The 288,358-nt window shown below is 30.4% G+C and overlaps 7 protein-coding genes across 11 annotated transcripts; 3 read left to right on the forward strand and 4 right to left on the reverse strand.

Moving 5' to 3' along the window:
- The first annotated feature begins 5,183 nt into the window (after positions 1-5,183).
- Positions 5,184-10,852, forward strand: LOC135951857 (TBC1 domain family member 19). Of its 2 annotated transcripts, none has more exons than XM_065501593.1 (11): positions 5,184-5,389; positions 5,461-5,619; positions 5,815-5,989; positions 6,054-6,153; positions 6,241-6,301; positions 9,464-9,655; positions 9,713-9,980; positions 10,187-10,296; positions 10,360-10,451; positions 10,522-10,603; positions 10,679-10,852. In XM_065501593.1, exons 1-11 carry the CDS (start codon positions 5,288-5,290, stop codon positions 10,850-10,852), a joined length of 1,515 nt encoding a protein of 504 aa, XP_065357665.1. In that variant the 5' UTR covers positions 5,184-5,287. The 2 variants fall into 2 exon arrangements, with proteins under 2 accessions (XP_065357665.1, XP_065357666.1); XM_065501594.1 differs by having other exon boundaries at positions 6,054-6,147.
- Positions 10,853-21,639: 10,787 nt separating this feature from the next.
- On the reverse strand, positions 21,640-111,480 carry LOC135949837 (bridge-like lipid transfer protein family member 3B). 3 transcript variants are annotated; one of them, XM_065499281.1, is made up of 22 exons: positions 110,818-111,480; positions 50,855-51,056; positions 50,553-50,789; positions 49,336-49,728; positions 49,109-49,274; positions 48,926-49,046; positions 48,434-48,855; positions 47,982-48,008; positions 43,360-43,452; positions 42,091-43,280; positions 41,839-41,998; positions 38,761-38,899; positions 38,473-38,654; positions 38,052-38,403; positions 37,880-37,994; positions 35,044-35,064; positions 30,643-30,785; positions 30,439-30,565; positions 27,488-27,635; positions 27,223-27,421; positions 27,040-27,157; positions 21,640-22,817 (listed from the first exon to the last, which is right to left on the reverse strand). In XM_065499281.1, the coding sequence occupies exons 1-22, from the start codon at positions 110,859-110,861 to the stop codon at positions 22,761-22,763; spliced, it is 4,656 nt and encodes a 1,551-aa protein (XP_065355353.1). In that variant the 5' UTR covers positions 110,862-111,480; the 3' UTR covers positions 21,640-22,760. The 3 variants fall into 3 exon arrangements, with proteins under 3 accessions (XP_065355353.1, XP_065355355.1, XP_065355354.1); XM_065499283.1 differs by lacking the exon at positions 47,982-48,008; XM_065499282.1 differs by lacking the exon at positions 35,044-35,064.
- Positions 111,481-113,761: 2,281 nt separating this feature from the next.
- Positions 113,762-116,013, forward strand: LOC135951276 (UBX domain-containing protein 7). Its single transcript, XM_065500894.1, has 2 exons — positions 113,762-114,583; positions 114,792-116,013. Exons 1-2 carry the CDS (start codon positions 113,873-113,875, stop codon positions 115,638-115,640), a joined length of 1,560 nt encoding a protein of 519 aa, XP_065356966.1. The 5' UTR covers positions 113,762-113,872; the 3' UTR covers positions 115,641-116,013.
- Positions 116,014-118,589: 2,576 nt separating this feature from the next.
- LOC135951157 (transmembrane protein 104 homolog) lies at positions 118,590-127,385 on the reverse strand. 2 transcript variants are annotated; one of them, XM_065500745.1, is made up of 5 exons: positions 126,893-127,385; positions 126,640-126,834; positions 126,198-126,514; positions 120,060-120,307; positions 118,590-119,990 (listed from the first exon to the last, which is right to left on the reverse strand). In XM_065500745.1, the coding sequence occupies exons 1-5, from the start codon at positions 126,968-126,970 to the stop codon at positions 119,212-119,214; spliced, it is 1,617 nt and encodes a 538-aa protein (XP_065356817.1). In that variant the 5' UTR covers positions 126,971-127,385; the 3' UTR covers positions 118,590-119,211. The 2 variants fall into 2 exon arrangements, with proteins under 2 accessions (XP_065356817.1, XP_065356816.1); XM_065500744.1 differs by having other exon boundaries at positions 126,619-126,834; positions 126,893-127,384.
- A 1,085-nt stretch (positions 127,386-128,470) lies between these two features.
- Positions 128,471-129,286, forward strand: LOC135950964 (inosine triphosphate pyrophosphatase). The gene is made up of 2 exons (XM_065500503.1): positions 128,471-128,786; positions 128,852-129,286. Exons 1-2 carry the CDS (start codon positions 128,549-128,551, stop codon positions 129,175-129,177), a joined length of 564 nt encoding a protein of 187 aa, XP_065356575.1. The 5' UTR covers positions 128,471-128,548; the 3' UTR covers positions 129,178-129,286.
- Positions 129,287-129,763: 477 nt separating this feature from the next.
- On the reverse strand, positions 129,764-133,402 carry Ugalt (UDP-galactose transporter). The gene is made up of 3 exons (XM_065501021.1): positions 133,241-133,402; positions 133,030-133,149; positions 129,764-130,967 (listed from the first exon to the last, which is right to left on the reverse strand). Exons 1-3 carry the CDS (start codon positions 133,251-133,253, stop codon positions 130,030-130,032), a joined length of 1,071 nt encoding a protein of 356 aa, XP_065357093.1. The 5' UTR covers positions 133,254-133,402; the 3' UTR covers positions 129,764-130,029.
- A 2,292-nt stretch (positions 133,403-135,694) lies between these two features.
- Positions 135,695-136,943, reverse strand: LOC135951795 (mannose-P-dolichol utilization defect 1 protein homolog). Its single transcript, XM_065501518.1, has 3 exons — positions 136,926-136,943; positions 136,609-136,809; positions 135,695-136,545 (listed from the first exon to the last, which is right to left on the reverse strand). The coding sequence occupies exons 2-3, from the start codon at positions 136,691-136,693 to the stop codon at positions 135,860-135,862; spliced, it is 771 nt and encodes a 256-aa protein (XP_065357590.1). The 5' UTR covers positions 136,694-136,809; positions 136,926-136,943; the 3' UTR covers positions 135,695-135,859.
- Between the last annotated feature and the right edge of the window lie 151,415 nt (positions 136,944-288,358).

Raw genomic sequence — 288,358 nt, forward strand, 5'->3', positions numbered from 1 at the left:
GAGACAAGGCGTATGTAATTGTCAAAAACCTAACTCTCATATCAACAAAATACATTTTTTGTCAATGTATTTTGTTATTGTTCCAGACATATGATTTGTGTTATTTTTGTTTGACTTATTACTCAAACGTATTGAGTTCATTTCATTGATAATTCATTCTTTATATAAAATTCATTCTCTATTGAATCATTCAAGTTTTTTTTTAATTCATTGCAAAATAGTTTCATAAAATGTATTGAATTATTCTTCAATTCAAATCTATTACAAATAGGTTTTACACATTTTTATACCCTTCACCAGGGGTGGCATTTTTCTACATTAGTCATTTACAACGCCACAATGAATATTCTGGATCATTATAGATAGAGGAGTCGATATAGGCATGTTCGTCTGTATGTTGAAATCAACTTTCCGTAGCCCCCAAATAACTTACATACGTAATTCATACATCAATATATCCGCTATAGACCCGGTTCGGTTGCTATTTAAAATCGAGAAAATTAGCTCACAAATGGTTGAGATATAAGGAAAAAACCAGGACAACTTCAGTTTTTTTTGGATCTGGATTACCAAGTCATTAATATAGACAATATGGATATCTAATTATAGATATTTCAAAGACCTTTGCAACGGCGTATATATGGCCATAAACCCGATTTTTTTCGCCAACAATTTTTTTTTATCATAAAATTATTTTAACTAATAAATTAAAAAAAAATTTTGAAAAAAATTAAAAAAGAAATATAAACTATTTTTCCCCATAAAATCTTTTTCAGTAATAAATTTTAATTTTTTTTTTACTTGTTTTAATACATTTTATAAATGAAAAAAAATCCAAAACAAATTCAATGAAGAAAAAATATTTTCATTCAATTTGGATTTAATTTAATCGGATTGAATTAATTTTATTATGCATTAATTCGACAATTAATAAATTCTTTTAAAATAAAAGCCTCTGAATGAAGCAGACGTCTTTTAATTATGAAAAAAGCTGTGTTGAATTAATCAATTCAAAGCTACAATGCTGAGCTTTTGGAAAATCAAATTTGGTGGTAGTGAAGTTGGCTGCAGACGATGAAGAAACTGCCAAATTTGTCCAAAGTAGTTAATTGGATTCACATACTGGTCACATAGAGTCAGTTACCTTACTAACTACCTAACTGGTTACTTGATTAGCTACTTAACTATTTATTTTAACATGTACTGGTGCTAATTGAACTCAAATAGTCAGTTAAAGGAACATCTCATAATACTTCTGGTGCGTAGAATAACTACATTTTAAAGTACAGTACAAAATAAACGTTTAAAGTTATTACACTCTAGATTACTTAGAGACAGTTAAGTGACAATTCTCTTCACGCTAGATTACATAGGATATATAAGTAACCAATTGTCTTGACTTATTTATTCAGGAAATCTACTATTCCACTTAGGGATGCCAGATTCAGATTCCCAAATAGCTGGACATTTGGCTTTAAAAAGCTGGACAAATCAAAAAAAACTGGACATTAAAAAAAAAATACTGAGAAAACTTTAATTTTGGTTTTGTGTAAATAATTTTTTTCAAATATATTTTTAACTATTGTAATCAAAATATATATGTATTACACTGTGAGACAGCAAAAAAAAAACTTGGAAAACGACCTAGCGTGGCACAGTGGTTTAGAAACTTTTTTTTTGGAAATAATTCGGTATCTCGGGAACTATTGGAGATATTATTACAAAATTTCACATGGTTAGAGCTGAGGTGTTTTTGAGTTGAATTATATTCAGCTTCCTAGGGGTAATACGGGCCAGTTTGTGCCACCTCAAAGTTGGTCACCTCGGGTCTCAAAATTTTTAAAAAAATTCCCAAAAATTTATTTATGATCCGAATGAGCTGAAATTTAAAATATAAATAGTCCTTAAGAATATCTACAAAAAATGTCAAAAATTATAATGTCATTAATTTAAGGACATTTGGATCTAAATTAGTTCCCAATTTTGTTATGATATCTTTAACCGTTAAAATTTTACATTAAATCAAATTTTATATTTTTATTCGTGGAAAATCACCATATGAAAGTTTTTTAGTTTTTAAGGTAAATGAAGTCCCAAAATTTTATAAAATTATTTAATTTTACTAAAATATCAATCCTCAGGTCATAATGTTTTCAACAGTATCAAATACTTATATAAAAAGCCTTTATTTACTCCTCAGAAGTTCCACAAACCTTGCCCGCTTTGACAAAACCTCAATTCGTTAAAAAAATATTGATGAAAATCAAAGAACATCACAAAATTCATATTTCACTTAAATTCGTACAATTATATTAAATTATAATTAAAACTTTAAAAATTAAAAAAATGCTAATATTAAATAATCCTAATACTTTGTAGGGTATCATTTGCTATTTTTTAGTGCCTTTAGGATTTTAAATGAAGCGTTGATATTCTGGGCACTGACAGTCTTACCCAATTTTTTTATTTGTGGATAAGGGCAATTAAAATTATACCCAATTTTCTGATAGGTAATAGCACACACAATATAAAAATAGCATTTTAAAATATTTCCAAAACATCAACTTTCTAAAACTAATGAATAAAATTTGACTACGATGGTGTACGATTTTAAGTGACATTCACTGTACATTTTCTGAAAGTTTAATTCTTTGCCTTTCCGTAACTGTTTAAAATTTGTTTCAAAATAACTCAAAATTTTGGGGGCGTTTAAAAATCTTTTGAAAATGGTATTTGTATGTCCTCACTTGTTCGCTTTTCAAGTTTAAGGTTTTATTACCTACTAAAAAAACCTTAAAAAATAAAAGTTGAGAAAAGGTAAATTTTTTTACTTTTTCTGAAAATTAGGCGCCTCGAAAATTATTTTTTTTTTTTCATACCAAAAACTATCGAAAAATCTATGGCACAATAATATCAATTGCAAAATCGAAAGAATAAAAAGTAATAAATTGAAATTGAATACTAAAAACACTGCCACTTTATTTCGTTTTTAAGCTTACGGATTTGGCAAAATCCAAACCTTTAGAGATTTGTAAATAATTTTTAAAATCTGTACAAGATTCCTCTAAATTTGTTCGTATTAATATTTCAGCTCAAACCAGTTCCAATGATATTTGGTTTCTTTCCATAGTATAGAGATTGTTTAAAATAGGAATCTGGTATTGTAAATACGAAACATACGACTTTTCTAAAATTCTCGAATTCATTATTTTCACTTTCGATAAACAAAATAGAACCATATCATTTGACAAATCTCTTGGTATTTGTTTATAAGCTTCGCGAAGGCGCAGTTCTTCAGATATTTCAAGCATTTTGTAAATCTTCCCAAGAAAATAGGACATTTTATAAATTTAAAAATGTTACTTTTTAAAAAAGAGGAGACATCACCAAAGTCGTAACGATTTTCTAAATATCTAACCGCTGTTCTTAAAAAGTCTTCTAATTCCGTCTTAAAAGTTTTATGTTCATTAGGCGTTCTTTTTTTCAAAATGGTGTTAACTTTGGTTCCAAAAAATTTCTTATATGTTCTACATTTGAGGCTATTCTTAAATACGGTCATTATATCATGCAACTCTAAAACTGTACAAGAGTCATTCTCAAGAGCTGTAAATTCCTGCATTATGTTTTGCATAAAATATTAATATGCTTCTAATAATCCTTCACGTTTATATTTTTCTTCTTCATTGGCATCATTAGCAGAAGTTCCATATGACAGGTATTCCCATAGAACTTTCTGACATTTGTTTTGTTCCTTTCTTCAAAAAATACATACACGTTTTTGCATATGTTATTACTGTGTACTACTTAGTAGTAAGTAAATTTTCATTTATGGATATTATTGTCCAAAATTTCTATTTAGCTGGACAAATTCAATTTTAGCTTGAAACTGGACAGGCATCGCAAAAGCTGGACAATCCAGCCAAGTCCATCACGGCTGGCAACCCTAATTCCACTAGAGGGGAGTATAATAATGTTCCATGGCTTGTCAACGTGCATTCTGTATCTGTTTATTTCACAAATTTCAAAACTGACAATTAGGGATATTTGCAAAAGTTTTTGCTGCATTTTTATACCAACAATCAAATATATTCTGGGTCCTCATTTGGTTCTAAGAGGATCTAGCTATGTCCGTCCATCTGTCTGTTGAAAAGACGATAGGTCCCAAACGAAAATACTCTTACAAATACTCTCTGTTGATAAAGTTTGTATTGAAAATGGTCAACATCGGTCCATGATTTCACCTAGCCCCCATGCAAATGTCCCCCGGGAATACTTATGGAGCAGTCATAAATGTGTCGATTAACGGAAATTCTTAATTTTGCACAAATTAGTGTTCAGTACTCTGAAATTATACTCTAGAGTTTGGCGGAAATTGGACAACATTTGTCCCTAGTTCATCAATCATAATTGTCTTATAATAATTAATATCGCGATGAAATTAGACATAAACAAGTTTTATATGAACCTAAATCTTTCTACCTATTTTTGTGAGGATCGGTCCATAATTGACCCTACCCCCATACAACCACTATAAGAAAAAAATTATTGTCACATTGATGATGGGTATACAAGATTCGGCACAGCCGAAGTATAGGGTGCCAAAAGAAGTATCTCATAACTGAAAAAATGTATTATTGTTGTAGGAACTGCTGCAGGAATTAGCGTTCGAACAATCGACTTTATGCTGAAAAGTTATCAAGAAAATTTAATTTACTCAAACATTCAAAAATAATAAACATATTCACTCCATATAAAAGGAGTGAAGTATTAATAACGAACGAAATTAAATGATGAATTAAAGAAAAATAAATACTTGGCAAAATATAACTATATAATACGATTAACTAGACTACATGGAAAATATGATCAGTTCTTTAATTACATATTTTTCTACATCTGAAACTCCCGAATTCTATAGGAATTATGTTGTGTCATATGAAATTTATTATTTTTACTATAGAAAATTTATTGTCTTGGCAACCGAATGCATAATAAAACCTAAACTATTTCTTTGTTTACAAGTATTATTCTTAATATTAATAACACAAACATTTTCAAAACCAAATTGTTTAATCGATAATCAAATTTCAATTTCAATATTTTACATACAAAAGTCTTTCAGTAAGTTTTATTTACAAAACACTTTTATTTATAAACATTTTTCTTTATACAAAAACATTTGTTTAAATAAAAGAAATTCTGCAAAATTTAGTGTCATCATAAATTTACAAGCAAAAAATATTTTAGTACAATTAAATTTGAAAATACAACAAAATAAATAGATAAAATGGAAGAATTACAAGACGCCAGCATTCATCATACGGCTGCCAAGTTAATCAGTACAATTAAGACATTAAAAAATTATGAGCCACTTTATCAAAATGTTCAGGTACGTGGGATTTTCAAAATATTATTTTTGGCATCTACATATCCAATACAAGAGTTTATTTAAATTTATAGAAATTAGTGTGCAGTCCCAGTGTGGATCGTAATGATATGTGCAATACTTTAGAGGATGCCATTAAAAATGCTGGCATTGAAACCGATATACGAAATATTATATTTCATTTGGTGCGGAGTAAATTGAAACCGGAAGAGAAAGTGTCGCACACAAATATGGTATAGTTTTGCAGTCACAGAGAGAAATTAGATTCGTTGTGGCAACCAAATGAATCGGCCATCTAAAATTTTAATGCAACAACAAAAGAATTCTATTATCGATTTGCTGCAAATTCTGTTCACTCAATGGAGCTAATTTCTCTGGGTGAAATTCGATTGAATTGAAAATTTTTTAAAATTTTAATTATTTCTCAGAACGACCCCTTGGGCTACTTAAAACGTGCTGGCGTACAATGGGATCGACGTGTGCGTAAAAGTTTAAATGCCATGTGTTCTGAATTGAAAATGGCTTGTCAGGGTCAACCGCGTATATCAACAGATCGTGAGGAATTACTCAATAAATGGGATGAATTAAGTAATTATACTATAGGTGAGAGATTTTGTTTAAATTATAAAACTTTAAACACAAATTTATTTGTTATTATTCTCTAAAGATTTAGCCAACTATAGACCCGTGTATGCTCCTAAGGACATTTTAGATGTTTTGCTGTCTTTGAAGGGACCCATAAAGTCTTCGGAAAATACAGAGTTGGTGTAATTAATTTTGATTTAAATTATATGTTAATTGAAAGTGTTTCTTTTTTTATACTTTTATTTTTTTTTTTTTTTTGTTACTATTAGACAGGTGCCGAAATGGGAATTTTCGCATATATCACTGCCAGTTAAGAATTTATTTGAATTGGTAATTATTTATTGGAGTTTAAACTCTATATACCTTTTCTATTACATTATAAAATGTTGATCACTTATGTCTAGTAAAACCTAAACCAGAAGAACCGAACATACTGGGTTGTCATAGAATCCAATCATTGTTGGAATCGATAAAGAATTCAATTCTATATCGAATATAGAACCGATAACTTTCGATTTCACCAGACCAATGTAGATTTTTTGTCGTTTCCAAACTCGATTTCGACAATGATTGGATTCTATGACAATCCCGAAAGTCTCGGGCCATGAACATTTATCGGCATACATTTTTTGTACCAACAGAAATTTAATTAAGTGGGCCGAAATATTCTTATTTTTATACCCAAGAATAAGATAAGGATTTATAAGTTTGTCATTCCGTTTGTAATTTCTACATTTTTCATTTGCGACCCCACAAAGTATATACATATAATCTGGATCGTTATAGATAGCGAAGTCTATATAGCCATGTCCGTCTGACCGTCTATCCATCTGTACTGTCTGTATGTTGAAATCAAGTTTCCGTAGCCCCCAAATAACTTACATACATGATTTATTCATCAATATATCCGCTATAGACTCGGTTCGGTCTAAGGATCCCAAAGTATATATATTCTGGATCCTTATAGATAGCGGAGTCGATTTAGCCATGTAAGTCTGTATGTCTGTTGAAATCAACTTTCCGAAGCCCCCAAATAACTTACGCAATTCATACATCAATATCTCCGGAATTCTTCCGGCTCTGGCTATTTAAAATCGAGAAAATCCAGGATAACCTCGATTTTTGACCTATTTTTGACCCAGTATATCTGGATTACTAAGTCATTAATATAGACAATATGGATATCAAATGATAGACATTTCAAGGACCTTTGCAACGACATATATAAACCATAGTAAGTTGGACCTACTATGGGTCAAAATATTTTTTAACCCGATTTTTTTTTTCACCAAAAGTTTTTTTTTGCTAAATATTAAAAAAAATTAAAAATTTAAAAAAAAACAATTCGAAAAAATTTTGGAAAAAAAATAAATTTTGTTTACCTAAAAATATTTAACATTTTTATTTTGAAGTATAATTTGGTGAATGGTATATAAGATTCGGCACAGTCGAACTTGTTTTCTTTAAATATTAATGGAAGTTTTAATGTAAAGCATCTCAATAATTCTTCACCCACTTGAAATGTTAATTTTCCTATTTTAAATACAAAATTTTCTGTTTTTTCACACAGAGAAAATTGTTTTAGTTGTGATAACCGAATTTATCGCTAATCAAATAATTCAGTATAAATGACAGTTTGCATTGGGCTAACAAAAATTTGGTTATTTAAATCAAGTGACTTTCTGTTGCTGGTATTGAAAAAAACCTAAAAAATATAATCGAGTATCTGTGCGGAAATAATATTGTAACTTTAAGAAGAAAATTCCTTAATTTTCTTCTTATTTTCTAAAAAAAAAATATTCTTGTGAAAATTTGTCCGATTTGGAAACCTAAACACTTTTATTTGAATAGAATTCATTAATTGTTGAATTAGTTTTTAATGGAATTAATTCATAATTAAATTCATTCAACCTTTTAATGGTTTTATGTTAATTCAATAATTGAATGGAAATATTTTTTATTATACATATTTCAAAATGAATTGAACAAATTTATCTAAAGCCTACTATTTCTAATAGATTTGAATTAAAGCAAAATTCAATAATTTATTAAGCTATTTCGAATTAATGAATATTTTAATTATTCAATAAGGAACTAATTCTATAAAGAATGAATTTACAAAGGAAAAAATTCAATACGTTTGAAGTACTAAGTAATTAAGCCTATGAATTAATTCATGAGGAATCATTTAATGAATTTAAAATTTAAATTATGATATTAAATTTAATTTGATCTTGATAGTTCAACTAAGAATTAATTCTTTCGAAACTTTTCTGTGTAAACAGAATCATTCGTTTGACTGTGTGAAATTTGAATTCGACTCTGTTTAGATATCTGAATACACCGCATGACATTTGGTCAAATATTCTTAGGACAAAAGCAGTTTTCACATTCAAAACCTGAGAATTTTTTTTCTTGCTAATCCAATGCATGTTCTAAAATTGAATTTCCAACTGGGATAATTAAGTATATTACAAAGGTTGGGAATAATTATTTTATAATTAAATTTCCAAAATCAAACTAAATTTTATTTCGTAACCATTCCATTAGATCTTCAAATGTACTGATTTTTATTATTTGTAGAATTCATTCAGTTATTGAATTAATTCCTTTTTAATCATTCTAGTTTTAATTCATGTCCATTACAAAATAACTCAATAAAATTGATTGAATCATTAAATTTGTCTTCAACTCAAATCTATATATTAACAAGTAAGAGGGCTTCACCAAATTATACTTTAAAATAAAAGTTTTAAATATCTTTAGGTGAACAAAATTTATTTTTTTTGTTTTTTAATTTTTTGGAAAAAAAAATTTTTGAATTGTTTTTTTAACATTTAAATTTTAAAATTTTTTCAAAAAACTTTTGGTGAAAAGGAAATCTGGTTAAAAAATATTTTCCGATTTTGACCCATTGTAGGTCCAACTTACTATGGTTTTATATACGTCGCTGCAAAGGTCTTTGAAATATCTATCATTAGATATCCATATTGTCTATATTATGACTTAGTAATACAGATATAGGTCAAAAATCGGTTGTCCTGGTTTTTTCCTCATATCTCAGTCATTTGTGGACCGATTTTGCTAATTTTTAATAGCAAACTTCTCGAAAGCATGTCTGACAGCATTATTAAAGATTTGGATCCCGAAGATACCTGCGGTCTTCAGAAAATTGATTTCAACAGACACACAGACAGACGGGCATAGCTTAAGCGACTCCACTATCTATAAGGATCCAGAATATATATACTTTATAGGGTCGGAAATGAAAAATTTAGAAATTACAAACGGAATGACAAACTTATATATACCCTTCTCACGAAGGTAAAGGGTATAAAAAAAGCATTTGAATGAAGCTAGAATGAATTGATGATATTTTTAATTCTGAATTAAGATTTTACCGAAGAAAACATACATTGAATTAATTCGAAGCTCTATTCTATTATAAGCCTCAATTAATAATAATTACTGATATGCATTTCCTTTTTGCAGAGAAATCATTATAACGACCTAATGCGCAATGAATCGTATGCCGGTGCAGCCGATATAAATTTACAATGTCATCGGGTGCTGGAGTCAAAACATGCCGTCCTCTGTCAACATTTACTAAGAAAAGGCAATACTCCCGCTCCCTATAGAGGAGCTTTGTGGGCCTATGTTTTAGGCAGTCATGTCAACGACTATGTAGGTTAGTTTAAGTATGTTTAAAATAAATTTTTAAAAAATATAATTTTTTTTTAGGACATTGATCACTGGAACAAGTTAAAGAATATGGTGCTGGCCACCGATCATATAGTGGATAAATTGGTTTTTAAAGACATACAACTTACCGCTTCCAATGATGATCAGTATTTTGTGTTTGAAGATGTTTTGTATCAGGTGATGTTGTGTTTCTCACGTGACACTGAAATCGCTCAAATGATACAGTTCGAACACTATCCGGTAAAGGGTAAACATTATGAGGCTCCACCGTCGGGGGTGGTACCATTTCATGGTATTTGTATGTTTGGTAAGACAAATATTCTTTTTTTCAATAATTTTCTTTTATAAATAGTTGCACTCAACATTTTTTATACCCTTCAGCATGAGTGGGCAAGGGTATATATTACAGTATACAGTACCTAACTCTAATCATGAGTTAGTGAAAATGTACCTAACTCTAACTTCATGTTATAAATACTTTGGTTAAAATCACTTTAAATTTTTCTCTTACAGCTGCTCCATTTTGTTATTTATATGACTCACCCATTAGCTTGTATTTTACTTTTCGAGCCTTTTACATTAGATACTGCCATCGTTTGACCACAATAAATACCCATCCTCAGGTAAATTTATAGAAACTTTAAATAAAAATTTGTCTTTTATATAACCAAATTATCCATTGACAGGGTATTGTCAGCATATGTTTACTATTTGAGAAACTCTTACAAACCCATGAGCCACAATTATGGTCCCACTTTCGAGAGCTACAAATTCAACCGTAAGTTTAAACTGTAATAAATAAAATGGCGTTTCTTTTATTAAAAAAATATATTTTCCAATTATTTCAGCATACGTGTTGTATTCAAATGGTTAATGAGAGCATTTAGTGGTCACTTGCCTCCAGATCAATTACTGGTATTATGGGATTTGGTAAATACTTACATTACCACTTCAATGAATCTTCTTTTATTTACAATTTAAATTTCATTTTAATTTTCATTGCAGATCTTGGGCTTTGATAGTTTAGAAATTTTATCCATATTTGCCATAATTATTTTATCATTTCGTAAAGAGAGCATCATGCAAGTCACCTCATTGGATAGTATTGAAGCAATATTGGCGGATTTGTCCTCGATAAAGGTGTTGCCTTTAGTACAATTGGCTTTGAGTAGAGATTAATAAATGTATAGTAAAATTTAGTATTTATTTTGTATTATTAAATAAATTTAGAGAATTGTGAGAAAATATATGGAAATTATATAGAACGAAAGGTGTTTTGATAAGATTTGCCATTATCTGGACTTAAATACCAAAATTCCTAAAATGTGAAAAATATTTTCAAAAATGTTTTTATAAAAGAGGCCGCTCCGCTATTCAAATAAACATCAATTGAGTGCCTTAAAGTGTGCTGTGTTTTTCAAGTGAATTCGTGTACATTATGACGTGTGTCTTTATTTCTGCGAATTTATAAACGTGTATAAAAAACATTGAGTGACTATTTAATTCTGTTGTTGTACATTTTAATTAAATAAAGAGTTGTTACAATTTTTAAACTACTAAACGGATTTTATTTGCAATCAAAAGTATCCGGTTTATTTAAAGGAAATAAACCAAACGTTTTGAAAAGGTTAAAACGTGACAATATACTGAGTTCCAAAACTAGTATTTATACCCTACACCACCATAGAGGGGAGGGTATAATGCGTTTGTGCAGATGTTTGAAACGCCCACAAATATTGGTCTAAAGTATACCGATCGACTTAGAATCCTTTTCTGATGTCCGTCCGTCCGTCTGGCTGGCTGTCCATGTAGACCTTGTGCGCAAAGTACAGATCGCAATTTTGAAAATATTTCGATCAAATTTGGTACATATAATTTTTCGACCCAAGGATCAAGCCTATTGAAACTGGCTGAAATCGGACCATTATTTCACATAGCCCCCATACAAATGTCCTTCAGAAATTGGACTTTATCAGTCATAAATGTTTAATTTATATATGTATCAACACAAATTTCGCTCCAAATAAGTTTTATATATACAAAATTCATGTCACCAAATTTTATTACGATCGGTCCATAATTAGTCATAGCTCCCATATAAGACCCGTTTCTAAAAATCACTTTAATGTGCATAAATCTTTTAAAAATTTTGGTATACACATAAAATTCAACATAAATAACTTTAATATAGACATAAACCCTACGACCTATTTTTATGGTGATCGGTCCATAATTGGTCATAGCTCCCATATAAGGTCCACTTCCGAAAATCACTCACGAATATAAGTTATTGATATTTTACTTGGTATATGGTATTATATGGTCGGGCTTGACCGACCATACTTTCTTACTTGATTTATAATTCAAATAAGATTTTAATTTTTTGTAAAATTTGTTAGCACCGAGGTGACCACATTTTGGGGGTTGTGCACTAGCCTCCCATTTATATTCAAATCAACGTAAAAACGTCTCAGCACTGACTATGTGATATCTCCAATCGTTCACAAGCTATCGAATTATTTAAAAAAAATATTTATTCTTGATCGTTATAGATTGCGGAGTCGATACCCAGCAAAAATTTTTTTGAATTTTTGTAATGGCAACTAGTTACCACATACATTATTTTGTAATGAGTTTAGCTACATATTCATGTTTTGATTGTAACTACTTATACCGGTGCTGAATGTAAGTACATTTGTAAGCTTGACCCATGATTTTTTTTAAAAATCTCGAACAAAGGTAAGTAGTGTTTCAGTCAAATAATAAATAGTTATGCCTTGGCTGCAATATTTCTAAGTAAGTAAAGTTTTTGCTGGGTATAGCCATGGCAGTGAAATTTGATTTCAACATACAGGCCATAATAAGTTGGACCTACAATGGTTCAAAATCGAGAAAAATGTAGTTTAACTCGAATTTTTCTTCACAAATAAATAAATAAAAAATTTTTTAAATTAAAAAAAAGGGTTTTTTAATTTTGTTTACCTAAAAAATTAAAAAAAAATGTTTAAAAAAATTTTAAATTTTTACCAAAAAAAATATTTAAAATTTTTATTTTATTTAAGTATAAATTAATACTGAAGGGTTTATAGATTCGGCACATCCGAATATAGCTCTTACAAGTGTTTTGTAAGATCAAACAGCATCAAATAAAACCAAATACTTGTTTTGAGCAAAATAAATTTTTGAAATGAATAATGAATTCAAATATATATATGGGGCATTTCATGTCAAGTGAACCAACTTTTGAAATCGATGTCTTCCGATCGGGATGAAATTTGCACCAAGGTTAGCTCTATTGGATAGTAACTCAGACACAATTTTTCAACAACATCGGTCGAGAACTCTCTGAGTTATAGGGGGTAAAATTTTGACAATTTGGTCAAACAGGGGTTTTTTTCTTATCCATGTAACTTATTACCTATTGTTCTTAGCAAAATGTGTCCCAAATAGTATAGATAGCTATTTCTTCGATCTTTCGAAAAAAAATATTTAAAAAAAAAAATAAAAAATTTTTAATATTTTTTTTCCGAAATCAAAAACTTTTTTGACTTTTTTTTAAAATACGTCATTTTTTTATTTTATTTTTTTTTTCTTAAAATAAAGTTTAGATATTTTCCTTGAACACCTACTTGGTCGCTTAGTGGGATGCGAGTGGGATATCTATCAAAATAAATATTTTGTAACTCAAAACATAAAATTTTTGACTTTTTTTGCAAAATCAAAAACTTTGTTGACTTTTTTTTTCAAAATGGACCCTTTTTTAATTTTTTTTTTTAGGTCAAACAAAAGCTTAGATATTATCCTTGAAGACCCTTTTGGTCGCTTAGTGGGATGCGAGTGGGATATCTATCAAAATAAATATTTTTTAACTCAAGACTTACAATTTTTGACTTTTTTTTTTTGCAAATACGATTTTTTTTCCAAATGGGCCCTTTTTTTAAAATTTTTTTTGTAGTCAAAAGAAAGCTTAGGTCCATTCCTTTAAGATATTTTTAGTCCCTTAGTGGGATGCGAGTGGGATATCTATCAAAATAAATATTTTGTAACGCAAGACATACAATTTTTTATTTTTTTTTTGCAAAATCAAAATTTTTTTCCAATATGGGCCCTTTTTTAATTTTTTTTTTGCTCAAAAGAAAGCCTAGGTCCATTCCTTTAAGATATTTTTAGTCCCTTAGTGGGATGCGAGTGGGATATCTATCAAAATAAATATTTTGTAACAATTTTTTAATTTTTTTTGGCAAAATCGAAATTTTTTTCCAATATGGGACTTTTTTTTAAAAATTTTTTTTTGCTCAAAAGAAAGCTTAGGTCTTTTCCTTTAAGACCTATTTTGTCACTTAGGAAGATGTGAGTAGGATATCTATTAAAATAAAAATGTTGTAACTCAAGACATTCAATTATTGACTTTTTTTTTGCAAATTCGAATTTTTTTTCAAAATGGGCCCTTTTTTAAAAATTTTTTTTTAGTCAAAAGAAAGCTTAGGTCCATTCCTTTAAGATATTTTAGGTCCCTTAGTGGGATACGAGTGGGATATCTATCAAAATAAATATTTTGTAACTCAAGATATACAATTTTTGATTTTTTGGCAAAATCAAAAACTTTTTTGACTTTTTTTTAAAATGGGCCCTTTTTGTAATTTTTTTTTTTTGCTATAAAGAAAGCTTAGGCCTATTCCTTTAAGATGGTTTTGATCGCTTAGTGGGATGCGAGTGGGATATATATCAAAATAAATGTTTTGTAACTCAAGACATACAATTTTTGTGTTAAAACATTTATTTTGATAGATATCCCACTCGCATCCCACTAAGGGACTAAAAATATCTTAAAGGAATGGACCTAGGCTTTCTTTTGAGCAAAAAAAAAAATTAAAAAAGGGCCCATATTGGAAAAAAATTTTGATTTTGCAAAAAAAAAACAAGTAAGAGTGCTATATTCGGCTATGCCGAATCTTATATACCCTTCACCTTTGTTGTGGATGCATTATTATTTTTTATAATTAGTATATATGTATGTATGTACATTGCCCACTTTCAGCGTACAGCATCCTAAATTTATCAAGAACACAAAAAACAACAACAACGCCAAACGAAACAAAACACCAAAAGAAAAAACAAAATACGCAAGGCAATGAAACCAACACACATCCAAACATACGTTTAATTGTATAAAAAACAACAACAACGCCAAAAAAAACAAAATACGCAAAGCATGCACATCCAAAAACATACGTTTTGTTGCTTTTTTGTCAAAAAAACCAACACACAACCAAACAAACGTGTAGTTGTATTAAAAACAACAACAACGCCAAAAGAAACAAAAAACAAAAAAAAAACCAAATACACAAAGCTTGCACACCCAAGCATACGTTTTGTTGTTTTTTTGTCAAAGCATGCAATACATTGTGTTTTTTGATGAAATTTTCAGAGGTTGTCTCGGATTTTTGCTCATATCTCCGTTATTTATGGACGGATTTTGCTGATTTTAAATAGCAAAATTCTCGAAAGTATGTCTGACAGAATTGTTGAAGATTTGGATCCCGGAGATATCTGGGGCCTTCAGAAAATTGATTTCAACAGACAGACAGACAGACAGACGGACAGACAGACAGACAGACAGACAGACAGACAGACAGACAGACGGACATGGCTTAATCGACTCCGCTATCTATAAGGATCCAGAATATATATACTTTATAGGGTCGGAAATGAAAAATGTAGAAATTACAAACGGAATGACAAACTTATATATACCCTTCTCACGAAGCTGAAGGGTATAATAAAAAATTGTATGTCTTGCGTTACAAAATATTTATTTTGATAGATATCCCACTCGCATCCCACTAAGGGACTAAAAATATCTTAAAGGAATGGACCTAAGCTTTCTTTTGACTACAAAAAAAATTTTAAAAAAAGGGCCCATTTGGAAAAAAAATCGTATTTGCAAAAAAAAAAGTCAAAAATTGTAAGTCTTGAGTTAAAAAATATTTATTTTGATAGATATCCCACTCGCATCCCACTAAGCTTTTGTTTGACCTTAAAAAAAAATTAAAAAAGGGTCCATTTTGAAAAAAAAAGTCAACAAAGTTTTTGATTTTGCAAAAAAAGTCAAAAATTTTATGTTTTGAGTTACAAAATATTTATTTTGATAGATATCCCACTCGCATCCCACTAAGCGACCAAGTAGGTGTTCAAGGAAAATATCTAAACTTTATTTTAAGAAAAAAAAAATAAAATAAAAAAATGACGTATTTTAAAAAAAAGTCAAAAAAGTTTTTGATTTCGGAAAAAAAATATTAAAAATTTTTTATTTTTTTTTTTAAATATTTTTTTTCGAAAGATCGAAGAAATAGCTATCTATACTATTTGGGACACATTTTGCTAAGAACAATAGGTAATAAGTTACATGGATAAGAAAAAACCCCTGTTTGACCAAATTGTCAAAATTTTACCCCCTATAACTCAGAGAGTTCTCGACCGATGTTGTTGAAAAATTGTGTCTGAGTTACTATCCAATAGAGCTAACCTTGGTGCAAATTTCATCCCGATCGGAAGACATCGATTTCAAAAGTTGGTTCACTTGACATGAAATGCCCCATATGTATATGTTATTTAGTGGTTAAGTCTTTTTCGTCAAATATTTACCATATGGGGAATTCCATGTCATAGTACGTGACATTTGAATGCCTATAGAGTGGAATAGATTTTGCAAAAATAAGAGTATCTGAAAATATTCGAATCGTGAGAGGCGTTATGTTTTCTTTTAATTTCTTACACTAAACGAAATATGTTTCCTTTACAATCCATCATATTTAAATAAAATCAATTTTTTGGATGATTTTATAATAAATAAAATTTAATATCGTACGTGACAGATTTTTCTCTTATATGTAGTAAAAGAATATCAGCCCATTTATGAAAAAAAATAAAAATTTTAAAATTTATTTTTTTTTGCAGTTTTTTCATTTTTTGGAGAAAAAAAAGTTTTTCGAATTGTTTTTCTAAATTTAAATTTTTTTTTTTTAAAAACGACGGACATGGCTTAACCGACTCCTCTATCTTTAAGGATCCAGAATATATATACTTTATAGGGTCGGAAATGAAAAATGTAGAAATTACAAACGGAATGACAAACTTATATGCCACTCATGGTCAAGGGTATAAAAGTAAATATAGCCAATTTAAACTATTAGGTTTGCCCTTAAAATGTTGTAATAAGCTCTAAGTACTTTCACATAGTAACATTTTAGTGTTTTCTCTATTCAAATAATCTTGAAAAAAAGTTGCAAGGGTTTTTGTTTTTTCAGTCGTGCTTGTAATTCTCGTGGAATTGCCCATATGTGACCCTACCTTAACTCACAGTGCGCGCTGGCATTTGATCAAAACAATGACAAAATCAGGGGGTTTCAAACTTTAAAATATTAAGAAGTATCAGTATAAGTAGAGAATAAAATAAAATCAAACACTCTTTCATGATTTTTATATTTCATTAATAAATCATTTGTATTTTCTTTTTTATTCATTTTCAATATAATTTTCATTTTCTGTTTTGTTTTGTTTGATTTTTATAATAATTATAATAATAATAATATAATAAATACACATTCAAATTTCATAAATAGTACCTAAAATTTCTGTTTTCTTAATATTCTGAATAGAACAACAACGATTAAACTTTTCTTTATTTTTATAAATGGTTTTATATATATAGGTATGCTTGTATATATAGTTTTCAAATATCTTTATATTTAGTTATAATATTTGAATAAAAATTATTTGCAAGTTATTATGAGTTTTTTTTAAAAAATGTTTAAGGAATTTCTCTGTTTAATGACAAAATTTGTAGATGTTTTGTTATTCAGTAATAAATAAATATGGCTTTAAAATACAATACAATACTTGTTTTGTTAAGAATTTTGAATGGCTTTAAATTGATTTCAAATTATTATGTTTTTTTTTTAATTTACAATTTCTTTGGTTAAACCTAACTACGTTTAGTTTTTGTTTTTTAAACTTTTACAATATAGTTAAATTTATAGTTGTTTAATTTTTAATTTTTAATAATGTATACACATATTTTTTATCATTTATTTGTTTGTTTTAATTAATATTGTAAATATTTCCTTTAGTTTAGAATTTTGTTTAAGGATTTCTTTTGTTTTGTTTATTTTATTTTGTTTTGATTTGAATTTTATTTTGATTTCTTTGTAGCTTGTTTTAATATTGTAGTTATAATACATTTTCGTCGTTTTTAGTTTTTAATAGAAAATTTGTTTAATATTGTTTACGTTTTTTTGTTTAGAAAATATTTATTTATTTATTTTGTTTATTTCAATAGATAGAAAACAAAGTAAGCCACAGTGAAGACGTGTAATTTTAATGTAGAGTTTGTAGATGTTTTTCTTTTTTTTCTTTTGTTAAATATTACTTTTTAATTTCTTTTAAAAGCAAACAATAAAATCATTTACTTACTATTTTAAATTACTTAAAAATTATCAATTAAAAATTTATTTACAGCATTATTTTTTTTAAATTTCTAGCAAAATTATTAAAACTGAGCTTTTTGTTAAATTTTTTTAGGTATGCGAGGGAAACCGATCGATTTGAAAATAAAGAATATCTTTATAAAAAACTAGATCTTGAATTTTTTGAACCAATAACTTGACATTTATTTGCAAGCGTATAACTATGTTAAGTATACTTTATAATAATTTAGAATTCGAAATTGTCTCTGGAGTTATAAAATGAACATTTCTTAGATTAAGATAATTAATCCTAAAAATGAAATGGTCCATGTATGGAAAAATGAGAAGTGAAAAGGAGACAGTAAAATTTAGTTCTTGACTTTATGAATGGAATTTTATTTTTCAACATATTCTCCTTTGAGCTCTATACACTTTGTCCAACGTTTCTCCAATTTGTCTATCCCATCCAAAATATAAGATTTGTCGAGGTAATCAAAATATGTATTTGATAACCGATTCATCCCGATAAATCCATTATTTCGACTACTGTTTGGTCTCTAGCGCGTTGTGGTTGATTCACGGATACGAGACGTAGCTAAAACTCGTCCATATTGCGGTAAAACAAACCCGAAGTTGTCACACAATTGCGTTTCTGGTCGATTGTGAGTAACCGAGACATCTATCTTGCGGAAAGCTTTCTCATCAAATGATCATTTAAAATTGAAACCACTGAGCCATATGAAATGCCTATGGCTTCCACAATCTCTTGCACGTTCAATCTCCGATCGGGCAACACCATATCATGATTTTTTTCAATTGTTTCGGGTCTCCAGAACGTTCCGCATCTCTCGTAGTTTTACGGCCACAACGAAATTCAGTAAACCACTTTTAAACCATTGAAATTGATGATGAGGAGTTCCAAGAGTTATTATCAAGCTTAGCCTTGGTCTGAGTGATGGACTAAATTAACATTTTCTCCTCAAGTCAAGCTCTGCTAAAAATGGCTTTCAAATACAAACTTAATGACGCAGCTTGTTGAAATTTTGACAGGAGTCAACTGACAGATGCCTGTTGACGGGAGCAATGTTGCCCTTTCAGTTAACTCATGTTTTTTTTGTAAGCCTAGATTTTCGTTAATTCCGATAAAAGGTCCGCTCATATATCATAATTAGTTAAAAAAAAAATATCGACTTAAAATAACACGTGTTAGGGCCTTTCTATAATAAGGTAACGATATACTCAAGCTGCCATATATTCTCGGTGATGCAATTAATAGATTGTTTCCACGACAAATGGATCTACGCTCCGATACAAACCGAGTCTCACTATCCCAAACATTGTCAACCCAGCGACAGCTCTAAAACTGTTATCCCCAGGAAAGATCTCTCCACAACGCAAAGTTGGGCCAATAGAAAAAAAATGGTAATAAATTTTTGACCACCCTGTTGCAATACAAGGCGATATACAGGATGTCAAAGTCGACCTCTGTCGATTTTTTAATAAAATTTTATTTTAAGTTATTTGGTGGCTTCGAAAATTTTATTTCAACTTACAGACGGACATGGCTATATCGATTCCACTATCTATTGGGTGTATGATTTAAAAATGCGATATTTCTTCAAATTTGTAGCTTTTATTTTGAAACATTTGTACAATATAAATTTATTCAAAGTATTGGCCATTGTTAGCTACGACCTTTTCCCATCTTTCTGGTAACATATGGATTCCGAGCCAGAATCAAGCCAATTTCAGATAACTCTGTTCTGAAGTGAAGCATATCCCAGAGAGAGCGTTATGTATCGATCGACACAAATAGTAGTCGGACGGGGAAAGGTCTGGACTATAAGGCGGGGGAGGCAAAAATTTCCAACCACTTCTTTCTAAATAGTTTGTCATGATGGAATATTACGGCTTCATGTCTGGCCGATTATTCTGGACTCGCTTCAAACAAATCAGTTGCTTTCGTTACAGGTTGCCTATTATGTTCTGGCCAGATTTCAGCAGCTCATAATAGATAGGACACTTTTGCTCCCACCAAATACAAAGCATTACCTTAGCGCCATGGATATTTGGTTTTGGTGTCGATTCGGCTTCACATACGATCTCTTACGCTTCGGGTTATCGTAAATGGATCCATTTTTCATCGCAAGTAATGATTCGATGCAAAAATTACATTCTTTTATAGCGTTGAAGCAGCATTTCAATTTCCCAGCATTTTAATGAATTCTGCTACTTGCAAACGTTTTGAAATTGAGTAGCTCACAATGATTTTGCAAAAATCTACATGGAATAATGCCTTCAATTCTTGGTCTTCAAACTTTTTTGGCTGGCCTGGCCGATCTTTGTCTTCCGTGTTAAAATCACCACAAGCTTTGGTGAGCAATCGGTGCACTTCAGCGGCACTTTTTTTCAAATTAAAGAAGTAAAGAAAAACTTCCCGCGTGTGACGCTTTGTTGGTACAAAATTCTACATTTTCGAAGCAAAAAAGACTTTGTTGTTTACACTTTAATGTTCAATAACTAAGTGAGAATAAATGACAGATATGTATCCTTCAAAATGACATATAAGTTATTAAAAACAAAAACCGAGTTGAAAAGATACGCCATGTATATTGTAAATCCCTAATTTTTAAGTCATATGCCCAATTTATTTTTTTATTTCTCCAAATTTTGAATAAATATCCGACATCTTTTTTAAATTCGTACAGAATTTTATTTTGACTTCCTCTAAACATAACTCTTTTGTTTAGAAAATGCTCTTTCCGATCACATGAAAAAAATTTCAAATCAATATTTCGTATATTGAATTTAAGAGAAATTTTGAATTTCGATTTTTATTCAAAACCCATCTGAATGTTAAGAAATGTACAATATTTTTATTATTTTAATTAAATCGAATCCGAGTTCACATATTTTGATGTTTTGTAAATCGAATCCACATGATTTACTCATTTTACTTTCGAGTAATCGAACCTGTTTCAATGTATAAAAACGAGCAATTTACAGAACATAAATTTGTAAATTTTTCGTTTATGATAATTACTCGTTTTTCAAACCACTCGATTTACAGAAAAGACGCGATTATTGCAGAGATTATTTCAACATAAGAAATGTGTTCAATATTTAGTAGGGGTCCTTCACGGTCCTTCCAAAATGTTACACATTTTATGTCAAAATTTCGAGTCAAATGTGGTACGTATGGACAAAAATCCAAAAATTTAAATTTTTCCAATTTTATTTTATTATTTTTTGGGAGTTATGGGATTATTTGTCTTAGAAGTTATTAAAATTTTATTAATAAAATGCATTTTCAGTTCCCTATTCTTCATTTCCAAGTATAATTCTGGCTTTCAATTGCCCTATTAAAGTAACTCTATAAAATATTTTATAATTTTCGCATAATTTATTTTCATTAAAATCAAAAAAAAATATCTCTGTTTGTAATTAAATTTAATACTTAATTATATTTAATCATTAATTTAATTTAATCAATTTGGCCAATTTGTTAATATCCAGCTGTTAATATTTATTTTATAATACAATTAGTTACATTTTCAATAATTTATTTTAGAATAATACAAGTTATTTACGTTTGTTTTTTCTTTTTTGTTTTAATAATTTTTGATATGAATCATGAATCACAACAATGCGTTTTTATTTCATTTTATTTATATAATAAGTAAAAGAAAATTGAATTGAAACAAATAAGTTAAATATGAAAAAATAAAATATATAGTTAATTAAAGCTTGTATAAGTTAGTTAGATGATAAAAAGGAAAAAACAGTTTTATAAACCAAAATTATATATAAATTTTATTAAAACTTAACATTTTTTGAAGAAAATTATAATATATCTATTTGTTTTTCTTAAGTTTCAGTCTTTTTAAACAACATAAATAGAGTTTTATTTAAACGAAATAATAATTTTATGAATTGATTAACATTTATTGAATTTTTTTTGGAAAATAATTTAGTTATTAAGGTAATAAGTTTAATAGTGAGGTTAAATAAACAATATTTACAATAAAATATTATTAACTTTGTTTGTAAGTATAAAATTTTAATTAAATATATTTTAATAATAATAGTTGTAGTAGTAGTTTTAGTTGTAGTATTGGAGTTAATGTAAAGAGTGTTTTTTTAAGGCCGATAGAACTTAAGAAAGGGTTAACTGTCAAATGAGCGTCATACTGTGCTCACTTTTTGACATTTATGATCAGTATACTCTGGCATATCTCATGAATAGATTGACGCTTGAACAAAGCAACCAATAATTTATTGAAATCAAAATTAAGCAATACCTTGAATTCGAGAAATGGACCTGTCAATTGGACTTGCGATTTGACACCTCTCAATTATTTAAATTTTTTTTTTTTATTAAACTTTACTTCTTTATGATATTTATTACAATTTCAAGTTCTATTGAGCTTAAGAAAAACACCCTTTTAGTAATAAATTTATTAGTTATGCAGAATGTTGACGAAGATGTTTCAGTATTTTTTTTGGAAATATAAATACTTTTAATTTTTTTGATTTTCCTTTACGTTTTGTTTTTTATTAAAATGTATATTTTATGTATTATTATTTTCACCACAACATTGTATACAATCCATGCAGTTATGCTACCTGCTATTGCCTTCACTTTTCTTATTGTTCATACTCATAGATGTCACTTGCAGCTAAATTGTTGGAGTAAAACGAAAATAATGAAAATAAACAGAAATATTTTTTTAAAGATTTTGAATTTCTTAAATTATATTGAAGATTTTTAAATTACAATAATATAATTATGAAGTGTTATGGTGTTATTCATAAGGAAACTTTTATTTTATTAAAGGTTTATAAAACAAAATTTGTAATATTTGAAAAAATAAAAATTTCTTTAAGAGAATTTATTGGTTGTATAAGTGAGTATCTAATATCCCATATCGCATCCCAATAAGCGACTAAAGAGGTCTTCAAGGAAAATATCTAAGCTTTCTTTTGAGCAAAAAAAAATAAACATGTAAGAGAGCTATATTCGCCTGTGCCGAATCTTACTTCGAAATACAACATATAAATATTTTTAGGTAAAAAAATTTATTTTTTTTCCAAAGTTGTTTTCTTCATTTTTTGGAACATTTTTTATCGAATTGTTATTAAAAATTTTTTTTTAATTTTAAAATTTTTTTTTCCTCATATCTCAACCATTTGTGGACCGATTTTGCTGAATTTAAATAGGAAACTTCTCGAAAGCATGTCTGACAGAATTATTGAAGATTTGGATCCCGAAGATATCAGGGGTCTTCAGAAAATTGATTTCAACAGACAGACGGACAGACAGATGGACATGGCTTAATCGACTCCGATATCTATAAGGATCCACAATATATATACATTATAGGGTCGGAAAATTATATTGTGGAAATTACAAACGGAATGACAAACTTATATATACCCTTCTCACGAAGGTGAAGGGTATAAAAAGGGCCTATTTTGGAAAAAAATTTAAATTTACCAAAAAAAAAGTCCAAAATTGAATATTTTGAGTTACACGATGGTGAAAGGTATAAAAAAGGGCCCATTTTGGAAAAAAATAAAATTTTCCAAAAAAAATCCAAAATGTTTTTGAATATTTTGAGTTACAAAACATTTTTTTATAGATATCCAACTCGCGGCCCACTAAGCGTCCTAATAGATCATCAAGGCAAATATATACCCTTGTCCTTAAGCTATTTAAGTCGATAATCACAAATTTGTTGGCGATAAATGTAAGTGTTATCATTACAAAGTATCATACGAATATTAACTACCAGTTCCTCGATGTTGAGAGAAAAGTGCATCAAAATATATCATATAGAAATCAGTCGAAGATATCGAGCCCTTAGCGCCAAATTATCGTAAGCGACAAAACACAAATTTTACAGGAGAAGGTTTTTTCGATTATTTGGAAATTTATACATAACATTGAAAATGTTATGATGAGATATAATATAATTTCGTTCATGCTATTTGTCTATTTTTCAAAAATATTTATAACTTTTGACAATTAAAAATTCATGTTTGATATTGAATTTTTGCATAGATACAAATTTTTCGAATCGAAATAAAATTGTTATTTATCAGAGCTGTAAATGAATCATTCTTTTTTGATTTTAATTCATTATGAATTAGCTAAATTTTGAATTAACTCATTGAATTGAAAAAATGAATTGAATGAAATTTGAATCAATTCAAACGAATTAGGCAGAAATGAATTTCAATTCATTTCCAATTCAATTGAATTTGTAAAAATGAGTTGCAATTCATTTACAATTCATTTGAATTGAATTTAAATTAATTCAAATGAATTAGAAAAAAGAATTAGCAATTCAAATGAATGATTCAAAAATGAGTTGCAATCAATCAAATTCAAGAGCAGATCTCTAGGGGAAATGAAAGATTTCTCCTACCAAAATGATAATATCCAGTACAAAAATTGAAAAGCCTTGTCCTGTATACGCGCCTGATCAATGAAAACATGGTGTTTGGAGTTTATTTTTTCAAGAAGAACTGATTTTTATTTTGAAATACGCTGAACGACAAAACATATTTAATATTCAAGAAGCAATTAATAATTTTTGAAATTTTGTGACCCACGACCACCCAACAACAAACTTTTTGCTAATATTTATATTATATTTATTTCAAAAAAATAAAACTATCTTCCAAAAATCAGGAAAAATAACAATGTATGTAGTTCAAAACACAATTGAGTTTCATAAATAAGGCTAATTAGATTTAATTAGAATGCATCATTCACCTTAAACAACAATAGCTTTTCAAAATTATCATCTGAAAGAAATCCACGTTTAGGGATGTTTAGAATAGAGGCGTACGAAAATTATCTTTCAACACCAGCTGACGATGGTAACGGCGCATTATATTTAAAGGAAGACTTTTTAACCGTCGATTAATTATACTGCATACTTAATGACATTGAAGAATCTGCTAAATATGCTGCGAATTTCACGTCGGAGTTGGAAATGAATTGCTAATTTTTTTTAAAATTCGTTTGAATTAATTCAAAATCAATTCAATTCAAATGAATTGTAAATGAATTGAATTAATTCAAAATCAATTCAATTCATTTGAATTGGAAACGAATTGCAATTCATTTTTACCAAATTCATTTGAATTGACTCAAATTTCATTCAATTCATTTTTTTGTGTGAATGATTCGCGAATTAATTCTAAAATGACTGATTAATTTACAGCTCTGTTATTTATAAATAGTTTTTAATGAAATTTCACAGTTATGTAAAATTTTCTATTTAAAATGGAAAAATAAAAACGAATTTTGAAATTTATTGTCATCAATACCGCAATTTCCAAAAAATTGTTGAAAAATCCCAAAAATGGAAATTTTTAGTTTTTTGGCTATAATATCCATACCAGGGTCGGAGTTATTGGAACCCTTTACAAAATAATTAAAAGCATATAGGGCCATCTAAAATCGGTTACCATATTTTGATATCGAATATACGATTTGCGAATTTTTGCCCTAAATTTTAATTATACATAAAAAATAGGTGTTTTTTGAATGGACCTGGTCCCCTCGGTAAGAAAAATTTTGAATTTTTTTTCAATTAAAATATTTTATGAAAACTTAGCTTTCAGAAAGTATAAATTCCTTATACATCCTTTTAGAAATTTTTTGCGATAACTTAAAAAGAAAAAAAGTTATTTTTTCCAAAAAAATTAGCGAAAATCGGCTTTTTAAAATTTTTTAAATTAAAATGCATATAACTTTGGAGTTAGTCATTATTTTTAAACAGTTGTTTTTCTATTTGAAAAACAACTGTTTAAAAACAGTTGTTGGGTAAAAATGTTGAAAATTTAAATTTCAAATGCGAATATCTCCTAAGCTATAAGAGATAATTGATAGCTACGACTAGGTTTTTTGTAGCTTCTAAATGATGAAGAGATTTTATATATGTAATTTTTTTGAAATCGGAACACAAACAAAAAAAGAGGATCGATGCCCATGAGGTCCACGTTCAGAACTTAAACTCGACAACACTTCTTCCTTGCGCATGTGAAATTTCATTCAAACCAATCTAACCATTTAGAAGTTACAGATTTATTTCCCTCTTTTTTTTCTATACCACTATGTGTCGCTTACGATAAAATTCGTTTACTGTAAAATGTAAACATTGACTTACGATAAAATCTTACCCCCTATATTTTTGATGTTATTAACAATTTTGATATTCTGTGAACGCTAAAATATCAGTCGGTCCATAACATTTTAATTTTTGCAATAAAACAAAAATTTTGAAAATGTCGCTTACGATAATTTGGCGCTAAGGACTCGACATTTTTAAAACTTAGTGTTTCTCATACAAATATTTTCGACTCACATTTCTTTCGACATCGAGGAAAAGTCCCACTATGTATTATGATCTTAAGATTTTCACTTTTTTATATTCGAAAATTTAAATTTTTTGTATAAAAATATTTCAAAACTATATTAAATTGAATAAAGCATGCGTAAATAAAATTTAAAAAGTACTAAATATATGTAAGTATCTGTAGTATTTATGTATTTAAGTAGGTGTATTAAGCATAAAAATAATATAACATCGAACCTTTAATCCTTGCATTTGTGTCATGTGTATTGAGTTTAGACTTTTATTGAAAAAATTATAATACACAGAGAGAAACCAAATAAAATTCATATTTCAACATAAACCATAAAAAAAGCATTTGAAATAGTGTTTTTTGTTGTTTAAAAAAAAAAAACAAAAAAAAACCGAAAAAAAGACAACAAATTAACAATAACACAGGTGTAGAGAGCAAGTGTTAGAAGGAAAAACATCAAAATTAAACAACATTCATCAGTTCAAGGAACATTAACTAAGAGCCGCGTTCAATGTATACCTGCAGGGAACGTATGGTGTCGAGTAAAGCTTTTTTCTCTTCCAACAGTATGGCAATATCATCTTGAGCAGCTTTCAAATAGGAACGTAAAACATCAGTTTCTTGTTTGGATTTTTGTCTACGAATATTTAAACAAATAATTAATAATAATCATTAATATGTAAATCTATATAGTGAATTTACCTGTAACTTTCTGAATTTTCTTTAGCATTTTGCAGTTGCTTACGCAAATTATCATTGTCCAGTTTAATTTGTTGCATTATCAATTGCAACGATAGTAACTCACGATCACGTTCTCTTTCTCTTTGACTCGAGACTGGTGTTTTTAACATGGCCGCTGTTAGGGGATAGTTGGCCATGCCAGCACCATTTAAATTAGTTTCTGTAATATTTAGAATTTGTTTAATATTAATGTGTAAAATTAGGTAGTTTAATTAAAATAAATTACCTATAGGTTGTATGAGTAAAAGTCCAGTTTTATCACGTTTCAAATGCATGCGACCGATGGCCAAATTAATGGGCACTGGTCCCGGTGAGGTAATATTAACAGGAGGTCGATCTTCAATTAAATTTATGCGCACATTTTCAACAGTTACCTAAAAATAAATGGAGGAATACTAAATATTAATAAAGTGTTAAAATAAAAATTTAAATAATTGGAAATATTTAAAATTTAAAGATCAAATTTGAAAGATCACTTGAATCACTGATTAATGGACTGGTCTATAACAGAGGTCGAGATTCATATACAGCTTAGTTCAGTTCTAGTTCAGTTCTAGTTTAGTTCTAGTTCAGTTCTAGTTCAGGTTCTAGTTCAGGTTCTAGTTCAGGTTCTAGTTCAGTTCTAGTTCAGTTCTAGTTCAGTTCTAGTTCAGTTCTAGTTCAGTTCTAGTTCAGTTCTAGTTCAGTTCTAGTTCAGTTCTAGTTCAGTTCTAGTTCAGTTCTAGTTCAGTTCTAGTTCAGTTCTAGTTCAGTTCTAGTTCAGTTCTAGTTCAGTTCTAGTTCAGTTCTAGTTCAGTTCTAGTTCAGTTCTAGTTCAGTTCTAGTTCAGTTCTAGTTCAGTTCTAGTTCAGTTCTAGTTCAGTTCTAGTTCAGTTCTAGTTCAGTTCTAGTTCAGTTCTAGTTCAGTTCTAGTTCAGTTCTAGTTCAGTTCTAGTTCAGTTCTAGTTCAGTTCTAGTTCAGTTCTAGTTCAGTTCTAGTTCAGTTCTAGTTCAGTTCTAGTTCAGTTCTAGTTCAGTTCTAGTTCAGTTCTAGTTCAGTTCTAGTTCAGTTCTAGTTCAGTTCTAGTTCAGTTCTAGTTCAGTTCTAGTTCAGTTCTAGTTCAGTTCTAGTTCAGTTCTAGTTCAGTTCTAGTTCAGTTCTAGTTCAGTTCTAGTTCAGTTCTAGTTCAGTTCTAGTTCAGTTCTAGTTCAGTTCTAGTTCAGTTCTAGTTCAGTTCTAGTTCAGTTCTAGTTCAGTTCTAGTTCAGTTCTAGTTCAGTTCTAGTTCAGTTCTAGTTCAGTTCTAGTTCAGTTCTAGTTCAGTTCTAGTTCAGTTCTAGTTCAGTTCTAGTTCAGTTCTAGTTCAGTTCTAGTTCAGTTCTAGTTCAGTTCTAGTTCAGTTCTAGTTCAGTTCTAGTTCAGTTCTAGTTCAGTTCTAGTTCAGTTCTAGTTCAGTTCTAGTTCAGTTCTAGTTCAGTTCTAGTTCAGTTCTAGTTCAGTTCTAGTTCAGTTCTAGTTCAGTTCTAGTTCAGTTCTAGTTCAGTTCTAGTTCAGTTCTAGTTCAGTTCTAGTTCAGTTCTAGTTCAGTTCTAGTTCAGTTCTAGTTCAGTTCTAGTTCAGTTCTAGTTCAGTTCTAGTTCAGTTCTAGTTCAGTTCTAGTTCAGTTCTAGTTCAGTTCTAGTTCAGTTCTAGTTCAGTTCTAGTTCAGTTCTAGTTCAGTTCTAGTTCAGTTCTAGTTCAGTTCTAGTTCAGTTCTAGTTCAGTTCTAGTTCAGTTCTAGTTCAGTTCTAGTTCAGTTCTAGTTCAGTTCTAGTTCAGTTCTAGTTCAGTTCTAGTTCAGTTCTAGTTCAGTTCTAGTTCAGTTCTAGTTCAGTTCTAGTTCAGTTCTAGTTCAGTTCTAGTTCAGTTCTAGTTCAGTTCTAGTTCAGTTCTAGTTCAGTTCTAGTTCAGTTCTAGTTCAGTTCTAGTTCAGTTCTAGTTCAGTTCTAGTTCAGTTCTAGTTCAGTTCTAGTTCAGTTCTAGTTCAGTTCTAGTTCAGTTCTAGTTCAGTTCTAGTTCAGTTCTAGTTCAGTTCTAGTTCAGTTCTAGTTCAGTTCTAGTTCAGTTCTAGTTCAGTTCTAGTTCAGTTCTAGTTCAGTTCTAGTTCAGTTCTAGTTCAGTTCTAGTTCAGTTCTAGTTCAGTTCTAGTTCAGTTCTAGTTCAGTTCTAGTTCAGTTCTAGTTCAGTTCTAGTTCAGTTCTAGTTCAGTTCTAGTTCAGTTCTAGTTCAGTTCTAGTTCAGTTCTAGTTCAGTTCTAGTTCAGTTCTAGTTCAGTTCTAGTTCAGTTCTAGTTCAGTTCTAGTTCAGTTCTAGTTCAGTTCTAGTTCAGTTCTAGTTCAGTTCTAGTTCAGTTCTAGTTCAGTTCTAGTTCAGTTCTAGTTCAGTTCTAGTTCAGTTCTAGTTCAGTTCTAGTTCAGTTCTAGTTCAGTTCTAGTTCAGTTCTAGTTCAGTTCTAGTTCAATTCTAGTTCAGTTCTAGTTCAGTTCTAGTTCAGTTCTAGTTCAGTTCTAGTTCAGTTCTAGTTCAGTTCTAGTTCAGTTCTAGTTCAGGTTCTAGTTCAGGTTCTAGTTCAGGTTCTAGTTCAGGTTCTAGTTCAGGTTCTAGTTCAGGTTCTAGTTCAGGTTCTAGTTCAGGTTCTAGTTCAGGTTCTAGTTCAGGTTCTAGTTCAGGTTCTAGTTCAGGTTCTAGTTCAGGTTCTAGTTCAGGTTCTAGTTCAGGTTCTAGTTCAGGTTCTAGTTCAGGTTCTAGTTCAGGTTCTAGTTCAGGTTCTAGTTCAGGTTCTAGTTCAGGTTCTAGTTCAGGTTCTAGTTCAGGTTCTAGTTCAGGTTCTAGTTCAGGTTCTAGTTCAGGTTCTAGTTCAGGTTCTAGTTCAGGTTCTAGTTCAGGTTCTAGTTCAGGTTCTAGTTCAGGTTCTAGTTCAGGTTCTAGTTCAGGTTCTAGTTCAGGTTCTAGTTCAGGTTCTAGTTCAGGTTCTAGTTCAGGTTCTAGTTCAGGTTCTAGTTCAGGTTCTAGTTCAGCTTCTAGTTCAGCTTCTAGTTCAGGTTCTAGTTCAGGTTCTAGTTCAGGTTCTAGTTCAGGTTCTAGATCAGTTCTAGTTCAGGTTCTAGTGCAGTTAAAGTTCAGTTCTTATCTTTAGTTAATTCTAAATAAAATACTTACATTCAATGGCAAAATATTTGCTGATATCACTTCGTCTTCAGCCAAATCGGCTAAACCAATAACTGTACTCATCGACAAATCCAAACTAATGTCACTAACACGTATGTCAGCATGATGGGAGACCCAACTGAAGAAAAACAAAAACGAAATATTCCAAATTAAAACAAAAAACTAAAAAAAATTTCTTTTAAAATCAAAACTAACTTTTGTATGGCCTTTTTGTCACCAACGTTCACAACATCCTTGGGCGGTTTAATAGTCTCCTCCAGACGTAAACGTATGCAAGGTGGAGCTTCGGGATTATAAGGCGCTAAATTCCAGGCTTTACAACGGGCACCAAATTTGTTCTATATAAGTTCAAACAATAAAGTAAATAATAAAAAAAAAACGGAAAAATAATAAAATTAATTACATTTTATAAAAAACTATTTCAATTAATAAAATTATATATAAATTTCCTTTTACTACTACATTAAAAGCCATAAGCAGAGCCAGAAAACATAATTTAAAAAAAAAAAAACTCAAATAAAAAAAACCCAAAATATAAAAATTTAAAATAAAAATCTTAAAAACAACTTAAAACCCCATAACAAATGATATGAAATGTTTAACTAATTATTTTTCTTTTTTACTAAAATTTTTAAAATTTAGCTTTTAAACACATAAACATACACAAACACACACAAATACACATACATAGCTACCCATACACATACTATGAAAACAAATCTAAGCTAAAAAGCATTTGAATAAAAAGTGCAAAATTTTGTATTTTAGTTTTGAGAAAAAAACTAAAAAAATTATTACGAATTAAGTGAATTTATGTTAAAAAGTATGTGTTGAGTTGGGTATGAGTGTAACGTGTTTGTGTAAATGTTAATGTTGTTGGCCAATTGGTTTTGGGTTGTATTTTTCTTACAGTATTCCAGTGTCTTACTCAATTATTTAACAAACTCAATCATTATTATTTTCATAATATTTGATTTGATTGATTTTGAGAGTATACTTTCAACTAGACCTTAAATAACCAATGTTTATTTAAAATTATAAACTATTTAACATAAAAAGCAAGAACATAAGTTTTAAAAAAAAGCCAAAACTAAAAATATTAATAGAACAGCGTTAAGTTTTTCAAACTACATTAGTGTGGTTTAAATAATTTTATATTACAAGATTGATTCCTAATTTAAATTTTCAAAACAAGGATTGAAAAGTCTCTGGGTCTCTAATATCATAGCAATATGACTGATCACTCATTAAGAGCCATTCCTTGATTTATTAATCATTTTAGAGTTTTTGAATTTTCTATGAAAACATTATTTTTATTTTCATGATTTAATGTCGAGAAAAGAAAATAAGCTTAAGCTGCTTAAGCTTATTTTCTTGATTTTATGCATATTTACCAAGTTAGCGACGTTAAGCTAAGATTTTTTTTAATTTTTTATAAAAAAAGTTAGATTTTCAATTGCAGATTGTATTTCGTTTCTTCTTATTTACAAAGTAACCACGAAAAATAGATTTTTTGATAAGTGATCACAAATTGATTATGTTTTCTTAATTTAATCCATAAATACAAATAGAATTTCTTTTTTTGATTTAACGCATATTTACAAAGTATGATGATTTGATCGAAAAATTGATTTTTCGTAAGTGATCACAAATTGATCTTGTTTTCATAATTCAATTCCTGTATACAAAGTCATTAATCCTGATGACTTATTTAGGTTGTCTGTAGAAGCATGGATTTTGTGGAAATTAATGGAGACATCACAGACTCAGCTTCTATCTTGATTTAACAATGTTATCAAAAATTAAAGACTTTTTATGAAAAAAAATATATTTTTTTAAATAACCATTTTTTACCTGATATTTTTCTGATTTAATCCATAATTACGACTAAAGATTAATTAAGCTTTAAGCGAAAACAAATTCTAATCTCATTTGAAGTGTAATATTAAGGGCCTGATTTAGAAATACGAATCGGGCCTGAGTCTTCTGGGTGTTTTTTATCTTTTATTTTGAAATATTTAAAAAAAAAAATTTATTCAAAGTAGTTAGGATTCCGAGCAAAAAGCTCGTCAAAAACAGCTCATCTTTTGAGGCCAAGAACGAATCAAGCCAATATCGGATATTCTGTTCCAAAGTAAAGCTTATCACAGATAAGACGTTCTGTATCGATCGAAACAATATAAAGCGTGTGAGGAACAACTTCACAACCACTTCATTCTAATAGTGGCCGAGCGTTGCCATGTATGGCCGCATATTCTGGGTGTTTTCGGCCAATGCTCGCTTCAAAGGAATCAGTTGCGATCGGTACAGGTTCCCTGTGATGGTCTGGTCAGATTTCAGCAGCTCATAATAGATAGGACTCTTTTGCTCCCACCAAATAGAGAGAATAACCTTTGCGCCAAGGATACTTGTCTTTGGTGTCGATTCGGCTGGTTGGCCGGCGTCACGTACGATCTCTTGGAACGTATGGAGTAATGCCTCCAATTCTTGGCCTTCAAACTTTTTTGGCTGGCGTGGGCGGTCTTTGTCTTCCGTGTGAAAATCAACACATCTGAACAACACGTTGAAACTGATGAAATACATTCACCATAAGCTTTGGTGGGCAATCGGTGTGCTTCAGCGGCACTTTTTTCAAATTAAAGAAGTAAAGCAAAATTTCCCTCATATGACGCTATGTTGGTACAAAATTCGATATTTTCGAATAAATGACAGATATGTATACTTCAAAATGACATATAATTTATCAAAAATAAAAACAGAGTTCAAAAGATACGCCATCTATTGTAAATCACGCATCTTTAAGTCATACAACCAATACAAAATAAGAATTTACTCGACAAGTTATTGAATGCATTATTTTGATAATGCATTTCTTATATAATTAACTCCTATTGAATCATTCTAGTTTTCTTTAATTTAAATCCATTACAAAATAGCTTAATACTAATTGTGTGGACGATAAAAAAAGTAAAAAATCGTACAGCAGAATCGAAATCTACGGAAAATTCTAAGAAAGTTTCCCCAAGAAACCATAGGTCTAAAATCAAATCAATAACTATTAAAAAAAGAAAAATATACACTGAAATATCATTGGATAAAAGATGAAATGAGCAAGATAGAATTTGATTTTAGACCTATGGGAATTTCCTTAGAATTTTCCGTAGAATGCGTTTCTGCTATACGATTTTTCGTGAAAAAAATCGACCCGCCCTAATATACAGCTGCCTGAAATTTTCCACAAATACTCTCTGTCGAGGTTTGTTTGGTATTGAAAATGAGCAATATCGGTTCATGATTACACCAATGCACAATACAAATGTCTCCCCGAATTGGCTGCTTGAGCAGCCATAAATACAGTAATTTTGACTTACCTGCACAATCAACTTTGCACGATATTTTGTGCAGGTAAGTTAAAAATGCAGTTAACCTCAATGCACTTACCTGCTCATTGATGCTGGTAAGTGCATTTACAGTTTACTGCCCAAAAAAGCAGCTAACGGCAAATAATTTACATGAAGCTTTGTGATTTATCCGTCTAAAAATAACATCAAATTGATATTTTAGCTACTTTTAATATTATTAAGAACTTTACAACATATTTTTTCATTCAAAATCGTATTTTTCTTATTTATTTTGATTTAATTTTGTATTAGGCAGCTAAATTAAATTTTTTTCATGAAAACCAGTTATAGCTTCCAAAAGTATTATGCACTTATCTTAAATGTGCAGGTATGAACAATGCACTTAAATTAACGAATTTATATGGAGTTTGGTAAATAAATATACAAAACACAAGTTTTGTGCACTTATATGCAAAATGCTCTTAAGTAAAAGGCAGGTAAGTCAAAACTACTGTATGTGGATTATATGTTGGTGGCGATCCTGATACAATTTTTCACAAATTAGTTCTAAGTACTCTGAAATTTAATGTAAAGTATGGCGAAAATCAGGCAACATTTGTTCCTAGTCCCCATAAAAGGTCCCCAACGGGTTTTTTACGGTAAATATACAAAATGCAATCTTTTGCATATCATTAACTGACCACAACTTCAAATGTTGTTGAGTATTTTCAAAAGTAGACAAATGAATTAATAAACCAAACCTCCCCACTTAGTCATTTAGAGAGTAATTTATCGCTGTAGCCCAGTGTTACTAATGATAATATTTTCATAATTAAGTATTAAATATATACAATAGTTGAAAATAATAATAATAAAACATAAATAATTGTATACAGTTAAGTAAGTACATAATAATATGCAGTTATAACTAACATTTAACCTTAAAATGCAATATGTATTTGAAATAATTTTAGTTTGTTATATTAAATATGTATGTAAGTAAGTATTTCGAACTCATAACAAAACTACAAAGAAAATTCGTTTATTTTAAACTTTGTTTTACTAAAATGCTAAAAAATAAATCATAAAAAAGCAGCAACTTAAAACAGAAAAATATACAAATTAAATGAAAATAAAAAATAAATCATAAAAAAAGTAATAAAATAATAAAGAATTTGCTTATTGAAATAAATAAGGTATAAAATATTTTAGTTTATAATAATAATAATAAGAAATAGAATTTGTTTTTCAATACCTTGTTAGCTTGATGAGCATTCTGTTACATTTAATTTGTTTGTCAAAAGAGGCACAATATTTTTGGTTTGATTTTTTTTTAATTTTTTTTGTTATGAATTTTTGTTGTAGTAGTTATTGTTGTTGTAGTTGTAGTGTAATAACAAATTTACGTACATTAAAAAAAGTTTCATATTTTACAAATTGTTTGGTTTTTTTAATATTTTTGTAGAGTGATGAGAGTTTTAAAAAAAATCAAAGAACAAAAAACGCAATAAACGTAAAAAATAATTAAAATTTTTGTAGTTTTTTTTGTTTAAATAGGCACACATTGAGATGATTTCAATTTGTTTATATATATTTTTTTAAATAAATTTGGAATATATTCGTTACATGTATATTATTTATATTAAAAAAAAGGAGAGAGAAAGAGAAAAACAAATTAAACGTAAAAATAACATAAAATTTTGTTTATATATGTATGTAGTAATATTTAACAATTATTAATTAGATTTTTGTTTCAATATTTTAGAAAAATATATAAAATTTTTATACAAATTGTTTTTTGTTTGTTTAATTTTATAAAAAGAGAGTAAGAGAAATTTGAAATTGTAAAGCAAGTAAGAAAGTTATTTATTGTTAGTTTGTGGAACAATTAATACGACAGGGGTCGCTAAATAAATATGTATCATCTAATCTAATGGAATCAATGAAACGTTTTGATTTGAATCATTGATATTTAAGTATTAGAACAAAATCTGTTTTATTGTGTATGATTTTGGCCGCACAGAAAGAAGTATGTTTGGAAATGATTCTAAATATCTTACTCAATATTGAGAGGTTTAAAAATTTTAAGAAATTAATGTGATTTTTAAATCCTTTACAGAAAAACTTGGAATTTCATTACAGTGTGACATTATTAAAATGTGGTTCTTTACCTTCTCAAAATGTTACAATTTTATAATCAATATAGAACAAAAATATAGTCATTTAATTAATAAAATTGTGGGATGCCAAAAATAAATTCCTTTTGCTGTTACAAATAAAATGATAGAGCCAGCTGTTAAAAAGTGCAACATTTGAGGGCAAAATTTTTAACTTTTTTACGGTTTTTAGAAATCACAAATTACCTGTTCAGTGTTCTTTTGGGAAAAAGAAAAGAGGTTTAAAAATGTAAATTGGCGTGAATTTTTAATGTTTTTACTGAAAAACTTGGAATTTAGTGACATTATTGAAAAGTGTTCTTTGCCTTCTCAAGATGTTACATATTTATAATATCAATAGAACAAAAATATAGCCATTTCAGCTAATTAAACGATCTGAATATCAATCCCTAAAATTCCACATTTTCACTTTTGATATCATGAAATGTAAATTTGTTACGCTTTTTAGAAAGTCATTTGTTACCTGTTCACAGTGTTCTTTTGCGAAAGAGAGCAAGATAACAAATTAATGGCAAAAGCCAGAAAATATAAAAAGGCAACATTTTTATTAACAAAATTTGGGGCAATAAGTTGCCAACATTTTCACTAATTAAAAATCTTTTGTTTAAAAGAACAAGCTCAAAAATTATTGGCAGAATGCAGATAAAATAAATAATATATAAAAAGGCATCATTTTCACGAAAAAAATGATTTTACTCTTTGCAATTTTTAGAAAAGAAGACAAAAAGTTCAAAGGGCGTAGAAAATGCAACATTTTTGCTTTTTGGTATTTTTAGAAAAGAGCACAAAAAGTTTAAAGGGCGGGGAAAGGGCAACATTTTTGCTTTAACCTTCGCTTTACCAATACCCACCCGGGTGACCACATCGATTTTATTGGTTTAATATTTTTTTTAATTTTGTTTCGATTTAAATGAAATTTGTATACACTGAACAAATTCTAGAGTTCTATAGAATTTAATAGAACCATTTTAAACTTTTTATAAGGTTTTTTCCATTTTTTAAAATTTCGTTCGTCGCATATATTTATAGAAGTGTAGTGTCACCCGGGTGGGTATTGGTAAACCATGTACATAAAAAACCTTTGGTAAAGCGAAGGTTAAAAGAAAAAATTAGGTAAAAAAGTCGAATATTTAAGGCGAAAAACCATATCAACATTTGAAAATGAAACTCCTACATTTTTAGAAAGTAACACAAAAAGTTCAAAGGGCATAATTTTTACTTTTTGCAATTTTTAGAAAAGAAGACAAAAAGTTCAAAGGGCGTACAAAATGCATAATTTTTGCTCTTTGGAATTTTTAGTAAAGAACACAAAAAGGTCAACATTTTTGCTTTAAAAGAAAAAATTAGGTCATAAAGTTGAATTTTTAAGGCGAAAAATCACATCAACATTTGAAAATGAAACTCCTACATTTTGGCATTTTTAGAAAAGAACTCAAGAAGTTTTAAGGGCAGAGAAAGGGCAACATTTTAGCTTTTTGGCATTTTTAGAAAAAATCTCAATAAGTTCAAAGGGCGTAAACAGGGCAACAATTTTGCTCTAAAAGAAAAAGCTAATCAACTTTCAAATAATTTTCTTACTTGTTTTAAGAAAAAGTACAGCAGAGTAGAGAGATAGGGAACAATAAAGAATGAGAATTGTTTAAAACATGCAAATTTTTTCTTTTTTTTTAAATATAAGCAAAACATTTATATTTTTATATAAAAATTTAAAGAAAATGAAATTTAATGGTTGGTTTTTTTGTTTTATTTACAATTAAAAACAAAATTTAACAAAAATTCTTAAACAATTTTTTTTGTTTCATCATTAAAACAAAAACAACATAATAAAAATAAAAAGTAAAGAAAAGAAAAGTATAGTGAACAGAACCAAGTAAAAAAAACACAAAAATTCTCAAATGTGTCTGCAACACTCACCTGTAATTCATCCCAGGGTATGGCACCACATTCATCACACTGTATAGCAGCCACTTGAACACGTAATGTGGAATTGTTGCCCTCTTGTTGTCTAATTACCTCCACGGTAGTTAACCTTAAAAACAATATTTAATAAAAATTATAAAAAAAATAAAATAATTTTGGATTATACCTAAAAGTAACCATAGACACTAAATCTCTTCTGCGCCACGTACTGGCCTCTGAAGGCTCCGAGGGTGAACTAAGATTCGTTTTAATGGGCTCCTCATAAACTTCACTGGCCACTTCCACGGGTGAGGCTTTAATATTGCCATCATTGGTAAAAGGATTCAAACGAAACATAACATCTATGCAGTCCATTGTTTTGTCATCACCCATGACTATGGCAAAATTTTCCGAATCCGAACTAATATCACTTTGTATGGAGAAAGTATCACTCATGTCATCATTGGGAGCTCTTGAGGTAATAGCTGAATCGATGGAGGTCATAAAACTGGAGAAACCTTTTTTCATGGACATGAGACCTGGAATGAAATAAAGAAACAAATAATGAATTGAATGAAGAACAATTTTGGGTAAAATTTTAAACTCACCCGAATTAATTTCCTTTGTTATACTGGGAGCATCACTGGTTGAATTTCTCGTCGATCTGTTACTCTTAGATATTGACGAAGTCATCGATTGTGTAAATACACCGGTGTCTGGTTTGGTCGACGAGGTTTGACTAGTTGTTGAAGACGCCATGGTAGAAGAATGTTGTATTTGAACATTGTAACTAAATTTTAAATAAAAGTAAAAGCAATTAAAATGTTTATCGTTTAATTAAACCCCCCATTTTTTGTTTATTAATAAAATAACACTTATATCTCTCTCTCTCTTACCCATGTGTATTTGGATTTGACATATGTAAACCATTGTCATAGGGTGCATCATTTGTCACGGGCGATGGTGTTTCTACACTGCCAAATGTATTGCTTTTGATTTGATCTAATGGTGGTGTTGGCCAGGTTATATTTGTACCTAAAACAGTTGGTCGAAATACATAGTTTGTTTTTGTTGTTTAATTTTTATTCCATTATGTTTGTTGATCGTGTTTAAATAGCTGTTTAGTTTGATTTAGTTGTTAGTGTGAGTTTTAAGCATGTGGTGATCTAGAAATAGTTGTCCCATCCTGATCACCACTATTTTATTTTTTGTATTTTTTTCTACTCTACCTAGTGCCACAATAATTACTATTTGTAAAAAAATAATAAAGACAGTGATAAATATTTGAAATAAAAAGAAATTAAAATAATATAAAAGAAAAGAAAACTACAGAGGGTGAAACTTAAGTAATACATATATTCCTAAAGTTCAATATAAAGTTACAGCTTAGAAAAATATACCAAAAGAAAACTCTACCAGTGATGTGATGAAAATACAAAAAACCTTTGGGATTTCCAAGAAGAAATAATTAAATTTCAAAAATTGTGTCTCTTAACCATTCAATTATAGAATTCATTGCAAATTAATTTATAATTTATTTGAAAATTCATTCTTTTTAGAATTTATTCTTTAGTGAATCATTCAAATTTTCTTTAATTGAAAGCCATTACAAAATTGGTTAATGAAATTTATTGAATGATTCAATTATTCTTGAATTCAAATCTATTGCAAATAGGTTGTTTTTCAAATCAGTTTCAAAATGATTAAAACCAAAACAAACTGAATAGAGAAAAAATAATTTCAATCAATTTGTATTAGATTTGAATTAACAAAACATAGATGACAACTAGATAGGTAACTGAGAGCCAAAAACCTATGTCTGATGTCAAAAACCTAATTCATGAGAATGTATTGCATATATTTTGTTATTGTATCAACCGTATGTGTGAAAAGAGTGTAATTTTTTCCATTTTATTGCTCTATCCTCCTTTATTCTATGTAAAAAACTTAAACTTTTAAAGTTTGAATGAAATTTATTATGAATTAATTCCAACATAAATTAATTTAACGATGATTGAACTCAAATGAAAGACTTATATGTTTGTAACTAAATTTTGAACCAGTTCTCGTAGCCCAAATAGGCTGAAATTTGGCATTTCAGCACACCAGATAACAACGCAATATTATGTTCGAAAATTCGAACTTATGTTAGAACATTTTTTAAAGCTGTTAAAATAATCCTTTGTTCATATATAAACCTGATGACAATTCAATATTTTGTTCGAAAATTCGAATTTATGTTCGAAAATTTTTTAAAATTGTTAAAATAATCTGTCAATCATGAGGATTATTTAAAAAATAATTTTAATTTCATTTGAACCAATTTTCTACATTTTCTTACATTTTCTAATTTTGATCAAAAAAATGTTATAAGTAAAATCCAAAAATTTGATTGAAATTTGGCATTTAATCACACACACGCAATTCGAAAATTCGAACTTATGTTAGAAAATTTTTTAAAGCTGTTAAAATAATTTCTAATTCATATATAAACCTGATGACAATTCAATGTTTTGTTCGAAAATTCGAACTTATGTTCGAAAATTTTTTAAAATTGTTAAAATTATCTGTAAATCATGAAGAATCTAAAAAAAAATATTTTAATTTCATTTGAACCAATTTCTAATTTCGATCTTAAAAATGTTTTAAGAAAAATCCAAAAAATAACATCATTTCCTAGAGATTTCCCCAAAAACGATAATTTTAGTCGAAAACTCGAATAATCTGTAAATCATGAGGATTCTTAAAAAAAAATTATTTTAGTTTCATTTGAAACAATTTCTTAAATTTTCTAATTTCGATCTTAAATTTTTTTTTAAAAAAAATCGTTATTGATTTATGTCAAAATTATTATGCAGATTGAATGCTTTAATTCAATCTGCATTCCAGACATACAAAATCGTCTTTCAAGGCCTCTTAGCTTCAATTCGTATGGTTCCCAATTTCCTGGCTTTGAATGAATCCTATTGCTTGCAAACGTTTTAAAATTGGTGATTGAGTAGCTCCAAATGCTTCTGCAAGCTCTTGTTGAGTTTGACAATAATTTTCATGGAGTAATGCCTCCAATTCTTGGACTTCAATCTTTTTTGGCTGGTATGGGCGATATTTTCATTTATTCTCACTTAGTTATTGAACATTATTGTTTAAAAAACAAAGTATTTTTGCTTCGAAATGTCGAAATGAAAACAAAGCGTCATATGCGGGAAGTTTTACTTTACTTCTTTCATTTGAATAAAAGTACCTCTGAAGAACACCGATTGCTTACCAAAGCTCCATCGGTGTTAAAGTGCGAGAGATTGTTTGTGGCCAGCCATAAAAGTTTGGAGACCAAGAATTGGAGGCATTACTCCATGAAGATTGTTGTAAAACTCAACAAGAGCTTGCAAAATCATTGATGCCGATAGATCTAGAAAGAAGATTTTGCATATCCGCTATAAAAGAAAATTTGTGCACGAATCATTATTTGCGATGAAAAATGCATGCATGTCTCATCGGGAGGAAAAAATAGCTTCTGAATTTGATTCAATCGTATTGATCTTCATGATCTCAATATCATCTTCATCTTTCACAAAAACTAAGCCTGTAATACAGCACATTTTCTACAATTTGACACCCTCTTCAAAATAGTTCGACTCTACTAAGTACTACCCCTATTAGAAATAATAAATAAAACATAAACAAAAACTTTACTATTTTAAATAAATAAAAAATATAAAATGTAGTAATTAAGCATGCCAAATGGTTTTAAAATGAAAATAAATAATTTAAAATGGGTGCAATAACTGAAGAAAACAACACCGAGATTCGAAATAAGAAAATAGGGTGAATGAATAATAATTCAAATAATAATGTTAGTAAATAAATAATAGCACAAAAATAGATTCTAAGAAAATTATGAATAAATTTGGAAAAAAAACAAATGGAGAAACAATGAAAGAAAGAAATAAATAAAGAAATCAAAAGAACACTCTTACTATTTATAAGTAAATCATCACCCAAACTAGCTGAATCAGGTAAGACACTTTCAGCATCACCACCACTTGATTCCTTACCGGGTGTAGGAGAAGGCATAACAAAAGTCACTTCAATTTGTGGTACAACACAACCAAATATTAAAGATTTTTTCGTATTTTGCTAAATAAAATAAATATATAAATAAATTAGTTAGTTTTCATAATGAAGAACAATTATTAACAAATTACAGTTGTTTATAAAGTTTATCAAACCTTTTGTAGAATTCTGTCAGCATCCAAAGATAAAAATGTTGCCATTTCATTAAACTCTTCGGCCATACGTAATAGGAACAACAATTGATAGTGATCCATTTGTACACTAACTAAATTTGAAATATGAGCAATGGCATGCAAATCAGCTGTACGCTCTGCAGCCTCCGAAGATGTTTGGGATTTACGATCCACATGTATGTCCTCTTCGCTATCCAGAAAAGGATTTCTAGGCAATTTCGTATTACTATTCGCATAGTCTAAACGATGGATGTTGGTTTCGATGGAAGCACTGCCCGCCTTAGTGGTGGAAGCAGCAGAATTTGAATCACCACTACTGCCCTTACGACTACCGCCATTACTTTGGGATGCCAAAGAGCCAGCAGTGCCAGTACCGGAATGCAACCACAATGTTATGGGTACGGCATCCACGAATGGTATGGATTTGTTGGCGCCCAATGAACGGGCACCAAGAAAATCTATCCAAACGGGATCAAGTTTTATGCACCAAACATCCCGAGGCTCAGACCACATAGCATAACGTGATAGACATTGTAATGAAGCGGATTTTGGTATCGAAGAGCGTTGTCCACCAATACCAACACCCCCACCACCACCATTATTATTTACCGCTGCTTCGGCCGCCGTTCCCACATCTGTAGCGGCCACATGCGATAAAATACGATCTGTAACTATGCACATGTCGCCGGCAGCTGAAGGAAATCCAGTACCAAATACCAAAGAACCTTCCTGTAAGGAATGTAATGCTTGTGCCAAATCTGCACGAGATGAACCCATTTCACGTATATTGGTTAAAGCAAAGCGTGATATTTGTATTTGCATCATTTTGGGACGATCCTTTTGATTCGGCGTATCCACGCTCGACTCGATAACAATACGAGGCATTATGGCTTCGACTTTAACATCCATATACATTAGACTGGGTTCGTTTTCAGGTTCATTGTACAAGGATAATTTGGATGATCCCTTTAACGTCGTAGACTGGGAACCATGCGATCCAATGGTGGACGGTGAACCAATGGCGGCCGAGTTAGTCGGCGATACCGCTGCAATACTGGTACGTAACAGACTCTCATGCAGATTCAAAACAAACGAATTGAACCACAGTATCGAGCAGAGATCAAAGTGTACTTGTAGTGGATTTATGTGTACAAATACCTTGGACGGGGGTACTAAATGATGAGTTGAAAGAGACGTTTGTTTAAAATTAAAAGAGAATAATTAGTGTTTTAAAGCAGCAAATATACTTACATGGGAATATAAAATCTCCAGGATAATAAAAATATGTAAATTCTGCATGTAAAATGGGCATTTCGGCCGGAAATGAATAACGATCTTTATCACCTGGAATATTAAAGTGTTTAAGTATTAATTTAAAGTATTTTGTAGAAAAGATATGTGTAAATTAGGATGGCTCCAACAAAAACTGTTGTGGATGCTCCCTACTATTGTAAAATAAAAGTTTAATCTGTTTCTAAAAATGTTTGTAATGGCGTCAGTATTTATTTGGTGAGCTGGATCAATGGATCAAAATTTAAATTTTCCATATTTCTCGCAAAGGAAATATATGAAATTAGTATCATGTTAAAAATCATTGGAAGGCTCTTTCAATGCCGTTTCTGAAATTATCGCGTAAGTCCAAAAATATTCGAACTTTTGTAATTTTTTGCAAACAGATCGTGGCGAAAATATATTGCAAGAAATATTAAAAAACATTCAAAAATAACCGCCATTCAAACATTTTGAGAAATTGTCTCCTCAAAAAACTAAACTTTCATTTTAGTTGGGAACACGGACACCTTTTTTTCTTCCACACAAACGGGGCCATCCCAAAGTATATGGAATTAGTAAAACAGTAACATTAACTTAAACATTTAAAATACACTAATAAGATTATAATTATTGTTGTTTAATTGCCGTGAGATTAATTTCAAGCTCTTTTATATCTATTCAAATATGTAGTATGATTTTTAAACTTAATTTAAAGCTTTACAGACTACGATCTTTGAGTTTAAAACAATGTGAAAAAGCTTTCCAAATGACTTCTTTATAATAGATATGTAAATGCTTGTTTCCAGTAGCTAAAGAGTTTTCCTAATGAAGTTAGTTTAATTATTGATTCGAGCGAGCATTTCCAAGCTCTTTGAAAAACTACGAGCTGTTAATTTACGATATATTTTTGGTATTTTTAGATAAAATATACTGCAGAACGTTCTGAAAGAGGACAGTTATAGGATTTTTATTTACCCATTAGCCGATAGTACCACAGTCGCTTTTGCTAATCCGAATCTGTATTTCCTCGACTTTACTATAGATGATATGAATCATGATGATATTCTTTTTCCTTGTCTTCAATAGCTGGCAATTACGAAATGACTTTCGGATATGATAGCTAGGCACGATCTCGTTTTTTTCCAGTTACAGTTCCATAAAGATTAGGAGAAGGAGGTGAATATAGAAGATGTATCAAAAAGACCCAGATCTGCCCTGATCAGTAAAATTAGCTGGATCAGCTATTTAATTCTTATAATTTGGAATAATATGATGTCAATCTATTCAAAATATATAACTGCTTCATTCGAGTATTTTTTCGATAGATCTTCTGTTTAATGTTTGGAAATAAAATAGCCTTCCTTTACCGATACATTGATGGAAAATATATTTCCTTCCACTAATTACATTTTCCATTTTGAAAACTATTAATATTAGTTTGATGTGATTCAGATACGGAGAATACTATGGGTGAGAACAAATTTAGGAATAGTTCCATCAAAGAAATTTATTCGTTTTATTGCAGTAGCTAAAACTAGAAACATTTTTAATCTGCATTGATGTTTAGGCCAAGGAACTGTTGGGTTCATAAATCCATTAGACGAAGTCAAGTAGATTTGTCTGGGCAGTTGAATACTAAGGGATGCCATGAGGACTACGATCACAAGCTGGGTATAAACTGGAGAGGAACTGTATATGTGGAATCAGTATACGTTTATCCTGTTATTCTATCCCGACCACAGTTGTACCAAATATATTCTTGTTTTCTGCAACAGGTTATTTTCTTTTTCGTATTCCCAATTTATGACGTCTCTGTCTTAATGTTGCTAAGTACGACCAGCAATGAAATGCAGCTTGTATATTCCTCTGTAAGTTGAAGAAACTGCTTGCACCGGTGGTGCAAATGGAGTTTCATTGTATATTACATAAAGCCAGCACTATTTCTTATTTCTGCTATTTGATAGCTTTAAATATTTAATATAACTAGGGAATACTGGAGCAGCATAATTGAACACTGACCGACAAATGGTCTTGTACAACCTTGTTTGTACTGCCCAATTTGTGCGTAATTGCAGTGGCATGAACTCAGAAGGTATTTGGACTCCTGGCACATTCTCATTTAACCAAAAATATCGTTATTCACATTGTATATGGTGCATTGGAATGCAACCACATATCCAACTCCAGCTTTTGATCTTTGGCATATATTTCTTTATCGTGTTCCTCAGGGGTTTTGTATTAGGGTGGCTACTGCCGGATATCTCATTGGTAATACGACACTTCGCTTAACATCTTGGCATTTCTACTAATATTCTCATCATTGATCTTGCCTTTGGGTCGTCTTCTGGATTCTATTATTTGGCATGTTTAAAATCCAGGTCTTATTTGTCTACCTATCATATCCTATTCCTCCAAACGGTCAACAAGAACCTAGCGAACTTGGAACTTTTACCCTCTTTTAGTCACTCTGATGACTGCGTGTTAGAACTTCGAATTAATTAATTCAATTTAGGTTAAACTCACAAACATCTTAATTCAGAGTTAAACCATTTCTACAATTCCCAACAAAACTAATTTTGTAGCTTCATTCATTCATAATTAGCGTTACCGTTACCTTATAACCGTTTCGAATCGGTAACCAACCTTGTTCAAATGCTTTAATGACTCAAAAACGAATTAATTCGATAAAGAATGAATTCTCTCTCAGAGGAATGAAATCAATACATTCGAAGTATTATGGAATTAAGCCTATGAATTAATTCGTAATGTACTCTTTATAAGGGAATGTTAATTTGATTTTGAAAATCTAATTAAGAATTAATTATTTCAAATCTTAGGTCTAGAATTAATGTGTAGCTATTTCTTAATAACTAGTTCCTATAAAACCCTATAAAATTACTTAAGAATCACTATATTTTTAAACAGAGCGGATTCCAAAAGTTATTGCGATATCATTAATTCTATGAAAGTTCTCAAAGAATCTGAAATGGTTCCATTTAGAGTCCCTCTAGCATTAATGATTGTGGTAGTTCAAAAAATTTGCCTGAAATTATATATTTGGACTATGTCATTATGGCGGCTGAGTGTATAAACAAACCGTCCAAACAAACCCTTTTCGATCATCAAATATTCTACAAAATCGTAAAGCTGAATTAATTAGTTTTCAGATTCTAGCAACCACTTGTATTAACTGATGGAAAGCTAAAATAAGCGTTAAAATCAAAATAACAAAGTGTACTTTTATCCGATTTTCTTTGTTAGCAATAAATATATGTCACACTTATCACATTTAATATAATTTAAAAGACAAACACTTTTGTTTCTTTAACATTTGTTCAACTGTTAACATCTAAATAACAAAGCTTTAACAACAATAAAAGAAAAACAAGTAAGAGAGTATAGTCGGTTAAGACCGACCTTATAATACCCAACACTGATTATATAAGCCAATTAGTTTACTTTTAAAATTTCAATATTTTTTTTCAGGAGTAATTTCTGAAAGGGGTTTTTATATGGGAGCTATGTTTAATTATGGACCGATCACCATTAAATTAAATCGCGTTATTTCTTTTTATATAAAAAAACTCTTTTTTTCGTGGATTCCAAAATTTTTATGAGATTAATGTTTGTTAAAATGGTTTTTGTAAGTGGGCCTTATATGAAAGCTATGACCAATTATGGACCGATCATTATCAAATAATGTCGTGTGAATTATTTCTATATAAAACATATTTATGTTGAATTTATCGTGGAGGCCAAAATTTTAAAGAGATTTAGGCTGGTTAAAGTGATTTTCGGAAGTGGGCTTTGTATGGGAGCTAAGACCAATTAAGGACCGATCGCCATGAGATTAGGTCACGTGATTTAATTCTATATATAACATATTTGTGTTTAATTGTAGGTGGAAACCAACATTCTTAAGAGATTTAGATTCGTTAAAGTAATTTTCGGAAGTGGGCCTTATATGGGAGCTATGGTCAGTTATGGACTGAACCGCAGTAAATATTTAAATGTGATTTCTTTTTATATAAAACTTAGTTGTGGAGAATTTTGTGGGAATATCTATATAAATCAGACATTAATGTCAAAAAAAGTCATATTTCGGGAGGACATTTGTATGGAGGCTAGGTGAAATAATGGACCCATTTCAACCAGATTCAATTGGTTTCGTTCTTGGGCCAAATTTTATAGCAATATGTTCAAAATTTCGACCTGTACTTTGCGCACAAGGTTTACATGGATAGCCAGACGGACGGACATCGTTAAATCGACTCGAAAAGTGATTCGGAGTCGATCGTTATAATTTAAGGTGGTTGTTGCATTTTATTTTTTGGGAGTTACAAACATCAGCACTAACACAATATACCTTGATCCACTATAGTGGTATAGGGTATAAATACAAACGATTTGTAAGAAAAAACTTAATTATATTCAAAAACACGTTACAAAATAATAAAAAAAAAAATACAGAAAAATATTAAAATAAAATAACAAGACAACAATTGCATGCAATAAAGTTGTTGTGTTTTTTTTAGTTGAAGCACTTTTTTCTAGAAAACTATTACTAGTTAGAGACAAAAGAACTAAAATATGCAAATCACCTGGTTTTATTTTCCTTTTATGTTGTGCTATAAATGCAATTTTCGTATTATTTTTTTTTCAAACGAAGCATTAGGAGAGCCGTGGTCGAGGATATTTTAAATTGTTGTTCAAATTATGACATAAAATGTCAATATATTTTTGCAAAACAAAAAAAAAACGACAGCATGTTTATTTAAGCGCATAAATATATAATTTTTTTCGCAACACACACAAATATGAAGCGTTGAAAGGGGAAAAAAGTTATTAAGCAAATAGAGAAAAATGCCATAAATATTTAGAATAGAGAAAAAAAAACAATGGAAATAAAAATTATCATACAATTATTAGTATACAAGTGACAATATATATGTATATATAGGTAGGTAGATGTGTTAATGAAACACCAAGCTTTATTTTATTTCCAACTATTACCATTATAGTGTAAATAGTCTGTAGGAAACTTGCAACTTACCGGACACAAACTCTTTGGGCATTTGTTTTTTACCCGACGTTGTTACCCGATACAATTGAAAATCCTCTATACGCAGTATAACACACGAAGACATTAATTTCGATAAATTATCGAGCACGGTTTTTTGCTGTTGTGTATGATGACTGTGATGACTACCGCCCGACGAAGCACCTGAATTAGTATTACTAGCCAATGGGGTGGGTGTACTACTGCCAGTGGAAGAAGTGTTAGTTGTTTTGCTGGCTGGAAATTGTGTTGCTAAAGATGAGGGATTTAAGGTTATCGGTGAATTGGGTGTGCTACGTTCGAGGGGAGCATGTGAAGAGGGACGATTTGGTTGACTTAGATTGAGTACAGCTTCACGAAATGCATTAAGCGATTCTTTCAGCCAGAGAGCGGGTGATACAGAAGCTTCTTTATATCTGGAATATATATAAATAGGAATTTTGTAAGTTTCGAAAGATTTTAAAACAGAGAAATTATTGTGTTTACTTGGCCCAGTGGGATCTATCAGATTTGGCCAAATGATAGGGGTAGTAATCCACTTGAAAAGCCTGTACAGAAATTTGCAAAGCACCTCCTTTATCCAGTTCGGGATAAGTAGAACGACCATCTGAAATATAAAATAAAGTGATTTAATAAAATTGTCAATTTTGAACACCAAACAAAACTCACCTCCTTCATCATCACACAAATGTAAGTCAATACGTTGACTAAAGAAATGATACGAAGTTTCTCTCACATCGAAAGCATTGAACATTTTCAGCTGATTGTTGGCGTGAGACGATTCACTTTGGCGATTTTGTTGTTGAGCCAATTGGGCTTGATACTCGGGCAGAGTCTAAAACGAAAGAAAATAAACATCAATAGAAGCTTGCAAAAACATCAACTATCGAAACTACCTCCAATTTTCTAGCCGCCTTCGATTTTTGTGTAGCCGCCGTGGCAGACTTAATAAGGCCCGACAAAGAGTCTACAAAATGTAAAGCTGCTTTCAGCTGCGAATCCGTTAAGACCCACAACAAGTCGTCCAAAATTAAAACCAAACGTGAGGCCAATAAAGTACAATCGGACAAACGTTTTCGTATGGTTATGCGACATCGAGCATGATTGGTGAGCAAACGTAGGGGTGTCAATGATTTATCCTGAGTAGAGCTGGCCTCAATGCGTACGGTTTGCCATGATAGCTCTTTGAATATCAATATAATGCCACGATGCGAGTCTTTGAGACGCGTGAAACGTAAATCACCATTGGCCCATTTGGGAGTCTTGGACTCTACTCGAATGCGGGACATCTGTTAACAATATTTATTAGTAATTTTAGTTAGTTTAGAAAGAAATTTTAAATTTACGTTTTTGTGTAAAAACAATGTTTTTGTGTAAAAACAATGTTTTTGTGTAAAAACAATGTTTTTGTGTAAAAACAATGTTTTTGTGTAAAAACAATGTTTTTGTGTAAAAACAATGTTTTTGTGTAAAAACAATGTTTTTGTGTAAAAACAACGTTTTTGTGTAAAAACAATGTTTTTGTGTAAAATCAATGTTTTTGTGTAAAATCAATGTTTTTGTGTAAAAACAATGTTTTTGTGTAAAAACAACGTTTTTGTGTAAAAACAACATTTTTGTGTAAAAACAACGTTTTTGTGTAAAAACAACGTTTTTGTGTAAAAACAACGTTTTTGTGTAAAAACAACGTTTTTGTGTAAAAACAACGTTTTTAGTAAAGAAACAACGTTTTTGTGTAAAAACAATGTTTTTGTGTAAAAAAAATGTTTTTATGTAAAAACAACGTTTTTGTGTAAAAAAAATGTTTTTATGTAAAAACAACGTTTTTGTGTAAAAACAACGTTTTTATGTAAAAACAACGTTTTTGTGTAAAAACCCGTTTTTGTGTAAAAAAACGTTTTTGTGTAAAAACAATGTTTTTGTGTAAAAACAATGTTTTTATGTAAAGAAACAACGTTTTTATGTAAAGAAACAACGTTTTTATGTAAAAAAACAACGTATTTATGTAAAAAAACAACGTTTTTATGTAAAAAAACAACGTTTTTATGTAAAAAAAACAACGTTTTTATGTAAAAACTAATTTGACTAAGTTTAGCAAGAGTTTAAAACTTACCTGCACAGAGGCTGTAAAGGCGGTACTTAAAAATTTTACATTAACAGTATTAACAATAATGGTTATGCCATCAACAACTTTATGTATAAAACTATATTTGCCCTGAGGTGCCTGTGGCAGAGATCCCCCGCCCGCACTACCTCCACCACCACTCCCCACACCATTTGGGGATTTGTTGTCTGCACTACGGGAAGTAGGGTCACATGTTTCCACCGTTATATTAACCTCATCCAGAGTCTAATGAAAAATTAACATCAGTATTTATTTGAATTTATGTATTTCAAAATTTTTCTATTACTTACCAGCGTTATAGGAACACTTTTTAATTTTGTCCAACTTATACGAAATGATACATGATTACACCATGCTGAGGTTAAACGCAACCATGAAGGCAATTCCAATAATTCGGTGAGCACAGCTTCATCCAATTGTAAATTAGATAATTCACCTTCACCACGAAAGGTACTTAAATTGATTTTATCTGATGATAGATTTTTTGTGTATCTGTAATAAAAGAAACAAGAGGGGGGAATTAGATAACAGAGAAATTATTATTATCATATTTTTGTATGTAAAGAAATATTTATATTTAAATAGTTTTACTGTTCATAGGAATGTGTGCTTGTTACAAGTACACCCTCTTTTGTTGGTTTATACTTTCTGTCGATTTTGTTGTTTTGTGTAGATTGTGTTGGTCACATTATTTGACCCCTATGGTTTATTTTATTGTATTATATGTTGTTTTTTTATTTGTTTGCAAAATGTCAATGTAATGAAAGCATTCATTGTTGAACTTTTGCTAAAAGTGGTTGATTTTCATCAGAATTTTCAAAGAATTTATTGAATACTTAGTTTAGTTCATTGTTCAAACAAATGTCTTAATGTACAAATAGGATGGGGGTTAGGTTGACTTTGAGGGCATCGTTTGATTAATCGACAACCCCAAAAGAAATTGGTTATCATTGATCTGTATCGTTAACAGTTGGCCTCAATAACCTTTTGTTTAAGTAATAAACTTATTTAAAAACGTAAAAATTAAATTTTTTGTGTTAAAACTTAGTTTTTGTGTAAATACAAAGTTTTTGTGTTAAAACTGATTTTTTATGTAAAAACAACGTTTTTGTTAAAAGCATGGTTTTGTGTATAAAATAAATCAAAGTTTTTGTATAAAACAAGGTTGTTGTGTAAAACCAACTTGTTTTCTGTAAAAACGTTTTTCAGTAACAACGTTTTTCCGTAAAATGAAGGTTTTTGTGTAAAAACTAGGTTGTTGTGTAAAACCAACGTTTTTGTGTAAAAATAAAGTTTTTGGGTAAATCTAACGTTTTTGTGTAAAAACTAACGTTTTTGTGTAAAAATAAATTTTTTTGGTATAACTAACGTTTTTGTGTTAAATGAAGTTTTGTGTAAAAACGAAGTTTTTGTGTAAAAACGAAGTTTTTGTGTAAAAACGAAGTTTTTGTGTAAAAACGAAGTTTTTGTGTAAAAACAGGGTTTTTGTGTAAAAACGAAGTTTTTGTGTAAAAACAGGGTTTTTGTGTAAAAACGAAGTTTTTGTGTAAAAACGAAGTTTTTGTGTAAAAACAGGGTTTTTGTGTAAAAACGAAGTTTTTGTGTAAAAACGAAGTTTTTGTGTAAAATCAACGTTATTATGTAAAAATAACGTTTTTGTTTCTCAATAAAATCAAGGTTTTTTTGTAAAATCAAGGGTTTTGTGTAATAACAACGTTTTTGTTTTTCAGTAAAAACCAACGTGTTTGTGTAAAAATAAAGTTTTTGTGTAAAATCAACGTTCTTGTGTAAAAATAACGTTTTTGTTTTTCAGTACAATCAAGATTTTTTGTGTAAAAACAAGGCTGTTGTGTAAAACCAACGTTTTTGTGTTAAAACAAGTTTTTGTGTAAAAACAAGTTTTTTGTGTAAAAACAAGTTTTTTGTGTAAACTAAGTTTTTGTGTTAAGCTAATTTTTGGTGTAAAACAACGTTTTTGTGCTATACAACGTATAAAACAACGCTATTTCTGTAAAAATGTAAAAACGTTTTTCAGTAAAATAAAGGTTTTTGTGTAAAAAAAAAGGTTGTTGTGTAAAACCAACGTTTTTATGTAAAAGCATGGTTTTTGTGTAAAAAATAAGTTTTTGTGTAAGAAAAAAGTTTGTAAAAACTTTTTCAGTAAAATCAAGGTTTTTGTGTAAAAAAAGGTTGTTGTGTAAAACCAACGTTTTTATGTAAAATCATGGTTTTGTGTAAAAAATAAGTTTTTGTGTAAGAAAAAAGTTTTTGTGTAAAAGCTATGTTTTTGTGTAAAATCTACGTTTTTGTGTAAAAACTAAGTTTGTAAAAAATAAGATTTTAGTGTAAAACTAAATGTTTGTCATAGTGTTTCCAAACTCTTTAGTTACAATGTGGTAGACAGCGTCTGCACTTGTGCATGTACTTTGAATTCTTTTCAACTTCTGCCTGGTTTGGCAGTGACAGTTTAACGCTGCATTGATTGAGTTTTAAATTGAGCATAAAAGTGTACACGAGTTCAATTTGATTTCATGTGTTTTTTTTAATTAGATTTTTGTGTGATTTTACAGACATGATTGGATTTGTTGCACAACATTCAATGACCCTTGTGAAAAAAATATAGTTTTTTAATGTGAAAATAAAAATAAATTTAAAAACAATATTTCACAATATTTCAAAGAATATATTAATAGATATTAAACTTTTTACTTTTCAATTGTTGTCATAACTAGAGTCGAAGCTTCACAATCATATCGCTTGGGTTATACCCTCAAAGTTTGCATTATTTAAGAATTTCAGATAGTTTTATATTTTTTACAAAAATGTTAGGTATTTGTCAGAGTGAAATAGATTTATTGTCAGAAACTTCAGTAATAAAACTAATGATTGCCTTCCACGGTAAGTATAAGCAAATAAAAAATATGATTGTGGCAATCATAATCGAACAGCTTTTTATTATAATAGTTTGCTGTCAAATTATATTATGGTTCATTTATGAGAATGTTATTTCAATTATGTAGTATCTAGGGTTTTTAATTTCCCGACCATTTTTGATTCCCGGGAATCGGGAAATTTTTTTTCTATATTCCCGGGTATTCCCGAAATATATAATGATAATGTAAATTAGGAATATTATAGCCAAATTTCATATAAAAACTTAGTGTTATCATTATTAAATATCAGATCTTCGAATTAATTAATAAAATTTGAGCTTAATTCACTAAAATCTTAATCCGTAATTAAAAAATGTCAGCCTTTCATTCCATAAATCCTTTCATAATATTTAATTGTTTAGATTCATTCCAAAGCCTTTGTTTAAACTGAATTAATTTTAAAGTTAATTAATAACAGAATTTATTCAAACTTTGAATGATTAAATTTTTGTTAAATCAAATCATTTCCAAAATTAATTGAAAAAATTGTCTTAAACCTTTTTGTACTAGATTTTAATTGAAGAAAAATTTAATCATTTAATAAATTTTTGAAGCTATTTTGTTATGGATTTGAAGAAGAAATTTAAAGAAATTAGAATGATTCAATAAGAAATAAATTCTATAAATAATGAATTCTCTTTTTAAATTTTCATACGAAAATCCCCAGATAAATAATAATAAGCGGTATATTATTGCCAAGATATAAGCAAAAAACGTTTCACTGTTTTTTGTTGAAAAAAAACAGAGTTCTAACTTGTTTTCTATTTATTTTCGTCAGTTTTTAATTCCCGGGAATCGAGTAGTGAAAAATTGGCAAAATTGTCGGGAAATTTGTACCGGGAATTCTCGGGATAAAAACCCTAGTAGTATCGTAAAATATCATAATGAAATACATTTTTTGTAACGAATTTTCTCGTTTCTAATAAGTGCTACATGAGGATTAAAAATTGAAATTGTCAAAAAAAAAATTTTTTGGTCAAAAAAACTTTTTCATTTTCAAACTGAAATTACTCCTTAATTGTCCATGGGAAGTATACTCGATCACTACATGAAAAAAAAATCTGGTTAATAAATATTTAACCCGATTTTAAAGCATTGTAGATCCGACTTACTATGGCGTTATATACGTCGTTACAAAGGTCTTTGTAATATCTATCATTAGACATCCATATTGTCTGTATTAATGACTTAGTAATCCAGATATAGATAAAAAATAGGTCAAAAATCGAGGTCGTGGTTTTTTACTTATATCTCAGCCATTTGTGAGCCAATTTTCTCGATTTTAAATACCAACCGAACAGGGGTCTATAGCGGATATATTGATGTATGAATCATGTATGTTAGATATTTGGAGTCTACGGAAAGTTGATTTCAACATACAGACAGACTGAAATAGCTATATCGACTCTGCTATCTAAATGATCCAAAATATATATTATTTGTAGGTCGCAAATGTAAAAACGGAATGACAAACTTGCCACTCATGCTGAAGGGTATAATAAGTTTTAATTATTTAAAACACTAACACAACTTTTCTAGGTTACCCAATATTAAATATGTTCAAAGTTTCTAACATTAATACCATGTCGTTGTAAGGATTTATTTGTTTTTAAATTCTGTAAATATACAAGAGTACATTATATCCCTGCATATACACTGTCTTGTTTTAGTGTATGAATACGTATTTTATATTCATAGACATAACGTTGTTTTTATACAAACAAACATTTTTATAAATGATGTATTTTCTATTTAACATACATACACACACACACAAAAACAAAGCCTTTTAAGTATAAGAAGTGTGTGTGTATTTATTTACAACGTCACTTGTATTTTTACTCCAAGTACGGACTCAAAGTACCACTAACTATGTACGTATGAATATAGACTACAGCGTAAATTTAAACATGACCTTAAAGCTATCTTTATATATTTGTATCTATGTGTATCTCCCTATGTTTGCATGTGTTTGTACAATTTTTATTTGTGTGTTTAAGAGTTGTTACTTACTACAAGCAACAAATGCCTATGATGACTGTCAGTATTTCAACAAAAAAAAAACAAAATATTAAGACTCTACAAAACACCACAGGATTTTGTTTTCACAACAAACAAAACAACAAAACACATAAAATAATCATAACAACAACAACAAAACTGTTGCAAATACAGTGAATGGATCCACATACTTAGCAGCACTTACTTTACACACAAATTTGAAACACAGTGCAATAACCCAGCAAAAAAATTTTTAGCTTTTTATAAAACAAATTTCCAGCAAAGCCATTTTAAATGTTTCTCGTTGTTAGCAAATATGGCTTTTAAATTTCTAGTCTAGTTATAAAAATCTTAAGTAATATTAATCTCAATATTTGCAATTGTATGTTGGCTGAGAAACTAAAAATGTCTGTCGGTAAGTCTTCTTTTTACTTTGTGTATCGAGGATAAAAGCAAATATACTTAGATACACTTGGAGAAAAAAAGAACCATTACAAACATATGGCTAAAAATAAATGCATTTTTACTATAACAATTTAATAACATAATATTTGTTAAATAATTCAATAGAAATTCTATTATAAAAATTAGGATATTTTAGATAAAAGCTTTACACTTATAAAGCGAATTGCAAAATATTTTAAATAATATCAACATCTTTGAACAGATAAATAATATAAAAATCATTTAAAGAATATCATAAATGCTAAGACGTATTATTATTATTTTTCTAACTTCGTAATAAATATTAATTATACGCCACATAGTTTTCATGATACATATGAAAACAGTGGGGCGTATGAGTAATATTTATTATTATTATATTGCACCTTAAATGTATATGAATATTTGTTTGTATCTTCTAAACTGCTGAACTGATTTAAACACAATGTACTAGAAAATTATAGGAGAGACCCTAAGCTTTTAGAAAATTTAACTTCAAACCATTTCGTTTTTACACAAGGTGAGTTTAAGGTTGTAAAAGAACTCTACTACGGATGTAAAAAAAAATATTTTATTTTCGTAATTTTATCAAATTGCCCTACTCTACAAAATCAAATTTTTAAGAGGGTCACCACTAGGTTTTTATCCCGGGAATTCCCGGTACAAATTTTCTGGGAATTTTGCCAATTTTTCACCAACCCAATTCCGGGATTTTTATTCGGGAATCCCGGGAATTAAAAACAGACACAAATACATAGAAAGCAAGTTAGAACTCTATTTTTTTCACCAAAAAACAGTGAACAGTTTTTTGCTTACATATATCTCGGCAATAATAGAAAGAATAGAAATAATAATAAGTTATTATTATTTATTTGGGATATTTCGTATTTAAAATTTAAAAAGTGAATTAATTATTAATAGAATTAATTTATTAATGAATCATTCTAATTTCTATAAATTTCTTCTTCAAATCCATAACAAAATAGCTTCAAAAATTTATTAAATGAATGTTCGTGAGAAATTTGCTATTTAAAATCAGCAAAATCGGTCCACAAATGGCTGAGATATGAGAAAAAAACCAGGACAACCTCGATTTTTACCTATATCTGGATTACTAAGTCTTAATTTATACAATATGGATATCTAATGATAGATATTTCAAAGGGTCAAAATCGGAAAAAATATTTTTTTTATATTTTTTTCACCAAAAGTTTTTTTCGCTAAATATTAAAAAAAATTTAAAAAACCAAACAAATTTTAAAATTTAAAAAAAAAAATTAAATTTAAAAAAACTTCGAAAATTTTTTTTTTCCAAAAAAAAATGAAAAAACAGCAAAAAAAATTATTTCTTTATTTTTATTAGATTTTTTCTAATGTGGGCTTTCAAGGACATTATTATATTGAAATGTAAATAAAAGAAATTATTTCATTTTTTATCCGACGCGGTTTTTATTAAATATATTTCTTTCATCATGTAAAAATTTACGAAAGAAATATATTTAATAAAAACCTATCCCTGAAGATGCTGAAAAATAAACAGCGAAACGTCGGATAAAAAATGGAATAAGTTCATTTATTTACATTTAAATATAATAATGACCTTGAAAGCCCACATTAGAAAAAATCTAAAAAAAATAAAGAATTATTAAATAAAGGTCGATATATAAAACTAAGTTTCACAAAAAATAATTTTGTTTACCTAAAAATATTTAAAATTTTGATTTTGAAGTATAATGTGGTGTAGGGTATATAAGATTTGGCACAGCCGAATATAGCTCTCTTACTTGTTTCAATTAATTTTGTAAATGATTTGATTTAACAAAAATTTAATCATTCAAAGTTTGAATAAATTCTGTTATTAATTAACTTTAAAATTAATTCAGTTTAGTGAATTAAGCTCAAATTTTATTAATTCGAAGCTCTGATATTTAATAATTATAACACTAAGTTTTTATATGAAATTTGGCTATAATATTCCTAATTTACAGTATCATTATATATTTCGGGAATAGCCGGGTACCCGGGAATGTAGAAAAAAATGTCCCAATTTCCGGGAATCAAAAAAGGTCGGGAAATTAAAAACCCTAGTCACCACATACAAAACATTTTTCTTTTAACTTTTGATCGCTGATCACAAATATGGCAAACATTTTAAAATCGTGCTGTCAGTTTTTGGAAAATCATTGGGAGATACTCAATCAGCAATTTCAAAACGTTTGCAAGCAGCAGGATTCATCCAAAAGCAGGGAAATTGGGTACCATACGAATTGAAGCTAAGGGACCTTGGAAGACGAGTTTGCATGTCCAAAATGATGCTTGAACGCTATAAAATAAAATAATTTTTGCACCGAATCATTACTTACGATGAAAAGTGGATCCATTACGATAACCCGAAGCGGAAGAGATCGTATGTGAAGCCCCACCAGACGTATCGACACCAAAGCTAAGGAAATGATCTGTATTTGGTAGGACCAAAAGGCTTCAATATATTATGAGCTGCTGAAATCTGGCTAGACCATCACAGAGAACCTGTACCGAAAGCAACTGATTCGTTTGAAGCGAGCATTAACCGAAAATGCGGCCAGACATGAAGCCATAATATTCCATCATGACAACGCTAGGCCACATGTTGCAATGCCTGTTAAAAAACTATTTAGCCTTATAGTCCACAACCTGCCCCAGTCCGACTACTATTTGTTTCGATTTATGAAAAAGGCTATCTCTGGGATAAGCTTCACTACCGAACAGAGTATCCGAAATTGGCTAGATTCGTTCTTCAACTCAAAAGATGGGGAGTTCTTTTGAGTCTGTGACTGGACAGGAATTTGACCGTAAAGGGGGAAATTGGCAGAAAGTGTTACGCTATCTCAGGGAAAATACCTAGCAACTTCTAGGGACACCAATTTTATGCCAACATTTTTTTCTAAATTTAAAATTTTTAAAAAATGTTGGTTTTTAAATTTATTAGAGAAACAAATTTTACAACAAAAATAAATTTTTTTGGTGAAAAAAAAATATCGGATTAAAAATATTTTTCCCGATTTTGACTCATTGTAGGTCGTTGCAAAGGTCTTTGAAATATTTATCATTAGATATTCATATTGTCTATATTAATGACTTAGTAATCCTGATATAGATCAAAAACATGCTAAAAATCGGGTTTTTTCCTTATATATCCGCCCTTTCTCGATTTAGCAACCGAACCGGGTCCATAGCGGATATATTGATGTATGAATCATGTATCTAAATTGTTTGCGGGCTACGGAAAGTTGATTTCAACATACAGACGGACAAGCGGACATGGCTATATCGACTCCGCTATCTATAATGATTCTGGGACAAACTTCCCGGGAATTTTGTCAATTTTTCACTACACAATTCCCGGGATTTTTAGTCGGAATTCCCAGGAATTAAAAACTGACGAAACTATAAAGAAAACAATGTTTTTCACAAAAAAAAAGTGAAATGTTTTTCTACAGTTTTTCGTTTATATCTCGGCCATAATATTGAATTCATTCCTTTTAATAAAAGGCTTTAGAAAATATTTTTCAATTCATTTTGTAAATAAAACTGAATGAAATAAAAACATTTCATTCATTCAAAGTTTGAATAAATTCTGTTACCAGTTAACTTCAAAATTAATTAAATTTAAATTAAGCTTTTGAATGAAGCCAAAGAATTATATATTTTGAATGGATTTATGGAATGAAAGGCTGACATTTTTTAATTACGGATTAAGATTTTAGTGAATTAAGCTGAAATTGAATTAATTAATACGAAGCTCTATATATAATGATTATTTACAGTATTGTTATATATTTCGGGAATAGCCGGGTACTCGGGAATGTTGAAACAAATTTTTCCGATTCTCGGGAATCAAAAAAGGTCGGGAAATTAAAAACCCTAATCGCAACCGACAAATGTGGATGAACCAATCAACTCGAGCGACAATAGCTGCAATAGCTGCAATTTCAGCTTCAATTATCTTTAAGACTAATTGAATATTTTTAATACAATTCAATGGATTTTCAAATGAAAAAAAGATTGAATAAATTCCATGCCCAACAAAAAATATATTTCCAGTTTTAATGTAGCTAAACTCATCAGCTATCCTGTACTTTGTGGGATCGCAAATGAAAAATGTAGAAATTACAAACGGAATGACAAACTTATTATATATACCCTTGCTACTCATGGTGAAGGGTATACAAATATTGACATGTCTTATTTATTCAATAATTTAACGATATGTAACAAAAGTTATAATTTTACTGACAAAATTTAATAATAAACTCATTTACTTTCCTGTTTACTACACTATTTTAACAGTGTATCAATTACAAATAAATATTTCCCAGGCAAATGCCTGCCTACATATTTGAATAATTTGTTTTATTTTTTATAAAAAATACAGCAAATGAAAACGGACTCGTACACATTTTTGAGCAACGGAAATAACAAATATAATTTGAGAGTCTTTCGTTATACTTTGCTTTTAACAGGTTGTTATTTTTCCACTTTTCATCACCATTACGAACGTTTTAATAATTACATTGTCCATGCCATCACTTGGAGAAAAAACAACACTTGTGTAAACAAACAAACAAACCACCAACCAAACCACCCACCCACAACAGTAAATTTTTTTCACTGGTTGTTATGCTCCAACTGAAGCACACTTTTTAGCAGTTTTACAAACAAACATAATTATATTTATATTATTCATAAAATATCATTTATTTTGTTAAATATATTTATAAAGGAAAAAAATAAAGAAACACATAACAAAAATAATTTAAATTCCTTTAAAGTAGATGATGATGATACATATTTACGAAAATTAAATTTGTTCTTTGGAGATGTTCGTTAACATTGCTGTTCATTCATGCATTCGTTAATTTACTCACTCTCACTCAATCATTCATTCATTCAAAACATACAAAATGACTTCTGACTATGTCTATGAGAGTGTATGCATGGCTGTGTGTCAATTTAAAACCACACTCATTTTCTCCTACTCTCTCCCTCTATTGCAATTGAGTGTAGTTTTGAAATTTCTGAATGGTTTGTAACACGTGCAAATACAGCTGGGCTTAAGGGAAATTTTGCATATTTGATTTGAATTGTTTTAAACAATTGGGAGTTTCAATTTAATAAATTTGCTGATGATATACAAAGTAGGCAACAATATTTTAGTCGGAAATTTATGCCATTTTGTTGGAGGGGAGGGTTAAGAAGATGAGATGAGGTCAAGGGTCGTTATGGACTGTATTGCATCTCTAAATTGTAGGTTTTTATGAGTTTACCTTGCGCTTATTATGTATAAATATGGAAAGCTTTTAAGTTAAATTTATGGAAAGATTGTGTTATTCTCTTTAAGTCTACTATACATGATTTTTTAATCAGACCAGTAGTTTAGAAGTTATTGGTTAATAACCATTTGGACACAGTGTGGCGTATGATTAATATTAATTAAGGGATAATTTAATAAATTCTTTAATAACTTTTCATTGGTAATAATTATTACGAAAATTTTAATTGCTGAGTATAAAAAACGTTTAAAGCTACTTGTGGTTTTGAGTTAGGATTTTTGTGAAATTTTTATAAACAAGAAAATTAACATGGAAAATTTTTAAACAAAATTTTTTTCTTTATTTCATGAGGTTGCCTTGTAGGTTATTATGTATAAATATGGAAAGCTTTCAAGTTAAATTTATGGAAAGATTGTGTTATTCTCTTAAAGTCTGGTATACATGGTTTTTTAATCAGACCAGTAGTTTAGAAGTTATTGGTTAATAACCATTTGGACACAGTGTGGCGTATGACTAATATTAATTAAGGGCTAATTTTAGAAATTCTTTAATAACTTTTAATTGGTAATAATTTTTACGAAAATTTTAATTGCTGAGTATAAAAAACATTTAAGGGTACTTGTGGTTTAAAGCTAGAATTTTTTATAAGCAAAAAAATTAACATTGAAAATTTTAAAAATAAAAAATTTTCTTTATTTCATGAGGTTACCTTGTAGCTTATTATGTATAAATACAGAAAGATTGTGTTATTCACTTTAAGTTTGTGGTAAGGGGTAATTTTAGAAATACTTTAATCTTTTAATTGGTAATAATTATTACGAAAATTTTAATTGCTGAGTATAAAAAACATTTAAGGGTATTTGTGATTTTAAGCTAGGATTTTTAAGAATTTTTTTTAAGCAAGAAAATTAAAATTGAAAATTTAAAAATAAAATTTTCGTAAATTTTCTTTATTTCATGAGGTTACCTTGTTCGTAGCTTATTATGTATAAATATGGAAAGGTTTTAAGTAAAATCTATGGAAAGATTGTGTTATTCTCTGGTATACATGGTATACATGGTTTTTTAATCAGAGCAGTAGTTTAGAAGTTATTGGTTAATAATCATTTGGATACAGTGTGGCGTATGATTAATATTAATTAAGAGGTAATTTTAGAAATTATTCAATAATTTTTAATTGATAATATTTATTAGGAAAATTTTAATTGCTGAGTATAAAAAACATTTAAGGGTACTTGTGGTTTTAAGCTAGAATTTTTTAGAAATTTTTATAAGCAAGAAAATTAATATTGCAAATTGAAAAATAAAATTTTGAAAATATTAAATTTTTTTTATTTCATGAGTTTACCTGTAGCTTATTATGTATAAATATGGAAAGGTTTTAAGCAAAATCTATGGAAAGATTGTGTTATTCTCTTTAAGTCAGGTATACATGGTTTTCTAATCAGACCAGTAGTTTAGAAGTTATTAGTTAATAACCATTTAAACATAGTGTGGCGTATGATTAATATTAATTAAGGGGTAATTTTAGAAATTCCTTAGTAACTTTTAATTGGTAATAATTATTCAGAACATTTTAATTGCTGAGTATATAAAACATTTAAGGGTACTTGTGCTTTTAAGCTAGGATTTTTGTGAAATTTTTATAAACAAGATAATTAACATTGAAAATTTTAAAATAAAATTTTGAAAATATAAAATTTTCTTTATTTTACAATTTAAACTTGAAAAATACAGAAAAGTATAGCACAGTTAGAATACTTATAAAAATTAACAAAAAATCATGTTTTTTTAAAAAAAATCATAATTAAAGTCTGTTGTGATACAGTTGGTAAGTTAATGATAGTACAAATATCACCAGAATTCATCTTTGGCACCTCAGGGAGATATTTCCACACGAGACTACGCTAATATGAAAATAATTAAAATTTTCAATTTTGGTAATACCACTTGAATATTATTTTGATACCTAAACAATTTTAATTTTCCTTCCCAGGTCTGCTGTTACATATTGCTGTCAGGCATTTGTATCTAAGTGTAACTGACAGCTGAAGAAAAGATTCAATTTAATTAAAACATGACAGTTATAAGAAAAGGTAAACAGAATTCGACCTAAATTTTACATTATCGTTAAATATTTTATGTAATTGTAAGTTATGCAGCAGTTTCTTTTGAAATACTTGCAGGCAGACTCCAGACATCAAGGCAGGAAAATGTTAAGAATAACTTGAATGTACTTACATATATTTGAATATTCATATACAAGTAGCTAACTTCTAAAGGTAAGAAAGAGTAAGTAATAATGTTTGTAGCTTTGCCAGTAATATTGTCTGTCTATGTACCATTTTCTACTGCCATAATTTAAATTTGTTATCATTATAATTTCTAATTAGTTTGTGTGTTCTTTTCATTTATTTTGCTGCTCCACTTGACTTATGTGCGTAAGAGGTAAATTGTTAAGGAGGTATTAAATTTGTATTTAAACTCAAAAAATATGTTTTTGTTTTGTAGTCTATATAAATTATTCAATTAAAATGATGCTACAAGACACACAAAAAGAAAATCCTTTTCAACAAGTATCTTGAAACACTTAACATTTACTCTACTTGCAATGTTGTTACAGCAAACAAACAAAAAAATAATAATTGGGAATTATGTTTAAAAAAAAGAAAAAAAAACACCTGCAAATAACATAATTAACTGAGAGGGGGAAATTGAAATGGAAAATATTAATTTCCTTTAATTTAGCAAAAAACATTCAACATTTAAGTAAAGAAATTTAAATGAATTGTGGAATACCAAGGAGACTAGGAAATATATTTATGTTTTGGAAGTTAAAATCAAAACAATTACATTTTTACTTTAAACAAGGTTGGTTAGTTTATTATAAAAAGTAAGAAAAAAGAAAACAAAACATAAGAAAACTGCCCAATTCCAAGTTTATTTGTGGAGTGGTTAGTTTACTAACCACCGTGGCGGTTGGCATTAAAAATAATTATGATAAGCCCATCTGCGTTTAAACCTTTTTTGTGCTCTTTAATTCTTTTGTAACAAGAGCCCAATATCTCTTCATTGGCCTTAGCTCCGGGCAGATTGGAGGATTTGACAAATACCACATTATTGTTCTTGTACCTCTCAAGACCTTGCTTATCATAGTGACAGGATGCCAAATCAGGTAAAAAATAAGTGGACACATTAAGAAGTCTTATGAATGGTAGCATCCTCTTTTGTAAACATTTCTTGTTGTAAATTTCGGTATTTATAGAGCCCTTTGTTAGAAATGTTTGGATTGTTTTGCCGCAACTGCATACTGTTTGCCATAGCAAGAACTTTTTGGGAAAATTTTCTCTTTTGGGTCCGAAACATTTCTACAACATAAAAATATTGACCAGGAAGCTGCGAAAATTTTCCATTATGCAGCAGGTATATTTTTTGTATAAAATTTTACTTCAATTTCCGTGCTCTGTCTTTGGCCTCTAAATTTTTAGCAGAGTTCCTGTCAGGAACTTTTTGAGCCTTGTATGTTTTCAAACATTTATTGGCTTTAATATTACGTACCAAATAGTCCGACTGCTGAGCTAACAGGATGTGTTGGTAGCTCTTTTGAAAATGCTTTCTATTTATTGGCTTTAGAAACATCATGTGGACCATTCCTACCACCTGAACCAGGTTTTATATTAACGGACAAGTTCTCCCGATGCTGTTTAATAACATTTTAATCAGTTTGACGGCATACCTTTGATTGTTTGGATAAGTTTTTGTAGATTAGTGAAAAGGTGGTTAGTAAAGTGACCACTAAACCGGAAAGGGTTAAAACAAAACAAGTTAGAACTTAAACGTGTTAAAACTGACAATGATAACTTCTTTGCTAAAATGAAATAATACTCAGCTTAGATCAAAAGGGTATCAGTTAATTTCTTGCTTTTCCTTGCTTATTTTTTATATTTTTTAGCCATATTAGCCTTCCATTTTATTACATATGTCTTTTTATCCCACATGTTATGGTAAAGAAACTCAGTTTCTTGTCATTTATTTAGTCTTTATCTTAATATATTATCTGCCTACTATTTATCTTTATTATTGTTCCTTTATTTATATTTCCTTTCATTAAAATTTTTGTGTTAACTGTGTGTTCAAAAAGAAAAATCACTTTTGTATAATCTTAATAACTGAAATAAAACAATTATGGTATGTGTCAGAGATTGCTTTAGGCTGTGTGAAAAACCAAACGCCTGTGGTGCTCACAGTATATGCCCTGACAATGATGATGTATGCCAAGACTCTTACACAAATTATAGTATTTTGTTCAAAGTATTTACTAAAGACACATCCCAAGATTTATCAGAATTAAGTAAGTATATGTTGACCCTTATAATTTGTTATGTAAATAAGTTAATTTGAAGGAACTAAGTTGGCTAAATGAAAACGTTAGGATTTCAAAGCACATTGTTGAAATATTATAATGTATTTTGAAATTGAAAAAAATCCTTTTAAAAATGTTTAAATTTGTTAATATTCAAACCAAATTTTCTTATTTTTAATGAATTATTTTCATTTAATAGTTACCCATGTTGTATAAGCAATATTTAATAAAAATTAAATATTAATCATACGGCCTGATGAACAATTTCATTTAAATAAATAATAATAATAAATAAATATACAGCCATATTGTTAAAAACACCATCATATTCACGATGTCTGATTATTTTTTATATTGTATTTAACTTAACGTTGTACGGTATGTTAAAATAATTATTGTATGAAAACTGCTGGTTAATAAATAACTGGAGATTGTAAAAATGGAGGTAAAAGTAATAAACATTTAAATGAATATATTAAATTGTCAAATATTTTATTAAAAAAAGCACACATTAAGTGTTCAATGCATTATATAAAATACTAGCTTAACCCGTTGCGCTTCGCTACCAGTGTCTTAGTAAAATAAAAAAAAATGTGAAATTAGTAAAATAATAAAAAAATTAAAAATTACATGAATGTAACTAATTCAATACCGATAAGAGAGATATTCCGACAAAGTTTGAAGAATCTCGCAATTATAGTTCTCATAATATTTTGAGATATCTATGTATATATCTTTTCCGATCTTTCTCATTCTTGTTTAAACTTCATGTCGCGATATGAAATTGATTAATCTTAAGTTTGAAGACATTCACAAATTATAATACTCCAGATATTCGAAAATAGCTATTTACTTTGTATGATATGTGGCACGTAAAGTATCCAAAACCGGTCAACCGGTTTTTGCATCTTTTTTGACAAACCGGTTTTTGTAAGACGGTTAACCGGTTTTAATGAAATATATTTTCTAAAGCTTATTTACAACATATTTATGAAAAACATTGATACCATTTTTAAAATCTTGATTTATTTTATAGAAAATTATAGCATTTGACAATATTTCGTAAAAGATATAAAATAATTGCATAAAAATAAAGCATTAAGAATTCAAAAATGCAAAATTTCCGAAAATTATGTACACAATTCTTAACACATTTCCTATTAGTGTTCACAAATAAAAATAAATTTAAGGAGACCTTTTGCATATTAAATAAAAATTTAATATAACCGTTTTTTTTAAGACAACAACCGAAACCGTTTAACCGTTTTTTTAAACGACAATAATCAAAACCGGTTTTTTCAAATACACACTTCTTTGGTTAAACCGGAAACCGGTTTTTTGGACACTCTAGTGCCACGCCCACTAATCCAATCCCGCCCATTTTCAGAAAAACTCCACACAGTGATAAGAAATTGATTCAGTTCTACTAATATCAAGATGTATTAACAAGGTGGCAGCGTAACTACAACAATTACAACAATACAAGAACAATAGTCATTTTTGTTTGTGTAAAACCGTGTAAAGTGTCATAAAAAAAATCACAAAAACGCACTTTTATAAATGAAATAATTTTTTCTAACACTTTTAAACATTTTATACACATAAAGTGGTGACAAATACTCACTTTTTTAAATATAAAATAATCTTTTTAATCTTATAACAAATTTAAAAATGTTTGTAAACAAGCTTTTGACATTTCACAAGGCAAAACACGAGTAGAGCAAAAAATAGTCAGCTGGCGTTACGCTTCCACCTGGTTAAATATGCCTTGACTAATATTCGAAAATAACTATTTACTTTGTATGGGTGGTGCCACACCTATTTATACAATTCCGCCCATTTTCAGCCAAGATGCGCAAAATGTTACCAAAGTAAATTCCGCGAAGTTTTGCGGCTTTCACAGTTATAGTTCATCAAATATTCTATAATAACTATTTACTTAGTATGGGAAGTGCCACGCCCAATTGAAATTTAGTAGTAGTAAATAAAAAGTTCCCTCCAGATATAGAGAAACATACAGTCAAAATTTGAAGAGGATCGGTCCAGTGGGTTAGGCTCCTATAAGTCACAGACAAACAAACAAATAAATAAACAGACAGACATTAATTCTTATACATATTGTTACGAAATTGTACTTGAATTCAAATATAACGATTTTAAGGGCTGATTTAAAAGTAGCATAATGCTTTCAAATAACAGTGCTGTAATGGCAAACTGTAACATATCTGTGGGCATTATTAAATAAAAGCTTTCAGTTGACCATTGGTCGTAAGTTGGCAACATTAAAGAACATTGTAGAAATAGAGCTTTCTAGATGGTTATGCAGTGTTATAAATAGTGGCAGAGGTTGCAGTCGTGAGTGAGTTTATCAGAGACGCTTTGTTTTTCAAGTAAATTCGTGTACATTATAAATTGAGTCTGTATTTCTGAGAATTTATAAACGTGTATAAAATACATTGAGTGGCTACTTAATTCTGTAGTTGTTGTACATTTTGAATAAATAAAGAGTTGTTACAATTTTTAAACTACTAAACGGCTTTTATTTGCAATCTAAGTATCCGGTTTATTTAAAGGAAATAAACTAACGTTTTAACAATATAAAAAATATACATCTAGGGAATTTTTACGTTTTTAATGCGAGATTTTTTCAAACTTTTAGCTTTTATTTTGAAACATCTGTACAATATAAATTTATTCAAAGTATTGGCCATTGGTAGCTATGACTTTTTCCCTTCTTTCTGGCAACATATGGATTCCGAGCCAAAAGAACGGCTCATCTTTTGTGGCCAAGAACGAATCTAGCCAATTTCGGATACTCTATTCTGAAGTAAATCGTATTCCAGAGAGAGCGTTCTGCATCGATCGATTACCTTACCGCCATTAATATTTGGCTTTGGTGTCGATTCGGCTGATTGGCCGGGCTTCACGTACGAACTCTTACGCTTCGGGTTATTTTAAGGTATCCATTTTTCATCGCAAGTAATGATTCGGTGCAAAAATTACGTTCTTTTATAGCGTTCAATCATCATTGCGGACATTTCGCATTTCAATGTTTCTCGGCTTCAATTCGTATGGTATTGAATTTCCCTGCTTTTGGATGAATCCTGCTGCTTGCAAACGTTTTTAAATTGCTGATTGAGTAGCTCCCAATGATTTTGCAAGCACTTGTTGAGTTTTACAACAATCTTCATGGAGTAATGCTTCCATTTCTTGGTCTTAAAACTTTTTTGACTGGCATGGGTGATATTTGGCTTCCGTATCAAAATCGCCACTTCTAAACAACACACACCATTTCTCGCACTTTGAAACCGATGAAACGCATTTTTATAGTTGCTTCCGTTACCTTTTTGAACGAGGTGGTCCATTTACGCTGAAAATCGGTCATGTCCTGGGATACATTTCCTTTGCTCACATGCCGAAGTTCTGGACAGTTGGGTGGATTGTTTGAATACCACTCAAGGGCCTTTTTTCAATAGTGGCAAGATGCCAAATCGGGCCAGAAATATGAAGCCACTCTGTACTGTTTTAAGAAAAGTAAAAGCCGTTTTTGTAGACACTCCTTAATATATATTTTTGTGATTATCATGCCTAATGTCTTTTTCTACAACATAAAATGGCTTACCACACAAGGGGAATTTTGTTTGTCCCCAAGAAGGGGAAATTTTTTGTTTTTTTGTACGAAATTGTTCCTCGTCCGTCAGGCACATAAAAAGTTGTGAAAAGTCTAAGTTTCATCATCCATCACACAACTGGTGTATTTTTTTTAATAAAGTTTGATCTCAATTTTTTCGCTCGTTTTTTTTGCTTCCAAGTTCTTGACCGCATTGCGATCTGGAACTTTCTGAACTTTATACGATATCAACCTAGCATTAGCTGGATGCTCTGTGCAGAAATGAATAAGAGCATTTAACTTTACGAGCTGCTTTTATGATAGATGTGGTCGGTGCTCTTCAAATGAGTGGTTCGTCTTCTTTTGTCTTACCAATATCTGTTAAACCTTTTTTTCTTCACGATCTAGGTTTTCTTTCAATGTTCAAGTCCTCTCTATACTGTTTAATGGCTTGTGAAATAGTGTGACAATAAAACTTCAGATCTTTTGCTATTTTTTTGAAAGTCCATATTGTTTTTTTTAAAAAAAAGTTTTAATTATTTTTTTGCGTACTTTTCTCGCTGTCCATTTTGACCCAAATAACAGTTGAAAATTAATGATTTAGAAAAGATAATATCTGACATATATCAAGGATAACTTTTGCCTGTGTATAAGTTTTTTCTGACTCAATCTTTATAACAATTAATCCAGCTGAAATTTCATTAATTTAACAGCTGCAAATGTCTAAATGTATGTAAGTTTTTTTAGAGGCTAAATAAGATTCCTCAAAGCAAAATACAGCACTTGGGCAGGATTTAAATCAAAAGTACCTTTATATTATGTACCAGAAATTTCAAAGGGAAATTTGCTGCCACTAAACATTATTCAGCTTAGCCTCCCACTCTATTTTGGCGAATAAAAAATTCCTACACATAAATATTTTGTTTGATGTTGTTAATCTGCCTGCCAACAAAACATTTAAAGGTCATGTAACTATCTTTAGATAATAATGAGATAGATAATAACATTTAAAACGAAATACAGGTCATCACTGTCGGCATAAATAAAATTATTTAATATTACGCATAAATACATAAAAACAAATAATGTATTATAAAAGAAAAATATAATAAAAATCTAGTAATTTTTCTACTTTCACATTTTACAGCATTCGCATTTAATAAGATTCAATTTAGTTTTTAACATATATATTGCAAAATTAACAAATAAATGTGTTTTAATATTTTATGGCCAAAAGCCATTAAAGTAAATATATTTTTGCTGATATTTTTGTAGTGTTTTTTTTTTAAAACACTAAAATTGCATTAACATTAATGAAATATTGTAATGTAAGGCTAAATAAAACTGACCTAAAATTGACTATTATGCTCATAAAAGGTGGTTTTTTAAGCCAGATAGAAATTACTTCAATATGTTAACTGTCAAAGGGTTAACGGTCAATCGAACTCTCATACTACGCTCACTTTTTGACATTTATGATCAAATCATCATGAATAGATTGACACTTGAACAACGCTACCAAATTATTCAAATTTACATTGAAAATCAGTCATCGATTCGCGCAACTTATAGACGGCTGTTTTATCGCAAAAGGCTAATTTTTGTCTTAGCCTACACAATCCATTACATTCAGAAAAATGCACCGTTTGGTGCTATTTACACGCTGCACAGTGGCCCTATTTGAATCCAGAAAAGATTCAAAATTTTAAAAATATTCCATTTTCAAATTTTTTGTAAAATATTGCTCACAATACGTAAAAGAAGATATATCTAATGGGTTTCCACGGTTATATGTCATAAATTTCCTAAAAGTGCATGCAACACATTTCTTTTTCAAAATTTTACATCTAGCTAAAAAAGGGGGCAAGGACGGGCAGCTGGATATTTTTGCATTCGGTAAAGGAATAATCAAAGAACTTATTTTGAAAATATGACAAATATAGAAATTGAAAGTTTTTTTTTCTATCAAAGTTGAGAAATATTGAAAAAATTGATAGTTGGTAAAAAAAAAAATTCAAATCTTTTCAGGAATATTTTTAAATCATAAAAGCTTTTAAATATTAACATAAAAAATCCAAAATTTTAAAAAATATTTTATTTTGCATCCCATAAAATGGAATTTTCCACAAATTTCAACTTTGCTAACCCATAAATAGGCATCTAAAAGACGTGGAACACTTTTCAAGCACTCATTTCATAGGCTGATCAATTACACAGATCAACAGTAAAAAAAAGGCTTCTCTAACCACTATATACATTTGATGCATCATGGTTACCTAAGTACAAAAATGGTAACATTTTTGAATTCTATGGATAGATTTTTTTAAACAATTTTTTTTTATAAAATTGTGAATTTTTTTGATGTTTCACCAAATAATTTATGATAACTCAAAAAGGGTTAGTCCGATATAATTGAAGTAAACTTAGAAAAGTTCAAATTTACATGACATTTAATCCGTTAATTCGGAGTTATAATAACAAATTGAAGCAAAAAATATATTTTTTTACGACAAAATAGCAAATTTTTGTGTTTTAAAAAAATCATGAAAAATAGAAACCGGCTGAAATTGTTCAGGCTTATTACTTTGTCGCAAAACCCCATATAATAGCAACAAAATGAGATATCGATCATAAAACTCAATTGATTCTTTTCGAATTTATTCACAATTAAGCGAATTCGCTCATTTTCACAAAATTTAACTTTTTTGTTTGATATACATAAAATTGAGTAGATAATCACCCCTATCGCGAATCAATATTTCACATGAAATATTTTCCCTTTTCCTTTTTTCGTTCATCAACTTTGTTCACGTGAAAAAATTCCCCTTGTTGTGAAATTTTTAGATGGAATTTTGTAAATAATAAACAGCTGTTACGAACAAAATCAACTATTGTGAATGTAAAGTTCATCGTGATATTGCCGATAGCAATTTTCCCTTCGAGGGAAATGAATATTTCATGGGAACAAAATTTCACATGTTATTGCCGATAGGGGTGAATGTTCTTTTTTCGAATGATTGAATTTTGAAAACATTTTCCCCATGCTAAGTACAAATTTTCACATATATATTGCATTTCAATCGGCTCAGTACTTTCGGAGAAAGTAGCAACTTTTTTGTTTTAAAAAAATCATGAAAAATCGAAAACGTCTGAAATTGTTCAGATTTATTGATTTATCGCAAAGCCACATGTAATAGCAACAAAATGAGATATCGATCATAAAAATCGATGGATTCGTTTCAAATTTATTCACAATTAAATGAATTTGCTCATTTTCATAAAAAAGGAAGCCTTGAACCGAACACTTCTATCAGAAAAGCAGCTCTTAAAGTTAAATTATCTGATTCTTTTGTGCGTAGAGCCAAAGCTAATGCTGGTTTGAAGTTGTATTAAGTTCAGGAAGTTCCACATCATAATGCGTTAAAGAATTTAGAAGCAAAAGAACGATGGGAAAAATGTATATCAAATTGTATAAAAAAAAACTGTTGTGTGATGGATAATGAAACTTAAGATTTTTATGTGGCTGAGGGACGAGGTAATGTTCAAGAACAATACCGAACTAAAAAGCAAACAAAATTCCCCAAGAAGTTTTTTGTGTGGCAAGCCATTTGCAGTTGTAGCAAATGAAGCCAATCAGAAATATATATTACGGAATGTCTACAAAAACGGCTTTTACCTTCCTTAAAACAGAACAGAGTGCCTTCATCATATTTCTAGACCGATTTGCCATCATGACACTATGGAAAAAAGGCCCTTGATTGGTATTCAAACAATACCAAAGGCATTGGGCTGTTGTATTAAAAAGTAACTCAAGAACACAGGAATGGTATCCCAGGATATGTCCGATTTTATGCGTAAGTGGACCTCATCCAAAAAGGTAACTGAAGGAACCATAAAATCTTTAATGGGAGGATTTCCGGAAAAAGTGGATAAATTTATAAATTCCGTATAATATGCCAATATTTTAATGTTTATTGAATTTGTACAATATTTGAAGAAATTTACGTATTTTTGGAGAATTAAGGTTTAAGATTTATTTAACTTAATACAAATGGCCAGCAATGCTCGAAAAAATGTACCAAATTGGACGACCAGAATGTGTTTCGTCCGGAACAGCCGTAGTGGCAATATGCCCGAAAATAATTAAAATTATTTTTTTTTTGTTTGTTTTATTTTTAGAATTCCAAGTTCTATTGGGCTTAAATAAACACCCTTTATATGGGGTAATAAAGGATAAAAAATTAAAAAAAAAGTTGATATTGAAAGTAAAATTAAAAGCAGAATATATTGAACAGTGTGTAGAAAAAGTTTACCAGAAAAACACATAAAATTTAGATAGTGTGATATTGACCTTTGACCTTGACTAACTTAAAATATTTTAAAGAGCGTGTTTCGAAATACAGCTATACTTGATTTCAAGTTAACCCATTTTTGTTATTCTAACAGACGCCTTTTAAAGGCGTCAGTTTGTTTAGCTGTCGTTAAACATATGTTAAACAAAATCTTTATAATTTTTGGGTTCCTAACAGGGACCCGAAATAACTGTTATTTTTTTTTAAATAAGCAATTGGTTATAGAAAAAATAACTGCAAACAAATAGGTCCCGTAATAACAATTATAAATAACTCAAAAAAGTTTTAGTCTATGATAACCATTATGAAAAATTTTAATTTTTTTAGGTCTTTGATAACCATTATGAAAGATTTATATTTTTTTTGGTCTTCAATAACCATTATGAAAGATTTTAATTTTTTTAGGTCTCTGATAACCATTATGAAAGATTTTTATTTTTTTGGTCTTCAATAACCATTATGAATTATTTTTATTTTTTTGGTCTTTGATAACCATTATAAAAAAATTTTATTTTTTTGGTCTTCGATAGACTACAGTCATTACAAATATTTATACCCTACACCACCATAGTGATATAGCGTATAGTGCCCCAAGGACGAAGTCTATTGAATTTGGTTAAAATCGGTCTATTATTTCTCCTAGCCCCCAAACGATTGTCCTATCTGAAAATAGATAATCCCTCATAAATATCTTAGTTATATAGATATCCAAACCAAATTCAGCACAAATAAGTTTTATATAAGCCGAACTCTCACTACTAAATTTTGTGACGATTTATCCATAATTAGTCATAGCTCCCATACAATGCCCACTTCCGAAAAGCATTTTAACGAGTATAGATTTCTTAAAAAAGTTGGTATTCAAATAAAATATAGCACAAATAACTTTCATATATACAGAAGACATGTCACTTAATTTTATGCCGATTGGTCCATAATTAGTCATAGCTCCCACATATTGCACATTTTAAAAGAAAACTGTTTATAATCATAAATATTCTTGATTCTTATGAAATTCTGAACCAATTTATCTTTCTCTGTCTATTTTAAAATTCAAGAAAACCAGGTCCATGCGACCAAAAAACTTTGTTGGTACTCATAATGTTTACGGAAGACCAAAAAAAATAAAAATCTTTAATAATAGTTATCAAAGACCTAAAAAATAAAAATCTTTTATAATGGTTATTAAAGACCTAAAAAAATAAAAATCTATCATAATGGTTATTGAAGACCAAATAAAATAAAAATCGTTTATAATGACCAAAATAATATTGGTTATTTTTAACTGTTATTCAGAGACCATTTTTCAAAAATTCTTGATAAACAATTATTTCAGGATTTTTTCCAATATTGGTTATAACAGTTATGTCCCTGGTTCCTAATATATGTAAATTACAAAAAATTCCTTGTAAAACAATTTGAACACTGTTTTTTTTTTTAATGTTGAATTCAAATCACAATTTCCAGACACATTATGTTTGTTTATACACACAATCTGTTGTCAAACATCATTTGTTTTACGAGTCAGTTATAAGTAAGATTGCTGCCATGCCACATGGTTGAAATGAATTCTACGAAATGTATCATCATGTCTCTTCTGTAAACCACATATTAAGTATTTATGTGTTTTGTAATATGAGACATAAAAGCAAAATCATAAGAAATTTAATATAAAATGTTGCTTAAATTAACAACCATGACGTATAATTTATTTTAACTCAAAATCTATTAAAATATTATTCATACGTAGGGGTAGACATTAATGTGTTAACATTAATGCAGTTTTTTAGAGTTCAACAGAAAGCGAATTTTTAGAATGAAACAGAAAGAACCAGAAAATGTTTTAATAAATGTTCTAGCAATTTCCGATATTATTAATTTGTCTTAATATTAGACCTTTCAATTCAGCTTGTATCTTGAACATAAAAGTACCTAAATAGAAAAGATTTTAGGGAAATCTTTGGTTTTATAATTATTAAAATATTTCGCAAATCCTCTAAAAATGTCACACTGGTTAACTATTATTAAAATTGTTTTAAGAGGCATTTTATTGTGATTCTAGATTTTTATACCCTTCACCTTCGTGAGAAGGGTATATAGAAGTTTGTCATTCCGTTTGTAATTTCCACAATATAATTTTCCGACCCTATAAAGTATATATATTCTGGATCCTTATAGATAGCGCAGTCGATTAAGCCATATCCGTCCGTCCGTTCGTCCGTATGTCTGTTGAAATCAATTTTCTGAAGACCCCTGATATCTTCGGGATCCAAATCTTCAATAATTCTGTCAGACATGCTTTCGAGAAATTTGCTATTTAAAATAAGCAAAATCGGTCCACAAACGGCTGAGCTATGAGGAAAAAACCAGGACAACCTCGGTTTTTGACCTATATCTGGATTACTCAGTCATTAATATAGACAAAATGGATATCTATAGATATTTCAAAGACCTTTGCAACGACGTATATAAGACCATAGTAAGTTGGACCTACAATGGGTCAATATCGTATTTTTTTAACCCGAATTTTTTTTTCACCAAAAAAAATTAAAAAACAAAAAAAATTTTAAAATTTAAAAAAAAAAATTAAATTTAAAAAATTTAAAAAAAAAAACAATTCGAAAATTTTAAAAAAAAAATTAAAACAAAAAAATTTAAAAATTTCAAAAAAAAATTTAAATTTCAAAAATTTAAAAAAAAACATCGAAAATTTTTTTTTACAAAAAATGAAAAAACTGCAAAAAAATTTTGTTCACCTAAAAATATTTAAAATTTTTATTTCAAAGTATAATTTGGTGAAGGGTATATAAGATTCGGCACTGCCGAATATAGCTCTCTTACTTGTTCTTTATCTCATTGCCTACTTTACACAATATGAAACTAAGAAAACTTTTTCACACATTAGGAGTTAACTTTAACACCCTCTAGCTACTGCGGCACAGTGGGCCGCATCAACATATTTTGGAAATAAGTCTGCCATTTAAAACTGGCTGATCCGATTGACTTGAAATTTCAAAAAGGCATGTAGGGCATCTCAGTCAATAGATGGAGTGTCTTTTGAACACAGTTTTTAATAACTTATCTGTAATTTGAAGCATACAATTCTGTCATTTATTCTCACTTAGTTATTGAACATTATAGTGTAAACAACAAAGTTGAATTTTGTAAAACTCAACAAGAGCATGCAAAATCATTGGGAGCTAATCAAACAGCAATTTCAAAACATTTACGAGCAGCAGGTTTCATACAAAAGCAGGGAAATTGGGTACCATACCAATTGAAATCGAGAGACCTTGAAAAACTATTGCTTATGTCTGAAATGATGCTTGAATGCTATAAAAGAAAATAATTTTTGCATATAATCATTACTTTAGATGAAAAATAGATCCATTACAATAACCCGAAGTGTAAGAGATCGTATGTGAAGCCCGGCCAGCCAGCCGAATCGACACCAAAGCCATATGCCCATGGCGCTAAGGTAATGAATGCTCTATATTTGGTGGAAGTAAAAGTGTCCTATTTATTATGATCTGCTGAAATTAGCGAGACCATCACATGGAACCTGTACCGAAAGCGAGCATTGGCCGAAAAACGCCCAGAATTTGCGACCAGACATAAAAACGTAATATTCCATCATGAAAACGCTAAGCCACAAGTTACAATACCTGTTAAAGACTATTTAGAAAGAAGTGGTTGGGAAGTTTTGCCTCATCCGACTTAGAGTCCAGACCTTGCCAGTCCGAATACTATTTGTTTCGAGCGATGCAGGAAATTGTCTCTGGCATATGCTTTATTTTGGTATACGTTTCACAGAGTATCCGATATTGGCTTGATTCGTTCTTGGCCTCAAAAGACGAGCGAGCAGTTATTTTGGCTCGGAATCCACATGTTGCCAGAAAGATGGGAAAAGGTCAAAGCTAAAAATGGACAATACTTTGAATATATTTATATTGTACAAATGTTTCAAAATGAAAGCTAAAAATTTTAAAAAAATCTCACATTACACACCAATAAAATTCACTTTCTTTGAGACTGTCTTTCCGTAAAAGACACTGTCTTTAAGTAAAAGACACTGCCTTTAAGTAAAAGACACTGCCTTTAAGTAAAAGACACTGCCTTTAGTAAAAGACACTGCCTTTAGTAAAAGACACTGCCTTTAGTAAAAGACACTGCCTTTAGTAAAAGATACTGCCTTTAGTAAAAGACACTGCCTTTAGTAGAAGACACTGTCTTTATTAAAAGACACTGTCTTTATTAAAAGACACAGTCTTTATTAAAAGACACTGTCTCTATTAAAAGACACAGTCTTTATTAAAAGACACTGTCTCTATTAAAAGACACTGTCTTTATTAAAAGACACTGTCTTTATTAAAAGACACTGTCTTTATTAAAAGACACTGTCTTTATTAAAAGACACTGTCTTTATTAAAAGACACTGTCTTTATTAAAAGACACTGTCTTTATTAAAAGACACTGTCTTTATTAAAAGACACTGTCTTTATTAAAAGACACTGTCTTTATTAAAAGACACTGTCTTTATTAAAAGACACTGTCTTTATTAAAAGACACTGTCTTTATTAAAAGACACTGTCTTTATTAAAAGACACTGTCTTTATTAAAAGACACTGTCTTTATTAAAAGACACTGTCTTTATTAAAAGACACTGTCTTTATTAAAAGACACTGTCTTTATTAAAAGACACTGTCTTTATTAAAAGACACTGTCTTTATTAAAAGACACTGTCTTTATTAAAAGACACTGTCTTTATTAAAAGACACTGTCTTTATTAAAAGACACTGTCTTTATTAAAAGACACTGTCTTTATTAAAAGACACTGTCTTTATTAAAAGACACTGTCTTTATTAAAAGACACTGTCTTTATTAAAAGACACTGTCTTTATTAAAAGACACTGTCTTTATTAAAAGACATTGTCTTTATTAAAAGACACCGTCTTTATTAAAATACACTGTCTTTAAGTAAGAGACACTGTCATTAAGTAAGAGACACTGTCATTAAGTAAAAGACACTGTCTTTTTGTAAAGACACTGTCTTTAGTAAAAGACACTGTCTTTTTGTAAAGACACTGTCTTTAGTAAAAGACACTGCCTTTTTGTAAAGACACTGTCTTTAATAAAAGACACTGCCTTTTTGTAAAAGACACTGCCTTTTTGTAAAAGACACTGTCTTTTTGTAAAAGACACTGTCTTTTTGTAAAAGACACTGTCTTTTTGTAAAAGACACTGTCTTTTTGTAAAAGACACTGTCTTTTTGTAAAGACACTGTCTTTTGTAAAAGACACTTTCTTTAAATAAAAGACACTAACCTTAAGTAAAAAACACTGTCTTGAAGTCAAATACACTGTATACACCGTTTTAGTGTATTTTATTTATAAGTGTTTTCTTTATGAAACAAATTATAAAAATTTCAACTTAAACACAACACAAAGAAAACAACTTACTGCTGTTTTCCCATTTTCATCTGTCTAAATCATCACACATTTGTCCCTACGCCCAGGATTTCACTTCTAACTTTATACTATTGATTTTTATATCTCTTTGTTAAAAACCAAGGGTTTATAACCCCCGTATGAGTATTAGTTTGGTATGCCACAGAAACAAATTGTAGCTTTTTTATGTTTTTTTCGTATTTTTTCTTATAAACTACAATGTTTTTATGGCCTTTTACACTAATAACAAGTTGTTTTGACACTTTTTATGCCTTTTTATACAAAAAACAAACTACTCCCCCCAAAAGAAAAAAAAAACAAAAACAGTATTTTTTCCCTTTGCTCGCCTGCCACTCACGGCTGCAGCCACCATTCATCCTTTCAACCACAAACAGAAAAAATCATAAACAGAAATAAACGTTAACAAACAAACTAAAACAAAGTAGAAAAAAACATTATAGCTACAATGAAAGACAAAAAGTAAAACTTCCAAAACGATTTAGCAGTTCAGTTCATGACAAGTTAACCTTTTTGTTATTAAAGGAAATGAGTTTTTGATTAAATTTCGTTGTTGCTGCTGCCTCTGCTAAAGTCCTCGTTGTAGTTGTTGTTGTCTACCCGTTTCAATTTTGTGGAAAAAATGTGTGCCACACAGGTATAAAAAAAAACCGACAACTAAATAACAAGGTTTATAAACTTTAAACGTGTTTACTATGTTGAAGAAAAAAAAAATAAATATTTTTTATTAAAATTGTTTTTATTGAAAACCATGTTTAAGTACATTTACAAATAATGAACCCACTTGTTACTTGACAAGTTACAAGGAATTTTTTCATTTTAATGTTTATAAATTGTTATGGAAATGTTGTAAGTTATTTAAAAGTTTTCAAAGTGGTATTCAAATATACTAAACTTGGAGACTACATACTAAATAACAAGTAGTTTTGTTTCAACCACTGATTTTATAAAAATCTTAGAATATTCAGATTGTGAAAAAATCTGAATATTCAACAATATGTGCCAATAAAATTTTTTCTATTATAAGGGTTATGAGAAGGTTAATGTCAATTATGGGCCGATCCTCACAAAAGTTGGTAGTAATGTTTAGGCCCATATAAAACTTGTTATGTCGAATTTCATCACGAACCGATATTGCCTATTTCAATACAAAGACAGACGGACGGACATAACTAGATCGTCTTAAAAGTTTTATAAGAACCCAAAACTAAAATTTTTAAAAATCCAAATCGGTTATTATCCATTGGTTGAGTTTTTTCCATATTTTATAACATTTAAGTCTCCAATTTAAAATATGCACTTTATTTAATATAATTATTTAGATTTTAATATGTTGCAATGAAACCTTAGCCGCAACAAAATTTATAACATTTTATATAATTTTTGCCACAATATTTTAATGTCACTAATTCTACCTTCATTAGAATTCATAAATTTAAATATTTAGTTCAAAATTGCATGTGTTTTACCCATTAGTTAAACAAAAATTAAAACTAGATTTATTTTTAGCTGCTTTTATTAAAAATATATCAGTAAAATTCTTTTTTTTTTTTTGTTGTTATTTTTATAATTGTATTGCACTTTAGTAGTCAATTTTTAACACATTCACAATGATTTTTTTATTTGTTTGCTTAATTCATGCAAAAATTTTCATTTCACTTTTGAAATTTTTAGCACGCAATATTTTTTATTTGGTTGCTGGTAATGGGTCACTCATAGAAATTTACAAGTTTCTTGGAATATAGTCAAAACAAAAACAATATCAAAAAATTTCAAAAAAGTAAATTTTAAGATATCCTATTGTAATCTGGCTAATCAATCGGATTAGCCAGTTAGAAATGACAAATTTATTTCCAAAATATTTAAATTGTTTGGGAAAAATTCAGCTAAACACCCGTTATTTTTAAAAATGTAGAACAAAATATGTTAAATGGTACTTTAAAAAGGAGTGTATACATTTGTTGCTGTAATATATATTTACTACGTAATTTATTTGTAGTTTGCATTTAATAAATCAAACATTATAAAAAAACACTAGTTACCATTGTAGAACAGTGAAAGTTAAACTTAGTAATTGTCATTCCTTTTAAAATGCATGCAATGTAACCACGAATGTCGGTTAACAAAATTAAACATTTTAATTGCACAGTATTACGAAAATTAAAATAAAATTTAGAATCTTATTAACACAAACTTTTCTGGGTAATATCTTAGGGTTCAACGATATGCCTAGACTATGACTAGACTATGACTAGACTATGACTAGACTATGACTAGACTATGACTAGACTATGACTAGACTATGACTAGACTATGACTAGACTATGACTAGACTATGACTAGACTATGACTAGACTATGACTAGACTATGACTAGACTATGACTAGACTATGACTAGACTATGACTAGACTATGACTAGACTATGACTAGACTATGACTAGACTATGACTAGACTATGACTAGACTATGACTAGACTATGACTAGACTATGACTAGACTATGACTAGACTATGACTAGACTATGACTAGACTATGACTAGACTATGACTAGACTATGACTAGACTATGACTAGACTATGACTAGACTATGACTAGACTATGACTAGACTATGACTAGACTATGACTAGACTATGACTAGACTATGACTAGACTATGACTAGACTATGACTAGACTATGACTAGACTATGACTAGACTATGACTAGACTATGACTAGACTATGACTAGACTATGACTAGACTATGACTAGACTATGACTAGACTATGACTAGACTATGACTAGACTATGACTAGACTATGACTAGACTATGACTAGACTATGACTAGACTATGACTAGACTATGACTAGACTATGACTAGACTATGACTAGACTATGACTAGACTATGACTAGACTATGACTAGACTATGACTAGACTATGACTAGACTATGACTAGACTATGACTAGACTATGACTAGACTATGACTAGACTATGACTAGACTATGACTAGACTATGACTAGACTATGACTAGACTATGACTAGACTATGACTAGACTATGACTAGACTATGACTAGACTATGACTAGACTATGACTAGACTATGACTAGACTATGACTAGACTATGACTAGACTATGACTAGACTATGACTAGACTATGACTAGACTATGACTAGACTATGACTAGACTATGACTAGACTATGACTAGACTATGACTAGACTATGACTAGACTATGACTAGACTATGACTAGACTATGACTAGACTATGACTATGACTAGACTATGACTAGACTATGACTAGACTATGACTAGACTATGACTAGACTATGACTAGACTATGACTAGACTATGACTAGACTATGACTAGACTATGACTAGACTATGACTAGACTATGACTAGACTATGACTAGACTATGACTAGACTATGACTAGACTATGACTAGACTATGACTAGACTATGACTAGACTATGACTAGACTATGACTAGACTATGACTAGACTATGACTAGACTATGACTAGACTATGACTAGACTATGACTAGACTATGACTAGACTATGACTAGACTATGACTAGACTATGACTAGACTATGACTAGACTATGACTAGACTATGACTAGACTATGACTAGACTATGACTAGACTATGACTAGACTATGACTAGACTATGACTAGACTATGACTAGACTATGACTAGACTATGACTAGACTATGACTAGACTATGACTAGACTATGACTAGACTATGACTAGACTATGACTAGACTATGACTAGACTATGACTAGACTATGACTAGACTATGACTAGACTATGACTAGACTATGACTAGACTATGACTAGACTATGACTAGACTATGACTAGACTATGACTAGACTATGACTAGACTATGACTAGACTATGACTAGACTATGACTAGACTATGACTAGACTATGACTAGACTATGACTAGACTATGACTAGACTATGACTAGACTATGACTAGACTATGACTAGACTATGACTAGACTATGACTAGACTATGACTAGACTATGACTAGACTATGACTAGACTATGACTAGACTATGACTAGACTATGACTAGACTATGACTAGACTATGACTAGACTATGACTAGACTATGACTAGACTATGACTAGACTATGACTAGACTATGACTAGACTATGACTAGACTATGACTAGACTATGACTAGACTATGACTAGACTATGACTAGACTATGACTAGACTATGACTAGACTATGACTAGACTATGACTAGACTATGACTAGACTATGACTAGACTATGACTAGACTATGACTAGACTATGACTAGACTATGACTAGACTATGACTAGACTATGACTAGACTATGACTAGACTATGACTAGACTATGACTAGACTATGACTAGACTATGACTAGACTATGACTAGACTATGACTAGACTATGACTAGACTATGACTAGACTATGACTAGACTATGACTAGACTATGACTAGACTATGACTAGACTATGACTAGACTATGACTAGACTATGACTAGACTATGACTAGACTATGACTAGACTATGACTAGACTATGACTAGACTATGACTAGACTATGACTAGACTATGACTAGACTATGACTAGACTATGACTAGACTAGACTATGACTAGACTATGACTAGACTATGACTAGACTATGACTAGACTATGACTAGACTATGACTAGACTATGACTATGACTAGACTATGACTAGACTATGACTAGACTATGACTAGACTATGACTAGACTATGACTAGACTATGACTAGACTATGACTAGACTATGACTAGACTATGACTAGACTATGACTAGACTATGACTAGACTATGACTAGACTATGACTAGACTATGACTAGACTATGACTAGACTATGACTAGACTATGACTAGACTATGACTAGACTATGACTAGACTATGACTAGACTATGACTAGACTATGACTAGACTATGACTAGACTATGACTAGACTATGACTAGACTATGACTAGACTATGACTAGACTATGACTAGACTATGACTAGACTATGACTAGACTATGACTAGACTATGACTAGACTATGACTAGACTATGACTAGACTATGACTAGACTATGACTAGACTATGACTAGACTATGACTAGACTATGACTAGACTATGACTAGACTATGACTAGACTATGACTAGACTATGACTAGACTATGACTAGACTATGACTAGACTATGACTAGACTATGACTAGACTATGACTAGACTATGACTAGACTATGACTAGACTATGACTAGACTATGACTAGACTATGACTAGACTATGACTAGACTATGACTAGACTATGACTAGACTATGACTAGACTATGACTAGACTATGACTAGACTATGACTAGACTATGACTAGACTATGACTAGACTATGACTAGACTATGACTAGACTATGACTAGACTATGACTAGACTATGACTAGACTATGACTAGACTATGACTAGACTATGACTAGACTATGACTAGACTATGACTAGACTATGACTAGACTATGACTAGACTATGACTAGACTATGACTAGACTATGACTAGACTATGACTAGACTATGACTAGACTATGACTAGACTATGACTAGACTATGACTAGACTATGACTAGACTATGACTAGACTATGACTAGACTATGACTAGACTATGACTAGACTATGACTAGACTATGACTAGACTATGACTAGACTATGACTAGACTATGACTAGACTATGACTAGACTATGACTAGACTATGACTAGACTATGACTAGACTATGACTAGACTATGACTAGACTATGACTAGACTATGACTAGACTATGACTAGACTATGACTAGACTATGACTAGACTATGACTAGACTATGACTAGACTATGACTAGACTATGACTAGACTATGACTAGACTATGACTAGACTATGACTAGACTATGACTAGACTATGACTAGACTATGACTAGACTATGACTAGACTATGACTAGACTATGACTAGACTATGACTAGACTATGACTAGACTATGACTAGACTATGACTAGACTATGACTAGACTATGACTAGACTATGACTAGACTATGACTAGACTATGACTAGACTATGACTAGACTATGACTAGACTATGACTAGACTATGACTAGACTATGACTAGACTATGACTAGACTATGACTAGACTATGACTAGACTATGACTAGACTATGACTAGACTATGACTAGACTATGACTAGACTATGACTAGACTATGACTAGACTATGACTAGACTATGACTAGACTATGACTAGACTATGACTAGACTATGACTAGACTATGACTAGACTATGACTAGACTATGACTAGACTATGACTAGACTATGACTAGACTATGACTAGACTATGACTAGACTATGACTAGACTATGACTAGACTATGACTAGACTATGACTAGACTATGACTAGACTATGACTAGACTATGACTAGACTATGACTAGACTATGACTTGACTATGACTAGACTATGACTAGACTATGACTAGACTATGACTAGACTATGACTAGACTATGACTAGACTATGACTAGACTATGACTAGACTATGACTAGACTATGACTAGACTATGACTACTAATACATTTCAGAAACTCCACTCATTCAAAGTGGCCTCTTCTAAAACTCACTGTATGTTTTAGTTTTAATTAATATTTTTATTTAACTTTTTTCATATTTCTTTCATTCATATATGATTTCATATCGTTTAACATGCTCAAACACGCACACATTCACACACACATTTACATTCGATTTATTATAGTGATTGAATTAAATGTATTTAAAACGTGACCATATGAAAGTGTGATGTGATGCGATGTATCTGTCTGTGTGTCTATCTATCTGTTGGTCAGAGGAGCTAAACAACAAAACCAGTAAAAAAAAAGTTGTTAAAACTATAATAAATTTGTATAAAAGTATGTGTGTATGAGAGGGAGTATGTGTTGGTTTTATAACATTGTTGCTTTTGTCCGATTTTACGTCATTGTTATACAAACAGTTGCGAGGAAATTAATAGAAATTAGTAGTTTTCAATTTTATTAATTGTTTTGTTTGTAAGTTGAATTCCATTTTATATTTGGTCTTTTGAAATCAACTTTTCTAAGCCTCCTCTCTGAAATTTGAATCCATTTCTCAAATGACAAATCCATGAGAATTATTTGAGTATTAAATTTCATATCAAATCATAAACAACATTTTTATTTTATTGTTTTGCCAGATTCTAAATGTTTTTCTCTGATCTATCCAGCAAACATGAAGATTTTATGTCAACATGAGCTTGGTTTGAAATCAAATATTTTCTCAAATGCCAAACTTTGAGAATGATTAGAGTATTGGATTTGACGTCAAATCATTATCAATATTTCCTCTCTGATCTACCCATCAAACATGTTGAATTTATGTCAACATGAGAATGGTTTGAAATCTAATACTTTCTCAAAATTTTAAACGTTTAAAAATTTAATTTAATTGAGAAAATAGCCGCTTTTATACTTTCTCCTTATATCAATCAAATTGAATTGAAATATTATATTGAAACATTTATTTAGATCTGAGAATCGCGTTTGACATCCAATGTAAATATCATAAATTTTCAAAAGTTTAACTTTGTGTTTATTTACACTTCTGAAACCAGAAATTATACCTGAATTTAATTCGGTATCCCTTCATAATATTTACTGAGCACCAGTCAACTTGAAAATGATTTGAAATCAAACCCTTTATCGTTTTTAAAATGATTACATTTGAATTAAAATTGAGAAATTACTCTATATGTGAAACCCCGAATTTCGTTTGATTTCAAGTGAAAATAACAAATAAATTGCAAACTAATGCAAATACTTGTTGAAATATAATTTTATAATTCAATTATAAATAATGTTTTGCTGATAATTCAAAAACCGCAAACAATTTTGTTTAGTTCACACATTATTTCAACTCGTAACTAAAGTACATTTTCAAAGTCAAGACTAATCAAAATAATGCGATCTTTGATTAAACTAATGTATAGCAAATATAAAAACACATACATACTAAGTATTTTGTTGCACACATATGTTTCAAATAAATGTCATGACATCGTGATTGTGAACACAAAAAAAGTGATTGAATTGCATTTTTTATCATAAAATGATAGATTAAATTAATATAATTTATTCATTTAGAAATTGAAACAAAAAAAAATACAAATGTTATTGAAATATTTGTTAAAATTACATTGTGGTTATCTGTAAGCTGTATTTATATTTTCAATTTAATTTTATTAAATAAATAATTTTAATTATTTATTTTAATAATTTCCTGAACTTCCTTAACTTATGTATAAACATCCTATATTACTCCTACTTGACTAATTTATAGTGTTAAGTTTAATCATAATTTTCATATTTGTTTTATGTTTCTTGCTTTCGTCTATCAATTATTATTGTAATAGATAAATCATGCTGAAATTTGTGCCATTAGATTAATTAAAACAATCCTTTAGGCTCAAATTTAACACAACACTACAAAACATTAATTAAAAATGTCAAACACAAACGGATTGCAAATTTATTTTAAAACAATTAAGGCTCCCATATATACATACATCCATACATACTAACAACCAACATCATCGGACTATTTATCCTTAAACAATGCCAGCCATCACCAGGACAGACAACACAGAAAATATTCATAGAAAAACTACTAGAGAAAAATCAACAACAATCAACCAAACAATAGCAACAACTGTGTGTGTGTATTAACTAGTGTATACACACACAATAATTATTATTACTTTTCACTTGTTGTTGTAGTTTTTACTATTTGTCCCACAAAACAGTAAAAACAATTAAAAAAAAATGCTATGTTAATATTTTCTCTCTCACACCATTCACTCACTTACACACCATACACATCCATAGTTACAGTAATATTTTCAAATAATTCTCATAAGACAAAATGGTGGAGATATAATAAACCGGGAGAAAGAAAAATGAAAAAAATATGTATTCACAACAAATTGATAGGCTTATGTTTGGCAGGAGGGTGAAGATGATGACGATATTATTGTTGATGATTGGTCAAGATAACAACAATAAGAAATACAAAGGATAAAGATAATGAAGATGTACCAACAAAATAGAAACATAATATAACAATTCACAATAACAACAAAATGTTATAACTTTTACACATACATATGTACGTGATATAGAAATTTAGAGGTGTCAATAATCCCTGTATGGAAAAAAAACAATATTAAGTTTTTTCGTCTGGAACTAAATACATGTATGTAATAATATGCGCTCAATTTAATGGTTCATATTACATCTAATTTTAATGAACTTGTCACAGAAAATGTTGCAGTAAAATCATGTTTTATAAAAAAAACTCAAATATCTTAAATCTTTAATAACTTCGTAAATACTGCGATTTTAAAGAAAATAAGGTCAATCTGTGATCACTTATATTTTATACCAAAAATCGATTTTTAGTATAAAAAACTCAAATATCTTAAATCGTTAATAACTTCGTAAATACTGCGATTTTAAAGAAAATAAGGTCAATCTGTGATCACTCATATTTTATAGCAAAAATCGATTTTTAGTATAAAAAACTCAAATATCTTAAATCGTTAATAACTTCGTAAATACTGCGATTTTAAAGAAAATAAGGTGATCACTCATATTTTATACCAAAAATCGATTTTTAGTATAAAAAACTCAAATATCTTAAATCGTTAATAACTTCGTAAATACTGTGATTTTAATGAAAATTAGGTCAATCTGTGATCACTCATATTTTATACCAAAAATCGATTTTTAGTATAAAAAACTCATATCGTTAATAACTTCGTAAATACTGCGATTTTAATGAAAATTAGGTCAATCTGTGATCACTTATATTTTATACCATAAATCGATTTTTAGTATAAAAAACTCAAATATCTTAAATCGTTTATAACTTCGAAAATACTGGGATTTTAATGAAAATTAGGTCAATCTGTAATCGACTCATATTTTATACCAAAAATCGATTTTTAGTATAAAAAACTCAAATATCTTAAATCGTTAATAACTTCGTAAATACTGCGATTTTAAAGAAAATAAGGTCAATCTGTAATCACTCATATTTTATACCAAAAATCGATTTTTAGTATAAAAAACTCAAATATCTTAAATCGTTAATATCTTCGTAAATACTGCGATTTTAATGAAAATTAGGTCAATCTGTGATCACTCATATTTTATACCAAAAATCGATTTTTAGTATAAAATAATCCAATATCTTAAATCGTTAATAACTTCGTAAATACTGGGATTTTACTGAAAATTAGGTCAATCTGTGATCACTTATATTTTATACCAAAAATCGATTTTTAGTATAAAAAACTCGAATATGTTAAATCGTTAATAACTTCGAAAATACTGGGATTTTAATGAAAATTAGGTCAATCTGTGATCACTCATATTTTATACCAAAAATCGATTTTTAGTATAAAAAACTCAAATATCTTAAATTGTTAATAACTTCGAAAATACTGGGATTTTAATGAAAATTAGGTCAATCTGTGATCACTCATATTTTATACCAAAAATCGATTTTTAGTATAAAATAATCCAATATCTTAAATCGTTAATAACTTCGTAAATACTGCGATTTTAATGAAAATTAGGTCAATCTGTGATCACTCATATTTTATACCAAAAATCGATTTTTAGTATAAAAAACTCAAATATCTTAAATCGTTAATAACTTCGAAAATACTGGGATTTTAATGAAAATTAGGTCAATCTGTGATCACTCATATTTTATAGCAAAAATCGATTTTTAGTATAAAAAACTCAAATATCTTAAATCGTTAATAACTTCGTAAATACTGCGATTTTAAAGAAAATAAGGTCAATCTGTAATCACTCATATTTTATACCAAAAATCGATTTTTAGTATAAAAAACTCAAATATCTTAAATCGTTAATAACTTCGTAAATACTGCGATTTTAATGAAAATTAGGTCAATCTGTGATCACTTATATTTTATACCAAAAATCGATTTTTAGTATAAAAAACTCAAATATCTTAAATCGTTAATAACTTCGTAAATACTGCGATTTTAAAGAAAATAAGGTCAATCTGTGATCACTCATATTTTATACCAAAAATCGATTTTTAGTATAAAAAACTCAAATATCTTAAATCGTTAATAACTTCGAAAATACTGGGATTTTAATGAAAATTAGGTCAATCTGTGATCACTCATATTTTATACCAAAAATCGATTTTTAGTATAAAAAACTCAAATATCTTAAATCGTTAATAACTTCGAAAATACTGGGATTTTAATGAAAATTAGGTCAATCTGTGATCAATCATATTTTATACCAAAAATCGATTTTTAGTATAAAAAACTCAAATATCTTAAATCGTAAATACTGCGATTTTAATGAAAATTAGGTCAATCTGTGATCACTTATATTTTATACCAAAAATCGATTTTTAGTATAAAAAACTCAAATATCTTAAATCGTTAATAACTTCGTAAATACTGCGATTTTAAAGAAAATAAGGTCAATCTGTGATCACTCATATTTTATACCAAAAATCGATTTTTAGTATAAAATCGTTAATAACTTCGTAAATACTGCGATTTTAATGAAAATTAGGTCAATCTGTGATCACTTATATTTTATACCAAAAATCGATTTTTAGTATAAAAAACTCAAATATCTTAAATCGTTAATAACTTCGTAAATACTGCGATTTTAAAGAAAATAAGGTCAATCTGTGATCACTCATATTTTATACCAAAAATCGATTTTTAGTATAAAAAACTCAAATATCTTAAATCGTTAATAACTTCGAAAATACTGGGATTTTAATGAAAATTAGGTCAATCTGTGCGATTTTAAAGAAAATAAGGTCAATCTGTGATCACTCATATTTTATACCAAAAATCGATTTTTAGTATAAAAAACTCAAATATCTTAAATCGTTAATAACTTCGAAAATACTGGGATTTTAATGAAAATTAGGTCAATCTGTGATCACTCATATTTTATACCAAAAATCGATTTTTAGTATAAAAAACTCAAATATCTTAAATCGTTAATAACTTCGAAAATACTGGGATTTTAATGAAAATTAGGTCAATCTGTGATCACTCATATTTTATACCAAAAATCGATTTTTAGTATAAAAAACTCGAATATCTTAAATCGTTAATAACTTCGTAAATACTGCGATTTTAAAGAAAATTAGGTCAATCTGTGATCACTCATATTTTATACCAAAAATCGATTTTTAGTATAAGAAACTTAAATATCTTAAATCGTTAATAACTTCGAAAATACTGGGATTTTAATGAAAATTAGGTCAATCTGTGATCACTTATATTTTATAAAAAAAATCGATTTTTAGTATAAAAAACTCAAATATCTTAAATCGTTAATCACTTCGAAAATACTAGGATTTTAATGAAAATTAGGTCAATCTGTGATCACTCATATTTTATACCAAAAATCGATTTTTAGTATAAAAAACTCAAATATCTTAAATCGTTAATAACTTCGTAAATACCGCGATTTTAAAGAAAATAAGGTCAATCTGTGATCAATCATATTTTATACCAAAAATCGATTTTTAGTATAAAAAACTAAAATATCTTAAATCGTTAATAACTTCGTAAATACTGCGATTTTAAAGAAAATAAGGTCAATCTGTGATCAATCATATTTTATACCAAAAATCGATTTTTAGTATAAAAAACTAAAATATCTTAAATCGTTAATAACTTCGTAAATACTGCGATTTTAAAGAAAATAAGGTCAATCTGTGATCACTCATATTTTATACCAAAAATCGATTTTTAGTATAAAAAACTCAAATCGTTAATAACTTCGTAAATACTGCGATTTTAAGGTCAATCTGTGATCACTCATATTTTATACCAAAAATCGATTTTTAATATAAAAAACTCAAATATCTTAAATCGTTAATATCTTCGTAAATACTGCGATTTTAAGGAAAATAAGGTCAATCTGTGATCACTCATATTTTATACCAAAAATCGATTTTTAGTATAAAAAACTCAAATATCTTAAATCGTTTATAACTTCGAAAATACTGGGATTTTAAAGAAAATAAGGTCACTCTGTGATCACTCATATTTTATAACAAAAATCGATGTTTAGTATAAAAAACTCAAATATCTTAAATCGTTAATAACTTCGTAAATACTGCGATTTTAAAGAAAATAAGGTCAATCTGTGATCACTCATATTTTATAACAAAAATTCGAAAATACCGCGATTTTAAAGAAAATAAGGTCAATCTGTGATCACTTATATTTTATACCAAAAATCGATGTTTAGTATAAAAAACTCAAATATCTTAAATCGTTAATAACTTCGTAAATACTGCGATTTTAAAGAAAATAAGGTCAATCTGTGATCACTCATATTTTATAACAAAAATCGATTTTTAGTATAAAAAACTCAAATATCTTAAATCGTTAATAACTTCGTAAATACTGTGATTTTAATGAAAATTAGGTCAATCTGTGATCACTCATATTTTATACCAAAAATCGATTTTTAGTATAAAAAACTCAAATATCTTAAATCGTTAATAACTTCGTAAATACTGTGATTTTAATGAAAATTAGGTCAATCTGTGATCACTCATATTTTATACCAAAAATCGATTTTTAGTATAAAAAACTCAAATATCTTAAATCGTTTATAACTTCGAAAATACTGGGATTTTAAAGAAAATAAGGTCACTCTGTGATCACTCATATTTTATACCCAAAATCGATTTTTAGTATAAAAAACTCAAATATCTTAAATCGTTAATAATATACTAACGTAGGAAAATATTTGAAATTCGAGGAAATACAATTTTTGAACACAAATTTGCTCAAATTATTTTTTAATCACATTTTTTAGCCTACCGAAAAAGTACAAAATAAGGGTCTCCCTAATGTACACTAACCAACAATAAACCGACAAAACTGTGTGAGTAATTGTTGTTGTTATTTGTTTGACATTAGAAACTGTTTATTTGGAGTTGGGGGCTGTTTATAAAACAGTCTAAATATTGGTTTATTTAAGTGACTATTCACACGTCTAGATGTGTGTGTTTGGACACAGTTTGTAAATATGAGATTTTTGTATTATTTTTGTTATTTAATAAATTTCTGTTTAAAGATCTAAGCAAAACTTTTAACGTGAGCTATACAGAATGTGTCAAATCTGAAATCTGAAACGTAAATTTTTTATTTTTTCTATTAAAATCGAAACGTTTTGTAATATGAGTGATTTTATAGTTTTGAACAATAATTTTCAACATTTATTCGAATACTTCTATTTACACAGAAAACAGTTACAAAAAACAATTGAGTCATAGTTCAGTTCTAGTTCAGTTCTAGTTCAGTTCTAGTTCAGTTCTAGTTCAGTTCTAGTTCAGTTCTAGTTCAGTTCTAGTTCAGTTCTAGTTCAGTTCTAGTTCAGTTCTAGTTCAGTTCTAGTTCAGTTCTAGTTCAGTTCTAGTTCAGTTCTAGTTCAGTTCTAGTTCAGTTCTAGTTCAGTTCTAGTTCAGTTCTAGTTCAGTTCTAGTTCAGTTCTAGTTCAGTTCTAGTTCAGTTCTAGTTCAGTTCTAGTTCAGTTCTAGTTCAGTTCTAGTTCAGTTCTAGTTCAGTTCTAGTTCAGTTCTAGTTCAGTTCTAGTTCAGTTCTAGTTCAGTTCTAGTTCAGTTCTAGTTCAGTTCTAGTTCAGTTCTAGTTCAGTTCTAGTTCAGTTCTAGTTCAGTTCTAGTTCAGTTCTAGTTCAGTTCTAGTTCAGTTCTAGTTCAGTTCTAGTTCAGTTCTAGTTCAGTTCTAGTTCAGTTCTAGTTCATTATGCACCAATTCCAGAATTACATACTAATATAAGTAATTATATGTATATATATACAAAATATTATCCCAGATTTGCTTTACAAATTACTATGTTGATCGCCTTTTATGTGCATTAATCCCCTTATCTACTTGTTTTAAGTCTTTTAATGTAATTTAAAAGTAAATACTTTAAACGGTTTATTAAAGCTTATTATATTTTTTTTATTATTTAATTTTGTCTACAACTGCGTTTATCCCACTTCTGTCACAACTCCTGGTACTGGTAAACAATAAACATTCCAACACCACCAACGACACCGCCACCACCATCCTTACCACTCTCATCTCTACCGCAACTTTATTTTAATCACAATGTTTTATTTTCACCCGCAAGTTAAAAATAAAATGTAGAAAAACTGAAATAAAAATATTCTCATAAAATATGGAAAAAGGGCACGAGAAAAATGCAAAAAAAAGAAAAAACAGCAGAAATATAGTTGATGAAATTAAAAAGTTCAAAAAGAGGAAATGAAACATTACACAGGTGGTGCTTGCTCGGTTATTTCAGCTGCATTTTATGCATTTTGCGCCTTTTTTCTTCCTGACTCCTACTTTCAGCCAAAGGCTTAAAGTGGCATTACATAGTCTACAGAAGAATGAACTAAAGAAATGAGCACACACCAGTACCAAGTACCAGCAGAGCACCTACTAACCAGCAACTATTTGAAAGTAAATTGTAGTTGGAGGATATAAACGATGTTTTTTCTCATCACTTGCAACCATAAAGTTTTTCTACTATTTATTTTAACTTTTATTTATATGTTGTGAAAAATGGCGGCACAGAAGACTGATTTAACGGGGTAACTTGGGAACTCGTTTGCAAATCTAATATCGTAATGACGATTTTTAACTGTATCACTTACCTTATAACATCTTGGAAGTTAAATTCGAACTAGTAACTACTGCTTATGATTTCTTCCCATTACCTAGATAGTATTTGGCAACTGAAATTCTTGTTGCCGTACAACGAGTCCCAGATGATTTACATCTATGCTCATAGAATACTACTATGGGGAACAGAAAATGTTGTAAAGAAAAACTATTTCATTTCATAACTTGTATAAAAAAGTCATGAGGTCTCATACAAAAGAAATGAACAAGGAAAAAACTTAAACAACAGAAGTAGAATGAAAAACCTCAAGAAATTTACAACACTTTGCGCAATTTCTCTAGAATTTTACATAGAAAGATGTGCACAAATAGACATAAAATTAAATAATATTATGTGACTAATTTGCGTCAGGAGAGTCGTCGTCGTCTAAACATCATAGACGACAGCATACATTTCATTTGAATTTATGTTCCTTTTTCAGTATTTCTCTATTATTTAGCATTATTATGCCTGCTGCATTTATCATTTAAAGTTTTATATTGCAACTGCCAACATAAAACAAGAAAGACCATTAAATAATGGTAATAATAAGTTTTGAATACGACAGTATAAAAGAAGAAATTAATTGCAAATAAAAGAATATTAAAATATAACAATTTCTTTAACCACTTATTGTTTTCTTATGATATAATGAAATTTGAAGTTAATGGAATTTTCATTTATGTTTTATTTATGAGTAGAAGGAAGTCAGCATATGCTTATGAAATTTTAACTAGAACTGAACTAGAACTGAACTAGAACTGAACTAGAACTGAACTAGAACTGAACTAGAACTGAACTAGAACTGAACTAGAACTGAACTAGAACTGAACTAGAACTGAACTAGAACTGAACTAGAACTGAACTAGAACTGAACTAGAACTGAACTAGAACTGAACTAGAACTGAACTAGAACTGAACTAGAACTGAACTAGAACTGAACTAGAACTGAACTAGAACTGAACTAGAACTGAACTAGAACTGAACTAGAACTGAACTAGAACTGAACTAGAACTGAACTAGAACTGAACTAGAACTGAACTAGAACTGAACTAGAACTGAACTAGAACTGAACTAGAACTGAACTAGAACTGAACTAGAACTGAACTAGAACTGAACTAGAACTGAACTAGAACTGAACTAGAACTGAACTAGAACTGAACTAGCACTGAACTAGAACTGAACTAGAACTGAACTAGAACTGAACTAGAACTGAACTAGAACTGAACTAGAACTGAACTAGAACTGAACTAGAACTGAACTAGAACTGAACTAGAACTGAACTAGAACTGAACTAGAACTGAACTAGAACTGAACTAGAACTGAACTAGAACTGAACTAGAACTGAACTAGAACTGAACTAGAACTGAACTAGAACTGAACTAGAACTGAACTAGAACTGAACTAGAACTGAACTAGAACTGAACTAGAACTGAACTAGAACTGAACTAGAACTGAACTAGAACTGAACTAGAACTGAACTAGAACTGAACTAGAACTGAACTAGAACTGAACTAGAACTGAACTAGAACTGAACTAGAACTGAACTAGAACTGAACTAGAACTGAACTAGAACTGAACTAGAACTGAACTAGAACTGAACTAGAACTGAACTAGAACTGAACTAGAACTGAACTAGAACTGAACTAGAACTGAACTAGAACTGAACTAGAACTGAACTAGAACTGAACTAGAACTGAACTAGAACTGAACTAGAACTGAACTAGAACTGAACTAGAACTGAACTAGAACTGAACTAGAACTGAACTAGAACTGAACTAGAACTGAACTAGAACTGAACTAGAACTGAACTAGAACTGAACTAGAACTGAACTAGAACTGAACTAGAACTGAACTAGAACTGAACTAGAACTGAACTAGAACTGAACTAGAACTGAACTAGAACTGAACTAGAACTGAACTAGAACTGAACTAGAACTGAACTAGAACTGAACTAGAACTGAACTAGAACTGAACTAGAACTGAACTAGAACTGAACTAGAACTGAACTAGAACTGAACTAGAACTGAACTAGAACTGAACTAGAACTGAACTAGAACTGAACTAGAACTGAACTAGAACTGAACTAGAACTGAACTAGAACTGAACTAGAACTGAACTAGAACTGAACTAGAACTGAACTAGAACTGAACTAGAACTGATACTCATTAAACATAAAAACATTTTTGATACCGGTAAAAGACAAAATCTAATAATTGTTAACAAACTTAAAGCCGGTAACATTAAATGTGTCAATATTAAACAATTACTCACCTTTTTAATGATAAAAAATAACAATTTGATATCAACAATTATAAATTATAAGAACATATTACCAGATAACAATCAATATCAATTCACATTATTTGTTTACTTACAGAATAAATACATAGAAGGGAAGGAAGGGAGAAATGTCAACGAAAAAAAGGTTTTTGGCTTTCAGTTACCTATCTAGTTGTCACCTACATATGCATGTGAGCACTCATGAATAAATAAAAAGAAATAATGAATAAAAAACATTCGTCAAAAAAGGCGACAAAAGTTTATTAAAAATCTATTTATTTTATTTTACAAAGTGCAACAAAGAAAGCCAAAATAAATAAACAAACTTTTTCAACAATTCAAGTTTGTGACACTTTTTTATGTCTAGCGCGAAAACGAAAAAGTGTTAATACAAACAAAAGCAACAAAAACCAACTTTTATTAACAACATTTTTTATGTTTTTGTTCTGCATACGGTTTATGTTGTTGCCGTTGTTGTGTTATGTGTTTTTTGCAAAAGAAAAGTTTAAATTGTTTCAGTTGTGAGAGCAGCAACAGTGGGTGGAGAAAATCTTTTGACAACAATTTTTTAATTTTAAATAGATTTTTCCAAATTTTTAATACTATATGAAGGATAAATTAATAACAAAGAAAGTCTACCAAATTTTTGTTGCTAATAATAGCAGATAGAGTTTCCTGACACACTGTATTTGGGTATGTGTATGAGAATATGTTTTCATGTATGTGTATGTGAATATTATGCGGTATATAGTTTTTTTTTAGTGTGACTGTTAAATTGTATGAACAATGTTGAGCACTAGTAAACTGCACTAAACTGAAATAAACAATGTATTAACTTGTTTATAAACTTAGCACAAATGATCTATAACCAAGCAAACAAAACAGCAGAACTTTCTTTGTTACAGAGATAAAGTTGCAAAGAAAAAAATGTTATTATTTTAATTGGGGATTTTACACTACCTGAAATTAAAATAGCTAATAAGTTTTGAATAAGCATTCATTTGATCAGACATCGATAGTCTGTCACACCTAGAATTTTCACAGTTTTACTTTAGAAGAGACAGTTGTGCGACGTGCCAGCAGTAATTTTCTCTTGAAAATATTGCTGGGTTATGCTATTTCCTAATAATGTAAATAACAAAATTTTAAAATAAACATGTTGGAAAAAGTACAATTCTTAGTAAACAAAAGACTATAAAATAATGTTGTTCAAACAAGTAAAAGCTGTATGCTGTATTATATTTAATTCAAAAACATTTGGTTTATTATTTGCTGTATGTTAAACCAAATAAATTGTATATTTAAGAAAACAAAATTTGGTATTGACATGTCCGTCTATTGAAATCAACATTCCGAATGCCCCAAATAACTTACGTACATGATTGATACACCAATACATCTGCTATAGTCGTGGTTCGGTATTTATTCAAATTCTGGAAAATCTGAGATATAATGAAAGAGTCACGACCACCTCGATTTTTTACCTATTTTTGATCTAGATCTACTAGATTATTAAGTCATTAACAAGACAATATGGATATTTAATGATAGAAATTCCAAAAACATTTTTAACACAACAGAAGACCGGACCGCGGTCAAAATCGAAAAAAGATTTTCAAACTGAATTATATTTTCACCAACTGTTTTTTTTACCAAAAAAAATGTTTTTTCACCAAAAAAATTTAAAAAAAAAATGATTTTCAATCTGTCTATCTGTATCTTAAAGTATACATTGGTGAAGTTATATAAGATTCGGCCCAGCCACATACAGCTCTCTTATTTGTACTGATATACACAATATTATTATAGCTATATGAGGAGCCGCAGAACAAAAGGTACTTTTTTGAAAATTTAAAAATTTTGTGAAATTGATTTTTTCTAGAAGATTTCAACCCAAATATTATAAAAATCACAGAAAAAATTATATTTCAATTCAAACATTTATACCATATTGAACTGGTTTCAATTATTTCATAATTAAATCAAGTATTCATTCAATTGTCAAAATAATCAAATTCAAAACTTAAAAATTCAATAGAAAATATCCAAGGCGTATTAACAAGGTGAGTGCGTCCCGGCAACAAATACAACAATGCAAAAACAACAGGCAATTTGTTTTTGTTAAAATGTACGGTAAATGTCAAAATCAAGGCGAATTAAAATATTACTATGTTATTTACAATAACAAATGTAAACATAAACAAATTTGACATATAGTGTACATAAAACCACAGCGAATTAAGAAACAGCTGATTTTATGCACTCACCTTGTTAATACGCCTTGAAAATATCAAGAAATTTTGTTTTTGAGCAAATGAATACTTGATTTAATTACCCTAGGTCTCCACGTAGCAATTTTTATTGCTAAGCTCAAGCAATAACGTCGGCAGAGCAACAGCAGAGTGATTGCTGATTGCTTTAGGTGGAGAAAACGTTCGTCACAAATACAAAATTTTCAAAGCGAGAAGTTCTATGAAAAACTGTGGTTTATTTTACGTTAAATGATTTTTTTCACTAATTTCTTTGTTTTTTTGTTTGTTTTGGTTCTTAAATAAATTAAATATGGATGAATTAATCGCATCGAATCATAGAAAGAAGAAATTTTACATTAATGACAACTGAACTGACAGCTTATTGCTTAGCAATAATTGCTCAGACAATCAGCAGAGCAATCATTGCGCAATGGATTGCTACATATGGCAATTTGCGGTCTACACTCGCAAATTTCATTGACGCAATCAAATTTGACAATTGCAGCAATAAATATTGCTACGTGGAGACCTAGGGTTATGAAATAATTGAAACCAGTTCAATATGTGACAAATATTTGAATTGAAACGGTTTAATAATTAGTTTTTTCTGTGTTTATGTATTTAATTTTCTTCGTTATCTGAGTTCGAGTTATAAAACCAAAATGAAAGGGATTTTAAACTTCTGACTAATAATTTCTAATAATATCCCATTAAAAATATGTTTATTTATTGGGTGTATGACTTAAAAATGCGGGATTTACAATAGATGCCGTATCTTTTGAACGCTGTTTTTGTTTTTAATAACTTATATGTCATTTTGAAGAGTATATTTCTGTCATTTATTCTCTCTTAGTTATTGAACATTAAAGTGTAAAGAACAAAGTTTTTTTTGCTTCGAAAATGTAGAATTTTGTACCAACAAAGCGTTACATGAGGGAAGTTTTGCTTTACTTCTTTAATTTGCAAAAAAGTGCTGCTGAATCACACCGATTGCTCACCAAAGATTATGGTGAATGTGCAAGAGATGGTTTGTGCGGTTCAGAAGCGGTGATTTTGACACGGAAGATAAAGAACTTCCAGGCCAGCCAAAAAATTTTGAATACCAAGAATTGGAGGCATTACTCCATGAAACTCAACAAGATGTAGCAAAATCATTAATAGCCACTCAAGCAACAATATCAAAACGTTTGCGTGCTGCAGGATTCATCCAAAAGCAGGAAAATTTTGTGCCATACGAATTGTAGCCAAAAGACGTTGAAAAGCGATTTTGTATGTCCTAGATGATGCTTGAACGCTATAAAAGAAAATCGAATAACCCAAATATCCATGACGCTAAAGTATTTGATGGCAGCAAAAGGGTGATATCTATTATAAGCTGCTAAAATATGACCAGACCATCACAGGGAACCTGTAACGAACGCAACTGATTCATTTGAAGCGAGCATTGACCGAAAAACGCATAGAATATTTGGCCAGACATAAAACCGTAATATTCCATCATGACAATGCTCAGCCACATGTTACAATACCTGTTAAAAACTATTTAGAATGAAGTGGTTGGGAAGTTTTGTCTCTCCAGACCGTGCCCCATCCGACTACTATTTATACCCTACACCACCATAGTGGGGAGGGTATAATGCGTTTGTGCAGATGTTTGTAACGCCCAAAAATATTAGTCTAACACCCACCTTAAAGTATACCGATACTTAGAATCACTTTCTGAGTCGATTAAACGATGTCCGTCCGTCCGTCTGGTTGGATGGCTAGCTGTCCATGTAAACCTTGTGCGCAGAGTACAGGTGTCAATTTTGAAGATATTTCGATCAAATTTGGTACATTTAATTTTTTCGGCCCAAGGACCAAACCTATTGAAACTGGCTGAAATCGGTCCAATATTTCACCTATCCCCCATACAAATGTCCTTCCGAAATTGGACTTTATCGGTCATAAATGTTTAATTTATATATGTATCTCCACAAATTCCGCTCAAAATAACTTTTATGTATACAAAATTCATGTCACCAAATGTTGTTACGATCGGTCCATAATTAGTCATAGCTCCCATATAGACCCGCTTCCGAAAATCACTTTAACGTGCATAAAACGCTTAAAAATGTTGGTATACACACAAAATTCAACATAGTTAACTTTAATATAGACCAGTAATGCGCAGCCCATAGCACAATTGTGCAGAATCAAATCACACGTATTCTTACGCTCTTACATTTTAGTAGTCGTTGTCCACTCAACGAGACAACTAGGAATACGCATGAGCACTGGTGTATGACTTTTTCTTTATTTTTTCAGTTTTTGTATTTGTGTGTTTGTAGGTGCACTGAATAAAATAAATAATTGAATGTGTTGGTGAGAGTAAGTGTATTGGTGAGAGGATTTATTTTTGCGAACCTCTGATATAGACAGAAATCACACGACCTAATTTCATTGGTCATAGGTCCCATATAAAGCCCACTTCTGAAAATCACTCAAAAATATAAATTATTGAAATTTTAAAAGAAAAAGGTTTTTGCTCTTTTACTATACTTTCATACTTGTAATTTCGATAGATGCAGAACGCTTGCTCTGGGATACGCTTCACTTTGGAACAGTGTATCCGATATTGGAATCCATTTGGTTGTACAATATTGTTCCCACCTTTTTAAGGGTTTCTAATTTAATAGTGGATTTTAGGTCATGTTAAGCACCTTAATGATTCCTTTAAGAAGAAAAAATGCTTCTTGGCCAACTGAATATTTGTTGCTACAATAAAACCCAAAAAATTTTGGATATAACTAATAAAATAATTCAGTTATTCTAAAACTTCCTAACCACTTCTTTCTAAATAGTTTTTAACAGGTATTGCAACATGGTCCCACTAAATTCACAGCATTTCCTTACCGCTATGGATATTTGGCTTTGTTGTTGATTCGGTTGGTTGGACGGTCTTCACATACGATATCTTACGCTTCGGGTTATCGTATTGGATCCATTTTTAATCCCAAGTAGTAATTAGCAGATCTCTCAGCTTCAATTCGTATGGTATCCAATTTCCCTGCTTTTGGATGAATCCTGCTGCTTGCAAACGTTTTGAGTAGCTCCCAATGATTTTGCAAGCTCTTGTTGACAATCTTCATGGAGTAATCTCGGTGTTCAAAATTTTCACTTCTTCGTCAAAGTCTCCACTTCTGAACCGCACAAAACATCTCTCGCACATTGAAACCAATAGAACACATTCACACATTTTTTTTAAATTAAGGAAATAAAGCAAAACTTTCCGCATATGACGCTTGTCGACATTTTCGAATTTTGTCTTATAAGGTGTAAATCCCAAATTTTTAAGTCATACACCCAATATATCCTGTGTATTAATAAGATTTTAATTCCGTCCGTCTGTCTGACTGTTGAAAACACGATAGGCCCCATACGAAATGAGCTAGCGAGCTGTAAATTTCCACGAATACTCTATGTTGATAAGGTTAGTTTGATATTGAAAATGTACTCTGAATTTATAAAATTGGACAACATTTGTCCTTAGGCCCCCTCAGAAAATAACATGGACATACATAATTGCCTTTTAATAATTGGCATCGTGATGAAATTTGACATAGACAAGTTGTATATGAAGCCAAATCTTTCTACCAACTTTTGTGAGGATCGGTCCATAATTGAATCGTTTATTTCAAAAACCAGTTAAGCAACAAAAAAATCAAAAATTGAGTTATACTGTTTTGTAAAGGTAATGCTGCCTATATTAGAAAAATATTTTATTGTCACATATTGGTGGAGGGTAAACAAGATTCGGCTCAGCCGAACATAACAATCTTACTTGTTTAAACTTGAATTTTCAAATCTCAATGGTGGCTTACCTTAAAATGTTTTAAAAAATAACTCGATCATATAAAAAACCTATTGGAATTTAAAACCAAAACAATTGAAAATGCAAAAATTGTCTAGCTAAAGAAATATTGTTTGTTTAAATTCCTAATACAATACATATTTAAAAGCTTTTTTTTGTAATTAACTTCTGAATAATATATAACGAAATAATATTATTGTATAGCTAATAAACAAGCAATGCACCCAAAGCATGTATAAAATAAACTTGTTTATCTTCGATTTTGAAGAAACAAACAAGAATTATATTATAAACAGGGTGGCAAGTATATGATAACACAGAATGATACCAAAAGAAATATATGTATATTTTTTAAGATTAAAGGAAATAAAAGAATAAAAGAACGCATTCAAAACAAACTATTTTTACAGAAAGATTAAAATAATTTAAAAACAAAACCTACATATAGACAGCCAGATAACTGTGAAGAACAAAATAAAAATAAAATCAAAACATAAATAAAATGACTCACTAGTACTGGCTCACGTTCATATACAATTGTTTATTCTCAATTTAGATTTATTTACAATTAAAAAGTGCCAACAAAGTATGAAAATAGGAAGAGTCTCCCTCTCTGCCACAATAATAAATCGAAAATTTTTCAATTACTTGGGGAGTACTACAATATATAGCAGTCATATACACAGTAATTTACGAGTAAACTGTGAAAAGAATGAAAAATATATTCAGGAAAAGGAAGCAACAATTTATTTCTGTTATTTTTTTCATTTCTTTCCTTCAAAGAAAATGGGGTTAAAGAGAAAAAAACAAAGAGCAGCAGCAAACAAACAACAACAACAAATATAAATAAATAAATATCAAGCATATGTGTTGAGAAAAAAAATAACAACAAAGTGGGTGAGAGGAAGAAAATGATTAAATGGTTTTAATATTGTGTCAAAAAGAGGATAAAATAGGAATATAACGAATATTCCCAGTCTCATACGTTCAGGTGTACCATTATTGAAATGTATGTATTTGTGAAGATGGGTGGTTTTGAAAATATTAGGGATCATAAAGTTTAAAAATTTATAAAGTCTACATGAATTTTAATTTAGATTTTTTGTCAGTTTGTTTTTTTATGTAATTCTCTTTAGACAGTAAGAGTTTTTTTCTTTTAACTAAATGCCCTTATATTTATATGATAAATTGTGTTTACAACTTTAATGTTGATGTGTGTTATTTTATATAGGAGGACTATTGGAAAAGTCCTTTAAAGCTTACCACGAACGTTGGTTATTTTCCGTCAATTAAGGAATCATAGCATATATGGAACTACTGTTGAGACAGTTGGCTATCTTTACCCTTAAAATACCCTTTCAGCTCAACTGCCGTTACCTAAATAACTGCAATTACCATTACCGATATAATCGTAACTACCGTTACATCTAAATACCGTTAACGATATTCCATAAATAATTCAAATTATTGGCTATATAACTTCACATTTTTAGGTTTTATTTTCAAATATTTGTACAATATAAATTTATTGAAAGTATTGGCCATTGTAAGCTATGACCTTTTCCCATCTTTCTGGCAACATATGGATTCCGAGCCAAGAACGTATAAAACCAATATCGGATACTCTGTTCCAAAATGAAGCGTATCCCAGAGTGAGCGTTCTGTATCGACCGCAACCGTGCCCCGTTCGCACGGTCTGGAAAATACTTCACAAACACTTCATTCTAAATACTTTTTAACAGAGCGTCATTATGGAATATTACGGTTTCATGTCTGGCCGAATATTCTGGGTGTTTTTCGACCTATGCTCGCTTCAAACGAATCATTTGCGTCAAATTTCAGAGGCTCATAATAGATAAAACCCTTTTGTTCCTACCAAATACAGAGCATTAACTTAGCGCCATGGATATTAGGCTTTGTTATCGATTCGGCTGATTGGCCGGGCATCACGATATCTCATGCTTCGGGTTATAGTAATGGCTCCATTTTATATCACAAATAATGATTCGGTGCAAAAATAATTTTTTTTTATAGCATTCGAGCATCATTTCGGACATGCAAAATCGTCTTTCAATGCCACTTGGCTTCAACTCCTTGCTTTTGGGTGAATCTTGCTGCTCCCTAACGTTTTGAAATTGCTGCTTGAGTAGCTGCTAATGATAATGGCTCCAATTCTTGGTCTTTAAACTTTTTGACTACCCTGTGCGATATTTGTCTTCTGTGTCAAAATTACCACCTTTGAACCGCACCATATTTCGCTCATTGAAACACTTTTTTTCAAATTAAAGAAGTAAAGCAAAACTTCCCGCATATGACGCTATGTTGCTACAAAATTCGACATTTTCGAAGCAAAAAAACTTTGGTTGTTACCCTCTAATGTTCAATAACTAAGTGAGAATAAATGACAGATGTGTGCCCTTCAAAATGACATATTGGGAGGCGACTTCAAAACACGTACCTCATTGGATGGTAATCACACGGTTACAAGCCTAGAGGCTTGCTTGGGGTCACTATCGTGCTGGTATCTCTAAACTATGGGCATATTTTCCTCAGCTTATGGATAACTACTTTATGTTTTATGTTATGAATTGATACCTCTTGCCCTGTACCATAATATTGCCACTGCCACAAATCTTGTACTGTAGTTCGGGATGTGGTTTGCAGTTTGTTCGCATTTACCTGCGACCTAGAAAACCCCACAAGTTCGTATGATCTCCACTTGAAGTTATGGTCCTGTTGAATCTACATGTTATTGGTGTCCAGATCATCCAATTCACACCAAAATAAGTTGGTAATCACCGACCTATGGAGGTCCCGTTTGACGGTGATTACCAACGCCATTCTCAAATGAACATGGACCGATGTCGCCGCAGCCATAATTCTACACCAAACAGTGACTTTTCCGGGAAGCATTGCACGATACTGGATCTTATGTGTATTTTGTTCGTTAAAGGTCCCATTCATCTGAAGACGATTTTGAAAGCGAAGATCGCGGAACTTTGACCGCTGCCAAAATACATAACGTTTTTTTGTATTGTTTTGAAAGGACTTTTAAATTTGCCCTCTTAGTTTTTCTATTTGTGGCATGGAATACATGCGTACATTGCCAAAGCAACAACAAAATTGAATATAACGACATTGAAGTTAAAATATAAAAATACAACAAATGTAATAGCAAACCGACAAGACCCAAGCCAGAGGTGGGGTAATTGGAGGGATAAGAAAACATAAATAATACATTAGTACATGTTTTGATTGTTTTTTGGGTAAATGAAGCAAATTTTCAATATAGTAAATATTGTATTGGGAAATTTACGGTAGGAAATGAAAAAAAGGATGTGACTAAGTAATATAATCAATTGAAGCATAACTGGACCTAAATAAAGACCAACGATTAAACAGTGACTAACTAAACTTAGAAGTATCGGGTATATAGTTGAATTAAAAACTGGATCAAATGAGGTTACAAATTCTACAAGAAATTTTATTGTTTCGTATTATAAGAATTTGTCACTGTTTTTATATGAAAACGAACGAGTAATTGTAGACATTCAGATAAAAATACGGTTTAAAATCCATCAGCTAAATATAAAGACAGTCAGTCAATTGGAGGAATTCAATACTCTGTAAGTGATTCTTTAGAAATCTTGATATTGAAGTAGAAAGTTGGGATTCTAATTTTATTCTTATAATCTGTACTAAACATCCAGATTTTACACTTTCACTAGGGGAACAATCGCTCACATCTACCCTTGAGCTTCACAAATAAGTCTCAAATGTCGCAAATTCTAGTCGACCGGTATGAAGCAGTCGAACGTCTAAATATCAGCAGTGGTAAAAAGAATCCCTAAAATAAGAATATAAATTGGTATTAACGCTAAAAGATATAACATATAATTCCCAATTATAGATATAATTTGCCAAACCATAAATCTTCCATTATATTGTGCTTAGCTAACCCAATCTTTAATAAATCATTTTAAATAGATTTGATACTATGAAACGATTATAAGCACTGCATTAATATAGATGGCATAAAACAACTTTTGCGGAAAAACTTCAGCATATAACACGATTTTTACGACAGTCAGATTTTTTTAAATCGGTTGATATCTCCGAAATTTTAACACATACAGAATAGTATTATACTCCAGCCTTAGTATTTGCAAAAAGGCAAACATACATAAATATTTCCAAATTAAAGATACTCCCAGTCGAAAGTCGGAGCCAAAAAACTGAATTCGTTTTTAGTGACATCCTGGATTTAGACCATAGTGGTTCTATATTAATTGGTCGTGTTATATGAACACTGAACACTGCTCAACATATTGGCATTGTTCGGGATAGCGTACAGCATAGTCCCACAATATTAACAAGGAGACGTTCGACATAACTTGGGCTACTATTTCGGTCGCTGCAGAGAAGTTTGAGTTCATCAGACTTGTTCCAATATAATATTCAACTTCTGCAAGAATTGAAGATGACAGACAGCTAGCAATGGCTTGACTTTGCCATTCGTTTCCTTGAAAAAGCTGAGGAACATCCACACTTTATTCAGGATTTCATAATGAGCGATGAGGCTCATTTCCTATTAAGTGGCTATATCAATAAGCTAAACTGCAGAATTTGCGCTACGGAGAATCCAAGAGCAGTTCATCAGCAACAATTATAACAACTTAAATGGTGCGCAGTATCGTCCGAAAGGATAATTGGTGCATATCTTTTGGAAAATGACATTGGTGTTTCAATATCTGTCACCATTGGGGGATATCGGACGATGTAGGGTATTTATGTCAGGCCAGCTGTTAAAACCCATCCAAACTTTTGGTTTCTACAAAATGGAGACACAGCAGATACTTCAGGTGCCTCAATGGCTTTGGTTAGGAACATATTCGGCGAACGCACAAACGATTATAACTGGCCTCCATGTTCACCTGTTTTAACAGGTTTCTTTGGGATATTTGAAAGAAAACTAAAGACCCACATTCGATATGAATGGTCATTTCACTCGAAATTTTGCGAAAAGTTATGGAAAATTAGTTAAACAGCACGTGTGAAGCAAAGCTAATCTAAAAAAAATCGCCAATAGTATGCTCTATTTAAAAAAATTCATAATAATCGCATAAATAAAAAGGTTATAAACCATATAGCTCCTTCTGCGCTACCCTGTATTAAGTTTACATCTAGACCAGGGTTCCTAATTTCCCGGACTTTTTGCTTTCCTGGGAGGAAATTAAACCAGCGTTTTTAAAGAAGTATAAAATAATTATATTTATTTTTAGACAATTGGCAACTTGGAATGCATTTTCTATCCTGCCAAAAGCAGCCTTTATAAGGGTTTATAACTTAGTAGTTGCATTTGATCGATATTGTCACACTCGCTAAAAAATCAATATATTCTATTATTTAATTAAAAAACTTAAGAATTGTGAAATCTATAAAACATGCGTTACAATTTTTCAAATAAGACTGTAAATATGAAAATCCTTAAAAGTTGTAATTAGGGTATTCGAATTATTCGATTTTTCTCTTGTTCGAATAAAACGAATAATTCAAATAAGAGATTTTAACTTGTTCGAATAATTCGATCACACGTTTAAAATTAATCGAATTATTCGAATATTCATTTATTTAAAAAAAAAAGGTAAAGACTGAAATTATGATGTCGGTTTTTTAATATTTTATTGTTAAAGAATAACAAAAAAAAACGTTAAAGTTAACAATTTAAGTATTGATAATGTTAAAAAAAAACATTCGAAAACAAAGTCCATCATTAAATTTTCATCAGAAATATTCTGATCAGATTAACTCCCGAACAATCTACAAAACAATTGACTAGCAAACTCTATAGCTACCGTTTTGGAACTATGCTTTAAAAAATTTGAGCTAATTGGACATGATCCTGAATTTAAATACAATATAAACGTATTAAGAACTTTGTTATGTCGTTCTTTAATTCGGGTTTTAAATTGAGTAACTAATTCTTTAGTAAATTAATTATTCACTATTTCTAAATTATTTATAACAAATTTTATTATACATCAAGCTCTATCAACGTTGCCGAATCTTTGCTTAATAAAGTGGTCTTGTGGAATTACATAATAAAGGGAATCTGTCAATAGTTTGATATCATTGTCAGTGAACGTGGTTAATTTGAAGTGAGACAGTGCATGATTGACGCATTTATAAATACGCAAAAAGTTTATTACCTTATTAGACAAAGATGTCCTACGATGATTAACATCATGTATAAGACGAACTCCATGTTTTTCTTGCAACAAAACGTAAGTTTGCAATATTTGTGTGTATCATTCGATTTATTAAATATTTTGCAACACTTAAGTACGCGGTTAATAACATCACTTAAATAGATATATTTTAAGATCATGGCCTTCATCTATTTCAATGTAATCATTATAAATGTCATCCTCAATATCACTTTCGACGACCGTTTTAAAATCACATTCTCCATCACATTCAACTCCACTTTAATCTAAGTTAATATTTAGATTATGCGATTCTTCAAATATTTCGCCAGCTAAATAACAAATATTTTATTCCGTACCTTTTATTTTCATTGGTTCAAGTCCTAAGTTAAACATTTTGAAAGATTTGTTTTTAGAATTGTAACTTCTTGCAGTAATATTTATATATTTATAGAAGGAGCTATCGGAACACTCATCTACAGTGACCGAAAGTCCCTATGTCTTTAGTTATTTGTCGAATTTCAGAAAAAATACAAATGTGAGTCAATATTACTTATTTGAATTAGGAATTATGAAAAATTTTAAGCAATTTAATAAACTTAAATATTATTCGATTATTCTACATAAAATTGTTCGAATTACTCGTTATTCGAAAATAGCCATTTTTAAATTATTCGAATAATTATTCGTAAGAAATTATTCGATTAATCGAACGATCATTAGTCGAATGAATACCCTAGTTGTAATGTTAATAGTCTTAATAATTCTATATAAAATTTATATTTGTTCCATTCATAATAATCTAATTTTTCTATTGTGACTTGAGTTGTGTGAAAAAAATTCGGTTATTTCAACCGTAATGACTATCGGTTGCTAGAACCAAAAAAAATCTGTGAATATAATATAATAATTCAATTAGCAACAAATTTGGCCATAGCAACGAATCTGAATATTGTAAATTTAAGAAGAAAATTTATATAGAAATTCCCGAAAATTTACCAAAAAATATTCCGGGAAATCTTTCCCGCTTAGGAACCCTAACCTAGACCTAGTAATATAATAAAAAATTCACTGCCTAGTTTTATAAAATTCAAAATGTAAAAACCGTCCGCAAATACTTCTTTCAGAAACAATATTGAAATTACACAACAGTTTTACTTTCAATCACACTATGAACATTTTCTCTTTAATACCCCTTTGTGAGTGCAGTTACCCACGCCCCTGTTAGCTTTTGCTTTTGATTCTCTTTGCAGTGAGAAAAATCAATTTTTTTTATACAGCAGAAAGAAAAGTACTAGTAGATTGTCATTAAAATATGTTTGAATTTCTATTAACGAAATTAAGTTAACAATAAATATTACAACAAATTCAACTATTATTTGAAATACTTACATGGATAAATGTTTGAGTAGTTGATTTTTTATAAGAGAAACCATTTTTAAATATTTTCTTTTCTTATTATTGCAAATATTATTTGATTTGATGGATGAATCGTCCGTCGTCTAATTGTGGTTAAAGAAGAAACATTGAAATTTGTTTGTTGGTTGTTTTTATTTTAATTTACACTTGATATTTATTTAAGCTATTAATTTTTTAGGCGTTTTTTTTAATTTTGTATACATTTAACAAGCAACGAAATGCAAGAAAAATAATCATTGGATTTTTATTTTTTATATTTATTTTGTATTTTTTAAGTTGCTGTGTTGGTATTTTTGTTGCTTTTTTCTTTTACTTTGATTCACTAGATTTTTTTACACTTGCTGGCACTCACTCAATCACACACACTGGAACACACTTTCTTACACTATTATCAATAGCTTTTATTTATTTGATTTTTTGCATTCAAGACATATTTTTTTGTATTTTCCTTAATTTCTTATCTTTAATAATTTTGTGGAAGTTTTATTTATAAGAAATTATTCTAGCTTCTTATTACATTTGAAGCATATTTTGTGTAAATAATAATTGTATTACACAAAGAAAAATTATGCACAAGAACTTTTCTATTAGCTTTTTTTGTTCACTGCTGCTATCTATCTATCCGTTACACGAACCGTTCTCTTCGAATTACTAAACACAATTGTTCTTTCTCTCTTATTGCAAAAACAAGTTATCAATTTGACAGCTGTTTTTAAGTGAATAAATAATGCAAAAACATAAACAAAAATGTTAAAGAAAATGGGTAATAAAGCACAGAAACAAGTGGCAAATATTTAAATTTATTTGATTTATTATAGAATTTTATATTTTCAACAGTTATTTGTTGTATAAATTGATTTATTTCGAACTTAAATTGTTATTAATAAATCATTGGCCACCGCCTGTTTAAACTTTAAAGCAACCGTCATTCCTTTATTTATGTTGACGTTTGCAATTCTTCCATAAAAGAGCATGGAATAAAAGAAGAGAGAAAGAAAAAAGCTCAATAACCTTTATTTTATGCTGACATTTATTTGTTTTATTTTGTTTATGTGTTTTATTATTTTTTTTGTTACTCCTAAATAAAACCAGTGCTGTATGATTTAGGGGGGTTAATTGGACCGTCTTTGAAATTATGTACAATAAGCCCTTGCTTAAATCACGTAATAACAATCAAATGAATTCTGTTCGAAATTTTATTTTCGACATTGTTCTAAATTTTTAGTTAAAAATTTCCTTCAAAATGTCCAAAAATCCAGTTTATGGGTAACACTTCAGAACTTAACAAACATTCTTATGTCTTGCTTAGTTCTTGAGTTATGGGCTTGCATAACATTGGATTATTTTAATAATAATGGTTTTAAACTCAAGGTTTTATCTAATTATATTTTCCTTTGTACCAGGTTGAGCAGAAAGGTTTTTTTATATCAAATAGCGGATTGGCTTAGTAAATTTAGTCTGTGAAGAAAGCCAGCGACTGGATGGAAGAATTTTAAACTCTGGTGAATATCAAAGTCAGATTCGCTTAATGATTTTGTTTATTTTAAATATCTGATCGCATGGTTTAAATTATTTAGTAATATAAATCGTAGCTGGAAAGATCTTAACAAATACCTATATGAGGGAAATATTTTAGAGAATTGGACTAGAAATATGTTTAACCCTCCGTTAGTCGCAATTATTTTCAATCGAGACTAGTCGCAATGTATCAAATTGTTATCAATAAAAGAAAAGCGCGTTTGAAAATAATCTCTTTACTTTTTATTTGGAAAACATAAAAACTATTAAATTCAAAGTATTTAAAATAATAATAAAAATAAAATTGCAATAAAAATATATTTTTATCAAAAAATAGCTTAAAACTTTAGGGTGTTTATTAAAATTTAGAATAAAAAATTGTCTGCCTGTATCAACCAGATCAGTTGCGACTAACGGAGGGTTAAAAATGTGTCTCGTAAGACTTAACGCATCACAATGTTTTAGAAACTTTTTATTTTGGAAAAAAATCGGAATTGTTTCTGAGGTGTGTTTAAGTTGAGTTATATTTTCAAAAGTTCGCAAAATTTGTTAAATTTTTCGAATGTCACTTGAAAAAACTTAAATTTTTGAAAAATTTAAGCAATTCTTTAAAAGTTTGGAGAGTACGTGTTCTATTCTTGGTGCTCTAACATCAACAAGAAGTACCTTAAACTGCGGCAAACTACCACATCTTTAAAATGCTGAAGTCAAAGTTTAATTGGATAATGCGCGCACATAATTTATTTAAAATTCCAAAAAATACAAAATTCTGTATATTTGGGTTTCATTTTGAACCATCTATATCATTCCGCAAAAAGAGTTATCAGAATTTTAAATATACTATAAAAATGAACATTACATTAACGAATTCTCTAATACAACAAAGTTTAATATGCAATATCCAAGATTTAGAGGCCCATCACTCGAATATTAAGCCCCATTGACAAATAAGAATTTGCTTTACATCTGGAGTGGCCCCAAAATTGAGATCGCTTTGAAAATAAAATATATATTCCTGTGTACAGTATAAAAAGCTCAATATATGTATAGTAAGAATTTAGCATCTGGAGTAGCTACCAAATAGAGATCACTTTGAGCAAAAAACGACTTTATTTCTATTCTTGAGAGTTTACAGAATCAGAAACGTATTTAAATCATACAATTCTTGTACTAATATAAAATATATACATATAAACATTTGAAAATGTATTTTTATCTTGTTTTACTTGATCTATTTCCCTCCGTGTATTAATTGACGTCCTTGCATACAATTAACATAAACAAATGCCAAATATTTCAACCCTGTTAGAAGTTTGCTTTTTGCAAACAACAAAAATTCAAAGAGAACACGCAACAAACAATTAAGAGAAAAATTAGATACATCTGTCAAATAACGGAAAAAAGCTAAAGAAAAAAAGACGAAAAGATTTTTTTTTGGTAAAACAAATTTGAAAAATTAATTTTTTACGAAGAATTTTCCAAAAATAATTGCTAAAAACGGGAAAATAACATGTCCCAAACCCCAGATGAATTGGTGCAAAGTGTTTGTGAAGTAACTGGAACGAATGAGGCAGAAGCTAAGCATTTGTTGGCAGCATGCAACAATGATGTCGAAGCTGCTGTAGCATTATTTTTTGAAGGTGGTGGAGTCGCCACAGCCACAGAAGATGCTGAGGCAAATTTGCCCATAATAGACGATGATGATGGTGTAAGGGCACCTATAGCACCAATACGAGAACAATTGATAGGACCTGAAGATGATAATTTTTATGCTGCCGCACCACCACCACCGCCAACCGGACGTTTGGCACGCAGTGCTAGCAGACGGGTGAAGGTATGTCCTCTGAGAGATTTTGCTCGAGAAGGCGCTTTAATGGAAGAACAACTGCAGGCTTCGGGTAGCTATGTGTCTTTGAATAGTTTATATGAACCAGCATCGAATAGTCGTGCCAGTTCAAGACGAACTCGTGCTGCTGATATGGTTACAACAGCTCAAGCGACCGAGACTAAGAAAAGCCGTTTGGAAGATTTATTTCGTCCACCGACAGATATAGCGTACGCTGGCAGCTTTCAGGCGGCACGTTCGCGATCTGAAGCCTTGAAACAGTGGCTGCTGGTGAATGTGCAGAGCGATACTTTCGATTCGCAGCTGTTGAATCGTGATGTTTGGCCAGACAAGGCGTTGCGAAAACTGATGAAAAGACAATTTCTGTTATGGCAGGTAGGTAAAGATCATTAGAAAGTTTAAAAACTAAAGAACTTTCTGTTAAGGCTGAAAGTTTGTTTTCGTGTTCTATTTGAAAAATCGATTCACTCAAACACGTGAGTAAATTTTTATAAAAAAAATAATTTTTTAAGCTTTAATAAAGAAGATATGTTTATTAGCTTAAAAACACTGCTCCTAACACTTAAAAACACTTTCATTTCAGGTTGATGCTGATTCTTCCGAAGGTCGTCGTTTTGTGGCCTTTTACCACTGTGCCAAGTTGCCGTATCTGTGTGTCATTGATCCTCGCACCGGTGAGGAGATTTGGAAAAGTCCAAATCCCACACAATCTACAATACTCAATGATTTGAAGCAATTTCTCATCGATCACAAGGACTTCAGTCAGGAATTGGAAGACGATATGGGCCCATCAACCTCTACCAAACGTGCGGCAACGGCCATTTGTCTGGACAGTGACGGCGATGAAGCTAGCAAAATCAATATCGAAGATGATGAGGGCAATTCGAATGCCAGTAGTTCTTCCCAGTCGCAGAAGACTAATCCCAAGAAACGAAGTAAAATTATGGAGTTGTCCGAAGAGGAACAAATTGCTTTGGCCATACGCAATTCAATGCAAGAAAATGAGAAGGCAGCCGCCAAAAATCGCAAATCGAATGGAACTGCCGTTAATGCTGAAGCAGCCGATGATGATGCGGCCAGTGACTTTGGCAGTGTTGAGGAATTCGTCGAGGATGACATCAAAAGTGCCTGTGAACGCACATCTTATGAAGAACAATTGGGTTCGAATAAGGACGAACTCACTATGATTAAACTAAGACTTATCAATGCCGAAGGCGCCGATGAAGTTGTCCAATTGCGTTGGCCTTCCGATACGAAATTGGAAGTGTTGTACTCTTATATTTCACAATGTCATTCTTATATTCCAAAATGTGGCTACAAGTTAATTTGTGCTTTTCCACGTAAAACTCTTGAAACTGAAAATAATGATAGTACATTAAAGGAGTATGGTTTACATCCCTCTGCCAATTTACACATCACTTTAGATGACTAAATAAACACTCACACTAACTCACTCACCCATTATTAATCTTTGTCACTATCATTGTTTTCTATTAGATTTTGATTGGGTCTTACGGACGATAGACTCGTCTCCAGACTTTTGTTTATTTTCCTATACATTTTTTTTTCTTCTTTTTAATACTTGTCTAATTTTAATTATTTTCTATATATATTTGTCTAATTTTTTAGTATTTTATTTCCTTTGTGTATGTTTATATTGGTTTGCCTCCCATATAGAAAAATGGGAGGGGGACGTAATTTATTGTAGATGTTCACTTTGATATACATACAACATATTATTATAATTATTAAAACAAAAGTAAAATAAACATTTAATTAAGTCCATGTTAAGGTATAATTCCAAACATTAATACGTTCTATTGCGTTTTATTTTCAATGAAAAGGATGTAGGATTAAACAAGTAAAAGTTTTATATTACGATCTCCGATTTTTTGTGCATTTCGTACATAAACATTTATCTGGTCCTCCCGATTTGGTTAATTTTTTATTTTCTTTTACTAGAAGATATCAGTTACAGGTTAAACCTATGTGGTTGTTATAAGATACATAAGTTAGCATTGTGAACATATAAAATCAAAAAAACTTCATCTTCAAATTTGAAATACATAAATTTAGAAATACATTTTTTTAAAGCTTTAAAAACATTGATAATTTTAAATCATAAAATCTATTAAAAGAAACAAAAAATTAAAAATTTTAAAAAATATTTTATTTTACAACCCATAAAATTGATTTTTCCAGAAATTTAAACTTTGCTAACCCATAAGTAGGCACCATAGGAAAAAATTTAATTCTTTTACCTTTTTCATGTATTTTGACCATCTAAATATCCGAATATCGCAAAGTTATGTTCAGTAAAGTTGTTAAGCTCAACTCCAGCTACAACATAGTTAATAAAGAAAAGTGGTATTTTTGGTTTTCATTGAGTGGAACCCTTTTTTTCGTTAGTTATCTTACAAAACTCAATTAAAATCATCTAATACTGTATCCAAAGAAAAAATATAGTTGTATAAGTTCTCATTTGGTTCAAAAGTTGTGATTTTTGTAACGAAAAATTAAAATGACGCCACTGTGCGACGTCTTGCTGATGCTTTTTGAGAAGATACTTCTTCTTTGAGGTAAATGAAGCTTGATCTCTCTTCTCCATCTTGGATAGATATGCTCCTAGCTTTCTCTTCCTTCCCCTGTCCTCATCGGTAGGAGATGATGCCTGTGCCTTCTGACTGTTAGTAGAAATCACAGTGATATCTGGCTCCTCGAACTTTTGAGTGGTACTAAATTCACCAAGAGAGTCTCGATAATCCCAGAAGCCAGCCCACATCCAAACGCTAACATGCCCTTCATGCTCCATTATCCTGGTATGAACATCTGTTACTGAGTGGGTACTGATCAAAAGGTAGCTGGGTTTGAAGCTACGATTTTCTAATTTAGAGAGGGCTCTTACCAAAGTCTTCCAGCAAACATTTTTTTCACTAAAGTTTTTTTACAAAAACATTTTTTAAGATAAGTTTCGGCACAGCTAAATAATATAGCACTCCTACTTGTTTTGTGAATTGCGAATTAATTCATTGTCTTAAATCTCTAGTACTTTTACTCAGAAAAAATACTACATATTAATCGAACATGACTTTTTTCCCTAACTTGTTTCAGATAAATTTATATAAATTTTTTCAAGCCTTCTATTCCATTTCCAATTATATTTCAGAAATTTCTAATTGTACATATTTCAGAAAATTTTTATAGCCAATGGAAATTTATGAAATACAAATCGAAATTTCTGAAAAACAATTAGAAACAGTTTGAGTATAAATTAAAAATTCTGAAATACAATTGGAAAATTCGGAAATATAATTGTTGAAACTTTATTTCTGTGTATAGATTAAATTCCTTATTGAAGGCCTGTTTCACGATATCGAAAGAAAAATGAGTCGAACAAATTTGTATGAAAGTATTAGTTAGTGAGTAGTTTGTAAGCCATATTTGGCCCAATTAATAAATTGTATTAATTATCAACAAAAAAAAAAACTATTCGAAAGAATTTTAAAAACTGAGTGTTTTTCATACAAATTTTTTCGGCTCATTTTTCTTTCGACATCGTGGAACAGGCAGTGAATCTTACAAATTTTTTTTAATAAATATTTCTGAATGATTAAATTTGTCTTCAATTGAATTTGTCTTCAAAAATCTATTACAAAACGCTTATGACAATTTTTATTGCCTTCACCTTTGTGAGAAGGGTATATATAAGTTTGTCATTCCTTTTGTAATTTCCACAATATAATTTTCCGACCCTATAAAGTCGATTAAGCCATGTACGTCTGTCTGCCTGTTATGAGGAAAAAACAGGACAAACTCTATTTTTGACCTATTACTAAGTCATTAATATAGACAATATGGATACTTAATGATAGATATTTCAAAAACATTTGAAACGACGTATATAAGACGTATATATTAAGTTGGACCTACAATGGGTCAACATCGGAAAAAAATTTTTTAACCCGAATTTTTTTCTCACAATAAAAATTAAAAAAACAATTTTTTTTTAAAATATAAAAAACAAAAATTTAAAATAACAATTCGAAAAATTTTTTTTCCCAAAATATGAAAAAAAAAAAATTTAAAAAAAAATTTCCAACAAATTAAAAAAAACTGGAAAAAAAATAAATTTTGTTTACCTACAAATATTTAAAATTTGTATTTTGAAGTATAATTGAAGGTGAAGGGTATATAAGATTCGTCACAGCCGAATATAAATCTCTTACTTGTTTCAATTCATTTTGTAATAGGAAAACGGTAACGTAATTTTCGATTATTTCAGTAACGATAATTGTTGTTATGGTATACTTTGGTGGTTATGGTCAAAGTATACGTTATGGTATTGAAATACTGTCAACCTTAATCAAAAGAAAAGTATTAATTTTGTTTTATATTTAAAATATATTAATTTATTTTTAATAATTCCAACATTTAAATAAAATATATTAAATATATACAGGATTCATTCTTTAAAAAATAAAATTCTTTAAAATTTTCAATAGTTTGTTTGATTTGTTTTGTTTGTTGGTACATTTTGGGGGAAACACCTCATAATTCAGTTCCAATTTTGGATTTTTCTCGTTTTACTTAAAACTAAATACTTATCTATAAAGTAAGTATATAAATACAGTATATAGAATATATATATAGTATAATATAATATGTATGTAAGTATGTATAAAAAATAATCTAAAATTGAGCTTACAAGCTATTAAAATTGTTTTTCTGTTCTGTTTTTCAGTAAGAATCTAATAATAAAGACATTTTATGTAAAAAAAATAAAATGTTTCTAGGAAGTTCTTTGTTTTTTGTTTAGGAGACAATTTCAAATGGAGGGTGTATTGTTGTGGTTTTTCTTATTCAATTGAGCACATGGACAGTTTTAAAAAACTTTTTTAGTTTAGGGTTTTTATAGATTAGTTGTTCATTTTTTTTAAAAAAGGTTTTGAAAAACCTTTGCATAAAGGAAGACTTACTTAAAATGAGTGTAAAAAAGAAAAACTTTAAGACTTAGTATCTAAAAAGAAATTTAAAGTAACCAGACTAATGCAACCCAAAGCCCACATTAAAATAAAAGCCAACCAGTATATACTGCGAAAGGGACTTTGGAAATCATTGACCACACCACTGCCCAACAGTTCACGGCAAGTATTGCGCGCATAATATACCAAAGCTATGGGTATTATGTATTGTATTCCCGCTCCTGCATAACTACCCGTAAAGGCTACCAAACTTGTTAAATTCTCCGTAAAGTAAGTGATGGCAAATGGTGGCAATATCGCCATTAAAGGAAATAAAATGCGTCTTACAAAGAAATTATATGACTCATAACGTGTCATATCTAAGAATAAAGTTTGCAAATTATTACGCAATGTTATGGCTATAATGGGAAAACTGGCCGATAGTGTAAATACTGGAAACAGAGCCAAAAAATAGTCTATCACCACCAATAATTCGGCCTTAAAACTATGATCATCTGTTTGATCTGGTATAAAATTCAATGTATACAAATCTTGTAAACGTTCAAATGCAAAGATGCCAGTCATGGCCAGCAATATGTAAAATAAACAGATGACTATATAATCAGCACACAATATTCGTCGCACGGCCAATTTATCACGTATGGGAGCCAACAGACTAGGCAACGAATGATGACACATAAAGGAATAAACACAAGCACCAAACAAAGCGGGCACCCCATAAACATTCATAGATACGGGATGACCTTTAGCTCCATCGGTTATTAGCAATTTCAATGCAATAGAGATCATGAATATGAAAGCTGTAATTAAATAAAATATGAATCATATTAGATAAATATAAAAATGGAATGAATATTGGTCCTACTTACCACACCATCTAAATACGACGGTAATGATTTGTAAATATTTTGTTTTTTGTACACTAAATGCCACAAATGGTCCAAAGATAATGGTAAATCCTATCAAAAATAAACGATACACTTCCAGACGTGTTAGATTATGAGTGTGCCAGCATTGTCGTATGTCATCATCGGTGTCATTACTGTTCGCTCCCAAATGTAATGCCTCAATATTGAGATCTAGATCGTCGGTCAAATTGGTGGAATTTTGATGATCACTGAAAAGAGAGTGAGAGGGAAATATTTTACATTGATTAAAAATGGAGAAATAACTAAAATCGAAGAACCATTTTTTTTTATTTATTTTCAACAACCCAGCTTATATCTAAATCTTAGTTATCTTCAAAACTACATGACTATATTCGGCCATGCCGAATCTTATATACAATTCACCAAATTAATCTTTAAAATAAAAATTTTAAATACTTTTAGGTAAAAAATTTAATTTTTTTTTAATTTTTATTCCATTTTCTTTTTGTTTTTAATTTTTTTTCAGATTTTTTTTTTAAATTTTTCAGAATTTTTTTTTAAAAAATTTTTCAGAATTTTTTTTTCACAAAAAAAAATTTAAAATAACAATCGAATTTTTTTTACAAAAAATTAAAAAAACAACTGGAAAAAAAATTAATTTTTTTTTTACCTAAAAATATTTAAAATTTTTAAGTATAATTTGGTGAAGGGTATATAAGATTCGGCACAGCCGAATATAGCACTCTTACTTGTTTTTTAAACAATTTTTCAGAATTTTTTTTTTTTTAATTTTTAATTTTTTTTTTTATATTAGTGAAAAAATTTTTTAGCAAAAAAACGGGTTTATTATATTAGTATTACTTATATTATATTAGTAAACCATACACGAAATCCTGTACAGAGCCCTGCGGGACTCGGAATTCAATATAAAGTTCTCGGATCAAGTACCATCTATTACTACACTTATATTACGTTCACGAAGGAAACATGATATAAAACGTGAAAATTCTACTTCCACACAGAACGAGTTAAATTTCGAAACTATTCCATCACACCACACGGCCAAATGCTTTCAAAATGTCAAGTGCGATTACCACTATTCCGAAAGAAAAAATCATTAGGTCCCCAGTTGAACTACTCTGTCATTCAGAAATCTATTCGATTCTAAATAATTGAAAAGGTGTTCTCTATAACCTTCTATAGCGCAGAACAAATAGCCGTAAAAATTGGGTCTTTGATAGTGTGGGTTGGCGTGGGGTGTATGTATGTCAGCTGCAGGACCTGGAAATCTTGTATTCATTGCAATTACAATGAACAACCGAGACTACTTACAAATTTTAAAGGACAATCTGAAAGTAAGTGCTGAAAAATTAGGTCCTGTAACACCCATAGCACACCGCAATAATTCTTAAGGAGTGACTATTGTATAACATGCGTAAGCAGTTATATTCAACTCCGCAATCTCCTGGGCTTAAACCAATAGAGCTCCTGCGGGAAATTTTAGACCGGAATATTGGAAAACGAAGCATTTCATCTAAGGACGAACTCTGAATCCTCTTTAACGGAAGAGAGGGTGCGAAATTACAAAAGATATACAGCTGCGGTCAAAATAATAGCACCACGACATTCATATTGTTTTATAATAATATTACATAAAAACTGTTAAATTAATTTTTGTTGTTTTTGTATAAATTTATGCTTAATTCAATGAACTTTCGAACCTTAAAAATAGTTTTGAAAATTAGATGCAAATTTTAAAGAAAAACTTCATAATATATAAATACCTAAGAAATTCATCAGTCAAAAAAATAGCACCAATATAGAAATCGATTAAAATAAACAAAAATTAACCAGGACAAAATTTAATTTAGTAACAATTATTATGGTTTGTATCGTTCTTAACACGTTATTATTAAAAGTAAAATATTATTGTCTTTTGTTTTCGTATTTTTTGGACAAAAAGAGACCGACCACATAAAGATTCTTAAATTTTAAAAATTTTGTATCGAACTTGTATGCCAAATATATTTTTTCATTCCCCAAAATAAATTCTTAAATATTGTTGCTTTCCTTTTTGTGACTTTTGGCCATATATTTTTTATAAAATTATGTTTGGGGATATCGTATCCTGTCCTACGACATTGACCTTTTAGCTTGAAACCCAAATTTATATCAGTTTATCATTCCATAGATCATTCCTATGGTCATAATTTCATTGATTTATATCTGAGTATGATTTTATCAAGCATTTGATCATATAAGATTGAATTATTTATTCCACATATTCAATATATTCTTCGAATGTTATAATAGAAAAACCACAATCAAACTATAATCTTAAAATCTGTGTGTTTGTAAAATAAGATGAATATATTATCTTAAATTTTGGTTGAAATTGGATTTGGAGGACTTTCTATAGAAGTCTGATATCAAACAATATAATTTGTTTAATTATTTGACCAAAAAGTGTTTTGGTACTTGAATGTTGAAAAATGGTGTTAGAGGATGTTATATTGTTATTGGTGAAACTTTTCTAGAATTTAAATAATTTAAATTTTGTTATTGTAATGGTCAGCGAATAACTGCAACACTAGTCGTCACTTTTGACCACCGTGCAGAACTTAAATGCCTGATTTTCGAAACGGTGGGCCAAGAGTGTTATGATTAAAAGCGATAAGCGGTTGCGCAACCTAACATTTATATTTTTATTTCATCGCAATGTTTTTTTAAAACCATTTTTAATTATCTATAAATAGTTTTATTCTGAATTTAATTTGTATGTTAAGAAATCATAATTTTTTAAACTAGAGCTCACATGTACCACTTTTTTTGTTACTAAAAAAATTAGAAAAGTAAAATTAATTTTTTTGTTTTTAATTTTATTCATTTCGATATAAATAGATTCAAATAATAATTTAATGGCGATTTTTTAAAACAAAAACATGAATAGTCTATATTTTTTCGACAATTTCTTACGATGGTGCTATTATTTTGACCGGCACTGTAACTGAATATCTTGGAAACTCTATGAAAAGAGAACTAGAGGCCGTAATTAAGCTGAATGGGGGAATGGGGAACAAAATATAAACTTTTTATTTTCGGGTTTTGGTGATATAAAATAGAGCGTTATCCATCAACTGTATATTAAATTTTAACGTTGTTTTTGGGTACTTTTCTCATAAATTTTCCACGAAATCGATTTTAATTTTCAAAGTTTTTTTAAAATAATAAAAGATTAAACCATAGAGAATTATACATAGAGACGAGACACTCCGATTTGTCAAACAAAAATACAACAAATCATATCTTTGATACAATAACAAAATACATTGAGTTACATGTATTTTGTTGTTGCAAGAGATAGGTTTTTGACAACAGACTTAGGTTTTTGACAATTACGTCTTGTCTCTATGTTACCCTATGGATTAAATTCTAAATTTAATTTTAAGTTTAATCAAGCTTATATATTTCTTTCTATAATTAAAATATTTAGCTTCATATATGCACATGCGTGCTGTATACTAAATTTTGACTCTGACTGTATATCTAATGATAGATATTTCAAAATCCATTGCATTGAATGGGAAAAATATTTTTCAAAAAAAAATTTTTTCACTAATAAATTTAAAAAAAAAAATTTTGAAAAAAATTTAAAAACAATTTCGAAAATTTTTTATTTTTTTTTTAAATTTTGAAAAAAAAAATTTTAATTTTGTTTACCTACAGAACACCTCTAATGTTTCTTCTTAGAGTCTATTTACATTAAGGATTATTTATGGGATAATTCACTTCAGTATTGTTTTTGGTTGTTTGTCAAATATGTAGATGATAAGCAAGGGGTGTTGGAAAATATTAAAGAAGTCGCATGGATTTGCGATTACACAGGTTTTTTGTTCGTGATTAGTTCTTTTTTGTGTTGTATATAGATAAAAGGTTGAAGATACACATTTTTATGTATAAGATTAAAAATTATTTCGGAATAATCTTTAAGAGAATAGAATAATCCCTATTAATCCTGCTTACAAATACTGATAGTATCTTACAGTTAAAGAATGATAGACAAAAGAAATGTACATACATATACATTTTGAAAATATAGAAATTTATAGAATATTTGCTACTCTTGCAAATATATTACGAAGGGTGATTACTTATATAGTTATACTAAATTTAATTTGACTGTGATGAGGAATTTACATTTTTAGTAGGAGTTGGGACGTATTGGATATACAAAAATAATAAATGCAAATGATTATTTATGCAAACGCAGTAATTTTGAAATCTAAATTTTCATAAAAAGTGGCCTTTCCAACTTTATGATTTTCTTTGGAATATATTTGCTAAATATTTATATATTAACACAAATCGTTATACTTTCATTGTATGTATTCTTATTTCAAAGACAATCAACGACACTTAATTTAGCTAGTTCATATATTACATTTTCATTTTGTTCTTTTTTATCTCCCTAATAACGAATCTAATAGAAACACTTCAGTTGATTGATTCACAATAAATACAACACAAATACATGTACTTTACAAACCCATTTTTATCAGAAACATGTGCCTTTTAACCTTGAAATATTTTTAGAATAAAAATTTTAAAAATAATTTTTTTTATGAATGCGATTAAATGTAATTGATCACTAGAGAGTAAAAAAGAACCCGTTAAAAATTAAGCTATATATGTAAATAATTTAAAAATAAGAAAACAAATGCGGTTTCTTTTAATACAAAAATATATAAAATCGAAATTTAACCACAGCTTTTCAATAAGAAATCTAATACATAATTCCTTGCTTCATATAAATTAATTGCTATATTAAATCAGCCTATATTCCTCATCAAATATAAAAAACTAGTAGCATAGAGAAATACACATAGATCGGAAACTGTCATGTCAAAGACCTAACTCAGTTGCCAAAAACCTAACAAAGTGCGATTATTTTGAGTAATTTTTTGGTTTGAGTTTTTATCTAGTCTATGTGTATTTCTCTATGGCTAGTAGTTGCTATTTATACATAAAAATTTCTTGATTACACTTTCAAATAAATTTCGACATTTCCATTTTTACCTTTTATGACTATTTCACACTCATTTACTTTATTTTGATTGTAGCAAAAAGTTGCTAATTAAATGCCATATTATCTTATACATTCAAATTAATTTTCTTAAGACTTTTTTTATGTTTATACAAATAAATTTTGTAAACTTTAATTTTGAATAATGAATTTATGATATTATGGACTACAAGTAAAGCAGAATACTTGAAATCATTAGAAATGATCACAAGTAGAGCTAAAAGTAAAACCATAACTAAGTATTATTAGTAATAATTCTAAACTGAACAAAAAATAAACTTTTCTTACTCTTATTTCGAACTAATGTACATAACTTGGGTTTTAATAAATCTCATTTCTACCAACTGACAAAGGTCATATTTGAATAGGATTTCAGTTAGAGATATAGATTCCCGAAAGGAATTTCTAAATAACTGAAGCTTAACCATTCCGAATTGAACGTTTTACATCGCTCTTAAGTTATGTTGTCTGGCACTATAGCCAAACGCATATTGTCATTTTAAAAACATAAGTAGCAACATCTCCAAACAATGAGCTATTTCTAAAACTTCCTCAAGATTCACATTTTATTCACTATAGTGCTGGGGGCGAATTACCGTATTCGTGATCGAATGAACTGTCGTATTGAAAAATGATTTCGATATCGAAATTATGCTATTTAAATTCGGTAAAATCGGTCCACAAAAGAGATATACATAAGCAAAAAACCACGACATAAGCAAAAAGCCTCGATTTTAATTAAACCTATTCAACGACATATATAATGCCATATATATTCGGTCCGACAATGGGTTAAAATCGGGAATAATATTTGTTAACCCTGATTGTTTTTACTACCCAAACTTTTTTTCAATGGGTGAGACACCCAAATTTTTTTCACCAATTAACAGTCGAAATGCCAAATACTGCGAAACTGTTACGCTTCCCAGATATTTCCAAAATTTCTAGGCCAACTTTCAAAAAACACTTGTATACACAACTTCATGAAGAAGTTTTGTTTTTTGTTAACAAAAATAAACAATTTCACACACTGACACACATAAATATTAACTTACCAAAACAAATCACGCATACTTTTGGCAACAGCAGCTGAATAAATACTTAAATCGCCGTACAGGTAAATAGAAATGCAAAGATAGAAGAATACCCGACCGAAATCATTAAAGAACAATGTGGCCATTTCACCCAATTCAAATTTCTGATCCAATTTATAATAGACCAAAGTGGAGCCATGAGCATACAAAGGCATACGTTCCAGACGTGCTGTAGCATCATGACTGTGTGGTAGCAGGGAAGCCATGGGATCATCGGTATCGAAATCATTTTCATCTACTGAGGCTGATGCGGAGGGTAGATCTTCTTGCGAGTCAAACTATAAAGCAAGAATAAACAAAATATAAAATAAGCTTTTAACCAGTAGATGTTTGAACAAAATTCAATAATTTCAATTTAATAAAAAGGGAACAGGGTGCCTACATCGTAACTACGTTTAAGAACCTGTAAATTTTGCCACGTTTTCACTGCATTGGCGGCCGCCATGGCTTCAATGATAAAGGTGACGGTTATATAGGATATGATGGCCAATAAAATGATTATAATCAAGGATAAAAACCAGCCAGCTTTAGCAAATACTCCCGGTAGAGTAAGGGCACCAGTGCCCACAATTATATTGAAGATAAATATGAAACCCACCTAGAAGAAAAGTTGAATAAATTAGTAGCTTATAATTAAAACAAAAAATAAAACTTACCCAGTTGGAATACGTAGCATTATTACTATTAACTCCATTTAATGAGGCCCGTGTAGCCGTTCTAATATGTTCAGGCATTTTATGAACTTTCTGCCTATTTTATATTTGTTATTTTTTGGCAGATAGTTAGTAGTACGCTGCTTGTGATTCACTGCTCTAAAGATAAATGCGTGTGCTGTTGTGGATATATTCAACTTTTCTTCATGACCATTGCCCGTATTTTTTGCTCTTTTGTGCGTTTGTTGCTATGAATTTTTCCAGAGCTCTGAGCTTGGTTTACCCGTTGTCTGGCTTATCGTGGTTGTCGCAGTTCTATAGTGAAAATTTCCACAATCTTTCTTTCTTTTTTTTTTGTATTATGCCGATTTTCTTTGTTGTTTAGCAATGGTATACAAATTGTTTTTGAATTTTGCCTTGTTCTTTGATTTCTGTTTTATTTACATCTAATTTTTTTATTTATCTCTTTTGCTCTCTTCCATTTTCTATTTCTTCTATTGCAATTTAGAGATGTGTCATAAACGATTTATCGATTACTTCAGCAGCAAGGTTGCCATTTTAAGATACATATAAAAATCGTTAGAATATGCTAGCATTTCAATGAAATTTGAAAATTGTAACATTTCTATTTAGGTATGCTCTAAAGAAATCAAAATCTGTGTAAATTTCGAAACCAAAAATATTTTTTAATATAAAATCAATGCAATTCCTTCAATATCATGAATTTTTATATCGAAAAATCATTGTATTTTTAAAGAAATGAAGGCGATTATAATTTTTTTTGGTTTGATGTAGATTTTTGTATAAATTTTGAAATTTTGAAATTGTAAAATTAATACCAAAAATAACATTAATTGTATATTGAAAAAATTAAAAAAATCATTTATTTTTCAAGAAATAAAGATGAAATAAATTTTGTTTGCTTTGATATAGATTTAAAAAAAATTAAAAAAACAAAAGTCGAAAGTTTTTAAAAATCGAAAAAAGTCGAAAGGTCGAAAAGTCGACTTTTTGTTTCAACTATAGAACCCTAGTATTAACATGCCCTTAAAAGAAAAACATGCAAATTATGTACTATCAAATCGATTCCAAAATTATTAAATTATTCTGAAACTGTGAAATATCTTATGGTTGGTTCCATACTATCGACAGTCGCTAATTGATAGCGGTCCCAAATTATCCCTTCCATATTTGTTGGCTTGTTATTACAAAAATATCGAATATTTCTGTTTATAAAACCACTAGGGTAGGGTGTAACTTACCGACTTCAGAAATTCCTCTAACCATTTGTTTGATCTGTGGAAATCAACGGTGGGGATCTGTGTATATCTCGTATTGTTAATATAATTAATAATTTACTAAATTACTTGTATTTGGTAAAATATCTACATAAATTTTATTGTTTTTGCACTGAAATATGAATTTTTTAAACATTTGCCGTTTTTTTTTAAGAGTTGCAATAAAAAAATTGTACTAGAAACTACTACTGAATTGTAAAGTGTTCTTTAACTACCAAATAACACAACCACTCAAATGAGCTCATGACAAATGTTCTCTTTATTTTGACCGGCTGTTTCAATTGTTGTTGTTTTCTATTTATTTCTAATGCCTTAACAACATTGTAACAAGTACATAATCGCCCATATTTCGAATAAAAACATGTCCAAGCCCATAACATTTGTTACCGGAAATGCCAAAAAACTGGAAGAGTTGGTGGCCATTCTGGGACCCAACTTTCCACGTCCAGTAATATCTAAGAAAATTGATCTACCCGAGTTGCAGGGAGAAATAGAGGAAATTGCTGTTAAGAAATGCAAAGAAGCAGCACGTCAAGTGGACGGCCCGGTGTTAGTGGAAGACACATGTTTATGTTTCAATGCCTTGAAGGGTCTGCCAGGTAAGTGGTTCACATGGTTTTATTTTAAAAATAAGAGTTAATCATAATTTTTAACACATTTTTAGGTCCCTATATCAAGTGGTTTTTGGAAAAACTTCAACCCGAGGGTTTGCACAATCTTTTGGCTGGCTGGCCAGATAAATCGGCCAAAGCTGTGTGCACTTTAGCTTTTTGTGAGGGCCAAGACTCGGAACCTATTATCTTTCAAGGCGTTACTGAGGGCAGTATTGTGGAACCTCGAGGTAGTCGGGATTTTGGTTGGGATCCCATATTCCAACCCACTGGTTATGAGTTGACTTATGCCCAGCTACCTAAAGAGGAAAAGAATAAGATTTCTCATAGATTTAGAGCATTGGATGCTTTCCAAAAGCATTTTGGTGTTGCGAAATAGATTTTAAGTCAAATCAATTTTGTATTTTTTAAGTTGAAGTGATGTACTTGTATTTTAAATACAATAACAAAAATTAAAGTTAAATTAATAAATTAATTTTATACCAACATTTTTGTTTCCGTTTCTACTTAGAAAAGCAGATTTTATTCGAAACTTGAAGAACTAGCATTTACTAATGTTAGTTCTTCAAGTTTCTGCAACGCACATAAACCTGACTGTTCTTATTTATTTGCAAATAAAATAAAAATTTTTATTACAGTTGACGGACTCCAAAAAAAGTCCAAGCTTTATCCGGAATTTTTTTTCTTTACAAACCATCTCCTGAAAATTTCGAATCAAATAAAAAAATATCAGCCAAATCGCTCCAGTCGTTCTCACGTGATGTCATTACATACATGGACCATTTCATTTTTATATATATAGATTTACTGGAAAACGATTTTGCAATTAAAAATTCCATGAGAGCTTTAGAGTTTTCGAAACATTTAGGAATTAAAAAAAATTAGATAAAATTTATTTTGATTTCGGCAATAGACAATAGAATTAATTCTTTCGCACCTTTGTTATGAATCAAATAAAACAAACCTTTATTTTTTATGAATAAATAAAAATTATATTTTTATTATTACTTGGCATTTATACACAACAGTATGTACAGTAGAAGTAGTTTTTTTTCGTATTTTCTTTAATTGTACGCATAAAATATTGTGAGATTTATTACATTACTATTTACTTAAGTCATTATAGGTGTGAAGGCTTATTTATTAAATACTGTATAAATTCTAATAGAACACTAAAACAAAAGGATAAAACTGCTTAAATATTAGACACACAATTAATTAATAAAACAATTTAAGGTAAAAGTTTTTCTTCATCTGGATGAGGCAGATGATTTGAGCCGGTAACAATTTTAATGGGCCCTGCTGTATTAGTGGCCTTCTTGGGATCATAGCCGTACATAAATATCGAAGCAATGACCAAGGCGGCACCAAAAGTAAATTGTAAAGTTAGATTAAAGTTGAAAATGTAAATTGAAGCCACACAGGAGATAATAATGGCCAAAGAGGTGGCAAAGCCCTTTAAAATATTATCGGCATATTTAACCACAACGGCCACAATTAAACCACCGCCTGCCTGTAGGAATATTAAGTACCAAATGAATAGATCATAACCAAAGAAGAAACCATGTTCGAAAATTTTCGTATAATCACTAACGAAACAAGTGATGGTACCAAAGGGTATGCTCAATAAGGACAGTTGGACATTACGCATCCACACGGAAATATCTGCACCTTTAAGGATCTTTTCAAAGTATATGCCAGCAAAACCGGACAGGAAACAAGCACCCAAAGCTGCTAGCAGACCCAATAAAGGTTTTTGTTCGGGTCCAGTAGAGGCGGCAGCTGAAGATGCTGTTGCTGCAGCTCCATCGGTTACTGATTGAGCCAATTGCACTAGTATAACACCCATTAGCAGTAAGATTAAAGCTCCCCATTGTGTGGTTAACAGCTTTTTCCTTAATATCACTACGGCAAACATGGCGGTTGTGAGAATTTTCAATTGATATGTTACTTGATAGGTGGCCGCATCCAAATGTGAAGCGGATACATAGAGTAGATTGTTTTGCACAATGTATACTAGAGAGGGTACGCAAACTTTCAATGTATCCATGGGATTGGCAATAATGGTTTTGTGCAAAGTTTTTATGAATTTCTGGACATCTTTGCCCTCTTCATTGAATACTAGAAACAGGCAGGTGACAAGTTTAACAACCTCAGACATGAGGACAGCTGAAATTATAGGGGAGAGAGAAATGATTATTATGATGTAAAAAAGTTTTTGTTTAAGTGAATAACAAAGAGAAAAAGTTTTATTTGCTGAAAATGCTTTATTATCTAAAAAAGATTTACACACTAACTATAAAAGCTTTCTTCTCTTAAACATTTTTTAAATGTTTAGCTTTTTTCTAAATTAGCCTAATTCACAAAAAATATTTTTCACCAAATAGGCTTTATAAATTGAAAAACTTTTAATCTAAAAACGCTTTTGGATGAGAAAAGGTTTTAGACTAAAAAAGCTGTTTGACTAGATAAGATTTGAGAATAAATCAGCTTTTTGATTTTATTCTTAAACAAGTTTTTTGACTTTTTGAAACTGTTTTATACTATAAAAGCTTTTTCGCTAGAAAACAGTTTAAACTAAAAAAGCTTTTAGACTAACAAAGCATTTTGACTAAAAATATTTATGACCAAAAAAGCTTTTTGGATAATAAAGCTTTTAGCTTAAAAAGTTTTTTGTCTAAAATAGCTATTTTACTAGAAGAGCTTTAAGACTTTTAAACTAAAAAAAGTTTTTGAATAGAAAAGCTTTTAGACTTTAAAAAATCTTTTTCGCTAGAATTTTAAACTTTAAAAAAGCTTGTTGACTAGAAAAGCTTTTAGACTTTAAAAAAGCTTTTTGACTTTAAAAAGGCATTTTGACTAGAAAAGCTTTTAGACTTTAAAGAAGCTTTTTGACTAGAAAAGCTTTTAGACTTTAAAAAAGCTTTTTGGCTAGAAAAGCTTTTAGACTAGAAAGGCTTTTAGACTTTAAAAAAGCTTTTTGACTAGAAAGGCTTTTAAACTTGAAAAGCATTTATACAAAAAAGGTTTTTGGATAAAACAGATATTTAGCTAGAAGAGCTTTAAGACTAAAAAAGCTTTATGACTAGAAAAGCTTTAGACTTTATAAAAGCTTTTAGAATAAAAATCCTTTTAGACTTGAAAAGCTTTTAGATCAAAAAAGCTTTGGACAAAATGACTTTTTCATTATCAGTCTTCACAAAAAAAAGCTTTTAAACCAAAAAAATGTTTTTCAAAAAAGGGATATAAAAAAAAATTAAAAAAAAAACTATTTCGTTAAATAAGCTTTTTTACTAAAAATCTAATACTAATACTAATCTTTTCATCAAAAAGCTTTTAATAAAGTTATAAAGTTGCAGTATATTTTTATGTTCATCGCATATGCAAATTATACTTTACAAAAGACTAAATTCAGTAACGAAAGTGTAATTTTTAATGAGTTCTCAGTTCGGGTTGTTTCAAATTTATTGTTGTATAGCTCAAATTATTGTTGTTCTTGCTAAATTCCTGTGTAAATTTCATTAATGTTAAAACATTTTGGTATTGGCTCATGCAATTGATTTTTTAGTATATCTATAAAGTAATTAAGAAACGTACACTCAACTTTAAGTGCTTGTAAAAAAAAAAACGAAGACATCATATATTTCTCAATGCCAAATTGAAGATAACTAACTGAATGTTGCAATTTTTCAGTGGAAACAAAAAATAAGATATCAAGTACATAGAAATACGACGTCTTCATCATCAATGTTTAAAATAACACGTTTACAAATACAAATTAGCAAAAAACCATATGCTGTTAAGTAAATAAAAAAACAGCATCTAACTAAATTAATATTTACCTAAGCATTTTGGCTATAATAAATTTAATATTTGCTTTTTTAGAAAAATTTTTAGTAAAATTTAAAATCTATTTTTTTGATAAAATTAACATTTGCAGCATAATAATTTTTTCTGTAAAAAGTTTAATTTTAAGAGCTTTAATGTCTTTCTTCTGTAGCTTAGAAGCTTAGAACCAATTTGACTAATTTCTAAGAAATGTCTATCGAAATAGGTACATACATATTTATTTCGAACTAAAATTTTAAACTTAATTCAAATGATTTGAACTACATTAACAAAATAGTAACAAAACTAATATTCTTCATCTATTCAAATAGGGTGCCAACAAATAAAAATTTCCATACACCAAGTGTTGATGTCAACACTTTGCCTCCTTCTCCATACTCACCCGTTGAACTTAGAAATCTATCACCGGGTCGTGTGCGGGCATAACGCATGGATAAGCCCAAAACGGCATTTTGCAATGTTAAAGTTATTAAACTAATGTATTTTAAATGATTGGCATTCACTGAAATTAAAAAACATAATAAATCATTAAATACCATTGAACACAAAGTAATTAAATATTATTGTTATTACAGCAGGTGTAACTAACTTACTGTGAATATTCATGATGAATTAAAGTTTTCTTCAAAGTTGGTAACAGACACACACACACTATTATTTTCTTTTAGTTTTTTTGAAATAAATCTTATTTGTTTTATATATTTTTATTTGTTATTTATAAAATAAACATGTTATAAATCTTTTTTCGTTTAAACTAAATAAAATAAAGTATTTTTAATAAAAGAAAATGTTGAAAAAGAAATTTTATACTTCTTTATTCAACCACTTTACTCTTTTGACGTTGTTCGACAACTCTTCTTCATTTACCATCCACGTAAACAAAATAACAAAAACACACAAAATTTTAAACCGAAAAGAAAAGGAAATACAAAAACAGAGTATTTACTAAAGAGAACAACACAATATTTGACGTTTATCGAAAAGTGTTGGTTTTGTTGTTGTGGTTGTTTTAAATAAGAAAATGCAAAAACAACAAACACTGTAGTTAGAAAAAATGCGCCATTTGAAATAAAATAGCGGGTTTTGTATTGTTTATTAGATAAAGTATATATTTTTTCAACAATTTGGACTCTATATTAATTACATTGTACGTTTGTTAGTTTTATATTTCAATTAATTTTAGTTTTGTTTTAATCGTATAGGCAATTAGTTTCTTTCTAATTTTAACTTTGTGTTTTGGCTTTTTCCGGCAGTGGGCATCACCTATAATTTCATGTACTTTTAAATTGTTCAACTTTAGTTTGAATTTTTTGAGATAAATATTGTTTTTTGTTTATTTTAATTAATAAGAACAACTACATGGGTATGTATTTGGGTTATTTATGGCGTATACTTTATATTAGTTGTTTTTGTATAGAAAAAACACCACTTCCGTTTTTTTTTTTGAGATAAAATTTTGTATTTGCTGATAAAATTTTCATAAAATATAGTGTTTCATACATATTTAAGTAAATATTAGAGTGTCCAAAAAAACGGCAAATTTGAAAAACCGGTTTAACCGAAAAGTTTTTGAAAAAACTGGTTTTGATTATTGCCTTTTAAAAAAACTGATTAAACGGTTTAGGTTTTTGTCTTCAAAAAAACCTGTTAACCGGTATAAATTAAATTTTTATTTAATATGAAATTGTGAACTAAATCTTCGGAAATTTTGCATTTTTTAATTCTTAAGGCTCTATATTTATGCTATTTTTTATATCTTTTACGAAATATTATCAAATGCTTTAATTTTCTATAAAACAAATCAATATTTTTAAAAATGGTATCAAAGTTTTTCATAAAGATGTTTGAATGAGCTTTAGAAAATATATTGCATTAAAACCGGTTAACCGTCTTATAAAAATCGGTTTCTCAAAAAACCCGAAACCGGTGGAGTTTACAAAGATGAAAAAAACGGTTTTCGGGTTTGGATACTCTAGTAAATATGTATTCGAATGAAAAACATTTTTCAATTTAGAATAACAACTTATTCGATCAATAATTCTCGATTAATCGAATAAATTTATATTCAAGTTAAAATTAATAAAATATAGTTTATTTAAACAAAAATTTGGACAAAACTATCTTAAAGAAAGAAGACCAATAGTTGATACATTGTTTATAAAACAAATTTTGTATGGAAATTTGATATACAATACATAAATTACCGTTACCGCTAAGCTACCGTAATCTCAATAATGGAGTTTATTGAAATCTACAAAATTTAAAATATAATAAAATAGGCACAAACTTTGTCAACTTATTTTTATACCCTACACCACCTTGTGTGTAAAACATTCATATAAAACCCGCTTCCGAAAATCAACATAAATAACTTTCATAAATACATAAATCACACGACCAATCACCATGAAGATTGGTTCATCATTGGTCATAGCTCCCATATAAGGCCCTTTTCCGAAAATCACGAAACTCACGAATATAAATTATTGACATTTTTAAAAAATGTTTTTGCTCCTTTACTTATTGTAGGGTATTATATGGTCGGGCTTGACCAACCATACTTTCTTACTTGTTTACTCTGTAAATTGTAAAATAGTTTGATTTAAAGTTCATGGCCATCTTTAAATAGCTTTAAATAAAATTGTGTTTTTTTGAAACTGCTTGAAAATACTAAAAATTCATAAACATTTATTTTTTTTTTAAATTTGATACTAAAATTATTTTTTTATAAACCCTCATGATTTAAAGATTATTTTCGAACATAAGTTAGAATTTTCGAATTTAATTTTCGAACATAATATTGCTTTGCCATTAGGTTTATTCATGATTTAGAGATTATTTTAACAGCTTTCTAAAATGTTCGATCATAAGTTTAAGGTTTTTGAATTTTCAAACATAATCAATAGGTTTATGCTTGATTTAGAGAATATTTTAAACACTTTAAACATTTTTCAAACATACTATTGCATTATTGAAACATTGCTGATTCTTAAGAACCCTTCTCCTTAGTGTTTAGATATACCCAATTTAAATTAATAAAAACTTCCTTTCATGTTTATCTTTTTAAACAAAAAATGTTGAAACGTTTATTGGAAAATTATAAAACGTGCATGCTGCTTACTAGATTTAATTTAAAACCTTTTAAAATTATTATTTACTTTAGCTGTTAACTAATGTGTCTTTTGTTTGTGACTCTCTCTCCTTTAGCCCATTTAATCGACTTTCTTGCTCTTTGATTTTTTGGCAGCCGCTTGCTTAGCACCCTTCTTGGGAGCAGCCTTGGCGTCGCTCTTATTCCAATAGTACAACATTTGGCTAACAATGACGCCGTTAGCAAATGACGAAGCACAGAATGTAATGACCATCATCTTGTCGCCTGTTTCCTGGAGTGAAGTGAAAATGCGAGCCAAAGAACCGGCAAAGAGCAAGAATACAGTGGCTGCTGATAGCTGGCCAGTGGATCCATTTTTGTAGTTAGTCCAGGCTTGAGATAATTTACCCACCAACAGAATGGGTATAGTACAACTTTGTACGGTAACCAGTACATTGAAAGGAGTCAAGCCGGAACATAAAACATACACACACGTTGCGTAAAAGAGAATGAAAGCTAAAGCTTTGGCTTTGGCACCGCTAAAGAACATGACTAGAGCTGCAATGGCCATTGTTTGAAAGGCCAAAAATGTATTATCACCCCAGGAACTGAAAGGGAAACCGTTTACGTAGCTGTAGGCCATGTGAAAGGTAATGGCGGTCAAATCTAATAACACGGAAATTAGATTAATGCCTTCACCAGATTTGTTCTTAAGGATCTTCAAAACCTGAGGTACTTTAACCAACAAAGAACCGGCAATAATGGCCAAACCTAGGCCTTTACTTAGCAAAGCCTTAAAGCAAGGAACTGCAATAGAAAATAAATGTAAAAGGTAAAAACAATTCTATAAAAAACCTCATCTGCACTTACCATCAAAATAATTTTGCTCTAGGAAATAATTGTCAAAACATTTTTCACTCATTAAAAACAAAGCTCCTTTCTTGATAGCCTCCATTTTGAAGATTTATAGCCTCCTTAATGAATTTGTTGAAATATTAATTTTAGTTTTGCTTCGCTGCAGCCGGTTTGACACGTTTCCCTGTGGCTTTGGTTGTACTTTTGAACTTCTTTCTATAATAAAAGAAAAAAATCAATCAGTTGTGCTCATTTTCTGTGGTCAATTTAATGAGTTAACAATGAAGTTGTTATCTTTAGATTCAATTTATTTTTCCTTTTAATTTACGCACCCACTACTAAATCGTACACGTAATTGTAATCACACAATTTGATTTTGTTTCTAATCAATTAAATAAATGCAAGAGCAACACACAACAACAACAATTTTCGGAAAATATATGCCGCTTTTGACAGCTGTAGTAAAAGAGAATGATAAAAAAAGTATGAAAGAGAAAATTAGAGAAAATGTTTTAAGAATGAAGTATAAAGAGAATGTATAAAAACAGGGTTATTAAAATTCAACTGAATAGAGATGCCATATTTTAAAATGCTTGTATAGTTATTTAAAAAACTGTTATATTCTGTTGAAATTTGAATTTATTTACAAGAATATTTTAGTTTTGAAGTTTTATAATTTTATAGTTTGAATATATAACATATAATATCTCCATATTTTATAATTAAAAATAACTTTTTCATATTGGGTTTTTTGATAAAAGTGCTGATATCTCAGAAATGATATGTACAAAAAACATAATCTATTAAATACTGAAATTTTGAAGTTTGAAAATGTTAAACCTAAAAAATTACATGTTCTACATTGTATTTAATGTTTAATGTATAACAAATGTTTAATGTATAACAAATGAAAGCTCTAGAATATATTGTTACATTGTTGAGATAAAGGCACTCTTACAAAAACTCAGTATTGAAAACAAAATTTTACTCATTATTGTCTCTTACCCCCAGTAACACGAAGTCTGGTTATGTGTTAACTAATAGTTAAACTGACAGTTTTCATACAAAAATAATTTTAACCGACAGTATAACTATTAGTTAACGCATAACCAGGCTTCGTGTTAATGGGGGTTAATATGTTTTCCATATACAATACATATTGTTCGTATAATATTTTTTTTGGAATAAATCTATATTCTTTAATTAAACTATAGTATTTATATGTGCTTAATAATATTCTTCAAATTGACCCAAAAATATGTCAAACAATTCCAAATATGTAATACGAAACTATGGATGCTAGTCAAGCATGTAGAAAATAATTATGTACTCAAATAAGCAGCTTTGAAATTAATAATGGATTTTCATTTGTTCTATAAATAGTACTTTGTACTGACGTAAATAAAATGCAAACAGTGGAGTAGAAAAATGTTTCTACGAAATAGAACAAATTCGGGTCTTTGGGTTCAAATTTTGAACCTAAAACAAGAAAAAAAATAAAAGGATTAATTTTCAAAAATATGAATGAAAAAACAAACTTGCATAGAGCGGAAACTCGAAAAAAACCCAAACAAAAAAAATTACTCAAAAAAGAGTGTTGTTTTTGTTTTCACATAGTTTTTTTTACTAATACATTCTCACCACTTAGGTTTTTGACAACTGAGTTAGGTCTTTGACAGGAGAGTTTCCGCTCTATGTGTTTTCTCTATGCTTGCAGTGCACAAGCAAGTCTGTACTCAAATTTGAACAATTTTCTTCACCTTAATCCGACCTTACCTCTGACATTTACAATCCATCCAACCCATGAGCACCAAACTGGTTTCATTAGAAAGGCAATTTAGTGAATATAGTTTTAGACTTCTCAAATACTGCATTAGGTCCATTTTTATACCCTTCACCTTCGTGAGAAGGGTATATATAAGTTTTTCATTCCGTTTGTAATTTCTACATTTTTCATTTCCGACCCTATAAAGCAGTGGTGCCCGAACACATACCATCAAAGCTTTGGTTGTGTTGGTAAAACAGCGGAGAATTTAATTTGATTTTGTTCTGTGAGATGAAATCAAAGCAACAAACACATGATCATTATAAGAACAGCGGAGAATTTGATTTGATTTTGTTCTCTGAGATGAAAACAAAGCAACAAACACATGATCATTATAAGAAAACGCACAAGTAAGCTTATAGTGTATGTGTATCAAAGTAACGTCAGCAGAATTTTCTTGCCCTATTACGCGTGCTAGGGAATTGTGATTTCGGGCACCACTGCTATAAAGTATATATATTCTGGATCCTTATAGATAGCGGAATCCATTAAGCCATGTCCGTCTGTCTGTCCGTCTGTCTGTTGAAATCAATTTTCTGAAGACCCCAGATATCTTGGGATCCAAATCTTTAATAATTCTGTCAGACATGCTTTCGTGAATTTTGCTATTTAAAATCAGCAAAATCGGTCCACAAATGGCTGAGAAATGAGGAAAAAACCAAGACAACCTCGATTTTTTACCTATTTTTGACCTACAGTGGTGGCCACGAATTTAAGACAAAAATAGTTTGCTAAATTCCACGTGATTGTCAATTATTTTTTCAAATATTTCCACACATATGTATGCATGAGGACTGTTTTAACACACAAATGTGTTTTATACGACTGTGTCAATTCATACATATTCACCACGAACACATAAAATTTTTATACAGCTTGACCAAAAATTTTTTTTTTTAAATAAACATATTTTCTCACATTTATATCATTATATTTTTATTATTATAAAATATTCAGACCAAATTTCGTATTTTTATTTCCATTAGTTTCGGTCATATCATGTTATTAACAGCGGATGTTCGCTGAGGTGGGTCAACGTATTTCCACATATCTTTGTCCATATATGTTTTACCGATTTTTCCAAACATTTTCCAGAAACTAGAAACATTAATAATAAATTTCATACCCTTAGAGGTCCTTTTATTTTGGCTCTATCGCACTTAAAATTCAGTTGATGAAAAAAATGCAAGTATTTGTCTTAAATTGGTGGCCACCACTGTATATCTGGATTACTAAGGCATTAATATAGACAATATGGATATCTAATGATAGATATTTCAAAGACATTTGCAACGACGTATATAAGACCATAGTAAGTTGGACCTACAATGGGTCAAAATCGGAAAAAAAAAAATTTTAACCCGAATTTTTTTCACAAAAAAAAAATTGAAAAAACAAAAATAAATTTTAAATTTAAAAAAAAAAAAATTAAAAATTTTAAATAACAATCGAAAAAAAAATTTTCCAAAAAATGAAAAAAACAACTGGAAAAAAAATTAAATTTTGTTTACTTAAAAATATTTAAAATTCTGAAGTATAATTTGGTGAATGGTATATAAGATTCGGCACAGCCGAATATTGCACTCTTACTTGCTTTTTATAAAATTCACTAATATTTAAAAAAAAAATTTTCCATACAATTATTTTCACTAAAAAATTATTTTTTTTTTAAATTTTGAAAAGAAAATAATTTTTTTTTTTTAATTTCCAATTATATTTAAAAATTTTCTAATTGTATTTCAGAAATTTCCAGTTGTATTTCAGGAATTTCCATTTGTATTTCAGAAGTTTTAATTTATACTTAAAAAGTTTCTAATTGTATTTTAGAATTTTCCACACAGAAAAAACCATAGACAACAACTAGATAGGTAACTGAGAGCCAAAAACCTAAGTCTGTTGACAAAAACCTAATTCATGAGAATGTATTGCATGTATTTTGTTGTTGTATCACCCGTATGTGTGAAAAGAGAGTAATTTTTCAATATATATCGCTCCTTCCGTTCTATGTATTTATTCTATGGAAAAAACTATGTATATTTCAATTCAAATATTTATCACACATTGAACTGGTTCATGTGCTCAAAAACAAAATTTTTCTGATATTGTCTACAGAATTTTAAGTTTTGAATTTGATAATTTTGATAATTGTATACAATTTTCGTTATTGTTTGAACTTTAATAAAACAAATTCGATTGGTATTGCTATTGAAATACAATTAGAAATTTCTGAAATACAATTGGAAATGGTGTACTACAACTTTGATGCTCTTTATTTTGAAAAACCTACGAAAACATTTTATAGCCACTGTAAATATGGATGTATTTTTTAGAAATTTAAAAATTTTATTATTTCATTTAGTAAGTAACAAATTACATTTTCATAATTTCCAAAAGGATTTGTCAATTTGAGTACATATGTATTCTTTATATTAAACATTCATTCAACTTAAAGTTTTAATTTTATACTGCCAGGGCAAGGCTTTAATTTTGATTTTTTTTGTTAAATATTTTTGTTCTGTGATTCTTTGCAGTAGATCCGCTTATTATTGTTGAAATCATGTTGCTAGTTTTTTAATTCAATTATATTTTCCTAACTATTTATGCATAACGAAGTTAACTATGACCTGGTCAGAGGCGGGTAAAAGTGGGAGAAGATTTTGAATATGGAAAACGAATTTATTAGAAAAAATTAACTGAAACTGTTTTATTTGTATTTAAATTAGGAAATAGAGTTCTTTATAAATATTAAGGTGGTTGTTTTACCGCTAAGCTACCCACCCTTACCGAATAATTCCGTTTAACCGTTTCGGATCGGTAGCCAACCTCTTATTTATAATGAGATTAATTTTTCGATTTTCATATTTTTATTACTACTGCCCTGGACAAGGACTCAATTGTAATAGAAAACTACATAAATAATACACAATAATATTATGGTTTTTCCCAGTTGCAGTGGAAACTATGAAGGCATAGAAAAGTCCATATCATCTTCTATTATTATACGTATTATTATCATTTTGATAGGATTGTATTTTGTTTTGCTATTATGTATGTAGTATTTCTGAACAAATTGCAGCAAAAAAATATGAAAAAAAATATATTATTGTAGTATGTGTAAGGGTAAAATGTACAATAATATTATGTACACAGATATTGAATAAAAACTGTTATTGAGCTTTGTATAAATCTATAAAATCAAGACTGTGATGCTGGGATCAGAAATGAGAGTTTCAAAACTCAGGAGCTGTAAATGAATCATTAATTCGCGAATCATTCACACAAAAAAATTAATTGAAAGAAATTTGAGTCAAAATGAATTTGATAAAAATGAATTTCAAATCATTTCCAATTCAAATGAATTTGTCAAAGTGAATTGCAATTCATTTCCAGTTCATTCGAATTGAATTGATTTTGAATTTAATTCATTTGAATTGAAAACGAATTTCAACTCATTTTTACAAATTCATTTGAATTGGAAATAAATTGAAATTCATTTCTGCCTAATTCGTGTGAATTGATTAAAATTTCATTCAATTCTTTTTGTTGTGAAAATAATTAATTCAAAATTTAGCTAATTCGTAACGAATTAAAATCAAAAAGAATGATTCATTTACAGCTCTGATACAGACATAGAGAGAAGGGATGAAATACCGAAAGTAATCTATCATTTGTAATCTATTATATGTCAGACATTACCAAACTACTTCTAAGTAATGCAGATGTAATGAAGTAGTCATTGAAAATAATGTTGTTTAGTGAATTAAATTCCATATCATGCTAAAACACCCTGTCCAAAGGTTGTTAGAAAATAACATTGAAATAGTAAAAATATGACTATACACAATAATCAGATTGCTGTTGCAACAGCAATAATATCAGCAACAAATTGCAACAAATTCTACGGCCACAGTACGAACATATTTCAATCAGTCATTCTCATTCTTGTATCATATTTATAAGAATAACAATTGATTTTTATATTCTTTTTTTTTTGTATTCTCTGGTTGATAAGAGTTTTTTTTTGAGATGCAGGAGCAAGGTATAGACAACCTTTAGTGACTTAGAATTATAAATAAAATTTTCAAGAATTGATATAAGAATCACTCTCTTTTTTTCAAATCTTCCTTGTTGTCTCACATTTTGAGATATAACTTTTAATCTAGTAAACCGATTTTTCAATACCAAACTGCTTAAGACAATAATGTACAATCCACATTAACCTCATTCATTTCGGATTTGTAGTTTGGCAGTGAAAGTGTTTTACACTAACGGATTCACTAAATAAATAACAAATTTTTTAAACAAAAGAGTTCTCTTTCACTGTTTGTCTTTCATCCCTATTAGTGATTGAATTCTGACAGCCAAAAAAACACTGCCCTTCTCTGCTAGAAACAAAATGCACTTAGAACAAAGTAAGAGAAAACTTTAACTTGTATTTGAATGATATTTTATCTGACGAACAGGACTACAAAAGGAAAAACCTTAAATTAAAGCTAAAAATGTTATTTGTTTTGAACTTTCATACAAATATTATGAAAAATATTATGTTTGAATGATATGATTGTTGTTGGCATACACAAATAAATGTATATCTGATTTGAAATTAAAATAAATTTAACAATAGGAGTACTTGCAAAGTAATACTACTAATATGAATAGGCAAGCAATAGTTTAAAGGTATTAGGTCGAAAACGGTTTTCAAACTCAAAATTTGTATTTGTGAAACGTAGTTTATTTAGCAATGCTACCAGATATCATATGGAGTTGAATGTTTTATCAATATATCAGATATTTTGGTATTGAAAATCAGCATAATTGACCCACCATTAAAGAGTTGTTACAATTTTGAACTACTAAAGGAAATAAACCACCGTTTTTAAAAGGTAAAAACGTTACAATATATATTTCAATAAACTCTATTATTGAAATCAAATTTGTATTTATATTACGGTTCCAAAGGGTTCCTCAAATCTATGACTATTTCATCGGAGAACCTTTCCATTTCAAAAATATCGCGATTTGAAAATTGAATTTTTTTTTAAAATTGTCTAAAATTATATACACATAATTGCCCATAACTTTGAAGCTACTCAAAGTCCAACATATTTTTTGATTCCATTTAAAAGGCAAAGATATTGTCCTTAAAATGGTTTGAATAAAATTGTTTACTTCCAAAAGGTTAAAATTTTATGAGGAAACCTAAACTTTCTACTATATTCGTGCAAAAAAATTTCGTTGGAGACTCGATTAGTTCAAGAGTTATAAAGAAAAAAGTTATTAAAAGTACGTTTTTCATATAAATTCTTATAAAAATTTAAGCACCATATAAATTGAAATTGATTCAACTGTGTTCTGTTTTCTTTTTGCTTAAATTTTTATATGAACTAGGACGCCTGGTGGCCGAAATTCGACCACTCTTAAAACGCTTTTTAAAACTTTTAGTTTCCTAAAATTTTTAAATATTTTTTATATTGTGTGGAAATCATATATGTTTCATCAATATTGTTGGACAATAACATACTTAAAAGTGTACCACAAAAAAACGTGTGGCCTATTATATATAAGAAGATTTATATGAAAAAACGTACTTTTAATAACGTTTTTCTTTATAACTCTTGAATTAATCGAGTCTCCATCGTCATTTTTTTCCACAAATATATTAGAGAGTTTAGGTATCCTCATATCATTTTTTTTTAATTTTTAACACCGCGATCTTTGATATTTTTTACACTGAAATATATACTTTGAAATTTGACCTTTAACCTTTTGGAAGTAAACTATTTTATTCGCACCATTTTAAGGACAATATCTTTGCCTTTTAAATGGAATCAAAAATTATGTTGGAATTTGAGTAGCTTCGAAGTTATTGGCAATTATGTGTATATAATTTTAGACAATTTTAAAAAAATTTTCAATTTTCAAATCGCGATATTTTTACATCGGAATGAGTTTCCAATAAAAAAGTAACTGATATGAGAAACATATTGGATATATTATTTATGTGGTAAATTTCATTAAAATCGGAAATGGTAAATCCGACTGCTGTACGCTTTGACAAGGATCTTCCCTAGGGTATAATAAATAATATTGACATGATTTGATATATATATATTTTTCCAAATAAATACTTTATAATTGTGTAAAAATCTTTAAACGTATTTGCTCATAAAATTAATTCCTTTAAACATTTGAAAATCTTACTTAGTTATCAATCAATATGTTTACATTATTTGTCTTTACATATTTATGAATAATTTTTTGCTCTAAACAGTCCAGAGATAAAATTAAAAATTAATAAAATTTTCAGCATACAACAATGTACATAAATATCATATGTATAACACATATAGTGTTAGTTCAGTAACAAGTGCTGGTACCATTGGGAGATTTTGCAACAAAATTAGTTCCGAACCTATAAAACAATGTGGTATATGAAATATTTAAGGATATCACAGTTTTGAATCTGATAATAATTTTTATCAAAAGACATATAAATACATATATAAAAGAGTCACGTTACATAGTGACTGGCTGATTCAACATCTCCCAGCCCAACCGCCAAAAGGTAGAGACATGCAATTTGGTCTATAGGTTGTCTCTCTCCCTATATATCCTGTAAGAAATCCTCTTGGAATTTCTAAGCTTTAGGGGGTAAAAAGTGTAAAATCGGTAACCTTATATCTTCTAAACTAAATATTTAAAATGCATATTCATCAATTTTGAAAATAAACAGACAGGTTTTTGGTACTTTTTTATAATTTGAAACTTTTAGAGGTGAAATCGGGTAAAAATTGTATTTTGACAGCATATGTACCTGCCGAACCAATGTAAAATTCTGAAATATACTTTGAATATTCTGAAATACAATTATAAACTTCTGAAAAACAATTAGAATTGGTTTAATTTTCTTTAATACCTAACTTTTTCCATCAACAACTGTGAGTACCTTACTTCTAGAAAATATTGCAGTTTTAATTGAAACAACTTCTCTCGACATGAAACTGCAATTTGTTAATAAAATTTTGTATTTTGAAAATGTTAAATACATTTTACATGCAAATAATTGAAATTATTTGATTGTTTGTATTAGTAAGTGTGGGGATGCTATATGATTCCAGATAGGAGATAGATACGTTGAAATAGAATTGTTTGCTAATTTAGCGAGGCATAAGTCTAGAACTTTATGAGTTTCTTACCAATAAAAAATAACCATCAAAGATACGAAATAATAGGAGATTTTAAGATTCGAATGTATTAAAAACCAAGATGAACATCAATTCTAAAAACAACTTACTTAAATATAAAATATTTGTAATACTAATGTGTAAACAATAAATGTATCTCTCGAAATGATTTCTTGAGATACCGAGTGATTTCAATAATATTTTAATTTTGAAATGTATTAATACACAGTATGGTCGTCTGTAAATACCTTAAGAACGTTTGTGTAGTATCAAAATGAAAATATTCATTCAAATACTTGTAAGCTGGTGTGTTGAATTTTTGTGTTTTATTTTGAAATTGGCATAAACCTTATCAATGTTTACAATAAAACCAATGAACCACAATTGGATTTCAGTTTATAAGGTGGTATAATCTGTGTAAATTGAAGGTAACAATATATAAAACAAACGTTCATCTATAAACAAATATACATATCTACTTACAAATACAGTATGTAGATTTACAATACTAAACCTGTACAGACATGAATGAAGATGTATTATTTTGTTATGGTTAGATATTGAACTGTACACATTTGGTGGTGACGTTTAAGACTGTATGGGGGCCTTAAACAGACAATACTCGTCTACTATGACTAGACTATGACTAGACTATGACTAGACTATGACTAGACTATGACTAGACTATGACTAGACTATGACTAGACTATGACTAGACTATGACTAGACTATGACTAGACTATGACTAGACTATGACTAGACTATGACTAGACTATGACTAGACTATGACTAGACTATGACTAGACTATGACTAGACTATGACTAGACTATGACTAGACTATGACTAGACTATGACTAGACTATGACTAGACTATGACTAGACTATGACTAGACTATGACTAGACTATGACTAGACTATGACTAGACTATGACTAGACTATGACTAGACTATGACTAGACTATGACTAGACTATGACTAGACTATGACTAGACTATGACTAGACTATGACTAGACTATGACTAGACTATGACTAGACTATGACTAGACTATGACTAGACTATGACTAGACTATGACTAGACTATGACTAGACTATGACTAGACTATGACTAGACTATGACTAGACTATGACTAGACTATGACTAGACTATGACTAGACTATGACTAGACTATGACTAGACTATGACTAGACTATGACTAGACTATGACTAGACTATGACTAGACTATGACTAGACTATGACTAGACTATGACTAGACTATGACTAGACTATGACTAGACTATGACTAGACTATGACTAGACTATGACTAGACTATGACTAGACTATGACTAGACTATGACTAGACTATGACTAGACTATGACTAGACTATGACTAGACTATGACTAGACTATGACTAGACTATGACTAGACTATGACTAGACTATGACTAGACTATGACTAGACTATGACTAGACTATGACTAGACTATGACTAGACTATGACTAGACTATGACTAGACTATGACTAGACTATGACTAGACTATGACTAGACTATGACTAGACTATGACTAGACTATGACTAGACTATGACTAGACTATGACTAGACTATGACTAGACTATGACTAGACTATGACTAGACTATGACTAGACTATGACTAGACTATGACTAGACTATGACTAGACTATGACTAGACTATGACTAGACTATGACTAGACTATGACTAGACTATGACTAGACTATGACTAGACTATGACTAGACTATGACTAGACTATGACTAGACTATGACTAGACTATGACTAGACTATGACTAGACTATGACTAGACTATGACTAGACTATGACTAGACTATGACTAGACTATGACTAGACTATGACTAGACTATGACTAGACTATGACTAGACTATGACTAGACTATGACTAGACTATGACTAGACTATGACTAGACTATGACTAGACTATGACTAGACTATGACTAGACTATGACTAGACTATGACTAGACTATGACTAGACTATGACTAGACTATGTCTAGACTATGACTAGACTATGACTAGACTATGACTAGACTATGACTAGACTATGACTAGACTATGACTAGACTATGACTAGACTATGACTAGACTATGACTAGACTATGACTAGACTATGACTAGACTATGACTAGACTATGACTAGACTATGACTAGACTATGTCTAGACTATGACTAGACTATGACTAGACTATGACTAGACTATGACTAGACTATGACTAGACTATGACTAGACTATGACTAGACTATGACTAGACTATGACTAGACTATGACTAGACTATGACTAGACTATGACTAGACTATGACTAGACTATGACTAGACTATGACTAGACTATGACTAGACTATGACTAGACTATGACTAGACTATGACTAGACTATGACTAGACTATGACTAGACTATGACTAGACTATGACTAGACTATGACTAGACTATGACTAGACTATGACTAGACTATGACTAGACTATGACTAGACTATGACTAGACTATGACTAGACTATGACTAGACTATGACTAGACTATGACTAGACTATGACTAGACTATGACTAGACTATGACTAGACTATGACTAGACTATGACTAGACTATGACTAGACTATGACTAGACTATGACTAGACTATGACTAGACTATGACTAGACTATGACTAGACTATGACTAGACTATGACTAGACTATGACTAGACTATGACTAGACTATGACTAGACTATGACTAGACTATGACTAGACTATGACTAGACTATGACTAGACTATGACTAGACTATGACTAGACTATGACTAGACTATGACTAGACTAGACTATGACTAGACTATGACTAGACTATGACTAGACTATGACTAGACTATGACTAGACTAGACTATGACTAGACTATGACTAGACTATGACTAGACTATGACTAGACTATGACTAGACTATGACTAGACTATGACTAGACTATGACTAGACTATGACTAGACTATGACTAGACTATGACTAGACTATGACTAGACTATGACTAGACTATGACTAGACTATGACTAGACTATGACTAGACTATGACTAGACTATGACTAGACTATGACTAGACTATGACTAGACTATGACTAGACTATGACTAGACTATGACTAGACTATGACTAGACTATGACTAGACTATGACTAGACTATGACTAGACTATGACTAGACTATGACTAGACTATGACTAGACTATGACTAGACTATGACTAGACTATGACTAGACTATGACTAGACTATGACTAGACTATGACTAGACTATGACTAGACTATGACTAGACTATGACTAGACTATGACTAGACTATGACTAGACTATGACTAGACTATGACTAGACTATGACTAGACTATGACTAGACTATGACTAGACTATGACTAGACTATGACTAGACTATGACTAGACTATGACTAGACTATGACTAGACTATGACTAGACTATGACTAGACTATGACTAGACTATGACTAGACTATGACTAGACTATGACTAGACTATGACTAGACTATGACTAGACTATGACTAGACTATGACTAGACTATGACTAGACTATGACTAGACTATGACTAGACTATGACTAGACTATGACTAGACTATGACTAGACTATGACTAGACTATGACTAGACTATGACTAGACTATGACTAGACTATGACTAGACTATGACTAGACTATGACTAGACTATGACTAGACTATGACTAGACTATGACTAGACTATGACTAGACTATGACTAGACTAGACTATGACTAGACTATGACTAGACTATGACTAGACTATGACTAGACTATGACTAGACTATGACTAGACTATGACTAGACTATGACTAGACTATGACTAGACTATGACTAGACTATGACTAGACTATGACTAGACTATGACTAGACTATGACTAGACTATGACTAGACTATGACTAGACTATGACTAGACTATGACTAGACTATGACTAGACTATGACTAGACTATGACTAGACTATGACTAGACTATGACTAGACTATGACTAGACTATGACTAGACTATGACTAGACTATGACTAGACTATGACTAGACTATGACTAGACTATGACTAGACTATGACTAGACTATGACTAGACTATGACTAGACTATGACTAGACTATGACTAGACTATGACTAGACTATGACTAGACTATGACTAGACTATGACTAGACTATGACTAGACTATGACTAGACTATGACTAGACTATGACTAGACTATGACTAGACTATGACTAGACTATGACTAGACTATGACTAGACTATGACTAGACTATGACTAGACTATGACTAGACTATGACTAGACTATGACTAGACTATGACTAGACTATGACTAGACTATGACTAGACTATGACTAGACTATGACTAGACTATGACTAGACTATGACTAGACTATGACTAGACTATGACTAGACTATGACTAGACTATGACTAGACTATGACTAGACTATGACTAGACTATGACTAGACTATGACTAGACTATGACTAGACTATGACTAGACTATGACTAGACTATGACTAGACTATGACTAGACTATGACTAGACTATGACTAGACTATGACTAGACTATGACTAGACTATGACTAGACTATGACTAGACTATGACTAGACTATGACTAGACTATGACTAGACTATGACTAGACTATGACTAGACTATGACTAGACTATGACTAGACTATGACTAGACTATGACTAGACTATGACTAGACTATGACTAGACTATGACTAGACTATGACTAGACTATGACTAGACTATGACTAGACTATGACTAGACTATGACTAGACTATGACTAGACTATGACTAGACTATGACTAGACTATGACTAGACTATGACTAGACTATGACTAGACTATGACTAGACTATGACTAGACTATGACTAGACTATGACTAGACTATGACTAGACTATGACTAGACTATGACTAGACTATGACTAGACTATGACTAGACTATGACTAGACTATGACTAGACTATGACTAGACTATGACTAGACTATGACTAGACTATGACTAGACTATGACTAGACTATGACTAGACTATGACTAGACTATGACTAGACTATGACTAGACTATGACTAGACTATGACTAGACTATGACTAGACTATGACTAGACTATGACTAGACTATGACTAGACTATGACTAGACTATGACTAGACTATGACTAGACTATGACTAGACTATGACTAGACTATGACTAGACTATGACTAGACTATGACTAGACTATGACTAGACTATGACTAGACTATGACTAGACTATGACTAGACTATGACTAGACTATGACTAGACTATGACTAGACTATGACTAGACTATGACTAGACTATGACTAGACTATGACTAGACTATGACTAGACTATGACTAGACTATGACTAGACTATGACTAGACTATGACTAGACTATGACTAGACTATGACTAGACTATGACTAGACTATGACTAGACTATGACTAGACTATGACTAGACTATGACTAGACTATGACTAGACTATGACTAGACTATGACTAGACTATGACTAGACTATGACTAGACTATGACTAGACTATGACTAGACTATGACTAGACTATGACTAGACTATGACTAGACTATGACTAGACTATGACTAGACTATGACTAGACTATGACTAGACTATGACTAGACTATGACTAGACTATGACTAGACTATGACTAGACTATGACTAGACTATGACTAGACTATGACTAGACTATGACTAGACTATGACTAGACTATGACTAGACTATGACTAGACTATGACTAGACTATGACTAGACTATGACTAGACTATGACTAGACTATGACTAGACTATGACTAGACTATGACTAGACTATGACTAGACTATGACTAGACTATGACTAGACTATGACTAGACTATGACTAGACTATGACTAGACTATGACTAGACTATGACTAGACTATGACTAGACTATGACTAGACTATGACTAGACTATGACTAGACTATGACTAGACTATGACTAGACTATGACTAGACTATGACTAGACTATGACTAGACTATGACTAGACTATGACTAGACTATGACTAGACTATGACTAGACTATGACTAGACTATGACTAGACTATGACTAGACTATGACTAGACTATGACTAGACTATGACTAGACTATGACTAGACTATGACTAGACTATGACTAGACTATGACTAGACTATGACTAGACTATGACTAGACTATGACTAGACTATGACTAGACTATGACTAGACTATGACTAGACTATGACTAGACTATGACTAGACTATGACTAGACTATGACTAGACTATGACTAGACTATGACTAGACTATGACTAGACTATGACTAGACTATGACTAGACTATGACTAGACTATGACTAGACTATGACTAGACTATGACTAGACTATGACTAGACTATGACTAGACTATGACTAGACTATGACTAGACTATGACTAGACTATGACTAGACTATGACTAGACTATGACTAGACTATGACTAGACTATGACTAGACTATGACTAGACTATGACTAGACTATGACTAGACTATGACTAGACTATGACTAGACTATGACTAGACTATGACTAGACTATGACTAGACTATGACTAGACTATGACTAGACTATGACTAGACTATGACTAGACTATGACTAGACTATGACTAGACTATGACTAGACTATGACTAGACTATGACTAGACTATGACTAGACTATGACTAGACTATGACTAGACTATGACTAGACTATGACTAGACTATGACTAGACTATGACTAGACTATGACTAGACTATGACTAGACTATGACTAGACTATGACTAGACTATGACTAGACTATGACTAGACTATGACTAGACTATGACTAGACTATGACTAGACTATGACTAGACTATGACTAGACTATGACTAGACTATGACTAGACTATGACTAGACTATGACTAGACTATGACTAGACTATGACTAGACTATGACTAGACTATGACTAGACTATGACTAGACTATGACTAGACTATGACTAGACTATGACTAGACTATGACTAGACTATGACTAGACTATGACTAGACTATGACTAGACTATGACTAGACTATGACTAGACTATGACTAGACTATGACTAGACTATGACTAGACTATGACTAGACTATGACTAGACTATGACTAGACTATGACTAGACTATGACTAGACTATGACTAGACTATGACTAGACTATGACTAGACTATGACTAGACTATGACTAGACTATGACTAGACTATGACTAGACTATGACTAGACTATGACTAGACTATGACTAGACTATGACTAGACTATGACTAGACTATGACTAGACTATGACTAGACTATGACTAGACTATGACTAGACTATGACTAGACTATGACTAGACTATGACTAGACTATGACTAGACTATGACTAGACTATGACTAGACTATGACTAGACTATGACTAGACAAACAAATGAGTTGAATGATATTTGAAATACTCCAAAGGCCCTAAGCTTCCTCTCTAGCATCTTATCCGTACAAACCTTCGATTGTTGCACGTTTCCAGGTAACTGCAACGTAACGCAATCGTAGTACATTTATTACATTAAATTGCATTTGGTAAGAAGTAAGAGAAAAAGTTGAAGTAGTAGAGTTCATAGTGTGTTTTTTTTTGTTATTTCAGATATTGTACTTTCAATATACAAAAATAACAAACAAACAAATCAGATATTACATACCCACACACAAACCTATACCGGAAGACACTAAAAGTTAATGTGTGTATGAGTGTGTGTGTGTGTTTGACAGAGACTGAGTGTATGTGTTGGGGGATGCGATGCAATCATTTGGGAAAACATGGATATAAATTTCAATTTTCTGCACTTCCACATTTCTTTCAGTTTCAGTCGATTTTTTTCTATTTATTTTTTCGGTTACAAAACAAAATACATGTGCAACCATATAAAAGAAGATAATAACATTTTCCGTTATAAATAGTAAAAGGTAGCAACAAAAACTACAGCAACAAAAACAACAGTAGCACAGTAAAAGTGGCAGCAACAGTAAAATTGAACCAATGTAGTCTGTTACATGGATGCTGAGGAGGCCTGAACTGGAGGTTGGGGGGTAATACCTGGTAACGCACTATTTGTTAAAAAATATGGCAAGTATTTTAACTGAAATTGATAATAAATACTTGTTCAGCTAGCGTTGGTTTCCTCTTGCTTTTTCAAATTTATTTTTCTTGGTGTTTTTTTCATCACAATTTTTGTTCTGTGCAATTCATCCAATTGAAGTCATCTTTGAGAGATGTTAAAGGTGGTTTGCCATGTTGTTAGGAAACCTTACACTTACACTCTGGTGTTCTTAATTAACTTTCAAGTTTATTTTCTTGACATTTTAGATAAGTGGGTGGAAGATGTAATGATGTCTATGTATATGTGTGGTGGTGTTTGGTCATCATTTGGAAGGCGTGGCAATTGTATGGTTTCGTTTTAAGTTGCCAATTATATTTCAGCAGGTGTCCTGATTAGTGTGCAATCAGTTGGCTAATAAGTTTTGCTGTTTAAATTGAAGCTGGGAAATTAAAAGCTGATTAGAAAGATAATAAGTAGTGTTTGGCTGTAATTGGGGGCAATTTAGTGTTCATTAAGAGAAAATTATGAAACTTTTAAAATAAATTTTAATTAAACGAAAAACATGTTAAATGTGTTTGAATTTAAACATGTTTCTTAATGTGTTTAGGCAAAGGAAGCGATTGAATGGTATAGTAACACCGAAATCGTTTTTGAACCCAAAGAAAACAATCCATCTAATTGTCCAGAATAGCAATCAATAGAATAATATTAGTTTCTTATAAAAGGAACTTTTATAAGAAAAGAGGAATTTGTCAGCCAAAATAAGTGAAATAATAATACGTCAAGAATTTGACAAAAAAATTGGAAATTACCCCATACAAATTTAATTGAACATGCTGAACCAAATGTATAGAGGGCTTATAATATATCAATTCTGTTTTATTAAATCCCATTGAATTCGGAAATACTTATAGCTGTTATCGATCACTTCGTTCAATACTTTTCAAAAAATTTGAATAATTGACATCGATTTTAGAGTTGTTTATTAAAAAGAAGAGACTTTTTGAAAATCAGTTTGAAAATGGCTTAGTGAATTTAGTTTAAGTTTTAAAAAACTGACCTTCTTCAATGAATTTTAATTTTCTTCACATTCTAAATTGATCGTCAGGCAGTTAAATATTTTTTCTTAAAGTAGTTTTCCAAAACATGTAAGTAAATAAAAATTAATTACAAAATGAATGAGGCTGACAGTATTTTGAATCGTAACTTCCAATCGATTTTAACAAATCTCATGTCATTTCAAACAAAAACAGTTTTACAATTAGTTTGTAATTAATATATTTATGATGTTTTGAATTTGTAACCATTATTTTAGTAACTCTATGGACTCCAATAAAACAGAATTGCTACATGGGAACCATTTTTTCATAACCACATGAGTGGCAAGTGTATTGTTACCTTTTACCTTTTAAAAATGGTGGTTTCCTTCATAGATGGGCACTTTGCAGTACCAGTACTTTTTCAGTATATATTTATTTTTACTGATTACTGGAAAAAAAAATTCAGTATTCAGTAAATTTTACTGATTACTGATAAGAATGCAGTATTCGGACGTTTTTACTAAATACTATATGAAAGGTAAGTATCATAGATGGGCCCTTTGAAGTACCATTACTTACTAAGTACTTGCCTTCAATGACATTTCCGTGTTAAAATTAACATCAATTGAAGTTTTTTTTTTTAATTTTTTGTGAAAATATCAAGATACTGCAATATAACTTACTGATTACTGAATTGATTTTCAGTAATCAGTAAATTTTACGTCAAAGGGAATACCGCAATTCCTAACAATTTGAGCAAAAATCCCAAAAATGGTATTTTTTACAATTTTGTCCATAGGGTCAACATTTCCTTCGAGGCTGGGAAAATACTTTGGGTATAAATGGGGAAGACACCAAGGTTTCTAAAACTGCTTCGTGTTTTTTGATCCCAGCTATGGGATTTTAGAACATGTGGCCTAAAGGTGAAATTTTTATAAAAAATAGCTCACATTCCGAAGGGCGTAGAGGCGACGTACTAAAAAAGTAGGACGTATTTTATATACCGAAATGTTCTTCGTAAAGATACCTTACAGAAAAATATAAAATTGTTATATGTTCTTAAAGAAAATTTATTTTTAATAAAAAAAAGAGTTAAGTCACCTTCTCGACCAAAAAACAGCAAAAATTAACTATTTTTTGAATACTTAAATTGAAAATCGTTTATTTTTGGATCCATAATTGATATTGCTGTGAAATCTTTTGCATGTTATTAATAATTTAGTTGCCTAACCAACAAAAAAAATTCGGTCCGAAAATCCGACCTATATTTATAAAAAAGCGGAACATGGTATGGCAAAATTTTAAAATTTCAATTTTGAAATGCTTATAACTCGGAAATTATAGGAGATAAATAGCACATGTATGTTTTTTCAAGACCTAGGCGAGCGCTTTCCAAAAATATAAAAATCTTTGAAATCGGATAGGAAACAAAGAAATTGCACGTGTTTAAAAATTTTACATGTCGAAGGTACCCTACTTTGAGACACCATATCGCCGCTCCTGGATCATTTGTAGGGCTCATTTCAATAAGTTAAACTCGAATACTCCTTGTCTACTAACATGTCAAATTTTATCCCGATCGGATGAGCCATTTTGATTCTGGCCCACTGTGCAGCGTTTTTTGAGAAATTAATCTCAATCTATGATTACTTCTGATTATCCCCGGTGCACTGCTGCGTATGAGTATTATTTATTTTTAAATTAAATTAAAAATAACTCATACGCACCATATTTCCCGTTTCATATAAGAAAAAAATTAATTAAATTTTCATTTCCAAAAAAAATAACACAAATCCTCACATAATGCAACAGATTTATTATAACAATATTCATTTGTAACCTTTTTATGTTAAATTAAATAACATTGCCCAGAAACATTTGTTACAGTATTTACGAGTACATTAAATAAAACAAAATCAATTACTTTAATCAAAACTCTTTTGTAAATTAACTTTTTTTTCCTATAATTTTCCTTTTTTTTTCATTAATTTAATCAAAGACAACAAAGATTTCACCCTTTTTTTGTTGTTTGAAAATTAAAAACAACCAGCAGGGAACAAAAAAAATTAGATAGAGAGAGAGAGATGATAACAATAAATTAAAAAACAAAGTTACTTTGTGCAAAAATACCCACATTTATTACACATGTCCATTTGATGGCTTTAATGTTCATTGGAAATAATCGAGAAAAACAAGAACAGCAACAGCAAAAACAATGAACACAAAAAATAATAATGTTGAACAAATTTTTACAAGCAATGAACAACAACAACAACTACAGCAACAACAATGCCAGCACAATGTTATTGTTTCTTTGCTCTCTTTTTTCTTTCAATTGCTTAAATTTGTTAGAGTGAATGAGTGCGTGTGTTTTTAGAATAAAAGGCACTTATGAGAGTTTATGCTTGTGTATGTGTGTGCGAATGTTTGTATTTTGGTTTCTTGTTTTTTTTTTGCTCTTTTTTTTGTAGCTGTAAGTGAATGTTTGTGTGTGTGCGTATGAGCTCATGTTGTTCGTACCTTTTGGCTAAAAACAACATCATAAATTTTACATGGTAAACCATTGCTATAACGGTAAGTATGTTCCTGTGTGTGTGTGTGCGTATGTGTGTAGCATGTATCTGTGTGTATGCTGCAAACATAAACACATACATGCTTGTAAATTCTTTACTTTTGCTTCGGGTAAGCAATATCTTTTACTTAACTTCAAACAATATACACACAATTTGCACAAAAAACCAAACAACAAGAATTTTTCTCATTTTCTTTTTTAAATTGCAATCATTAAAGGAGTTAAATCGTTACATTTGTACACGCAAAATTTTGGCTAGGACTTCTTATTAACAATCTGATTTTAGATTTCATATAAAAATCGATATTTGTTGGAAAATATGAGTGATCACAGATTTTTGTCCTTTTTTCTCTAGGACCTCTTATTAACAATCTACAAGTGATTTTAGATTTTTTATATAAAAATCGATATTTGTTGGGAAATATGAGTGATGACAGATTTCTGTCCTTTTTCCTCTAGGACCTGATTTTTGATTTTTCATATAAAAATCGATATTTGTTGGGAAATATGAGTGATCACTGATTTTTGTCCTTTTTGTTGAGAAATATGAGTGATCACCGATTTTTGTCCTTTTTCCTCTAGGACCTCTTATTAACAATCTACGGGTAATTTTAGATTTTTCATATAAAAATGAATATTTGTAGGGAAATATGAGTGATCACAGATTTTTGTCCTTTTTCCTCTAGGTCCTCTTATTAACAATCTACGAGTGATTTTAGATTTTTCATATAAAAATCGTTATTTGTTGAGAAATATGAGTGATCACAGATTTTTGTCCTTTTTCCTCTAAGACCTCTTATTAACAATCTACGAGTGATTTTAGATTTTTCATATATTTCGATATTTGTTGGGAAATATGATTGATCACAGATTTTTGTCCTTTTTCCTCTAGGACCTCTTATTAACAATCTACGAGTGATTTTAGATTTTTTATATAAAAATCGATATTTGTTGGGAATATGAGTGATCATAGATTTTTGTCCTTTTTCCTCTAGGACCTCTTATTAACAATCTACGAGTGATTTTAGATTTTTCATATAAAAATCGATTTTTGTTGAGAAATATGAGTGATCACAGATTTTTGTCCTGTTTCCTCTAGGACCTCTTATTAACAATCTACGAGTGGTTTTAGATTTTTCATATAAAAATCGATATTTGTTGGGAAATATGAGTGATCACAGATTTTTGTCCTTTTTCCTCTAGGACCTCTTATTAACAATCTACGGGTGATTTTAGATTTTTCATATAAAAACCGATATGTGTTGGGTGATCACATGATTTCTGTCCTTTTTCCTCTAGTACCTGATTTTTGATTTTTCATATAAAAATCGATATTTGTTGGGAAATATGAGTGATCACTGATTTTTGTCCTTTTTCCTCTAGGACCTCTTATTAACAATCTACGAGTGGTTTTAGATTTTTCATATAAAAACCGATATTTGTTGGGAAATATGAGTGATCACAGATTTTTGTCCTTTTTCCTCTAGGACCTCTTATTAACAATCTACGAGTGGTTTTAGATTTTTCATATAAAAATCGATATTTTTTGGGAAATATGAGTGATCACAGATTTTTGTCCTTTTTCTTCTAGGACCTATTATTAACAATCTACGAGTGATTTTAGATTTTTATATAAAAATCGATATTTGTTGGGAAATAAGAGTGATCACAGATTTTTGTCCTTTTTCCTCTAGGACCTCTTATTAACAATCTACGAGTGATTTTAGATTTTTCATATAAAAATCGATATTTGTTGGTTAATAAGAGTGATCACAGATTTTTGTCCTTTTTCCTCTAGGACCTCTTATTAACAATTTACGAGTGATTTTAGATATTTCATATAAAAATCGATATTTGTTGCTTAATAAGAGTGATCACAGATTTTTGTCCTTTTTCCTCCAGAACCTCTTATTAACAATTTACGAGTGATTTTAGATTTTTCATATAAAAATCGATATTTATTGAGAAATAAGAGCGATCAAAGAATTTTGCCCTTTTTCTTCTAGGACCTCTTATTAAGAATCTACGAGTGATTTTGAATTTTTCATGTAAAAACCGATATTTGTTGGGGAATTTATATTTTATATTTTTCATATAAAAATGAATATTTGTAGGGAAATATGAGTGATCACAGATTTTTGTCCTTTTTCCACTAGGACCTCTTATTAACAATCTACGAGTGATTTTAGATTTTTCATATAAAAATCGATATTTGTTGGGAAATATGAGTGATCACAGATTTTTGTCCTTTTTCCTCCAGGACCTCTTATTAAGGATCTATGAGTGGTTTTAGATTTTTCATGTAAAAATCGATATTTGTTGGGAAATAAGATTGATCACAGATTTTTGGCCTATTTCCTCTAGGACCTCTTATTAAGGATCTATGAGTGATTTTAGATTTTTCATGTAAAAATCGATATTTGTTGGGAAATAAGATTGATCACAGATTTTTGGCCTATTTCCTCTAGGACCTTTTATTAAGAATCTACGAGTGATTTTAGATTTTTCATATAAAATCGATATTTGATGATTTAATTTCCTCATATCAAATCATTTAATTCCTTTGCACATCTTGTTTTTATTTATCTATAAAAATTGCAAAATATTCACTGATATTGAACATCAATATGTCTGTTGTTATTATTGTTTGAGAAATTCTATGAGCATGTGTGTTTGTTTTGGGTTTTGAGTGCGTTTGTTATAGACAGACTGAAGAAGGATGGTCGGACAGACGGACGAATAGACAGGCTCATTGCTGCAACCTACAAGTAACCAAACCTACACTCTCATACACACTTGTATTAAGGTATAATATGTATAGAAAGTACAACACAAAAAAAAGAAATGAAACAAGTACAAATGCACTTATCTTCTTTAATTTGCTATAGTAGCTGGTTTTAGGTGGGTCAAATGAAAAAGAAGTAAAAATACTGAAATGAGAAAGAAACAAATATGAACAATTAAAACAAGTTAACTCTAAATAAAGTATTTTTCCATAAGAGAAAGTCTAAAACTTTCATTGCAATTTATAATGTAAATTTCTTATCAATTTATCTACTCTAGTATTGGGCTGGCAGACAGTCTAGTTGTACTATTAACATTATACATGGAGTAGAAATAAATGTTTATTTTTTTATACCAGGTGCTTCTTCAGTTAAGATTTTATACTGGATTCTTACTTATTGATACTTATTTGTTGTTACCAGGAAACAAATACCCATTTATAACATTCAATCGCTATTGCATACATATAGGAGCAACACTTACACACACACACACACACACACTTACTAAGGCAATTTATTTTTTTTACCAAAGATTTCAAACATAAATTGGTCTTGGTGTTTACGCATATAACGTATTATAATAGGAAAACAGTCAGAGAAATTTACAAAAAGCAAAAAAATAAAATTCCTTGCATTTTAAATTCTTCTAGAAATTAAATATTTATTTAATACTTTCAAACAATATTGTTACAAAATTGTACTTGAATTCAAATATAACGATTTTAACGGCTGATTTAAAGTTGCATAATGCTATTTGAAAGCAGTGCCTCTCAAACTGTAACATATCTGTGGGCATTATTAATATTAAATAAAAGCTTTGAGTTGATCATTGATGGTAAGTATGGCAACGTTGAATGTTTGCTAGCTTTGACAGTAAAATAACATTGTAGAAAAATCACCAGAGATGGCGTATGCTCTAGGCTTCGAAAGTACGAGCTTTGACAGTTAAAGAACAATCTAGAGTGCAGATGGCAGTGTTTTAAATAGTGGCAGAGTTTGCAGTCGTTAGTCAGTTTATCAGAGACGCTTTTCGAATAAACATCAACTGAGTGCCTTAAAGTGTGCTGTATTTTTCAAGTGAATTCGTGTACATTATAAAGTGTGTCTGTATTTCTTCGAATTTATAAACGTGTCTAAAAAAAATTGAGTGCTATTTAATTCTGTTGTTGTACATTTTTAAATAAATAAAGAGTTGTTACAATTTTCAAACTTCTAAACTGTTTTTATTTGCAATCAAAAGTATCCGGTTTATTTAAAGAAAATAAACCAACGTTTTGAAAAGGTTAAAACGTAACAATATTATGTAATAATACTTAGAATAATTTTCTGTTATAGTTAAAGTTTTTCTATAGAAAATCATGTATATAACAGTATTTTCTATAGAAAATCTTCAGTAACAGTTTATTTATAAATGATCTTCAGTATAACAGTTTTTTTTTTGTAAAAAATATTCAATATAACAGTATTTCTAATAGAAAATCTTGTGTATAACAGTATTTTCTATAAAACACATTCTGTGTATAAATATGTTTTCTATTGGAAATCAGTGTTTAAAAAGCTACGATAACTAACAAATTTTTAACTGTTGTTGTAGCAACTGCAACTGCTTCAAAAAAGTGTATGTAGCGGTAGCAGTAGCATTTGTCTTTTTTCGTTTTCTTGTTTTTTTAAAACTACTGCTACCTTCAAAATATGAAACTCTTAACAATAAATAATAAAACATGAATTGTAAATGGAGTAGTAGCATAAAAATACAAATCATTGCTACTGCTCTATACCAGGTTTAATTTTTAAGGTAGCAGGAAAGTAGCAGTTGATGCAGCAATAAGGTAGCAATAAAAGTAGTCAAAAAAGAAAATCTTCAGTCATAACACCAAAATTTACAGAATTAAACACTGTGTGTTGTTTTTGTTTTGAGAGAGTTTGAAAGAATTATTCGGTTTTATTCGTCTCAGATGTTCGTGTTGCTAACAGAAAGATCGTGTTTTCTGTGTGTATAACAAAAAAGCCGAACTTTTATTGCTACCTCAACTGCTACTTAGCTGCTACTTCAACTGCTACTTAACTGCTACTTCTTCTACTACCTCAACTGCTACTTATATTACTACTAAATTTTAAAAGTAGCAGAATTAATAAAAAACTAATGACTGCTACATCAAAACTTTTTCTTTTTTAAGGTAGCAATAGAAAATAAATTACTCTGCTACTTTTAAATTTTTTTTTTATTAGTACTATTACAACTACTGCTACCAAAATGTGAAGGTAGCAGTAGTAATTATTGACTCCGAGTTTTTATTAATTTTTTAACTAGACTACTTGTGTTTTTTTCGTTGCTACTGCTACTTGTAGTCTAGTTTTTTAAACACTGTTGGAAATCTTTTGTATAACAGTATTTTCTATAGGAAATCTTATGTATAACAGAATTTTGTATTGAAAATTTTCTGTATAACAGTATTTTTAGCATTTCACTATTTTATTACTTTCTGTGTACTCCCTATGTATGTATATCTATAGCGTATGTGTATATTTCTGGCTGGCTGGCTGTATTTTTTATGCGTGTAGAAGATTAAAAAGTATTAAAAAACATTACACCTTTCATGTGCCATTAAAATTTTTTTCAATTGTTCTTTCTGTTCACCTGTTTGTTAAAAGAAGAGTTAAATTCCTTGTTATGAATGTGTGCTGATGATAGATTTTCTGGTAACATGGGTATCGGGAAAGGATATTAAATTAGTTAAAGCTTTTTTGCCTGGTTTTAATTGAAGAGAGAGTTAAATAAACAAGACAAACCAAGTGAAACAGTAATAAAGTATACATTTAATGACTTTGATTTTATTAATCGGAACGGTCATTATTTGTCAGGGAATGCTAAGAAGGGGGATTTTGGAGGGTTAAAATTTAAAATGGCATACAATTAATACAAATTGGTTAATCAAGGGATTTATTATTTAAAAAAAGATAAATTATTTGAGTTTTAGTTTTAAGAGTTTGTTTTGAAAAGCTTTACAGAATTATAGATCGATTTGTTCATAGTTCACTAACAAACAATTTTAATTTCCAAAATTCCCCATTATCTAAAAATATATATTCTATTACACAAATATATGACAGTGTGATTTTCTAAATAAAAATTATGAAAAAACATAAAAAAAACTAATTCCCAAATGAATATTGAAAAAATCCCCACACTGGGATTTTACAAAATATCCACAAAATTAAACAACATTGTTGTGAAAATAGTGAAATTTATATTTTTAATACCAAATAACAAATGTTTGTGAGTTTTGAAGAAATTTTAAGAATTCCCAAAATTAAATTTAATAATCCCAAAATTCCCTACTATCTAAAAATATATATTTTATTACAATAATATATAATAGTGTGATTTTCTTAATAAAACTTATGAAAAAAATAAACAAAAAATTCATTCCCAAATAAATGTTGAAAAATCTCCACTCAGGGATTCTACAAATTATGCACAAAATTATGCATATTTTTGCCTATATTTCATAAGAATCGATTATTGATTACATAACTATCATTTATTTATTACATTATTGAATTCCCAAATTGATTTAGGAAAATCCCGAAAAATGGGGATGTTTAAATTGAGTCAAAAACTGCAAAATTATTGTAGATATGGTAAAATTTATATTTTTAAAACCAAATAACGAATTTTTATGAGTTTTTAAGAAATTTTAAGAATTCCCAAAATTAAATTAAAATATCCCATAATTCCCTATGATCGAAAAATATATATTTTATTACAAAAATTTATGACAGTGTGATATTCTAAGCAACAATTATGAGAAACTTTAAAAAAAAATAATTCCCAATTTAATGTTGAAAAATCCCCACACTGGGATTCTAGAAAATATCCACAAAATTAAGCATATTTTTGCTTAAAATTCATAAGAATCGATTTCTAAATACATAAAAATCATTTATTTATTACACAATAAATTCCCAAATTGATTTAGGAAAATCCCTGAAAATGGGGATGTTTAAAAAGAGACAGTAAACCACAAAATTTGTTGTAGAAATGGTAAAATTTATATTTTTAATATCTATTAATTCACTTTTATAAGTTTTTAACAAATTTTAAGAATTCCCAAAATAAAATTTAAAAATTCCCCATTATTTAAAAATATATAACAGCGTTATTTTTTAAGCACAAATTATGAAAACTATTAAAAAAAATTCATTCCCAAATTAATATTGAAAAATCCCCCTTAGGTATTCTACAAAATATGCACAAAATTAAGCATATTTTTACACAAATTTCATGAGAATCGATTTCTAAATACATAACTATCATTTGTTTATTACATTATGGAATTCCGAAATTGATTTAGAAAAATCCCGGAAAATGGGGAGGTTTAAAAAGAGTCAATAACCGAAAAATATTTGTAGAAATAATAAAATTAATATTTTTAATACCAAATAACTAATTTTTATGAGTTTTTAAGAAATTTTAGGAATTCCCATAATTAAATTTAAAAATCCCACAATTCCCCATTATCTAAAAATATATATTTTATTACAAAAATATATGACAGTGTAAATTTCTAAGCAAAAAATTAAATTTTTGCTTATAAAATTTCCTTTATTTTCAACTACTGATTAAAAAAAATCATACGCTTTCACTACTGCCTTCACTATCATTTCACTATTATGAACTTACCAACTATGTATATTAATCCTTGCGTTTTATACTCTGAAAATTATTTCAATTTGATATTAATTTTTCATCTGTGCATTTACGAAATGAGCTCAGCAATTGGCAACAACAACTTTGGCAACTTTAACCAAAAACCACTTGAATACGGTTGAAAGTAAAGTGGGAAATCATTAAAAAGTCAACACTAGCGACAAATATCAACTTGTAACCGAGTTCGAGTACTTATTTGTCGCATCAAGTAGTTGCCAATGAGATGCAAAATATACAAAAAAAATTATATATATGAAACTGTTAAAAAATTGTGGCAAATGCACAACATGAGATGATAATACAAAAAATAAAACAAAAAAAAAAAATTAAATACAAACAATATATTGCATATTTTTTTGTGCAACAGAGATGGGTATTATAATAAATTTTAAGGATTCTTCGACAAGGCATTGGACTCTACCCATTCCAAATTTTTTTAATCGTGCAATGACTAAAATTTAAAACAAATTTTTGGAAAATGGAATATCACTTTGAGATATCCTTTGTTCAAGAACGATTTGCTATCCTATATCCTGTTTTGATGAGATACGGATTTCTGGAAAAAAGATTAAAATCCACGATACCTAAGCTTTAATATAAGAAATTATCCATCTCCGATTGTAATGCAGAGCATGCAGTAGCCAGACACTGTGCTACTCATCATGCATATGCATGTTTGTATGCAAGAGTGTGTGTATTGAAAACAGTGGCAAGTAGACAAACAAACAAATAAACAACATGTCCTGATTATGCAAGCACAAGTATGAATGAACATGCAATTTTTCAAGAGATTTGTAAATATTTATGAACACAATACATACATATTTTATTCTATGTTTTGTTTTTAGATTTTATACACATTGATAGAGATTAGAAAACGAATACATAGTATGTTGTTTGGGTTGTTATCTGGATTTAGCTGCCATTAGTAGAGATAATTGTAGTAAATAGAAATTTTGCATAAATAAAGTAATCGGGTTTAGAATTTAAATTGAATAATTTTCTGGAAGTTTCTTCTAAATAACACATACTTAATTATTAAGAAAGAAATTATAAAAGACAGAATTAATAAAATATAAGGTAATTTTTTGTAAAATTCTTTAAAATTTTAGATTTTCTTTATTTAAAATCTATTTCGATCCAATAAATACCTGAACTAATCCTTATTACAAACGTTACGGGAAATATGTCACATGCTAAATCATACTAAAAGTTGTAATAAAAAGTGAATATAAATATTTCATTTAAAAATAACGTGTGAATACTTAAATGTTTGTATTTTTCTATGTAGATACGATCGAAAACGATTTTTATTTTTTATGTCGCGTTCTTGTTCCCATGATTATTCCTAATATGTACATATATATTGGGAACAACAAAACGACAAAACCTATATTTTGCAATAAACATAGGGCAATAAAAATGCTACTTATTACAAACGTCGAAAATTATGTCGCGTGCTAAATAACATGAAAAGTTGTAATATAAAACGAATATAAGAAGCAAATCATTGGGAGCTACTCAAGCAGCAATTTCAAAACGATTGCGAGCAGCAGGATTCATCCAAAAGGAGGAAAATTGGGTACCATATGAATTGAAGCCGAGAGACCTTAAAAGACGACTTTGTATGCACCGAATCAATACTTGCAATGAAACAATACTTGCAATGAAAAATAGATAGATTACGATAACCCGATCGTATGTGAAGCTAAGTCAAATATCAATGGCGCTAAGGTATTCACTGTAGTTGGTGGTCGCAAAGGGCCATATCTATTATGAGTGACTTCCCAACCACTAAATTCTAAATACTTTGTAACAGGTATTGCAACATGTGGCCGAGCGCTGTCATGATGCGTTCTTAGCGTTTTTCGGCCAATGATCGCTTCAAAGGAATCATTTGCGTTCGGTTCCCTGTGATGGTCTGGTCAGATTTTAGCAGCTCATAATATATAGGACCCCTTTGCGCCCACCAACTACAGAGAATTATCTTAGCGCCATTGATATTTGACTCATCCACCTTATATTTGTACTATTTGTTTCGATCGATACAGAACCCTCACAGAGTATCCGATATTTGCTTGATTAGTTCTCGGCATCAAAAGAAGAGTAGTTCTTTTCGCTGTAAGCCATATGTTGCCAGAAATATGGAAAAAGGTCATAGCTAACAATGGCCAATACTGTGAATAAATTTATATTTAAATTTTGAAAAAAAATCCCGCATATTTAAGTCACTTGAACTAATCCTTATTACAAACGTGACGGGAAATATGTAACGTGCTAATTCATATTAAATGTTGTAATAGAAAACGAATATAAATACCTCAATATGATATCCATCAATAGAAAGCTTTACAAAACTATGTTTCAATTGTTAAATTTTTGCATTTTTCTAGATACTGTTGCGTTTTTGATCACATGATTATTGCTAATATGTAAAGGATATTCCAATAGGGTTTTGCGAACATTGACAGTTGATAGCGGTCATATTTTTGAAGCGACATCTGTAGAATTAGCTGTCATTTATTCAATTTGTTTTGCCAAATCACCATGGACAGATATATTGCTAAAATTCACGTGCAAATGATAAAAAAAGTTTTATCTGTTCGGGCAATGTTCCGTGCATTTTACCGTGAGGACCATTTCTGGAATGGGTACGAGATCCAAGAGCGTCCAATGGTGTGGGGTATAGAATGACGTTGGTCAGGCCAGGAGAGCGCTATAGGTCACAGTTTACCAACTTCTTTTGGTCTGAATTGGATGATATGGAAACCAAAGACATATGGTTTCAAGGACGGAGCTACATGCACACAGCTCAGGTCACATTGGACACTCTGCACGGTCGATTTGTAGGCACGGTCATCTCACGTGGCTGTGATGTGAACTGGCTACCGAGATCATGCGATTTGACCCCATTAGACATTTAGGATGCATATTTTTGTGTTGGTGTTATATTCTATACATAATGACATCGATAGGCCTTTCAAACGAATAAAAAATATCGATGATATTTCAAACACACTTTGTTTTACTTAAGTTTAAAGGAGAGTCAAAAATTCCGTGACTTTTTATTATTTTTCAACATAGTCTCCTTCGAGCTCTATGCGCTTTGTCCAACGTTTCTCCAATTTGTTTATCCCTTCCAAAAAATAAGATTTGTCGAGGTCATCAAAATAGGTATTTTTTGTGAGATGATTACATCGTTACATCTCTTTCCTCTAGTGAACAACAACATAGTGCTACCAAATGATCTTATTACAAACGTGACGGAAATTTTGTCGCGTGCTAAATCATACTAAGTTGTATTACAAAATGAATGTACGTATTTCAATATGACCACTATAACCAAAAAGCTTGAACAAATTATGTTCCAATTTGATTGATTTTAGTATTTTTTCTAGATGCAGTCGAAAACTTGTTCTATTTATTGTCACGTTCTCGATACTATGTTTACTGTTAATATATTGGAAACAACAAAACCTAAACTACTAAAATGCTATCAAAAAATGGAAACAAGAAACAAATTAGGATTTCTTCATACTGTTTCACTTCAATGGTGTACGAATGTCGCGTTCCTCACCGTGAAAGTTCTTCTATCTGAAAATATTGCTCTAGAATTCTAATATATCCTTTTGTTTTTTGATATTTTATGTTTTATACAGACTTGCTTAGTATATTTACTAACATTTTGTGTACCACATTCGAATATCTGCTAAAAACCGAATACATCAACTCTCCATTTGAATGTTTTAAACAAACGCTAACTAATATTGATGTGCTTGTGTGTAAAATATAAATTTATGTCAGAAAAAGATTTAAAATAATGTTCATTTCAAAACATGTCAGATTTTTATTATTGACAATACAAAAAACCGTTAAAAATTATGATCTAAAAAGCACATACCCACACAAACACTTAAACGCAAATACCTAAACACTTGGGTATAAATACTTTTTTTTTTAGTTTGTTTCAAAACATAATCATACACCCTGATCCACATATGAATGAATAAATGGAAGTACGGCTTGCATGCACGTTTCAATTGGAGAATTGCGGGTAAAAATAATCACTTAGTAAAATTAAAACACTCTCAGTTCTTTATTTTTTCAGTTGTATTTTTTTGGTTTATGGAAACTTGACGGTATTTCGTTTTGTGATTTCATTTCAATTTTGTTACATTTTAAATGTGATTGCTTTGGCAATACCCCAAAGATTGTTGTTATTTTAAATAGAAATTTTTTGCTAAATAAAACATACTTAATATATGTATATAGTGGCAAGTATTTGTTTAACAAAAGGGATATAACAAAATACCTTTTAAACAATGTTGCAAATTCATATATAAGTACATATGTATACTCCCTCGTATTTACTAAATTTTTATTGCTGCAAATAATAATAATAATAAAGAATTATCGAAAAGAAACTACTATACTCGCTGACGCACTCGCTCTCTCAATTGTTTGTGTTTATTGCCCTGTTGTAATTCCTTGGGGTATTCGGTTGCCAGATTGGTTTGAACGAGTGTGTTCGTTTTAATTTCAATCAATATATATTGTTTGTTACCTTAGAAGTTACGCTTTTTCATACAAACAACCAGGAATACAGGTAATTGCTGATAGTTAAAGGGTTTTGCTAAAAGAATGATGAATTTAAAAAAAAACAAATTTACTTTGAAAATCAGTCATCGATTCGCTCAACTTATCAGTCATTTAATTTATAGCAAAATTGTGTTCAGCTATGAAGCTCACAGAAGACCCTAGAGACTCCATTACATCGAGAAAAATGCACCGTTTGCTGCGGTTTACATGCTGGTGGCATCATCGGACCTTATGTCTTCAAAAATTAAGCCGGAGCTTGAGTTATGGTCAATGGAAATCGTTACCGCATCATGATCAATGATTTTTTGTTTGAAAATATGGATAAGCAAGATTTGGTTTCAACAGGATGTCGCTACATGCCATACGACGACTGCAATCATCGATTTATTGAGATCAAAATTTGGCGATAACTTGATATAAGAAATGCACCTGTCATTGGCCTCCAATGACAGGTATATATATTCTGAATCCTTATAGATAGCGGAGTTGATTAAGCCATGTCCGTCTGTTTGTCTGTTGAAATCAATTTTCTGAAGATCCCAGATATCTTCGGGATCCAAATCTTCAATAATTCGGACATCATTTAATCGTTTACATGGCTGTCCATGTAAACCTTGTGCGCAGAGTACAGGTCGCAATTTTCAAGATATTTCGATGAAATTTGGTACATATTATTTTTTCGGCTCAAGGACCAAGGCTATTGAAATCGGTCCATTATTTCACCTAGCCCCCATACAAATGTCCTCTCGAAATTGGACTTTATCGGTCATAAATGTTTAATTTATATATGTGTCTCCACAAATTCCGCTCCAAATAAGTCTTATATACACAAAAGTCATGTCACCAAATTTTGTTACGATCGGTCCATAATTAGTCATAGCTCCCATATATGTATATAAAAAAATATATACAAAGATAAGTAACAGCGAATGGACGCTTATTAAATACTTATAAATATATTTAAATATTGATTTAAACAGCCAAAATAAAATTAAAAAAAAACTGTTTGTTAATGCAAATATTAATAATCAGAAAAAAAACAAAGCAAAAGTAATAAAAAAAAAACAAACAACAACATAAATAAAACCCTAAATAAAGAGTGTAGTGTTTGTGTGTTTGTGTATGAGTTTCTCTTACTCTCCAACAAGTGAAAGGAGGCTCAGCAGCAATGGAAATAATGCATACATTGTTGTGAGCTCTCCATACAACAATAATAATACATATGATCCAAAAGATCACAAAAATTATTTAAGTGTAAGAACAACAACAAACGAGAGATCTCCACTCTCTAGTGCGCCAAAACAAAACAATTGTGTAGAAGACAACATAAAAGAAATTATAGAAAAACAAACAACAACTCAAATGGTTGCTGAAAAAAGTAATGCTACTGTGATCAATGTCACAAATAGTAGTAATGAAAATATTAACTCTATAAAAACCGGTGATGATAAGCAAAATCAATCGAGTTTTACATTAAAAAATACTGGTGCCATACCAAAAAATAGTATAGTGAAAAATACGGGAAAAATCCTAACAGGAATGGACCGTTACATCACTATAACTAAACGCAAGTCCAGTCCTAGGACATCAAAATTGGAACCAAATCCAAAACAGGCGAAGAAAAATCCGGTAAGTCAAAATCGTTTTGCAATTCTTGACAATCATGAAAGTAAAGAAAAACCCGCAAAGCCAGTAAAAGACTATAAGCCACCTCCTCTTTATTTGCGCGAACCTACTACAAATGTTTTGGTGAACAAATTGTCCCAACTTGTAGGTAAGGAGAATTTCCACGTGGTCTCTCTACGTAAAGGAAATATTCAAGAGACAAAGGTACAAACTTATTCGGAAAAAAATTTCAGAATGATTGTTGATAATTTCGATTCCGAGAAAAGAAACTATTATACATATCAACTGAAAAGTGCAAAAGGTTTGACAGTAGTCATCAAAGGTATAGATAGTTCTGAGCCAACTGATGATATTAAAAAGGCGCTAGAGTCTGAAGGCTTTGAAGTGAAGTCCATTCACAATATAATAAATAAAAATAAAATTCCTCAACCAATTTTTAGAGTTGAAATCACTTTCAACTCTTCTCAATTAAAGAAAAAGGGTGACACTCATCCAATATACGGTTTAAGATATCTTCTAAATCGTAAAATAATTGTAGAAGAACCAATTAAGCGCAAAGGTCCACCTCAGTGCCTTAATTGCCAAGAGTTCGGTCACACCCGAACATTCTGCAAATTACCTTCTGTATGTGTAAGATGTGGAGATATTCATAAAAGTCAAGAATGCCCCCACTCAAAAACAGATAATATAAGAAAATGTAGTAACTGTGGTCAAAATCACACCGCAATCTACCGTGGATGCCCAGTATTCCTACGCATACAGGAATCTACGAAGGCAAGAAGACCTTTATATGCTCAATATACGGCTTCTAACTTTCCAAGCCTTCCTGATGCTTCTAGTGCTCAATATAGAAGTATCATAAAAAACAATAATCAAAACAAATCGTATGCCCATACGACAAATGAGGGTTCAGTTACCCAAATGAAAACAAACACAGGTGCTTCTAGTGCTCAATATAGGGGCATCATAAATGATAATTATCAAAACAAATCGTATGCCAATACGACAAATGAGGGTTCAGTTACCCAAATGAAAAGAAGCAATGGAAATATTTCCCCATTATTTTCATATGCACATGCATTAAAAGAGGGTGTACCAGTACCCGACAATAACTCTCAAAGCTCTATTGAGAATCTAATTCAAACCATGAACAGTTTCATGACGAACATGCAAAATATGTTTCAACAATTGATGCAGAATCAAAGCATGCTCATGCAGATCCTGCTAAATAAAAAATGAATTCTCTAAGAATTTGTTTTTGGAATGCTAACGGCCTTAGCCAACATAAGAATGATGTACAACAATTTCTCCACCTTCAGGAAATTGATGTACTACTCGTTTCTGAAACACACTTTACCATAAAGAACTGTTTCAGAATTAACGGATACTATACTTATGACACAAAACATCCAAGTGGTAGAGCTTGTGGTGGAACAGCTATATTAGTGAGAAAGGATATTAGGCATTTCCCAATGCCAGAATATAAAACGGATCACATCCAGGCCACATCTATAAATATACCTGATGGTAGAGTTACAATATCTTCAATATATTGTCCTCCTAGGTATAATATTAATCGAGAGCAGTTTCTCGAATATTTTAGGACTCTAGGTCCAAGATTTATAGCAGCTGGTGATTACAATGCAAAACATACATTTTGGGGCTCTCGCCTTATTACTCCTAGAGGGAGGCAACTGTTAGAAGCAATATCGTCTAACAGACTAGATGCCATATTTAGTGGCCAACCTACTTATTGGCCTACAGACCTCAATAAGATTCCCGATCTAATTGACTTCGCTGTAATCAAGAATATAAAAAGAGAATTTATTTCAGTGATCCCTTCGCTGGACCTCTCGTCAGACCACTCGCCTACAGTTTTAACGTTATTAGCAGTTCCAAGTAAATTGGAAAACTCTTACTCTTGTTTCCCTAACAAGAAAACGAACTGGTTAAAGTATAAAATGTATGTTAGCTCACACTTGCCACAAAACATCTCATTGAAAAATGAGTATGAGATACAATCCGCTGTCGATATATTTACAGACATTTTAACAAACGCCGTTAAAGTGTCCACGCCCCCAGTCACCCTGGGGAATTACAGACATTCAAAATGTCCTAAAAACATTGATTCTCTTATCAAAGAAAAGAGAACCCTCAGACGTCAATGGCAACAATCGCGATCTCCGAACGTAAAGGCTAAACTTAATCAGTGAAAAAGAAGACTTCACGTCGCCTTAAAGATTAATAAAGAATCTAACCTGAGAAATTATCTTAGAAACTTAGACCCTACTAAGAACACAGAATATAGTCTCTGGAAAGCTGTGAAAAATATGCAATGCCCTATTGTATATGAGTCGCCCATACGCCTTCAGAACGGAGAATGGGCAAAAAATACTTCAGAAAAAATCGAAGCATTTGCCAATCACTTGGAGAATGTATTTACCCCAAATGATACAAATTCATATATTAGAGATAATGTCATAAATAATGTGGTGCCAGCCCCACTAAAATTCCGGTTCTCTGCCGTGAGGACGACGGTCAAAGGTCTTAAGGCTGGAAAATCACCTGGTATAGATAAAATTACTACCACGATGATAAGTAATCTGCCCAACTCAGCACTGAGAATTATTTTGTTCATATTTAACTCAATACTACGTATTGGATATTTCCCATCCTCATGGAAAATATCTGATATAGTTATGATACCGAAACCGGGAAAAGATGTCACTCAAGTGACATCATACCGTCCCATTAGCCTATTGTCAATATTCTCAAAACTTTTTGAAAAGTTGTTACTTGAGAGACTTATAGTGCATCTTGACGAAAATTGCATTATTCCTGACCATCAATTTGGTTTCAGAAGGAAACATAGTACTATCGAACAGGTACATCGGATAACTACACTTATTCGGAAAACCTTCGAGAGCAAGCAGTATTGTTCCGCATTATTTATTGACATATCTCAAGCCTTCGATAAAGTCTGGCACGATGGACTAATACACAAAATTACTAGATTACTACCTGCGAACATACATAAACTGCTTAAAAATTACATACAAGAAAGATCTTTCCAAATCAGATCAAAGGATGTGATCTCAACACGTCGAAAAATATCCGCTGGTGTACCACAGGGAAGTATTCTAGGGCCGTTCCTATATATTTTATATACTGCAGATATGCCCACGAGCGCACTGACTCACACATCTACATTTGCGGATGATACCGCTTTTTTAAGTACACATGAAAATCCCGTAATAGCTTCTGAACAACTCTAGTCTCACATCGGCGATTTGGAAAAATGGCTGGACAAATGGAAAATTAAGGTCAATGCAACAAAATGTATTCACGTTACATTTACTTTAAGACGAGAAAGTTGCCCTTCCATACAGATAAATAATATCAAAATCCCAGAACAGAGCCATGTGCGATATCTCGGTATCCATCTTGATCGCCGTTTAACATGGTCCCACCATATTGAAGCCAAGGTTACGCAAATAAAATTAAAGTCAGTCCAACTGTACTGGTTAATTGGCCCACGGTCTGCTCTAGACTTGGAATACAAAGTGCTTTTGTACAAAACAATTATAAAACCGATATGGCTATACGGCATTCAGCTATGGGGAACAGCCTCCTCATCTAACGTTGAAAAATTGCAAAGAAAGCAGTCAGCACTGTTAAGGACAATAACAGGTGCCCCATGGTACATTCGCAATAGTAATATCCATAGGGATCTCAATGTCCCCATAATACGCGAGGAGATCAAACTCTCCAGTCTAAAATACATTTCAAAACTAATGGATCATCCAAACCCCCTCGCCAGGGAGTTGCTGTCATTTGAGGGTCATAGACGACTGAGGCGATTGGAAACACTGGATCTGGCCAGATAATCATCGAGCACTCATGTTGGATATTGCAGCGGCAATAACAACTTTAGTTTTAGTTTAGGTTAAGATTTGAATACTTATTTGTAAATTTCTAAAAAGAAAGATTCAATAAAGAAAAAAGATACTGAAAAAAAAAAAATATGCCCGCTTCCGAAAATCACTTTAACTTGCATGGTGATCGGTCCATAATTGGTTATAGCCCCCATATAAGGCCCACTTCCGAAAATCACTCACGAATATAAATTATTGAAATTTTAAAAGAAAAATGTTTTTGCTCTTTTACTTAGTGTAGGGTATTATATGGTCGGGCTTGACCGACCATACTTTCTTAATTGTTTTTGATTAAAATTACTTTTTTGTATTACTGAGTAAATGACTGATTCAACATTGCAAGACTGGGCTTGAGATCAGGCATAATGAAAGTATCTTGGCATCATTCTAAATAAAAGATTATCCTGAAATCTGAATATTCAGAACAATTTTTAAAAATTTTGTTAAACGATTTTCTGAATTTTTTGGTCATCTCATTTGAGTTTATTGAGAATATAATAGGGAATAAAAATATGAAAAACTTATGAAAATATCTTCTATAGTTTTTCCGTACCAGCGATTTAAATTTTGCAAATTTCGAGAAAAACTAATTTTTTGGCCATATTTTGGCGAATGAGCCTAATTTCCTTACTGCTATGAATTATAAGTAAAACCTATTCAGAATATTATAGTCTAGATAAAACTTTAAATCTTAAATCGTAAAGGTCAAAGGTCAAATTTTTCAATAATTGGAATTTCTAATGTAAAGATAGCGATATGTTATATATTTTTGGTCAGATTTTAATGAAACTAAAGAAAAATATAACATGAAGTCTAGTATTTGTAATAACAGCACAAAAATGGAAATTAACCCTTAATGGTATTTAGGGTTATGACCCCAAACTGCCGTTAACGGAATATCGGTTGTCTTGTATGCCGGGTATAAGGCAGATGAAATCGCCAAATGGCAGAAACTATATGAGACTGCACAAAACAGGTCGACCAATGAAACTTCCTGTGATACAACGAGGTCGACTCGGAATTTCGTCGTGATCAAATAAAGCTAATTGTTTACTTTATTACAGGGCACTGTCTAATTGGGACACACGCTAGAAGACAGGGCCTACGGTACAACGACTACTGAAGAAGAGGAGACTGTGTCTAACCTTTACTTCCTATGCCCGACTTTGACATACTTGAGGGAACGCATCGTCTGAATTTTATTCATATCATGCTTGGATGATATATTAAGGATGAATCTAAGACGAATCTACTCCATCATCAGAGAATCTTGTTGGTACAACTCGGAGACAATGGACGTATTATAAATAACCAGCTGTTTAACCCTTCGGTATAACAATGGGATCAGTTTTGATTGGACCCAAGTCGGCTGCCCATGGAACCTAACCTAACGTTCATATTTTTAAGATTACTTCCTTCAGTTATAGATATAAGAGTTACCTTTCCGATGATGTAATTATATTTGAGTAAATTTATCAAATTTACACAAACTTTTGGTGAGAAACTGTTTCAATGTATTTTTATGTTTCTCTACATCTCTATAACGATGATAATTTATTATGGAAATTATTTAATAAAATATTACTTAATGCATTAACGAGTACAAATTAGTTTTTATTTTCTGGCAAAAGGGATTTGAATTTAATCAAGTAAAACGTGTAAACTGCAATTTTAAACAATATCAAATGTTTTGATTTCGTTTTGCACACAGAGAAAACGGATTCTTAATAACAACAGAATACGTTGTCAATCGAATGATTCGGTTGCACATATAGAGTTCGGTTCTAGCAACAAGAAATCGGTGAATAAATAAGAATTTTGGTTGAAGCAACCAAACTTGTGTTACCAGTTCTAAGATTTTGTAGCCACAACTGTAAAATTCGGCACAACATTCGATTGACAACAATTTCGGTTGCTACCACGAATCTGTTTTCTCTATGTAGATAAACCATTCTGTTTATTTACTTACAATTTCCTAAAATGTTGAATTTTTAAACAACATTTTAAGTATTTTGTTTTTATACATTCTAAATTATGACACAAACAAGCCCCTCGAAACCTCTTCAAATTCGTCACTAACATCATTACGACAATAATTTCAACATTTACCAATAATTTCCAACACCCTCAAGGATTTTATGTTGCGACATGACAAATAATTCCTCAAATCTTGTTTAGAATTTCAAGTTTTGCAGCACAAACACTTGACAGTTCATGTTAAAGTGGGAGTTGGTAGTGATGATACTGTTGCAGTATTTCATAATAGAAAAAAAAACAAGTCAGAATTGTGTTTATGGCTGAGTCGAATTTCAAATACGCTACATAAATTCCACTCAACATTGATGTCCTTTTACACATGATGTCCTTTATGTTATTGTAGTTATTGACAAAAATAAAACAACAACAAAATTTGCCTTTTCCTCATTATATTCATATTCACACTACAACAATAAACTAAGCAGTAAACTGTACAAATTTAAAAATTTTTCGAGATTGTTTTACAGTTTGAAGTATAACTTTTTCCCCATTTAACCGATTTGGCTGATTTTCAATAACGAAATGCCTAAACGAATTTGGAACATTATGGAAACTAATCGTTTAATTCGCTTTTGTTTTCAGGAGGTGAGCGTGATTTACACACACTACTTACAATTTCATAAGAATATTGTGGAGTCATGGACGAATATTCTAATATATTAGTTACATAGGGAACGACGAGCATATATATATCCACATTTACGATGAGTAATGGAGGATGTACACTAAAGATTCCCCATCATTGTAATCACGATGCCTGTTTTTGTTTGGTTTCAGCGCCAACACTTACGGACAGACTGTGCAACACTCAATACTACAGTATCAATGCGACAAAAAGTTGTAATGAAAAAAAATAAAAATATAAAACACCGAAATACAAACAATTGAAGAGAAAATCTATTGGAATTATAAAAAAAATACAATAAAACTAACAACAATGTAAAGTGTGGAGAGGATACGATAAGAATGAAAATTATACAGAAGGAGCAACAACTTCAAAATAAAATCTATTGAAACTTTGTTGTTTGCAAAGGGACAAGTACTTGTATATACTTTGTCTTTGTTGCAGATAATTGTAATTTGAACACGAAATGTAAAGGGGAAAATAAGAAAAAAAGGAAACAAAAAAAAAGTATTAAAGGGCTATAAAAGGTGTTTAAATTTAGTTTTAGAAATGGTAGGGAATCTTAGTGCTGATATATATAATTGCCAGGAACATGGGGCCGTCACAAGATTATTTCAATAAGTTCGATCTGTTGCACGATGTTTAATTTCATTACAACGCAGGTAAATGGCATATTTCAGTGTCAATTCCCCCTCTCCAGTTGAGTGATGATCATCCAATACGTCGACTGCCCTGCTGGTTCCAGTCTATAGTTTGTTTAGCAATATCGTTGGGCTGTTTACGCATTGGCGTTTGCAATTTGGATAGGTTGTTGACCAGTTTCTGACCAGAGACGATAATTTGGCATTATAGTAGGTAAGAATATGTGTAGAATCTTTCTCAGGCATTTATTTACAAAAACTTGTATGGAATGTACGTCACGTGATGCTGCATTCCACGTCTCGCATCTATAAAATAGTTTGTATTTTACAATCGAATTGAATATCTTTAACTTCGTCCTTATTGATATATATATGACGAGTTCTACACTGATCATTGTTTATGCAGCTGGATATGTTCACTTTTATCCAATATGATTCCAGGTAACTAAATTATTCTACTTCGTCAAGCGATAGATAATGAAAGGTTAATGTTTGCTCATTATTTGCGTTTATTCGCATTATTTTTGCTTTGCTGATATTTATTTTCAAGCCAACGTATAAAGTTATAAAGTTATAAAGTTATAAAGTTATAAAGTTATAAAGTTATAAAGTTATAAAGTTATAAAGTTATAAAGTTATAAAGTTATAAAGTTATAAAGTTATAAAGTTATAAAGTTATAAAGTTATAAAGTTATAAAGTTATAAAGTTATAAAGTTATAAAGTTATAAAGTTATAAAGTTATAAAGTTATAAAGTTATAAAGTTATAAAGTTATAAAGTTATAAAGTTATAAAGTTATAAAGTTATAAAGTTATAAAGTTATAAAGTTATAAAGTTATAAAGTTATAAAGTTATAAAGTTATAAAGTTATAAAGTTATAAAGTTATAAAGTTATAAAGTTATAAAGTTATAAAGTTATAAAGTTATAAAGTTATAAAGTTATAAAGTTATAAAGTTATAAAGTTATAAAGTTATAAAGTTATAAAGTTATAAAGTTATAAAGTTATAAAGTTATAAAGTTATAAAGTTATAAAGTTATAAAGTTATAAAGTTATAAAGTTATAAAGTTATAAAGTTATAAAGTTATAAAGTTATAAAGTTATAAAGTTATAAAGTTATAAAGTTATAAAGTTATAAAGTTATAAAGTTATAAAGTTATAAAGTTATAAAGTTATAAATTTAAAAATTATAAAGTTATAAAGTTATAAAGTTATAAAGTTATAAAGTTATAAAGTTATAAAGTTATAAAGTTATAAAGTTATAAAGTTATAAAGTTATAAAGTTATAAAGTTATAAAGTTATAAAGTTATAAAGTTATAAAGTTATAAAGTTATAAAGTTATAAAGTTATAAAGTTATAAAGTTATAAAGTTATAAAGTTATAAAGTTATAAAGTTATAAAGTTATAAAGTTATAAAGTTATAAAGTTATAAAGTTATAAAGTTATAAAGTTATAAAGTTATAAAGTTATAAAGTTATAAAGTTATAAAGTTATAAAGTTATAAAGTTATAAAGTTATAAAGTTATAAAGTTATAAAGTTATAAAGTTATAAAGTTATAAAGTTATAAAGTTATAAAGTTATAAATGCAGTTTCCTGGACTAGTGATAACTTAGATTGCATGTCTGAAAAGGTGGGAGTAAGTAGACAAATGTCATCAAAGTAGTCAAGGTCCTCTAGTCTGCCTTGGAGACCTCAAGTTATTCTCCTTCTATGAGATGTTGCCTTATCCATTATTTCGTCTAGTACACTGTTAAAAAGCCAGGCGAGCTAATGTTTATTTTGTTGCGCAGTTGTTTTTCGTGAAGAATACGCCAGGTAGCTTTTTCATATAGACCTTTAATGCGACTTATTAGCTTGACGGGTACTCTTTTACATTCTATTGCGTTCCATATGGCTGCGTGATTTAGGATGTCGAAATCCTTCTTAAAGTATATAAACGTTGGGTACAAAGGTGACCTCCATTCTACAGACTGCTCTATGATCACTCTTAGGCTGTTAATATGAACGACACAAGATTTGTGAGCAATTGTTCCTTTCAACTTGTTCCTTTCTAAGCTCAGGAAGAAGAGACGTTTAAATTCTTTTATTCATTATGTTGATCATACTTCTCCAAGTTCGATCTACTTTTTTTTGGTAAATTTATGATGACACCTGGTGGGCAGTCATAGTCAGTATGTTGCGAATATTTTTCAATCTATCTGGCAACATATGGATTCCGAGCCAAAAGAACTGCTAATGTTTTCAGGCCAATAACGAATCAAGTCAATATCGGATACTCTGATCTAAGATGAAGCGTATCCTTGAGAGAGCATTCTGTATCGATCGGATTATAAAGCGGGTGAGGCAAAACTTCCCAACAACTTCATTCTAAATACTTTTGAACAGAAATTGCAACATGCGAATTCGGTGCAAAATTGATTTTCTTTTATAGCGTTCAGGCATCATTTCGGACTTGCAAAATCGTCTCTCGGCTTCAGTTCGTATGATACCCAATTTGCCTACTTTTGGATAAATCCTAGCTTGCAAACGTTTTGAAATTGCTTCTTGAGTAGCTCCCAATGATTTTGAAAGCTTTTGTTGAGTTTGGCAACAATCTTCATGGCTCCAATTCTTGGTCTTCAAAAAATGTTGGCTTAACCTTTAATTCACAATATTATCTGGGTCCTTTTAAAAGTTGTTTTTAATAATGTTTTTTAAGGTATCACATCTAAATGATTTTTTTCGTTTTCAATAGCAGAATTGTTGAAATTCAAGTCTACATATAACATTTCGAATTTTAAATAAAACTTCAAAGATGAGTAAGTTAGCTCTTCTAAATTAATACCAAACGGAAGTAAAGAACAACATTCCCCCATTTTGAAAAGAAAGAACAAAACGGAAATAACTAAAGTGTTTTTAAAACTAAGATTAAGATATTTTTGTAATGACATTATCCTTTATATTGTATTATTTTTCTTGCAAAGAAAATACCCTTAAGCCTTTTTCTTAATGTATCGTTGTTGAACGAAAAGGGTGCGCTTTTCATTTCCTTTCATCTGCTGTCTTTACTTTTGTAATAAATACAAGTGTGTATTGTTGCAGTTAAGTCAGTTTTATGTTGCATGCAACATATTGACAATAGATAATGCAGCTGCAACTGGAAGCTTATGTTACTACATACATAATGATAGTTGGTGTTGTTTTTTTCCTGCTTGTGTATCTTATTGATAAGTGTCATGACAAACAATGAAAGTATTTTATTTTTCTGCTGAAAGTTGGGGATTTGTTGCATAGTGAAGGGTAGAAATTTAGCAAACATTTTTTTTGAATGATATGAATACAAGTTTTGACGATTTTACATTTTCTCGTATTTTTGTGATGTATACCAAAATTAGTTTATTAAGGAATTATTTAAGTTCAGGGAAGATTTTCTTTGGATCCTTACCAATTTCCATAACTTTGCACAATATTCTTGATTTGTTTAATAAGTATTAGCTATCTAATATTGCACAACTGTTAGTTTATGTCAAGGGTGTGTATGTGAAGATCTTATAAATTCCTGAAATAAGTTTCTTTTTGGGATTTCGACAGTTAAAACAACTTTTAGTTTCATCTTTTGGCATTTGTCACTACATTGCAGCAGGTGAATTTTTTCGGAAAAAGAAGATATCAAATTAGTTAATTAATACTAACAGAATGTGTTTTTAAGATTTAAGTGATTGTAATGGTATTTTTTAGTTTATTTTTTGTAAATTTAATTTTGTTCAATGAATTTAAACCCAAGAAGAAATTATGCACTAGAATTATAGATTGTTTAAAGACGATTAGTTAGTTAGTTATAAAGTTCTAAAGTTATAAAATTAGAATGTTGTAAAGTTATAAGGTTATAAAATTCTAAAATTATGAAGTTCTAAAGTTATAAAGTTATAAAGTTATAAAGTTATAAAGTTATAAAGTTATAAAGTTATAAAGTTATAAAGTTATAAAGTTATAAAGTTATAAAGTTATAAAGTTATAAAGTTATAAAGTTATAAAGTTCTAAAGGTCTAAAGTTCTAAAGTTCTAAAGTTCTAAAGTTCTAAAGTTCTAAAGTTCTAAAGTTCTAAAGTTCTAAAGTTCTAAAGTTCTAAAGTTCTAAAGTTCTAAAGTTCTAAAGTTCTAAAGTTCTAAAGTTCTAAAGTTCTAAAGATCTAAAGTTATAAAATTATAAAGTTCTAAAGTTCTAAAGTTCTAAAGTTCTAAAGTTCTAAAGTTCTAAAGTTCTAAAGTTCTAAAGATCTAAAGTTATAAAATTATAAAGTTCTAATGTTATAAAGTTATACAGTTAAAATAAATTCTAAAGTACAATTAATTCTTACTTAAATTGCTTATTTTAAATATTACATGCTTTGAAGTACTTATTATTGAATGAAAATTGTTTGTGATACAACAAAACTATTGTAATTCTTTCAAAAACTATCGATAACCAAACCAAATAAACTTTCTCTTAACTAAATTAAAACTGATTCACTAAATCTTTCAAGAAAATACTATCCAATAAACATTTTCTATTTTAATTTAATTTTTTCGCGCCAACAACAAATATGTAAATTCTATTTAAAAATTTTACACAAATTTTCGTACTCCCTAGAAAGTGCTTTAAATAAACGCGTTAAAGTTCACCACAAAAACTTTTGTAAAAACCACAAAAACTTATGTGACAAGGATAGAATGGTCTCCCAAAAGGACTACGCCAATATCATTTTCATATAGAGCTGCAAACAAAATTTTTGCATAGCACTGCAACAACTACAATAACAGCAGCAGCAGCTAACAAAAGTTTTTCACAGCTTTCATTAGACACATGAATACATTTTATTGGAGTGGGGCGATGGAGGACAAGATAAAAGTATGGGAGTGACGGCTTGTTGGTTGGTTGGTTCGTTGGTTGGGTACCAGTGATAATAATAATGTACATTAAAAGGAAAACTTGAATCAACTTAAGTTAGTTTAGTAATTCTTTGAAGCTGTTATTGTCTTGAAATAAACCTTAAACCTCACACATACAGACAGACAGATTACTTAGGATTGAATGTTGAATTTTGAATTCAGCCTAAAGAGGCTGCTGCACGTTGCTGCTAGAATGCCACAAACAAAATAGAATGTTATATAGTGGAGTAAATAAGTTGTGTGGCAAGTTTTAAAAAGAAAATATATAAGATGAACATGAATTTGTTATGTAAACGACCGTAAAAACTAAATTTGGTGGTGATGATGTTGTTAGCGGTAATGGTCTTTGTAGATTCATATAAACTGATTTGATTTTTAACAACACTCTAAGTCTCTACCTCCTGATACACATTTTGTATAAGCGTGCAAGTGTGAGTGTTTTGTTCGGTCCATATGAAGTGATTTAAAGTTCAAACATTTCTTAAGATTTAACTATTTACAAGGGTATGAGTTTCAATGGAGAGAAATAGACAAGAAGACACTGCGGCAAATGTCACTTAAGAAATGCGCGAACAAAAAACTTTTTTGTTTTGTGCTAAAATAACAAAATACAGCGCATTTGGAAATTACTTTAATTTAACCTTTAAATGACTCTCTAGTCATAGTCTATAGACAAAAAGACATATTCATAGTCTAGTCATAGTCTAGTCATAGTCTAGTCATAGTCTAGTCATAGTCTAGTCATAGTCTAGTCATAGTCTAGTCATAGTCTAGTCATAGTCTAGTCATAGTCTAGTCATAGTCTAGTCATAGTCTAGTCATAGTCTAGTCATAGTCTAGTCATAGTCTAGTCATAGTCTAGTCATAGTCTAGTCATAGTCTAGTCATAGTCTAGTCATAGTCTAGTCATAGTCTAGTCATAGTCTAGTCATAGTCTAGTCATAGTCTAGTCATAGTCTAGTCATAGTCTAGTCATAGTCTAGTCATAGTCTAGTCATAGTCTAGTCATAGTCTAGTCATAGTCTAGTCATAGTCTAGTCATAGTCTAGTCATAGTCTAGTCATAGTCTAGTCATAGTCTAGTCATAGTCTAGTCATAGTCTAGTCATAGTCTAGTCATAGTCTAGTCATAGTCTAGTCATAGTCTAGTCATAGTCTAGTCATAGTCTAGTCATAGTCTAGTCATAGTCTAGTCATAGTCTAGTCATAGTCTAGTCATAGTCTAGTCATAGTCTAGTCATAGTCTAGTCATAGTCTAGTCATAGTCTAGTCATAGTCTAGTCATAGTCTAGTCATAGTCTAGTCATAGTCTAGTCATAGTCTAGTCATAGTCTAGTCATAGTCTAGTCATAGTCTAGTCATAGTCTAGTCATAGTCTAGTCATAGTCTAGTCATAGTCTAGTCATAGTCTAGTCATAGTCTAGTCATAGTCTAGTCATAGTCTAGTCATAGTCTAGTCATAGTCTAGTCATAGTCTAGTCATAGTCTAGTCATAGTCTAGTCATAGTCTAGTCATAGTCTAGTCATAGTCTAGTCATAGTCTAGTCATAGTCTAGTCATAGTCTAGTCATAGTCTAGTCATAGTCTAGTCATAGTCTAGTCATAGTCTAGTCATAGTCTAGTCATAGTCTAGTCATAGTCTAGTCATAGTCTAGTCATAGTCTAGTCATAGTCTAGTCATAGTCTAGTCATAGTCTAGTCATAGTCTAGTCATAGTCTAGTCATAGTCTAGTCATAGTCTAGTCATAGTCTAGTCATAGTCTAGTCATAGTCTAGTCATAGTCTAGTCATAGTCTAGTCATAGTCTAGTCATAGTCTAGTCATAGTCTAGTCATAGTCTAGTCATAGTCTAGTCATAGTCTAGTCATAGTCTAGTCATAGTCTAGTCATAGTCTAGTCATAGTCTAGTCATAGTCTAGTCATAGTCTAGTCATAGTCTAGTCATAGTCTAGTCATAGTCTAGTCATAGTCTAGTCATAGTCTAGTCATAGTCTAGTCATAGTCTAGTCATAGTCTAGTCATAGTCTAGTCATAGTCTAGTCATAGTCTAGTCATAGTCTAGTCATAGTCTAGTCATAGTCTAGTCATAGTCTAGTCATAGTCTAGTCATAGTCTAGTCATAGTCTAGTCATAGTCTAGTCATAGTCTAGTCATAGTCTAGTCATAGTCTAGTCATAGTCTAGTCATAGTCTAGTCATAGTCTAGTCATAGTCTAGTCATAGTCTAGTCATAGTCTAGTCATAGTCTAGTCATAGTCTAGTCATAGTCTAGTCATAGTCTAGTCATAGTCTAGTCATAGTCTAGTCATAGTCTAGTCATAGTCTAGTCATAGTCTAGTCATAGTCTAGTCATAGTCTAGTCATAGTCTAGTCATAGTCTAGTCATAGTCTAGTCATAGTCTAGTCATAGTCTAGTCATAGTCTAGTCATAGTCTAGTCATAGTCTAGTCATAGTCTAGTCATAGTCTAGTCATAGTCTAGTCATAGTCTAGTCATAGTCTAGTCATAGTCTAGTCATAGTCTAGTCATAGTCTAGTCATAGTCTAGTCATAGTCTAGTCATAGTCTAGTCATAGTCTAGTCATAGTCTAGTCATAGTCTAGTCATAGTCTAGTCATAGTCTAGTCATAGTCTAGTCATAGTCTAGTCATAGTCTAGTCATAGTCTAGTCATAGTCTAGTCATAGTCTAGTCATAGTCTAGTCATAGTCTAGTCATAGTCTAGTCATAGTCTAGTCATAGTCTAGTCATGGTCTAGTCATAGTCTAGTCATAGTCTAGTCATAGTCTAGTCATGGTCTAGTCATGGTCTAGTCATAGTCTAGTCATAGTCTAGTCATAGTCTAGTCATGGTCTAGTCATGGTCTAGTCATAGTCTAGTCATAGTCTAGTCATAGTCTAGTCATGGTCTAGTCATAGTCTAGTCATAGTCTAGTCATAGTCTAGTCATGGTCTAGTCATAGTCTAGTCATAGTCTAGTCATAGTCTAGTCATAGTCTAGTCATAGTCTAGTCATAGTCTAGTCATAGTCTAGTCATGGTCTAGTCATAGTCTAGTCATAGTCTAGTCATAGTCTAGTCATAGTCTAGTCATAGTCTAGTCATGGTCTAGTCATGGTCTAGTCATAGTCTAGTAATGGTCTAGTCATAGTCTAGTCATAGTCTAGTCATAGTCTAGTCATGGTCTAGTCATAGTCATAGTCTAGTCATAGTCTAGTCATAGTCTAGTCATAGTCTAGTCATGGTCTAGTCATAGTCTAGTCATAGTCTAGTCATAGTCTAGTCATAGTCTAGTCATAGTCTAGTCATGGTCTAGTCATAGTCTAGTCATAGTCTAGTCATAGTCTAGTCATAGTCTAGTCATAGTCTAGTCATAGTCTAGTCATAGTCTAGTCATAGTCTAGTCATAGTCATAGTCTAGTCATAGCAACGTTTAATGAAGTGTTCCCCGTAAAGGGTTAACAAATTTCATTTGGATAACAAAAGTAATTCATTGCTTCTCATCATGGCCTTTTGTTCTTTTCCTGGCTGGATCTACATATAGGTTTGTGTGTTGAAAAATAGAGTATAAATATAAACTCGTATGCAAGTTGAATCGAATGTATACGAGTAAAAGTTTTTGAATTTAAAAGAAATGAATGAACCACTAGAAAACTTTTCCTGTTTACCAAGTTAACCAAATAACATTATTCGTGTTTTCTTTTGCGCGTTATTGTTGGTTTGTTTTGCTTTTGCCACTCTTGCCTGCAGCTAAAAGTTAAACACGCATCTTTCGTGCAACCAACTCTTACTTGGGGCAAGAGCAAAAAGCGATAAAGGATGTGTTGTATGGTTTTGTTTTTAAGCAAATTGCTTTTGTTTTGCAGCCAGGGATTTTAAGCAGAAACGGATGTGTAAGCGACGTTATTTTTTTCTGTATGACTGTGAGTGAGTGTGTAAGCATTTCATTTTTGTAGTTTGGTTTAAAACACAAATGAAACTAGAAAGTTTTTCGTCCCTTTTGCAAGCATTCATTCACTTATGTCGTTTAAGGATTTCCATCACTAACAACAACATGCAGCAGCAGCAAACAAGCAACATCAATGTTGGCTTTTGCTTGCAACGAAGACAATTGCATAGATAATGTTTTATATTGCTGGTATTTATGCATGTTTGAGTGCGTGTTTTTTAAAAAAGGAGACAAAAATGTCCTTGCTACATGGCGCCATTGTCAACATCATTTGTCGCCATTGTATGGCTTACATATGTGAAGTATTCTTATACATATTTTTTCTATTTTTTCTCACAATTCTTCTAAACTTCCTTTTCGTCTTGACTCTATTCTCTAGCATTTTCTATTTGTTAATTCAGCCCTGGGTAGCTTATAAATTTATATATTTGAATTAGAATACTTGGGGTAGCAAAGTTTTACTACATTTTTGTTATGCATTTATGTATGCAGCGGGGCATGTTTGCATGTTTTTGCATATTAGTTATGCATACTCACACAAAGCTTTACATTATTGTTGCTATTTTCTATTCAATAGTTTTTTATTTTAGTATTTTTTTTGTCATTCTTCTTTTGTACTTACAATTATGCGTATACTCTAAGCTGGATATGTTAACAAATTGTAAACTTTATTACACATGTCACTTTACTCCATCCCCTTTAACTGCGTTTTTTTTATGATGTTTGAGCCAACTTAAAATAATATAGTAAAATACTTTGTTCAAAAGTTAGTATCCCAGCAAATGCTTGGCAATGACTTGGCAATGACTTGGCAATAACTGAATAACATTGTTATCGATGACTACTACTTACGATCATCATTACTTGGAAGTAGTCGTGTAATGACTTGTTTATAATCTGTTGTATAACTGCTTATTTACTAATCATTTGCATGCGAACATTCTGTTTTTACTGACGACTTGTGTGAGTCCTAAATATCAATGAGTTATTGAAGTCATTACTTTAACTAGTTTTAGTGAAATTAAAGTAATAACATATTTGTAAGCGGTTGTGGTAAGTACTTGCCTTTAATGACATAATGTAATGAATTAAAATGCTCTGGTGTAAGTAGTAAAGTGCCAGAATTGAGGTTTTTTCCGGACTATTTTCTACTTTTCAAAAATTTCAAAATTAACAATAAATTTCATTTGAAAAATGTTATGCTATCTTTTAAAAATTTATCAACATTTAGCTACAAAACTTTTGTTGCGCCAGACTCATGTAATTTTTCACAAATTTAAATTACGCTCTGTTAGAAAAAAAACTCGTGACAAATTAACTAATCTACCAACAACTGAATACAACCGAATAAAATTTAGCTCAAAAAACAAATTGTTAGACGTCTATAGACGGCGGACTATAACAATGAACAATACAACCAAAACTGCATATACAAAATGAACTGAGGATGATGATGATGATAATGATGATGACATACAACATTGTGTTCCCAAACAATATCCCTGGCATTTGAAGCCAACTAGTAACATGAATGAACTATCAGAGATGCGTAATGAGAAGCTACCAAAAAAATAAAAATAGAGAAAATAAAACAGTAAAAATGCCACAATGACAATGTGGCAGGAATGGTTATGGGATACACATCTTTATGTACACGAACACAGGGCAAAACAAAAGCCATTGAGAGCAATCCTGAAAAGTGTACATTCAGCACAATCGATGGAATAAAACATGACACAATTGTTTGATGCTGCTTTAGTTGTTCAAATGAAGATTAAACTGCTGCTTTAAAGGCTTTTTGCTATTGCTTTTGCCACTGATGATGATGCCGCTGATGCTGATGCTGGTGATGATGTTATTTAAACCATCACTCTACTTACGTTTGGCCTATCAATCATTCCACAACCACTTGGAATACATTACACTTTCATCACACAGACATGGCCATTTTATGCATTTCATTCATTCTTAGGCTTGATGTATTTGCTGCATTCACTCTTTTTTTTTTGCATTTGCCACATTCTAGTGCTTGCAACCATTTAAAACTTCCTGTTCATCTATTCATTCACTATAAAACTGGCGCTGCAAAAAAGGTCATCATAGTACGAACAGAAAAGTTAAACAAAAGCGTTGAGGATAAGGAGCTGAATGAACATCGAGTAATACGAGTTGCATTTTGTGGCATGCAGTGTTGGTTTTAACTTAAAATTAAACTAATTTTCGAGAGCAAAAAAAAAAAAAAAACAATGGAGAGAGATGTGTATGAGTAAATATTTAGTATATTTAAAAAAGTTTGGTGAGAGTAAAGGGTTATTCAGTCAAAAGTGTTATTTGTTGGAGGGCTGCAATATTGGAGGGATCGAAAATTAAGTGGCCGTATATTGATTTATATTGGCTGTTCACCACAATAGATTACGAAAAACACATACATTTTAAAGTAAGACTATAAACGTCTGTCCATCAGTAGAAGCTTCTACTTGATAGCACGCGTGTTATTAGCATTGTCTGTAAGTATGTCAATACAAAATGTTTAAGCTCCTAACACTAACATTGAAGCTGCCTCTCTAGAATTCGAGCATTCTGGTTTTTTCCGTTAAGAACATTCATGAAGCTACTGAAAGGAACATGACGCTGTGTATAAATAGTAACAGCAGTTGCAGTCGGTCTTGTACATTATACAGTGAATTATAAATGTGTATTTGCATAAAATCACAGAGTGACTATTTAAACTGTTGTTGTGTAAATTTGAATAAATAAAAAGTTGCTACAATTTTCAAACCACAACATTGCATTTATATGCAATCAAAAGTACCCGGTTTATTAAAAGGAAATAAACCAACGATTTTAAAACTTAACAAGTAAGAGAGCTATGTTCGTCTGTGCCGAATCTTATATACCCTTCACCAAATTATACTTCAAAATAAAAATTTTAAATATTTTTCGGTAAAAAAATTAATTTTTTGGAAAATTTTTCGAATTTGTTTTTTAAATTTTTTTTTTAATATTTAGCGGAAAAAAACTTTTGGTGAAAAAAATTATTCGGGTTGAAACATATTTTTTCCGATTTTGACCCATTGTAGGTCCAACTATGGTCTTATATATGTTATTGCAAAGGGCTTTGAAATATCTATCATTAGAAATCCATATTGTCTTAATGACTTTTAATCCAGATATAGGTAAAAAATCGAGGTTGTCCTGGTTTGTCCTGTCAGCCATTTGTGGACCGATTTTCTATATATTAAATAGCACCGAGCCGGAAGAATTCCGGAGATATTGATGTATGAATCGTGTATGTAAGTTATTTGGGGGCATCGGAAAGCTCATTTCAACAGACAGACGGATAGACAGACAGCCGGACATTGCTTAATCGACTCCGCTATCTTTAAGGATCCAGAATATATATACTTTATAGGGCCGGAAATGAAAAATGTAGAAATTACAAACGGAATGACAAACTTATAAATACCCTTCTCACGAAGGTGAAGGGTATAAAAACGTAACAATAACTTATATGTAATTTTGAAGGGCACATACATATCTATCATTTATTCGCAATTAGTTATTGAACATTATAGTGTAAACAACAAAGTATTATTTTGTTTCGAAAATGTTGAGTCATATGCGGGAAATTTAGCTTTACTTCTTCAACTCGAAAAAATGTGCCGATGAAGCAAAACGATTGCTTACCAATTGTTCAGAAGTTGTGATTTTGACATGGAAGGCAGTGATCGACCAGGCCAGCCAAAAAAGTTTGAAGACCAAGAATTGTAGGCATTACTCCATGAAGATTGTTGTAATACCCAATAAGAGCTTGGAAAATCATTGGGAACTACTCAAGCAGCAATTTCAGAATGTTTGCGAGCTGCAGGATTCATACAAAAGTAGGAAAATTGAGTACCGTACGAATTGAAACACGATTTTGTATATCTGAAATGTTGCTTGAACGCTATAAAAGAAAATAATTTATGCACCGAATCATTACTAGCGGTGAAAACTAGAAAACTAACCAGAAGCGTAAGAGTTCGAATGTAAAGCCCGGCCAACCAGTTTAATCGACACCAACGCCAAATATCCATGTCCCTTAGGTAATTCTCTGTATTTGGTGAGATCAAAAGGATCCTATTTATTATGAGCTGCTGAAATCTGACCAGACCATCACAGGGAACCTGTACCGAATGTAACTGATTCGTTAGAAGTGACCTTTTGTCAAAAAACGGCCAGATATGAAACCATAATATTCAATCATGACAACGCTCTTCCACATATTGCAATACCTGTTAACAAGTATTTATAATGAAATGGTTGGGAATGTCTGCCTCACGCGGTTGGGAAGTTGTGCCCCGTACGACTACTATTTGTTTCGATCGATGCAGAATGATCTCTCTTGAATACGCTTTACTTTAGAATAGAGTATCCGATATTGGCTTGATTCGTTCTTGGCCTCAAAAGATGAACAGTTATTTTGGCTCGCAATCCTTATGTTGGAAAATATCTTGAACAAATTTATACTTTACAAATGTTTCAAAATAAATGCAAAAAATTTGAAAAAATCCCTCAATATAAAAAAAGTTACAAAACATTTATTTTGATAGATATCCCACTAAGCGACAAAAAAGCTCTAAGAAAAGACAGAAGCTTTCTTTCGAGCAAAAAAAAAGAAATAAGAAAAAGGAACATTTTGAAAAAAAGTCAAAAGAATTTTTGATTTAACAAAAACAAGTAAGAGAGCTATATTCGGCTGTGCCGAATCTTATATACCCTTCACCAAATTATACTTTAAAATACAAATTTTAAATATTTTTAGGTAAACAAAATTTAAATTTTTTATCCAGTTGTTTTTTCGAAATTGTTTTTTAAATTTTAAAATGTTTTTTAAATTTTATAATTTGTTTTTAATTTTAAAATTTTTTTTTTTTTTTAATATGAAAAAAAAAATTCGGGTTAAAAAATAATTTCTCCGATTTTTATGGTCTTATATACGTCGTTGCACAGGTCTTTGAAATATCTATCATTAGATATCCATATTGTCTATAATAATGATTTAGTAATCCAGATATGGGTCAAAAATAAGTCAAAAATCGAGGTTGTCCTGGTTTTTTCCTTATATCTACGCCATTTGTGGACCGATTTTCTCGATTTTAAATAGCAACCGTCTATCCGTCTGTATGTTGACGGACATGGCTATATCGACTCCGCTATCTATTGAATGAATCAGTATTCATGACCAAATTTTCAAATTGTTCTTGCAAAATGTTGTCGTCATTCATGTTTAGAAACTGATCTAGAATTGAAAAAATGTTTACAATCGAATCATCTGAAAGTTTATAATTCAACATAACTGATGAACTTTGTAAATTTACAATATTTTTATAATAAATCTTATTAAAATCACAGGTGACAAACCCATCAACTATACGTTTTGCTATTGATTATTGCAGCTTTTATGGAAATACCCTTTAGAATGTTGAATAGTTCTATTTTTAAAAACATTCTAATATGTGTGTCATGTCTGTGCAATCATACACATGCATGTATTTGTGTTTATATTCTATTGTTTTTAGTAAAATTTTTACTAAGCGAATAATTGTTCATTGAATGGTCAATTGTTAAAACCATGAGATTGAAATGTGTACACACAGTGTTGTGTTTAGAAGTAGCAGTGATGCTATTTCAAACACTTGAAAATCCATACACATACAATATCATACACAAAAGAGGATGTTATTATGTTTAATATACCCTATTGAGCCTACACGATCACATGACCAGGCTAATAACGATCAGGTTAAAACACATATTTCAAATCTCATATGTTGAAGTCTACGTTATATATTATGAATTTCACCAAAAACCACAGAGAGGACACAGGTTTTTGACCTTTGACCTTCCGATTATAACCATATTCGGGTAACACGTTCATATTGGAGTCCTCTGGGCATTTAAATTTCCAAAAAAAATTATTCTCCATTTAAATTTCTTTAAAAATCGAGTACATTTACATATTCTGGGCATTTTTCGGCTAATGATCTTCAAACGATTTAGTTGCATTCGATACAGGTTCTGGTCTGGCCAGATTTCAGCAGTTCATAATAGATAGAAACCTTTTAGGCCCAGCAAATACATTTTTCATCGCAAGTAATGATTCGGTGCAAAAGTGATTTTCTTTTATTTCTATTTAGCAGCATTTTGGACATTAAAATCGTATTTCAAGGTCTCTCAGATTTAATTCGTGTCGTACCCAATTTCCCTATTTGGATGAATCCGGCTGCTTGCAAATGTTTCGAAATTGCGGATTTAGTATGACCCAATGATTTGGTAAGCTCTTGATGAGTTTGACAACAATCTTCATGGAGTAATGCCTCCAATTCTTGGTCTTCAAACTTTGTTTGGACAGTTTATCGAAATCGGCATAAACCAGTGTGGCCTCACAGAAAATAATCGAGAGGCATTAAACCATACAACCTTGGAGGCCAATTGATATGACCATTTCTCGAAATCAAGTTTTCGCCAAATTTTGATTTCAATAAATCGATGGTTGCGGTCGCCGAATGTCGCGTAGCGCTATCCTGTTTAAACCACATCTTGCCCGTATCAATGTCATCCATTTATTCAAACAAAAAAATCATTGATCATGGTGCGGGTAACTCTGAAAACAAACTACACGTTACGCCAAAATCGGAAGATTATACGAGGGTGGAATCGGGTTCCCCCCATACAAATGAATTATTAATTCTCCTATATCTATAGAACTACATCAGTGAGACACACTAAATTTATGCATGTTATTGATAAAAAAAAAACTACCATATTGTTTTAAGAAGATATTATTATATTACTAGTAATGGGAGGTTGAATAATAGAGATCTTTCACAACTCCTGCCACTAAAAGACTTGCAAAGTTTAAATGCACTGCTTTGAAATTAATACAACACAATATTTGAAATGAGACAATATAAAAACTACAGATCTGAACGTGAGTGATAACTGGCTCCCGATATAAAACTTTAAAATTCTCGCTAAATTGCCTGCTATCGGATGACTTCGTATTAACCACAAGAAAAAACGAATTAATCACAAAAAAAAAACTTTTAAACAAGCATATACAAGCGTGAGTGCATGAGAGTTAAATTGTTAAAATTCCGCGTGTTATTCATTCACGATTAGAAAATCAACGGATGGAAAACTAAACTGAAATAAAGAAAAATAATTTGTAAAAGTTTATTATTGTTTATCTCATTATAATACAAGAATATAACCACGTCCAGGCCTGACTCACACGTGACTCTCGTATTATTAATCACAACACTTGCACATCTCTTATAAAAAAAAACAATTACAATAACAACAACAAAAACAACAATAAAACGTTTATCAGAATCGCAAAGTGCTTTTTGATGGTAGACTTAAAGGGTGAAGCTTTTACTAATTTACATATAACTTATGAGGCGCAGCGATGCGCAACCTAATTTTTTCTGAAACTACGCCTAACTGTCCAGGCTTTTAAATTATATTAAATTCTCTGCCCAGCTGAGCCCAGCTAATAACTTTATGTCCATTTGAACTGACAAAATCCATTTTTTTTTTGCACTTCCAATATAAAAACTAATATCAAAGCCACTTCCACAAATAATTCAAATTTAAATTTAACCAAAACATATCAATAAATACCTGAACTTGATGGTTGCATAATTAGATTTGTTAATTTTATTAAATTACCTATCACAAATAGTATTTATTTGCGTAATTTTTTATTTTTTTTTTTTTATCAATTTTTTTGGTTTTTTTCTCACAATATGTAATTTCAACACGTGACTATAAAAATACCTTTTAATATTTCACATTAATTTTTTGCCTGCTGATGTAGAATTTTGTTCTCTTTAAGCTGGCACTTTCAGTTTTCACCATACTTGAAATTTGTATTTTCAATTAATCCGCAAAATTAGTATGTTTGGCCCCTCTGTGCGACGTATATAAGACCATACAATGGGTCAAAATAGGAAGAAATATTTTTTAACCCGAATTTTTTTTTCACCAAAAGTTTTCTTCGTTAAATATTAAAAAAATATTAAAAAAACAAAAAAAACAAAAAAACCAAAAAAATTTTTAAAATTTAAAAAAAAATAATTCGAAAAAAAAATTTTTACAACAAATCAAAAACAACTCGGAAAAAAAATTAATTTTGTTTACCTAAAAATATTTAAAATTTTTATTTTGAAGTATAATTTGGTGAAGGGTATGATTCGGCATAGCCGAATATAGCTCTCTTAATTGTTCAAAGTAAATTTGGATAATTTGGTAGCGTTGTTCAAGCGTCAATCCATTTATTATAATTTGCCAAGGTATACTGATCATTAATGTCAAAAAGCGATCGCAGTATGACAGTTCGTTCGACAGCTAACTTTTGTAAGTTCTATCGCGCTTAAAAAAACACCCTTTATGTACCAATTCAAAAGCGATTTAATTGTTTGGATGATAAAACAGATTGATTAAGACTGAATGATCTTAAAAGCATCGCTTCATGAAGAGTTTGAACTCATGACTAAGTATTTTGACAGATTACTCAAATTATTGTGCTACATTTCTACTCTTTGCTCAGTGAACAAGTATTCAAAGTATTTGTGTAATTTATTTTGTTTTAGTGAAAACAAAAGATGGTTCCAACATTCATCGGATGTGGTGGTTGGTCATTTCGCTGAGTACTACTACTACATCATTCTATCTAAACGTTTCTACTTTTTTTTTTGTTTGTTAGTTTTTGTAAATTTGTTCCATGTGCATGATTATTTACAAAATTTACAAAATCACATTTTCTATATTGATTTGTGGATTTTAAATTGCATGTCCTGTGGTGATGTGATGTGGTGTTGTGTTGTACATGCATGTTCATTCTTTTATATTGTAAATTTGAAATAGTTGTGGGAATAGAAAACTAAAATATTTTGCACAAGAAAAAAAACAACAATATTTTGCTAATTACTTATAATTAAGCTATTTTAGCTGTGCATTACAGTAATTGTGATGAATTTTTAAATCAATTATTGCTAAAAATATTTTTGGTCATATTTGAATGAAATTAAAATGAAAATCTAATGAGACCAACAAGAATAAAGAATTTGAATTAAATTTGTTTACAGCTCACAGTGGAACCAATAAATTATTTAATAACATTTTGCTCTTTTAATTATTTTCATTATTCAACACAACTTCTAGCCATCACAACTCACACAAATACTTACTGCAGGACAACACACACGTATCAATCATTAAACTATTTAATCATTATCATTACATGACTGACTGGCTGACTGGATGGCTGGTAACTGGCTGGCTGGGTTGGCTGGTTCGTTGGCCAACTGACTGAGAAGACTCATTGCATATTGTTTTGCTTTTGGTAGAGTTTTTCGTGCCCAGTAAACCCAGTAACCACTTTAAATTGTTACAAATGCTTACCAACTTAACTAGCCACTAAAACTTTTTTTATTATGTCATGAATGCTTCATTAAGCTTTTATTGAAACAACGATGAATTGAAATAGAATAGAGTTGAATCGACTGAAGTAGAACACAGAATAGAATACTAAACGAGAAAGGAAGAAAGAAGCTGCACAAAACAAATAAAAAATTTTAACATCACAAAAAACCGACTAGATGAATATAAAATGTGAAAAAAAACATAGCTGTTGAAGCCTGTTGAATGAAGAAATTGAAGAATGTCGAAAGAGTTTGAGTTGAAAAAAAAACAAAAAAAAAAAAACGAAAATGTCACTGTTAACGTTCGAGTACATTGCTTCAGTTTATTCATTCTTCTAGTAAAATGTGTGGAAAACATCAATTAATGACAAAAACAAAAAGGATAACGATTTCCGAAGACATTTAATTTCTCTTGTTTTCTTTTTTCTTAATGAATTTCCGCTAAAACTGAATGGTTTAACTCAAGCATCATTTTCTTTTATTTCATTTTCACCCAATAATAGATCAATTTTCTAATGAGTTTGAATAATTCTTTTGGAGATGTTTTTTTTGCGTTGTAGGTTCTGTTAGGATTAAAACAATTGACATAAATTTAAATGGTTATATAATGAAATGTTTTCTCTTAGATATAAAAGAAAAGATAAAGTTAATGGGATTATTTGTAATCTACTTCATTACACACAATGAAGTATACTTAAGGGCTGCAGTGAAGGTAGGTTGTGGGTAACAGGAAATATTAAATTTGGGTAGTATTGAGCTAACTAAGTAACTAACTAACTAACTAACTAACTAACTAACTAACTAACTAACTAACTAACTAACTAACTAACTAACTAACTAACTAACTAACTAACTAACTAACTAACTAACTAACGAACTTACTAACTACACTACATCCATCCCAGACGCACTTTGTCTTGGTGTGTCACTCACATATCGTCGCCCCGAAGTTATCTTCACGTAAGTCCAAAAATTTGAAAAATTTTGCGAAATTGAATTTAAAGTGGTTCGACATTTCTGTACAATATAGTGCTTGAAATTCTATAGTCATGCAGGAAATTTTTAAAGTTATAATAATTTTTAGCTCCAAAAAAAATTTACAATTTTGTTGTATAAGCCACATTTTACGAAATATTTATTAATTAATGGGACATACGTGAAAATGTACTGATAAAAACTGCGCTAATTTTGTTCTCCAAAATTATCTTCAAGTATATGAGTTATTCTTGCAGTATGCTAAATTAACGTATATAATATATACTATATATTTAGTAATTAGTAAGCAATTAATTAAACCACCAATCTTAATTTTTGTGGTCGCTCTGGAAAAGTTATGACTAGTTCTAAAGTGTGTTTTTTTAAGCCGGATAGAACTTGAAATTGTAAATAATTGCACAAAAAAAGTAAATTGTAATCAAAAAAAATTATATTCAAAAGAATACGTGGCATTAACATTGAATAATGATTTTGGGCATATGATCACTACGGCTGTTTTTGACGAAGCGAATTATGGCCATCAATTTCGGGCCACTTTGGCATTGTTGGCTTCCAATGACTTCACGTGGTCCTAGAGGAAATGATCGAAGATGTCAAATCACTCTACCTTGGAGGCCAATGGCAGATCCATTTCTCGTAATCAAGATATCGCCAAATTTTGATTTCAATAAATCGAACCACATCTCGATAAATGTAATTCATATTTTTAAACAAAAACTCATTGATCAGTGTTCAGTAACGATCTCAATTGACCGCAACTCGAGCTCCGGCTTCAGTTTTGAAGAAATAAGGTCCGATGATGCCACCACCAATCAAACTGCACCAAACGGTACATTTTTCAGGATGTAATGAAGTTTGTAGGCTTTGTTGTGGATTGGTCTTACTCGGCAATTTTGTTTATTAACAAACCAGTTAATCCAAAAATGAGCATCATCGCTGCACGCAATTTTGCGATAAAACAGTCGTCAATAAGTTTCGCGAATCAATTACTGATTTTCGAAGTACATCATTTATAATGATTTGGCAAAGTATACTGATCCTAACTGTCAAAAAGTGAGCGCAGTAGGACAGTTCGTTTGACAGTTAACCCTTTCGCAAGTTCTGTCGTCCTTAAAAAAACCCTTTATTATTAAAATTTTGGAAAGTGTATAACTGTAGAAGGTTGAATCACTAGGGAAAGTTTTCAATATTTAGCCCTATAACGTCAAACTTTGATTTTGATTTTTTTTCATATTTTTTTATATTTTATTTTGTTTGACGTTACAAGAATTGCATAATTGAGAATTTATTTTCTACTGAGTGTACCTTATATTATTGTGTCATGTTCTACTCTATAAAATATCATAATTAAAGATGAATTTCAATCATCAAGTTTTAAAATAAAGGGAGTTTTAGCAAATTCAGAAACAATTTTTGAAAAAGAACCAAGTACATGCACAAGAATAAAAATTTCTCTAGACAAAAAGAAATATATTCAAAGCCTATACCTTGTTATCAGACCTGTGGGGGCCATTTGACAGATGTTTTATTCCATAGTTAATCAGAACATAGCATTTTAAAATCAAAAATTGCATACTTGCTGAGTCACCCTTTCTTACTGATGGTATATCAGTAAGAAAGGGTGACTCAGCAAGTTCCACACAACCGTTATAGATTGTATACTGTAAAATTCTTGAATATAGAATGAATTCGAAATGCCTATTATAATAAAAATAAAATATTTTTTTCTTTTTTAAAACTTGTTAAATATTTGTATCACATACATGAAAATAACACAAGTTTTTTATATTTACAAAATTTCATACACATTTTATTGTATATCCACAAAAATGGCACATACGGTACTATAACACATTAAATTTTTAGCAAAATTGGATATACAACAAAATTGCACCACAATATCTCAGAAATTATAAGAGATATAGACCTGTATAGAATTTTACCCCAGAAACTTACCCCAGTCTTAACTCATTTTTTTGGATTTTGTGATATACGTGAAGATGTCTTCTTGGCTTCCTTTTCTTTCCATGCTGGCGATTCGTAGGCCTGATGTGCACAGTGCCATACCCATAGCCATTAGGATGCCCCTTTTCCTTAAGCTGGAAGTTTTGGGTCAATTGCAAAGGTTATTTCAGCAATTATACCCCTGCTGACCCGGTTCTGGACCTTCCACAACTCTATTGTCAGGTCATTCTGGCCTTCAATAAGAGATAAAATCCTACAAAAATTTCCGTCCTTGGTACCTCATCTTCCGATACAACCTTTATCACAGCTTCCTTTTAATGTTTCAGAGTGTTGAATCGTTTCCCATACAGTTAAAAACAAACCTGCCTGGTTTAAAAGTGCAGCCTGCAAATTGTGGTTATATAGAGCTCTTTTTCAACTCAACAATTTTGTCCAGGATTGCTGGAAGTCTGATGGGATTACCCTAAATAGTTTGAGCAAAATCGCTTTACGATGGTAAATGAGTTTTAATCGTGACTCTGCTTTTGATAGGATGTGTACCATCTGCAGTTACATTAGCTACCCTTTTAAGGAGAATTCGGTTTGTCAGGAGTTGATCCGTTTGTCCTACCTTTCTTCCTGGGGATTTTAAGGTCACACAGTTCGCTCCGAACTTCTTAATTGGCTTAAGGCACATAATTCTTGCCTCCTCGATGTCCATGCTTTGCTCCATATAGAACTTTAGACGTTTACGTGCAGCCCCACATAATTTTGGTCTATTGTTCACGTATTTGTCTGTTGAGAAGTGACAGCGGTATTGGCGGATGTAGAGATTAGGCGTTGGATCCAGTTAGGAATCTTCCTCATTCTTTGGGATAGATACCCCAGTTGATTCGGAATAAGAGTTCACCAACACCAAGGTATCATTCATTTCTTCTGTAAGAGAGTTATGATCATGAGATCCTTCTACAGGTTCAGTAGGGTCCATCGTAACCTGTTCTGATTTAGTTTCATTATTTATTTTTGTTCAATTTATCTTCCATCTGTAATGAAATATAATTAATGGGGAGAATACAGAACAACATACAATAGAGCCCCTTGTTGTTGATGGGCAAAACTACAACCGGACAATGCCCTTGGTCGGATGCGGATTGCATACGGTATTACAGGCTTTTATCGAGCGGCCGATCTAGATCCGCCATGTTCAGCCTTTGAAAACGGAGACACCTCTTGTAGGGTGGGGCTTTACAGCGCGCATAGTCGGTCATTCGATGATCTTTTACCATCTTTCATATGAATTTCGTTCCAAAAGAATTGCTCACCTGTTGAGGCCAAGAACGAATCAAGCCAATTTCGGAGACTCTGTTCTAAAGTGAAGCGATGTCTGTACTATAAGGCGGGTGAGGAAAAACTTTCCAACCACTATATTCTAATTAGTTTTTAACAGGTTTTGCAACATGTGGCAACAAATGCTCGCTTCAAACGAATCAGTTGCATTCGGTACAGTTTCTCTATGATGGTCTAGTCAGATTTCAGCAGTTCATAATAAACATCACCCATTCGCTCTCACCAAATGTAGAGCATTACCTTAGGGCCATGGATATATGGCTTTGGTTTCGATTTGGCTGGTTGGACGGGCCTCACGTACGATCTCTTACGCTACGGGTTCTTATAATAGATCTATTTTTTATTGCAAGAAATGATTCGTTGCAAAAATGATTTTCTTTTATAGCGTTCAAGAAGCATTTCAGACATGCAAAATCGTATTTCAAGGTCTCTCAACTTCAATTCTTTTGGATGAATCCTGTTGCTCGTTTGAAATTGCTGCTTTAGTAGCTACTAATGATTTTGCAAGCTATTGTTGAGTTTTATAACAATCTTCATGGAGTAGTGCCAACAAATTTTGGTCTTCAAATCAAATATCTTCAACTTCAATGTCCGATCTACATTATTATACAGATCCGAAACGTGGAATGCATCTCCTCGTGATATGCATGCCCTGCTAGTTTTTATAAACAAATGCCTTAGAAGAATCCTACGAGTCTTTTGGCCACAATATATTTCAAGCAGCAGAATATGGCATCATACGAACCAGTCCCCCATAACTATTGAAATACAAGGGCGAAAATGGAACTGCATTGGTCACACCATATGAAAACTACCAGAACTGCTATCGAGTGGAATCCTCAAGGCAGCAGTAGAAGAGGTCTACCATCTCATTCATGGCGAAGACAAATTGAAATCGAAGCGCAAACTGGCTAGAATGAAGTAAAATACATCGCCATGAACAGATCCAGATGAGAAACTTTGTTAAGGACCTATAAATATATTCCCAATATCTAATTCTTTAGGCCCACTTCCGAAAATCGCTCACGAAAGTATTGTAAATTATTGAAATTTTAAAAGAAAAATTCATTTCATTTACTGTGTAGGGTATTATATGGTCTAGCTTGACTGACGATACTTTCTTACTTATTATACCCTCCACCACCATAAGTGGTGAATGAGGGTATATATAAGTTTGTCATTCCGTGTGCAACATTGAGAAATATTCATCACCAACAAAGTGTATATTTTCTTGATCCTTATGAAATTCTAAGTAGATTGAGCCATGTCCGTCTGTCTGTCCGTCTGTGTAAAACACGCTAACGTCCAAAATACGCAAACAAAATTGGTAGACTTGCAAAAAATATGTTTATTGTTGTCCTAAGCAGTTTGGTATTGAAAATCAGCAATATCGGTTCAGTAGAACCTGAGCTATGAACCAAAATGTGAGACAACCAAAAAAAATTGATAATTTTCACATATTTTTGGTTATTTGTGTAAATATATAGCAGATAATACCATAAAACTTTACACACGTTATTTTTATAATAAAAGGTCTAACTCTGGTGAAAATTATAAGAATCGGTTCATGATTTCTCCTAGCCCCCATACAAATTTCTTAGCGAAATATGGTTCTATGGTCTATAAATGATTTCACAATTGCAGTATCCATACAAAATTCAGTTTCGTGCTAAAAGAAATCACAACATTAAATTTTTTTTGGATCGGCCCATATTTGACCATAGCCCCCATATAAAGTTCACTTCCGGAAATCACTTAAATTAGCATACATATCTTATAAATATCGCTATTAAGTTGAAAGTCGTCACAAATAATCCCCATATATACCAAAATTGCTATAAATAATTATATGATGATCGGCCTATAATTGGTTATAGCTCCCATATATATCAACTTAAAAAATATGTATGCAGGTGGAGGGTATTTAAGATTCGGAAAAGCTGAATATACCGTTCTAACTTGTTTTTCATTCAGTTTTGCTTATGTTTTGCATTTAATCATTTAAAAAATTATTATATTCAGTAGATTTTTAAAGCTATTTATACCCTACACCACCATAGTGGGGAGGGTATAATGCGTTTGTGCAGATGTTTGTAACGCCCAAAAATATTAGTCTAACACCCACCTTAAAGTATACCGATCGACTTAGAATCACTTTCTGAGTCGATTAAACGATGTCCGTCCGTCTTGTTGGCTGGCTGGCTGGTTGTCCATGTAAACCTTGTGCGCAGAGTACAGGTCGCAATTTTTGAAGATATTTCGATCAAATTTGGTACATATTACTTTTTCAGCCCAAGGATCAAGCCTATTGAAAGTAGCTGAAATCGGTCCATTATTTCACCTAGCCCCCATACAAATGTCCCCTCGAAATTGGACTTTATCGGTCATAAATGTTTTATTTATATATGTATCTCCACAAATGTGGCTCCAAATAAGTTTTATATATACAAAATTCATGTCACCAAATTTTGTTACGATCGGTCCATAATTAGTCATAGCTCCCATATAGACCCGCTTCCGAAAATCACTTTAACGTGCATAAATCGCTTAAAAATGTTGGTTAACACACAAAATTCAACATAGTTAACTTTAATATCGACATAAATCACACGACCTAATTTTATGGTGATCGGTCCATAATTGATCATAGCTCCCATATAAGGCCCCTTCGAAAAATCACTCAAAAATATAAATTATTGATATTTTAAAAGAAAAATATTTTTACTCATTTACTTGGTGTAGGGTATTATATGGTCGGGCTTGACCGACCATACTTTCTTACTTGTTTGTTATGGATTTGAATTCAAAAAATTTTAATTATTCAATAAGGAATAATTCTATAAAGAATGAGTTCTCAAAGGAATGAATTCAAAACATCTGAAGTACAAAGAAATTAATTCATTATGAATTCATTAAAGGAATGGTTTAGAGATAAAATTAATTTCGAAAATGATAAGAACTAATTCTTTTGAACCTTTGTATAGTAGTCATTGAATAGTAGTTATTCAATAATTGCAAGTTTTTACAAGTTTTTGAGTTCTCTGCAAACACCATCGACCGTTTGATGCAGAACCACTTATGTTAGATTTTTGCGTTATTAAAGATTGCTGGTCGACTAACAAAAATATTGAAAGATTCATTGATTGTGTCATTCCGTTTGAGACAATTATCGTTGCAATATACGACTGTTTTACTTTCTGCCTGTTAAAAAACAATCAGCTATCTGGGGAATAAAATTGTTCTACAAATGTTTGGTATTTAAAGGACCAAATTCGTTTAATATTAAAACAATTTTGGTACCAAACGATGCGAATGATTGTTCAATATAGGGTATTTATAATTAGGTTTAGTCAATTACAGCATTTCAACTTAGTTTTAATACTTTTAATTGCAGTCTCATCTCTATAGGGGGCTTAGTATGACATTTTTAAAATTTCATATAAGTCCTTACAAAAACCTTCATTATACCCTACACCACCATAGTGGGGAGGGTATAATGCGTTTGTGCAGATGTTTGTGACGCCCAAAAATATTAGTCTAACATCCACCTTAAAGTATACCGATCGACTTAGAATCACTTTCTGAGTCGATTAAACGATGTCCGTCCGTCCGTCTGGTCGGCTGGCAGGCTGGCTGTCCATGTAAACCTTGTGCGCAGAGTACAGGTCGCAATTTTAAAGATATTTCGATGAAATTTGATACATATTATTTTTTCGGCTCAAGGACCAAGCCTATTGAAACTGGCTGAAATCGGTCCATTATTTCACCTAGCCCCCATACAAATGTCCTTCCGAAATTGGACTTTATCGGTCATAAATGTTTAATTTATAAATGTATCTACACAAATTCCGCTCCAAATAAGTTTTATATACACAAAATTCATATCACCAAATTTTGTTACGATCGGTCCATAATTAGTCATAGCTCCTATATAAGACCCGCTTCCGAAAATCACTTTAACTTGCATAAATCGCTTAAAAATGTTGGTATACACACAAAATTCAACATAGTAAACTTTCATATAGACATAAATCACACGACCTAATTTCATGGTGATCGGTCCATAATTGGTCATAGCCCCCATATAAGGCACACTTCCGAAAATCACTCAAAAATATAAATTATTGAAATTTTAAAAGAAAAATGTTTTTGCTCTTTTACTTAGTGTAGGGTATTATATGGTCGGGCTTGACCGACCATACTTTCTTACTTGTTTTTATATGTATATATAGATTATGAATTATAAAATCATAATCTATAGATTTCTGTTAGCTGCGATGACTTAAACAACTTAAATCAATTAAAAAGCTGTACATAAAACTAACAGTAAAGTTTTCTTATAATTTGTTTAATAAAATTTCCGAAAATATTTTCAAAAGTATCCTTTGATATTCAAAACAAGCAACAACTCATGAACTTAGTTAGCAGTGTCTTTATGAGAATGTAAAGTTAAATTTACTTTAGTTTGTGTCTGTTACTGTGTTGAAAGGAATTAAACTCATTAACATTCAACAATTTAATCTGAAGCTGGTTTGGAATTTTACCTTTTTGTTTAATTTCTTTTTTTGATAAGTTTTACTGGTTGGCTGTCGTATTATGATGACTATAACTTTATTTTCGTTAAAAGGTTAGTTTTTTATTTTCTTTCTCTTTCTGTTTCCTGCTGACAAATCATTGAGTTGAGTTTGTGTTGAAATGAAGTGTAGATGTGTTCGAGTTACACAGGATGAAAATACAATAATTGCTTTTATGTTTTGTTGTAGTTTTTGTTTTTGTGAGTTTTTAATCTGATTTTTGCTAAATTAGGTTTGAAATAAAGTTTTCTGTTGTTTGTTGGATGGTTTGTTAAAGTTTATCTATTTCCATTTCTCTTTGTAGTTGTTGCTATTGTTGGTTTGTTTAACACAAGGACAAACTTTAATTCCATTTACGTAAATTACTAAATAAAAAATACAACAAAAAAATATAGTTCAAGAAAACAATATTAAGAACCAACAAGTATTGGTTTAACTCGAGATAATTTAAATACAGTAAGGACTTTATAAACACAAACGTGTCACTATTTTGTCTGAGATTTCTTTTCTTTGTCCTTAAATGTATTTATTCAACCAGAGTCTAAAGTCTGTTTTATATCTAAATTGTTTTAGTTAAATCTATCTAGATTCCACTGTATTTTTCTGTTACTTTTCTAATATCTTCAGTATTCTATCCACCATCTTCAGACGATTATGCTTTTATTCCAAGTTGTTTGTTTTAATTTTCATTTAAAAACTCTTTTCCCTACTAAATGATGTACTTTAATTTGTATAAAAAGAATAAAATTTATGTCTTGCAAACAATTGAATTTATAACTCAACTCAACTCATCTCAACTTGATTTAAAAAGAAAGAACAACTAACAACATTATTATCATGATTATTGTTATTATGAGCCATTGATGTCGTTTCACAAAGTATTGTTAACTCAAACAAATGCGTCACATAATAATGACAATAAAAAAAACGAAAATCTTCAAAATGACAATCATTTTGTGTTAATAATCCCAACCAAAAAAAAAACAAATAAAATTCCTTAAAATGTTCTACAAGCAAATGAAATGTAGTCGTCATTACAAATGTCAGGGGATTTATAATCATTTGGGAAATAATGGCTATTTATTAGAAAAGTTTTCTCTTTAAAAACTTGAATTATGAAAATGGATTTTGTTTGTGGACAAAGCTATTAAGTTTTTGGTGTAATGGTTTTATGCACGTTATGATGAAGTTTTCAAAGCGATTAGGAGATAAATAGTAGAGATTTAATGGCCAGGGTTTAATTTAAAGTATTTTCTAAGACATGTCTCAATATTTAAAAACTAGTCAAAGAATTTACAGGAAATTTCACAATGTTTCTTGGAAGCGTTCTTTCTTCTACTCTTTTCTTTATTATTCTAAACAAACTTCTACTTCAAACTTCCAATCCTATCTTTTATTTTGCAGATGACAGTAAATTTTATCATTCATATTCATTTAGTCATAGACCAATCATGTCGGAGATTGGGGCAATGAGGTAAAACATGAATGATTCCCTTAATTGTTAACTTGTGACAACCTCTGAATGGGATCGCTCTCAAGACTCAGTGTTGCATGTTAACACAAAAACGAAGGACAGATTATGTCGCTTCCTCTGTATTTATCGTTCGAGTAAATATTGTGGAATAAGCTGCTCTTCAAGTTTTGGGCATGAGAACTTTTACAGATCATAGGTGACCAATATTTGTTGGGCTGCCCATTAACCCCCATTCCAGTTACAAATCCGTGCAAACTAAAATCAACTCAGAAACGGCTCAGCTTTGACTGTGCCAAATTTTGTTAAGAAATCTCAAATGCTTCAGGATCTACCGAATTATATTCAAAATAAAATGTTTCAAAACAACTAGGCGTATGAGTAATATTTATTTAATAACTTGGGCGAACTTAAAAAGTGGAAATAAATCTATAACTTCTAAACGGAAAGTCCGCTTTGAATAAAATTCTTCAAGACTATAGAGGAGGTGTAGCGGAGATTATTGTATAATTTTGGACTTTAAACACTAAGATTTGGTAGATTCTCATGTACGCAAAGTGGGCTACCTCGGGTATATGAAAAATTAAAAATTACTTATGTTGAATCTACTAGAAGAGATCTATAAAAAATACCTTTATATTTAGAGTTCTACGCATTTATTTTTATTTGTGTTTTTTAATTAACAACAAGGTTGTAAGTATTTATAATAAATAAATGTTTAAAAAAATTAAAAAATACAAAAATTAAAATTATAGGAAATATTACAAAAGAAAACAGGTAAGAAAGCATGGTCGGTCAAGCCCGACCATATAATACCCTACACTAAGTAAAAGAGCAAAAACATTTTTCTTTTAAAATTTCAATAATTTATATTTTTGAGTGATTTTCGGAAGTGGGCCTTATATGGGGGCTATGACCAATTATGGACCGATCACCATGAAATTAGGTCGTGTGATTTATGTCTATATGAAAGTTTACTATGTTGAATTTTGTGAATATACCAACATTTTTAAGCGATTTATGCACGTTCAAGTGATTTTCGGAAGCGGGTCTATAAGGGAGCTAATTATGGACCGATTGTAACAAAATTTGGTGACATGAATTTTGTATATATAAAACGTATTTGGAGCGCAATTTGTTTAGATACATTTATAAATTAAACATTTATGACCGATAAAGTCCAATTTCGGAAGGACATTTGTATGGGGGGCTAGGTGAAATAATGGACCGAGTTCAGCCGAAAAAATAATATGTACCAAATTTGATCGAAATATCTTCAAAAATGCGACCTGTACTCTGTGCACAAGGTTTACATGGACAGCCAGCCAGCCAACCAGACGGACGGACATCGTTTAGTCGACTCAGAAAGTGATTCTAAGTAGATCGGTATACTTTAAGGTGGGTGTTAGACTAATATTTTTGGGCGTTACAAACATCTGCAAAAACGCATTATACCCTCCCCACTATGGTGGTGTAGGGTATAGATATATCGCAAGCCTTCTGAAGTATATGTAGCTATTTTGTAGCTCTTCACAAGAGCTAAAAATCTAAACAAATTTCTTGAAAATTGTGAGATTCTCAATAACAAATATCAGTTTTATTTTTCACTTTGATCAGAAATGCATTTATAACTGTTAAATTTCATAAAGAAAGATTCATTTAAAAATCTTTAGGGAAAATATTCTATGAATTGTTTAATTCTTACAAATTTTATACATTTTTGAAAAGAAGACACAATTTCCTACACTTTGATGTATAACTTAAAGTTTTTGGACATTATTTTAGTTCTCCTAAAATAATGTCCACAGTGCACTGTGACACATTGTGGTACACATTAGACGTATACTTAACATGGAAATTTTTATTATTGAATATTAATTATACGCCTAAGTAAATAGTTTTTTACCAAAAACCAATGAATTTTTTTGATTTTAATTTAAAATTAAAAGAATACATATAATTAAAATGCCGCCAAATTCCTTACATCAGAAATTACCACTATTACAAACCGTTTAGAAAAACTGCGCATGTTTAGCTAAAATTTAAGAGAACCTTTAAAGAGAATTTAAGCGAGTACGTACTTAAATTATGTTAATGATTGTAAATTTGTGACCTAAAATTAATTTACTTTTACAAACTAATAGAAATATGTATAAAAAAGAAATGAACAAAAAAAAAATCAAAATCAAATAAAAAATTAGGTCTAGTTGCCTTAATAATGGTCTATATTAAAAAGGGATTTGGGATCACTTTTATTTTCCACCAAAAATCTATTTTTTATATGAAATTATAAAATAGGCTCTAGTTCCTTTAATAATGGTCTAAATTGAAAAAGGATGAGAATCTGTGATCTCTCTTATTTTGCACTAAAAATTGATTTCTTCTACCAAATTATAAAAATTACTAGTTCCTTTAATAATGGTCTAAATTTAAAAAGGATGAGAATCTGTGATCACTCTTATTTTGCACCAAAAATCGATTTTTTATATGAAATTATAAAATTAGTTCTAGTTTCTTTAATAAAGGTCTAAATTGCAAAATGATGAGAATTTGTGATGACTTCTATTTCTCACCAAAAATCGATTTTTTATATGAAATTATAAAATAGGCTCTAGATCCGTTGATAAACGTCTAAATTGAAAAAGGATTAGAATCTGTGATCACTTCTATTTCTCACCAAAAATCAATTTTTTAAATGAAATTATAAAATTGGCTCTAGATCCTTTAATAATGGTCTAAATTGAGAAAGGATGATTTTATTTTCCACCAAAAATCGATTTTATAAAATTGGCTCTAGTTCCTTTAATAAAGGTCTAAATTGAAAAAGGATGAAAATCTGTGATCACTTCTATTTCTCACCAATAATCGATTTTTTATATGAAATTATAAAATTAGCTCTAGTTTCTTTGATAAAGGTCTAAATTGAAAAAGGATGAGAATCTGTGATCACTTCTATTTCTCACCAAAAATCTATTTTTTATATGAAATTATAAAATTAGCTCTTGTTTCTTTAATAAAGGTCTAAATTGCAAAATGATAAGAATCTGTAATCACTTCTATTTCTCACCAAAAATCGATTTTTTGTATGAAATTATAAAATTGGATTAGATCCTTTAATAATGGTCTAAATTGAAAAAGGATGAGAATCTGTGATCACTTTTATTTTCCACCAAAAATGGATTTTATAAAATTGGCTCTAGTTCCTTTAATAATGGTCTAAATTGAATAAGGATGAGAATCTGTGGTCACTTTTATTTTCCACCAAAAATCTATTTTTCTATGAAATTACAAAATTGGCTCTAGTTCCTTTAATAAAGGTCTAAATTGAAAAAGGATGAGAATCTGTGATCACTTTTTTTTTCACCAAAAATCGATTTTTTATATGAAATTATAAAATAGGCTCTAGTTCCTTTGATAAATGTCCAAATAGAAAAAGGATGAGAATCTGTGATCGCTTTTATTTTCCACCAAAAATCGATTAGTGTTGAGAATCTGTGATCACTTTTGTTTTTCACCAAATATAAATTTTTTGTACGAAATTATAAAAATGGCTCTAGATCCCTTAATAGTGTTCTACATTAAGAAAGTTATTTTCTACGCTGTATTCTATAATGCTAGTTTTCAGCTGAAAATGTATTAGTATTTAGAAAATGTATTAGTATTTGTTGTTCATTTGGATTTCGATGTTCTGTTCTTGCATACCGTTATAAATATAATTAAATTTGTGATTTTAAAATCAATATTAATTGAAAGGAAATTAAAAAAAAATTAATCAATTTCTAACAAAAGCAAAGACATGAAGCTTGAGTTAAATATAAAAAACTGCAGAAACTGCAAAAATGTAAAGTAGAAAACATCTATGCATTTTCAATGTGATAATAAAAACCAATTCAATATTATCTAGCAGCAAAAGAACACTATAAAGGAGCACTAGTTTTAAGGAAATTTTAAGAAAACTAACTATAATGAATATTATAGTTATTTCAAGGTTATAAAAAAATTGCTTCATTTAATATATTTTCCATTTCCCTCAAGAAAAGCTTCGTTTCATACTTATAGTTCAAGTAGTATTAATTACTTTTGATAATTTATGGTTGCCCTTGCCTACAGTAGTGTGCTGAGAGTCTTTTTGAAAGAAAAACAAAGAATTCTACTTGCAATTATTGGCATTGAAATACACATACTCACACTTATGCCGCAGCAATGCTGCAAGTAAAACAAAAAAAAGTGCAACATGACAATATCCGCAAACATTTACATTGTCTCTATGTGTCTTTGACTGTATGTCTGTCTGTCTGGCTGTCGCTCACGCTCTATCTTGCTATCTATTTGTATATATGACTATTTGTCTGTCTGCCTTACTCTATCTTCAGAGTCTGTCTGAACAATGTCTGTAATTTTAAAAAGTGGTAAAGATAATAAAGTATGTAGTTACATGTTGACTAAAGTATATGTGCACTAAGGTGGCCCTTATTTTGACTATGACTAGACTATGACTAGACTATGACTAGACTATGACTAGACTATGACTAGACTATGACTAGACTATGACTAGACTATGACTAGACTATGACTAGACTATGACTAGACTATGACTAGACTATGACTAGACTATGACTAGACTATGACTAGACTATGACTAGACTATGACTAGACTATGACTAGACTATGACTAGACTATGACTAGACTATGACTAGACTATGACTAGACTATGACTAGACTATGACTAGACTATGACTAGACTATGACTAGACTATGACTAGACTATGACTAGACTATGACTAGACTATGACTAGACTATGACTAGACTATGACTAGACTATGACTAGACTATGACTAGACTATGACTAGACTATGACTAGACTATGACTAGACTATGACTAGACTATGACTAGACTATGACTAGACTATGACTAGACTATGACTAGACTATGACTAGACTATGACTAGACTATGACTAGACTATGACTAGACTATGACTAGACTATGACTAGACTATGACTAGACTATGACTAGACTATGACTAGACTATGACTAGACTATGACTAGACTATGACTAGACTATGACTAGACTATGACTAGACTATGACTAGACTATGACTAGACTATGACTAGACTATGACTAGACTATGACTAGACTATGACTAGACTATGACTAGACTATGACTAGACTATGACTAGACTATGACTAGACTATGACTAGACTATGACTAGACTATGACTAGACTATGACTAGACTATGACTAGACTATGACTAGACTATGACTAGACTATGACTAGACTATGACTAGACTATGACTAGACTATGACTAGACTATGACTAGACTATGACTAGACTATGACTAGACTATGACTAGACTATGACTAGACTATGACTAGACTATGACTAGACTATGACTAGACTATGACTAGACTATGACTAGACTATGACTAGACTATGACTAGACTATGACTAGACTATGACTAGACTATGACTAGACTATGACTAGACTATGACTAGACTATGACTAGACTATGACTAGACTATGACTAGACTATGACTAGACTATGACTAGACTATGACTAGACTATGACTAGACTATGACTAGACTATGACTAGACTATGACTAGACTATGACTAGACTATGACTAGACTATGACTAGACTATGACTAGACTATGACTAGACTATGACTAGACTATGACTAGACTATGACTAGACTATGACTAGACTATGACTAGACTATGACTAGACTATGACTAGACTATGACTAGACTATGACTAGACTATGACTAGACTATGACTAGACTATGACTAGACTATGACTAGACTATGACTAGACTATGACTAGACTATGACTAGACTATGACTAGACTATGACTAGACTATGACTAGACTATGACTAGACTATGACTAGACTATGACTAGACTATGACTAGACTATGACTAGACTATGACTAGACTATGACTAGACTATGACTAGACTATGACTAGACTATGACTAGACTATGACTAGACTATGACTAGACTATGACTAGACTATGACTAGACTATGACTAGACTATGACTAGACTATGACTAGACTATGACTAGACTATGACTAGACTATGACTAGACTATGACTAGACTATGACTAGACTATGACTAGACTATGACTAGACTATGACTAGACTATGACTAGACTATGACTAGACTATGACTAGACTATGACTAGACTATGACTAGACTATGACTAGACTATGACTAGACTATGACTAGACTATGACTAGACTATGACTAGACTATGACTAGACTATGACTAGACTATGACTAGACTATGACTAGACTATGACTAGACTATGACTAGACTATGACTAGACTATGACTAGACTATGACTAGACTATGACTAGACTATGACTAGACTATGACTAGACTATGACTAGACTATGACTAGACTATGACTAGACTATGACTAGACTATGACTAGACTATGACTAGACTATGACTAGACTATGACTAGACTATGACTAGACTATGACTAGACTATGACTAGACTATGACTAGACTATGACTAGACTATGACTAGACTATGACTAGACTATGACTAGACTATGACTAGACTATGACTAGACTATGACTAGACTATGACTAGACTATGACTAGACTATGACTAGACTATGACTAGACTATGACTAGACTATGACTAGACTATGACTAGACTATGACTAGACTATGACTAGACTATGACTAGACTATGACTAGACTATGACTAGACTATGACTAGACTATGACTAGACTATGACTAGACTATGACTAGACTATGACTAGACTATGACTAGACTATGACTAGACTATGACTAGACTATGACTAGACTATGACTAGACTATGACTAGACTATGACTAGACTATGACTAGACTATGACTAGACTATGACTAGACTATGACTAGACTATGACTAGACTATGACTAGACTATGACTAGACTATGACTAGACTATGACTAGACTATGACTAGACTATGACTAGACTATGACTAGACTATGACTAGACTATGACTAGACTATGACTAGACTATGACTAGACTATGACTAGACTATGACTAGACTATGACTAGACTATGACTAGACTATGACTAGACTATGACTAGACTATGACTAGACTATGACTAGACTATGACTAGACTATGACTAGACTATGACTAGACTATGACTAGACTATGACTAGACTATGACTAGACTATGACTAGACTATGACTAGACTATGACTAGACTATGACTAGACTATGACTAGACTATGACTAGACTATGACTAGACTATGACTAGACTATGACTAGACTATGACTAGACTATGACTAGACTATGACTAGACTATGACTAGACTATGACTAGACTATGACTAGACTATGACTAGACTATGACTAGACTATGACTAGACTATGACTAGACTATGACTAGACTATGACTAGACTATGACTAGACTATGACTAGACTATGACTAGACTATGACTAGACTATGACTAGACTATGACTAGACTATGACTAGACTATGACTAGACTATGACTAGACTATGACTAGACTATGACTAGACTATGACTAGACTATGACTAGACTATGACTAGACTATGACTAGACTATGACTAGACTATGACTAGACTATGACTAGACTATGACTAGACTATGACTAGACTATGACTAGACTATGACTAGACTAGACTAGACTATGACTAGACTATGACTAGACTAGACTAGACTATGACTAGACTATGACTAGACTATGACTAGACTATGACTAGACTATGACTAGACTATGACTAGACTATGACTAGACTATGACTAGACTATGACTAGACTAGACTAGACTAGACTAGACTAGACTAGACTAGACTAGACTAGACTAGACTAGACTAGACTAGACTAGACTAGACTAGACTAGACTAGACTAGACTAGACTAGACTAGACTAGACTAGACTAGACTAGACTAGACTAGACTAGACTAGACTAGACTAGACTAGACTAGACTAGACTAGACTAGACTAGACTAGACTAGACTAGACTAGACTAGACTAGACTAGACTAGACTAGACTAGACTAGACTAGACTAGACTAGACTAGACTAGACTAGACTAGACTAGACTAGACTAGACTAGACTAGACTAGACTAGACTAGACTAGACTAGACTAGACTAGACTAGACTAGACTAGACTAGACTAGACTAGACTAGACTAGACTAGACTAGACTAGACTAGACTAGACTAGACTAGACTAGACTAGACTAGACTAGACTAGACTAGACTAGACTAGACTAGACTAGACTAGACTAGACTAGACTAGACTAGACTAGACTAGACTAGACTAGACTATGACTAGACTATGACTAGACTATGACTAGACTATGACTAGACTAGACTATGACTATGACTAGACTAGACTAAGACTAGACTAGACTAGACTAGACTAGACTAGACTAGACTAGACTAGACTAGACTAGACTAGACTAGACTAGACTAGACTAGACTAGACTATGACTAGACTATGACTAGACTAGACTATGACTAGACTATGACTAGACTATGACTAGACTATGACTAGACTATGACTAGACTAGACTAGACTAGACTAGACTAGACTAGACTAGACTAGACTAGACTAGACTAGACTAGACTAGACTAGACTAGACTAGACTAGACTAGACTAGACTAGACTAGACTAGACTAGACTAGACTAGACTATGACTAGACTAGACTATGACTAGACTATGACTAGACTATGACTAGACTATGACTAGACTATGACTAGACTATGACTAGACTATGACTAGACTATGACTAGACTATGACTAGACTATGACTAGACTATGACTAGACTATGACTAGACTATGACTAGACTATGACTAGACTATGACTAGACTATGACTAGACTATGACTAGACTATGACTAGACTATGACTAGACTATGACTAGACTATGACTAGACTATGACTAGACTATGACTAGACTATGACTAGACTATGACTAGACTATGACTAGACTATGACTAGACTATGACTAGACTATGACTAGACTATGACTAGACTATGACTAGACTATGACTAGACTATGACTAGACTATGACTAGACTATGACTAGACTATGACTAGACTATGACTAGACTATGACTAGACTATGACTAGACTATGACTAGACTATGACTAGACTATGACTAGACTATGACTAGACTATGACTAGACTATGACTAGACTATGACTAGACTATGACTAGACTATGACTAGACTATGACTAGACTATGACTAGACTATGACTAGACTATGACTAGACTATGACTAGACTATGACTAGACTATGACTAGACTATGACTAGACTATGACTAGACTATGACTAGACTATGACTAGACTATGACTAGACTATGACTAGACTATGACTAGACTATGACTAGACTATGACTAGACTATGACTAGACTATGACTAGACTATGACTAGACTATGACTAGACTATGACTAGACTATGACTAGACTATGACTAGACTATGACTAGACTATGACTAGACTATGACTAGACTATGACTAGACTATGACTAGACTATGACTAGACTATGACTAGACTATGACTAGACTATGACTAGACTATGACTAGACTATGACTAGACTATGACTAGACTATGACTAGACTATGACTAGACTATGACTAGACTATGACTAGACTATGACTAGACTATGACTAGACTATGACTAGACTATGACTAGACTATGACTAGACTATGACTAGACTATGACTAGACTATGACTAGACTATGACTAGACTATGACTAGACTATGACTAGACTATGACTAGACTATGACTAGACTATGACTAGACTATGACTAGACTATGACTAGACTATGACTAGACTATGACTAGACTATGACTAGACTATGACTAGACTATGACTAGACTATGACTAGACTATGACTAGACTATGACTAGACTATGACTAGACTATGACTAGACTATGACTAGACTATGACTAGACTATGACTAGACTATGACTAGACTATGACTAGACTATGACTAGACTATGACTAGACTATGACTAGACTATGACTAGACTATGACTAGACTATGACTAGACTATGACTAGACTATGACTAGACTATGACTAGACTATGACTAGACTATGACTAGACTATGACTAGACTATGACTATGACTAGACTATGACTAGACTATGACTAGACTATGACTAGACTATGACTATGACTAGACTATGACTAGACTATGACTAGACTATGACTAGACTATGACTAGACTATGACTAGACTATGACTAGACTATGACTAGACTATGACTAGACTATGACTAGACTATGACTAGACTATGACTAGACTATGACTAGACTATGACTAGACTATGACTAGACTATGACTAGACTATGACTAGACTATGACTAGACTATGACTAGACTATGACTAGACTATGACTAGACTATGACTAGACTATGACTAGACTATGACTAGACTATGACTAGACTATGACTAGACTATGACTAGACTATGACTAGACTATGACTAGACTATGACTAGACTATGACTAGACTATGACTAGACTATGACTAGACTATGACTAGACTATGACTAGACTATGACTAGACTATGACTAGACTATGACTAGACTATGACTAGACTATGACTAGACTATGACTAGACTATGACTAGACTATGACTAGACTATGACTAGACTATGACTAGACTATGACTAGACTATGACTAGACTATGACTAGACTATGACTAGACTATGACTAGACTATGACTAGACTATGACTAGACTATGACTAGACTATGACTAGACTATGACTAGACTATGACTAGACTATGACTAGACTATGACTAGACTATGACTAGACTATGACTAGACTATGACTAGACTATGACTAGACTATGACTAGACTATGACTAGACTATGACTAGACTATGACTAGACTATGACTAGACTATGACTAGACTATGACTAGACTATGACTAGACTATGAATATAAGTGCCACGCTAATGTTCAGTTTTTCGCACAAATGAGTGAAAAAAGTAGTATATGGTGGGATGTGTATGTGGTGCAATGCCTGCATTTTACTTTAGTAATAGACAAAAATATACCCCAACTCTCTGCTGCAGACACATAAACACAGACTGGTAGACACCAACTACAGCTCCTACGCCATCAACAACTACAACAACAACAAAACGAGAATGCTGTTGCCATAAGTAGAGGAGTAGAAAACTTCATATAAATACATTTACGTGATAATGATGAAAAACGATGAAACTCCAAAAGTACTAAAGTAAAAATCGTGATGGCATAGATGAAAAATAAAACAACAACTACGGCAACAACAATAACTGCAAGCTGCAAAGATTCTAATTAATTTAATGTCAATTATTTTCTTTCTGGAAAAGGAACGACAGGTGGGTTTTTATCAATATTAAACTGAATGCTTTTCTCAAACTACAACACATTGCAGCAGGGAAGTCATACAACCATACTCGAAACCTTGAGGTAACATTTTGACATGTCGTATTGTATTGTGCTGTGTAAGCTTGGTGGTGTGGGCTTTGCTTTGGGGAAGCATTACAAATTTCATAGTTCTTTTTACATTTCAATGTCAATTAGTGCAACTTTCAAAATTCGTATCGTTGTTCTTAGTTCTTAGATGCATCATCAGTTCAATTTCATCATGTTCATGTACGTTTTGTTTGTCTTCTGTAGTTGGCTTCATCTGTTCCCCTGGAAAATTTGTTTGTCTTCTTTGATGATATTTTCAATGTTATTTAAAAGTTGTGCTCATGGAAAATTGTTTGTTGGTAATATATTTATAAACAGTGTCCTAAATTCAAGCAAGAATTCGATTTGCCTAAATTTGTGAAGTATTGTTTGAAAATTGATAGTTTAGAGTTAGAGAATAAAGAATTTTCATTGTTGAACAAAATTTCGAAAATAATGAAAGTTTAGCTGCCACAGTTCGAAAACTTCGTAGAAAAAATAATCAAAAAATTCTGGTATAAGGCTATAGAAGGGCTTTGGAAGGGTTTTACACTTGTTTCACTTGGTTTCGGTCCTATCGTGTTTTCAACAGACAGACAGATGGACGGACATACCTAGATCGTCGTTGAATCTTATGAGAACCCAGAATATATATACTAATGTGGGCCCAGCTGAATACAACACTACTACTTATTAATTTTTTAATTTCCGCCAATCTTCTCCATATAACTGTCCTAACGTGCAATCTACCGAAAGTATAGGTTTTCTGTTTAATTGATATTTTTAGTTCATTTACCAACATTTTGCTTTGAGCGTCTCCCATTTTATTAGAAAATACAATTTCACTTTTGCTATTTATATCATGCTCACGAAAATTATATTAGAAAACTGTGAATAGCGAAAATATTCACTGACATTTAAATGTTGGCAATAGTTTGGTAATTTTTATACTTTTTTTCATGCAAAAATAAAACGACAACTTTTCGACATGATGACATTTCTTATGAAATTTATTTATACACTTAATAGAATAAAGTTTAGAAATTTCTTAAGAAAACACTTAAAAAGCAAAGTTTAGTGTTTTATATATTTATATAGAGAAATAATAGTAGTTGAAATTAAAGGAATTAGAAATTGAAAACTAAATTTTATTAAATTTTAAAAATTTATTTAAATTTTTAAAGGAAATAATATCACAATGATGGAAAACTGAATGAAAAAAATATCCATGGGTTTTAGTATAGCAATTCTATTTTGTAAAACGTATATAAGGTGGCGGATAGGGGGATCTAATGTCTGGACTTGTGATATTGTTTATACAAGAGGTTACACAGTGCTGATGTAGGCTCGAGCGATGTCAATATCTTGCAAATACATTTAATACAAATGGTGTCAATATCTTGACAGAGCTAGGTTAGTAATCGGAAATAAGATAGCCAATTGATACAGCGCTGTGATACAGCGCTGTGATACATTTTGTAACATATTGTTATGTTTTTACCTTTTAAAAACTGTGGTTTATTTCCATTAAATAAACTGGATACTTTTGATTGCAAATAAAAAACAGTTTAGTAGTTTAAAATTGTAACAATTCTTTATTTATTTAAAATGTACAACTATAATTTAAATAGTCACTCAGTGTTTTTATAAACGTTTATAAATTCGAGTTAGACTCACTCGTTTAGTGTTCTCACGCCAATTTATGTACGCTGCATTACCATCTAGAAAGTTCTATTTCTACAATGATCTTCAAACTAGAATATTCGAATTGTAGAGCTTTCGATGTTCATCATTAATCATTTAGTGTTGCCATACTTACAAACAATGTTCAACTCAAAGCTTTTATTCAATGTTAATAATACCCACATATATGTAAAAGTTTTAGAGGCATTTAAACCCGCCGTTACAACAGTTTTATTTAAATTCAAGTACAATTTCATAACAATATGGTCATTACGGAATGCTAATGGTGACAGGATCTTGTTGGAACTGGTTATACATTTTATCACAAATTGTTGCTTAGTTGTTAACACATTTTTTCTTATTCCTCCAAAGTTGCCCTTTCCCCTCTTCCCTAAACCCCTCTATCCTTTCTATTCCCCTGCTTCCATTTCTCCACTTGTAAGTTTAATGTGGTTGGTAGCAGTGCTGAGAACCTAAATGGCTAGTTAGTGGTTAAAGAGGACTAGTCGCGAACAACTCCCTTCTGATGCCAAGGCACGGGTCGATTGTAATAATTCTTTGCCTAGTCCATGTACAGCGTCACTGCATTTATGGTCCATCCTCTTACACTCCTACTCGTGGGAGTCACATGGAAAACAACAATACTAAAAATGAATAGACACGATGGGTAAATGAATCTACTTGTGCTATCGCAAGAATGATATAGACTGCCCTGGACTATATTTTTTATTTACTTTGAGCAATGACTACAACTCAGCAACATGGTGGCGATCACCGGACATTGCATGCTGGAAGACTTGAGCTGCCTCATTATGACTTTGGCCTGAGTTGTCAAAATGAAGTTGAGGAAGAGAAAATTATTCACTTTTTATGTAATTGTCCGGCACTAAAAGAAACGCTCCTTTACTAGACTAATAGTGAATAGGGATGCATAGATGCCTACACTAGGAAGAGCAAATGGCTATTAAGGCCGGATGTGCGAATCGCACCTCATGGTGGCCCTGAATTCGTATAATGACTCTCTCTCCCTTCTCTTATTCACTCTCTCCTCTATTCTTTAATCTTCATTTGCGACCTTCAACTCATACTATAAATCTTCGAACATCAACATCAACTTTAATTTTAACTTACCCTTATCTCTTTTTTTTCTATCTCTCGCTCTTCTTTCTTCTACTTTCATGTAACACATAGGGAACTCTAATAGACCCAAGTGAGCTGTGCAAGTCTTCCTTTGGCTTCCTGTTAAACTATAGTTTTTCTCGATCATTTCGTTTTAGAGCAATAATGGTATTCTTAAAGTTACAACTTCAAAACATCATTAAAGGCAGGATGCTCCCAAATTAAAGCGAAATACTGTCAGTTATGATTTTTAAAGAAAAAACAGAAAGTCGTCGAAAACACGTTTTTTGAAAATCTTTACTAGGTTGCTTTTTTACTAAGAGAAACATATGTTACTGCCTCACGATCAACTTGGAGAGGGAAGTAAATGAAAATTTGTTTAAACTTAACCGACCTTAATATAGATATTTTTCATCCGATTTTCAAAAAGCTTCTTGTATTTAAAATATAAAACATAAAGGGTTTTTTTATGCATGATAGAAATTATGAAACAATTAACTGTCAAACGAATTGCCATTCTGCTCTGATTTTTAACATTTATGATCAGTATACTTTGGCAACGTTAACCAAATTTACTTTGAAAATCAGTCATCGATTAGCGCAACTTATAGATGACTCTTTTATCGCAACATGGTATTCCTCCAGGGACATTTGAATGAACAACATTGTTCGTTTTATTCATGACATAACGCCAGCAATGCTCGTAATAGTAGCCCAAAAATGGACGACCAGAATTTATTGGCCATTGTTAGCTATGACCTTTTCCCATCTTTCTGGCAATATATGGATTCCTTCCCAAAAGAACTGATCATCTTTTGAGGCAAGGAACGAATCAAGCCAATATCAGATACTCTGTTCCAAATTAAAGCGCATCCCAGAAAGAACATTCTGCATTGATTGAAACAAATAGTAGTCGGACGGGACACGGGTTTTAAACTGAAACTGCAATATGTGCCCGTGCGTTGTCATGATGGAATAACTAATACGGTTTCATGTCTGACCGCATATTCTGGGCGTTCACGCGAATCAGTTGCGTTCCGTACAGCTCACAATAGATAGGACCCTTTTCCTCCCATCAAATACAGATCCATCAATATTTTGCTTTAGTTTCGATTCGGCTGGTTGACTGGGCTTCACATACGATCTCTTACGCTTCGAATTATGATTCCGTGTTTGATCGCAAGTAATGATTCAGTGCAAAAATTATTTTCTTTTATAGCATTCAAACATCATTTCGGACATCGTCCTTCAAGAACTCTCCCATTGCTTGCAAACGTTGCTGCTTAAGAAGCTCCCAATGATATTGCATGCTCTTGTTGAGTTTCACAACAATCTTCATGGAGTAATGCCTATAATTCTTGGTCTATGGACTTCAGTACAACATAATTTTTATATGATAATCACTAGAAATTTTTGGTATATTTTGTATTCTTTCCGTAACAAGTTAGTATCACAAATTAAATAAAAATTTCCTACAACTTCTTATTACTATAATTTTCATATTTTTTTTATTATACCCTCCACCACCATAAGTGGTGAATGAGGGTATATATAAGTTTGTCATTCCGTGTGTAACATTGAGAAATATTCATCTGAGAACCAACAAAGTATATATATTATTGATCCTTATGAAATTCTAAGTCGATTGAGCCATGTCCGTCTGTCTGTCCGTCTGTCTGTCTGTCTGTCTGTGTAAAACACGCTCACGTCCAAAATAGGCAAACAAAATTGGTAGACTTGCAAAAATAATGTTTAGTGTTCTCCTAAGCAGTTTGGTATTGAAAATCAGCAAAATCGGTTCAGTGGAACCAGAGTTATGAACCAAAATGTGAGACAACCTAAAAAAAACTTGATAATTTTAACATAGTTTTCGTTATTTGTGCAAATATATTGCAGATAATACCATAAAATTTCACACACGTTATTTTTATGTTAAAGGGACTAACTCTGGCGAAAATTATAAGAATCGGTCCATGATTTCTCCTAGCCCCCATACAAATTTCTTCCCGAAATATGGTTATATGGTCTGTAAATGCCCTCAAAATTGCAGTATCCATACAAAATTCAGGAAAAATAGGTTTCGTGCTTTAAAAAATTACAACCCCAAATTTTTTGTGGATCGGCCCATATTTGACCGTAGCCCCCATATAAAGTTCATTTCCGAAAATCACTTAAATAAGCATAAATGTCTTATAAATATCGCTATTAAGTTTAAATTCGTCGTAAATAGTCCCCATATATACCAAAATCGCTGTACCTAATTCTATGAAGATCGGGCAGTAATTGGTTATAGCTCCCATATAAGGACCACTTCCGCAAAACACAATAATCTACATAAATATCTAAAAAATATCAATATCAAAACAAAATTTTACATAGATCCATAATTTGTACTTAGAAATCATACTACAGGATTTTGTGAATATCGGTCCATATTTGACTATAGCTCCCATATAAGGTCCACTTCCGAAAATCAGTTAAGTACTCATAAATCTCTTATAAATATCTTTATCTCGCTAAAATTCGACAAAAATAATACTCATATACATAGAAATCACTGTACTAAATTGTATTCAGATTGGCCGATAATGGTCATAGCTCCCCTATAAGGCCCATTTCCGAAAAAGATATTAACCTTAAAAAATATTTAAAACATATCGATATCAAAATGAAATTACACACAGGTCTGTAATTTGTATTCAGTAATCATACTTCTGAATTTTTTGAATATCGGTACATATTTAACCATAGCTCCCATATAAGGTCCACTCCCGAAAATCACTAAAATCTTCATAAATTTGTTACAAATATAGTTAAAGTTGAAATTCGTCATAAATAGTCCCCATATATACAAAAATCGATGTACCAAATTTTATGATGGTAGGCCCATATTGATCATAGCCTCCATATAAGAACCACTTCAGGAAAACACATTAACCTGCACAAATATCGCAAAAATCTGTACTGAACCAAAACTTTACACCGATCAGTAATTTGTATCCGAGAATCGCGCTACAAGATTTTTTAAATATTCGTCCATAATTCGGCATAGCCCATATAAGGTCCACTTTTGTTAATAGCGTTATTTATATGAAATTCTACAAAAATAGCCCTCAAATACTTAGTACTATAATAGGTCATAGCTTCCATATATTGAACCAAAATAGTACACAGGTCACTAATTTGTATTCAAAAATCATAATACTGAATTTTGTGAATATTGGTACACAATTGGTCACAGCACCCATATAATTCCATAAAATTCACGTTAAAATATTTTATGACAATCAAATCGTAGTAGGTCATAGCTCCCACATAAGTCCCACAACCAAATATTTTGAAATTTGACCAAATATATTTGTATACCCTTTTTTATACTCTGTTTCTTCACTTGAGTTTAACAGGGAAAAATGTTGATCCAAACGTATTAACTAATTATTATATATATAAATTGTTAAATTTCATACGTTCTAATAGGAATTTAAAATATAAATTGCTGAATTAAATACAATTTTTTGTACATTTGAAATAAAATATCTTTTGCGTAAACTAGTATTTCTAACAATTGTTATATTATTTCAGTTGTTATACCATCACATTTAGGTGGAGGGTATTTAAGATTCGGCACGGCCGAATATAGTACTCTTACTTGTTTTTAAATTCAATTTCATTAATTCTTAAAAATGTCTGCAGAACTGTCACTTCCCTGTATTTGATATTGCATATAAATATATGTAATACGAGTACATTTCATTTTAATAATAACAAATCATATTTATTAATTTTAAAATATTTCATTACTCAAATTTCCTTATTATTTATGCATTGTATAATATAAAATATCTTTTAGTTTATGAAATTTCCACAAAATTTCACTTTGCCTCAACTTATTCATATTTCCAAAATTTTACTGACACCTGTCATTGTTATTTCGAACAAGTTTTGTTGTTGAGGCTTTAAATTGAAACGAGTATTAATTTAAAATGGTTTATATCTGTATAGTTATTATTTAGTTTCAGATATTTTTTGTATATTTTAAAACTAACTTTACAATAAGGGTATTCACGTGATTATTGAATTGTTGGCAAAAAACGCATAATAGCAAAGATGTTCTTTAATTGACATAAAAAGATCAGTGCAGAAAATTAGTGTTGGAAAGAGACAGTATACGATGTGTGACAGGGGTAAGAGAAATAGGCAGGTAAGAGAAACCGACAGTATAACTATTAATTGACACATAACCAGACTTCGTGTTAATGGGGTTAATATATTAAGAAGTTTTTAACATTTCTCTTACTTCCTATTGGCTTTAACCTCTTCTGCATATTAACTGAAAATTTAAGACGGAAATACAAAGCAAATACAATTTTGTATTTGGTTCAGTTGTTATGTCCTTTTAGAGTTGTTATTTTGTTTATCAAATACTTAGTTTAAAATTGTATAATTTTTAAAATCTATATTGTGAATACCTTTACAATGTTTTTGATTTTTGTTTCAACTCTCAAATTTCTGTGCAAAAATTAAATTCATTATAAATATCATCATTGTTATTTGTTGGCAAAATGAATGGCTTTTGTTGTGTTTTATTTTATTTTTCATTTTGCATAAAATTTTAATCAAAATTTTAGACAACCTGTCAAAAATTGTCTAATTATTTAATAAGGGAAATGATATTTGAAACTCTATGGTTGCAATTATTAATTTGGGAAGTTCGGTTGTGAGGACAAACATTTGATTTATAGTTTAATGGTTGACATGGTTGAATAAAATGACATATTGCATTTAATATGTAATCAAAGCGCATTAGTTTTGAAACCATAATTAAATGCGGAAAATAAAATAAAAAATTGTTTAAGAACCAACATTTAGAAATGATAAATAGCTTAAATAATTGAATTATTGTATAACAATAATTAGGGACAACAAAATCGAAACAATTTTAGAGGCTTTTTAAAGCACTACACAATTTTGATGTGTTGTGGTTTCAGTAGTAAAAATATGGTTAAAATTTTAAATTCTATGGAGATGTTTTTTTTTTAAGTAAAGTAAATAAAATTGTGTAATTAATGATAACTCAAAAACGGTTAGTACGATATTATTAAAATAAACTTAGAAAAATTTAGATTTAAATAACCTTTAATCTTTTTATATATTGCTTTTTAATCGGCTCATTTGTTTCGGAGGTATAATAACAAATTGAAGTAAAAAATATATTTTTTACAAGAAAATAGCAAATTTTTTTGTTTTAAAAAATTCATGAAAAATCTAAAACGGCAGAAATTGTTCAGGTTTATTACCTTATCGCAAAGCCACATATATAGTAACAACAAAACGAGGTATTGGTTATGAAAACAGATTGATTTTTTTCGAATTTATTCACAATTAAGTGAATTCGCTCATTTTCACAAAATTTTAGTTTTTTGTGCGATATACATAAAATTAAGTGGTGAATGTTCTTCTTTCGATTGATTGAATTTCGAAAACATTTTCCCTATCATATGTACAAAATTTCCTACATATATTGCGTTTTAATCGGCCCAGTAGTTTCGGAGTTATAATAAAAAATTTAAGCAAAAAAATATATTTTTTACGAGAAAATAAAAAAAATGTTGTTTTAAAAAATTCATGAAAAATCTTAAACGGCAGAAATTGTTCAAGTTTATTACCTTATCGCAAAGCCACATATAATAGCAACAAAATGAGATATCGGTCATAAAAATCGATTGCTTTTTTTTTGAATTTTTTGACAATTAAGTGAATTCGCTCATTTTCACAAAATTTTAGTTTTTTTTTCGATATACATAAAATTAAGTGGTTAATGTTCTTCTTTCGATTGATTTAATTTTGAAAACTTTTTCCCCATGCTATAAACCAATTTTTACATTTGTATTGCATTTCCATCGGCTCAGTAGTTTCGGAGTTATAGTAACAAATTGAATATATATTTTTTGCGTGAATATAATTTTTTTTTTTAAAAAATTCGAGAAAAATCTAAAATGGCAGAAATTTTTCACATTTATTACTGTATAGCAAAGCCACGAATAGTAGCAACAAAATGAGATATCGGCCATAAAAACCTATTGATTCTTTTCGAATTTATTCACAATTAAGTGAATTCGCTCATTTTCACAAAATTTTAGTTTTTTGTTCGATATACATGAAACTTAGTGGTGAATATTCATTTTTCGATTGATTGAATTTTAAAAACATTTTCCCCATCATATGTGCAAATTTTTACATATATATTGCAAATTTAAGCAAAAAATATATTTTTTATGTGAAAATATTTTTTTTTTGTTTTAAAAAAATCATGAAAAATAGAAAACGGCAGAAATTGTTCATATTTATTTCTTTCTCGCATAGCCACATGTAATAGGAACAAAATGAGATATAAATCATAAAAATCGATTGATTATTTTCGAATTTATTTACAATTAAGTAAATTCGCTCATTTTCACAAAATTTTAGTTTTTTGTTTTTTATACCTAAAATTTAATGCTGTTGACCTGTGTTATAAACGCAAATTAGAAAAAATTAATTATATCATCGGAAACATAACATTTACTTGATTTTTCAAAGCCAAAGTTACAGTATTTCTATTAACAATTATTGCCAATAATTTAAACTTATATCATCTAAACTTTTACTTCCTTTAAGTTATTGAAAAACAAAACAAAATGTGTCAACAACATTAGAAGCACTTACTTACACAGAAAAGTAATAATATATAAATAGATATATAGGTAAATGAATAAATTATATCTAATACACTCTTATATATAACTACAATACAGATACACAAAATGCAAATTCTATTATTTTCAAATTAAATTTATATTGATATTTAACAATAAACATAATTTACATATAAGTATACCTATTATACATATGTACGAATAGATAAATTCAACTAAAACCGATTATAAATTCATAAAACTAAGTGAAAATAATACTAAATTTAGTAAATAATAATAAATATAAATATAAATCCAATATACAATGTATTTATACATGTAAATACAATGAGTTTATTATAAGAGAAATAATATTCTTAAATTATACACTAAACTTAAATACAATTGCAGACAAATACATATAAATACACATTGAGTATTTGTAAATATACAAATACATTTAAAACAAATAAACGCATACATATAAATATAAATTCATTTTCATTTTGATTTCCTGCAAATAACCAACCACACACTCACATTGTAGCATAAATAATAATTTTGTATTAGGAAGGACCTACAAACAAGTTGTTGAGAGTCTTAACTAAATTGGTCTTTTTATAGTGCTACGTTTTTACCTTTTAAAAATGTTGATTTAATAAACCGTATTCTTTTAATTGCAAATAGAAGCAATCAGTAGTTTAAGAATTGTAACAACTCTTTATTTATGTATTTGAATTTATACAACAATTAAATTATATACACAGTGCCATCTTCTAGTAGTTTCATGAATTATCTACATAACTGACAAAATTAGAATGTTCTGTTTCTAGTACTTTAACACTTGGTGTTATTATACTTACAAACAACGTCAGTAAAAGCGTGTTATCAACATTGTTGATAAGTAAAAGTTTCAAGCACTGAAAATGTTTATAAACATGATGAATGTAGCAAGAAGTCGTTAAATTCAAATTGATAGTTCAATTTCGTAACAATATGAAAGAACAAAGGAAGGACTCAAGATAAATAATATATGTATATTACCAGATCCTAATATTACAACTGATAGATGGAATAGAACTAAAAACGAATATAGTTATTTCCATCATCAAGAACGCGACATCCGTACCACTTTGTTAGGGAAAAGAAATAAAGTAATCTTAAAAAATAGTTTCTTGTTTCCACTTGTGCATATGTTTCCACTTAGTAGCACTATGTTTAGTGCGAAATGTATGTTTTACCGTTTACACTATGTTAGGAATAAACATGAGATAAACAAGTAAGAAAGTATGGTCGGTCAAGCTCGACCATATAATACCCTACACTAAGTAAAATATCAAAAACATGTTTCTTTTAAAATTTCAATAATTTATATTTTTGAGTGATTTTCGGAAGTGGGCCTTATATGGGGGATATGACCAATTATGGACCGATCACCATGAAATTAGGTCGTGTAATTTATGTCTATATGAAAGTTAATTATGTTGAATTTTGTGTGTATACCAACATTTTTAAGCGATTTATGCACGTTAAAGTGATTTTCGGAAGCGGGTCTATATGGGAGCTATGACTAATTATGGACCGATCGTAACAAAATTTGATGACATACATTTTGTGTATATAAAACTTATTTGGAGTGGAATTTGTGTAGATACATATATAAATTAAACATTTATGACCGATAAAATCCAATTTCGGGAGGACACTTGTATGGGGGCTATGTGAAATAATGGACCGATTTCTACCAGTTTCAACAGGCTTAGTCCTTGAGCCGAAAAAATAATATGTACCAAATTTCAACGAAATATCTTCAAAATTGCGACCTGTACTCTGCGTACAAGGTTTACATGGACAGCCAGCCGACCAGACGGACGGACATCGTTTAATCGACTCAGAAAGTGATTCTAAGTCGATCGGTATACTTTAAGGTGGGTGTTAGACTAATATTTTTGGGCGTTACAAACATCTGCACAAACGCATTATACCCTCCCCACTATGATGGTGTAGGGTATAAAAACGGGACAAAAAATATATCTAGTTTTCGACATAATTAATTAAAACGATTTTTTTGAAACTAAAATATAATAATGTGGCCCATGATCCCAAAAAATTTAAAAAATTCACTCACATTTGCCATCCGTTCTAGGTGTACATTGATCTAGCCGATAACAGGATCTGTAGAGCCTGTGATGAAGTGAATGGAACGCTGGAAAATTTACAACGAATTAGAGACAAAAACTTTCATATGGACACCATAAAAAAACTGGGAATATCTTTTAGATTGTTCATAAACCATGAAGGGACTATATCTTAACCTAATCGATATGGTTTTTAGGCTTATGGAAATTGGAAAAACCTTTACTACATACCGAAATATGTATAGGGCATATAACACAGCTTCACTATTCAACCTAATCTAACTATTATAAATTGGAAGTATAAGAGGAAATTGTTCCCCAAACTTAAAATTACAGATAGTGTTAAGGATATTGGTATTGCCATGGACATAACACATATAACATATAACATAATATAATAAATATGTTCGATGTAAAGTTTCTTCCAATAAGAACTTCCCAACTTTAACAGTTTGTTTGGCAAAATAACCATGGTGGATATAGCGGCCAACAACAAGTCCAAATAATAAAATTTTTATCAAAATGGATGTTCGGCCAACGTTCCGCGCACTTTGCACATTTTACAGTCGCAATATTCATCCTATCAAGATGACTATTCGTAGTGATTTTTTAAAATCTGCCGAAAACATTGCCACTGTCTGTGTGAGTATTTGGGAGAATCCGAGGCAATCGATTTCGCGTCAATTATAAGAACTCGGTCTTTCGCAGACCACAACTTGGTGAATTTTGAGTCGGCACTTGGCTGCACCCATACAAAATTCCACTAACGCAGGAGCTCATGGTAAATGACCATAGACGACGATGTGTGATCACTGATTGGTCCATGTAGCAGTTGGACTATGACCCTAATCATCTACAGCAATGAGGCCCATTTCTGGATGTATGGATACGTCTACAAACAGAATTGTGGAATTTTGGTCATAAAATCCAAGGACGTCCAATTCGTACCGAAAAAGTCGATGATTACCAAAAAGTCGATTTGACCTGAAATGGATGATATGGACACCAACAAATTCAGCCTGATTTATGCGCCAGAGTAGAGTATCCAAAACCGAAAACCGGTCAACCGGTTTTTTCATCTTTGTAAACTTCATCTGATTGGGTTTTTTGACAAACCGGTTTTTGTAAACATATTTATGAAAAACTTTGATACATTTTTGAAAACATTTCGTAAACGATATAAAATAATTGCATAAAGAATTCAAATATGTTAAATTTTCATTAAATAAAAATTTAATATAAACCGGTTAACCGGTTTTTTTGAACACAAAACCCGAAACCTCTTAACCGGTTTTTTTAAAACACAATAATCGAAACCGGTTTTTTCAAAAACACAATTTTTCGGTTAAACCGGAAACCGGTTTTTTAAATTTGCCGGTATTTTGGTCACTCGCAGCGGTCTTTTGCCCGATAATATATTCCATAATGGCATCGATAGTTCTTTCAAACGATTAGAAAATGCTGATGTATCTCACACACACATTGCTTTATTTAAATTTATAGAAAGCGCTTAACGAAAGACCCTTTACAATTAATATAATAATTGGGGTCAGTTTACCTACCGGATAGCTGTTGTTAGGAATATTTTTAATATGTTCAGGACAGGAGTGCAGGGATGCATGACATCAAGTACTGTTTCGCAAGTTAAACCGGTTAACTGTAAACTTAATGGCGATACAATTGAGTTTCAACTATGGAGGACAATGGTCTAGTATAAAATTTGTGTATTCAAGGGTCCAGCCCTTGCACTACCCTATATATTTATTCATATAAAGTGTTAGAACTACCTCTGAGAAAATAATCACGGTAACAGTTCTGTATCGGTTCCCTTCTCTATATAGTAGATACTGTGATAACTTGTTTATAATAGATACCAGGATATTATTAATTTGGTTTTAGTTTTTTAACTCATAAAGTTTTATTTAAATGTAAAATATGGATAACTTTTTTCGGTAGCATCCTAATACACACAGTTCTATTTATACATGACCATTGTTGTGAGAATATTTAAATGTTTTTGCCTGCATTTATGTGAGTGTGTAGGACTGTGTGTTTTTGTGAAAATTGAAAAGGAAAACTATCGAATGAATTTATGAATTCATAATGAAACAGTTAACGAGGCTTCATAGTTTCCCACTTTTAATAAACGTCATTAGTAGTAACATTTAAATCATGATTATTGTTAAAAAACAAATAGAATTGTGAGAGTGGCCATAGTGGCCATATGACTTTTCTCAAAGTATATTAAAGATATTTAGCAGGAATTAGGTTACGAATGTATTAAAAACATAGATTGATTAATCAGAAATAATGGAGTATGTCATAAATATGAGGGCTTGTCAATAAGCCCGTTTCTTTTTGAATGAAACACCGGTTTTTTGCATAAAAAATCTTTTTATTTTTCAAACAAATCTCCTTTGAGCGCTATACACTTTGTTCAAAGTTTCTCCAATTTTGTTATCCCTTCCAAAAAAATAATATTTATCGAGGTCATCAAAATAGGTATTTGTTCGTGGGATTATTTAGTCTTTGGAGTCAAATTTCTTTCCACCGAGCCATTTCTTCAAGTTTGGAAGCAAATAATAGTCACTCGGGTCTAAATGCGGAGAATAGGGCGAATGAGGGAGCAATTCATAGCAAAATTCATGCATTTTTGCCATTGAAACTGTACATATCTGCACCCTGTGTGCATTGTCTTGGTTTAAAGGAACTTTTTTCTGGGCCAAATAATGTCGTTTTCTTTCCAAGTCTAAATTGACTACTCTTTTGAAGGTTGTCAATGTGAATTATATCGCGTGTCTTCCAAAAACGTTAGCCATGACTTTATGGGATGAAAAGCCTACCTTTCTTTGACTTCGATTCACCCCGAGTAACCACTGTTTTGATTGCTGTTTGGTCTCTGGTGTGTTATGGTGGATCCACTTTTCGTCCACGGTTATGAGGCGGCAATATTGTAGTTGAACAACGCCAAACACTCCTGCGAAATTGTCACACGATTGCGATTGTGGTCGATTTTAAGCAAACGAGTCACTTATCTTCCGGAAAGATTTGTCATACTCAAATGATCATTCATAATTTAAAGGATAAGAATGTGAGCTGCCTATGGCTTCCATAATCTCTCGCACTTTCAGTCTTCAATCGGCCAACACCATTTCGGGAATTTGTTCAATTGTTTCGGGTGTAGAGACCTCAACTGGGGATCCAGAACGTTCGGCATCTTCCGTGCTTGTCCGGTTACAACGAAATTCAGTAAACTACATTTTTAGCATTGTATTGATGCAGCAGGTCATTTGGTTTGTCATTTTGGTTGTGTTCGCGTTGTATTTATCAAGCTTAGCCTTGGTTTGAGTGAATGTTTTTTTCTGCAAAAAATAAACGAGGACACGAAGTTCACTTTTTTCCAATATCTCCTCAGTCGCTATCAATGGCAGTGAAACACAAACCAAATGACTTAGATTGTAAAAATTTTGACAGTAGGCAACTGACGGATGCCTTTTGACAGGAACAGTGTTACCTTTTCAGTAAAGAAGAGGGAAATTCAAAAAGTCACGGACTTATGGACCATCACTCGTAAATGCTCCATGATTGTTTGAAGTCCTGTTGGAGTATTTCGGATGTCAAATAAATTTGAATTGGTTTACCACCTAACGAATCTTAGTGCAATAATTTCTTTACTTTTAAAAAGTTTTGCTGGTTTTTATCCATGTTTATATGAATATTATTAAAATTATTTTTCGGGGTCTATTGATATTTATGGAGTTTTATGAAAATCTAAAGCTGGCCTCACTAACATGTCATTTTATTATGTACATATGTATGTAGTACTTACTTTTACTGTCGTTTCAGCACTATAATGAAACAGATTTTACTAAAGCAGTGTTGTAGTCGTTGTTGTTATTGCTACTACTACTACTTGCTACTGCTGTTATTATAAATTATTCAAATGATGCCATTATCATAATTAACAGGTAAATATTTAGAGAAATATTGACCATATTTAACTGAAAATATAAACGAACATACACACACAATAACATGGAAACTATGTATGAATGGATTTGTAAGCCAAATGCAAATTGTAGTTCATTTAAGTATATGTTCATTCGTTCGTTCATTCATTCATTTACTCATTTATTAAAATCAACAACAACTACAGCAACAATAGTGATGATGAGGAGCCACAAAATGATGCTGTATAGAGCTGTTTGATTGCTATGATGAAGATGAGAAATTGCAGCATTGATAGATAATCTCTGCAAAATTCTTCAATTAATTCTTGAAATTATTTGTTAGTACATGACTCTGTTGCTACATACAGATAGCATTTTGTTGTATTCGGTTATTAACAAGAAATTTCACAAATTAAATACTATTGTATTTGAAGATGCCATGGTTTCGAAATGCAGCAATAATAATTATTCTAATAAACATTTGGATATTCTAAATTAAGATGAACAGGGTTGTGAGAGATGAGATGCGGTATGAGAAATTTAAGAAATTTTGAATCAGTCCGTTTTGGATTTATAGTGCATCGTCATCCGCTTTCAAGATGCAGTGCACAATTCTTGCATTTATGGAGATTTCCACCTTCTTCTGTTGTGCCATTGAGATTTTGTAGGATGTGTAATTTGAATAGATGGCAGACTAACATAGTTTCTCTGCCACTTTCGTTTCCACCATTTTAATATATATGGCCTACTTCTTAGCCTTGATTGTCTTCGGTACGTTCTTCTCTCCCGTTTGACTCTCAGAACAATTATCTTTCGAGAGATAGGAACTCTAAAGTGCGAAGAGCTCTTCCTGAGATCGAATTCTCTTCTACTTCTCAGTAGATAATGGTGTGGATGGATCACCTGACTTTGGTTACGTATTTGTTGGCCTGCACTCTCTTTAAGTTTAGCTGCTTTCCAGCATGTTGCCAGAAGATTTCCTTCTCTTTGTAGTGAATTTGGCTGTCCTAGTACTTGATTCCTCGACCATTTTGTAGATGATCGGTATCTTTTTTTGCATAATACTAGGTGATTACATTATTATTTGTGGCATTTTCAATATTAGAAGCCATCTTAGATATTGTTTTCTTAAAGGTTCTTGATGATAACGACTTGGAAACTGTTTGCACACCACCACTAGCCACTGAATTAATTAGCCTCTGTACCGTAATTTTGTTACAGTCTTTGATTTCTTCCATGTTTGTATTAAATTTGCGTATTACATTTGCTTATTTTTATTTTATCCGCCAGAAGTTCTGGACTCCTAGGGCTAAGTGTAATATACATTGTTTAAGTACTCCAAGATGTGATAAAATCCATGCATTTCATATATTCTCGATCTCCCGACTGGTGCGATGGGAGTAAACTTTTGAAAAACATTCGACTTCTGGTCTTAAGGTAGCGGTGATAAAATGGAAGAAATTTTAAATAAAGCCTTTGTAAAAGCATTTGCAATTTCCCATCTCCAAACAATGGTGGTATTGGTGGGACTCAGAACTCTCCACTACGTAAAGAAGCATATAGAACCTTTAAAATAAAGAGTGGGAAACTTACAGATTTAAGCACAATGACTACAAGAAAGCCATCAAAATCCCGAAATGAAATTTAAGGCGGCATTTCTGCGAATTTATTGAGCATACCAAAGATTCCACAAGACTTAGCAAGGTCCTATCAGGTGGTACTCTTATCCAGTCTATGTAAAAAGATTCTTGACTCCTGATCACAAACTTCACAGGAATATCTGGATATTATACTCTACACTCACTTCCAAATACGAACATAGTAGATGGAAAATTACTCCACGGTGGGTCACATTATTAAAATTAATATTAACATAATCCCTAAGATAGATCTTAATGGTCGCTGGATGTTGTTCACCTTATAAATTACCGGTATCAGAAAGCTTTATTTTGTGTATGCTGCAGAGTGAAAAGGGATTAATTTTTCCTTGGCTCAAAAGATTAAAAAATTCAATTCGTTTCTGTTGTCTGGAAAAGGATACAATTTAGTTTTATTGTCAAGAATGACAAGAGAAGTCACGATAATCCAGTAAGCTTTCGTACAGTAAGCCTGTCATGTTTCTAGCTGAAAACCTGTTTCTAGCTGAAAACCTCGAAAAGACTAATTGCTTCACAAGAAACTTCCTGAACGTATCGACTAGCAAGGATATTAAAAAGGATTGTTTTCTTGCTCTTAGCCATGGATCTGGCTACGAATCCTGACAATATTTGAAAATACGTTTACTTTCATATACTTAAGTTGATTATTGTTAAGAAAGCAGTAGATTCTTGGTACATGGTGACACAGAAGATATTTTATGCAGTCCTTAACATCACCACGATAGGTCCAGGCTTCTTATGAAGCCAATTATTTTTTTTTGCTTTAAAACCCATCCGAACTACATCGCTCTGCACGAACCAATGTACATGCTCAGAGGTCTTGCCTTGTATCTCGAAATAAATATCTGGTTGGTTTCGAATCAACATTACCAAAAGATATTTGATTGTATCTAAGGCTACAATATCCGGTAAATTGCGCCTCAAGTACTCTAAGATAGCAGTTTATACGATTTACTCCTGAATAGAGTAATTAACTATTTGTCTGAGCTCAAATAAATCCCTCACTGGTGAGCTAATTCTGATTGATGCATGCCAAGAATTAATAAATATAGTTTCCGGCTCTTTGAAAGCGCATTGAGCCCTCTGTTTATTCCTATGGTCAATGGCTCTTATGACCGGTTAACCATCATAATGTCAAAGAGTTCCTTTTGAGATGTAACTCAGAAAATGACGACAATCGAGAGCTTATTTGCAAAGACGATAGGTCCCAAGTACGGACTGGCTATCTGACATCACAACGATTCTCTATCCAACACCAAATACCCAACAATCTAAATGAGAATTGCGTAAATCTCCGCCTGAATGGTGCTCTAAACAATCGCCTCTTTTAGCAAAGTATTTGAGGGAGGAAATTTCAGGATGGCTCTTTGAGCACAAGTATTACAGGACCTCATGATAACACATAAAACTAGCGACTTTCAGGCTAAGATATTGACGATCAGCAAACTTTTATATGCGAAAGAACATTCGAGGGAGCACTGATATTTTTGTTGACAGCCAGGCGGCACTTGTGTCACCAAATTCTTATACTACGAGTTCGACCTTAGTAAGGAAGTGTATGGAAGAACTGTTCAGTTTAGGCATCTATCTTAAATCATCCTTGTTTGAATCCCTGTTCAGGAGCAGGCAAGCAAGCTGGTCAGGCAAGGATATGCTTTAAATGTTTCAAATGCAGTATCAGTCGCAGTTTCGACTAAAGTCTTTAATTTTTAGAAATAACTTCCGAATCCATAACGAATTTCACGGATTTTAATAGAATATTTAAAGATCTTATTCCCTCAAAATGTGTTAATGAACATGATTAATGGATTTGACTAAAAGTATTCACTGGTGGTTCCAAGATGAACTGTAGCGTTAGATCTGAGGTCTTCTTTTATGAACACGAATTAAGGTCTTCCAGATTAAGCTATTGACATTCTGGCTGGAGAATCAATGAGACATGTAAAGTTTTACGTGAAAAACCATCATATTTGGGACTACACTAACTTCAAAGACTAAACACGCTAAACTAACAGATAATTGTGGCCCGCTTACAAAATCAAGCACACCATGTTCGTTCCTTGGCAGAGGAAAGTTCATGGTTTTCGAGTTTTTAAAAATTAACCCCCTCTAAATAATCCATCCAAGAAGCCTTCTGACCATATCTCCCCCTGGAAAAGAGGATAACATCATGGTAAAGATCAGGAAGGTCACCACCAACCAAGTTAGGAATCAAAGATTGGCAAGGTTCCCCACCACTACACCAAATACACAGAGGGCGTTTTTCTAGGAAACGACAGATGGCAGCCCCATTATCCTAGACCAGCTACAGCAGACCAATCATCTGAGCTTGAACAACAACCAATTAACGAAACTGATACAAGGCAAACATAACGACAGACTGGATCTTATGGCAACATTGTACATGTATCGCAGGACCCGCTACAGCAGATCAATCATCTACTTAGCTGGAACAACAACAGTTTCACGAAACTGATACAAAATAACAATAAATCTGGATCTAATGGCAACATCGTACATGCACGCAGAGAAAAAATATAGTTGGGCATGGTTACTGTAACCATTTCAATATTGTTACAAGTTTTTTAACTATGTTATAGTCACAGTAACCATTTACATGATTGTGGTAACCATAATATGGTTAATTTACGATTCACATGATTGTATCAACCATATATGTATATGGTTACAGTAAACAAATATATGTTTGTGACAACCATTTATATGATGAAGAACTTATCATATTATGGTGCTCTCGACTTAAGGCTTATCATAATCTGAGAACAACATATTATGATAAAATTATTCATCATAAATATGGTTGCCACAAACATATATTTGTTTGCTGTAACCATATATATGGATGATACAATCATGTGAATCGTAAATTGACCATATTATGGTTACCACAATCATGTAAATGGTTACTGTGACTATAATATTGTTAAAAATCTTGTAACACTATATAAATGGTTACAGTAACCATGTCCAATTGCAATCCAATAACTAGGATTGCAATCTTACATGGGAATTATGCGAAACATATAACTAATCGTATAAGATTGAGATAATTTGTGGAAGCCAAATGTACCCAAGAGGGGTAATGGATAAAAAAAAGAAAGAATGGAAGCAGGCTTGGGCTTCTTTTCAAAGGTAGGAACTCCTTCTCAACTCCTCAGTGATATTCCGAATTTTCATCTGTGATGTAGATTTTTGTGAGAAGGAACGATCTATCTGAGACATCAGATAGATAGGTCACGAAAGCAGAATTCTTAAAGCTTAACTTCCGCTCTATTGAGAAGTTTAGACCACTAGTATAGAAGATTTAGAGATACCCAATTTTCTGTGATTGTAGTCTCCATTTTCGGCCCCACCAACCAATTAGTATTAGCACATTCCTGATTTCTTGGCATCAACTTGTTTATGGTTTTAATTTGGTATTGTTTGTATGCAATATAATATTTTGAACGGAATAATTGTGCTGATAAACATTCATCTATTAAAGGAAATAGTTGCTCTAACAAACATACTCTCTAACAAGTAACGTAAATGATATTTCTATGCATTTTAAACAATAGAAACAAGCTAAATTGTAATAAAATATGTAGAACTAACATATAAATCCAATAAAACCAACCGATATACAAATGTACTCGGATACAAACATATGTATGTAAATAAATACATATCCGGATATTTTCGAAACTATACATGTACTACGACTATTTAGATGAATGAATGGATGTATTTAAACAAGAAATACTACATAAAACAATACAAGTGTAACAAATACAAATAACTAACTAACAAACAAACAATAACAATTCAAAATTCATTAATTTTATATGTCAGACAGTGTACATGAATGATTATTACGCCAAGTTACAATGTTCATTCGTTCGTTCATTCTAACAGCAAAATGTTTATTTGAAATGTATAAATGTTGCCAGCTCTATCTCTAACTCTTGCTCAGTTGTAATAAATATTGTTAGTAATTAAATATTTAAGGAAATTCTAAATACATATTTAATAATTTTCTAATACTTATTGATTTTACTGCAATCGGACTAGATAGATTTAACACATTAAGAAAAGAACATGAAAATAAAGGGAGGGGTTTGCTAGATATCTAATGTGTTAATTTGGTTAGAAAATAATATTCTGTAACTAAAGTTAATTAAATTTTGCAAAATTTATTGTTAAAGAAATGTAATAATAATAATAAACTGATGTATTTAGCATGTGGGTTAAGGTTGCCGATATGTAATGTCAATTGATTAATTTCGGTTTAAGTATTTGAACTTTAATACAAATTATTTATGGATTTATTATTTATTAATGAGTATTACTCTTAGTTGTTTAATGTAGATAAAACTGAAATTAATGACATTTGCTTAAAGTTTGCAAATAATGATTTGAATCAAATATGTTAAGAAATCCCTAAACTAGTTTAAGTCACTGAGGAATTATTTCGTAAAAAATGCCACAAGTATTCTGCATTTTTGCGTTCCGCGTTCCATGGTTTGTTGATGAAAAACTCACATTCATTTCATATCAGGGACTGTAAATAACGGCTATCCAGAAAATTTGAAATCAAAAACTCTCTATATTATAGTCAACGGAGTCCTATACTGTGCTCTTTCAGAATCTATGGCGATATTTAAAAAAATTATCTCAACTCCACAGTTATTTTTCAACGTAAAAATAAAAGTTCGAATAAAACTCTTAAAAAAAGAGTTTTAAATAGCCGTCATAAAAAACCCATTCGAGGAGTTTTATTTTTCAAGTCAGAAAAAAAAACTAATTTGTGGAGTTTTATTTTTTCCATCATAAAATAAAATTCCTTTGAGGAGTTTTATTTTTCACGTCAGAAAATAAAACTCTTTTCGTTTATTTTCTACTTTTTTTTAGCAACATACTTTATTGAGTCTATCTGATATAAAGTGCTTAGTAATTTATTTGTTTAAGAATTACAACAATTTAATATGTAATAGGAATCAAACAATAGCAAAGTAAAATCCCTTGTTATACCCTTCACCTTCGTGAGAAGGGGATATGTAAGTTTGTCATTCCGTTTGTAATTTTCACAATATAATTTTCCGATCCTATAAAGTATATATATTCTGGATCTTTACACAGATAAAACAGATTCGTGATAGCAACCGAATTCGTTGCCAATCGAATGATTCAGTTGCACACATAGAATTTTTCTGTTCTATCAATAGAAAGTCAGTTGACAAAGAAAAATTTCGGTTAAAGCAACCAAATTTTTGTTACCCCTTTTAAAATTTTGTAGCCACAACTGTAAAATTCGGTTACTAAGATAGAATCATTCGATTGGCAACAAATTCGGTTGCTATCACTAATCTATTTTCTCTGTGTATAGATAGCGGAGTCGATTAAGCCATGTCCGTCTGTCTGTTGAAATCAACTTTCCGAAGATCCATAATAACTTACATACACGATTCATACATCAATATCTCCGGAATTCTTCCGGGTCGGTTGCTATTTAAAATCGGAAAAAATCAGAACAACCTCGATTTTCGACCTATATCTGGATTACTAAGTCATTTATGTAGACAATATGGATATCTAATGATAGATATTTCAGAAAGTTAGACCTACAATGGGTCAAAATCGGAAAAAATATTTTTTAACCCGAATTTTTTTCACAAATGTTTTTTTTCGCTAAATAATAAAAAAACAAAAAAAAATTTTAAAATTTTAAAAAAAAAATTTCAAAATTAAAAAAAAAACTTTTCAAAATTTAAAAAAAAAATTTCTAAAAATTAAAAAACAACTTTGGAAAAAAATGTTCACCTAAAAATATTTAAAATTTTTATTTTGAAGTATAATTTGGTGAATGGTATATAAGATTCGGCACAGCCGATAAAGCTCTCTTCTTGTTCAACGTAAAAATAAAAGTTCCGTCATAAAAAAATTCATTTGGGGAGTTGTATTTTTCAGAAAAAAACTTATATGAGGAGTTTTATTTTTCCCGTCATAAAATAAAAGTCATTTTAGGAGTTTTATTTTTTCCGTCAGAAAATAAAACTCTTCGTTTATTTTCTACTTTTTTCCAGTATCTTTCTTTATTGAGTCTACCTGATATAATGTGCGTAGGAATTTATTTGTTTAAGAAAACAAATTACAATTTAATAGGAATCAAACAATAGCAAATTAAAATCCCGCTTATTTTTATTTTAACAAATTCTAATGATCTGACCATTTACATAAAATGAGTTCCGAATGAAACTCTTAAAAAAAGAGTTTTAATTAGCCCTCATAAAAGAAACTCATTTGAGGAGTTATGTTTTTCGCGTCATAAAAAAACTCTTTTCGTTTATTTTCTACTTTTTTCAGTGTCTTTCTTTATTGAGTCTATCTGATATAATGTATCAAACAATAATAGGAATCAAACAATAGCAAATTAAAATCCCACTTGTTTTTTTTTATTTTAATTACAATTTATTCAATTGCAATGCAAGGTGCTGATGATCTGACCAGCGGCAAGCTTTAGGTCTCAATTTACAAAAAATGAGTTTTATTTTCGTGCGGGATGAGTTTTATTTTATGACGAAATGAGTTTTATTTTATGACGAAAAAAATTAAACTCCTCAAATGAATTTTATTTTCTGACGAGAAAAATAAAACTCCTCAAATGAGTTTTTTTATGACAGTTATTTAAAACTCTTTTTTTTAGGAGTTTTATGCGAACTTTTATTTTTACGTTGAATAATATTGAATAATCATTTTTGGCCACCTTGTAAAGTTAATTTGTTCTTAAACACAACTATTTTTCTTAAATCACAAACTTTACTGTAATAGTTCCTTAATAATCTCTTTAATACAACACCATCGCGTGCTTTAGTTGCAAATGTGGCCATGTAATTGGAAATTTAGTCCTCCGTAACTTTATTTTTATTTAAATAAATAAAAATATTGGAAAAAAACGAATTTGAAAATTTGTTGAATTTTAGTTAATTTGTTGTGACAGTTGTTTTTGTGTGATGTGACGAGATAAACATGACTTCAACTTTGACTACTACTGTTCAAAATACAGTCATTATACAGCTACTATATGTAGATACACAATATCGCGTGCATCAATTTATAGCAAAAAGAGAAACAAAAAAATGGAAAAAGAAATCCAATTGTTACAGAAACAACTAAATAAAAACCAAACTAAAACGAAAATCAAAAAGTTTTTTTTTTTTTTTTTGTTAACTTATGCAGAATATTTTAATTTTACACTACAGGTTTGGGAAATATGTTTTGTTTCTTATAAGTAAGGAATACTAGAGCTAAACAAATATTGATCAAAGGAAAATGGTTAAAGAGTCGTAAAATTTCAAAATTTTAAATTCCTATAAGGCATTACTTCGCAGTTGTTTTGAATATGCCGTATAAGCTTTTTATCAGCATCGGTAAATATTTGTGGTTCCATTGAGCAAAAGTCTTAAATTCCCTTTTGTCGAATTTTTTAACAAAGTGAAGTGAAGCAACTGCTTAACCTTGAGTCTGCAAAATGAGGCCTATAAGAAGCTGTCTTTACTGATTTACCGCTGAAATGCATGTCTTCGAAATCCTAGTCTCGTATTGTACTTTGTAAGTGTAGATAGGTATCAATGTTGAAACGAGTGTAAGTTTTGTTATAGATAGAGGGTGTTAGAGATTCGCTACTACTTGTCACATTTATTGATATCATTGTTTGTTTGTTGCTGTAGCACGATTTTTTTCTTTTTAAAAAATATATAAAAACAAGTAAGAGAGCTATATTCGGCTGTGTCGAATCTTATATACCCTTCACCAAATTATACTTCAAAATAGAAATTTTAAATATTTTTAGGTAAACAAAATTTATTTTTTTCCAAAGTTGTTTTTTTTCATTTTTTTTTAAAAAAAATTTCAAATTGTTTTTTAAAATTTTTAAAATTTTATTTTTTTTTTTAAATTAAAAATTTTTTAATTTTTTTTTTTTAATATTTTTCGGTTTGGCTCATTGTAGGTCCAACTTACTATGGTCTTATATACGTCGTTGCAAATGTCTTTGAAATATCTATCATTAGGTATCCATATTGTCTATATTAATGACTTAGTAATCCAGATATAGGTCAAAAATCGAGGTTGTACTGGTGTTTTCCTTATATATCAGCCTTTTGTGGACCGATTTTAAATATCAACCGAGATATTGATGTATGAATCGTGTATGTATGGGGGCTTCGGAAAATTGATTTCAACAGATAGACAGACAGACATGTCTTAATCGATTTCGCTATCTATAAGGATCCAGAATATATATACTTTATAGGGTCGGAAAATTATATTATGCAAATTACAAACGGAATGACAAACTTATATATACCCTTTTCGCGAAGGTGAAGGGTATAAAAAGTTCATTTGTTGTTTTCGTTTGTTGTTAAACTCTCAATTTAAACTTGTTTTTTTTTCTTTCTTTCTGTTTTTGATTTTATTTTTTGAAATTTACTAAAAATGAACTTCAGCATATAAAGTCGTTTGTATGGAAAAAAGTACATTTGAAATGTTAAATATATTCGTTGTTGTTTTCATTTTTATATTTTTGTTATTTTGACATGCGAATGAAAATGGCATGTTTTTATTATTTTTGCTATTTTATGTTGGGTATTGAATGTGAAAGCCAAAATTAGATTTTGTTTTAAATGTGGCCATTAGTTTGGTAAAATGATTAGCTGGATTTTGATAAGTTTTTAGTTTGTTTTTTCTAGTCTTTTTATTTGGCAACTTATAAATAAAAGTTAAATGTTAGAAAAAACAAAACATTTATTGTCCATGTTATCGAAGATTGTGGGATTATTTGTTATTGAAAACAACAGGGTAATAGTTTGATGAAATTTTGAATTAAATAAATAGATGAAATTTTCATCTCTGTAGATTTTATTATAGTTATCAATCATAGATATAAATCATACATTTCAAAGAAAAAGTAGGAAGAAGTGTTCAAATTAGAGAGGAAGTTTTTGCACCGATTTAATTCTAATAAGCCTTGATATGAAGCAAACTTGGATAATTTCATGGAATTGTCTTGAAAACTGTCACCTTAATGGTTAATTAATTTACTTTCACTGTCATAGGGATACATATTTTTATATCAAACTAGTTGACCGCCCAGGCTTCGCCCGGTAGCATGTTAGTTCTTCAAGTTTCTCCAACCCACATACACCTGCCTATTCTTATTTATTTGCAAATAAAATATCGAAATTTGTACTGCATACCTTAGGGAGATTTTTTTATTACAGTTGACTGGACACAAAAAAATAAAAAATTCCTAGTTTTACCTTTAATTTTTGTTTCTTTACAAACATCTCCTAAAAATTTCGAATCGAATAAAAAAAAATCCAGCCGTTCTCACGTGATGCCATTACATACATGGACCATTTCATTTTTATACCCTTCACCTTCGTGAGAAGGTTATATATATGTTTGTCATTCCGTTTGTAATTTCCACAATATAGTTTTCCGACCCTATAAAGTATATATATTCTGGATCCTTATAGATAGCGGAATCGATGAAGCCATGTCCGTCTGTCGGTCTGTCTGTTGAAATCAATTTTCTGAAGACCACAGATATCTTCGGGATCTAAATCTTCAAAAATTCTGTCAGACATGCATTCGAGAAGTTTCCTATTTAAAATCAGCAAAATCGGTCCACAAATGGCGGAGATATGAGGAAAAATCAGGACAACCTCGATTTTTGACCTATTTTTGACCTATATCTGGATTACTAAGTCATTAATATAGACAATATGGATATCTAATGATAGATATTTCATAGACCTTTGCAACGACGTATAGTAAGTTGGACCTACAATGGGTCTAAATCGGAAAACAATTTTAAGCCGATTTTTTTTTCACAAAAAAATAAAAAAAAAAAAAAATTTAAAATTTAAAACAAAAAATTTTAAATAACAATTCGAAAAAAAAAATTTTCCAAAAAATTAAAAAAAAAATAAAAATATTTAAAATTTGTATTTTGAAGTATAATTTGGTGAAGGGTATTTAAGACTCGGCACAGCCGAATATAGCTCTCTTACTTGTTATATATATAGAAGATAATAAGGTAGTTATGTTAATTAATATTTTAAGAGGTTTGATTTTAGGACACATAAAACATCGTTCCTTTCTTTTATTATGTACATGGGTTATAGGTTAGAAACAGTGTCACATACAAATTGATTAATATGTTTCACTTCCGTCCTATGATGAAGGCTTTAATATGATGATAAGCAAAACTAAAACCTAAACAAAATATTCCTATTTACCTCCATTCTTTGTGTAATGTCTACAAAACAAACAATAACAAAAACGAAAAATGAATAAACTACAATTTTATAAATGAATATGAGTGGGTGTATTTCATTATGTTAAGTGTTGTTGTCACTCACTACTATTGCTACACAAAAGACACAGAAAAAACTCATTGACAAAAAAAGAAAAAATACTCAACAAATATCCACTCATATACATTAGATGGCACTTATTTTGCACTTTTTGGATATTCCTTTAACATTTTTTAGAATCGAGAACAGAATTTTTTTAAATTTCATGGCTGAAAAATTTTATTTTTTATATTTAAACATCTCTGGGTAAGAAATTTTTTTTCAATATTTAATATTTGAAAATATTGCTACTTTGAACCAAAACTCGAAATAAAATGAACAACCTCTATTTTGAATTTTCTTCAATTGATTTTTAGATGACGAAGAAGAAATTTAGATCGAATATGCATGAAATTTAGAAATCGAATATAAATGTGTAAAATAAGGCCACACTAATATGCATAATATAAATATAAACTAAATACACTTAATACACATACATGTGTATGTGTTTATAAATAAATACTAGACTGAAAACTAGAGTACAAATTTACACCTAAGACAACCTACAGTATGGCGGAATTAAATAAGAACGAACAAATGTATTAATAAATTAAGAAGACAGTTGAGTGATCGTTTTATAACTGATATATCAGACGTATCCCAAATTATATAGGTTACCATTTAATTGCTCCCTAAGGATTGGACTAACTATGGCCTTATATAGCTAATAAATCAAGCGTGGTTTATGTTGTCAGGATTTTCCCATATGTTTCTGACATGAGTACATGAAATGTCTAAGGGTACTGCTACACGTTCAATATATATTGTGATATTTGGATCGCGATCCATTGTAATGGATCACGCAAAATTAGCTTATTCTGCGCTTTGGATCGCGATCCATCAATATTACATGCTACACGTTCAATAAATATTGCGATACTTGATTGCGGTCAATATATATTGAACGTGTAGCAGTGCCCTAAAAAAATTTACAATTTTACTTAAACATTTATTTTACAAAAAAACCTCTCAATAAAATTTAAAATTTCAACCATATTCGTACTTAGGTAGCCATGATGCATCAAATCTATATAGCGGTTGTTCAAGACTTTTTTTTGCTATTGACATGTGTAATTCAGATACTTATGAGAGCTTAACTATTTTCAGATATGACAGTTGTATGGAGGCTAGGAGAAATAATGAACCGATTCTTACCATATTCAATAGACTTCGCCCTTGGGGCAATATAAAACTTTGTGCCAAATTTTGTCGAATTATTTTAAAAATTGCAAGGTTTACATGGTGGGTATTCAATTTCGACCTTAAAAACTGCTGAACCGATTTTTACGAAAGTTCAAGTAGTTATCTCAATCGATTCAAAAGTTGCAAAGTGGTTGCCCTGTTTATCAGTTTTTTTTTTATATTAAAGTCAATATACCAAACATAGGTAGACATATCTACTAGGCATTTTACACCATAAATATATGCCTTTGAAATTGTGGGCATAAGAGAATTGGGTGTCTCAGTAAGAATGAACTTTTTTGTTTTAAAATAAAAGCACGAATTTTTTGAGACAGAATCGTGCGGCAGAATCGAAATTTTTTGGAAATAAATCTGGCATTTCTGAACGGCTGGTCCGATCGGAATAAAATTTGACGTGGACGTAGCCAAGTAAAATTCAAGTTCAATTTATTAATATGGGATATACAAATGCCCCAGGGGCGGCGCTATGGGGCTCCAAGTAAGGTACCTTCGAAATGTAAAATTTTTAAACACGTGCAATTTTTTTGTTTCCCATTCGATTTCATAGATTTTTATATTTTTGGAAAGCGTTCAGCTAGGTCTTGAAAAAGCTTGCTTGCTATATATATATAGCTCTTATAATTTCCAAGTTATAGGCATTTCAAAATTAAAATTTTACAATTTTTTTTTAAAATATAGGGCATACCATAGTCGATTTTTTTTGTTAGTTAGATAGCTAAATTAGAAATAATATACAAAAGATTTCAGAGCAATATCAATTATGAATCCAAAAATAAAATATCTTCAATTTAAAAATTCAAACAAATATTACATTTTTGCTGTTTGTTTGGGCGAAAAGGTGTATTAACTCTTTTTTAATTAAAAAAAACTTTCTTTAAGAATTTATAACAATTTTATATTTTTCTATAAGGTATCTTTACAGCGAACATTTTGAATATTTCGGCCTTACGCAGTTCAGTTGACCTATTTTTTTTATCTAAATTGCAACATTGGACCACATGTTCTAAAATTCCAAAGCTGGGATCAGCAAAAAGAAAACTGCTTTGTAAACCTTGATATGTTCCCTATTTATCCCAAAAACATTTTCCCAGTTCCGAGGGAAATGTCGATCCTATGGGCAAAATTGTAAAAAATACCATTTTTGTGATTTTCGTTCCAATTTTTGGAATTGCGGGATTACCTTTGACATTTTGACAAGTTTTTTTACACTTTGTTATTTAGAATGACAAATTTAAAAACCGTTGGAAATTTAATAAAGTTTTGTTAATAAATAAAGATTTTATTACATATTACATACTAGCTGAACCCGGTCCGCGTTGCTGGCCTTTAGAAAACATCTGTTTTATATTGCATCTCGATCTTGATTTTAATATACAGTGTCGGAAAAAGTCGGTAATCCAACCTTCAATGTTACTACATGTGGTGGCATTTCGGATGGTTCCAATGAATTCAAAAATTCGGTGAGAGAATTGACGACTTGTTCTTCGTTCATTACTGTGTGAATCGATTTGTATTTTATTGTTTCGCCAGACACTTTCAATTGTATGTGGCCATCGAGCTTGTTAACATCATAATTTTTTGATTAAAAGTAGATTTCATATGGAAATTTTTTATTCATGCACCTAATATGCAAGAGTAAACAAAATTGTTTACCACAGACCGAAAATCAAAACTCTGACTATACACTGTTACCAAAAAGGCTTTTCTGAAGATTCCGTGAAAATTTTATCAAAATCGGTCCAGCTATTTTTGAGTCCATACGGAACATACATACACACATCCATTTTTATGAAATATATGGCATTAGCGGTATAATGTAAAAATTGGATTTTTACAAGCCCCTCCGCCCACAGACCGAATATTAAAAATCTGACTATATAGTGTTACCCGCTGGGCTATTCTGAAGATTCCCTGAAAATTTCATCAAAATCGGTCCAGCGGTTTTTATTTATATATATGGCATTAGCGGTATAATGCAAAAATTTTATTTTGCCACACCCCTCCGCCCACAGACCGAAAATCAAAAATCTGACTTTAGAGTGTTACCCGCTAGGCTATTCTGAAGATTCCTTGAAAATTTCATTAAAATCCGTCAAGCCGTTTTTGAGTTCATTCGGAACATACATCCATTTTTTTATATATATTGATGAAAAATGTTTGTATGAGAAAATTCGAAAATCTTCTTTACGAAAGCACCGAATGGACCTAATGTAGTATTTTAGGTGTCTAAAACCATATTCAGAAAATTTCCTTTCCAATGATACCAGTTTGGAGCTAATCGGTTGGATGGTCTCAGAGTCTATAACGGACATAGTTAGAAACATTTTTTGTATTTTATATATATAGATTATATTACATATTTATTAAAATTTGTATCAAAATTTTAATAGGATTGCAAATATGAGGCTCAATTTGATTCACATTTAATCCAAGCTAATCTTTTTTGTTTGAAAAAAAAGAGATTTCAAGTCAATAAATCAATTAGATGCAAAAATATGCCACTTTTAAAGCTCAGTCTTTCAAAAATATTGCACTGATGTAAGGTATAATGACACTAAATTTAAAAAGTTCACTCTTACTGAGAAATCATTATCATTCTATGTATATTAGAGTGACAGCCGATTTTTTTTTTTTAGATTTCAAAGAGTGCCGGGTGGAATATTGTGACACTAGACCTAAATGATAAGTGCTGAAAATTTGAGCCAAATCGGTCAACGATTTCTGGACGCGCATCGAGGTCAAAGTTCAGATATATGCAAAATTATACTATTTATATGGAATAAATAGGTGAAACTCGTTAAATTTCTGCATTGTTTTCTAGAAATGTATAGATTTATTTATATTAATGAATATTATATTAAAAATTTTTTTTTGGAAGTTAACCCTGCATCTCCTTTGGGTCAAAATGACCCAAAAACAGTATTATCGCCAAAATTCGAAAAAAATGCAAATTTTTCAGATATTTTAAAAATTCTGCTACTAAATAAATACTTTTGCAATTGAATGCAAAAGAATTGAAATGTGTACGTAATTATCGTTGTAATGAGATATAAATGACAAAATTTGGTTAAAAAATGTTAAAGTTATTACAAATTCGCCAGACCATTAACGTGTTTCAGGCCACTTGAAGAAAAAATTTAGGAAAAAAAATTAACATATTTCGAGATAAATTAAAATAAAAGCTAATTTTTATTTAAAATATATCCGTATTTACTTGTGTATGAGTTTTTGTTTTCGTAGAATACCGTTAACCTATTCGCAGGTATGGCCAAAAAAAAATATTTTTTTTAACGGCTGTTTCAAATCTCCATTTTCAAATTTTTAAAAATTTTGTTAAACAAATTTCAGAATTTTTTGATCATCATATTGGGATTTATTGAGATCAAAATAGGGAATAAAAATATGAAAAAATTATGTCAATACCTCTTACAGTTTTTCCGTACCTGTGATTTAAATTTTGCGATTTTCAAGAAAAACTAATTTTTTCTCCATATTTAGGCGAATGAGCCCAATTTCCTTAATGTTATAAATTTTAAGTAAAACCTATTCACAATATTATAGTCCTTTTAATTTTAAATATGGTCTGAAAGTTTTACTAAAATCGGAAAACGATAACCTTAAATCTTGAAGGTCAAAGGTCAAATTTTTCAATATTTGGAATTTCTAAAGAAAAGATAGCGAAATGTTATATATTTTTGGGCCGATTTTAATTAAACTTGAGGAGAGTATAGCACAAGGTCCAGAATTTAAAATAACAGCACAAAAATGGAAATTAACTCTTAGCAGCACTTGGGGTCCAAATTACCCTCAACATTTAAAATCACGAAAAACACAGCCATTTTGACCCCATGTGCTCTTAAAGGATTAAATCCATTTTTGCACTGTTGTTGTAAATGCTATACCCCAATGTATATTTTGCTCAAGTTTTATTAGAATCGGCCCAAAAATATATAACATTTCGCTATCTTTTCTTTAGAAATTCCAAACATTGAAAAATTTGACCTTTGACCCTCACGATTTAAGGTTATCGTTTTCCGATTTTAGTAAAACTTTCAGACCATATTTAAAATTACAAGGGCTACAATATTATGAATAGGTTTTACTTAAAATTTATAACATTAAGGAAATTGGGCTCATTCGCCTAAATATGGGCAAAAAATTAGTTTTTCTTGAAAATCGCAAAATTTAAATCGCAGGTACGAAAAAACTGTAAGAGGTATTGACATAATTTTTTCACATTTTTATTCCCTATTTTGATCTCAATAAATCCCAATGTGATGATCAAAAAATTCTGAAATTTGTTTAACAAAATTTTTAAAAATTTGAAAATGGAGATTTGAAACAGCCGTTAAAAAAAAATATTTTTTTTTGGCCATACCTGCGAATAGGTTAACGGTATTCTACGAAAACAAAAACTCATACACAAGTAAATACGGATATATTTTAAATAAAAATTAGCTTTTATTTTAATTTTTCTCGAAATATGTTAATTTTTTTCCTAAATTTTTTCTTCAAGTGGCCTGAAACACGTTAATGGTCTGGCGAATTTGTAATAACTTTAACATTTTTTAACCAAATTTTGTCATTTATATCTCATTACAACGATAATTACGTACACATTTCAATTCTTTTGCATTCAATTGCAAAAGTATTTATTTAGTAAAAAAATTTTTAAAATATCTGAAAAATTTGCATTTTTTTCGAATTTTGGCGATAATACTGTTTTTGGGTCATTTTGACCCAAAGGAGATGCAGGGTTAACTTCGAAAAAAAAATTTTAATGTAATATTCATTAATATAAATAAATCTATACATTTCTAGAAAACAATGCAGAAATTTAACGAGTTTCACCTATTTATTCCATATAAATAGTATAATTTTGCATATATCTGAACTTTGACCTCGATGCGCGTCCAGAAATCGTTGACCGATTTGGCTCAAATTTTTGGCACTTAACATTTAGGCCTAGTGTCACAATATTCCACCCGGCACTCTTCAAAATTTTAACAAAAAAATTTTTCCATACAACTGATTGTCACTCTAATGTATATATGACCATCACTGTATAAACTAACTAAAGTGTATATATATATGTGCATAAATAAATACACCAGTTAGTACACATATTTATTATTACAACATACGACTATAAATATGTACATATGTATATATGTATGTATGTAGTATGTAAATACATGCTTATAAACCTCTAACTGACACATATAAAGATAATTGTAAAAATATATAGTTTTTTTGTGTTGTTGTTCTTCTAATGTTGCTTTAGTTTTCTTGTATATTTACACAGTGAAGGTATAAAATAAACAAAATGTTCTCATTCGTTAGTTCGTTAGGATGTATGAAAGAATAATGTTACACTTTGTGTAGGTGTATGTATTTGTGTTATTGTGTGGGTGTGTGTCATTCTAAACACACTCTTGACATGGAAACATGATGTCCTTCTCTCTCTGCACATATACAATTACAAAAGTCCTCACACACACAACCAGCCATTATAGTAATAATAAAAATAATGTTGTTTGCAAAATTCTACATATACTACTTATGTACATAGATACAATGTTTGTTTGTGTCTATTTGTGATGATATTTTTGTTGTTAAATATTTGAACTCTTCATAGAAATATGTAAAAGTGTGTGTGTTAATGTGAGTATGTTGGTTTGTCTGCATATTAAGTGTATTTTTTTTGGTTGTAGTACTCTTTTGGTTTTGGCTTTTGTTTTATTCATACACAAATATAAACAAAGAATCATTGAGATGTAAATACACTTATGCTATTTTTTTAAACTTTTTCTATATTTTGGTTTTTTGCATATATATGCCACCCAAAATGCATGCAAATGTTTTTTATGTAAAACTGCTAATAGAAAGTAAACCAAATTAATGAACATTTATGTTTAAATTCAGTAGTTTTTAACAAAATTTCTAAGGAGGCATTAATGAATATCTTTAGTGCAGACAATTAAATGTTTTCCTACTATTTTTTGCATGAATTTTAATCGTTTATCAAAATAGCGAAAGTCGTTTCTGAATTGAATTACCATGAACATATTTTACCTTTTTGTGTTTGGAAAATTAATGGATAAAGTTGGTTAAAGTTAAAGTGTATAATTTTAAAGTGCCCTCATTATAGCTGTGGCTACCAAAATCTCAACCATTATTTATCTAAAGCTCGTAATTACAATGACGACAAACTTATGCGTTTTTCTTCCATTAGACTAAGACGAGTAAAGGACTCCTACTGTGTCTAATTTAAGATCTCTATTATATCTTCCAGATGGTAGCTTGAAATATAAATTAAATTTTGATACATCAAGGTGATGATCTGCCTGTTCGTATTCAACCTTATACAGGACATATTGAACTAAAACCTCTATATTCTGGTCCACAATCATTTCAGCCAAATAAGTGAAGGAATTTTCAAGATTTGAAGAGCGTAATACGAACGGAATACCATTATGTTTACGATAATTTACACCAATCAAACACCAAAAAAAAATTTGAAAATGCAAAAAAAAAAATTCTATAAATTTTTGTTTAATATTGTTTATTGTTAATTTGTTTATCTTATGTTCTATTATTAGCAGTTATCTTAAATAAATCACGTTAAAACTGACAGATTGCATAAATGAAATCAAAATAATTTATTTTAATTAAAATGTAAAACCCTCTATCTATCTCATGTACCCATCAGTATACAGATTGACTAAGAATCACTTTCTGAGTCGATTAAGCAATGTCTTTCCATCCGTCCGGTTGGTTGGCCATGTAAACCTTCTCCGAAAAGTACAAGTCATAATTTTGAAGATATTTTGATCAAATTTGGTACATACAATGATGTTATCCCAATGACGAAGCCTATTCAAACTGGCTGAAATCGGACCATGATTTCACCTACCACCTATACAAATGTCCACCCGCAATTGGTCTTTATTGGTCATAAATGTTTAATTCATATAATACAGAAATCATGTAACCTAATTTTATGATGATCGATGCATAACTCCGTACGACACTCAATATTAGACACGAACCGTATGATATACGTCTGAAACAATAAATTAAATGGAGAAAAACTGCGTTTTCAGTTTTTCATTTCGTGATCCTGTTTGCTTTTAAAAGGACTTCAAAATTTCAGAGGAGTAAATTTTTGAAAACTTGTTTTAAAATACTTCTGATCATCCTACTATGGCTAATTTGGTGTCAAATGATCAAGAAGAGTTGTAAAATATTTCGTATTATTTTTATTTTATCCCGTAAGGATCAAAATATGTCAAAAATGTTCTTTAAAATTTTTATCCTTGAATATCCTTTTGGATTTCCATTCGTTAAATTGAAAAATTCGTTATATCGAGATGATTTTTTTTTTTAATTTTGGACAACTTTTTCTATTTTGGAATTTAACTAAACCTATGTCGTTTTGATCCCTAGGTTGGATGAGCGGTGTGACATTAGGAGGCAAGAATATCGTTCAAATTTGTATATCTTTAGTAGTTTTTACTAATTGTTCTTCTGGAGGATGGCTTGGTGTATTTTCCACGATTAATAAAACCTTCATTGTAAGGGATTTCGATTCTGAAAATGATTCAACCTGTAGAAAATTAAACTCGGACAAACATTAAAAAAAACAGATTTTGAAGATTCCACTTAATTTGTGTAAAGATTATTTACAGAAAAAACTTAGTCACGATAAAATGTGTGTTTTTATTTTCTTCAAAATACATGTTGAGAATTTTGTTATTCCATATTTTTCTACGGTTTTCCATATTTAATTCACGTGAATTATAGTCTGTTTCACAATATCGAATGAAAGATTTCGTTCGCATTCTAAGCGGAAGAAATCCGATTTTGGATTCATTAACTTCATGCTAATGTGAACGAATCAGTTTTCTTTTGCTTAGAATGCGAAAGAAATCTTTCATTAGATATTGTGAAAACAAGCTATAGAAAAAAAGACAGCACCTATTATCTTATTTTTACATTCATTACTACTTTTGTTTTTTATACTTTCTGTTCGTTATATCGAGCATACAATTTTTGAAACGTTCGTTATATAAGGTGGTCAATATTAAGAATTTGACCGTGCGTTAAATCGGATTTTCGTTAAAGTGAGATTCGTTATACCGAGATTTGCCTGTATTTGATTTTTTATATTTTATTTTAATATTTGATTCGAAAAAAATATAACAAAATCCGTTGTGAAAAGCAATTGTGTAGTCGGGCAACCCCGACTTTATGATACCCTACACCGGGTATATTATTATAAAGAGTTATCTATTGATATGACACTTATTTGTGTTGAATCTTACTTGAATACACACATTTTCGGTAGTGGGCCTTATATGGGAGCTATGACTAATTATGGACCAATCGTCACAAAATTTGGTGGGATGGATTGCGAATATATGAAACATATTTGTGTTGAATTTTGTTTGGATACTGGCATATTTCAGAGATTTATGTATATTAATGACATTTTCGAGAATGTTGCTTATATGGGAGCTATGGAATATTGTTGACCGATCGTCACGAAATTTGTTCGTGAGAGTTCGGCTTACATAAAACATAATTGGTTTGAATATGTTTATAATTAAGATATTTATGAGAGCTTAACTATTTTCAAATAGGCCAATTGTATGGGGGCTAGGATAAATAATGGGCTGATTCTAACCAAATTCAACAGCTTTTGTTCTAGGGGCAATATAAAGGTTAGTGAAAAATTTGGTCGAATTATGTTTAAACCTGCGACCTGTAGTTTAATTAAAAGGTTTACATGGATGGACGGACAGACTGACAGACATCGCTTAGTCGACTCCGAAAGTGATCCTGAGCAGATTGGTATAGTTTAAGGTGGGAGTTGGGACAATATTTTTGTATGTTGCTAACAACAGCCCTAATCCATTATACCTCCCCCACTATTGTGGTGTAGTTTATAAACATGCACTTTTCTTAATAAAACTTTTTTGTATACTAATAAATTTTTTTTTATATTTTAATTTGACCTTTATATATATAAAGGATGAAATTTTGACATTTAGTATAGAATATTTGGGGATAAAGGATAAACATTTTAAAGGACATTTTTGATATCTTTTGAAGGATAAAATAAAGATAATACAAAATATTTTAAAACTCTTCTTGTTCTTTTGACATACAATTTGTCATTGTTGGAATAGCAGGAGTATTTTTAAATATTTTTTGAAAAATGTACTTTGAAACTTTGAAGTCCTTAAAAAAGGACACAGAATCACGAAATGAAAAATTGAGAACACAGTTTTTTTCCATTAAATTTATAGTTTTAGACGTATATCATCCGGTTCGTGTCTAACGAATTTTTTCTCTATTTGTCGGACGGTGCACAGTGGTATGAGAAAAAAAGAGGGAAATAAATCTGTAACTTCTAAACCCTTACTTCGATTTGAATGAAATTTCACATACTCCTGATGTGCTCATGAGGCCCAGATTCAAAACTTAAACTCGACAACACTTCCCCTTTGAGCATGTCAAATTTCATTCAAATCGGAGTAAGGGTTTAGAAGTTACAGATTTATTTCCCTCTTTTTTTTTCTCATACCACTGTGCTGTGTAATAAGTAGTTATGCCTTGGCTGCAATATTACTTGCTGGCTTACTAAGTAAGTAAAGTTTTTGCTGGGATATTTTAGAATACCGAATTTTAATAATTCAAGTAATTCGGGAATAAAAACTGTTTTTTTGCTCTCCTGAAAAGTTGTGTTTTTTAAGATAGAGGGTTTTGAATGTAGGCCCTCGATATATATTTATGACGAATATAATTAAAATTTACTTTGAACTGTTTCAGTGGTATTTTTATTAAATATTTTGTAAATAGGACACAAATTTTGCAGCTAAAATGTTAAGTATTTTGTGAATGTGGTAATAGTCACTAGCTCCATGACGTATACGTAATATTTTCCTAACATTACATTGTGTATACGTATCGTGGCTTTGTACACAAATGAACGATTTTAAAATGGATGCAGCGCTACTCAAATACACACCTAAACATACATGAATATGCAGCTCACACATTACACACACAATATGTTGTTTATGTGGTAGTGAGCTAGTTGTAAGTATGACCCCAACCATTGTTTACACTAGTTTATGTTGCAAAATTAAGACTTTTTCAATATTTCCACTGCCATGTAGGTACTTTATATATGTGGATCTGTGTGTGGGAGGGAGTGAGTACAAACGCTGGCTGGTGTTTGTGTGAACATTTTTCATATTGTTGTTGGTAGCTATGGTTAAGAAATTGCACTCTCACAGAGCGTGAGTAATGTATGTTTCATTGTGTTAGTGTCACTTGAAAATGTTTGTGTTGTGTGTGTGGCTTTTGTTGCAAGTAGAGGAGAATTGTAGCAATTGTTGCTAGTTTTTCGTTTTAAGTTTATATTTTGTAACTAACAGAGGAAAAACTTAAATTCATGTTGTTTCATTACAATTCGTTAGTTTTGTGCATTTTAGCAATGCTTTTGACCCTTTTTATTTTCTTGTTATTGTTGTTGGTATTTTTGTAATTTATGCACGTGAGCTAGATAATTTTTTCTTCTATTTTTTTGCTGTTTATTCAATTCTAAACCACCTGGTGACTAAGTGACTGTGACTGTGTGGCTATGTGTGTGTGTAAATGTGTAAATGTACAAGTGTTTATGTCTATGTTTTCTGTGTTTGTGTTAATGGAACACTCTCAGTTAACTAATTTCAAACATTTATACAGTAGACACGTATTTTTCTCTACCACATTGTGCTTAAAATGTAGCTCATGCTGTGTTTGTTTTACTTTTTTCTCCCCATTTTCCGTTTATATTCAAAATCATCATTAGCATTTGGTTTTTGCCCAAGTTCTATTGCGAAATCATAGCAGGTTAGATACCCCAAGCAGCTGAGTTTTGTTTGGTTTAAGTGAAATTGTATACTTTTTAGTTGCCTTTTCATTATTTCTTTTCGAGTAGCTACTGTTTAAAATGTGTGTTTTCGGGTAAACATTTGCAAGATGGTTTTGTTGGTCTATATATTATTCTGTTAGATATCCTTTTTTGGGTGGGTAGAAGATACACTTTTTGTATATTTTACTAACTTTGTGGCGTTTTGTGTAAAGTGTAGTTTTTTATGTTGTTAGTTTTTGAAAGTGAAGTTTTGTTTATAATTTTATAAGCAGGTAAAAGGTTTAAATTTTTCTAGTAAATTCAAAATAATTTTTGCTTTATTTGTTTAATTTTCATAAGTTGGGTCTTTTAACTCCTGAATTTGTTTCCAATTTGATAATGTCAACGAGTTGTATAAAACTGAATTATAGAATGAATACGACATAAATGCAGGAACCTAGGAAGATTAAATTTGGCATTAAAACTAACTAACTAACTAACTAACTAACTAACTAACTAACTAACTAACTAACTAACTAACTAACTAACTAACTAACTAACTAACTAACTAACTAACTAACTAACTAACTAACTAACTAACTAACTAACTAACTAACTAACTAACTAACTAACTAACTAACTAACTAACTTTGGGATGGTAAACCTCAGGCAGCCCGCAACCCTCTACGAAAAAGGTAGGAATCAAAGAATTAGCAATGTTCCCCACCACTACTCCAAATACACAGAGGGACTTGTTTCTTGGCAAAGACAGATGGCAGCCACATTATCCTAGACCAGCTACAGCAGACCAATCATCTACTTAGCTGGAAAAACAACCAATTAAGGAAACTTATATAAGGCAAACAAATAACAATAGTCTGGATCTTATGGCAATATCGTTTATCTATCCTTGGACCCGTTACAGCAGACTAATAATTAGCTGCAACCATAACCGTTTAACGAAACTAATACAAAACAATATTCCGCTGTGCCGCATCTTATATACCCTTCACCAAATTATACATCAAAATAAAAATTTTAAATATTTTTTTGTAAACAAAATAATGTTTTTTCTAAAGTTGTTTTTTAATTTTTTGAAAAAAAAAAATGTTTCGAATTGTTATTTTAAATTTTTTAAATTTTTTTTTAAAGTTGTTTTTTAATTTTTTGAAAAAAAATTTTTTTCGAATTGTTATTTTAATTTTTTTTTAAATTTAAAAAAATTTTTTTTTGTTTTTCAATTTTTTTTGGTGAAAAAAAATTTGGGTTAACATTTTTTTCCCTATTTTGACCCTTTGTAGGTCCAACTTACTATGGTTTTATTTACGTCGTTACAAAGGTCTTTGAAATATCTATCATTAGATATCCATATTGTCTATATTAATGTCTTAGTAATCCAGATATAGGTCAAAAATCGAGGTTGTCCTGGTTTTTTCGTCATATCTCAGCAATTTGTGGACCGATTTTGCTGATTGTAAATAGTAAGCTTCTCGAACGCATGTATGACAGAATTATTGAAGATTTGGATCCCGAAGATATCTGGGGTCTTTAGAAAATTGATTTCAACAGATAGACAGACGGACATGGCTTAATCGAAACAAAATAAATTTTTTTTTAGTTTTTTTTTAATTTTTTTTTTAAAAAATTTCGAATTGTTATTTTAAATTTTTTTTTTTAAATTTTAAAAAAATTTTTTTAATTTTTTTTGGTGAAAAAAAAATTTGGGTTAAAAAATATTTTTCCCTATTTTGACCCATTGTAGGTCCAACTTACTCTGGTTTTATTTACGTCGTTGCAAAGGTCTTTGAAATATCTATCATAAGATATCCACATTGTCTATATTAATGGCTTAGTAATCCAGATATAGGTCAAAAATAGGTCAAAACTCGAGGTTGTCCTGGTTTTTTCCTCATATCTCAGCAATTTGTGAACCGATTTTGCTGATTTTAAATAGGAATCTTCTCGATTGCATGTCTGAGAGAATTATTGAAGATTTGGATCCCGAAGATATCTGAGGTCTTCAGAAAATTGATTTCAACAGACAGACAAAGAAGATTGTTGATGACGCCCTTGGCAGGGTAGAAAATGCATTCCAATTTGCCAATTGTCTAAAATTTTAGTATTCAGTGATATTCTTTGAATTATTACAAATAAATTATAATAAAAATGAACTTAAGCCTAATTAAAAATTTACTTTCAAATTATATTTTAAAAATTTTTTTTTTGTTTTTTATTTTTTTTTGTGGTGAAAAAAAATTCGGGTTAAAATGTTGTGTTCCTATTTTGACCCATTGTAGGTCCAACTAACTATGGTTTTATTTACGTTGTTGCAAAGGTCTTTGAAATATCTATCATAAGATATCCATTTTGTCTATATAAATGTCTTAGTAATTCAGATATAGGTAAAAAATGGGTCAAAAATCGAGGTTGTCCTGGTTTTTTCCTCATATCTCAGCCATTTGTGGACCGATTTTGCTGATTTTAAATAGGAAACTTCTCAAATGCATGTCTGAAAGAATTATTGAAGATTTGGATCCCGAAGATATCTGGGGTCTTCAGAAAATTGATTTCAACAGACAGACAAACGGACATGGCTTAATCGATTCCGCTATCTATAAGGATCCAGAATATATATACTTTATAGGGTCGGAAAATTATATTGTGGAATGGCAGTCTTATAGCAGTAATAGTTTTTTTCATATTCATAACAATTTTAAAAGTTATAAAGCGATATTTACAAAATTTATGAAAAAATTACGAAAAATTTTAATGTAGGGTATTAATGAGCCAGTTCATTGCATTTAAAGTTTTTGTACACAAAAATAAAGCTCGAACATTTTTCTTTTACAATGTTTTCTCAAAGGTAAAGAAAATCGTATGTTTTGACAAAGTTATGATGAAAAATCAAAAGGGCTCGACTTTAGCGACTCTCTAGACCTCTTCAGAAATATCTGAAAAAAAAATCTCAAAAATACTATTATAAAACCCCTCCGTTAAAAAATCTATCTTCTATATAAGTATTTAAAATACAAAAAAATGCTCTACTTATGTATATCCGTTAAAAACTCTAAAACCGTCCAACCGATAGCTCCAAACCAGTATCATTAGAATAACAATTTTGTGAAGATAGTTTTAGACATATACAACCATTAGGTAGCGAATTTCCGAAATTTTTTTTCCAAATTTTAAACTGTTTACAATTTATGTGTCTTAAAATTTTGTATGTAGAAACTCTCCCGATGTGTGGATCCACTACAAAGGGATTGTAGGAAATTCGAATTTTAAGAAAGTAATAAAGCTAGCACCTAAAATCAAACTTAATATAAATTTATGCAAAATATAAGTGGACAGGTGTGTGGTACTTTTTTATTTTTGTACTTTTAAGAGCTTTAAACGGGAGAAACCTGAGCTTTAGTACTTATTTGTATCCCATTTCTCAGAGATTAAATTTAAATGAAATTGCATTCCATCTAAAACAATTTCAAATGGATTTTGGCACTTTTTTGAAATTTGAACGTATAAGGAGTTACTTTGATCCCTCCTTTTGGTACTTTTTTTTTACAAAAATATTTTTTATGTATATTAATATGGTAAAAAAACCCATCCATTAATAAAGAATTTTTAGCACACGCTGGGTATCCGCTAGTAGTATTTAATAATTTAATATTTATCTTAAATTAAACGAATATATCATCCTTACTTGTTTGAGAACAAATTGTACCAGTATTACAGTATTCTTTGTCCTTGAATTGTGTTTATCAAAGTATAAAAATCTTAAGTTTTTTTTTTTAATTACAGTTTTATTTACACCTTATTTTAAAAACATTTTAAGTCAACTTAAAGATTTCGTCTGCTTCAATTTTATCTAATTAATTTTGAGACAAATTATCAAACTAGGTAATGCAGAACATTTTAACATTTTAACATTTATTTAAATTTAATATACGTAGTAGATTAAATTTTCAAATATTTGTTACACTCTAAATATTTACCTGACATCATTACACTACCAAAGAAAAACATTTCTATATATATAAATATTTTTTTAATACTTACCCACAGAAATATTATATTCTTGTTTTGTAAGTTTTTATTTCTGCTCCAAAAAAAAAAAGAAAAAAGAAAAACTAAAGAAAAGGAACCTCAACCCACACAAACCACAAAAACCAAAATTATTAATCATCCGTTAAGTTTTGTTGGTTTTTTTGGTAACGGTTAAATGCCTTTTGAATTTCACCATTTAACATGAAACTCGTAGATCACAGTAGTGACCCATACAAAACAACAACCATAAAAATAAATGCAGAAAAAAGTAACAAAAAAAGCAAAGAAAGAGAGTTGAAAACTCAGAGCATAAAAAATAAGTATCAAATAAAAAGAAAACAAAACAAAACAAAAAAAACCAAGGTTGTGTTGTTCCATACTATTTAGTAGAGAATTCATTTTGGATGGGTATGAGTTGTTCTATTGTAAATGTTTCTTTTCCTTTCTTGTTCGCAAAACTTATATGGCGTTAAGGAGTTGAAAATAATTTATGTTCGAGCTTCGTATATGTATGACTTTTTGAATATGTGAATGTGTGAAAATTATTGACCGGAACTTTGTTTTCCTTTTTATTTTGAAGGGTTTTTTTCTGTGGATTTTGGTGAAATAATTTTGGTCTAGTAGGGGAGAGTATTACAACAAATTACTTTGTAAATATGAGAATATTAGACAATTAAATTATGGCAATAATTCAATTTCATCAAGAAAACATTTTTTGCAAAATAATGTTGTTGTTGATATGTAATGTTAGAAAAGTTTTGGTTGAGGTTTTATATTTCCATGTAATGGAAACTTGTGTGATTTTGCTGCTTTAACAAATTTAATTTTTTTATTCTTCACCATGAGTGGCAATTGTATATACATAAGTTTGTTATTTTGTTAGTAATTTCTACATTTTTTTATTTGCGATACCATAATTTATATAAATTCTGGATCGTTATTAGACTTGCCAGCTGTCCAGTTTTCATCGGGACAGACCAGTTTTAGAGTAGAATGTCCCGTGTCCCGACGATACTCTGAACGGGACGCCATTTCTCCCGTTTTGAAAAAAAAAAAATCTTTTACATTAATTACCACAAAAAATATAAAAAATCGAGGACATTAGCTGTTTTTGTTACGTTTTTACATTTTGAAAACGGTGGTTTATTTCCTTTAAATAAACCGGATAATTTTGATTGCAAATAAAAACAGTTACAAAACATTTATTTTGATATAAATTTAACTAATATAATTTCGAAACAAAATAAGATATTGAAAAATTTTAAATGAGAGGTTATAGAATATGTTCAAGAATGAAAAAAAAAAGTTTTATTCAGTCTCACGTTCACACTCTAAAAAACTTACATACTGAAACCAAAAATATATAAATTTTTTTGAAGGTGCTGGTTGTAATAAGCTGTGAGCCACTATATATCCCACTTGCATCCCACTCGGCGACAAAATAGGAATACACCAAAGCTTTCTTTTGACCAACAAAAAAAAAATCAACAAAGTTTTGGTTTTGAAAAGAAAGTCAAAAATTGTATATCTTGAGTTACAAAACACGTATTTTGATATATACCTCACTCGCATCCCACTAAGCGACCAAAAAGAACTTCAAGGAAAAGACCTAAGCTTTTTTTTGAGAAAAAGGCCCATTTTTAAAAAAAGTCAAAAAGTTTTTGATTTTGGAAAAAAATTTCAAAAATTTTATATTTTAATTTTTTGAAGAAATATTAATAAGTTACATTGATGAGAAAAGACACCTGTTGGGCCAAAATGCCTCTAATTTAGACAGTTCTTGACCGATTTTGTTGAAAATTGTGTCTGAATTACTATCCAATTGGACTAAGCTTTGTGCAAATTTTATGCCGATCGGAAGACATAGATTTCAAAAGTTGGTTCATAGATTATAGATTTTATGTTCCTATTAACTATTCCTATGAGTCTAGATTTTACACAATTTAAATTAATGTTTTGTTTTAATAAATAAAATAGAATAATAATTATTATTTTTCTCTGATCTTTTAGTGGTGTCCCGTTTTGGAAATTTCAAAAGGTGGCAAGTCAAATCGTTATAGATAGCGGAGTTGATATTGTTGACAGCATCAACATTTTTTGGAAATAAATCTGGCATTTCTAAACTGCTGGATCGATCGGGATAAAATTTGACGTGGGCGTAGCCAAAGTGTATTCGAGTTTAATGGTGTTTTCTTTTCTGACACAAAATGTTGCCTATATATTGTGTACCATTTATTAAATGTTACCCATACCCTCATAATGTGTTGCATTTTTAACGATCACAATAGAACAAAATCATTACCATTAATGCAATTTTCTTTTATGTAGCTACTAAATATTAAAAAACTATACTATTTGCTTACAAAAAAAGTGGTGCATTTCTAACCATTTGACTTGTTATTGAATAAAATATTAAGAAAATTTATAAAAAATGTTTGGTATGAAAAAGTGCCATATTTTTGAGGGACGGAGATTTAAAGTAGCATATTTTAGAATCTTATTGAGATATTGACTTGAAATTTTTTTGTATGACCAAAAATTAACTTATCTAAACAAAAGAAGTGAGTTCGGAATAAATGTGGATCAAATTGTTCCAAATATTAAATTTTGTATCCCAATAAAATTTGTATACAAATTTTAGTTTTAAAAACTCAATAAATATGCAATAAAATCTTTATTTATTAACAAAACTCAATGAAATTTTCAAAGTTTTTTAAATTTGTCATTTCAAATAAGAAGGTATAGAAAAACTATTCAAAAGGTCAAAGGGAATCCAGAAATTCCAAAAAATTGGAGCGAAAATTCCAAAAATGGTATTATTTACAATTTAGCTTTTAGTGTCCACATTTCCTTAGGGGCTGGAAAAATAATTTGGATATAAATAGGGAACACATCAAGGTTTTCAAACCTGGTCTTTGTTTTCTAATCCCTGCTTTGGAATTTTAGAACATATGGCCCAAATTTGAAAATTAATAAAAAAATAGGTAAAATTTCCGAATGGCGTAGGAGATATTCGAAAATTAGGACAGGTTTTTTATATCGGAATGTTTTATGTAAAGATACCTTACATAAAAACAAAAAAAAAATACAAACATAAAAGAAAGTTTTTTTTTTTAATCAAAAAAGAGTTAAATCACCTTTTCGTCCAAAAAGCAGCAAAAATCTACTATATTTTTTGAATTTTTAAATAGAAAATCGTTTATTTTTGGATTCATAATAGATGTTGACCTCAAATATTTTGTCTATTATTGCTAATTTAGTTGTCTAACTAACAAAAAAACTCGAGTCCAATCGGTCCAAAAGTACGCCCTATATTTTTAAAATTGCGAGCCAAGGTATGGCCAAATTTTAAAATTTAAATTTTTAAATGCATATAACTCGAAAATTAGAATAGATAAATAGCACACACAAGCATGTTTTTTGAAGAAAAACCCGAGCGCTTTTCAAAAATATTAAAATCTTTGAAATCGGATGGGAAACAAAAAAATGGCACTTGTTTAAAAATGTTACATGTCAGATACTCTACTTTGAGCCGCCATAGCGCCGCCCCTGCATTATTCGTAGGGCCCATTTTAATAACGTAAACTCGAATACTCCTTGGCTACTCCCACGTCAAATTTTAGCGAACCCCGAATTTTTTTTTTACCAGAAACAATTTTTTTTTATATAAAATTTTTTTCAATAAAATTTTTTTTTTAAATTAAAAAAAATTAGAAAGAAATTTTGAAAAAAAAAAATGTTTTGCCATAAAATTTTTTCTAAGCATATGTATAAAATCCTCCATCATACAATTTTACCCATTTTCTTGTCCAAAACTATAAGGAAACACTGAACAAGATGAAAATCGGTATATGAGGGTTTTCAAGGTTTCTGATTTCGAATCTGAGCAATTTTATATAATTCGAACAGTTAACCGATGAAAATTAATCGGTTAATCGATTGAATACCCTAATATATCGAGTCATAACATCAAAAAAGACGTAAGCGCCAAAAACCAAATTTTACAGGGGAAGTTTTTTTTTAAATATCCTTGGTTGAAGTCTAAGTATTACAGTGAAATTGAGTATGTATGCACAGTTACTTCTCAACTATATATTGCATTTATTTTATTTCATATATTTCCAAGATAACGGGTATTTATGTCGCTTACGTCTTTTTCGCTGGCAGTTACACCCTTCCAATTTTATTAAAAACACAACTTAATGTTTAAATTTTTTTATATTGTTCAAATTATATTCATTTACACAAATTCAAATTAACGTTTTTAACCTTAAAATACTAATATTAATTAATTTGTTAAAACTAATAAAGACATAAGCGCCACTTCTTGTTCACAAAATATGTAGAAAAAACAATAAATTGTACTTACGTCTAAATTGTTTTTGCTGTAAAATCATAACGGTACATTATACAGCGATGATATTTTATGAGATGATGCGAATGATCGAGAACTGTCGATATTTATCAAAAAACGAAAATCGATACGCTTACGTCTTTTTGGCGGTTATGGCTCGATATATCTACTATTTAATATTGATCGATTATTTAAAAAAAAGTAATGGTTTTTGGCTTAATGTAATGTTAAACAAGTAAGAAAGTATGGTCGGTCAAGCCCGACCATATAATACCCTACACTAAGTAAAAGAGCAAAAACATTTTTCTTTTAAAATTTAAAAATTTTTGAGTGATTTTCTGAAGTGGGCCTTATATGGGGGCTATGACCAATTATGGACCGATCACCATGAAATTAGGTCGTGTGATTTGTGTCTATATGAAAGTTTACTATGTTGAATTTTGTGAGTATACCAAAATTTTTAAGCGATTTATGCACGTTAAAGTTATTTTCGGAAGCGGGTCTATATGGGAGCTAGGACTAATTATGAACCGATCGTAACAAAATTTGGTGACATGAATATTGTATATACAAAACTTATTTGGAGCACAATTTGTGGAGATACATATATAAATTAAACATTTATGACCGATAAAGTCCAATTTCGGAAGGACATTTGTATGGGAGCTTGGTTAAATAATGGACCGATTTCAGCCAGTTTCAATAGGCTTGGTCCTTGGGCCGAAAAAATAATATGTACCAAATTTGATCGAAATATCTTCAAAATTGCGATCTGTACTCTGCGCACAAGGTTTACATGGACAGCCGACCAGACGGACGGACGGACATCGTTTATTCGACTCAGAAAGTGATTCTAAGTCGATCGGTATACTTTAAGGTGGGTGTTAGACTAATATTTTTGGGCGTTACAAACATCTGCACAATCGCATAATACCCTCCCCACTATGGTGGTGTAGGGTATAAAAATTTGTATAAATTTTCTTAATATTTTATTCAACACAAGTCATTGGTTCTGACTCAGTCACATGAAGAAAATTTATACAAATTTTTTAGTATGAAAAATATGACGGCAACAGAACATTCTAGAAAAAAATGTTGTTTCCAAATTCCTTAGTGTTACTTTTCGAGCTATACTTAAAAAGGCTATTGCTAGAAGGGAATGTTCATGAGTTAAGAAATAAAATTTGTGTATTTAAAACTATATTTCTATATAAAGTGCAGAAATAAAAGAAAATTTCGTTTAATCGGTTAATCGAAACAAATTAATAGGTTTATTTGTTATTTGAAAATCGGCAATTTTATATTATTGGAACAGTTAATCGATAAAAATTAATCGGTTAATCGATTGAATACCGATTAAATATCTACTATTGAATTTTTATCGATTATTTAAAAAAAAATGTACAGGTTTTTGGCTTAATTTAATATTAAAAAATCTTGGGAATTCCCGAGAATGAAAAGTTTTTTTTTATTACTTCCCGGGAATTTAAATTTTTTTGGAAAATAAGACACCATACTAACAATAAATGTTTCACTTATCTTCCTCTCAATTACCAGCATTCCTTAAAAATCAATACAATACTTAACATTTTTGAAAAATTTACGACATTTGAAACTTAAATGTTGGTTTACAACTTTCAAGTTCTTTGTTCTTTTCTACATTATATTTTATACGTATTTTTTTCAAGTACACACCAGAAATCTTTTTCGTTTAAAAAATAGCGCAGCAACTTGTAGCAAAACATAAATTTTTCTCAAAACTTTTAAATTTCTTTTATTTTTTTGTAATTCTTACTTGATTCAGTTTATTATGGCGTCTAGTCTAAGCTTTTAAGCTGCAAATATGCAGCAACATTTTTATTCTCCCCATAGCTGCATTGTTTTGGTTAAAATGTAGATTTTTTTTTGTATTAAAGCAAGCATTACTGCATTCTTAGTTATGTATTTGCCCTGTAGAATTTAATAATAAGTTTTGTAGTTGCTGCTGTCTGTTACATTAAAATAGTTTATTTGTCTTTTAAAGTTTTTGTAGTTTATTTTTCTGCTGGCTTTGTAGTTGATAGTTTGTGTCTGAGCAGTTGTCCCACTAGCTGTTTTGCTTTTTTATTGACTGCATACTGGTGGTGTTTTCGTGTTGGCTGACTACGCGCCTTTTTGTTTTGTTTAAGTTTGTCAGTTAAAAATATGTTTGTATGTGTGTGTATGTCTGCCAGTGACAGTTACAATATTGACCTGTCAAATTGTTCATCATTGTTGAAGTGAATAAGTTCTCACTAAAGTAAAATAAGGAAATTTTTTTTTTTGGTAGGAATTCCAGCTGATATTTTAAACATGAGTGTTATGAAAATATGCAAAGAAATATTTGAATGACATTTGTGTTAAAATTTAATCACAAAATTTATAAATAAAATAAAATTTCCTTAAACCTTTGCTAAATTTAAAAATTGTTTACATTTTCATAATGTAATTTATTGTATAGTTCTATAACATTTGCTTTTTCTTTAACCCTCTTAAGTTTATCTTTCGAATTTTCTTCGGCAAAATGTGTAAATTGCTGGACATTTTCTGAGCTCATGTATATGCAAAAATTGCTCTTAATAGAGTGAAGTATAAAAAAAGGAAGGGAAACTGGGTTTTATCGATGTATGTATGTCACATTGTAATAAATGTACTCTTCCATGTATAATTAAATTGATTTTTCACAATGAAAGAAAATTATGCATATAGGGAAAGTATGTGTGGATTAGGGTTAACAGAAAAATATATCCTTAATATAAAGGATAAATATCATAGTCACTCATAACACCGTACGACACTCAATATTAGACACGAACTGGATGATATACGTCTGAAACAATAAATTAAATGGAGAAAAACTGCGTTTTCAGTTTTTCGTTTCGTGATCCTCTTTCCTTTTAAAAGGACTTCTTTTAAAAAATGTTTTAAAATACTTCTGATCATCCTACTATGTCAAGTTTGGTGTCAAATGATCAAGAAAATTTGTAAAATATTTCGTATTATTCTTATTTTATCCTGTAAGGATCAAAAGATGTCAAAAATTTCATTTCAAATTTTTATCCTTTTAGATTTCCAATAATTTTTTTTTTAGAAAAATAGTGAGTTAAAGATCCAAATATTGAATTCAAATTTCATCCTTCTATCTTAACTACTTAAGTGTTAAAAAATATTTTAAATTTTAATTGATTTTTTATATTTTATTTTAATATTTCATTCGAAAAAAATATAACAAAATCCGTAGTGAAAAGCAACGAAGAAGATTTTTTAATAAACAAGTAAAATGGTATAGTCGGGCAAGCCCGACCTTGTGATACCATACACCGGGTATATGATTATAAAGAGTTTTCTTTGATATGAAACCTATTTGTGTTGAATCTTATTTGAATACACACATTTTCGGTAGTGGGCCTTATATGGGAGCTATGACTAATTATGGACCAATCGCCACAAAATTTGGTGGGATGAATTGCAAATATATGAAACATATTTGTGTTGAATTTTGTTTGGATATTGACATATTTCAGAGATTTATGTATATTAATGACATTTTCGAGAATGTTGCTTATATGGGAGCTATGGAATATTGTTGACCGATCGTCACGAAATTTGTTCGTGAGAGTTCGGCTTACATAAATCTTAATTGTGCTGAATTTGGTTTGAATATGTTTATAATTAAGATATTTATGAGAGCTTAACTATTTTCAAATAGGCCAATTGTATGGGGGCTAGGATAAATAATGAGCTGATTCTAACCAAATTCAATAGCCTTTGTCCTTGGGGAATTATCTTTAAACCTGCGACCTGTAGTTTGATTACAAGGTTTACATGAATGGACGGACAGACAGGCGGACATCGCTTAGTCGACTCAGAAAGTGATGCTGAGCAGATTGTTATACTTTAGGGTGGGTGTTGGGGCAGTGTTTTTGTATGTTGCAAACAGCAGCCCTAACCCATTATACCTCCTCCAGTATGGTGGAATAGTTTATAATCATGCACTTTTCTTAATAAAACTTTTTTGTGCACTAATAACACTGTACAACACCAAAAAAAATTACGAGATCTGACCAATAAATTTTGATAGAGGAGACAAAAAAAAAGACACGTGTATCGGCGTTTTGATTCTTAATAAATACGAAATTAACCGTAAGCTCTCTTTTGTTGTGTCTTATTTCTGACTTTCTGGTTGAATTTTCCGTTTTGGTGTATTCAGGGACTTATAGTAAAATTTCACATGTAATTTTTTTGCAGAACATTTTAACCCCTTGAATCCCTGTTTTAATGGTGGTTTTTTCACTTTTTTAAAATAAGGACAAAAAAGACCCAAAGGCCTTGAGGATTTAGAGGGTTAACATATCCTACAAAAATGTACTCCGTAGCATTTTACATAACTTTGCTGAACACATTTTATACCTGAAATGTAAGGATCATATGGTTTCTTATGAAGATTAACAATAAGAATGTGCCTGAGTTGGGAAACTTTAACCCCCCCTCAAATGAAATTCAGATGTAAACTTTCAAAACGCCGATACACGTGTCTTTTTTTTTGTCTCCTCTATCAAAATTTATTGGTCGGACTTCGTAATTTTGGAAAAAATTTGATTTTGTTGAATAGTGTAATTTTTTTGTTTATATTTTAATTTCACCTTTGTATATATAAAGGATGACATTTTGACATTTAGTATAGAATATTTGGGCCTTTAACGCACTATTTTTTTAAAAGGAATTTATTGGCAATCTTAAAGGATATTAGAGGATAAACATTTTAAAGGACATTTTTGACATCTTTTGAACCTTACAGGATAAAATAAAGATAATACAAAATATTTTACAACTTTTCTTGTTCTATTGACCTACAATTTGTCATTGTTGGAATAGCAGGAGTATTTTTAAATAGTTTTTGAAAAATGTTCTTCTTTGAAACTTTGAAGTCCTTAAAAAAGGACACAGGATCACGAAATGAAAAACTGAAAACACAGTTTTTCTCCATATATTTTCAGACGTATATCATCCGGTTGGTGTCTAACGAATTTTTTCTCTATTTATCGGACGGTGTAATTGATGAACTTTGCTAATGTATATTGAGAGTTAGGCATGGCTAGGTTGATCGTTGTTCCTCTATAAAAATATACTCTCAGAAATTTTTACTACTTGGCTGAGAGTTTTCTACAATGTCTTCCAATAACTTATTTTGATGCATAGTTGTGCTGCTATGTTAAGGTATTCCGGTAATACTTTTATTATATCAAAAGATTTTACTATCTAGGCACACTCCGCTGAAATAGCTTTGAATTATATGCTGATCCCTGGAATTTATCAAATAATACCCATTAATTTGCTTATATTGTTGCACACTCTTAACTCTCCAACAATCAACATGTGTAAGTTTACATATAAATATCAACATCCTAGCAAAAATTCAGAATAGATCTGCAAATAAAAATAAGAATAATTTTGGTAGATTAGATTCGGCTGATTAGAAAGATCTTATGAAGTTTCATACTCATGAATTTGGAAAGACACGTATGCTGAAATACTTACCATTTTGAGATCTACAGAGTTTCATTTCGGTGGCCCAACGTTATTATACCCTTCACCATAAGGGTATATGTATATAAGTTTGTCATTACTTTTGTAATTTCTACATTTTTTATTTGCGACCCCACAAAGTGTATATATTTTGGATCGTTATAGATTGCGGAGTCGATATAGCCATGTCCTTCTGTATGTTGAAATCAACTTTCCGTAGCCCCCAAAAAACTTATATACATGATTTATACATCAATATTTCGGGAATTCTCGGTTGCTATTTAAAATCGAGAAAATCGGCCCATAAATGGCTGAGATATATGCAAAAAAAACAGGACAACCTCGATTTTTGATCTATTTTTGATCTATATCAGGATTACTAAGTCATTAATACAGTCAACATTAATATCTAATAATAGATTGATCAAAGACCTTTACAACGGCATATATAAGGCCAAAGTAAGTCGGACCTATAATGTGTCAAAATCGGGAAAAATTTTTTTTACTCCGAATTTTTTTTCACCAAAACATTTTTTTTAAATAAAAATTTTTTTTTTCAATAACATTTTTTTTAAATAAATTTAAAAAAAAAATTTTGTCATAAATGAACAAAATAGTCGTATCAACTTGAAACAGGTCTGAGGAATCAGCCTTCTCCATACAGGTCTACCCAGATTCAGGAAGTTCTTAGATTTGCAGAGTCATGTAATTCTTTGATAAAATTTGTAAGGAACACTGTATACATGGTTTGAATTTTGAAAATACTTTTCGTTGCCTACGATCACCCAAATTTCAATCGTTGGACCTTTTATACTCAGATCTTAGCTTCAATCGTAGGTCTTTTTATACTCAGATTTTGCCTTCAATCGTAGGTCCTTTTATACGCAGATTTTAGCTTCAATCTTTGGTTCTTTTATACTCAGATTGTAGCTTCAATCGCATGTCCAACGATTGAAGTTAACATCTGAGTACAATCTGATTACGATGCACATTTGTATATTAAGTAAGTATTTAATCAAGTCATACATTCTAGTTCTAATCTGGGTTTTACAGTTACGCCAGTAAGTACTTTGATAGTAGCTTATCTACCTGTAAAAATGTGGAGAAAGTCCCTTTTACAATTTTAAATCCAAAGCTTCAGAATGTATACATATGTCGATTACCAGGACGAAACCAGCGATGACGATTTGATCGCCATCGAAATGGAGCCCCTCTTATAAAAATTGTGATCCTCGCTTTTTATGGCTGTGGTTCTTAGCACTATTGTGAATGCCGCTTAGGAAGATTAACAGTTGTCAACTTAAGTCCTGTCAATCTGCCTAAGCGCCATATCAGTTTGTAAAAACCACCAGTATTTGTGAAAACACTGCATACAACCAACAACACTATAAGTGTTTTTTCAGCATTTTCTGTTTGACTTTGTTTGGCAGTTTCTTCTTTATGAATTCCTTTGAATTTGAAATTACATCTGGTAACTGACTTAATGTTTTGCTGGGATATCTTAAATACTTTTCTGCATGTATTTGCTCATATGTATATGAGTGAGTAAGTGAGTGAATAAAGGAATAAAAATAATGCATAAATGAATGTACAATTGTTACCATTTCCTAGTAATTGTAAACTGTTTTCATTCAGTTCTTTTGTTGCTCGTTCTTAGCTTTTTCCATTGTGTTGCAGTTATTGATGTTGTAGTACTTTTCCTTGTTTCATAATTACTGTAAGAGAAACGACAGAAAAAGAACAACAACAGCAAGCAAACAAGCGAACAACTGTTTAAAATTTCAGAAAAAAACGTTATAATTGAAAAAGAGTAAAAACTTAAGGATTTAACAGTGTTTTAGAAAGAAATATACTGAACAATTATTAATACCATTAAAAACACAACACAAATTTTAATTTAAGAAAACTGATTGAAGTGATCTTCATGCAGAGAAAAATATAGATGTACATGATCACCGCAATCAGTTCAACATATTATAAAACTGATTGCCATAAACATACAGTTAATTACTACAATCATTTGTATTATTTCTGCAAACATGTATATTCTAATTATATTATGATTGTCACAATAACAAAACTTGAAAAATAGATTGCAGTGATCATGTACAACTATATTTTTTCTCTCAGATACTGTTGATGCCTTTTGCAACTGACTTTTGTTAATAAGTAATTTTAAGTAAATACAAACTACTCGGTATAAATTGAATCTTTTACATTTCTACTCATGCTGGCTCCACAAAGTAACAATGGCATAGTAATACCTGGAAGTTAAAAGGTAGCCAGCGTCAATGGAAAGAATATAAAACGAACATTTTAAAATATAAAAGGAGTACTTTAAATTGTAAAACAATTGCAGTCATTGTATGAAATATTCACTTAAATGTGTTTTCAAATTGAAGTTTAAATGTATGTTTTAAATGAGCACCACATTATGGTTAATGAGTGCGTAAGTAAAGTGTATAAAATGTATAAAAAGACCAATGATTGAAGCTAAAATCTGAGTATAAAAGGACCTACGATTGATGCTAAATTCTGAGTATGTCCTTTTATACTCAGAATTTAGCATCAATCGTAGGTCCTTTTTTGATTGAAGCTAAAATCTGAGTATAAAAGGACCTACGATTGAAGCTAAAATCTTTATGTAAAAGGACCTACGATTCAAGCTAAAATCTAAGTAAAAAAGTCTTAAATCTGAGGTTGAAAGGACGTAAAGGACTGAAGCTAAAATCTGAGTAAAAAGGGCCCTAGGATTGAAGCTAAAATCAGAGTGTAAAACGACCTACGATTAAAGCTAAAATATGAGTATAAATGGACCTACAATAGCATCCAAAATCTGAAAAAAAATTTCTACGATTAAAGCTGCGATTGAAGCTAAAATCTGAGTATAAAAGGTCCTACGATTGAGGCTAAAATCTGAGTATAAAAGGACCTACGATTGAAGCTAAAATCTGAGTATAAAAGGACCTCTGATTGAAGCTAAAATCTGAGTATAAAAGGACCTACGATTGAAGCTAAAATCTGAGTATAAAAGGACCTACGATTGAAGCTAAAATCTGAGTATAAAAAGACCTACGATTGAATCTAAAATCTGAGTATAAAAGGACCTACGATTGAAGCTAAAATCTGAGTATAAAAGGACCTACGATTGAAGCTAAAATCTGAGTATAAAAGGACCTCTGATTGAAGCTAAAATCTGCGTATAAAAGGACTTACGATTGAAGCTTAAATCTGAGTATAAAAGGACCTACGATTGATGCTAAATTCTGAGTATAAAAGGACCTACGAATGAAGCTAAAATCTGAATATAAAAGGACCTATATAAAGGACCTGAAGCTAAAATCTGAGTATAAAAGGACCTGTAATTGAAGCTAAAATCTGAATGTAAAATGACCTCCGCTTAAAGCTAAAATCTGAGTATGAAAGGACCTACGTTTGAAGCTAAAATCTGAGTATGAAAGGACCTACGATTGATGCTAAAATCTGAGTATAAAAGGACCTCTGATTGAAGCTAAAATCTGAGTGTAAAAGGACCTACGCTTGAAGCTAAAATCTGAGTATAAAAGGACCTACGATTGATGCTAAATTCTGAGTATAAAAGGACCTACGAATGAAGCTAAAATCTGCATATAAAAGAACCTATAATCTGAGTATGAAAGGACCTATATAAAGGACTTGAAGCTAAAATCTGAGTATGAAAGGACCTTCGTTTAAAGCTAAAATCTGAGTATGAAAGGACCTACAAGTGAAGCTAAAATCTGAGTATAAAATCTGCGTATAAAGAGACCTCTGATTGAAGCTAAAATCTGAGTATAAAAGGACCTACGAATGAAGCTAAAATCTGAGTATAAAAGGAGCTATAATTGAAGCTAAAACAACCTTTAATTATATATATACAACTATGAAATTGTTCATAATGTAGTGCATTTAAACAGTCATATTTTACTCCTGCATCTGCTGTATAATTAATCAAGCCTTGTCAAATAATTTAACCGCAGGTGCACCATTTTCATATACGAAATGCAGCTCTTGGTAGTGAATTTCCAAATAAGAAAAACTTTTTATTTAACTCGTAAAAAACATTTAGTTTTTTATATATATAAACAGCAACATCATCATCAGCCATGATAAGTAAAATATATGAACATATGAATACAATATTTTCTATCAACATTTTTCTAACAGTTGCCGACGACATTGAAGACAATTTTTTGTTTATGAAACATTTCATTATGGTTCATTTGGGAAATTGCAGCTTTCCGTATGTAACTGTCTGCTGTTTTAACACTGGCACAGGATGTTCAACTTTGCAAAACCCATGTTGCTTGTTGTCTTACTTTCTACTACTTTTTGATAATTTATTTGCTTTTATAAACATACAAGTACTTGCACTCGTACCTAGTACCCGAATCTTTATTTAGTTTTTCTCCTTTTTTCAATTTTATTTTCCGTATCCCAAAAGTGTATATGTAGTTAGTTTATGATATGGGATACAAGTAAAAATAGTTTGTTTTATGATTATTTTTAACATTTTCTCTCATTCCCATAAAATTTTATTGTATTGTCTAAGGAAGATATGTAGTAGTAGTAGAAAACAAATTGTTTTTTTGTAGAAAAAATAAATAAAATAAATACGTTTATTTAAGACTCGTTATGTCTAGACATATGAACGTGAATAATTACTGATTCAAGGGTTTCTTAAGTATTTTTACCAACCAACTAAACAACCTTTATCCTGGGTATCATAAATTTGGGTTTTTTTTGATGACTGTTTAGTTTGGTTTATTTATATGAATTTTCCTAAAGTTTTTTCTTAATGCTGCCTCATGTGTTTTGTGGTTAGAGATAGATTTCAAACTTGGATGACTAAATTATATGTAAGGGAATTATATTTATTTAATATATATTTGCTTATTCATAAATACACATATGTAGTTATCAAATAGTCTATTTTCCGTTTAACTTTGGGTAACATATTGAATAAAATCTGAGTATAAAAGCACCTACGATTGAAGCTAAAATCTGAGTATAAAAAGACCTATTATTGATGTTAAAATCTGAATATAAAAGGACCTGTGATTGAAGCTAAAATCTGAGGAAGAAAGAAATCTGAGTATAAAAGGACCTGCGACTGAAGCTAAAATCTGAGTATAAAAGGACCTACTATTGAAGCTAAAAGCTGTGGAAGAAAGGAAGCTAGAATCTGAGTATAAAATGACATACGATTGAAGCTTAAATCTGAGAAAGAAACAAAGCTTAAATCTGAGTATAAAAGGACCTACGATTAAAGCTAAAATCTGAGTATAAAAGGACCTACGATTGTAGCTATAATATGAGTTTAAAAGGACCTATATAAAGGACCTGAAGCTAAAATCTGAGTATAAAAGGACCTATATGAAGGACATGAAGCTAAAATCTGAGTATAAAAGGACCTGCGACTGAAGCTAAAATCTGAGTATAAAAGGACCTACGATTGAAGCTTAAATCTGAGGAAGAAACAAAGCTAAAATCTGAGTATAAAAGAACCTACGAATGAAGCTAAAAGCTGAGGAAGAAAGGAAGCTAGAATCTGAGTATAAAAGTATGATTGCAGCTAAAATCTGAGTATAAAAGGACCTATGAGTTCAGCTAAAATCTGAGTATAAAAGGACCTATGATTGAAGCTAAAATCTGAGTATAAAAGGACCTACGATTGAAGCTTAAATCTGAGGAAGAAACAAAGCTAAAATCTGAGTATAAAAGGACCTACGATTGTAGCTATAATCTGAGCTTAAAAGGACCTACGATTGAGGCTAAAATCTGGGTATAAAAGGACCTACTATTGAAGCTAATATATTGAATAAAATCCAGTATGGCAAACTTTTGAGTAATTTAATAAGAAAGAAGATACTAAAATGAAGTTGTCTTTTTCACTACACTTCAATTATAGTCCCCAAGCCTAGCTGATCCCAAAATTCCTTTAAATGAGCAAGATAGATCGGCGGCAAAGTGGTACTAACAAATCATAGGAGGCTTTCAGAAAATTAATTTAGTGAACACCTTGTTGGAACACAATACGAGACAAAGAAATCTTTTCTTTTCTAATAGGAACAATAATGAGTGCAAAATCTGATAGTATTTTCTGCAATATATTAAAAAAAAACAGCAAAAGATTTTTGAAAAATATCAATTTCTTTTATGGTTGTCTCACATTTTGGTCAATAAGTCAAGTTCTTCTTGACATATTTTTGGTATTTTCAATACAAAACTTTTATGATCAACTACAATTATTTGAGAAATATCTCGTCCCCCTATTTCCTTCGCACTAGGCCTTCAACTGCACAAATAAATCTGGCATTTCTAAACGGCTTGGCCGATCGGTATAAAATTTGACCTAGGAGTAGACAATGCGTATTCGAGTTTATGTTATTAAAATTTACCCTACAAGAGCACCTTCGATATGTAAAATTTTTAAACACGTGTATTTTTTTTGTTTCCCATCCGATTTCAAAGGTTTTTATATTTTTGGAGAGCGCTCAGCTCTTGTAATTTCGGAGTTATAGGTATATGAATTTTTTGTCATATTTTTTTTTTAAAAATTAAAAAAACCAATTTGAAAAAAAAAATTTGAAAAAAACAAATTTAAACATATCATATCATGGTCTGTAATGTTCATCATCAAAACTTAAACTGGAGTACTCCCCTGATAACCTCGTGAAGTTTCATGTCAATTGGTTTAGCCAGTTAGAAATGTCATATTTATTTCCAAAATGTTTTGATTCTGATACACAGTGCAGTTTATCGTTTAATATTATTTTTTCTTCTCGGTTCTACATATATCAATTATTTTAGTTTAATTAATGTCCAATATAATAAATAAATCTTATTTTAAATAAAGTAAACGCAAATACGTAAATTATTGATTATAAAAATATGAATGTATGAATATGTTTAACAAACAAAATGTTTTGAATAAAACCGCAACTAATGCCAACATATTCTTTGCTTTTTATAAGTTCAACAATTCTAAAAATCTGTATACTTATCTTGTGGTTAATATTATGGTGATATAATTGAATGTGTGTATAGAATTTATGTCTATTCTAAAAATTAATTTTAATTGTGGTTTAATTGCTTCCTATTACACTAAACACATACATATATTTTAAGATTAATGTGTTAATATTTAATTTAAAATAAAATTTAAGTTACACAGAAAAAATTATACTTAAATTCAAACATTTATCCCATATTGAACTGGTTTCAGTTATTTCATAATTAAATCAAGTATTCATTTGCCCAAAAACAAAATTTCTTGATATTTTCTATTGAATTTTGAGTTTTGAATTTGATTATTTTGACAATTGAATATACAATTTTCGTTATTGGTTGAATTTCAAATACAAAAATTATTGAATAGATAATTTACGTAATTGAAACACAAAAAATAACAAAAATGTGATTTCAATTACGAAAATTATCTATTCAATAATTTTTGTATTTGAAATTCAACCAATAACCAAAATTGTATATTCAATTGTCAAAATAATCAAATTCAAAACTCAAAATTCAATAGAAAATATCAAGAAATTTTGTTTTTGAGCAAATGAATACTTGATTTAATTATGAAATAATTGAAACCAGTTCAATATGTGACAAATATTTGAATTGAAACGGTTTAAGAAATAGTTTTTTCTGTGTATGATTAAAACAAATGCAATTAAGGTGTATTTGATTTTTATAAGTTTATTTATTTGTATTTTAATGTAGTTTTTAACTACCCTCTGTTAATAACGATTATGTGTCATTATCGTTATTTTTTACTGAACTGAAGTGGAAGAAGAAAAAATATGAGGAAAAAAACTCAAGATAAAACTTCATAACCATGACACTTATTTTTTTTGGAGGCAGCCTTTTAAGAGTATGAGTATAAACGTAAGACCCATATTTGACACAGACGAATTTCATGTGAAATTGTGGACTTCAGTCAGACTCAGCAGCTTATAAAGTTGTTTACTTATAGACTCACATTTACAAGGGTACTTGAACATACATATTAGGGTGATACTAATTTTGCACTTTTGCGATTTTTCATGCTGCCGAGGTCTAAAATTGTTTTCCGTCATCTAAAAATCATATGATGAACATTTTAGCAAACCCGCATAATGTTTAGAGTTTGTACATTTTATTTAAAGTTTGTATGTAGAATTTTCTTGAGAATTTTCTACTTCTGGTGACACCCTAATGTACATACAAACAAATTAACACTACAAACGGAATACAAACCCACAACAGCCAAACAACCAAATAACAACCAGACTTGGTAACAGCAACACAAATCTCTTTGGACGTTTTTATTTTTAATGCCACTTAATTATGTTCTCTTTTTTCCCAATGTTTGTTGAGGTGCTACAAAAATTTCAATTGTACTAAATAATTCCTAGTGTTGGAGACAAAAGGAAAAAATGAATTTTGAAAATTATGATGAAATTTGAATTTTTTTTATAAAATTCCCAAAAAAAGGAAACAAACATCCAAATTTTCGTATTTTTTTAATTTTTCACATTAAATTTTTTTGGAAATAAATCTGTCATTTCTAAACGGCAGGTCTCATCGGGATAAAATTTGACGTGGGCGTAGCCAAGAAGTATTTGAGTTTAAGTGAATGAAATGAGTTCTACGAATTCTCCAGGGGCGGCGCTATGGGGGCTCAAAGTAGGGTACCCTCGACATGTAAAATTTTTAAACACGTCACATTTTCATGTTTCCCATCCTATTTCAAAGACTCCTCCTTAACGGCTGGGCCTTTTCGATGAATTTATGTGTGTGTGTTTGAGTGGGTCCCTAGATGGTTTAGATTCACAATTGGCCTATATAAGTACAATGGGCGTGGCACCTCCCATACGAAATAAAAATTTATTATTGCATAGTGGGAGTCTTCAAACTTTGTGTGAGCAATGGCAGAGCAACGCTAGTATCTTATAATTTCCAAATTAAAGGCATTTCAAAATTAAAATTTTAATTAAAAAACCTTTGTCCGCTTTTTTAAAAATAAGGTGCAATATTTTTGAAGGAAGAAGCTTTAAAGTGGCATATTTTTGAATCTAATTGAGATATTGACTTGAATTTTTTTTGTAAGATCAAAAATTACTTAGCTAAACAAAAAATAGTTCAATTGTGAATCAAATTGTTCCTAATATTTGCAATCCTTGTAAAATATTGAAACAAAATTTAGTTAAAGAAACTCAATAAATATATGTATAATATGTAATAAAATCTTTATTTAACAACAAAACTCACTGAAATTTTCAACGTTATTTTAAATTTTTCATTCTAAATAACAAAGAGGAAAAAAAACTTGTCAAAAGGTTAAAAGGAATCCCGCAATTCCTAAAAATTGAAGTCAATAGGGTCCACATTTCCTTCGGGGATAGAAAGATACTTTGGGGATAAATAGAGAACACATCAAGGTTTCCAAAGCTTTTTACCGTTTTCTGATCCCATCTTTGGAATTTTAGAACATGTTGCCCAAATTTAAAATTTTGATAAAAAAAATTGGTCAAATTCCGAAGGGCGCAGTGCAACATATTTGAAAAATATAACATGTTCTCCGTAAATATACCTTACAGAAAAACATAAAATTGTTATATATTCTTAAAGAAAGTTTTTTTTTATTTAAAAAAAAATTGTTAAGTCCAGGAAAACACTGGAGAAGATGTTCAAGATTGATTTTTTTTTTAAATTTTCTAATTTAAAACCGTTTATTTTTGATTCACACAAAAATAGCTTTGAAACTCGTTCATATCTTTTTTTATTTATTGGGAGAACTCTGAATCTGAAAAGGGTCATAAATTGTGGACGATATTGTGAAAAACCAGGACCAAGTTAAGTTGAAAATTGAGTGAGGTCGAAAAAAACTTAACATACAAAAATGTTAATACAAAAGGAACTAATAAAACTACGGTTTTGATTTTTTTTATTTCATTAAAATTATTATTACAATTTACAAAAAATATTATTTTTATAGTTCTATCAATAGTGATGAATTAATGAACCTTTTCCGGATAACCTTCCATTAAAGTTTTTATTGAGCTTTCTGTCACTTTGTTCGAAAAGGTAATCCAATTTCGCTTAAAGTTACCACACTTTTGGACACCTTTTTTGTGCTCTTCAATTCTCTCTTAACATCATACCAATATCTCTCCACAGGACTTATCTCCAGACAGTTTGGAGGATTTGCCTCTCTTGATACAAATAACACATTATTGTTCTTGTGCCACTCAAGACTTTGTTTACCATAGTGATAGGATACCAAATTAGGCCAAAAATAAGTGGTCACATTAAGAAGTCTTATGAATGGAAGCATAATTTTTTGTAAACATTCCTTGATGTATATTTCGGTATCTATAGAGCTCTTTGTAACAGATGTTTGGCTTCTTTTACCGCATCTGCATATTGTTTGCCATACCAAGAACTTTTTGAGAAAATTTTCTACTTTTGGGTCCTAAACATTTTTGCAATATTCCCTCAAGCATCAAGCGGAAGCTGCGAAAAAATTTCCAGAAAATTGTTTTTGACTTCAATTTCCGTGCCCTGTCTTTGGCCTCTAAATATTTAGCAGAGTTCCTGTCAGGAACTTTTTGAGCCTTGTATGTTTTTAAGCCTGCATTGGCTTTAACTTTTCGTACCAAATAGTCCGACTACTGAGCTAACCGGACTGCTTTCCTACCGGATGTGTTGGGAGCTGTTTTGAAAATGCTTTCTATTTATTGCGTATTTTTGAATATAATTGAGATTGACTGGAAATATTTTTTGTAAGACAAAAAATAAACTTATCTAAACAAAAAAGATTAGTTTGGAATAAATATGTATCAAATTGGGCCAAATATTTGCAATCCAATTTAAAATCCATTAAATTAAAATCCAAATTTTAATAAAAATTTTAGTTTTAGAAACTCAATAAGTATGTAATATGTAATAAAATCGTTATTTATTAATAAAACTAAATTAAATTTTCAACGTTTTTTAAATTGGTCATTCTAAATACCAAAGCGTAAAAAAAACTTGTCAAAAGGTCAAAGGGAATCCCGCAATTCCTAAAAATTGGAGCAAAAATGCCAAAAATGGAATTTTTTACAATTTTGCCCATAGAATCCACGTTTCCTTTGGGGCTGGGAAAATGCTTTGGGAATAAATAGGGAACATGTCAAAGTTTCCAAAGCTGCTTTCCATTTGCTGATCCCAGCTTTGAGATTTTAGAACATGTGGCCGAATTTTGATAAATAATAGGTCAATTTCCAAAAAATAGAGCATATTTGGTATACCAAAATGTTCTCCGTAAAGATAGGTTACAGAAAAATATAAAATGTTATATCTTCTTAAAAAAAGTTTTTTTTTTAATAAAAAAAGAATTAGTCACCTTTTCGCCCAAAAAAACAGCAAAAATTTACTATTTTTTGAATTTTTAAATTAAAAATCGTTTATTTTTGGATTTGTAATAGATATTTCTCTGAAATCTTTTGTATTTTATTTGTAATTTAGCTGCCTAACCAACAAAAAAACTCCGATTCCATTTGGTCCAAAAGTACGCCCTATATTTTTAGAAAAGCGGACCAAGTTATGGCAAAATTTTAAATTTTGAAATGCCTATAACTTGGAATTTGTAAGAGATAAATAGCACACTCAAGCATTTTTTTCAAGGTCTAGCCGATCGCTTTCCAAAAATATAAAAATCGGTTGGGAAACAAAAAAATGGCACGTGTTTACATTTGAGCCCGAATTCTCCTTGTCTACGCCCATGTCAAATTTTATTCCGATTGGCTAGCCGTTTAGAAATGCCATATTTATTTCCAAAAAATTTCGATTCTGCCCCATTGTATACTGTTTAATAAAATTGGAATCGGTTTGACGGCAGACCTTTGATTGTTTGGCCAACTTTTCGTAGAACCAAGTTGGGTTTTGTTGAAAATATTTAATAATTCTAATACGCACTCTTTTCTCTTCACTCATTTTAATCAGATTAACAACAAATGAACGTAACTGACATAAAAAAAATCAAATAAAAGTTTAAAGGAAAAACGTGTGTTAAGGTTCTTTCGATCTCACTCCTTACCCGAGGTGTCCTATTTTGAGACCTCACAGCGCTGATCCTGAGAGGTATGTTGGTCTTTAATCCTTAAACTCGAGTACTTCTCAATTTGACCTAGTGGTATTGCTAATGTTCGTACTGGTAAAAATTTGGCTTCAAAGATTTTCCAATATCTGTGTCACTTGTTTTTAATATCTCGAAAAGCTGGTCAATAGTTTAATTTCTTATAATTACAAAAGTACTGTTCTGCATTGAAGACCTCTACCCAATTTATATACCTTCAGCCTGCCTTTTTTAAGAACCATACACGCACCATATGTTGCTCTTAAAATTTAGCACAATACAACAGTGAAAATGACAGCATGTCATGACACACATGTTGGAAACTAAGGAAAAGACACCTTATTACTATTATTTTTTTTTACTGCGGTACACATTTATATGTCGAGTGTATAAAACATTGTCTGTGTCCTGTTGAAGTAACAGCAGAGCATGATGAACCTTGTTTAAGGATTTTGCCATGACATTTTTTTGCTTGATTTTCCCGTTCATTTGGTCGTCGTTTAGATGGCAACAATTGTTTGTTTGTTGCCCGTGTGGCTTAAATTTATTAAGCCAACATTGTTAACTGTATATGAGTGTTGGCTGGCATTTTGTCTTGTGTATCCTTAAATTGTCCTTTTTATGATTTGTGATGGGTGTTCTTTTTTTTGTTTTCTTTTATAATAATTATTTGTTGAGATAAGCAGCTTTTAAGTGATAATAGATGTGTTTTGTAAAGGAAAGTAAATAAAGAGAAAATTGGTTAAGTACATAGATTTAGAATACATAGATTTAAAACAGCCAGTTCCTTTTTGGTGGAAAGAAAACAAAGTCGATTAATTGTTATCTTTCAGAAATAAATATTTTTAAAACTTTATATTTTCCATAAATTAGTTTGCCAACCACCTTTTTTCTGATAATATCCATTCAAATTTTACTGTCTCAATTTTCATTCTACTAGAGCAATTGTCAGCAAAATTTAGTTTCACATTTTCCGAATTTCAATTTAAAATCTTAACTTAGTTCCGGAAAATTTTCACTTTTTTCTAATAATTAAAAACACAATTATTGTTTCATTCAAATACAATACAATTTTATTATTGCAGATTAATTTTAGCGTCCATATAATGGTGATGAGTAACGCCCGTATTGTGGACGATAGTAGTTATGAGGTAATGACTGCACAAAGTAAACAGCAGACATCAGAATAAATACAACAACAATTGAGAAAATATTTAAAAAATTCATTGTATTTTTTTGTTAATTAATAATCACAGTTTCTGATGTTATAAGTAGACGGATTAGTATAGAACTAAATGAATTTATACAGAAGTATAAACTCTTTATAAATGTTCTTTATAATGAAAGTGGAATAAGTCGAGATATTAAAAAAAAGCACAATACTTCGTGTTGATCATTCTGTAATTTTCACAAAACGAAAATTTTGATTTTAAAAAAATTTAAAGCAACATATTTATAAGAATTTGATTTGTTTTTAAATACAAAGCAACATGTTGATAAGTAATGTTTTGATAGCAACATGTTGCTATATTAATTTAAATTGACATTGGTTCCAATTATCAATTATAAGAACATGTTGCTGTGTATTATTAACTTTTTCTTGGAATTCTTGAAATAATGTTGAGAGAGAATTTAATCTTAGCAACATGTTGCTAAGGCATCTTATGATAGTAGTATATTGCTAATTACACATTGGATGCAATTATTGTGTTTAGAAACTTTGTAACTTGTTCAGAAAAATTTAAATTTGGGAAACATGTTGCTATACAAATGTATTAGCAATTTCTGGGAAATATTTACTTTTCAAAATTTAGGCAACATGTTGAAAATTTATTCTTTAACTAGCAGACCCGGTGCGCTTCGCCACCCCAATTAGAAGAATGAAATAGTACTATTAAGTCTCCCTTTGTGAATCTAATTGTAAATGTCTAATTTCATATTTCTGGGTCCATTATTATAGAAAATGCAAAAGAATGTTACCACTAAAGTCACCTTTTGTGAATTCAAATTCATTTAAAATCATGTGTGCCTAAAATTATTATAAAATATTCAAAAAGTACCATTGCAATAAACAAATAGTACCATTGATTATCACTTCTGAATTCGCATTCACTAAACCATAACCCGTCGATTTTGAATTTTAAATTTGTATAGCCTTTCCTATATTATCAACTAATTTTGTTTCTATAACAATTAATATTTAAAAATTATCACAAAACCAAAAAAAAAAAAACGAAATCGCGGTTTTGAAATTCTTTGGTTTTTTGGAAACGCTAGGTCCATTATTATAGTAAATTCACAATAGTACGTATGAGAACAAAGAAAAAGTACCAAGCGCCTTGAATTTCCACTCACTTGGGACCATAGACGCCTAATTTCATATTTCTATGTCCATTATTACAGAAAATTCATAAAGTACCATTAGAATATATAAAAAGCACCAAAAATCCCCCACTTGTGGTTTCCCACTCACTCCCATATAAGCTTAATTTCATGGTTTTAGGTTCATTGGTGAAGAAATTACAAAGAGTACCATTCGAATAAAGAAAAAGTACCAAAAAGTCTCCCCTAGAATTCTAACTCACTTAGGACCATGTATGCTTAATTTCATGTTTTTAAGTCCATTGCTATAGAAAATTAAAAAAAGTATCATTAGAATAAACAAAAAGTACCATGAAGTATCCGCTTGAATTTTCAATCACTTAGGACCATATACGCTTAATTTCATATTTCTAGGTCCATTATATTATGGAAAATGCAAAAAGTACCATTAGAATATAGAAAAAGTACCAAAAAGCACCCACTTGTAGTTTCCCACTCACTCGGTTCCATATAAGCTTTATTTCATGTTTCTAGGTTCATTGGTGAAGAAATTACAAAAAGTACCAATCGAATAAAGAAAAAGTACCACAAAGTCTCCCCATAGAATTCTCACTTACTTAGGACCATATATGCTTAATTTCATGTTTCTACGTCCATTGTTAAAGAAAATTCAAAAAAGTACTATTAGAATAAACAAAAAATACCAAAAAGTCTCCCCCTAGAATTCTCACTCACTTAGGACCATATATGCTTAACATCATATTTCTATGTCCATTATTACAGAAAATTCAAAAAGTACCATTCGAATATAGAAAAAGTACCAAAAAGCAGTCACTTGTAGATTCCCACTCACTCCGGTCTTAATTTCATGTTTTTAGGTTCATTGGTGAAGAAATTACAAAAAGTACCATTCGAATAAAGAAAAAGTACCAAAAAGTCTCCCCCTAGAATTCTCACTCACTTAGGACCATATATGCTTAATTTCATGTCTCTAAGTCCATTGTTAAAGAAAATTCAAAAAAGTACCATTAGAATATAGAAAAAGGTCCAAAAAGCCCACACTTGTGGTTTCCCACTCACTCGGTTCCATATAAGCTTTATTTCATGTTTCTAGGTTCATTGGTGAAGAAATTACAAAAAGTACCAATCAAATAAAGAAAAAGTACCAAAAAGTCTCCCCCTAGAATTATCACTTACTTAGGACCATATATGCTTAATTTCATGTTTCTAAGTCCATAGTTATAGAAAATTCAAAAAGTACCATTAGAATAAAGAAAAAGTACCAAAAAGTCTCCCCCTAGAATTCTCACTCACTTATGACCATATATGCTTAATTTCATGTTTCTAAGTCCATAGTTATAGAAAATTCAAAAAAGTACCATTATAATATAGAAAAAGTACCAAAAAAACCCACACTTGTGGTTTCCCACTCACTCCGTTTATATATAAGCTTTATTTCATGTTTCTAAGTATATAAGTCTTACAAAAAGTACCATTCCAATAAAGAAAAAGTACCAAAAAGTCTCCCCCTAGAATTCTCACTCACTTAGGACCATATATGTTTAATTTCATGTTTCTAAGTCCATTATTATAGAAATTTCAAAAAAGTACCATTAGATGAACAAAAAAGTACCTATAGTACAGTTCACACATTTTGATACCTAAATATGATCCCCTATTCCTAACACTAACTTCACTCAAATACATATCAGCTAACTTTAATGTCGATAACTGAAATAATTTAAATTTTAAAAAAGTACCATTATGAGAAAAGTACCAATTTCCCTTTTCTTACTTGAACACCCCTCAAG

Source organism: Calliphora vicina, chromosome 2, assembly GCF_958450345.1.
Source record: "Calliphora vicina chromosome 2, idCalVici1.1, whole genome shotgun sequence".
NCBI lineage: Eukaryota > Metazoa > Arthropoda > Insecta > Diptera > Calliphoridae > Calliphora > Calliphora vicina.

Coding starts and splice junctions, on each gene's coding strand:
- LOC135951157 (XM_065500744.1), bottom strand. CDS start 126,970: ATGCCTGAACATATTAGAACGGCTACACGGGCCTCATTAAATGGAGTT. Junction 126,515..126,618: donor TTCTTAAACGTAGTTACGAT/GTAGGCACCCTG, acceptor CTTGCTTTATAG/TTTGACTCGCAAGAAGATCT. Junction 119,991..120,059: donor CGTCGTATTTAGATGGTGTG/GTAAGTAGGACC, acceptor ATTTAATTACAG/CTTTCATATTCATGATCTCT.
- LOC135950964 (XM_065500503.1), top strand. CDS start 128,549: ATGTCCAAGCCCATAACATTTGTTACCGGAAATGCCAAAAAACTGGAA. Junction 128,787..128,851: donor TGCCTTGAAGGGTCTGCCAG/GTAAGTGGTTCA, acceptor ACACATTTTTAG/GTCCCTATATCAAGTGGTTT.
- LOC135951795 (XM_065501518.1), bottom strand. CDS start 136,693: ATGGAGGCTATCAAGAAAGGAGCTTTGTTTTTAATGAGTGAAAAATGT. Junction 136,546..136,608: donor AGAGCAAAATTATTTTGATG/GTAAGTGCAGAT, acceptor TTTCTATTGCAG/TTCCTTGCTTTAAGGCTTTG.
- Ugalt (XM_065501021.1), bottom strand. Junction 130,968..133,029: donor TAGATTTCTAAGTTCAACGG/GTGAGTATGGAG, acceptor CTATAATTTCAG/CTGTCCTCATGTCTGAGGTT.
- LOC135949837 (XM_065499281.1), bottom strand. CDS start 110,861: ATGGTTTCTCTTATAAAAAATCAACTACTCAAACATTTATCCAT. Junction 41,999..42,090: donor CTGACAGAATTCTACAAAAG/GTTTGATAAACT, acceptor TATTTTATTTAG/CAAAATACGAAAAAATCTTT. Junction 22,818..27,039: donor ACACCATACGTTCCCTGCAG/GTATACATTGAA, acceptor CCAACAATTTAG/CTGCAAGTGACATCTATGAG.
- LOC135951857 (XM_065501593.1), top strand. CDS start 5,288: ATGGAAGAATTACAAGACGCCAGCATTCATCATACGGCTGCCAAGTTA. Junction 5,620..5,814: donor AAGTGTCGCACACAAATATG/GTATAGTTTTGC, acceptor ATTATTTCTCAG/AACGACCCCTTGGGCTACTT. Junction 9,656..9,712: donor GCAGTCATGTCAACGACTAT/GTAGGTTAGTTT, acceptor ATTTTTTTTTAG/GACATTGATCACTGGAACAA.
- LOC135951276 (XM_065500894.1), top strand. CDS start 113,873: ATGTCCCAAACCCCAGATGAATTGGTGCAAAGTGTTTGTGAAGTAACT. Junction 114,584..114,791: donor GACAATTTCTGTTATGGCAG/GTAGGTAAAGAT, acceptor CTTTCATTTCAG/GTTGATGCTGATTCTTCCGA.